The following is a 288358-nucleotide window of genomic DNA, read 5'->3' as shown; positions in this document are numbered from 1 at the left end:
GATTCTGTTTTCCACTTCATTCTCCAAATCATAAATGTAAAGTTGAGCAAACCTAGGAGTCGATCCTTCTACAGGCAATAAACTCCCAATATAATGGTAATTCTCTCCGTGTAAAATGAAAACAAGAGCAAATCTTCCATTGTTGATTTGAGAATCTATCTTCCCTCCCATAGATGTAAAAGAAAACATCATGTTGTATGATCGAATGTTTTCACAAAAATGTTTGCTTCTCTCATCATGGCCATATAACAAATCTTTAAATACTTGCAGAGGATCAGGCATACGTGGAAGCACAACCTTTCCATGAGTGCAACACAAAGAGAACTTTGGGGACCGACATGTTTTATAATGTTTATACAATCTTTCCTCAAACCAAAAAATTGCCGCACAGAACTCGCACTTAAAAGTCGGATCTCCAAAATCTTCATATTCTGATGAAAAAATTGTCAAGAAAAATTATTTAATAAAAAATTCTAAATTTGTTTCGTACTAAATTTTGTAAATAATATTTCTATAAATGGAATTATAGTAAAATTATTGTTATTTTGCTAAGGCATTATAAATATAATAAAATTATTGTTATTTTGTTATTACGAAATAGTGAAGATAAAAGAAAATTGTAATATTACTTGAGTTTGGCAACAATTGAGTGGTAATAATTTGATCATATGTAGTTACGCCTGATATGGATGGTAGAGTAGACTTTATTTCAACTGTGTGTTTTCCCGACCCCAGTAAACGCAACGATCTACTCCCATGATATTCATTTGATGGTATGTCGCCCGTTGAATGTTGCATAAACTAACTCCCAAACATTTGATGTCTAATATCTGAGAGAAATAAATTTAATTAGATTTTGTGAAAAAATTATTGATTAAGAAATTTATTTTTCTTCCATTTAAAATATATAGTACCATTTGTTATGTTGGAGAATGGCCTCTGTTGTTCATTCAATTGACATAGATTTGCTCTTCCTGAATGCGACGCAGGTTGCGAAAGAGTTGAGTTGATTTGGGCGTGCATTGGCGTGTGAAGGTCTAAAAGAATTAAAATACCAAAAATTTAAGGTGAGAATAATTTGGTGTTTTTATGTTTTTATATTCTGACCTAATAAGAAATTTACAATTAGCTTTGCAATTCACTTTTTTTTTTTTTTGCTTAGAATAGAATAGAAATAAATACAATGGCACTAAACTGCCTCTAATTTTAATAACAATATAGGTCAAAATTTCTTCAAAAAAACAATAGTAGACTAAAAATGTTAAATTATTAATTTTGGTATAGCTTATCTTGTTGAATGGCATTTTGCAAGCGAATACACATAAAACATCAAATAATGCGTTTTAGTTTTTATTATTTATGTAGTGCATTTTAAAAAAACAATATTACACTTAATACAAATTAATGAAATATTATGGTTGTAATTAAGAAATTTAATATTTATTAAATTAAAAGTCAAGACCCAATTAATTAGGAAAGATATAAATTATAGGTTGTCGTAATAAATTATATAAATATAAATATAGTTGTCATTTTTATGCATTAACAATAGTCATACTCACTACAAAAAATTTAATTTTTTGTGGCGATTTTTTTGGGCGATTTTTAAAACCGTCGCAAAAGATTATGTTTTACGGCGGTTTACAAACTGCCGCAAAATACATTCTTTGCGGCGGTTTTTTAAACATTTTGTGGTGGTTTTTAAAAAATCGCCACTAAATTTAAAAACTAATTTAATAATTAAAAATTAAAATTAATTTTACGGCGATTTTGGAAACCGTCGCTAAATTTAGAAAATAATTATTTAATTAAAAATAAAAATATTTTAACATTTGTGGCGGTTTTTTGAAAACCACCGCAAAATTCATTAAAAATTTAATTTTACGATAGTTTTTTGAAAACTGCCGCAAAATTAAAAATTAAAATTAATTTTACAGCAGTTTTTGGAAATCGTGGCTAAATTTAGAAAATAATTATTTAATTAAAAATAAAAATACTTTAACATTTGCGGTGATTTTTTGAAAACTATCGCAAAATTCATTAAAAATTTAATTTTGAGGCTATTTTTTGAAAATCGTTGCTAAATTCAAAAAACTAATTTAATTATTAAAAATTAAAATTAAATAACATTTGTGGCGGTTTTTCAAAACCGTCGCAAAATTAATTAAAAATTTTAATTTTAAAAAAAATTAAATAATTAAAAAATAAAATTAAATAATTTTAAAAAATCACAGCAAAATTCATTACAAATTTTAATTTTAAGAAAAAAAAAAGAAATTTAACATATAAAATTTTAATAATTTTAAAAAGAAATTTTAAAAAATATATAAAATATTCTTTTTATTTTTTAACCAATTAATTTATTTAATTTAATTCAATTAATTTATGTTTTTCAATTTATAATAAAGAATATAAATTATAATTATGGAAAATAGTGGTTGTATATGTTAGTATATAATTTATAAGCGTGAACATTTAATAACAAGGTTTGGTAGCTGATTAGTGGTTAATTTTGTAAAAATTTTGTTATAATTATACCCTTCTTTTGATCTTAAAAATGATTTAAATTAGATATTAATATATATTTTATGGTTATATGCAAGTTTAAATTGAAAAATGAATAAAATGAAATTTTAAAGTAAAATTTAATAATAATAATAATAATATATAAAATTATATATAATACATATACATCATTATATGCATGCATGTAATATATATATATATAATATAATCTAATATATATATGTGCCATGTGTAATACATATATATAATATATAATTTATTAATAACATTAAATTATTTTTTTTTAGGCATGAAGAATTCAAGCCCATGAAAACTTAAAGTCCATGAAGAAATCAAACCCATGAAGAAATCAAACCCATGAAAAAATCAAGCCCATGAAGAATTAAGGCCCAATTTGAACAACCCATGGAAGATATTATTTGGAGAAGGCCCAAGGATTATTTTTAATCCTAATGAAGATTAAAAAATCAATTTATAGAAATCTATTTTTATTTTTTATGTGAGAGCTTTATTAGGTGTGTTTCTTTCCCCTTTTCTTTAGTATTCTCTCTTGTGATCTTACTTCCTTCCTTTCTTCTTTTAAATTCTTATGTCATTTATTATTACTTTATTATTCACCTCCTAAATGGCTGATTAATTTGTGCCTTTAAATTTCTGTAATTTTAATTCTTGTCATTTAATTATCCACCGCCTAAATGGCCGGTTAGTTTATGCCTTTAAATTTATGTAATTTTAATTCTTGTCATTTAATTATCCAGCGCCTAAATGGCCGGTTAGTTTCTGCTATTTTAATTATTGTCATTTAAATTCTGTTATTTAAATTACGTCATTTAAATTCATATCAATTAACTTTTAAATAGAAATGAGTAGCTAAATCTAATCTTGGGTTAAGGCAAGGACAATGTCCAACGCCAATGATTCTCGAAGAAAGCTACGCTTTAAATGAGTAATATTAATTTAAATTTCAGTATGAGTATATCTTAATTATTGAGAAATCACTAGGTTTAGATTGGAGCGTAAGCCTAACTTAGAGCTTTCATGTCACGCATGAGAGTTACTAGAACTGGAAACGCTATCATACCCAAACCCGGATGATTAATTTAGTTGTGTTGTATATTAATTGTAATTGGATTTATGGTAGCTGCTTAAATTAGAATCTCACATATCATGTATGGGGATTGCTTAAACTAGAACTATTATAATCTCTAATTGCATTTAATAACAAACCCTCATATCTGAAATTAAATTAATGTTACTAACCTTATCTGTTAAAATTTGGGAATCAACGGGTTCGCACTAAAATTGTCTTAACTCAAGTACTATCCAATTTTATATTCTCACTTTAAGTATTTATTTCAATTACTGCCTTAATTTATTTCCTAGTATCTGTTGTTTAAAAAACTATAAAAAAACCTTATTGCCAATTTGTCCAAATGCGTGTGTGCTTGTGTGTGACATTCTTTTTATTTTGCCATAAATAAATCTCTCAGTGGACGACCTGGACTCATTCAGAAAATATAAATATAAATTTGGACTACAACTGCACTCGTACACTGACGAGTATAAACCTCTCACCTAAATAAAGAAAAAATATAAAATTTTTATTGTGTTTTGTTTTGTATTTTAATTGCAGGGTGGGAGTGCAGCCAAATTTTGGCGCCGTTGCCGAGGAGGTTGAGGCAAAAACAAAAAAAATATATATATATAAGAAGAGGCATGTCCTGATAAATTCGGTAACTCTGTTTCTTTTTACTTTATTTTTATTTGTGCATAGTGTATGATACTTAGGTTAGGTAAAACTATAGAATATCAATCACTCATGTCTCAACACAATGAGAACATGCCACTTGCACACAACATGTCTGCACATGGTAGTGACCACGGTGACCCTGATCCCATTTATCAGGGTATGATCAGACCCCTTAGGGAGTATCTTCATCCTCCTAGGCAGACAACCCCCTCATGCATTATTCTTCCCATTAACCATCATAGGTTTAACTTCAAACCTGGCACAATCCAATTGTTGCCAACTTTTCATGGCATGGATTCTGAAAATCCATATACTCATATGAAAGAATTTGAGGAAGTATGTAGCACTTGCATGGACCATACAGCAAATGAGGATGTCATAAGATTAAAACTCTTTCCATTCTCACTGAAAGATAAGGCAAAAATATGGTTAAGCACTCTCCCACCTAGATCTATAGGAACTTGGAGAGAAATGCAAACAACTTTCTTAAAAAAATACTTCCCTGCCAACAGAACTGCTACTCTTCAAAGACAAATCATGAACTTTGCCTGTAAACCAAATGAGAATTTTGCTCAAGCGTGGGAAAGGTTTAAAGACCTTCTTCACACTTGTCCGCACCATGCTTTTGAGCAATGGAGAGTGGTCAGTTTCTTTCATGATTCACTCACTCCCCAATTGAAAATGCTAGTTTCTACAATGTGCAATGGAGAATTCTATGAGAAGACTCCAGAAAAACCTTTCCACTTCTTTGACACATTGGTTGAGAATACAAGGAACTGGGAAGTTGGTCCAACATCTACTCTTGATTCAAGAGAAAATCCACAACCTAGAGGGAGATACCAACTGAGTGAGAGTGACGATTTAAATGCAAGACTAACTGCTTTAACAAAGAAAGTTGAAAACATGCAACCCAAAAAGGTGCAATCTGTTAATCAAGTGGACGTAAAGTGTGTTGTGTGTGATGCAACAGATCATTTAACTGAAGAATGTCCTACCCTACCTGTTTTCAAGGAGGTATTGTATGGGCAGACTAATAACAATCATTCACACAACTTTGAGGGGAGACAAAATCAAAATCAGAGTGGAGCCTATTATGGGAATAATCAGAACTACAATTCATACCATCCCAATAATAGAAATCACCCCAATTTTTCTTGGAGAAATGATTCTGGAAATCATTCTCAACCTTCCTTCCCTACACAACAACACACCTTCCAACAAAATCAAGGTTCTTCATCCAATATCTACCAACCTCCTCATAGGAGATCTTTGGAAGATACCTTGCACCAGTTCATCCAAAGTCAAACAGGTATCAACAATCAGGTTGCTCAACTTGTCAAAAATCAAGACCAAACAAACAGAGCCATAGAAGACATTAGGAGCCAGTTGACCAAGATAACACAAACATTGTGTGTGAGAGAACCCGGAAGGTTTCCATCCCAAACTAATCCTAACCCAATTAGGCAAACCAACCAGGTAAAAGCTTCAAATAGTGAAACCAACACTCATGAACAAGTGCAAGCAGTGACTGCCCTAAGAAGTGGAAGAATAATTGAGAAACCAACTGATCCTAGGATAAACCAACATGTTGATGAAGAAAAAGAACTAAAAGATCATGAATCCACCGTGGAGAAAAATGAAAAAAATGAGAAAAATGAAAAACAAAAAGAAGATGAGAAAGAAATTCAATACAGGCCCAAACCACCTTTTCCACAAAGGTTGAATCATTTGAAAAAAGAGCAACAAAATGCAGATATATATGAAGTGTTTAAGCAAGTGAGAATCAACATCCCGCTGTTGGATGCAATCAAACAAACACCTTCATATGCAAAATTTTTGAAAGATCTGTGCACTGTCAAAAGAAAAATAAATGTGCATGAAAAGGCATTCTTGACTGAACAAGTCAGCGCCATTCTCCAATTGAAAACTCCTCCCAAATACAAAGACCCAGGCTGTCCAACCATTACATGCATCATAGGAAGTCAAAAGGTTGATCGGGCACTCTTGGATTTAGGAGCTAGTGTCAATTTGTTGCCATACAGTGTGTATCAACAGTTGGGATTAGGTGAGCTTAAACCCACTAGAGTGACCCTTCAGCTGGCTGATCGATCAGTCAAAGTTCCACGAGGAATTGTGGAGGATGTTCTGGTACAAATCGATAAGTTCTACTTTCCAGTGGACTTCATCGTTTTGGACACCCAGCCGCATCAAGGGCCTCAACCTCCTGTGCCAGTCATCTTAGGTCGACCATTCCTTGCCACATCAAATGCCATCATCAACTATAGGAATGGTGTGTTAAAGCTATCTTTTGGGAACATGACTGTAGAAATGAATATCTTCAGGGTAGCTAAACATCAGGACACTGAGAGTGAAGTGGAGGAGGTAGACTTGATCCAAACACTGACCAATGACTGTTTTGAAGAGTTCATGAGAAGACCCAAAGAAGGAAATCAAGATCTTGAAGAAATAAAAGAAGTGGAAGTTATAAGCAAAGAAAGTGAGAAGCCTACATGGATGCCTAGTTTAGAGCCATTAAGGAACTTGGACAGTAAGCTCATGGCTCTTGATAGCCATCAGTCCACGCCTGAGAGAAAGCCATTGCCCAGTGATTTGAAGTATGTCTTTTTAGGAGAAGGGGAAGCATTCCCAGTGGTGATCTCTTCAAGTTTGACACCTCAGCAAGAGCAACAACTAATAGAAGTTCTAAAAGCACACAGGAAGTCATTAGGATGGACCATTTCAGATTTACAAGGTATTAGCCCTTTGATCTGTACTCATAAGATATTCTTGGAAGAATGAGCAAAACTAGTTAGGCAAATGCAAAGGAGATTAAATCCCAACATGAAAGAAGTTGTCAGAAAAGAAGTGCTTAAGCTATTGGATGCTGGAATAATTTACCCAATCTCTGATTTTAAGTGGGTAAGTCCAACACAGGTAGTACCCAAAAAGTCTGGAGTCACTGTTGTAAAAAATGAGAACAATGAACTGATTCCCACGCGCATCCAGACAGGATGGCATATGTGCATTGATTATAGAAAGCTCAATTCTGTGACAAGGAAAGATCATTTTCCTTTGCCTTTCTTGGATCAAGTTCTGGAGAGAATAGTAGGCCAAGCCTACTATTGTTTCTTAGATGGGTACTCAGGGTACAATCAGATAGAAATTGCACTAGAAGATCAAGAGAAGACTACTTTCACATGTCCATTTGGGACATTTGCATACAGGCGCATGCCATTTGGGTTATGCAATGCTCCAGTCACCTTTCAAAGGTGTATAATGAGCATTTTCAGTGAAATGGTTGAGCAGATTGTTGAAGTATTTATGGATGACTTTTCTGTTTATGGAAGTAACTTTGAGGCCTGTTTGGAGAATCTGAAAAAGGTTTTAGCAAGATGTGAGGAAACAAATCTGATACTCAATTGGGAAAAATGTCACTTCATGGTGAAACAGGGCATAGTCTTGGGGCACATCGTTTCATCTAGGGGGATGGAGGTAGACAGGTCAAAAATTGAAACAATTCAAAAACTCCCCATCCCTAGGAATGTGAAAGACATCAGAAGTTTTTTGGGACATGCAGGGTTTTATAGGAGATTCATTGCTTCCTTTAGCACCATAACAAGACCCTTGTGCCATTTGTTGTCTCAAGATGTTCCGTTTGAATGGAGTCCTGCCTGTCAAAATGCTTTTGATAAATTGAAAGATGCACTCATTTCAGCACCTATCATTCAATCCCCTAATTGGTCCCTCCCGTTTGAACTTATGTGCGATGCTAGTGATTACGTGGTAGGAGCTGTGTTAGGGTAGAGGAAGGATAAGAAATCTCATGTGATATATTATGCTAGCAAAACTCTTAATGAGGCACAAAAGAATTACACCACTATAGAGAAAGAGTTACTAGCAGTTGTCTTTGCCCTAGACAAGTTTCGATCTTACCTCGTAGGGTCACTAGTGATCATTTTTACTGATCAAGCTGCTCTGAAGTATTTGTTCACAAAGCAAGACGCAAAACCCCGTCTCCTCCGATGGATCTTACTCTTGTAGGAATTCAACATTGAAATCAGAGACAAGAAGGGAGTAGAAAATGTGGTGGCTGACCATTTGTCAAGGATTCCAAGTCAAGATCTCACACAATTTGATGAACCAATTCATGACAATTTTCCTGATGAGCAACTGTTTGAAGTGAATGTTATCCGTGCATCATCTGTTGTCCCTTGGTATGCCGACATTGCGAACTACCTGGCAACTGGTTTGATCCCAGACCATTGGAGTAAGCAAGATAGGCATAAATTCTTCAGAAAATTCAGAACCTTCTTTTGGGATGAGCCCTACCTCTTCAAGTATTGTCCTGACCAAATCATCCGTAGATGCATACCCGATCATGAGCAACAAAGTGTCATCAATTTCAGTCATACTCTTGCATGTGGAGGCCATTTTTCTGTCAAGAAAACAGTTGCAAAAATTTTTCAGAGTGGATTTTATTGACCGACATTGTTCAAGGATGTGTACAAGTTCTGTTCAAATTGCGATCGATGTCAAAGGTTAGGAAGTCTGTCAAGGAGAAACATGATGCCATTATATCCGATCCAAGTGTTAGAAGTTTTTGACTGTTGGGGTATGGATTTTATGGACCCATTTGTCAATTCATTTGGTCATGAATACATCTTACTTGCTGTTGACTATGTGTCCAAATGGGTAGAAGCAATCCCGGCCAGAACAAATGACCATAGGACTGTCGTGAAATTTTTGAAAGAAAACATATTCAGTCGATTTGGGATGCCACGAGCAATCATCAGTGATGGGGGTTCCTGACTGCACTCTCACCCTGCAATTAAAACACAAAACAAAACACAATAAAAATTTTATATTTTTTTTTATTTATTTAGGCGAGAGGTTTATACTCGTCAGTGTAGGAGTGCAGTTGTAGTTCAAATTTAAATTTATACTTTCTGGATAAGTCCAGGTCGTCCACTGAGAGATTTATTTATGGCAAAAGAAAAAAAGAATGTCACACACACGCACACGCATTTAGATGGATTGATAACATGATTTTTTATGATTTTTTTTAGATAACAAATACTAGAAAATAAAGCAAGACAGAAGTTGAAATAAATACTGAACGTGAGAATATGAAATTGGAAGGTACTTGAGTTAATACAATTTCAGTGCCAACCCGTTGATTCCCAAATATTAGCATAAAAGATTAGCAACATTAATTTAATTTCAGATATGAGGATTTGTTATTAAATGCAATTAAAGATAATGATAGCTCTAGTTTAAGCAATCCCCATACATGATATGCGGGATTCTAATTTAAGAAACTACCATAAATTCAATTACAATTAATACACAAAACAACTAAATTAATCATCCGGGTTTGGGTATGATAGTGTTTCCAGTTCTAGTAACTCTCATGCGTGACATGAAAGCTCTAAGTTAGGCTTACGCTCCAATCCAAACCTAGTGATTTTTTAATAATCAAAACACACTCATATTGAAGTTTAAACCAATGTTACTCATTTAAAGCGTAGCTTTCTTTGGGAATCATTGGCGTTGGACACTGTTCTTGCCTTAACCCAAGATTAGATTTAGCTACTCATCTCCATTAAATTAATTGACAGGAATTTAAATGACATAATTTAAATAACAGAATTTAAATGACAGGAATTAAAATAGAAGAAACTAACCGGCCATTTAGGCGGTAGATAATTAAAATACAAGAATTAAAATTGCAAGAATTTAAAGGCATAAACTAACCGTCCATTTAGGCGGTGAACAATTAAATGACAAGAATGAAAATTACAGAAATTTAAAGGCAAAAACTAACCGTCCATTTAGGCGGTGAATAATAAAGTAATAATAAATGACATAAGAATTTAAAAGAAGAAAGGAAGGAAGTAAGATCACAAGAGAAAATACTAAAGAAAATGAGAGAGAACAAAAGCAATTCTCAAAGAGAGAATTCTAAGGAAATAACTAAACTTTTATTCAAGAATAATAATCACACTTACAAATGCAATCAAGTGATCTATTTATAGGCCACAAGATGCAATACAAACCACACAATCTCAATTATTCAATTAGACATAATTATATCTAATGGGCACTCACACACTTAAAGTTAAATGGATTTTAGCTATAATACACACCTAATATTAAATGGATTTTAGCTAAAATACATACCTAATAAAGCACTCATAAAGTTAAATGGATTTTAGCTATAATATCCACCTAATAGTTAAATGGATTTTAGCTAAAAAACACACCTAATAAAACTCTCACATAAAAAATAAAAATAGATTTCTATAAATTGGTTTTTAATCTTCATTAGGATTAAAAATAATCCTTGGGCCTTCTCCAAATAATATCTTCCATGGGTTGCTCAAATTGGGCCTTAATTCTTCATGGACTTTAATTTTTCATGGGCTTGATTTCTTCATGGGTTTGATTTCTTCATGGATTTGAATTCTTCATGGACTTTAAATCTTCATGGGCTTGATTTCTTCATGGATTTGAATTCTTCATAGGCTTGAATTCTTCGTGCCTAAAAAAAATAATTTAATGTTATTAATAAATTATATATTATATATATGTATTACACATGGCACACATATATATATATATTAGATTATATTATATATATATATGTTACATGCATGCATATAATGATGTATATGTATTATATATAATTTTATATATTATTATTATTATTATTATTAAATTTTACTTTAAAATTTCATTTCATTCATTTTTCAATTTAAACTTGCATATAACCATAAAATATATATTAATATCTAATTTAAACCATTTTTAAGATCAAAAGAAGGGTATAATTATAACAAAATTTTTACAAAATTAACCACTAATCAGTTCCCATTTTTGTAATAAAGTTGTGGTATGATTAATGAAGAAATATGGTGTACTGCATAAGGTTGCAACACCATACGATCCCCAAATCAATGGTCAAGCCGAGCTAGCCAATAGGGAGATTAAGCGTATATTGAAAAAGACTGTTGCTGTTAATCGTAAGGATTGGTCCTTAAGACTAGTAGACGCTCTTTGGGCATACAGAACAGCTTACAAAATAATTTTGGGAATGTCTCCCTATAGGCTAGTATACGGTAAATCTTGTCATCTGCCGGTGGAAATTGAGCATAAAGCATATTGGGCAATTCATAAGATCAACAAGAGTCTAACTGAAGCAGGCTTATCTAGGAAGCTCCAATTGAATGAACTTGAGGAAATTCGGAATGAAGCATTTGAAAATGCACGATTGGCCAAGGTTCGCATGAAAGAGTTACATGATCGGCACATCATTCAAAAAAGCTTTCAGGTAGGGCAACGGGTACTCTTGTATGATTCTCGATTGCATCTATTCCCAGGAAAATTGAAGTCTCGATGGGTCGGCCCTTTTGTAATCAAGTCCATCTCAGGATATGGGGCATTTGCGATAGAAAATCCGGAGTCAGGACACCTTCTAACAGTCAATGGTCATAGGTTGAAACCATACCAGGGTAGTGTTGAGGAGAATGAAGAAGTTGTGGATTTGGATGATCCACCATCATCTGATGAATAAAGGAAGTTTCATGTCGTCTAGGAATCTGATGTTAAGAGACCACATTTCCATTTAGGTTAAATGGATGTCTCTAGATCTAAAAAAAAAATAAAAATAAAAAAAATAATAAAAAAATAAAAAATTAAATAAAAAAAAAAATAAAATAAAATAATAAAGAAGTATATATATAAGTTGTTCATTTTCTGCATTACTTAATTAACTTTGATTCAAATAGTGTTTCTCTGTGTGCAGTCTAAATAAAATTTTTTGCATACGAGTTCATGCATTGAAGACCACCAGGTATGCCTATTTTCTATCCTTTTATTGCCGATTGAGGACAATGCGTAATTTAAGTTGGGGGGTAAGGTGAACTTGATTTATTGGTGTTGATTTATTGGTGTTTGAAATTGATCCATTGTGCAAATAATTTTGTTAGACTCGATAATATTGTCTTGTGTGGTATGTATGATTTTATTGGGCCCCTAAAACAAAATATTTATTAAAAAAAAATCAAATCAAAAAAATCAAAAAAATAATAAATAAATAAATAAATAAAATAATAATAATAAGAATAAAAAAATTTAAAAAATAAACAATAAAAAAATAATAATAATCATAAAAAAATAAAAATAAAAAAATAAAAAAAATTGAATTAAAAGAGACAGAATTGACGCTGGTGGTAGCCATCTTTTCTTGAGCAGTGCAATCACACTGCCCTATAAAGGATAAGGCACACTGCCAAATGTTGAAAAATGAGGCACCAAGCGTTGAAAAAAATAGACGTTAAGCCTGATGGTGCAATTATGGCATGCCTCGACTTGAGTGTAGAATAGTGATGACCATTGCTCTATAAGAGACTCCATATTTGTATGAGGCAAGTCACCCCTCTTGAGCTCAATCTTCTCTCCTTTGTGTTATTCTCCGATCAGGTACTCTCATCCCTTTTGTAAAGTTTATAGTTCTTTACTTTCTTCTTAGTATAATTTTTAAAAAAAAAAAAAATGGATCTTTATCTCTCAAAAATTCACAAGTACTATCCATCTCTCCCGCAGAATGATTTGAAAAAAATTTATGCTGCTAGGTGTGAAAGACTTAGGCTGTTGATGCGTAATAACATCCTTGAAGATATTCGTTGGCTGATCGAAGCAAAAGTTCGATTAGCTGGTGAAACTTCACCTAGTTTTAAGCATTTTTCAGGCTTAGGGAAGAGTAGTTTTGCGAAGAAAAGAAGAGCGAAAAGAGTGAATAGTTGTTACAAATGTGCTCGATGGACCTGTAACACACGATGCAAATTTGTGGGGTTTACGTCCATAAATCGAGAAGATAAAATTAGTTTCATAAAGGATGGACTGAGTAAGGAGTCTCTGGATGATATCCGATTGACTCTTGAGACGCATCCATGTGGAATAGTGTAAAGAGAACTTCTTGCTTTATGGACCCAGTTCAGAAGTGACCACCAACGCTATAGTTTTAGGAATCTGACTAAAAACGACCCTGTTTGCCAATCTATAAGAAAATTGGATGGGAAGCTTATCCCCGCTTCATAGAAAGTGTTTAAGCCGTTTCTGGACGTAAAACCAGAGGAAGATGTGAGCCACAATCACAACTACTTATACATACGCATGATTTTTGTTTGTATTTATTTCTTGTTGAATTGTTGTATAGCTACTTTTGATCGCCAAACTTCTTTTCAGGACATACAAAAGGAACAAACATGGAAGGCTAGTTAGTTCGTCGAATCAATACCATATGTGTACTTTGTGGCTCTCAACTTGGGAGTAATATTTGTTATGCACTTGCAGCGAGCGAACTTGGTAAAAAATTAGGAGAGAAAAAAATTAATTTGGTATATGGAGGGGGAAGTCGTGGATTGAATGGTTATGTTTCACAAGCTGTACATCTTGGAAATTCATCTGTGGTAGGTGTAATGTCAATCCCTTTAGCTGAACCACATATTTTCGAGATTACACGCGGTCAACTTATAGAAACGACTTCTATGTATGAGCGCATGGCTTGTAAGATTTATCAGTTAGATGCCTTCATTGCTTTACCAGGAGGTTTTGGAACACTTGAAGAAATCTTTTGTATAATCTCCTGGGCCAAGAGTAATCTCCATACCAAACCCATTGGACTTTTAAATGTTAACCATTTTTTCGATGGATTACTCTCTTTTCTTGATCAGGCTGTGGACCAACAGTTCATTTCTCGTTCAGCAAGAAAGATTCTTATTTCTGCATCCACCATTGATAAGCTGCTAGAGAAATTACATGCTTATGTTCCACAGTACGATCCTCATGAGCCTCGGATAGACTGGTCTAAGGCAATTAGTAACAAGCGCCAAAGGGGTCCGATTAATTTAGATTTATCACTGTAAGAAATGCTCTTTATTAAGATGGTTGAGTAAGGAGTACTTTTTGTACTCTTGAGACGCATCTAGTTATTGTACAACTTGTAGGATTTTTCTTGGTTGTGTTCTAAAAAAAAAAAAAAAAACTGTGGAATGTTGTTGGGCAAAGTCTTTGATAAGATGGCTGAGTAAGGAGTACTTTTTGTACTCTTGAGACGCATTTTTTTATCTTATGACTTGCATCAATTTTTATTTTGGTATGAAAATATAAATATATATATATATGGTGTGCTCATTTGTTGTTTAAGTTTTAGCAGTTCACAGCAAAATGGACTTGTGGAGTTACAGGTATTCCTAACAACTCTAATTTATTACTGCAATTCAAGTTTAGTTATGAATTATTTAGTTCATATTTAACTGTGAGTTTGCTATTGCTAGTTTGTAGTCTTGTGTGAATTGATTATCTTTTTCTGCTCTTATTAAAAAAAAAATTGTGTTTTAAATAACGCTATTCCTAAAGTTTTGAAGTTATGCACTGATAGCCAGTTAAGTTTGCAATATGAAACATGAATGCATTGATTTCTTATTTGAAAACGTATATGCATTAGAATAAGTAATTTGCATTCATCGGGGATTCAAAATTTAAAAATTGGTTATCGGTCATAAAGTCAAAGGTAACAGTAATTAGCTGATTAGTACACTGTATGATCTCTCAACAGAAGTGGAGACTATTACCCAAGTGAGTGTTTGAGCCTAATAACCGTTAATTCTGAGTGAAATAACACTTACTCTAAATATGCTTTATTGTTTATCTTATCTTTTCAATGGCTTTAAAACATCAATTCGCTTTGAATGTCTAGTATGATAACGGATAAGTTTGACTGGTTTCAAACTCTGAATTAAATGACTGAGTAACATCGTTTTGTAGAAGTATGATAGAGGGATCAATTTCTTTCATTTTGGGCCTATTACCTTTTTTTTTTTTTACATTAACCTCACTTGCTATCCCATTTGAGCCATTTGTAGTACAATTTCTTTCGTTACCCTCGTTTAACCCATAACCATATGAATTTTATCCAACTTGATGTGATTTTGGGAATTAATCTGTCTTTCTATTTTCATATTTAAAGAGAAAAAAAAAGAAAAAAGAAAAAAAAAGAAGAAAAAAAAAGTGAAAAAAATGGGGCAAATTCTCTTAGCTATTCAGTATAACTGTTTCAAAATAAATGGTAAAAAAAAAAAAAAATTCCCGACACACCCTTTGCACACTCTACCTTTTCTTTGACAACCCGTATTAACCTTATAGCCCCATTACAACTCAGTCTGGTCCCTTTTGATGCTATAAATCATGTGATCTCAGAATTCGAGTTTGGAGTAGGGAATCATGTTTAAATTCAGAAGTTACTCATCTAGAGCATTATTCCAATCATGAAGCTGTGTCAATTTCTTTGTTCTTTCATGAAAATACGTTCCTTGTATTTGGGATGGCACCGAGTTTTGAACTTGTTCTGCATTTACTCTTATAACGGTGCACCCCCTTGTGTGTACACCTGAGGAATTCTTTTTATTGGAGGGAAAATCCATAGTAAGGTTTGAAGTCAAAACTTCAAGGGAGTAAGTCTGTGTGTTGATTATCCTAATTGCTATTCCTGAGATTGCATGACCTTTAACCAAAAATCTGATTTAGAATGCTAAATTATTTATTCAATTTTATGCATTTCGGTTTTGAATTTGAAATTTTTACATTCATACAGTTATTATGAATAAAGCTTGGCATGTGTATAGTCTGATTGCTAAGGGACTAGCAATGTTTAAGTTGGGCGGTATGATTAGTGGTTAATTTTGTAAAAATTTTGTTATAATTATACCCTTCTTTTGATTTTAAAAATGATTTAAATTAGATATTAATATATATTTTATAGTTATATGTAAGTTTAAATTGAAAAATGAATGAAATGAAATTTTAAAGTAAAATTTAATAATAATAATAATAATAATAATATATAAAATTATATATAATATATATACATCATTATATGCATGCATGTAATATATATATATAATATAATCTAATATATATGTGCCATGTGTAATACATATATATAATATATAATTTATTAATAACATTAAATTATTTTTTTTTAGGTATGAAGAATTTAAGCCCATGAAGACTTAAAGTCCATGAAGAAATCAAACCCATGAAGAAATCAAGCCCATGAAGAATTCAAGCCCATGAAGAATTAAGGCCCAATTTGAGCAACCCATGGAAGATATTATTTGGAGAAGGCCCAAGGATTATTTTTAATCCTAATGAAGATTAAAAAATCAATTTATAGAAATCTATTTTTATTTTTTATGTGAGAGCTTTATTAGGTGTGTTTTTTAGCTAAAATTTATTTAACTATTAGGTGGATATTATAGCTAAAATTCATTTAACTTTATGAGTGCTTTATTAGGTATGTATTTTAGCTAAAATCCATTTAATATTAGGTGTGTATTATAGCTAAAATCCATTTAACTTTAAGTGTGTGAGTGCCCATTAGATATAATTATGTCTAATTGAATAATTGAAATTGTGTGGTTTGTATTGCATCTTGTGGTCTATAAATAGCTCACTTGATTGCATTTGTAAGTGTGATTATTATTCTTGAATAAAAGTTTAGTTGTTTCCTTATAATTCTCTCTTTGAGAATTGTTCTTGTTCTTTCCCCTTTTCTTTAGTATTCTCTCTTGTGATCTTACTTCCTTCCTTTCTTCTTTTAAATTCTTATGTCATTTATTATTACTTTATTATTCACCTCCTAAATGGCCGGTTAATTTGTGCCTTTAAATTTCTACAATTTTAATTCTTGTCATTTAATTATCCACGGCCTAAATGGCCGGTTAGTTTATGCCTTTAAATTTCTGCAATTTTAATTCTTGTCATTTAATTATCCACCGCCTAAATGGCCGGTTAGTTTCTGCTATTTTAATTCTTGTCATTTAAATTCTGTTATTTAAATTACGTCGTTTAAATTCATATCAATTAACTTTTAAATAGAAATGGGTAGCTAAATCTAATCTTGGGTTAAGGCAAGGACAGTGTCCAACGCCAATGATTCCCGAAGAAAGCTGCGCTTTAAATGAGTAACATTAATTTAAATTTCAGTATGAGTGTATCTTAATTATTGAGAAATCACTAGGTTTGGATTGGAGCGTAAGCCTAACTTAGAGCTTTCATGTCACGCATGAGAGTTACTAGAACTGAAAACGCTATCATACCCAAACCCGGATGATTAATTTAGTTGTCTTGTATATTAATTGTAATTGGATTTATGGTAGTTGCTTAAATCAAAATCTCACATATCATGTATGGGGATTGCTTAAACTAGAACTATTATAATCTCTAATTGCATTTAATAACAAACCCTCATATCTGAAATTAAATTAATGTTACTAACCTTATCTGTTAAAATTTGGGAATCAACGGGTTCGCACTGAAATTGTCTTAACTCAAGTACTATCCAATTTTATATTCTCACTTTAAGTATTTATTTCAATTACTGCCTTAATTTATTTCCTAGTATCTGTTGTTTAAAAAACCATAAAAAAACCTTGTTGCCAATTTGTCCAAATGCGTGTGTGCTTGTGTGTGACATTCTTTTTATTTTGCCATAAATAAATCTCTCAGTGGACGACCTGGACTCATTCAGAAAATATAAATATAAATTTGGACTACAACTGCACTCGTACACTGACGAGTATAAACCTCTCACCTAAATAAAGAAAAAAATATAAAATTTTTATTGTGTTTTGTTTTGTGTTTTAATTGCAGGGTGGGAGTGCAGCCAGTAGCTCAGCTCGTTTTGCGCACGTACGCACACAGGAGAGATTTCGGGTTCGAATATGGGAAAAGGGGTCACCACGTGGCGCAAGGACATGCGGCCACATGGTGTCGGGGGGGGGCATTAGGCTCGCTTGTGCGCACGGGGGGCCCACGCTCGTGGCCCTCGCGCTTACAAAATTTGAAAATTTTTTTAATTTCAAAATTTTTTGAATTTTTTGCGGCGGTTTCGAAACCGCCGCTAAATACTTAGTTTGCAGCTGTTTAACTGCCGCAAAAAATAGCATTTAGCGGCGGTTATTCCAGCGGTTGCTGAAAATCGTCGCTAAATTACGTGAATCGCTGCAAAATGCGAAAAGACCATCGCAAAATGCAAAAAAAAGACACTGCTAAATGCTGATTTTTTTGTAGTGACTTGGGACATGAAAATAATTTATTATTGTAGCATCTTTAATTTTATGTTGTTTTTGGATTATAAGATGAAAAAAACAGGTTGTATACTTTAGACTGCATTTTTTATTTTTTTTTGTGGCAAATATATTATACACCACCAATTTCACATTGGACATGTTGAACATTGCATTTAATGCACGCGTTTAATGTCTGCGTTAATGCTTGTTGATTAGTGGTTAATTTTGTAAAAATTCTGTTATAATTACACCCTTCTTTTGATCTTAAAAATGGCTTGAATTAGATATTAATACATATTTTATGGTTATATACAAGTTTAAATTGAAAAATAAATGAAACGAAGTTCTAAAGTAAAATTTAAAAATAATAATAATAATAATAATAATAATACATATATAATACATATACATCAATACGTGCATGTAATATATATATATATATATTATAATCTACTATATATATGTGCCATAATACATATATATATAATATATAATCTATTAATAACACTCAATTGCTTAGTTGCAGGCATGAAAAAGGTAAGCTAAAGTAAGTTTAGAGACTCAAATTGGATTGAAAAATGAAGAATTCAAACCTAACCCATGAAGAATTAAAGCCCAACACATGCCCATTAAATTGAAGGTCTAAGGCCCAGCACATGTTTAAGGCCCAACTTAGGCAAGCCCATGGAAGACATCATTTGGAGAAGGCCCAAACATTTTTTTTTAATCCTAATGAAGAACAAAAACCCAATTGTCGAAATTTATTTTTTTTATTTTTAAATATTTGTTTTATAAGTGCTTTATTCGGTGTGTTTTTTAGCTAAAATCCATTTAACTTTAGGTGTGTATTTTAGCTAAAATTCATTTAACTTTATGTGTGTATTATAGTTAAAATCTATTTAACTTTAGGTATGTGAATAATTGAAATTGTGTGGTTTGTATTGCATCTTGTGGGCTATAAATAGCTCACTTGGTTGCACTTGTAAGGGGGATTATTCTTGAATCAAAGTTTAGTTGTTTTCTTATAATTCTCTTTTTGAGAATTACTTTTGTTCTCTCTTATTTTCTCTATTGTTTTCTCTTGTGATCTTATTTTCTTTTTTTATTTTTTTGAATTCTTATGTCATTTATTGTTACTTTATTATCCACCGCCTAAATGGCCGGTTAATTTATGCCTTTAAATTTCTACAATTTTAATTTATGTCATTTTATTATCAACCGCCTAAATAGCCGGTTAATTTCTGCTATTTAAATTTCTGTCAATTAACTTTTAAATAGAGATGAGTAGCTAAATCCAATCTTGGGTTAAGGCAATGACAGTATCCAACGCCAATTATTCCCAAAGAAAGCTGTTGTAAGGCCCCCACCCAGGTCCCCAAATAACCAGAACAAGTGCCCTACTAAAATAGAGACAACCTGATCTGGAATAACCTGTCATCCATGCCATTGATAAATACTAAGAGAAAACTGATAGAGAAAATTTGTTATTCCGGCATATATAACAAAACCTCAACCGCTATACATTAACTAATCTCTAGGCTTACATAGCCCAGGCATGCATAACAAACATCTTTGGCACACCGGCCACAAAATAAACATAAATCATACAGACCCAAATAAACTAAAGAAAATATAGTCTGGAAGTGACAAAATACACAAAAAGAAACCCCCAGGCTGACAACGGTTAGGTCTGCATGGCCCTGTACACCGCCTGACCAAGTAGTCGAGAACTACTAGACCCGCCCACAACTGGGTCCTTGCCTTTACCTGGAATGAAGAGAAAACAATGTGAGTTCAAATGACTCAGCAAGCTCATAAATAAAGGAAAGACGGATAGAGTAGGTACTAAGAGTAGACTTACATCTCAAATGCATAACAAACTAAAACTCATGCATAACATGCTATAAAATCTCATAAACTGACACAGGTACCAACTGCATAAGTAATAATGCCCATATACCGGATCTTGGGGCCCAAATAAGGAATGCACTAGCACCCAAGTCCTTATCACAAACCTGCTACTGCCTTGAAGGCAAACTGTACCTGTAATACGAGTCGAAGCTCGCCTAGGTGGGAGCGACCACACCCTCTGGCCTGCATAAGCGATCAAAATAAAAAGCTAGGAATGCTGAGACGTCCTTAAATAAAAAGCTAGGCACGTCGAGGCGTCCTTAAGTTACTTAGTTCGGGAAAGCCGACACCGTACAGCTGTATTTCAAAACTGGCGCTATGACAATGCAAGTGCAACATATAAGGGTGGCGTAGTACTAGACCCAATAGGATACGAAGCCCCCATAAGCCAAGCATCCCGCTAAGCCTTGCCCAACTAGTAAGACACACGCCAAATGCAAATGCCCGTGTCTACCAACTACAGATAAATATAACATGATCGTGTAACAAGCACTCAAGTGTAAATGAACCACACAAAATGCATAAACTCGACTTGAGTGTATATTTAGCACTTGGACGTGATGTATGAGTTTAACTGGTTGGAACAGGGAAAGCAGTGTTAAGGACCCTAGCTAGCAACTAGCCCGTAGGTACCTATCTTCATTCCTTTTAGAAGGTAGAGAGTGAACAAACCCTCTAGAAATATAGCTAAGACATGCTAGATATATTTACAGCCTCTATTGCCCTATTAAGTTGTACATTTATATAATTTAGTGAATTATGTCACACAATACATATTATTTACTAACATTATTACTATTATTATTATTAAGAAAGAAAAATAATAATAGAAATAACATTACATGTTCTTTACTAATATTATTTATAATTATTATTAATTATTTATAATTATTATTATTTATTTAGATACCACAAGTTGTACTTATAGACTTTAACCAACACTTACACAAATACACTTAATGCTCCCCAAAACACAAGGACGTGCCTGCCACTTCCAACTTCCAATATACACTACAACATTATATATATATATATATATATACATGGGTCACCTTCCTTCTCCAGCGAGAGCATCACCAAGAGCTAAAATTTGTATAAACTATTATGGTAACAATAAAAATTATTATTTACTACTAATAATCTTATCTTTGCAATAACAATAACTATAACTATAACCATAACAACATTAAAATAGAACAAAACTCCCCTAGTAAACACACACACCCACAGAGCAACTCACAACAAACTCACTCTTGGACCACACACACACACACGGCGAACTCACTTAGCTCCTAGCAAACTCACCCATGAATTGCACACACACACACAGCGCTGCACTCACGGCCCAAATGCCAAATACACACACTCATAGTGTACTCACTGTGCTCAATATATATATATATATATATCACTACACGGCCATGGAAGCCACTCAAACCTATCAAAACTTCCATTCCCAACCTTTAAACACCTTAGCACCCCTCACGATCACATGCAAGAAGGCTACAAAAAGAATAGGATATGCATACAGATATGGCCACCGAAACCCACTGCCACTTCATATATATATCTCCATTACATATATAAACACACAGTAACCCACTTGGACTGCTCAAAGCACACACTCACAATCAAACATTCGAGACCCAAGGAGAAGAAAAGAGGGAAGAGAGGCTTGCATGTGACGCCTAAAGACAACAAAACCCAAAAGCTTCACTGTTCACCTTCTTCTTCCTCTTGTCCCTTGCAACTTTCTCTATTTTCTTTCATTGCTTCAAAAACTTCTTTGCTTTCCTCTTCTTCCACACACTCAGTCGAGCACTCAAACCTCACCCTCCTTCCACTCAAATCCTCAGCCGAACACGTGGCCAGCCTCCCTTAAAATCCACTACAAACCCACCGCCTCAATCAGTTGCATAAAATGGCTTAAGAACTAATTGGAGCAAATGGAGGTGAGCAACAAGAAAAACTGCTGGGAACACCTTTTAACTAATAATAATAATAATATCAATATTAACAATAATAGTAATAAATAAATTTGGGTCGTTACATGTAATACCCCGAGAGCCCAGAGAAGTTAGTATATATCGATAATAGTGTAAGAAAGGAAACAATACCAGCTGGATACCTTTTGGGCTGAATGTTGGCAAAGAACTCCCAAGTTAAGCGTGTTTAACCTGGGGTAATCCAGGGATGGGTGACCCCCCTGGGAAGTTCGCGTAGGCCCATTAGGATAAGTTGTTCCGGATCTTCTTATCGCTCGAGCGGGATGTTACAGGTGGTATCAGAGCCGACCCCCGAGCCTTTGAGCGCGATGGTGGGGCAAACCTCAGCGAGGAGGCTGAGTCCTGAGGGGGGCGTGAGGCCCCTATGGGGGGTGCGTGTAGGCACCTTAGGCGAATCCCACATCGACCATGCAAGGGGGGAGAGATCTGGGACCGGTTGTAAGGTCGCATGACGGGGACGTCATGTGCTTAAGGGGGGGAGAATGTAATACCCCGAGAGCCCAGAGAAGTTAGTATATATCGAGGATAGTGTAAGAAAGGAAACAATATCAGCTGGATACCTTTTGGGCTGAATGTTGGCAAAGAACTCCCAAGTTAAGCGTGTTTAACCTGGGGTAATCCAGGGATGGGTGACCCCCCTAGGAAGTTCACGTAGGCCCATTAGGATAAGTTGTTCCGGTCCTTTCTATCGCTCGAACGGAATGTTACATTACAGCTGCGCTTAAAATGAGTGACATTAATTTAAATTTCAGTATGGGTGTGTAGTAATTATTGAAAAATCACTAGGTTTGGATTAGAGCATAAGCCTAACTTAGAACTTTCATGCCATGTATGGGAGTTACTAGAACTGGAAACGCTATCATACCCAAACCCGGATGATTAATTTATTTTTTTTTTGTATTAATTACAATCGGTTTATGGTAGTTGCTTAAACTAGAATCTCGCATATCATGTATAGAGATTGCTTAAACTAGAACTATCATCATCTCTAATTACATTTAATAACAAACCCTCATATCTGAAATTCAATTAATGTTGCTAATCTTTTCTGCTAAAAATTGAGAATCAGCGGGTTGACGCTGAAATTGTCTTAACTCAAGTGCTATCCAATTTCATATTCTCACCTCTAGCATTTATTTCAACTTCTGTCTTACTTTATTTCCTAGTATCTGTTATCTAAAAATTCATAAAAAATCTTGCTGCCAATTTATCCAAATGCGTGTGCGTGTGTGTGACATTCTTTTTCTTTTTCCATAAATAAATCTCTCAGTGGACGACCTAAACTCATCCAGAAAAATACAAATTTAAATTTGGACTACAACTACACTCGTACACTGGCGAGTATAAACCTCTCACCAAAATAAAGAAAAAAATATAAAAGTTTTAATGTGTTTTTATTATGTTTTAATTGCAAGGTGAGAGTGCAACCACCTGTGTAACTACATATGATCAAAAAGTTTACGTAACTTTTTTATTTTTTCGTATACACCATTTAATGTCTGCATTAATTTATTTTTTCCCCATGAATCTGATTTGTATCCTCAATAATTTGTGTTCCACCGAAAAACTAAATCACTGGTCTCTATATACTTTGGAAAACTCACTGTCTTTAACCAATTCAAAACATTTACCAAGGCAACAACTCAACCCTATATATATATATATGCACTCAGAAAAAATACTCAGTAAATCAGAAAAGAAAATAGTTTGGACTGTATTTTTTTTTTTTTTTTTTGTGTGGCAAATACATTCCACACCACCGATTTCACATTGGACATGTTGAACATTGCATTTAATGCACGTGTTTAATGTCTACGTTAATGCCTGTGTAATTACATATGATCAAAAAGTTTATACAACTTTTTTATTTTTCGCATACACTGTTTAATGCCTACGTTAATTTATTTTTTCCCCATGAATCTAATTTGTATCCCCAATATTTTTGATCCATAGAAGCACTCTACTTCTCAGCTTCACTCATCAACTTTGCAAGTAACTTTCTTTTTTTTTTTTTTGCTTAGAATAGAATAGAAAAAATAATATCGGTTTTGAATAAATACAATGACACTAAACTGCCTCTAATTTTAATAACAATATAGGTCAAAATTTCTTCAAAAAAACAACAGTAGACTAAAAATGTTAAATTATTAATTTTGGTATAACTTACCTTGTTGAATGGCATTTTGCAAGCGAATACACATAAAACATCAAAATAATGCGTTTTAGTTTTATTATTTATGTAGTGCATTTAAAAAAACAATATTACACTTAATACAAATTAATGAAATATTATGGTTGTAATTAAGAAATTTAATACATTATTAAATTAAAAGTCAAGACCCAATTAATTAAGAAAGCTGTAAATTATAGGTTGTCGTAATAAATTATATAAATATAAACATAGTTGTCATTTTTATGCAGTAACAATAGTCATACTGGGACATGAAAATAATTTATTATTGTAGCATCCTTAATTTTATATTGTTTTTGGATTATAAGATGAAAAAAATAGGTTGTATACACACATCTATGAATGAAACAATATATATATATATATCTTATGAAATAGCGAAGATAAAAGAAAATTGTAATATTACCTGAGTTGGGCAACAATGGAGTGGTAGTAATTTGATAATATGTAGTTACGCTCGATATGGACAGTAGAGTAGACTTTATTCCAACTGTGTGTTTTCCTAACCCTAGCAAATGCAACGATCTACTCCCACGACGTTCATTTGATGGTATGCCGCCCGTTGAATGTTGCGTAAACTAACTCCCAAACATTTGATGTCTAATATTTGAGAGAAATAAATTTAATTAGATTTTGTAAACAAAAATTATTGATTAAAAATTTTATTTTTCTTCCATTCAAAATATATAATTCCATTTGTTATGTTGGAGAATGGCCTCCGTTGTTCATTCGATTGACATAGACTTGCTCTTCTTGAATGCGACGCAAGCTGCGAAAGAGCTGAGTCGATTTGGGTGTGCATTGATGTGCAAAGGTCTGAAAGAACTAAAATACCAAAAAATTAAGGTGAGAATAATTTTATGTTTTTATGTTTTTATATTCTGACCCAATAAAAAATTTACAATCAGCTTTGCAAGTCACTTATTTTTTTTTCTGCTTAGAATAGAATAGAAGAAATAACATTGTTGCTGAATAAATACAATGACACTAAATTGCCTCTAATTTTAATAACAATATAGGTCAAATTTTTTTCAAAAAAGCAACAGTAGACTAAAAATGTTAAATTATTAATTTTGGTATATATAGCTTACCTTGTTGAATGGCATTATGCAAGCGAATCCTCTTTGTGGCCTGATGAACACCGTCTTCGATGTTCTCTTGACTGCTTATATAACTTTCCATGTAGATGAAATGTTATTTTTCCTGTTGTTTTGTATGAAGTGCAACAAAAAACAATGGATAAGGAGAGTACAATATACAACTGATGATGCAGAGAGAAGACGCAACAGCCTTTGTATGTACGCAAATGATGATAGATTGTTAAAGGTTAACAGTTTCTGATTTTTTTAATTAATCAATCTGTTAATAAGTCCTATTCTTTAGGGACTAGTTGTTTGACAAATTCCTCTTAGTCTATTACCACGTTTTAGGGTGTTGCAAACGTGGGCTGTTATTTTGATTTTATCTCTTTGTAAAAGGCTATATAAGCTTGCAGGATGTTATCAATAAATAAAACTTTTCATTCAAGTTTGTGTGTTATAGTTTCTTCTGAGTGTTCTCAACAATTGGTATCAGAGCCACAAGGGGTCGGATTGTGAAGTGTGTGGAAAGAAACTGCAATTTTCTTCTAAGTAAGGGAGTCAAACAGAATGACGGAGAGCAGTAGCAGTGGTTTCGTGCAGCTGGCCATTCCCAAGTTTGACGGACATTATGATCATTGGGTGATGTTGATGGAGAACTTTCTCCGTTCCAAGGAATATTGGGATCTCATAGAGAATGGGATTTCAGTGGTGGTGACACAAAGGGTTGAGCCACGATATATCTCTATGGTGGTGGCAACAGAAGCACAACACAAATCAACTGAGGACTAGACAGAAGCATAACGCAAATTGATCGAGGGGCAGAAGCTGAAGGACTTAAAGGTAAAGAATTACCTTTTTCAAGCTATAGATCGAAATATCATGGAGACCATACTTGATAGAGACACATCAAAGAGTATTTGGGACTCCATGAAACAAAAATACCAAGGCTCTACCAAGGTGAAGGGGGCACAGTTGCAAGCACTTCGAAGGGACTTTGAGACTCTCCACATGAAGGAGGGCGAGATTGTTGATAATTTCTTTTCCCGTACTCTCGCTATAGCCAACAAAATGAAGGCTCATGGTGAGATAATGAGCCAAACCATCATCAATGAGAAAGTTTTGAGGTCCATGACTTCAAAATTTGATTATGTGGTATGCTCCATTAAAGAATCCAATGATATGAACACACTGACCATTAACGAGCTGCAGAGTAGTTTGCTGGTCCATGAACAAAGAATGAATGGCCATCGAGGAGAGGAGCAGGCTCTCAAGGTCACTCATGAAAACAACACTAGTAGAGGAAGAGGTCAAGGGGTGTTCAGAGGAAGAGGAAGAGGTCATGGGAGACAACCTTTCAACAAGGCCACTATTGAGTGCTTTAAGTGTCACAAATTAGGACACTTTCAGTATGAGTGTCCTAGTTGGGAGAAGGGAGCCAACTACGTAGAACTAGATAAAGGAGAAGAGCTCCTATTAATATCCTATGTAGAGCTTAACCATGCTAAGAGAGAAGAGGTTTCATTCCTCGATTTAGGATGTAGTAATCATATGAGTGGGAATAAAGACTGGTTCTTGGATTTGGATGTTCAATTTAGGCAAACTGTGAAACTAGGCAATAACTCAAGGATGGCAGTTGTGGGGAAAGGAAACGTTCGAATGAAAGTGAATGGAATCACTAAGGTAATTTCTGAGGTCTATTACATTCCTGAGTTGAAAAATAACTTGTTAAGTATGGGGCAGCTTCAAGAAAAAGGTGTGGCAATTCTGATTCAACATGGGCAGTGCAAAGTTTTTCATCCTAGTAAGGGTCCAATTATTCAGTCTGAGATGAGCACGAAGATGATGTTTGTTATGCTTGCAGCAATGATGCCTAAAGCTACTACTTATTTTCAAGCTGTGACAGAGGATGAGAGTTATTTATGGCACTACATATTCGGACACTTGAGCTTCAAAGGGTTGAGAACCCTTCAATACAAAAGGATGGTCAGTGGTTTGCCTTCTCTTCAAACTCCTATAAAGTTATGCACAACATGCTTGGTTGGAAAGCAGCACAGGGAATTTGTTCCAAAAAGAAGTCTATGGAGGGCATCACAAAAGTTGGAGCTGGTACATTCCAATATATATGGCCCCATAAAGCCTACATCAAACAGCAACAAGAGGTATTTCTTGAGTTTTATCGATGACTTCAGTCGTAAGACTTGGATTTACTTCTTGCACAAAAAATCAGAGGCTTTGACCATGTTTAGAAGTTATAAGGCTTCCGTTGAAAAGGAAACAGGTGCCTATCTTAAATGTTTAAGGACTGACAGATGTGGTGAGTTCACCTCAAATGAGTTAGGGAGTTTTCTAGGTCAAATGGCATAACCAGACAATTAACCACAACTTATACTCCTCAACAAAACGGAGTTATTGAGAGGAAGAATAGGACTCTGATGAATTTGGTGCATTGTATGCTCACTGAGAAACAGGTTCCAAAGGCTTTCTGGCTTGGTGTGTGCATGTCCTCAACAGGTGCCTTACTTTAGCTGTGCAAAATAAAACTCCAGAGGAAGCATGGAGTGGTATGAAGCCTACAGTAGATTATTTCAGAGTTTTTGGGTGCTTGGCTCATGTGCACATACCAAACTAGAAAAGAATCAAGTTGGATGACAAAAGCATTCAGTGTGTTTTATTAGGAGTGAGCGATGAGTCGAAAGCTTATAGATTGTTTGATCCAGTCTCTAAGAAGATAATTGTTAGTAGGGACGTTGTTTTTTAGGAGAACGAGGGCTGGAATTGGGACATGAGCAGGGAAGAAATGGCTTCGGATGTGTTAGAGTGGGGTGATAGTGAAGAAAAAGATGATGAAGCTGAGAATGAAGGGGAGCAGAAATTAATGGGAATGAAAAAGCTGGTTCAAGTAGCACTAGCTCACCTTCCAATGAGTCAAATGGAGCTGGTTCAAGTGACACTAGCTCACCTTCTAGTGAGTCACATGATGGGAATTCCTCGGGTCTAGTTGAAGGGAGGGCAAGACGAGTTCCACTTTGGATGCAAGATTATGAAACTAGAGAGGGTTTGTCAGAAGAAGAAGAGTTGAGTGCCATGATGATTCTCACAGAAGCTGATCCCATTACTTTCGAGGAAGCTGTGAAGAGCAAGAAATGGAGAGATGCCATGAATGCAGAAATTGAGGCTATTGAACGTAATAAAACATAGGATCTGACTATCCTACCTGAAGGAGTGAAGACCATTGGAGTTAAATGGGTTTTTAAAACAAAACTCAATGAACGTGGTGAGATAGAGAAGTGTAAAGCTAGACTTGTGGCGAAGGGATATGCACAACAATATGGGATTGATTACACAGAGTTTTATGCTCCAGTTGCTAGACTAGATACCATACGTTGGGTAATTGCTCTAGCAGCTCAAGAAGGATGGAGTATTTTTCAGCTTGATGTGAAGACCGCATTTTTGCATGGCGAGCTTAGTGAGGAAGTGTTTGTCCAACAACCTCAAGGATATGAGAAGCAAGGTGAGGAACACGAGGTTTATAAGCTGAATAAGGCGTTGTATGGCCTCAAACAAGCCTCACGAGCTTGGTACAGCAAAATTGAGACTATTTTGCTAAAGAAGGCTTTGAAAAGTGTCATTGTGAACACATGCTATTCACAAAGTCGATGGAAGGAGGTAAACTCTTAATTGTCAATCTTTATGTTGATGATTTAATTTTTACTGGGAATGAAAAGAGCATGTGTGAAGAGTTTAAGAAGTCGATGATGTTAGAATTTGACATGTCTAACTTGGGAAAGATGAGATACTTTCTGGGGGTTAAAGTACTACAAAATTTTGATGGGATTTATGTGTGCCAAAGAAAATATGCTCATGAAGTTTTAGAAAGATTTGGCATGGACAGAAGCAACTTGGTGAAGAATCCCATAGTTCCAAGATGCAAACTGTTAAAGGACGAGAAGGGAGCTAAGGTTGATGCAAGTATGTTTAAGCAGGTGGTTGGCAGTCTTATGTATATAACTGCAACCAGACCTGATTTGATGTATGGTGTGAGTCTTATCAGGAGGTACATGTTGTGTCCTACAGAGCAACACTGATTAGCAGCGAAAAGATTGCTTACATTTTTTAGGGGAACAACTGATCTGGGGATTTTCTACAAGAAATGAGGCTATAAGCAACTCACAGCCTATTCAGATAGTGATTTTGCTGGAGATGTAGATGACCGCAAGAGTACTTCGGGGTATGTCTTCATGTTTAGTTCTGGAGTGGTGTCGTGGTCATCCAAAAAACAACCTATGGTTAGCTTATCCACCACTAAAACTGAGTACATCGTTGCTGTCTCATGCACTTGTCAGTGCGTTTGGTTAAGAAGAGTTTTAGAGAAGCTTGGTTATGTGCAGGAGAAATACACTACAATTTTGTGTGTTAGGATTTGTGATTCAAAATATATTGATAAATGTTTGCATTTGATTTCCATTTTATTTGCATTACATTTAGCCTTAATTTCATTTGTATGTGGATTAGTTATTTGGGTTATGTATAATTAAGCTGGGTTGGGCCGTTGGTGTCTGCAGCCCAACAAGCCCAAGCCCAAGCTTATTGTGAAACCCATTAATCCCAGCCTTGTCCCTTGGCCCACATATATATATATGAATGAGATTGGGGGAAATATTCAGCACAAGGGGGTTGGCTTTTCTCTTGCGCACCAACGCACTCCAGAAACCCTAATCGCGCAACATAGAGAGAGGGAGAGATCTAGCAAGAACGAAGAAGAACTCAATGCGGGAGAAGAACATAACGCATGAAGGCAGTAGATCGGCGAAGAGGATCGCAGCAATCAAATCAGATCTGAGACACGTCATTCGGTAAGGTTGAATGAGTGAGATTTGTTTGATATATTGTGAGCATTGTATTATGATTGATTTATTATTCTTGAGTGGCCGTGAGATCAAGAGGAAGTTCTTGTTTCTGTTGTCTTGTTTCTATCGTTGTAATCCTATGTAAATATGCATATATATTTCTAGTGGATTGACTAAAGATGGAGCCTCTGTCGTGAGTAGGATCCGTTTGGATCCGAACACGTATATATTGTGTTCTTGCGTGCGTGCGTTGTGTGGTTCATTTCTATTTCTTGGATTGGTACTGCTCTTGGCTTTGTGGTGGTGTGGCCGATTACAGGAAAATACAACGAGTGGTATCAGAGCCACTCAAATGAGATCAAGATTCGAGAATCACGAAGCCAGTTTCGGCCTCAAGATCCAAGACAGATCCGAAAGCGATCAAAGAATGAGTACGGTAAAGAGCCATCAGAGACCAAGAATAGAGAATGCGATTGAAGCCCTAACTCAAAGGCAAAACGGAGGTGTTCAGTAGATCAAAAGGTCGTGATGTTCAGCGAATGGCGTTTTCAATTCGCTAGTATCGATTCTGATCTAGTAATCGTGTCCATATCCTTTTTTCCCCTCTTGTCCTGGTTTTTCATGTTCTTGAAATTTATGTTGAACTCCAGTTAGGGTTACAACGAGCATTCTATTTTTCTTTTAATTTTCGTTCGATTCTCTTTATTAATTCAATGATATACTGATTGGATCGTGGTATGCTGTCCATCGATTGGTTGAAGCTATGACTCTTGAATCATTTTGGTTTTGTTTTTCTGGGTTGATTTTCTACCACATGATTTTGTGTTGTGTCGTGTTTTCGACCTGAGGGCATCTAGTAATCAAGAATAAAGAAGCATGAACACAGGATGAGAAAGATCAAATGAATGAAATCTGTCTTTCAATTTTGTTAATCCGATTGTATGATTTAAAATTTTCATTTAAGCTCTGTTGGTTATGTTCATCGTTGGGGTGTTTAGTTACTGTTCCTGTAGCTGTGTGATATATGTTAAGCCCTTGTGTTGTTGTTCTTGATTGGTTTTTTGTTTGAGTTATTAGCTTAGGTTGTGATTCCTTGTTGTTGGGTATTTCCTATTGATCTTTGCAAGGGTTGTGAAAGTGTATAGAACAATGATTAATCCATCCATTTTTTCCCTTCGATCTGTTTTCTATTTCTACCTCATGTTTCTATGTGATTTATTGCAAGATTAATTAGGGATTGAAGCATGAATTACTCTCTGTTGTAAGTATAAATCACTTGTCTTTTGGGAAAGTTTGTGAGGTTGATTGTGTGTAATTGCTTGATGTATATTGGAAGCATTACAATCTAATCATCTCACTGTTCTCAAGTACATTCCTGTTGTTGTACGTGTTTTGCGTTACTGTCTATTGGCCTATATTTCCCCCGGCCTGTTTCCTATTTTTCTGTTGCGTTGTTTTGCGTTTGCTTTGCTGTTGGTTCTTTGTTTTTCCTTTGCAAGATATTAAAGAACCAAACTAGAGATGGTATCAATTAAGGTGGAACTTGAATAGTTTGATGGCCATGGAAACTTCAACATGTAACATATTAGAAAGAAGTAAAGGCAGACAGGTAAACAAAGAGGAAAAGGATAAGCAACTCTCCATGACCACCCAAGAAAGGTTGAACATGGATGAGATGGCTTATTCCTTGATAATCCTCAATTTGGCAGACAATGTTTTACATCAAGTAAATGAGGAGATCACATCATTGCAGGTATGGAATAAATTAGAGTTTTGTTTATATCTCTGTTTATTGGTAGTGCTGTCCATTTTTTGGATCTAGGCATGAAAAAGGCACATTGGTCATAAGAGAGCTGTTAGAGTTAAGCATGTTAGGCATGAATGGATTTGTTTAGGTTTGTAACCTAGAGGGCGAAATGAATCCTATTTTATGGTATAGGGTAGAGGTTCCCATAGATGCTTGTGTTTTTTATTCCCATAGGTTGTAAGTTGCTTTCTCTGTCTTTTTATTGGGAGCTGTTCTGAGTTCCTGTTTTTTGTCTAGGACCTGATATTTCTTTCTTTGTTGATGGATATTCTGGAGAGATTTTGGGTATTCTTCCTTGGGAGTAAAAGTGAATCTTTTGAGAAGTTTAAGGAGTGGAAAATCTTTGAATATTGAACAAGAAAAAGGATTAAAGTTTTTAAAACTGATGTAGGTCCAGATGTTGATGTGTGCCTGGTCTTGTAGTATTTGATGGCCTTGTAGAGTTTAAGGTGGAAATTTGTTATCCTTAAGGTGGAACCTTAGGAAATTTCTATGTCTAATGGAAGGCTGAGTGTTAGCCCCGATGTCTTGCTTATAGAAATCTTGATAGAGGTTTTTGTTACTCTTAGTGAGGCATGTATTCGTCGAGTTGGTCTCGAGTTTTAAAGTTTGAGCAAGCTGTGTCGTTGCTCAATGTGCTCCCATTGTAATTGGGAGAGTTGCAGGGGTCTCTGGTCAAGTCCACTATCAATCCATTCTTGAATCAAGGTGGAATTTGTTAGGATTTGTGATTCAAAATATATTGATAAATGTTTGCATTTGATTTCCATTTTATTTTCATTACATTTGGCCTTATTTTCATTTGTATGTGGATTAGTTATTTGGGTTATGTATAATTAAGCTGGGTTGGGCCGTTGGTGTCTGCAGCCCAACAAGCCCAAGCCCAAGCTTATTGTGAAACCCATTAATCCCAGCCTTGTCCCTTGGCCCGCATATATATATGAATGAGATTGGGGAAAATCTGTACAAGGGAGTTGGCTTTTCTCTTGCACACCAACGCACTCCAAAAACCCTAATCGTGCAACACAGAGAGAGGGAGAGATATAGCAAGAACGAAGAAGAACTCAATGCAGGGAGAAGAACATAACGCATGAAGGCGGTCAATCAATGAAAAAGATCGCAGCAATCGAATCAAAACTGAGACACGTCATTCGGTAAGGTTGAATGAGTGAGATTTGTTTGATGTATTGTGAGCGTTGTATTCTGATTGATATATTATTCTTGACTCGCCATGAGATCGAGAGGAAGTTCTTGTTTCTGTTGTCTTGTTTCTATCGTTGTAATCCTATGTAAATATGCATATATATTTCTAGTGGATTGACTAGAGGCGGAGCCTCCGCCGTGAGTAGGATTCATTTGGATCTGAACACGTATATATTGTGTTCTTGCGTGTGTGCGTTGTGTGGTTCATTTCTATTTCTTGGATTGGTACTGCTCTTGGCTTTGTGGTGGTGTGGCCGATTATAGGAAAATACAACACTGTGTGATAACAGTTCAACTATAAAACTCTCCAAGAATCCTGTTCTTCATGGTAGAAGCAAGCGCATTGACATTAGGTTTCATTTTCTTCGTGACTTAGTAAGAGACAGAGTGGTTGATTTGAGTCATTGTAATACTCAAGATCAGGTAGCTGACATTATGACAAAGCCGCTCAGGTTGGAGGTGTTCTTGAAGCTTCGTAGTTTGCTGGGCGTGTGTGAAGTTCCTAATATAAACTGAATGCATTCTGCATATAGTTTAAAGGAGGGAATGATAGACTGTTAAAGGTTAATAGTTTCTGATTTTTTTAATTAATCAATCTGTTAATAAGTCCTATTCTTTAGGGACTAGTTGTTTGACAAATTCCTCTTAGTCTGTTACCACGTTTTAGGGTGTTGCAAACATGGGCTGTTATTTTGATTTTATCTCTTTGTAAAAGGCTATATAAGTCTGCAGGTTGTTATCAATAAATAAAACTTTTCATTCAAGTTTGTGTGTTATAGTTTCTTCTGAGTGTTCTCAACAAATGAATTGGAATTTATAAACTTTATTAAAGAGTAATGGTATTAAATAATTGTGTTTTGCATTAACCTAAGAAAAGTAGATAGTTGGGTGTGTTAAATAGAAGAGCCTTGGATATTAATAAATAACTATTTTATTTGGAATAATGCAAAAAAGTTGTCCATTTACTAAACATTAATTGAGTTCATACATGTCACGTATTAATAACCCAACTACTCAAGAGATTAATTGGGTTTTATTAATATGTTGTGCATGCTTATATTATTAACGTGTATTGTTAATTATGTTATATTAACATGTTATTAGTTAGATTATATTTAAAATATTACAGCTTTTTAATATGTTATACATTCTGATTAGATTTTATCAAGATGATGGATATTTGTTAATTCTGCGATAATATAGAATAATTATTTATTAAAGTGTTTTAATTTGAACATAAAATAATTCATAAAGGGATCTGAATTTGAACGTAGACATTTCCGCATCGTAAAAATACAGAATTTATAAGCTTTATTAAAGATTTAGGTTTTAATTTTTGTAGTATGCGTAGAATACTAAAAGTTCTCAACTAAGTTAATTACTGTAATACTTAAAACAATTATTCATTAGAGAGTAATGGGATTAAATAATTGTGTTTTGCATTAACCTAGAAAAAGTAGATAGTTGGGTGTGTAAAATCAAAGAGTCTTGGATATTAATAAATAACTATTTTATTTGGAACAATACAAAAAAGTTGTCCTTTTACTAAACATTAATCGAGTTCATACATGTCACGTATTAATAACCCAACTACTCAAGAGATTAATTGGGTTTTATTAATATGTTGTGCATGTTTAAATTATTAACTTGTATTATTAGTTATGTTATATTAACATGTTATTAGTTAGATTATATTTAAAATATTATAGATTTTTTTAATATGTTATACGTTCTGGTTAGGTTTTATTAAGATGATGGATATTTGTTAATTCCGTGATAATATAGAATAATTATTCATTAAAGTGTTTTAATTTGAACATAAAATAATCTGTAAAGGGATCTGAATTTGAACATAGACATTTTCGTATCGTAAAAATACGGAATTTATAAACTTTATTAAAGATTTAGGTCTTAGTTTTTGTAGTATGCGTAGAATACTAAAGTTCTCAACTAAGTTATTACTATATGACTTAAAACAATTATTCATTAGAGAGTAATGATATTAAATAATTGTGTTTTGCATTAACTTAGAAAAGGTAGATAGTTGGGTGTGTTAAATCGAAGAGGGTTGGATATTAATAAATAACTATTTTATTTGGAACAATGCAAAAAAATTGTCCATTTACTAAACATTAATTGAGTTCATACATGTCACGTATTAATAACCCAACTACTCAAGAGATTAATTGGGTTTTATTAATATGTTGTGCATGCTTATATTATTAACGTGTATTGTTAGTTATGTTATATTAACATGTTATTAGTTAGATTATATTTAAAATATTTCGGGTTTTTTAATATGTTATACGTTTTGGTTAGGTTTTATTAAGATAATGCATATTTGTTAGTGGGATAAAGGCTGGATATATTGTTGTTGTTGTTGTTGTTGATGGATATTTGTTAATTCCCTGATAATATAGAATAATTATTCATTAAAGTGTTTTAATTTGAACATAAAATAATTTGTAAAGGGATCTGAATTTGAACGTAGACATTTCCGTATCATAAAAATACGAAATTTATAAACTTTATTAAAGATTTAGGTCCTAATTTTTGTAATATGCGTAGAATACTAAAAGTTCTCAACTAAGTTAATTACTGTAACACTTAAAACAATTATTCATTAGAGAGTAATGGTATTAAATTATTGTGTTTTGCATTAACCTAAAAAAAGTAGACAGTTGGGTGTGTTAAATCGAAGAGTCTTTGATATTAATAAATAACTATTTTATTTGGAACAATGCAAAAAAGTTGTCCATTTACTAAACATTAATTGAGTTCATACATGTCACGTATTAATAACCCAACTACTCAAGAGATTAATTGGGTTTTATTAATATGTTGTGCATGCTTATATTATTAACGTGTATTGTTAATTATGTTATATTAACATGTTATTAGTTAGATTATATTTAAAATATTACAACTTTTTTAATATGTTATACGTTCTGATTAGGTTTTATTAAGATGATGGATATTTGTTAATTCTGCGATAATATAGAATAATTATTCATTAAAGTGTTTAAAGTGTTTTAATTTGAACATAAAATAATTCATGAAGGGATCTAAATTTGAATGTAAACATTTCCGTATTGTAAAAACACCTCTATATTTGCGTTAATTACATTAATTAAAATGTTATGTCGCATGGTTACGTTAATGACCATGTTATTTTTATTATATTATATTAACATGTTATATTTGTTATTCTATATTATTATAGAATATTTGAACAGTATTTACTTAAGTCAATGAATTATATTTGTGTTGCCCTTGTGAAATTATTGTGTATCTATCCAAATGACGTGAAAAAAAGGTTAAACTTTGTTATCAAAATAAGGTTCATAAGTAATATAGGGCATAAGTAATAGAGGAAAAAAAGATACTGTCATTTGGATAAGAGTACAATTCATTAAACATCAATATCAAAAGTCATATGTTAAAAACATAACCAAGGAACTTAAAAAAATCACAAGAAAATATTAAAAAGGTCAGAGTAATAATAATATAACAATTTAATTCTTTTCAACTTTAACTTTCTTCAGTTTCATAGAAGATAGCACCGTTGAACCGTAGTCACTTTCATTGACTTGTGTTTTGCCAGTAGTGTCATTTGTAGCCTTCCTTGGTGTTTTGTTAGGAGACGTTACTTCATTATCCGAAATCGAATCCTGTTTAGTGGTATTTGTCTCCTTGTTTCCATTCTCACTATCATCGCTTATGTCGATTATATGATTAGTCGATTTAAATCTTTTGATTAAGTTAGCATCCTTTGAAACACTCACCACTGTATAAACACTATCTTGCTTGTCAACATTTTTTTGGTTCACATTTATTTTGAAAAAGTATTCTTGACCAACAATGCACTCAATTTCCGTGGGAATCATTTTTGGGTCAGTATCATTTCCAATTGTGTCCTATGAAGCATGAAAAAAAAATGTTAAGTAACACATGAAACAACTTTATAATATTTTTGTAAAAAGTAAAATATTTTACCTTGGCAATTTTGTCTTTTAACTCTCAAGCTGTTTTTCCAATCAACTCATAGGACTGAGTGTCCCAAAGAAGTAACGTAACATACTCTGTTCCATCCATAATGTTAATATTAAGCTTGTAACGAATTTTTCCATTACAGTAGTACTCCTTACAGTGAATACAATAACACTTTCCGTCTTCCTCCTTAACCTTTGGAACACACTTCTTGCAACTCATGAAATACCATCCCCTTTTTGGAATTATTACAGATATCACACATGGCACCCAAACATATTCTGCCTATAATAGAAATGTAACAAATAAATAAATTTATGATTTAGATTAAATGGAACTGTAAATCATTAAGGCGTGAATCAAAAAAATACTAACATTTAAACTAATTACCTGATCACTCCCAACAATTTGTTGTAGAGTTCTAACCTTGAACATTTCAGTTTCAATTTCCTCTGTGATAGTTGGCTTGGACGATGCTGAAATTTGACTAATTTGCATTGACTGCTCTTGGCCCAAATATAAGCTGAATTTTGAAATTATTAGCAATTCATTAGGTGTGTACTTGAACGTTTAATTAAGCATAGAGACATTGAATGGTAGTCTAGGTTTAATTTTGATTTGATACGTAATTTTTTAAAAACAAAAGCTAATTGTACATTGCACATGTTTTTGAATTCCACGATCTCTGGAATATTGGCGTTAACGTAAAGTTTTGTTGTGTTAAACGTGTTTGAGATTCCAACTGGTCCTGCACAAAAATAAATTATTTGTATTAGTATAAATTATCTAAATTGATTCATTTTTGGTTTGTTATTGTATTAAAAAACTTGTAAATAATTTAGGAATGACCTTTGAAATATTTGGTCTTGCAAAACTGCACAGTTTCTTATTGTATTAAAAAAAATATTAAATAGTTTAGGAAACAAACATTTGAAATATTTGGATTTGCAAAACTGCACGGTTTCTTATTATATTAAAAAAAATCTTAAATAGTTTAGGAGACAGACCTTTGAAATATTTGGTCTTGCAAAATTGCACGATGACAATCAATGCCTCATTTCGGTCACCTTGCAGATGTTGTTGCATCTCGTCTACGTAGGTCTCCCAAAGAGTGCATGATAGTTGATTTTTACTATAAAGAACATAAATAATAAATAATTAGTTTGATTAAGAAATTTATATATTTATAGTTTGTAGGATAGAAAGTAGTACATACTCTAGATCTTGAAGTACAATTTCCAAATTTCTGTTGCCTTTTCTCGTGGTGGAATTTTGCATGTTTGAGTTGTTGAACTCCACGATGTGTCCAATTACATCTGAAACAAAAAATTAATGATTAGTGATTGAAGATATTAGCGGTATATATATAAGAAATTGTCTTTACCAAACAGTGGTGTTTGATCGGAATGAGGCAAATCCTTTATCTCCGAAAATGTCTTAAAACTGAAAATAGTTGCTGAAAAATGAATGTCATTTGTAGGTCCGACATAAGTTCCATTGTTGAAAATAAGATGGTAATCGTGACCGGTAACTGGGTATACTCCTTTGTTTGTGTCAACAAATATACATTTTATGCAATATAGTCCGTTTTCTTAGATTAAGTTTTCAAATTTTTGAATCAAAAAATCTTTTACTGTTGCTTGAATCCGTCTCCCCTGCATCAAGAACATGATAAACAAATAATTTCAATGATTTGAAAAATTTTACAAAGAAGAAACTAAAATTTAAAAATTTTCATAAATAAATACAAAGAATGAATACAGAAAAAAATACCTTTTTGTCAATAAAAACATATTCAAGTTTTTTTCCACACCTTCCATAGGGAGAAACTATCCATTTACGGGCGCATCGAACTCGTATACGCCAATCTCCCCGATTTTGTTAATATCTTTCAGTAAGGTAAAGTAAGGAGCCATAACATAAAATGAAACGGGAGACAAAATAATACAGTTCCGAAGTATTTTTTCTGATTTATCGAGTATATATATAGGGTTGAGTTGTTGTTTTGGTAAATGTTTTGAATTGGCTAAAGACGGTGAGTTTTCCAAAGTATATAGAGACCAGTGATTAGTTTTTCAGTGGAACACAAATTATTAAGGATACAAATCAAATTCATGGGGAAAAAATAAATTAATGCAGGCATTAAACAGTGTATACCAAAAAACAAAAAAGTTGCGTAGACTTTTTGATCATATGAAGTTACATAGGCATTAAATGTAATGTTTAACATGTCCAATGCGAAATCGGTGGTGTAGAATGTATTTGCCAAAACAAAAAAGAAATACAGTTCGAAGTATTTTTTTTCTGATTTACCGAGTATTTTTTCTGAGTGCATATATATATATATATTATAGGGTTGAGTTGTTGCTTTGGTAAATGTTTTGAATTGGTTAAAGACAGTGAATTTTCCAAAGTATATAGAGACCAGTGATTTAATTTTTCGGTGGGACACAAATTATTTGGGATACAAATCAGATTCATGGGAAAAAAATAAATTAATGCGAGCATTAAACGGTGCATACAAAAAACAAAAAAAGTTGCGTAAACTTTTTGATCATATGCAGTTACACAGACATTAATGCAGGCATTAAACGAGTGCATTAAATGCAATGTTCAACATGTCCAATGTGAAATCGATGGTGTAGAAGGTATTTGACACAAAAAAAAAATACAGTCCGAAGTATTTTTTTTCTGATTTACCGAGTATTTTTTCTGAGTGCATATATATATATATATAGGGTATATAGGGTTGAGTTGTTGCTTTGGTAAATGTTTTGAATTGGTTAAAAACGGTGAGTTTTTCAAAATATATAGAGACCAGTGATTTAGTTTTTTGGTGGAACACAAATTATTGAGAATACAAATTAGATTCATGGGGAAAAAGTAAATTAATGCGGGCATTAAAAGGTGTATATCAAAAAACAAAAAAGTTGCGTAAACTTTTTGATCATATGTAGTTACACAAGTATTAAATGCGTGCATTAAATACAATGTTTAACATGTCCAATATGAAATCGGTGGTGTAGAATGTATTTGCCACAAAATATATATATATATATAGTTTCGAAGTATTTTTTTTTTTTATTGAGTATTTTTTCTGAGTGCATATATATATATATATATATGGTTGAGTTGTTGCTTTGGTAAATGTTTTGAATTGGTTAAAGACGGTGAGTTTTCCAAAGTATATAGAGACCAGTGATTTAGTTTTTCGGTGGAACACAAATTATCGAGGATACAAATCAAATTCATGGGGAAAAAATAAATTAATGCAAGCATTAAACAGTGTATACCAAAAAATAAAAAAGTTGCGTAAACTTTTTGATCATATGTAGTTACACAGGCATTAACGCAGGCATTAAATGCTTGTATTAAATACAATGTTTAACATGTCCAATGTGAAATCGGTGGTGTAGAATATATTTTCCACAAAATATATATATATAGTTTCGAAGTATTTTTTTTTTATTTATCGAGTATTTTTTCTGAGTGCATATATATATATATATAGGGTTGAGTTGTTGCTTTGGTAAATGTTTTGAATTGGTTAAAGACGGTGAGTTTTCCAAAGTATATAGAGACCAATGATTTAGATTTTTCGGTGGGACATAAATTATTGGGGATACAAATCAGATTCATGGGAAAAAAATAAATTAACGCAAGAATTAAACGGTGTATACGAAAAACAAAAAAGTTTCGTAAACTTTTTGGTCATATGTAGTTACACAGGCATTAACGCAGGCAGTAAACGCGTGCATTGAATGCAATGTTCAATATGTCCAATGTGAAATCGATGGTGTAGAATGTATTTGACACCAAAAAAAAAAAAAATACAGTCTGAAGTATTTTTTTTTTTTTAGATTTACTGAGTATTTTTTCTGAGTGCATATATATATATATATGCATTAATGCATACGTTAATACCTGCATTAATTTATTTTTTCCCCATGAATCTAATTTCTATCCTCAATAATTTGTGTTCCACCAAAAAACTAAATCACTGGTCTCTATATACTTTGGAAAACTCACCATCTTTAACCAATTCAAAGCATTTACCAAAACAACAACTCAACCCTATATTTTTATTAAATCAGATTCATGGGAAAAAAATAAATTAATATATATTTTTATTAAATTGCTAGAACATCCCTTCTGCCGATATCATTCTCAATTAAAATAGATTAAGACAAATTTTAATATATTTTCTCTCTAATTAAAAAACACAAGCTAAAAATTAAAAAAAAAAAAAAAAAAAACACTCCTGCCAAAGCCCATCTGGGCTGGGCTACCGAAACCGAAGGTTCTAGTAGCTCGTTGGGTTACAATTAGAAGGGAGGAGAAGAAGACAACCAGCCATCACGATGTCACTGCTGGACTTTGCGCCCAATCACTAGCCACCCTAATATGGTTGCACTCAATGATGGTATAGTGAAAGGAGAAGATAGTATTGATGAAAATTTTGACTAATTACGACTTAAAAATTGGTAATTTTAATAATAGATATACTTTTATTCATTTCTTTAGGTACTTTTTTTTTTTTTTTAGTTAACACACTATCACGACACTTTAGTCCATATTGCTAAGGGAAGCCTAAGCTACTAACCGAACCTTGTACCTCCCTATCGACTCACTTGGACAACATTTTATTTTGTAAACCCATTTGCAGGATATGAGTTTCACATCTTTAGGCTTTGACACGAGATCCCACATTTGATTTTGCTCCAGTGCAGTGATTTCTTCTCCCATAGCATCAATCCATTCAAAACTCTCTGATGTTTCTTCAAATGTTTCAGGTTCTTGACACAATTATAACAATTGCCATCAAACTTCTTTCTTTGATTAGATTCACTATTCTTGTTGTTGTGCCTCTGAGCTATCCCTGACTGTGAGCTTCCTTGATAATCGCCTGATCTATCATCATTTCTTCTTGATCCTTTCTCAGTATTCTGTTTGGGTTTGTCTTTGCCCTTACCACTAAAGAGAGCTTCTTTCTCACTTTTTGGTGAAACTCCTTCCATTTGCTTAGTCGTCTTGACCGACAAGCAAATTTTCAAACTCAACAAGTGATGGTTGAGTCAACTATCCTTATATACCGACAACAAAGCCTCTGTAATCGGGTCTCAAACTATGGATAATTATTCTTTTTATTCTAACATTTCCAATAGCAGCTGACGAATCTAACTCTGAAATTTCACGACATATTGATTTTGCCTTGTGAAAGTACTGAGTGATTGTCATGTCGTGTTGTGTCAACGATAACAGCTTCCAAGTGTGAGCTAGAAATATTCTAGTAATTGTTGTAAGAGTTTCTTCTTCTTCCAAGTAGAAAAGTTAGAGCTGTGTGTATTCTTTTATTTTTCAACATTTGGTATCAAAGCTTTGGTTATAATTTCTTTAGGTACTTTTAATTAGATGTTAGATCGATAGATTATTTGAATATTTATTACTTTTGGAGTAATAAGAGATTTTGTTTGAATTTTATATATTTATTAGTTTAAAAAATGTACACTGAATCGTAGGATTCAATTAAATTTTAGATTCTTGATTAACAAAATGAATACATGGATTCACAATTCAAATCTCAATCTGACACTTGCGTCTGTATTTGAAACATATAAACAACAGGGAGAGAACATAATTGAGAGGCTGTTTGGCCTTTTTTTTTTTTTTTTAAGGCTTATAAGCTTTTTTACTTATAAGTTGTGTAAAGTTTAAAAATTTTCTAAGATTTAAATTAATAATATATTTAAATAAATTTAAACTGTCATTTATATAATTATGTGTTTAGTTTGAAAAAATTAATAATCAAAACTTATTAAAAAGATTAAAATAGACATATTGCTAAATAATATAAATAAAATTTATATAAATATTATTTTTTAATAAAAATAAATTATAAATTGATGCCCAACTAATAAAATTCTTATAATTATATATTAATAAATTATACACAATTATTAAAAAATATTTTAATACAATATATATGCTAAATATATATATATACATACAAAGATGGAGAACACTAATGATGAAAGAGGCGACGGATGGTGGGGGCACTGGTGGTAGACGACAACGATAGACAATGGAGGAGGTGGCGATAGAGGCTAGAGGCAGCAATTGATAGGGATGGGAATGGGGCGGGAGGTAGCAAAGGCAACAACAACGAAAGAGATTGAGGAAGGTAACGGAAGAAAGAAGGTAGAGGGATGAAGGAGATAAGTAGAGGTTGAAATATGGTAGTTGTTTGACGACAAATTTATTATTTACTTAGTCAATGAAATAAGATATCAAAGTTTTTTTGAAAAAGTTGGGGGTAGCATATTGAAATCCTAGTAAAATAGTTTATAAATTCGGTAGTGTTTAAATTCTTTAAATTTCAACAAACATGTAATAAAATAAAATTAGTAGCTTATAACTTAAAGAAAAAGCTTATAAGCAGTCAAAACAAAGTGCCAAACACCCTCTATGTTGCTGTTGCTGAAAAGCTTTATAAGAATTTTGGTAATTACTAATTATGTAATGTGATTGTGTTAATTCATGTTAGCCATTAATGTATTCATAAATTGCTAGATTTTCTTGATTCTATGTGCCAGAGTGTAAGAATTATCTTATAACTCATAGAACAAATAACTAACAATTATATGGTATCTTACAAGATAATTAAAGTAAATATCTCATTAGATATTATGACGTTTATTTGATGCTCAGGTGAATATCAAATATGATGATATTAATCTAATAACATAATTAAAGGATTTAACAAGATAATTGATTACTTTAAAATTCAATTTGATTTAGAAGACATGTAAAACTCTTGATGAGTCTTGGCCGATACTTAGTGATTCCAAAAATTACTGTAAGTTTTATATATAAGCCTCTACCTACAACTACTTCTATATAGGTTCGTTTTATTCAGTTTTAGAAAGAGTATATCTTAGCTAGCTATCATTTGTTATTTACTTTGATAACAAATGATATTTTGTGTTTGTTATTTTGACAAACACAAAAATGATGGATCGAGAAACTATTTTGATCGTTTATTTACTTTATATTTGTTATTTTGTCTATTTTCTTTCACTTTCAACAAATCAATTTAGATGCAAGAATTCAATAGAAATATTCTCACTTTTTATCCAATCCTATTATTTTCTTCCCATCAAATTGCTTGTCTTCCATCTTTCTTTTTATTTACTATAGATGATGCATTAAGACGATAGCTAATCAAGCATTGACTCTAGTTATTTGATACTAACAATTCTTATAAGTTCATTTAAAAGTGTTATTTATATATTAGAGGCAAGTAGTAAGTCACAATACATTTAAAAAAATATTGAGTAAGATTTGTGTGTACCTTATACTGTTTGAACTTTTTACCCAAACACTCTTTATGATTTATTTTTTGTCAAAATTAATCTATATTTTATTAAATTGCAAGAACTCCCCCCCCCCCCCTTCTGCCAATATCATTGTTAATTAAAATAGATTAAAACAAATTTTAATATAATATCTCTCCAATTGAAAAACACAAGCTAAAAATATAAAATAATTATAAAAAAAAAAAACACTCCTGCCAAAGCCCATCTGGGCTGGGCTACCGAAACCAAATGTTTTAGTTGCTCGCTGGGTTACAATTGGAAGGGAGGAGAAGAAGACAACCAGCCGTCACGTTGTCATTGCTAGACTTTGGGCCCAATCAGTAGCCATCTTAATATGGTTGCACTCAATGATAATATAGTGAAGGAGAAGATAATATTGATAAAAACTTTGACTAATTACAACTTAAAAATTGGTAATCTTAATAATAGATATATTTTTATTTATTTCTTCAGGTACTTTTAATTAGATGTTAGATGAATTATTTGAATATTTATTACTGTTGGAGTAATAACAGATTTTGTTTGAATTTTATATATTTGTTAGTTTAAAAAATGTATACAGAATCTTATAATTCAATTAAATTTTAGATTCTTGATTAACAAAATAAATACATGGATTCATAATTCAAATCTCCATCTAACAACTATCTCTATCTTTTTTCATTTTTTTATTCACTTAGGGGGCATTTTGTATGGGAGAAGTTTTTAAATTTCTAGAATTCATAATTTTTGTAAATGCTCTTGAAAATTTTTGATTCCTAAAATTTATACAATTCTATATTTTGTTAGATTTAAATATTCTTAAGAATATTGAATTTTCTTTTATGAGAATTTTACATTTCTATGTTTGGTTTAAATGTAACATTTTTAAAAATTCATGTTTTTTTTTTCAAAATTACTCTTATTAATTTTTTTGTTTAAAAATAATAAATTCCTTTTACTATATAAAATATTAGGACCCACAACATCTTAAAAAAATTTAAAAAGTATCATTTTTATACATTATATATATATATATGCTTGTGTATATATATAATATATATATACATAATATATATGTTTAATACATAATATATATATATATAATATGTTTGTATGGGATTATAAAAGAGTAAAGGGTATTTTAATCTTTTTTTTATTAAAAACATTCTCAAGTTCATGGAAAACTTGGATTCCAAACCCCCTCATGGAAATCTTTTTATGGGAAATTTACTTAAAAATAATTCTCGGGAATCCTATTTTCCAGAATTCGTTTTATACAAAAATTATACTAAGTATGGGAATATAAATTCTCAACCTAACATTTCTAGGAATTTTAAAATTTCTCATGTACCAAACGTCCTCTTAGGGTGTCCGAATTTTGCCTGACTAATTCTTAGGGGCGGGTGACCTTCTCCCCTAATGCATCGCCATGTAAATTCAGATGCGAACATAATTTATACACACTCAGAATTGAACATTTGATACAATTTATATGGAACTTGCCTTCCAACATTATTGTTGCCTTCTATCGAAATGCTACTTTTTAGTAATAAATCTGTCTTTCAAAATACCATAATACTAATTCGAATCCTAATACTTTTTATAAAACTTCAAGTGATTTACTATTACACCATGTCTATCTTTAAAGCATATAAACAACAGGACGAGAACATAACTGACCTAGTTGCTGCTGCTGCAAAGCTTCTTATGAATTTTGGTGATTATGTAATATGTTATGCGGTTGTGTTCATAAATTGCCGGCCTTCTTGGTTCGCTGTTGCAGGATATCCACGGTGTTCGGCAGCATGCATGTATCTTCTGTTGCACCCCTCTTCAAAATTGGCATCTCTCGATTTATTAATTCTCCTTTTCACTTTAACATTGCGTTCTTGGCACGATATCCTCTTGCTTTAATTCTCCCTTTCACTTTAACATTGCGTTCTTCCCACTCCAAGAACAAATGCCACTCGTGCTTCGCAAGTACACCAGCTAGCTAGTTCAATAATTCCTTCACTTTAGCAAAACTATATATTTCAATTCCATCACAGCACTATATAGCTTAATCCCTCCTCCATTTTACGTGACTCGAAAGTTGAAACAAATCAATTCGTGGATCCCGCACTGTACTTGGCAGCCGTGGCAGGCGATATTGAAGTGCTCAGCCGACACAAGAAACCAGCTCGGCCACCAATTGACCCCAAAAAAAAACACTGTCCTCCATGTGGCTCCCCAGATTCCCAACAACACAGAATGCGTCAAAAATATCCTAAATTTGCAGCCATCCTAAATTTGTTTTTACTTGTCTGGTTGTTTACCCTTTCTCATTTCACTATTTTTACCTTCTAAATTATGCGATTCCGGCTGTCTTGTCCAATGCTTGGTGATTCCAGGAACTTCTCCAAGTTTCATAATCCTCTAGCTACAACTACTTTTCTATAGATTCGTTCTAAGTTTTCTATACATCCTAACTAGCTATCACTGTTAGTCTCTTTCATCGTTTATTTACTTACTTTGCATTTGTTATTTTGTTTCTCTTTTCTTTTATTTTTAACAAATCAATTTAATTGCAAGAATTCAATAGAAATATTCTCTCACCTTATATCCAATCCTATCATTCTTCTTCATCAAATTATTTATCTTCCATGATGAAAATTTTTTTCCTTTTTCATTTTTTGCTATGGATGATGCATTACGTGACAGCCAATCAAGCATGTTGCCACTATTAAATTAGTATATATCAAGCATTGGGCCCTAACTAGTTATTTGATACTAACAACTCTCATAAAATCACTTAAAAGTGTTATTTATATATTAGAGGGAAGTAGTAAGTCACGTACCCTTTAAAAAAAATATAGAGTAAATTATCTGTGTATCCTATATTGTTTAAGCTTTTTACCTAAACACACTCTATGATTCAATTTTGGCCAAATTAATCTATATTTTTATTAAATTATAAGAACACCCCTTCTGCCAATATCATTGTCAATTAAAATAGATTAAGACAAATTTTAATATAATCTCTCTAATTAAAAAACAAAAACTAAAAATATAAAGTAATAAAAAAAAAAAACTCCTGCCCAAGCCCATCTGGGCTGGGCTACCAAAACCAGATATGTTCTAGTTGCTCGTTGGGTTACAATTGGAAGAGAGGAGAAGAAGACGACCGGCCAGGGCTGAGCCTTCCATGAGGCCCATGAGGCAACTGGGCCCATGAAAATTTCACAATTTAGGGGCCCATAAATTGAAAATGGCCCATGCAAATTTCACAACTAGGGGCCCATGAAAATTTCACAACTCAGGGCCCCATGCTTTTTCCGCCCGCCCACCCCCTTCTCGCGACCCTTCTCCCTCTCTCTCTTTCGCTCGCTGCCTTAGCCCTACCTCTTTGGCTCCATCGCGCATCACCCTCGCCCCCCTTCTCGGGACCCTTCTCCCTCTCTCTCTTTCGCTCGCTGCCTTAGCCCTACCTCTTTGGCTCCGTTGCGCCTCGCCCTCGTTCTCACCTCTCGTTGCTGCTCCGTTGCTGGTAGCTCACTGCCTCTGTCTTTTCTTACTGCTCCTCGCCCTTCGCCCTCGCCCTCGCTTTCTCGCCTCTTGCTGCTCGATCGGCAATGGCTCGTCCTCAGCGACTTGCCTCACCCTCGTGGCCGATGGCTCGCCGCTCTATCACTGGCTCGCCATCGCCCTTCGTCACTCACCCTTGTGGGTTGTGGCCAGTGGCTCGCTACCTCTTGATTGCCGATTGGGTCATCAGATTAGATCTGCTTCTCAGATGTTATAACTCCAGATCTGCTTCAACTTTCAGCGGTTAGTTGCTTCATCATTTCGTTTCGTTTATGGTAGTATCCTTCGTTTCGTTTCATTTATGGTAATTTTTAATTGATAATTTAAAAAAATAATTTTATTCTTATGGTATAAGTATTTATTTATTTTTTTATATTTTATTATACAATTTGGGGTCCATTTTCACGTCTTGCCTCAAGACCCCAAAAACTCAGGTCCGGCATTACGACTAGCCATCACGTTGTCACTTCTAGACTTTGCGCCCAATCACTAGCCATCCTAATATGGTTGTACTCGATGATGATAGAGTAGGAGAAAATAGTATGGATGAAAACTTTGACTAATTACAGCTTTAGAAATTGGTAATCTTAATAATAGATATACTTTTATTCATTTCTTTAGGTACTTTTAATTAGACTAGTTCATCTCCCGTGCGTTGCACGAAAGTTCATATGTATTGAATTTATTGAAAATTGACAACTTCACAACCATAAGTTTCATCCACAGATTTCAAGAACTACACATTTTTCATAAACTAATAATTAATTTAATATATAATAAATATAAATAGATTATATAAAATAATAAATAATATGACAACATATAATAATAAATTAGTAACATAAATAATAAAAATAAAAAACATAATAAAATTTTTAAAAGAAATATGACAACATATGATAAATATAAATAGCCTATACAAAATATTAATTTTGTCAAAATAACTTAAACGATTTATTTAAAATAATTCAATTTTACCTAAATAACTAATTTAACATAACCTACAAACTAATTATTTTTCAAAATTAAGTAGTAACATAAACATATATAAGATTTGTACTTTTTTTGCATGGTTTTAAAACTAATTAAGAGTTTTAGAATTTTGAGTGGTGGTTTTATTGAGAGAGAATGAGAGGTAAATTATGGGAAATAAAATAAAAAATTAAATTTATTTTTTAAAAAAATATACTTGGCAGTCGATATTTGGCAGTATTACTTGATATCTCAAGATTTCTCTCGATTTAAAAAAGTTTCATTTTTCTATAATTTATTTTAATTAAAATTTTATATTAATATTTAAAATTAATAATATGGATTAGATCTTGCCTCTTACCAGTATGCTTACACATTCTCCAAACACTATTCAACTATAAATTAAACCATTTACAGGTTCTAAGAATTACACGTTTTTCACAAATCTAGACTTAATTAATGACCTATAAAAATTCTATTTCTGGTAAGCAAAAAAATAAACAAAATATAATAAAATATCGAAATAAAAAGTAGAAATGAGCGGAAAAAAATTTAACGGCTGTTTTGTTATAATATAGATATAGATATAGATATAGATGTTAGATGAATTATTTGAATATCTATATTTATTAGTTTAAAAATTGTATACGGAATCTCAGCATTCAAATCTCGATCTAACAATTATGTCTATGTTTGAAACATATAAATAGCAGAGAGAGAGAGAGAACATAACTGAGTTGCCGCTGCTGGAAAGCTTCGTATGAATTTTGGTGACTATGTTCTGCGATTGTGCTGCAGGCATGTCAGCGATTAACGCATTCATAAATTGCTGGCCTTCCTGGTTCTCTGTTCCTGGGTATCCACGGTGTACGGCCGCATGCATGCATCTTCTGTTGCACACTTCTTCAAAATTGGCATCTCTCCATAACCTCTTGCTTTAATTCTCTTTTTGACTTTAACATTGCGCTCTTCCCACTCCAAGAATAAATGCACTTGTGCTTTGCAAGTACACCAGCTAGTTCGACGGAACTAGATTCTTGACGAAGTTCAATAATTCCTTCACTTTAGCTCAACTATATATTTCAATTCGATTACAGCACTGTAACTTAATTAACCCCTCCTCCAGTTTTCTTTAACTCGTGACTTGAAAAAATCAATTCATGGATAGCGAACTGTACAAGGCAGCCATGGAAGGCAATATTGAAGTGCTCAGGCAACACGAGGACCAGCTCGGCCATCAGTTGACCCCAAGAAACAACACTGTCCTCCATGTGGCTGCCCAGTTTCCCGACAACACAGGATGCGTCAAAGAAATCCTAAATTTGCAGCCATCTCTACTCCCTGGGATAAATTCCAAAGGGGAGACTGCCCTTCATATTGCAGCCAGATTAGGATGCGACAACACCATTAGAGAACTGCTTGATTTTGCAAGAACACCCAGCCCAGTGGATCCCGAGAGCGAAGCTGCAGTCACAAAGTTGCTCTTGTGGATGACAACGTTTGAGGAGAAAGACACTGCCTTGCACGAGGCTGTTAAGAATAATAGCCTTGGTGTGGTTAAGTTGCTGGTAAAAGAAGATCCAGATCTCTCTGATGTTGCCAATAGTTATGAAGAGACTCCTCTTTACTTGGCTGCTGAGAGGCGCCATCTTGACATTGTCTCAACAATCTTGGAGACTTGCAGAAAGCCTGCTTTTGGCGGCCCAAATGGCAGAACAGCCTTGCACGCCGCTGTCATTGCCGATTGCTCAAGTAAGGAATAATTAAGTACATTAATTATAATTTACTTCCTACTTTGTGCTCCAGGAAATTAAATATACAAATAATTAATTTTTTAATTAATTTGATGATCTGTTCCTTGAATCATTTAATCTTTTCTAATATGTGCATAACTGAAATATTAGGACTCCTGATAGATTTTTCTTTTCTTTTCTTTTCTTTTTTTAATTAGAAGCAAATACGCAGTAAGTACTATGTTCTGATTTGTTTTTACTTGTCAGGTTGTGTGAAAAAATTACTAGATAAGGATCAAGACTTAATCAAAATAGGAGACTCTTACGGATGGACGCCACTTCATTTTGCTGCGCGTTTAAACTTGGTTGCGCTAACCAACCAACTTCTTCACACGGATAAATCCATAGCATACCTCGCTGCAAACGAAGATGACAAGATGACGGCTTTTCATTTAGCAGCTAAACGGGGTTCATTTGGCATGATGCAAGTGTTTTGGTTGCACTGCCCTGATTGCTCGGAAATGGTCAACGAGAGGGGTCAGAATGTTCTTCACATTGCAATAGAGAATGAAAATAGTGATCTGATCAAAAAACTTCTCAAATCCCCATTTCCCATTAGTAATATGCTCCACGAGAAAGACACAGATGGGAATACACCTCTTCATCTACTTGCAACTTCTCGCTGCAGCATACCTGAACTGATAAGGCACCCCGCAGCAGATAAGTGTGCATTTAACAAGAAAAATCAAACTCCGAAAGACGTAATAGTGTCTGAGCATGCATATTTCTATAAGGTAATTAATTAAAGATGCTAAATTTTCCCATATATGCCTAGGAAATATGCTTTATCCACACATCCATGATACTTGGGAATTGGTTTTATATGCTATAATAATGCATAACCCCATGCTTTTGGTACTTCCTCAAATTAGAATTTCATAAAAGACACTCATTAGTCCAATTAGAATTTTCTAAAAGAGTTCCATTGAGCTATATATAGTATTTTTTGTTTAATATCTATATTACATATATGATTGATAGTAACTCTTCAAATCCCAAATTATGTGAAACTTTGCTTTTCAAAAAAGCTAAATGTAGACAGCATGAAAAACAAATTTTGAAGTCTGTCAGACTGCTGGAGCTAGGGTTATCGAGAAATTGTTAATTTGTTCAAAAAAGATATATTGTATCATGAATAATGATATTATTCGAATCAAAGTATTTGGGCTGAATATAGGCTGAAACCAAATGGGATTTTTGGATGCTAATTATGTATGTACTGCATTCCAACTACATGACAAAAATTAAAGAGTATGTGCTGGTAAGTAAATGGAGTTCAATTAATGTGGCTTAGTAGGAGTGGCTTTTGATTCATGATTATTAATTACTTGAGATATAATATCACAATATATTCGGGTTCATTTAATTAGTTTAAATTTCAGATCTTTTGAAACAAAATGCAGGAGTACATCATGGAATTAAGCAAAACAAACGCTCCCTCGGGCTGGAGAAACATAGTCTCCGAAGACAAGGACAGGCTCGAGAAGTTGAGGTATCTTTCAAAGGAAAGCAAGGTGAAAAAGAATGAAGAGTTCCCTAAAGCTTACGACACCACAATCCTAGTGGCCACCTTGATAGCAACCGTAACCTTCGCCGCCAGTTTCGCCGTCCCCGGCGGCTTCGACAGCAACCAAGGCCCAAACCAAGGCATGGCAGTTCTAGTAAGAAATGCGGCCTTCAGAGCATTTGTCATCTCCAACACAATTGCTTTGACTTTCTCCATTTCTGCTCTGCTTCTCCTCCTCTTCATATCCTACTATCAGGGTTATGATGACTTCTTCAATAAGGCAAGAATACGATTTTTCTTGGCCCTGAATTGCCTCACCGTATCCTTGGCGGCAATGATGGTTTCTCTCATCACCGGAAGCTTAGCTGTTTTGGCCACTTCCATGGGTCTCGCCGTTGCCGTTTGCGCCATTGGTTGTCTCGGCCTTCTCATTTTCTGCGTTTTGCATTACAAGTTCTATCGTGACATTTTCCGGCAGTTCATTAAATATTTATTTATCTCGTTTTTTGAAATACAAAATTATTAACTAAATTTTTGTATTCATGTTTAGAAAGTAAATTTTCTTAATTAATAATATAGTTAAATTACTTAATTTTTTGGGTTCAAAATAAGATTTAATTAATTTTAATTTTGAAAAAAAAATTGTTAAAATTACAATAACAGAAATAATTATTAGTATTCTATAAGTTATCTATGCATTTGAAAAAAAAAATTATAAAATTTAAAATCCCAAGTGGTGTTTTTATTTCTATACTTATAATTTCTTTTAATTCTAAAAATAAATTTAAGTCATTAATATCAAAGAGCATATCATATTTTAAAGAATTTCAAAACTTAAACAATTTTTCTTCAAATTATGAAAATACTTTAACTAAATTGGGTGTTACACATGGACACTAGGTTCAGCTCTATAGATAGATTAGATTTATTTATACCAAAAGTCAAATTAGACCTATTATCTGACGAATAGAGTATATAAATTGAAATTTTTGAAAACTGGATATCTTATTTCATCCAATCTTCATGGAGAGAAATAGGTTATAATAAATTTAACTTATAAATATAACATAATAATAATAGTTTGTCTAATTATAACTCTAGATTTATTTATTAATTTAAATAGTTCATACCACCAATGATCATGGTTATCCACTTTCATTTTCAATTTTTATATTATTCTACATTAGGTAAGCATCTTTTGCATTAAACCGAATTGATGTGAGAAATACACTATATGATGTAGGTTCTACTAATATGAGAAACACATTATTTGATATAGATTTTATTAAATTAAACCAATTTTTTCTTATTTGCCTACTCTTCTCATTTTTTTGAGGCGCCACCCTTTTTGGGGGCCCTAGGCACAGGTCAAGGCCTATGCCTTGAGCTAGCACTAATCCTCAGCTAGTTGGTTTCCAGGGTTGTGTGGTGAACCGTTAATTCGTTAGGATTAACTAGTTTGTTGTCCTTAGCAAAGTAATTTACAAGAGTTCAATAGAGATTGTTTCTCACCTTATCCATCATGTGCTTTTGCATTCTTCTTCTGAAGGAATATTGTGTTTCATGAATTTGAAAATATATATGAAGCCTCAATTGTCACTATTGGCAGCGGCGGAGTCGTGATTTTGATTCAGTGAGGGCAAACTTAAGTACAAAAACTATAATTTTAAAAATAAAATAATAATGATAATATTAAAATATAAAAACTTTCTATAATTATTTATTATGGCTTTTCATACTAAAAATTGCAATTGTTTAAGAAAGTTACGTTGATTATTTGAATCTTTAGACTCATCATGACCACAAAAGACTAGTCCTTGTCGTAGAAGAAGTTGAATACAATCAATTGATGCATTCATACGAATTCAATAATCACATAGTGTTTGTTCTAACTGGCTAAAAAAAAACTATCTTAATATCTTGCTCTTGATTTATTAAGACTTCACAGTTATTTCAAGCCTAATTATGTGCACTATTGGCATCCCCAACATGAACTTAAATTTTTTTTTTTTTAAATTACTGAACTTTTCTTTCACAAAAGAATAACCATCTCCTTGTTTCCCATTATTTGTTTTAAAAAGATAACAATATAAACAAGGTGCAACATCTTTATTTATATTATATTTCAACCAATCACAAAATTCATTGAACCAAATTAGAATAAATTGTCTTGATTTTGAGGTTGACAGATACCTCTTTTCAAGTAAACTCTTCTAATTTGATCTCGAAAATTAACATTATAATTTATTATTATAGTTCTTAACCTGGAATCCATAGGAAATTGTGTAACATCAATTTGCTCAATACTTGCTTTGTTAACTTATTCATTTTCTTCAATATAAATTTCTTTCATATTTACTTTCTTTACTTCACAATTTTCTTCAATACTTATTTTATTTGCATCATCATTGAAAAAAATAAAATTATGAACAAATTATAAAAAAAAATACTGTGATGGGTACTATTGAACCATTATATACTTATTTTCTTTAATATTTACTTTTTTTATTTTTAGTAGTAAAATATAATATAACTTTTTTTATTTTTAATAATAATTATTATAAAAATTAAAAAAAATTCTACCCAGTGGGGACAGTTGCCCCCATTGGGGCTCAGGTGGCTCTATACCTGACTACTAGCTAGTCCAAAGTAAATAGGCCATCTGTTTGGGCTCATCAATTGAATCCACATAACTTATTTAGACAAAATTATTTTTGTACTTCTGAGACGCACATGGCATCCCAAATCAAATGTGTGAAAAAAGAAAAGGAAATGTCCAATAGGGGGTGTGCACGGTGCGGTTTGGGAAGGATTTAATAAGTCAAACCGCATGTGCGGTTTGGCATTAAACCAGACCACGCGGTCTGGTTTGGTGTGCACAAACCACACCAGACCGCACCGCATTTGCGGTGCGGTTTGATGCTTCTTTATTGTTTCATTTGGTGTTTCCTTCACTAACTTATAAATTTTTAATTAAAACATAAAAATCAATGCATAAAATCATAATTTTTAAATTTTTATAGTATCTTGGAGTTTAAAACTAAAATAAGTTACTATCCGATAAAAAATACAAATTTAAAAGTTTTAAATCTACAACATAACCACATGCTCATAATATAAAAATAACACAAAAATCCACAATATAATTCATGGTCAAAAAAGTATATATTTTTAATTTATTTTTTTAATTTTTAAATTATTAGATATTTTTAATTTTTTTATTAATATACTACTTGGCCGGTTTGGTTTTAACCAAACCACAAACCGCAAACCGCACGGTTTGAGAATTTCTCAAACCGTGCCAAACCGCACCCCCAAAAAATCGCACGGTTTGGTGCGGTGCAGTTTGGTGCGGGCGGTTTTCGCGGTTTGACGATTTTTTTGCACACCCCTAATGCCCAATGACAAGACCATATTCTTTATAAGCATATTGTTGGTTTGAATACGTGAGGAAGAAAAAAGTAGGCTAAAATTGATGCAAAAAAATTTCACTTTCATTCATTGAGAACAACTATATATATATATATATATATAAAATCATAAAGCACAAAACATGATTTCTTAAAATCTGCAATCTAACCACCTAATTTATCTTGATTTTTTTGCTCCTCCACGAACTATACATTATTCTAAAATTGTCCAGCACCTTTCCACCATTTAAAGTAGACTTCAAATAAAAAATAATCATTACATTTGAACAGCAAAAGTTTTCAACCTTTAACACTCCCACTTGATACTTTTGTTGGAAACACTAAGTAAACTCCTTAATATTTCAAACTTTGTCTTAGGCAAAACCTTAGTTAGGATGTCAACCAACTGATTTTTATAGCTGCAATAAATTAACTTTGCTTCTTTTTCTTTTTTAGCATCTCTCAGAAAGTGATACTTGATCTTCATGTGCTTTGTTTTTTATGGAAGACAAGGTTCTTAAAAATTGCAATTACTAATTGGTTGTCACTTTAGATTTTTGTTGGACATTTCTGCAGCTGTGAGAGATCAGGCATGATCTTCCTCAATCAAATGGTTTGATTAACAGCTGTTGATGCAGCCACATATTCTGTTTCTGCAGTTGATTGAGCCACAGTGCCTTGCTTCTTAGAATTCCATCTAAGCACACCTAAACCAATTGTAAACAAATAGTTTGATGTGCTTCTCATGTCATCTTTAGAACCAGCCCAATCACTGTTAATGTATTGATTAGACTTGATTTTTTAACCAAATTCATAGATCCTTGGACCCTTTGACATATCTCAACACTCTTTTAGCAACCTTATAATGCAGCTCACTTGGACTTGTTATGATTTTGGATCAAATATAAATTGCGAACAAACCATCAACTATACAAATGATTACAAAATTTAACGTAAAAAACTCAAATAAAAAAAAATCACAAGTAAAAAGAATAAAATATCACTATAATGATATTAGTACAATAATAGTGATATATACATGCAATAATTCTAGGATTTTGGATATATACATGCAATAATTCTAGGATTTTGGATATATACTTATTTATAGATCTACCACTCATCTATAGATGTATATAAAAAGAATTTAAATAAATTCATATTCTAATTAGAAGATGAATCATGAAGAAGATTAATCTTGATAGAACTTAAAGAAGATAAATTTTTAATTGTAGATTTAGTCAAATCACAGTCAAATTTAATGTCCCAATCACAGTCAAATTTTAATTTCGGATCACAATTATAACAAGTTTTATCTTGACATTAAATTCAAATATGAAATTATTCATAATTCTTTCTTCCAAGAAAATCACGAAGAATTAACCTCCCTAACGAATACCAACCAAATTCATACACCACGAGAAATACCAACCAAATTCACACAACGCTCACTGTAGTAAATATCTTCAACCACACTCAAAAGATAGACAACAAGATCAGTCTCAACATATTTTTACTAACCTTAATAACTCTACATTCACTAATGTAAATCCACCTTAATGACTCCACCTTTATCTAAATCCATATGTATCAAAATTGCGTGAATTTTAACCTATCATAATAAAAGTCAAATATTCTTATCCAACAATGGAATATTATATTTCATGATAGCCATTACGAAGATCAAATAACCCCAAATAATGTTAAAAGGTCGATAAATAAAAGTCCAAAAGAAAACAAATCTGGTGAGTTGAATCTAATTTGCTAGGTCAGATCTAACCAGATCTAGCAAAGGCAATCTAGGCAAAGCTTGAAGCTTGAATTGTGCATCAATGGCGGAAGTTTGAGGGTCGACGATGATAGCGTCCTGAAGGCCGACGAGGTTGGCGACCGATGGTGATGGCTTGGCAACTAACAACGGCGACGACTGAGAATGCTAGAACCGTTGTCGACAATGGTGGAAAACAGAGAGACGATCGACGATGGCTGCACCAAAAACAAAAACGACGGCAATAGGATGTTGATCAGTGGTGATTAGCGACGACAGAGAATAAGGCTGACAGCGACGATGGTGGCAGTGGTCAATAGTGGCAAATATGGTAGCTAGGCAACAAAACTCTAGCTATGGAAAACGATTGTTGAGTCAATTTACTCATATTAATTAAGTTTTGATGATTAACAAAAATATTTTTATGATATAAATGTATTTCTTTCTCATATAAAAAAATAAATTTATTTTGAATTAAAAATAGGTACAAAAAGTAAATTTATTTTGAATTAAAGATGGATTGTCTTTAAACATGTTTTCTTCTTTTAATCATTTATATCTCAAAATTTTATGTTTGAATTTTCATTTATTGATAAATGTTTTTATTACTTATGCAAAAAGTATATTTATTTTGAATTAAAGGAGAATCACTTTTAGACATGTTTTCTCTTTCTCATACAAAAAGTAAATTTATTTTGAATTAAAGAGAATTGGTTTTAAACATGTTTTCTCTTACTCATACAAAAAGTAAATTTATTTTGAATTAAATGAGATTGTTTTTAGACATGTTTTCTTATTTTAATTATTTATGTCTCAAAAGCTTATATTTGAATTTTTAAATCTTAATTTCTCATATAAAAAGTAAATTTATTTTGAATTAAATGTGAAATATGTTTTCTTATTGTTTTAAAAAGTCTAAACATTTTTTGATTTCAAACTTCATATTAACCTTTTCTTTAGTGGCTAAAATGTTTATAAATACCCTCCAAACTCATTTTTTGAATATCCATTGCGCATATTACACATCCAAAGCTCTCAAAAGCTCTCAAGCTAATTTTTAAGCATTCCAAGACTCTTAAAGATTCATTGTTCATCTACCGAAGAGTCACAAGACAAGAGGAGAAAAAGAGATCACAAAACCGAATCCGATCTTCTCCATTCAAACTGAGGTCACTGTTTATTTATTTATTTAAATATTATTATCTTGTATAATTTGTTCTTAATTGTTTATTTGTGTCCAAATGTGGACAAATTATTTGTAAATATTTAAATTATTATTGAGGATTGTATAGGTTTCCTAGATCCGTTAAAATCTAGGTGAATCTAGTTTTCAAGATAAGTTAGGAAGAAAACCTTGGTGTAGTGGTTGCCTAGAACCCATTGTAATCTAGGTGTGTATTTAATTTCCAATATGAGCTAATGTGGAAACCTTAGTGAAATTATTTTAGTGGAACCCTAAGGGTGGTTAGACCTTGAGAGAGTGGACTAGGTGTATGTGAAGATACCGAACTACTATAAATTGTCTTGTACGCTCATTGTATTTATTTTTATTATATCTTGTGACTTACATCTATTATTAATCTCAAATATAATTTATTATATTTATCAAATATATATTTTTCAATAAAATCATTAATCGAGAATATTTATTAAAATTGAGAAAAAATTTAATCACTCAATTCACCCCCCTCTTGAGTGGTCATACCCTAAGGGACCACCATCTACTAAGGCCTTGGTTGGTAGTCTATTAAGAAGATATACTAAAGTGTTTACTGTCTCAGGCCAAAAAACATCTGGCCAACTCCATGACAGACATGTTCTTTCTTTCACTCACTCCATTTTGTTGCGGAGAATAGGTGACTTTTAATAGATAATGAATTCTAGACTCACTAAGATACTTCTCAAACTGCAAGGAAAACTTAGTTACACTGTCAAACCTCAGCACCTTTAACTTTTCTTCCACGTTGGTTTTCAGCTAGTGCTTTGAACTTCTGAAATTCTCCAAACACTTCAGACTTCTATTTGAGAAAAAATATCCAGCACATTTTGGTGATGTCATTAATGAATAATTAATAGGAAGTATCTGCTACCATTGAGAGAATGTGTCTTCACGGGTCCACATAAATCAATGCGAATCAATTCCAGCTTATCAAATGCCCTCCAAGCCTACCGTGGCAACCTTGTTGCTTTCAAAGCTAACATGTACTGCATGTACTCTTGTTATCATGAACAACAGGCAAATTTTGTGCAAGATCTTTATCATGCATATACTTTAAAGCTAACCTCTTATGCCAAAGAGATAACTCATCAACTAAACCAACTAGAGCATTCATATTAGTTTGTTTCAAATTTACTGGAAAACATCTATTCTTCATCATAACAGTAAGTAATTAGCACCAATTAGATCAGTAATTGTGCATGCATTGTCTTCAAAGTGCAAAGTGTAATGTTTTTCCAGTAATTGAGGTACACTAAGACGATTTTGACTAATGTTAGGCACATATAGGACATTTGAGATCAATTTAGTACATTTTGGTGTATGGACAACAACCATGCCTCGACCTTTAACTTCCACAAATTCTCTATTTTTCACTTTTGTTCAAGAAAATAAATCTTTGTCCAAGTCAACAAAGATGCTATCATCAGGTGTCATATGATTTGAGCATCCTAAGTCAACAAATGCTCCATGATTGCTTCTAGTTGCATAACAAGTTGTAACAAGCAAGTGTTTATCTTCTTGTTGTTGTCGCAGACCTCCTTCAAAGACTTGCTCCTTCTTATTCTTGCATATTTTTTCTAGATGTTCATATTACTTGCAGGATCTACATTAGACTCTTAAAGTCTGAACCAACACCAATTTGGTGAATGTCCCTTTTTGCTACAATGGGGACATGACCTGTACCTTCATTTCTTGCCTCCTCCTTTACCCCCTTAAGTTTCTTTCTTTTCTTTGTATTGTCTTCCACCATCCTGCTTCTTTCCTTCATTGGTGGATGGAGTTTTACCCTTCTACTGAGCTAAAAAAAGCTCCTTTTGTAGCTTCTTCTTGCCTAATTGATCTCCTCTGCTCTTGTGACTACAAGTCATTCACCAATTCTGGTAGGGTGATCCGATTAAGGTCTCTTGAATCTTCAATAGATGAGATCTTTGCCTCGAAACATTTCAAGTAAGCTCACTAACACTTTCTCCACAACTCTTTCTTTGACAGTTTTTCCCCTAACAACCTAATCTTATTCATCACCCTTAAGAGTCGGTTAGCATATTCTTTAACTATCTCAAAATCTTTCATTCTAGGCAGTTCAAATTATTTTCTAAGATTAAAGACTTACATCTACCTTGTCTTCTCATTGCCTTGAAACTCCTCCTTTAGTTTGTCCAAAGCTCCTTTTAAGTGTCTTGCATGTTATTATCCTATCAAAAATAACTTGACACAGCTACTTGCAGACATGCCAAAACCTTAAATTTCTTGGCTAACTCCTCTAAGTGATGCCTTATTTGTGCTATGGTAGGGTTAGCTCTAAGTGGTGGAGGATCTCTATCTGTCTCGACTACATCCTAAAGGTCAAGACCTCTCAAATAAGTCTTCATCTTTATGGTCCAAACCACATAGTGTTCTCCTAAAAATATAGGAACGAAAAGTGGTGAAAAATTGCTTGAGGCCATGAGTAAACTCTCTTCTGTTTCTGAGTTTTTTTTTTTTTTTTTTTTTTTTTGGGGGGGGGGGGGGGGGGGGGGGGGCGGCGCAGTTAAGGTAAACTTGTTGACTTCTATTTCTCTTTTTCTCACGATCCCTCTTAAAAACTTGGCAGCTCTATTACCATTTCCTAGTTTGAATACATTGAAAAAGAAGAAAGTAAGCAGAAAATGAGGCAAAAAACTTCACTTTCATTCATCAAGAACAACTATATATACAGTCATGAAGCACAAAACATACTTCCCTAAAATCTGTAACTTAAACAGCTAATTTATCCTTATTTTCTACTGGTCCACAAACTACACATTATTCTAGAATTGTCCAATAACCTTTCACAATTTAAGCAAGACTTCAAATAAAAAATAATCATTACATTTGAACAGCAAAACTTTCAACCCACAACAAATATGCTTATGAATTGCTATTCTTTGGAATTCCCATTTCAACGGGGCTGTTCAGAATGATCGATTTGCCTTCACATTTAATAAATGGAATACATGCCATCTTTCGGGAACCTGGTTTCCAGGAACCACAGCAGTTAAAAAAAAAAAAATGATCGTACGTGCATCTGTTTGCCGCTACATCGTCGATAAAGCAACTCTGAACATAAATGTACTTAGGAAGCAAAAACTTTACTTGGACCACCATCAAAGGATTAGAATACTGTAACAATTTGACAGCCTGAGCTTGATCCGGAGACTTGAAAATCTTTCAAGGGGCTTGTTTGAGCACAATCAGTTGCACATCCAGCTAGTGAAATGAAGCAACTCAGGCCATTTCTTACATCTGTTTACATGTAGCCGACCCAAGTAGAAATGGGAAATGGCTACTGAAAATCTTGGTGGCTTTCATTTTCTATGTACCTGTACAACGCTCTGATACAAAAATACCAGCAGCTATGACACAGTCCAACCCCTGCACCGGAGGAAAATATTGTGAAAACCCAAGGATACAGACAACACAGAACAGTGAGAACAACTAAAACGGTTGGAATCCTTGAATGAAGCAGATAGAAAGCAAAATTAAGCAAGCAAGAACATGAATCTGATCACCCGTTACAAATGTTCATCCAAATGACATGCAGCAGATTGCATTATTTTTATCAGATATTAGCACCAGCACATTTTCCTACGGAACACCAGAATAGCACTGTAAGCATTAAAAGATGCAATGCAGAGACAGAGAAACTTACATGATACATGCAATTTTCAAATATAAGGCTGCACTTTTAGACGACAGTAAATACACACTTTTCTTTCTTTCTTTCTTTTTTTTTTTGGCTATCCACATTTTGGTCATTTTCTACACATGAAAACAATAGCTACTACTTGATTTATTTGATTTTAATTAATTAAAAATAGAAAGAAATTGTTTCACATATTACAAATTGGGACACAATCATGAGCCAGATATTCTAGTAACAGTTTTAAAATGTGAAAAATATGAGAAATTAGAAGTTTTTGAGTTTTAGACTTCATAATTTAACATGCCCTGATGGATAAAGGTGTTAAAGGTACAAATCAATTCCCAAGTTATTTACATCAAATGAGTAATATTACATGTATCTTTGTGTGCAACCCTGAAGTCAAAAAGTTTCTCTGGTTCTTCAGCAAAAGAAAAACGAATAGCACAGCATCCTTGTCATGTCAATGGCATCTGAAAAATGTCATGACATGCAGTGCCAGGAAAAACAATCTTTTAGAAGCTTTTGCTTCTTGTTTCCAAAGACATGGCCGCATACAAAAAAAGATATACCACCAATTACCGGCTCATCTAATTTGGAAACTACCTTTTGTTTTGCAATTATAATCCACTATACTGACCTCATCATAAACAGGATTCAGATTAAAATGTCAGTTAGTTAATATTATTTTGTGATCTTCATCACTAAATTGATTGTAGACACTGATCTTGTAGGAATAGTTGTTGGAGTGCCAGATGAAAGAGAGAATTTAAGTGCAAATTTCTAGCGGAAATGAGGCTCGTTCTGAGATATGATTGGAAGTGCCAACAGTAATTGTTCAAGGCAATATTGGTAGGGTATTAGGAGAGATGGATACCATCAATATCTCATTGCTACTCTTAGGACTTATAGACTTCCCACAAAAGTATATTTTTTGCTTCTTCAGAAGCCTATCACCCACTACCTCGGAGTTATCTAATGGGGCATGACTTTGCCTGCTTCACTGCCCCATTCACGGTGATATAGTTGTATGCCCATAAAATGTCAGGCACCGCGTGCTAGTTAGAAGAACAATATTGCACCTTTACTAACAGCTCTGGCTTCTATACAGATGGTTACTGCACTGATCTAAAAAGCAGTATCAAACCGAGGTTTGCTGGTTGACAATTGCTAGGGGAGGAGATTGTTGCCATTTAGGGGGCCAGCAAATCACCCTTGGACTTGAAGTTGTCTTATGAGAGACAACTTTGAGTCCTTGATACCCCCAACTTATGTTTCAACACTTGATTTATAACTGTTTTGATGAAACCAAATTATGAATAGCTTTCTGAGTATCTCATATTATATTGACTTGAAAGAGCCTATGCTTTATTTTTTTATATGTACTAACCCTTTCTTGACATTATGGATTCAATGCCCAAAATAATCTTTCTAATTCTTAGTATGTTTCTATGGAACTTATTTTTTGAGTTTGAAGTGGCATTACGATAAATGCATTCTGCGCATTTGAGTTGACAACAAAGATGTGTCAGTTCCATGAACATTGAGTTGGAATTAGATACTGCCTAAAGGAGTTGACACCAATTCAAATTTCAGTAGTTTCAAAATTGTTTGGACTCCATAGATTACTTTTGGTTTAAACTAGTCATTTCCGGTTGGAGTTCCCAAAAATTGTGTACTTCATATATTACTTCTTGTTTAAATCAGCCCAACATCATTTCCAGTTGGAGTTTACACCTAATCCTAGAATAACTATATCTATAAAAAACTATAAATTTATTAAAATCCTTTTTAATCTCCAACAATATGAGATATTAGAAATTGGATTACCCCATTATAGGAACTTTTAAGACCATAAGACACCCAGAATCTGTAGACCATATATGCTACACACAAAAATACACCAAATATACATGAATCTGTTTTGTGCATGTCTGCAAGAATACAGGATTAAGAAACTCGATTGCACATACCTTTAAGTCCTAGAACTGGTGTGCACAAAACCAAGGTGAGCCAAATAATTGCTCTCAGCAAAATCATGTAATGTACGGTGTGGCCTTGAGCTGTCACGGTCAGGTTTTCCAAACTCTTCCTTCAAGAACTGCCTGCACTCGTTTGCATCCTGCAAGTAATATGAAGAAAATAATTAGTCTTGGATAGCGCAAATCAGATCAGAAGACAAAGCAAACCAAATGGCAGAAAGAACTAGGTGAACTTCACAGTACTTTGGAGGATACAGCCAAACTACATTTACATAATCAGGTATTAATGGCAATAGATCAGGCGTAATATTTAACCTAATGGAGATTTAATATAAATGTCATACAGTTGATTAGGGAAGGCCTTGGGGCTAGGCCTGGTGTTTGTATTGTTTGGGTTGGGGTTACAAGTGCCAAATTGCCAATTTGTATCATGCTTGGGATGGATATCCAGTTTGATATTCTTGACCTACCCTAGACTCAACACTGTTATATATGTTTTATTTTCATTCAATATTAAAATGGAGTTCCCAGTTGGGGTACAGGAGAAAATTCTTTTTAAACCTAATAATGTGACATGGCTTCTCAAAAACACACTATAGGCAGATACCGTATGCTGAGACTTCTTATTTTACAAAAGCATGATGGTATAGGAGGATTGAAGAAGGAAAAAAATGAAAATGCAGAGCACAAGCAACCTTACTGTTCAACAGATGCTGGGAAGAGAAGAAAAGAAAATGCAGTGGAATTAAGAATCCAACTTTAGTGCCCTCAGAGAGAGTTTCGCACACTCTGAAGCCTAATTGATCTTGTTCAATTTATTCTTTTTTTAGCACAAAAAGTTTCATTAGTTGCCAAATAATCTCAGCTCTTTTCAAACATTTTTTTAGTTTCTAGCCACGCATATCAAGGTGTGCCACATCATCTATCCACAGATCAGCATTTAACTGCGATGGTTAACAGACTTTAACAATGGTACGTAATTGACGACAAAATGAAAGTCAGATATTTCAATTGCAAAAATTTAAAGTTCAGTCTAGAATTGCAAACAAGCTAAAAGTTTAAGCATTTTTTTAGGTAATTTACCCTTTCTTATAGATTTGCAGTATAATAGGTTAAGTGTTCAAATTTCAACGAACCATGTTTTTAATATCACACTTCTTGGTGGAGACTAAGGTAAAAGAAGAAAGAGGTAGAGAATGGAGATAGATAAGACAATTAGAAAAGCTTAAACAGAAACCTAATAAGTAAGCAATGAAATAAGGGACACAATATCCTTCCAGCAATGAAAGACAATACGACAAATATGCTAGTTGAGTAATAACATGAGACACAAGTGCAGTCGAAAGGACCAAACATAATTGTCAAATGCAGAAGGTGCACTGAGAGAAAGGACCAATTGTTAGAGGCACAAGACGCACTGAGGAGCAAATTAGTGCTTGGCGCCTAGGTGCAAAGCGAGGCACGAGCCTCATGCACTAATTCTTTTCACTATATACCTATAAGGAGGTAGATGCAGTAGATGCAAACTCATAAAATTATAAATGACAAATAACAAACCTTGTAGTAACAACTAATATTATTGCAGAAAAATAATTAGAATCTTCCAACTGCAAAAGAGATTAGAGGAAAGAAAAAATTATATCAGAACCATAGCAAAATACAATTATAGGAAAACAATTAGTTTCTTCTAAGAAAAAAAATTATAATAGAACACACAGCAAAAACAATTACAGAAAAACAATTAGTTTTTTTTTTTTAAATTGAGAAGGGATTAGAAGAGAGAAAAAAAAAAATCAGTACAGCACATAGTGAAAAACATTTGTTTCTTTGCAATTAATTACTTTTAAATTGCAACAAAAATTAGAAGATAGAAAAAATATATATAGTAAAACACAGCAAAAAATAATTATAGTAAAAAATTAGTTTCTTCTAAATTGCAAAAGAAATTAGTAAAAAGAAAAAAAATGGAGCAAAACGCAAACATGAGACTAGTTCTCCAATGAGTGAACATCACTGCCAAAGGATCCCGGTGAGTGGGAGATCCGGAAAATCTCTGGCTTATACTGCTAGGTTTGCCTCTGACTAATATACAGGAATATGCAATCAAATCAACAAGAAATAAGATCTAAGATGATTAATGGACAAGAAATAGGATTTTAATACGCTTGTTCATACAAGGTGTGAGCCTCAGTGCGCCTTGCATGAGGCAAGAGCCTCAGTGCCTCAAGGCAGCACCTCAAGCATGGCATTGCGCCTCACGCCTAGGCATGCCTTTGACAACTATGGGACCAATGACCACTAAATCAAGTAAATACGCCAAATTGATCCTAAAAGGAAAAGGAATCAGCAAGTAGTTCGCGGATAGAGAGAGAGAGAGATGTAATCAAATTCCAGAAGAGTCTTAAATTAGACAAATTTATAATGAAAAATCAACAAGAAGATCTAGAGTCTAAGACAAATTTATAATGAAAAGTCAACAAGAAGATCTAGAGCACAAACTCCCAACCATCTTGTGTAACATATTCCCACACAAAATTCCATTTCAGGAATTTGGCACTCCGTCTATACCTAAACTGGCCTCCCCTTTACTCATGGATGTATAGGTCTACATAATACCATCTGAAACACAGTTACAACAGAAAAAAGAGAATTATTTTCTGAGATGTACCTGTAAGAATCGCACCATTTGCTCCTCCACAGTACCATGCATTGCCAGAGTTTCCACATGAATGGGACGAGTGGCTCCCATACGGTGGGCACGACTAATCACTTGCTCCTCCATGCTGATAAGTTTCAACTAATATGTTTAGTCCATTACCATTGGAAGAGAAACAAGAGACTACAGCTCCTATATAGTTAGCAAACCTAAGTGACGTATGAATTTGACGTAACACATTCAACATGTTCATTTTCCTTTTACTTTTGGCAGATAATTTAATGATACACGGAGTCAAGTCTCAACATTGGTTAAATTCTGTGGGTTGCCCCGGCAGCAAATATCTCGGTAAAAACTTTTTCACATGTGATCTTTTAGTCAATTACCATTGGAAGAGAAACAAGAGACTAGAGCTCATATATAGTTAGCAAACCTAAATGATATATGAATTTGATATAACAAGTTCAACCTTTTTTTTGTTTCCTTTTCCTGCAAATGGTAACTTAATGAGACATGAAGTCAAGTCTCAATATTGGTGAATTACAGCATTAGGAGTGGGTTGCCTGGCAGCAAGCATCTTGGTAAAAACATTTTCAGGTGTGACCTTTCACTTAGCAACAGCATGCAAAAACACAGTTTCCCTTAAATAAAGAATGAACAAGAAAAAATTTCATCTCTAACCATCATCATCTCTGATATGTCAGTGCTTTCGATGAGTATGGATACAACCTGATCTCTTACCTTCTGTCCCAAATTGGCTCCATCAGAAATACATGTGTTACAAAACTCAAATCAAGACCTAATGCAGCACTTCCGTCCATGAGAAGAGCCATGCAACTTGAATCATACTGGAAAGTCACCAACGACTTTATCTGAAACATTGAAAGGAAATGAAGATTCATTAATATTCAGTTACCCAAAAAATACAGCAAGGTTAAATAACATAAAAATGTACACTTGCATAAATACCTTGTTGCTTGAATGCATAGGACTATACATCCCAGCAAACTTGATACCAGCCAGAGTTAACTGTCAAAAAAAGAAAATGAACAGAACAATAGTAACAACTAACAGTAACAGCAGCAGCAACAACATTACTAATAGTAAAAGCCTGAACATAAAAAAGGAAAATCATATTAACCATTGGTGTTCTACTAAACCAGAGTTACCTGCTGTTCAATGACATGTATGTGCTCCAGAAACTGAGAAAATATTAGAACTTTATCTGGAAGCATCTTGCAAGACACAGTGGTTTGGGGGGACAAGGCCTCCTGGTGTGACAGTGAACAAGAATCACTTTTCTGATCAGTACAGAGAAACTCCTTAGAATGTTTGGCTTCAATTTCCTCATCAATGCAGAAACCAACCATTTTATTAGCTTCCTGCAGTTTTTTCAATCTTTGAACAAGATAAGCAACTTTACTGCTGGATGTAGATTGCCAATCTGGATCCCAGTCATCCTGGACAAACAGCATGGATATATAAGAAATCAGTATAGAGAAGAAAGTAAAAATAATTAAAAAAAGAAAAGGCAAAAGATATTGGGAACATGGCCTGCCTGCTTGTATGATGGCTGTAACTCAATGAGATCTTTGGGAACTGGCCACTTTGGGTTGGGATTTTCTGGGCGGGTTAGTATTTCAGGACTCTGCATTTCATATGAGTTATCACACCCAGGGGAAGTACATCTTTCACTGTTCAAAGCAACACAATCAAGGCATAAAAGATGCCTGCATGGTGTAATAACAGGTAAACGGCACCATTCCTTGCACCTAACAAATAGAAACTAATCATTAACATACACACTACTGCATACTCAAATAAAAAATATCATATAAAAAATGAAGCCCTCAAAATGCAAAGCTAACCTCATACAACTGCCACCGTACAGGAGATTATATTTTATGAAAGCATACTCTTCCGAAGAAGGATCCAAGCCATTTTCAACTAAAATGTCCATGGTTTCCTGAATATCTTGTCCAGCATCTGTTACTTTAATATGTCCAGCAACACAGCAAGATAATCTCACATTTCTGATAGTAGTACTTCGAAACTTCCATTGCTTTGGATTCAGCAAACTCTCAACATGAGATGGATCATTCCAATCTGCCATTAATATATTACGCCGCACAGTAACAACTAGTTCATTGTAACTTCTTGCATGCTCCTCGGTAAAATTAAGAAATGTCACCTTTTTAATGCAAGGAGGAATTGTCTGCAAATCCACTTTCCTTGCACTAATCATGCACCTATGAAGTAATTGGAGTAACCTTGACCGACCTTCTTCCATCTCTGCTTCAAATGGTCTAAGAATGCCAGCTTCCCATGATTTCTGGTTCTGTCCATAAGCTTCCTCATGAAGGAACTTAAGCATGGGTTGAAGATGAGACAGTTGACTGTTGGGTGTATTAGGAGTTGGTGTTCCTGTCAACAACCACCGATTTGTAGCTATCAATGAAATAGCCATTTGCAATTTATTTGTCAAGTTAAGACTTGCTCCAAGGGTATGCCCTTCATCCAGCATGACTCTATGCCAATGAACTTGCATCAATATGCTTCTTTTACGGGGACTCCACTCAGCACTTAAACGAGTAAAGGTTGTTAGAACAATATCATAGTCCCAAGCCAGACTATGAGCACAAGGCTTTTTGTGATCAGTCCAGATGTAAACACGCAGTTGACCTGGCCTAACATGCTTCTGGATTTGGGTTTTCCAGTGATCCACTAGATTTGATGGTACAACTACAAGAGTTGCCCTTGACAAATATAACCTTAATGAATCCAAAGGCTTACAAAGAGCAACTCGAAAAGCAGCCAAATCAAAAACTAAGTTTTCAATAATTCTTGGGTAGTACCACCTGGTAGTACCCTTTTCTACCCTCTTCACTAGGCCAAATGCCTGAAATATTTTATGATATTCATGTTCATCTCCTCTAGAAACCACTCTAGTGTCCAAGAGAGGATGCACCAAACCAATTGTTTCCATTCCTGAAAGTTTGTCCGCTGAAAGTTTAGCCAACCAAGTCAAGGCCTTCTTTGTTTCAGAATTAATCAATGCATAATGCTCCTTAAGCACACTGGTGAAAAAAGACACATTTTCCTCCATTCCTCCAGGAGTTCCTTTGGTGTGAAAACCTGGTAAGTACGTAATGGACTGATGATGATCCCATGATTCTTCTGGAACACTGCAACTCTGATGTAATGGATCAGTGTTCATACTACAAAACCATGCTGTGGCAGTATCTGCCATGCTTGCATCAGCAAGTTTCCGCCACTTGTGACAAGCATCACACTGTACCCAAGTTTGATTGTATTCAGAATGATCTGCAGTGGACTTCCTGGGCCTCTTGCTGTCATGTGCCAATTCAAATGGTAGAGCAGGAGACTTGTCTAGAGCTCTTGTGCCATTCAAAGCATGCTTTCTTTTACTTGATTTTTTTCTAACATTCCATTCTTTAGATAAGTCAGAAGCCAATTCATACCTATTTACAAGATTTCTTCTAATGCGACTTAAGCTCCTCGTGCATCTAACTACCTGTGTTGCTGGTGTACTGCAGGCAGCGGCAGGTGAATTATTTCCTAGATCAGTAGACCCCGAAATAGGCACAACAGGATCCAAAAACTTGACTCTCTCTAGGGACGAGCATGTCATATTCTCCCTCAAAGTAAATTTATCAAATGAGAAGTGTACCCTTCGAGCATGATGACCCACAACCCTTTTATTTGATAATGTGTTATCACCAGTGGCAACATTATTACCACTAAGCTCGTAATAACCACATTTCTTATCAGCATTATGCATGCACCAAACTACTTCCACTCCATCAGGGGGCTGTGCTATTGTTCCTTGAGTCTTCAGAATAAGGGAAAGTGCAGTTATGGTCTTACCTAATCCAGGTTCATCACAGAACATTCCACCACGGAAATCTCTGACTGTGGGAATTGATCCTGTCACTATTTCACCAGAAACTGTATTTATATAAAAACCAAAACCATCGTCAGTTAGGAAATCTCTGTAGAAAGGATGTGATAACAGTTCAGGATCCTGTTCACGCTGTAACATCCACTCAATTGCCGCCTGCTGATGAGGAAAAAGCTTAAGTTTCATACATGGCATAACTGATGCTGCTAAAAATCTTAGATGGCGGCATGTGGCTGAAACCCTGGCAAGGTCGATGGGACAAAGAACATTCAGAATTTTAATCAGCACATCATCTGACACTTCCCAAATACCGGATCCACTAGCAGTAGCAGCTGGACTCACTCTTGAAGAATCAGAATTTGCTTTACCACCTACCCCAGGTAAGCTCTTAAAAATTTCATGAAGTTCAAATAGTTTTCTCTTAGAAGCATCAGGAACACTGCATTGCAGTTTACATCCAAGCGCATGACAATCAGAAAGGTTCCAAATGCACTTAACATATTCATCATCAGATTTGCAAACATTTCCGTTACTATTAAGCATTGAACTTCTCCTCTCCCAGTCACAACTGCAGAAAAATGACTAAAACTGAATCAGTGAGACAAATCAATACATATGTGATGACAGAGTTAGTGGGGGGGCAAACATGTAAAGATATACAACAATTAACAAGAAATTCAAATCAATACTTAGTTATGAAATTGAGGTTTGCTTTTGCTGCTGTTGGTTGTAAGGTGTTGGTCTTTCCCCTGCTTTTGGGGAGCTAATCGTCATGGACTTGGTGATTTTCAAGCACCATGCGGCCTTAGCATCTCCCAACTTCTGCCCCTCACAGTTTTCACACTAAGTCAGCCTTTGACTTGGCCTCGAGGTTAGGACTTAGGCACAAGAAAGATCACACTTAGACAAGAAGGAAAAAAGAACACAAGAGTTTGGGGGAATGCTTTATATTATACAAGAAGCTCTACAATGCTTTGTATCTCACTTTGCACTCACTTCACTCTACCTTTGCACAAATGGGACTCCTACCTAGTTATAGGCAAGGCCTCCTCAAATGGATGGCTAGGATCAAGTTGATCCAATGGCCAATATTTAGTCTCTAGATAATTCTTACAAAATACCTATAATAAACAATTCCATGGTCTAGCCTAGCTTTCTCTAGATTATTCTACCAAGTCATGGAGAAAGCTAGTCTCTAGAACTTTCTATGAGAATATCCATACAAATATCTTAGATATTGTTCCCACAAAAATCCACCATCATCTAGAATATTCAAAAATCTTGTATCTAGATCTCTCCATGTAAGGGACATGTTTGGCAAGCCATAAATTAGTCCCTCTTTCAAACATGACATCCCGTTTTGTATTGTGAACTTGCGGGGCGTGACATAATGCTCTTAATAAAATAATTCTATTCATAAAAAAAATGAAATTCATAGAAGTATTATGAATCTACACCAACCAGAAGATTATGCAGAAGCACCAATTTGGATTTTACAAAAAGAAAGAATCAAATGATGCAGCAAGCAGCAACAGTAAGCCAAGCCACTTTGCAATAATAGTAGTTGAGGAAGCTATTTCTTGGTGATATGATTAAAAGGCCAGGATGACAAGAGTGTGAAACATAAATGTCACATCCTAGGGGTATACTTGTCATTAGGCTGCCAACGAATAAGCTAGTTATACATTTCAGTTACTGCTGTAACCACTTGTACCCTTTCAGTTAAGACATTACAACTGAAAGGAAGAGCCTATGAAAAGGCCAAGTGTAGAGGATGGGAATTATGTTGAAATTAATACAAATTCTTTCCCTCTAATTTCTCTTTCCCTCTCTTTTCTCTCTCTCTGAATTCTCCCTCCTTTCTTTTAAATTCTCCCTCCCTTTCTATTCTCTCTCTCAGACCTTCTATAATTCCTGTGAACGCCCAAGCCTCAGCCCCGAGGCTTAACATTCACCAGAGCTGGCAATCCCAGCCACAGAATTGAGATTGGAGCGAGTAGAGAAGTGCGAAGCAGGTTCAGATTAGAGAGATTGGGATCACAGCAATCGCAATCAAGTTCAGAGAGGATCACTGATCCACAGCGATCGGCTGCAGTAATCCTGGCGATCAGTTGCAGTAATCCCAGCAATCGGATTGGAGTTGGAACTCGCAGAGCTACTGCTGGTGCGACTTTGGTCTGAAGGAGGAAGTTTGGTTGCAGATTGAAGGCGAATTCAGAGCATATTGTTGAAGAATGGCCAAAGGAACTAGACTGAAGCAGTTAGAAGCAAGGATGGAGGCATTGGAGTTTGGGATGCTTCAGACCCAGGAGGCAGGATCAGCCATAAGGGAGAATGTGCAGCGAGATTTCACTGCAACTAGAGAAGATTACACTGCAATTCATGAGAGTATGCAGAGGGAATTGTAGAAGAACAGGGAGACCTTCGATTAATATGGCCAGAGGACCAACAGCATGTTTAATATGCTGTCATCATTGCCTCAACTTCAGTTGTCATCCAATTTTCCCCCAAGAAAGATCACAGATCCTTTTCTGCGTGGCACTTCCTAGAGCCACAGGAGTGCAAGAGGCAGAGGAACTCCCAACCATGGAACCGGCATTAAAGGTAAGGGGATCTTCCACTCAATCCCCTAATTACACCCCCATGCCTAGGTTGGAGATACCAGTGTTTGAAGGATTAAAATGGCGGTGGTGGATCCGCCGCTGTGAAAGGTTTTTCCAGTTCTATAATGTGGCAGATGGGCAGAAAATTAACTTAGCAGCAGCCTATATGAATGATGTGAATGATTCATGGTATCAAGGGTGGCTTAGGACAAGGAATGAGGTCAGTTGGGCTGAATTTGCTGAAGATCTGTGCGAGCGTTTTGTGGAGAGATCCATGATGGATGTGATTGAAGAATTTAAAAAATTGAGATAGGAAGGATCAGTGGTTGAATATCAAATTTGATTCGAGGGGCTTAGGTCCTTGATGTGGGGTTCACAGACAGCATTAATGGAGCATTATTTGGTGTCCAGCTTCATCAGCGGCCTGTCAAGCCCTCAGATCGTGGGCTGGACAATTGAAGGAATTCGGATTGAATTCCAAGAAAGAAATGAATGTAGAAAGGACAGATAGAATGAGGAAGAGGGAGAAATAGAGAACGAGAGAGATATTGAAAGTGTAGAACTTCTTATTAGTCTGGATGATCTTTCCCCCCACTGCCGCTGGTCTCTTATAGAGCTTATGGCAGCCATCTAACAGAATAACAGCATGCTAACAGTAAAGCTAACTAACTAACATAACAGAAAGAGTAGGCTGTTGTACAGTTCTAACCCCCTAACTACTTAACCCCCCCAGCTAATTAACCACTCACGGTTAATACAAGTTGTTATTTATTGACAAATCTCCTTCTTACCCCTAGGGTCATGACAATCCCCACCCCTTCAAACTTGTCCCCAAGAATTGACAGCTATTGACCCTATTCTTCATCCAATTCCAGCCTTCACAATCTGAATTCTTCTTCGCATTTTCTTGTTCTTTTCTTTTACATGCCTTGGCCACTTTTTCTTTCTCCTCCTTGGCTTTATCTGATGAATGAGAGAGAAAACATCTCGTTGTTCAACAGATATTTCAAGCTCTCTTGAAATACCTCCTTTCTTTTCCTCTGCTAAGATCAACACCAACTCCTCTGTATCTTTAGCAGCTAAGAAAAATCCAAGAATATCATCTACTATGATTTCCTTGGTAGTGCCTAAAAGACCAACAAAATCTTTTGCCACACGTTGACATTCTTTAACTGCTTTTTCCTCCTCTTTGGCTCTATTCTGTAGATCCTCAAAAATTAGCTTTGTATTGTCATCGGGTATTGGAGAAGTACCCCCTTTTTCAAGAGAAATAGACTTGAAGTCTTCAAAATCCACAGTTGTTATGATCATATCCCTTCTCGAATTCACAACATCTTCTACTTCCTTCCCTTCCATAGAGATCTCCTTATTAGGATTATCGTTTACTTCTAAATTTCCTAATCCATTGCGGAAAATTCATCAACTTCTTGCTGTAAACTGGGGGTAGCCATAGAATTACCTTTGTTTTGCTGGTTGTTCTTAAGAAAACTTTTAAGCAGCAGCCCATGCTTTCTACAAATGGCTTCCAGTGCCAATTCTTGCAGCCTCGCCTTCTTCGCCACTTGTTCCACCATAGTAGAACAAAACATATTCACCATAATTCGGAGGTGGGCCCACACCTGGTACAATTCTAACAAACTATATTCCTTCTGCCTCCCTTACACATGGCCGACTCTCACTCTAATTCGGCTAATACAGAAATAACGAATTAGCAATGCTTAACCCACAAACTATTACAAAAATAAGATAAATGCAGAATTTAAAAATGGAACGAAAATAGGAGCTGATATCGGATCATTTCGTGACAACTCCCCCTCCATTAGCCATTTCTTGTCCTCAAGAAACGCTAAGGAGGCTGACAGCTCATGAGAACTGCTTGAGGAATTCCAAGAGGTATTCCCATGTGTTGTCTGCAGATGTGTTGCCTCGCCATTTGACCAGTACTTGGATGAGTGGAGCCCCGTGTTTAGACACTACCCACCTGTCGATAATAGCCTCTGGTTCAGTTCTTACACTGATTTCTTTGGGAAGAGCTGGTAATATTGAACTCGTTGGTTGAGCCCCTACCGACTTCTTCAAGAGTGAAACATGGTGAATTTGTGACCCTGAGGGAAGTTTCAACCGCTAGGCCACCTTCCCTATCTTGGCCTCGATAGGGAACGATCCATAATACTTGGAGCTAAGCTTAGTGACCCTTCCTCCAAAGATTGACTTTAAGTGGTTATACCTCAACCTTAGATACACTTCATCCCCTTCCTCAAACTCCCTCTCGCTCCTCCTTTGATCAACATTCGGTTTCATCCGGTTTTGGGCCGAGGCTAACTCTTGCTTCAACAGCTATATTATCTCCCTCTTCTGTTGTAAATGCTCCTCAACTGAAGCCACATTAGAGCCTTCTCCTACTGCCGATAGAATAGGTGGTTTATACCCAAATAAGGCCTCAAAAGGGGACATCTTAATCGATGAATAGTGGCTGGTATTATACCACCATTGAGATAGGGACAGCCACCTATGCCACTCATTAGGTTGCAGCAAGCAGACACATCTCAGGTATGTTTCAAGGCTCTGGTTCACCCTCTCGATTTGCCCGTTAGACTGAGGGTGATATGCAGTGGACAAATTTAGTTTTGTTCCCAGAGACTTCATCAGCTCCTGCCACATCAATCTAGTAAAAATCTTATCCCTATCAGAGATTATAGTCTTAGGAGCCCCATGTAATTTAATCACCCGGTCTAAGAAAATCCTAGCTACATCTTGAGCCGTGTAAGGATGAGTTAGCCTTATGAAATGGGCAAATCTAGTCAACCGGTCTACCGCAACCAGGATGTTGCCCTTACCTTCTGACCGGGGAAGTCCCTCCACAAAGTCCATCGAGACACTAGACCAAGCCTGATCTGGGATGGGCAAAGGTTGTAGTAACCCAGGGTAGGCCACTGTCTCTGACTTACATCTCCTACATGTGTCACACCTTCAGACTAGCTCTTTAATCTCCGCCTTTATTTTTGGCCATTGGAACACTTGTTTAACCCGAAGATAAGTATTCTGCTCTCCCGAATGCCCGCCTAATGGGGACTCATGCAAGGCTTGAAAAATCCTTTCCTTAATCCTTGTATTCTCCCCAATTACAATCCTCCCACGAAATCTCAGGAACCCTTGATTCAGTGGATAGCCTTCCGTCTCCTGAGCTCCCATCGTCAATTTTTCCAACACCGCCTTAATCTTGTTGTCTCCTTCATAACTGTCGATAACTTCTTGATACCACTTGGGTACCATGATGGTCATAGCTAATAAGTCTCCCTCCTCGTGACATCTAGATAGTGCATCGACTGCCTTATTTTCCTTTCCCTTCCAGTATTGAATCATGTAATCTAGACCCCTCAACTTGGTCATCCCTTTCCTTTGCAGCTATGTCTGGAGTTTCTATTGTAATAGAAACTTTAAGCTCTCGTGGTTCGTCTTTGTGATGAACCTATTTCCCTCCAAGTAGTGTCTCCAACGGTTTATAACCATAAGTACAGCCAAGAGTTCCTTTTCGTAGATGTTGAATCCTAAGTGTTTTGGACTCAATACTTGGCTCAAGAAGGCTAGCGGTCTCCTCTCTTGAACTAGCATTGCCCCTACCCCAATTCCGCTAGCATCAGTTTCCAAAATGAAGGGCTTATCAAAATCTGGGAGCCCCAACACTGGTACTCTACTCATAACCCTCTTAAGGTTCTCAAATGCTTCCTTTACAACCGCTCCCCAATTGAAACCTCCCTTCTTCAGCAAATCAGTCAATGGTTTGCTGATAACTCCATAATTTTGCACAAACCTACGATAATACCCTGTTAACCCTAGGAATCCCCTCAAGGCCTTCATTGTTGTGGACCTCGACCAGGATACCATTGTCGCCACCTTCTTTGGATCAATACTCACCTTCCCATCTGATATAATGTGCCCTAGCTACTCCATCTGCCTTTTGGCGAAAGCACATTTGGACTCCTTAATAAAAAGCTGGTGGTTCCTTAGGATTTCAAGGGTAAGCTTAAGGTGGGATAGGTGTTGTTCAAATGTAGGACTGTAAACGAGTATATCATCAAAGAATACCAATATGAATTTGCGGAGATAAGGCTAAAAAATTATGTTCATGAGGGATTGAAAGATGGTTGGGGCATTGGTGAGCCTCGAAGGGCATCAATAAGAATTCAAAATGTCCATGGTGGGTTTTGAAGGCGGTTTTAGGAATATCTTCAATTTTCATCCTAATTTGATGATATCCCGCCCTTAGGTCTAGCTTAGGAAAGAATTTGGCATGGTTAATTTCATCTAATAGGTCCTCCACCAAGGGTATGGGAAATTTGTCCTTGATGGTCATGGCATTTAGTTTTTGGTAATAGACACAAAACCGCCATGTTCCATCCTTCTTTTTGACTAAAAGGACAGGAGAAGCGAATGGATTTTGGCTAGGCCTAATGAGGAATTGTTCAAGCATGGTTCTGACCATTTTCTCAATTTCATTCTTTTGGTTGGGAGGATAACGGTATGCTCTAATGTTAACTGGTTCAGCATCTGATTTGAGGTTGATATTATGGTCGAACATTCGAGTAGGGGGTAAGGTTTGGGGTTCCACAAAAAAGTCCTTGTAATCCACCAACAATTTATTAAGGAAATCCAAATGGCATACCTAGTCTTGCATTCCCTGGGGTGTGCTTACTGTTAACCCAATCTGCCCCTGCATTGTTTGCTTTCCTTGATCTCCTTCTGCTGCCACAATTGAGAAGAGATGTGCTAGCTGGCTCCATTTGCCTTTCAACACTCTTTGCAGCCTCTTTCCTAATATCATTTTACAAGCTCCCATCTCCTTCCCCCAAGATAAGGTCATCCTCTTACCTTCTTTCTCAAAAGATACCTCCATCCTATTGAAATCGAAGCTAATGGGGCTCACCCCCTTTATCCAGTCCACTCCTACGACCACATGGCACCCCCCTAACTGTAGTAATCTCAAGTCGGTTTCAAACTTCTCCCCTTGCATCTCCCAACAAAAACCATTGCAGGCGAAGTTACTTAACACCCTTTGGTTGTTGGCTACTGTCACACTCAAAGGAGGGATTCCCATGAGCAGACACCTCAATTTCTTAGCCATGTTTTCATCAAGAAAGTTGTAGGCGCTCCCACTATCTATTAGAATCATAAGATTGCAATCCATAACTTGACCTTCTACCTTGATGATCTTGTTGTTAGCCACTCCCTTCAAGGCATGTATGGATATCTCTCTATTGTCTTCTTCTTCACCCTCTTCAACATTTTCTTCCCTTGCTTCATCTTGTTCCTCCTCTTCCTCTCCTTCCAACAACAGGATCTGCCTCTTGCACTGATGTCCTGGATGGCACTTATCCCCACATCTGAAGCATAGGCCATCCATTCTTCTTTGCTCCCGTAACTGTTCCCCATAGGGAATAGAGCTTGTTCCTGTAAATTGCTTCCCTCCAATGCTTCCTTTGGTAGCTTCATGAATGTGACCCCTCACCCCCATACTGGATGTTCTTGTATTCACTCCCTTAGGCAGGTGTCTTTGCTTTTTGATTAAGGCCTTTGCCATCATTTCTTACAAGCGAGGATTGCTCGACTGTCTAAGGCTTCATCATTTCTACTATTAGGCTGAGCTCATCACTCAGCCCACTCATGAAGCTTGATACAAAATAAGCTTCTGAGAGGTGATGGTTATGGCTAACCATATACGACCTAAGCTCTTCAAACCTCCTGAGATAGGATCCCACACTCCCAGTCTGCCTTAGTTTATTGAATTTTTCGATGGTGTCCACCATACTTCTCTCCCCAAAACATTCACATAACTTCTCAAAGAATTCCTCCCAAGTGTATTTTCTCCTTACCCTCAAACACCCTTGAAACCATGCATCTACCACCTCGTTGAAGTATGTAGTGGCTAAACTTACCCTCTGCATTCTTGGTACATTGTACCATTCGAACAGCCTCTCACACTTCCTCAACCACCAACGAGGATGAATCCCTTCAAATGTTGGGCTTTCCATCCGGGGCATAGGGAACCCTGGAGGATGGTTGTTCTGCTCTTCTCTTCTTCTTCCTACTATCCCTTCTAATTCTTCCTGATTCATTCCGATCTCCTGATCTCCATTTTCCCGGTTAATCATAACTCTCCGTAAGAGGGGTTCATTTTCCTCTCTATGTGGAAAATCTGGAGCTAACATGACCGTGTTTTGATGGGTAAACATCACCATGAACTGTTGGATTTGAGCTCCCAGCTCTTCTCATACCCGAGTGATCGACCCTTCTAATCTCCTCTCAAGTCCTTCCATGGAGTCTTCCACCTTTCAGTTAATGGCGACTATTGCTTTGTGGTTTCGGTTAGCTTCAAACTCCATCCTATCCATCCTGTTTTGGAATTCGGTCACCGCCGATCCCAGTTGCTGGAGTCGCGTCTCCATGTCCTTCATGCAAGTCCCTTCCGCCATCTTTCTTAGTCACCAAGTCCTTGACCGAGAATCTCTGGCTTTAATACCAAGTTGTCACTACCTTGCCCTTGTAATAGGAATTACTCCTAATCTGGTGGGAATTAAGGAGCGATTCATAGGATAGAATAGAGAAAAAGGAATCAGAGAGAGAGAGAACAGAAAAGTAGAAGGAAAAATAGAATTCGATATTCTCATTCATGCCCTCCTCATTGTGGAAGGGAGCGGATATATAGGCCGTTTGGAGGAGATATTCTCCTGTCAGAGGTGGCCCCACACCTAGTACAATTCTAACAAACTATATTCCTTCTGCCTCCCTTACACATGGCCGACTCTCACTCTAATTCGGCTAATACAAAAATAACGTGTCACAACCCCGTTGGACGATAGCTGGGTTCACTGCAATTCCGAGAGGATTGCAAGGAGAAAGAGAGGAATTTGAGAAAGGATAGATGAGAGAGAGAAAGAGACTGGAAGAGAATATTCTTGATTGTATTTTCATGCCTTTACACTGCACAGAGGGGTCCTATATAAGGACGTTTGGGAAATCATTCCCTGACAGTGGGCCCTCTACCTTAACCGTGTAACAGAATATTCTAACAACCTACTGCTCCTGCTATGGCCTACTGCTACAGCTGGCGGAAACTTACATTAAGAAGCAAAAAATTAAAAATCTATCGTAGTAACTACCTTGCGCGACACTGCTCCCCTCTTGAATGCTTCCTTGTCCTCAAGGAAGATTGATTAGGCTAACTGCGCAAGGAAATTTCTGAAGCAGTTCAGGAAGGTATTCCCAAGTGTTTCCTTCCTTAGTACTCCCTTGCCATTTGACCAAGACTTGGATTAAGGGTACTCCTCCTTGCTGGATCACTCGTCTTCTAAGTATGGCCTCTGGTTCCACAGCTTGCTCACTTTCCTTAGGCAAAGGTGGTAGCGTGGCACTTGCTGGCTGCCCCCCAATTGACCTCTTCAATAGCGAAACATGAAATACAAGGTGGATGTGGGTGTCGGACGGTAATTGCAATCGATACGCCACCTTCCCCACCTTGTTAGTTATAGGGAAAGGCCCGAAGTACCTAGGGCTGAGCTTAATAGCCTTCCCTTGTGTCAGTAATCTCAGGTGTGGCTGTTTCAATCTTAGATACACTTCATCCCCCACCTCAAACTCCGTTTCCGGCCCCTTCCTGTCCGCGTACTACTTCATGTGGTGCTGAGTGGAGGCCAGCTCTTGTTTTATTTGCCGTGTCACTTCTCTCTTTTTCTGTAAGTACTCTTCTACTGTGGCTACGTCTGATCCTCCTCCTACTGCCGGTAGCACGGATGGTTTGTAGCCGAACAAAGCTTCGAAGGGGGTTGTTCTGATAGCTGAATGTCAGGTGGTGTTATACCACCACTGTGCCAAGGACAACCACCTATGCCATTCCTTGGGTCATAATAGGCATATGCACCTTAGATAAGTCTCGAGGCATTGATTCACCCTCTTGGTTTGGCCGTCCGTTTGGGGGTGGTAGGCCGTGGACAACCTTAGGTTAGTTCCCAGAGATTTCATCAATACAGGCCAAAATAGGCTGGTGAACATGCTATCCCTATCGGAGACTATATTCTGAGGGACCCCATGCAGCTGGATCACGCGATCCAAGAAAGCTCTCGCCACCTCCTGAGCTATATAAGGATGGGATAACCCGATGAAGTGGGCGAATTTCGTGAACCTATCCACCACCACCAGAACACTGTCTTTCCCTTCTGATCTGGATAAGCCATCCACGAAATCCATCGACACACTTGACCAAGCTTGATCCGGAATGGGGAGGGGTTGCAGCAGTCCGGGGTAAGGTACCCGCTCCATTTTGAACCTTTTGCAAACATCACAACCATTCACAAACTCCTTTACCTCCGTCTTCATTCTTGGCCAGTAGAATATCCCTTTAACCCTTACATATGTATTCTGTTCGCCGGAATGGCCTCCCAAAGGTGACTCAAGGCCTGCATGATCTTCCTTTTTAGCTCCGCATGGTTCCCGATCACTACTCGTCCCTAATACCTCAGCATTCCTTCCTTCAGAGTATACCCCTCCATCTCTTCTTGCTTCACAGTCAGTTTCTCTAGCAAGGCCGTGATCCTTGGGTCATTCCCATAGCTGTTGATCACTTCCTCGTACCACTGTGGAGTCACTATTGTGACTGCTGCAAGGCTTCCTTCTTCGTGGCACCGGGATAGGGCATCCGCAGCTATTTTTTCTCTCCCTTTTATGTACTGTATCGTGTAATCTAATCCCATGAACTTAGCCATTCCCTTGCGTTGCAGCTGCGTTTGAAGTCTTTACTGCAAAAGGTATTTCAAACTTTCGTGGTCTGTTTTGATGATGAATCGCCCCCCTTCCAAGTAATGCCTCCATTGATCCACGGCCATTAGGACTGTCAAAAATCCCTTCTCATAGATGCTTAACCCAGAATGTCTAGGACCCAACGCCCGGCTTAGGAAGGCAATTGGTCTTCCTTCCTGTGCCAGCACTGCCCCAATGCCAGTGCCACATGCATCGGTTTCCAGGGTAAATGGCTTCTCAAAATCTGGCAACTTCAACTCAGGCACCCAGCTCACTGCCTCCTTCACCTCATTAAATGTCGTTTCTGCCTTGGGGCCCCAATGAAACTCTCCCTTTTTCAGCAGCTCTATCAATGGGTGGCTGATGACCCCATAGTTCTTAACAAACCGCCGATAATAGCCTGTTAACCCAAGAAATCCCCTTAGGGCCCTCACAGTCGTGGGTCTCGGCCAAGACACCATGTTTCGATCTTCCTAGGATCAGTGCTCACCTTTCCCTCAGAGATTATGTGCCCCAAATACTCCACTTGCCCCTGACCAAACTCACATTTGGATTTCTTGATGAATAATTGGTGGAACTGGAGGATGTCTAGGGTGGTTTGCAAGTGCAACAAGTGTTGTTCAAAGGTGGAGCTATAGATAAGGATGTCATCAAAGAAAACTAAGATGAATTTCCGCAAGTGGGTCTCGAAGATGCGGTTCATGAGTGATTGAAAGGTGGCTGGCGTTGGTAAGCTCAAATGGCATTACCAAAAATTCAAAGTGACCATGGTGGGTTTTGAATGCAGTCTTAGGAGTATCCTCGGGTTTCATCCTAATTTGATGATAACCCAAGCGTAAATCAAGCTTGGAAAAGAACTTGGCATTGTGGAGTTCGTCTAAAAGATCTTACACTAAAGGTATGGGAAATTTATCGTTGATTGTGATGGAATTCAAGTGGCGGTAGTCTACACAAAACCGCCATGTTCCATCCTTCTTTTTCACTAACAAAACAGGGGAAGCAAAGGGACTTTGGCTTGGTTTGATAATGGATTGTTGGAGCATATCCCTAACCATCCTCTCAATCTCATTCTTTTGGATAGGTGGGTATCGGTAGGCTCGGATATTAACTAGTTCTGTGTTTGGCTTGAGGGTGATAGAGTGGTTAAATAATCGGTTAGGGGGTAGGGACCTTGGTTCTGCAAAGAGGTCCTCATACTTCACCAATAGTTCATCAAGTAAAGCCAAGTGTGTTACCTGATCAAGGGGCTCCTCGCGAATGCTGACGGTTAAGTAATACTGCCCCAACTCTCCTTGTTCCTCGGGTGCGTCTTCTATGGGCACTATTGAAAAGAGTTGTGCCCATTGAACCCACTTCCCCTTCATGACTCTCTTCAAAACTTTCCCAAACATCAGCTTGCACACCCCAGCTTCTTTCCCGCTCCTGATGGTCATTCTCTTGCCTTCCTTCTCGAAAGACACTTCCATGCGGTTAAAGTCAAAACTAATTGGGCTTACTCCTTTCATCCAATCCACCCCCAAGACCATATCGCAACCTCCAAACTGCAGCAGTCTTAAATCGGTTACAAATTTCTCTCCTTGCATTTCCCACGAAAACCCATTGCAGGCCGAAGTACTCAACACCTCCTGGCCATTGGCCACTGTCACACTTAAGGGTGGCGTTCCTATCAGCTGGCAGTTTAGCCTCCTTGCCGTGTGCTCATCAATAAAATTGTGGGTACTCCCACTGTCGATCAACATCAGAGTACTTCCCTTGGCTTGGCCTCCTACTTTGATAATTTTGTTATTGGCCACCCCCTTCAGGGCATGAATGGATATTTCTCCATTGTCTTCCATGCCCCCGTCATCCCCATCTATCTCTTCCTCCACCTCCTGGTCACTTCCTTCATTCCCTTCTAACAGGAGAATCTACCTCTTGCAAGGCTGCCCCGGGTGGTACTTGTCCCCACACCAGAAGCATAGTCCAGTCATTCTTCTTTGCTCCCTCAACGGCTCTCTAGGGGGTGCTGCGCTTTGACCCACAACTCCTCTTACCCCGCTGGTACCCTTGCCTGCTTTCTGGTTAAAATACCTCCCTACCCCATTTTGGGTCCCTGCCACCATTCCCCTTGTCTGCTGCCTTTGCCACTTTAACAAGGCCTCTACTGCTAGCTCCTGTAGTCGAGCATCTTCCGATGCTTGAGCTACCGTCTGGGGTCTAAGCACCTTAACCATTGGCTTTAATTCATCATTGAGGCCACTTAAGTAACTTGATACAAAATAGGCTTTGGTGAGGTAGGGGTTGTATTGGATCATGTAAGACCTCAGCTCCTTTCTGGTACATCTCTACACTTCCTGACTGTTTAAGCTTGTTGAACTCTTCCACAATATCGGCCATACTTTTTTCTCCAAACCTTCCACATAGAGCCTCTGTGAACTCGCCCCACGTTGGGTTTCTCCTTAGCCGTATGACTCCTTGATACCAAGCATCGACCTCCTCATTGAAGTAGGCTACTGCCAGCAACACCTTCTATAGCTCTGGAATGTTATGCCATTCGAACAACCTTTCGCATTTCCTTATCCACCATCGTGGATTAATCCCTTCGAACACTGGAATGTCCATCTTAGGGAGAGGGAACCCTTGTGGATGATGGTTCACCAGGCCTACTGGCCCTCTTCCCAGTATTCCTTCTTCTCGGACCCCCTGGGTAAGCTCCTCCTCATGTATTTCCAGCTCCCAACCAGCTTTATCCCTTTGGGGAATAGGGTCTATCCCTTCTCTCGGAGGGAAGTCAGGTGCTAGCCTTATCGGTTGTTGTCGGCCTAACATGGCCATGTATTGCTGCATTTGTGCAGCTAGTTCCTCCTGTACCCGTGTAATGGACTCGTCCAACCTCCTTTCCATTCCATCCATTGCGCTCTCCACCCAACTCCAATTGCTCCATCTTACTTTGACATTTCGCCACGATCACCCCAGTTTGCTGCAACTATGTTTCAAAGTTCTTCATACGCGTTTCCCTCAACCATTGATAGACCTTCTCACCCATTGACCAAAACAGTGCTCTAATACCAATATGTCACAACCTCGCTGGACGATAGCTAGGTTCACTGCAATTCCGAGAGGATTGCAAGGAGAAAGAGAGGAATTTGAGAGAGGATAGACGAGAGAGAGAGAGAGAGAAAGAGATTGGAAGAGAATATTCTTGATTGTATTTTCATGCCTTTACATTGCACAGAGGGGTACTATATAAGGACGTTTGGGAAATCATTCCCTGACAGTGGGCCCTCTACCTTAACCGTGTAACAGAATATTCTAACAACCTACTGTTCCTGCTATGGCCTACTACTGTAGCTGGCGGAAACTTACATTAAGAAGCAAAAAATTAAAAATCTATCCTAGTAACTGCCTGCGTGACATAACGAAGTAGCAATGCTTAGCCCACAAACTATTACAGAAATAAGATAAATGCAGAATTTAAAAATGGAACGAAAATAGGTGTTGACAACGGATCATTTCATGACATTATTTAAGAGTTTGGGGGTTGGACTACATATGTCTACAGCATACCACCCTAAAACTGACAGGCAAACCAAAAGGGTGAACCAATATCTACGGGCCTACCTGAGGTGCATGTGCTCTGCTAAACCAAAAAGCTAGAATAGATGGTTGTCTTTGGCACAATGGTGGTACAACTCCAGCTATCACAGTGCTATTAAAAAAGCCTCAATTAAGGCATTGTTTGGATACAAGACCCCCATGTTACCAGCTGAGATAAACTCTCCAAATTCCATGGTAGCAACTGAGCAGTATCTGCAGCATCAGCAAGAGGTTCTAAAGCTGCTCAAGAAGGAACTATCTACAGCCCAAAACCGAATGAAACAAATTGTGAGCTTAGTAAGAGAGAGAGAAAACCCTAGTGGGAGAAAATTTCAGCATTTTAAACTAATAGACAGTACACCTATATATACAAATACTAAACGGGTCATGGGCCTCGAGCCCTAACATAAAGTTAACCCTAGATGTAATATACAAACATAGCAATCACCTCTATATACAACTCAACGCAAATTTCTGACATGAGGATGTACAGGGCATTCAACGTGGGAGACATGGTGTATTTGAACATGAAAAGTTTTCTACAACACTCTTTTTCTACCACCTCTGCCTCCAAGCTGAGCCCCAAGTACTTTGGGCCATTTCCTATAGTGACCAAAGTGGGAAAAGTAGCTTACAAGCTGCAGCGGTACAAACTCACTCAGTGTTTCATGTGTCGTTGCTAAAGAAATCAGTGGAGTCAGATGCAGCCACCAGTCCTAACCTTCCACCAGTAGATGAAGATATAGAAGTAGAAATCGAACCCCGGGCTATTGTGGATAAAAGAGTAATATACCAAGACACACTACGCCTTACCCAAGTCCTAGTGTAGTGGACACGCCTGCACTAAGACCATACAACCTGGGAGTACTTGCCAGACTTGCTGAAGCAGTTTCCACAGGTAGCCCAATTTGTTATAATTTCTTGGGGACAAGAAAGTTTTAAAGGGGAAAGGCTTGTCATAACCCTAGGGTATACTTGTCATTAGGCTGCCAATGAATAAGCTAGTTGTACTTTTCAGTTACTGCTATAACCACTTGTACCCTTTCAATTAAGACATTACAACTGAAAGGAAGAACCTATAAAAAGCCTAAGTGTAGAGGATGGGAATTATCTTGAGATTAATACAAATTCTTTCCCTCTAATTTCTCTTTCCCTCTATTTTCTCTCTCTCTCTTTGAAATCTCCCTCATTTCTTTCAATTCTCTCTCCCTTTCTATTCTCTCTCTCAAACTTTCTATAATTCCCACGAATGCCCAAGCCTCAGTCCCGAGGCTTAACAATAAATTCCAGTCTGAGACTAATCACCTTACCATGATAGGCTTGTAACCAATCTCATCCCTACAAGCACGCCTGATTAAACATGGACCAACAAAGGGAAATGATCTTTCTTGTAATTATCTCATTGACTGAGTTAATGATGACAACCAACAAGTAAAAACAACTGCTCTTTGAAGGAAACCATATTTCTTTGGGTAGTGCTTGTTAAAATGAGTAAGATAAGGTTACATCAACATAAGGTTGGAATGCTTTCCGAACCAAAATATGGAATAATTAAGATAAGCCTGAAAAATATTTTAAGATTTTTATCAAACTATTTGTTAAATTTTTTGAAAAGCATTGGAGGACATATGCATCATTTTTTCTTATCTGTAAGGTAAGGTCCAAGATAACTTATCCGAAGAGGGGGAGAGATAAATTTATCTAAAGAGTCCAAGATAAGAAATCACGGGACTTCTTTCCAGATAAATTTAACAAACACAATGAAAAGTACTTTTGTCCGGAATGCTTTCCATATCTCACTTTTTGCGATCTATATCTTAGTTAACAAATACTACCTTGGTAAAAAAAACACACACATGGATATAATCACTCAATATATGGACATTGGAATCCCTATCAGTTTCATCCAAATTCTAAGAAACATATATTTCTTACTAGTTATATCAAAATTTTAGCATTTATCTCCAACAGGACATTCACGTTCTAACTAGCAGTACCGAGGTACAACTCAGAAACCAAACAGGCTGCCCACCCAGCGCTATACAATAAACCTCAAAATTAAGCATTCAAATTTGGCAGTGATAAAAAATTTCTAAATTTTAAGATTTACTTATCAACAAAAGAAATTAAGAAACGAATGTTCATTGAGAATCAAAATAAATATCACATTCCGATATTAAACCTCTCGTAAAAATCAAAACGAACGCACGCACGCACCTCAAATGGCGAAACAGAGCAGCAGCAGCGACAGAGGCAGATTTCGGGAACTGCCACCCGGACCACAGGGCAATAGGCAAATGCACATCGACGAGCAACACAACCCTCGCATCCCCGCAATTCTCATCATTCTCCAGAACTCTCAATACCTTCGCAACTACCTTCAAGCACTTGTGCTGCACCAAAGCATGAAGCTGACGAACCACGCTCACACTCCCATGCACCACTCCCCCAACTCCCCTCCACTTCTTCTTCCTCCAACACACGCTCTCTCTCCCACTCTCCGAATTCTTCCCTGCATTTACCAGGGACAGAACGACGCCATTCTCGGAGCGGAATCCGACCTCAGAAGAACCGCCACCGAGGAGGTGACAGCGAGCGCCGAGAGGAAGGATTTCGCAGAGATCACCGCCTTCGTCGGAGATAGGGGCCATTGCGAGAACCGCACACAAGAAAGCGCAGAGCTTGTGGTCGGGAAACGGGTCGTCGTCTAGGTCTTCCATCGTCCTAGGGTTCGCGGAATGCAGATGACAGAGACGAATTTTGGGGCCGTTTGATTCCTGAGATTGGATAAATTTTCATATACTTTTGTTTGGCAATTTAGTAATATATAATTAATTAATCCCAGACCTAAATAAATTAATCTTGCTGTCGTCACTGAGATTAATTTGTCCTAGCTAAGAAAAGTAAGAAGTTATAATTAACTAAAAATAAATTGACAGTTTTTAACCCCTTTTTAAAAAAATATTTTTTTTTAATCTCTCAAATAAATTATTTATATTTTATAATCATTGAACTAATTATATTCTATAACTATTTTTTTTTCAAAAAATATACCTAAACTAGTATTGTGGTAGGGTCAAAATTGGTAAAGTAGTCATAAAGTATAATTAATTTATTTAAAGAAATAAAAATATATTTTTTTGAGAAACAAATTAAAAACGAATTTTCAAAGATTAATTTTTACAAAAATATACTATGTTTTTTTACTGCCCCTTTACTTGCGCGCCCGCCAGATACACATTTTGAGAGTACTTAATTAAGTTTTAAAGTTTATGGATACCAATTTAAAAGTTATTTATTAATTTTTACAAAATTATAAAAAAAAATGCTTGGAGAATCACATTACATCCCTGTTTTATTTTAGAGTTTTTGGATCAATCAATTACAAAAATTTAAAAAATAATTTTTAATTTATAAAAAAAATAAAATTGACCGAATAAAAGATAAAGACCATGCTACCCTTGCAAAAATCTTAAAACTTCAAAATCATGTCCCAATCAGTAACCCAATTTCATTGTTGCAATCAATTTTGACAGTTTTTATCTCTTTTATCCTCCCTTGCAGCATCTTATATCCATTGTCTTTGGCATCCATCATCTACAACGTTTCTCTTTCATCGCTACTACTTCATTTTTAATAGTCCATTCATCCTATTGTTTACAGCATCACAACTTCCTTTTATCTCCATCTTCCTTAACATTAGTTTGATGGGATGAATAATTCTTATATTGACCAAGTGATTGTACCGCGATGAAATAGGATTCGTATTAGTAGGTTGTGAGTTCGATTTATTACCCTGCGCAATGAGATAAAATCTCCACTTATGATTTATTTTCTTTATCAAAATTAATGACACGAACAACAAAGAACCATGCAAGGTGGTAACCCCAAGTGTTGTAAAAAAATAATTGAAATGTTATTCAGTCCCTTAATAATGAAAGTCATGTTTTTTTGTGAAATGCTGTCAATAACTCTTTAATCTCATTCCTATTTTAACTTAGATCCTATTAAAGGTTGTATATATATTTTACAATGTATGAAACCAAAAATTGTGTAATGTCTATGTTTGAATTATTATATTGATCATATTTATTATTTAAATTCAAATTTATCATATTTACTAATTAAACATATGATTTTATTATAATTCCTAAAATTTATTTCAATAATAATCAAATTTCTCAAGTTTAGTTGGTAGTAATCAAATTTATTATAGAGATATAAATGTAACATAATTATAGATTTATTATTAACTTTATCAAATTATAAAGTTAAGTAATGTATTAGGTAAATATCAAATTTATTAATTAAATTAGGATTTATTAAAAAATTTATTGAAAGGTAAATTTAGTTATTTAAATTTAAAATTTTCATTACTGAAAATAACTTTTTATGAATTTATTTGTTTGAAATTGAAGTATATTTTTATTGGTTATTTTTTATCTTCGTTGACGTTTTTAAATTTTTATTTTACCTTGCACGTATTTATATAACTACAAATTTAAAATATATTTTATTTAAACATTTTGATTAACTTCAAATATATTATATAATTTCATTTCAGTTTATCCGATCATAAACTAATTTATCTCCCGAATGAAATCAAACGACCGTTAGGGTTCTCTCTCAAGTTGATCCGAAATTATTCGGAGCTCGGCCTCTGCGCTTGTCTGAAGCTCGGGGGATTGCCTGTTCTATTTTGATACGGAAGTGGATTCAGCAACCCGCTTTCGCTTCGCACCTCAACTGTTCCTTCGTATGGGAATCGGTTCCGGGGCACTGTCGACCCGATTAATCATCTCTCTAGATTTACATCGTTGTCCCAGGTGTGGGCGATTTTCGCGAGTCCTTTCTCCTTCGTCGGCGGTTGCGTCTCCAATCACCGTCGTTGACTAGAACTCCTCGTTCTTTCTCCTCAACGGATCGGTAGCTTTAGCACACAACCAAAGTCGATTAATTGATTGATTTTATCGAAAGAAGAAGACACGGAAGTGTCCGATTTCTTCTTCGAAGATTTTCGGGTACTTGTTCGAACTTTTTCTATCTCTGAAATTCGTCTTTGCTTGCTTGATCTTATCCATAATTGAACGTGAATATCTCTTGTTGCGTACTTATGCCATGGATCTTGGTTTTATTTTTTTCTTTCCGTTGTAGGCTGAAGCCTTTTCTGCGGCAATCCAATGTGTTTCTTTGGTGACCCTAGCTTTCAAATTAGTTTTTTGTTGTTCTAGATATATATTTTTATTACTATTTATTGGTTCCGATTCTAGTCCTGGTTCACCCAGCAATGTCATCCCCATTCCATGGAAGGACTTCCAAAAGGTTACAATAGTATGCAATGGTAACGTTTGTATGAGAGAACTGGTAGTTGAATGGAAAGGGGAGTGGATAAATAGGGTTGTGTCTTTTGGGTATGTTGCTGCTGTAAGTCTGGAGTTAAATGTGGTGAATAATAATGGGTTTCCTATATAAAAATTTTACAGATGAGTTCTTGAAAATTGGTGTTTTACAACCTGTTGCTTCACTCTCTGATTTTGGTTCTTACTGTGCTCTAGGAGTTGGAATTGGAGGTTGTTAGTCTCCAACATCACTGCCGTTTTTCTGGAGTGGAACTAATCCTATTTTGATTTCTTTGGAGCCATGAATTATGATATTTTTGCTGCGATGACAGTTGTGTCCATATGTGTTTAATAAACTGGGTGAGGTTGTTGTTTTGGTCACTGTTTTGAATTCTCTGGTGCCTTGATCTTCTGATATATATATATATATATATATTTTTGTGATGACTGTAGTGTTCTTCTGTGTTGAATAGACTGAGAGGGGTTGTTTTTCTGTATTTGATGATCTGTTACTGTGGGCTGTCCTTGTTTTTGCTCTTCTTCAAATATTATTTGACCTTTTATTTAAAAAAGAAAAATCCAGTACAAGTGTGAGTTTCTCTGCTAAAAGGGTTTGGACTAGACAGAAGGATCTCAGGTTTGGCTTAGGATTGGGTTCACTCCATTCCTTTGTTTATACGTTTTCATTTGGTTTCTGGTTTGGATTTGTTTCAGACTTGGGGTCTGGCCATGTTCCTAATTCCTTGTGCTTCTTTTGGTGGGATTAGGATCTTGAAAGGTTGATGGAAGGTATGGGATAATTGGTTATAAGTTGTTTGGTAAGTTTATTGCATGAAAATCTGGAGGACTTGTTTGATCTATTTTGTAAGACATCTCAGTCGGCTGATCATTTTCTATTATATTAGCTGTAATTTGTTTATCCTTCTCTGATTACAACATTCCTTTGGCTGAAAGTCTGGAAGGGAATATTGGAGGTTCTGGTGTGTTTCCTCAACAGGATCTGTTTTCTCTTTTGGCAAGTTAATTTGGCTCTAATTGATGCTTGGTTCTTATGTGATCCCTTGAAAGGCTTTTAGATGTTTGGTTTTTAATCCTTATATAATATTGAGCTGGTTGTTTGGATTCTCTTCTGATCTGATGCCCCAAAGGATTTGGCTTCTAGGGAATTTGTTAAAGTTATGAGAGTTGGTTTGAATTCTAGGCTGTAGCTATACTAAATTTTGTTTCCATCTATGCTCTAAGATTAATGTTTGATGGATATGGAATGGAATGGAATATAGTTGGCTGTTGGGTGATGCTCTTATTGATGCTGATTCTTGTCTTTTCCGCTAGGTGTGGAGCTGTTATCTTTATTTTGAGGGAGAGGGAACTTGTAAGGGATGTTTAGTTGTAGAAAATGATTTCTAGTTTTTAATCTCCAATTTTCTGAAAAATCTCTAGTCTTCATTTTCCATAGAAAATTTGAAAAACACATGCACATGTTATAAATACTGAAAAATAATTTCTATTCTAGAAAATTAGAACATATGTTCAAAAAAGATAGAGATGTTTTAATTTCTTTTTGGTAACTTGTGTTAGAGAAGGAGATGGAGATAATTTGGGGAAAATTTTTGAAAACCCGTGTTTTCCAAATCTCCAAATGAATAAGGAAAACTTTGAAAACTCTTTTAAGTATTTTCTAAGTCTAGTCCAAATATGGAGGACTGCACTTTATCTCTATTTTCTATTTGGAAAATTTTGTATTTGAACAATTTTTTTAATTTGCCATTTTCTGTGGAGTAATTTTCCAAAAAACTGGGGCTTGTAGATCCTCTTTTGACGATGAGGTGGTCTGGTAATAGGGGTGGAGTCTTTTGTATGCTGTTGCTGCACTTGTGCTGAGGATGCATCTTGGTGTTCATCTTCAGCTGTTCTTTTTCTGAAGGTGCTAGAAAGGACTCTGTGAATTGGTTTGGATTCTCTTGCTGTGAAGTTATGTCATTAAGAGCCTTGATAATATGCACTTTTGCAGTTGGGTTATCTTTTGTGTCAGTCAGTGAGAACTCTGTTGTGGTCATTTCAGGCTGAAGTTGCCTATTTTTGTCTTGTAATCAGTTTTGGTTGTCTTGAAATCAGTATTGGTTGTATCTTGAAAGTCCCATTAGCCTGTAATGCGTGGTGCCCTGTTCTGCTCTGTTTGTTTGTTTCCTGCTTTTCCTAGTTAGTTCTACATTCTTAGGATAGTTATCAGTTGGGTTAAGACAATGGGCAGTTGGCAGTGTTACTAGTTTTTGGGTGGTTTTTTTATTCTGTAACTTGATCATTCTTCCTTTTTAATGATATATCTCATCTTTTATCCCCCCCCAAAAAAAAAAGATAACAGGCGATCAATGGGGTGAGAAAATGGAAGGGTTACATGTTGTGCTTGCATATTTGATCACGAAACCCCTCAAAACGGTCTTGCCTCTATGATTATTTAATTTATTTTTACGTGAGTACCATTTCTCTATGGTTGAGTATTTTGGATCTAAAAATATTTCAATGGCCCGCCTGCAATCCATGCTATACCTCTCAAAATGATCTTGCCTCTGTGCACACGCATTTATAAATTGATCCTATACATTTGCCTTCCCTACACATGTCTATATATTTACTTATCCTACACATTAAACATAGTAATCAATCATTTTTAGCTTTATTCATAGAAACTCCAGTGACCACAATTTTTATGTACTCCTGACATTCACACCACACCAAATATTTAACAGGCAGCATACTGTTGAGTAGAAGAATAGGTATCTGTGCTCATTGGCATGGCTGCTTCTGCAAAAACACTCACACGAGAAAAGCCAAGAACAGAAGGAGACTGGACAATTGTTTTGCCTCGTCGAGGGAAACAGAGAATGAACTTGCTCAAAACTAGGATCTCTGAACAAGAACAATCATGGGTACCAACGGACCACGAAACCAATCCTGACAGGGAATCAAAATTGATCCGGAAGATTCAAGTATGTATGAAGAAAGTTGAGAGCTCCAAATTCTTTTGTACTCTAATGGATCAAATACAGGCTCCTGAAATCATGCATTACATTCTTACGGTATTGGGTTCCGAGTCAAGGATGCAGATGGTGATTTATGGTCTTGGCAGCATCGAATCATATGAGCCGCCCCAATTTCAGCTAGTTGTTGCGATTTTGATGAGAAAAAGGTTCAGTTGGATTGGGGACGTGGAAGTGTTTGATCCAATTCTATCTGCTACAGAATGTCGGGCACTCGAACGGCTTGGTTGTTCTGTTCTGTCAATCAACGAACGTGGTTGCCGACGAGCTTTGAAGCCAACACTGTTCTTTATGCCACATTGCGAGGTAGAATTATACGACAATCTGGTGCAGGCAAATTGGAAGACGGGTACGTTGCATCGAATTCTGCTGTTTGGGAACAGCTTCAAGGCATACGAAGAAAATGTTTCGGTCTTTAAGAACTCCACTCTTGTCGATTCGGGAAAGCATGTATTGGCTGTTGGAAGATTCACAAAGGAGTTTGGAATCAACACAGTTTCAGATGATTATTTTGGAGCTTTCCATGACATGAGTTGGCACTTCTTCATGGTCGCTGATGGTGAGATGGAAGGAGCAGCAGTTTGTGAAATGACTTCCGAGGATTCAAATAGTTGAATCTTAATTGTTTCCTGATTGCATTTCTCCATTCTTAGCAAATTAAATATGCTCATTATTTGTCATCCAGAAACTGCTTTTGGGTGTCTTCATTTAGCCATCAATATCAGTATTATTACAAGCAAATATTTGTGCTCCTACATGATTTGTGTTCTAGATGCGCTGTGTGTATACGTTTAAGATTGACCCTAGGTGGTATTGTGAAACCTTAGATGATAACTTGTTTATCAACCCAAATTTACCGGCAATATTTTTAAAATATCTTTTTATCAGGGTTTAAATCTTTTTATTGCAAGTACCATGCCTAAATTTTTATATACTTCCCTAATTTATATAGTTGAGGACCCATTACATATCTTTTTAATGTACTCCATGTGACTCTTAAAGAATAGTAAAAGGTATACGATGATATAGAATAATATTAAATAATTGATATCCACACCTAAAGATTTTCTATTACTTTAGAGAAACATATAAAATAAATGTATTATTTATCATAAAACAAAGTAGTTTAGTTGGTTTTAAAAGTTAATCAGAAAAAAACAAAAAGCGAAAAGTTGCTCAAAAGTTAGTCCACAGATATTGGCTAAAAATGAAAATATCTGTCTATTAATAATAGATGGCCCTACAGATAGACATGTTCTCCATTGTTGAATAACGCACCCAACTCTATTAATAACATCTCAGAGAGAGAGAGAGAGAGAGAGAGATGGATATGAGTGAAGAAAAGGAAGAAGAATATGGGATAGTGATCGTCGGAGGTGGGATCTGTGGCCTAGCCACCGCCCTTGCTCTACACAGGTACGTAATTTCTCCACCTCTTCCTCTTCTTCCTCCTTAAATATATAACTATATATATATATGATGAAGATGAAGAAGAAGAAGAAATATTATGGTGAAGTTGCACTTGCATGGCTTTGGGTGGTGCAGGAAGGGAATCAGAAGCGTGGTGTTGGAAAGATCAGAGAGTGTAAGGGCAAGCGGCGCAGCTATTGGCATCTTGGCTAATGGCTGGCGTGCCCTTCACAGCCTCGGCGTTGCTTCTTCTCTCAGACTCACTGCTCTTCCCCTTAAAGGGTACGCGCCCACCCTCCCTCTCTCAATCTCTCTCTCCTATATCAATTATTATTATTATTGTCAGAAAATATAACTTAATTCATTGAACTAATGATTAAGAAAGAACTATAGGGCTGCCCACGTGGACAGCCCAGTTGGTCAAGAAGAGGGCACAAAGTGTTTTCTGTGGTAAATTTTAGACCAAGATCAATGATCGAGTCTCGTAAGTGCCACTGTGAGGTACCTTTCTCCAAAGTAAGAGGGGGCTCTTTGTGCGTGGTGAGCTCGGGTCTAGCCACTGCGTCCGGCTGGGTTACCATGATTAACCTTCTCTCACGTTCTGTTGAGTCGGATGTGAGGAGCGCTCAGACCGAGTGATTTTACCTTTTGAACCAAGAAAGAACTACAGGGTATATTCAAATTTTCTAAAATCATGAAATCTAGGGATCAGAGCCCTAAAAGGAGCGGATCCCAAGAAAGAAGTATACGATTATTGGCTATTGCCATTAATTGATATTTTTCTTCTATATTTATGTTTTTATTATGAAATTATAATTTTTTTTATAAAATTAATGCATAATATAATGAGTGGACAGCAGCCCAGCTCTTCAATTTTTGCCGTTTTGCCAAGTCTCTGTTCATTATGACCCTACGTACACTTTGTTTCCCTATCCATTTATTGCTGTTTACACATTGTTGGTCCAACTGATGAAATCGTTCATGCTGGGTGTTCTCACACCTAGTCTGATAAGACATGGAGGGTTAATTATGGTGATCTAATCGTATGCAATGGCTAGATTCAGGCTCACCGCACACAAGGAATTCTCCTCACTTTGGAGAGAAGTACTCCACACTGTCGCTTACGAGACTCGATCCTCGATCTTGATTATCACGGAAGGCACTTTATGCTCCCTTCTTGTTAAGTCATAGACCCAGTGGATTGGAATTAACGGAGAAGAAGATTGGAGTTCATGTGTTTAAATAATATGATGTTAAATTTAAATATTTAAATAATCTATATATATAATTTTATCAACCCCCAATTTGGTTTGAGTCTTATTTCGTAGGCTCCAATATTAATTTTACTATATTTAAAATTATAAAAATAAAATCAAACATCATTACCCTTCGTTAATTGACGATGCTTATAGGTCTCCAGCAACTCCGACAACTACTTCCAGAGGGTTGTGGACGAGCAGTTAGTGCCACTGTCACAGGTCCATCGACAAGAAGATCAGAAGGGGGTGAAGAAAAAGTAATAATATATAATTCTAAGACTTTCATCAAATAAACTAATCTACCAACCACATGGGTCTCCTTCGGCATCCAACATCAATTGATCCTTTAATATCATATTATAATTGAATAATCTAATTCAAAAACACCATATAATATAATTTATTTGCTACGAGTTCAATTCATTATGGCTTTCAAAAACTAATTATCTAATGCTAAGTTTACTGATAATACACAACTTCTTCAATTCAAAGGAAACAGTTCATATTATCATCCGTGCTTTGCATCAAAATCGATCGGATGGCTTCTGTCGTACGTTCTAGCAGTAGTTGCGAGTGTTAGTGTTATAAATAAATAATAAAATTAGTATCATGCCAGTTGTATATATATGTTTTATATCTGTGTTATAAATAATATATATCATGGTAAAAATTCCATGTGGGTGCTAGCTGATAAATCGAATGTGTGTTGTATGTAGGGGTCGGGAAGTATCGTTGGACAAGGGCTTGACGAAGAAAATACCACTTGGGTAAGCTCAAAAACTTTTATCTAATTGATTATAGCTTATGGTTTTCATTTTAAGTTAAAAAATTTCCTTCCATCTTGGTCTTGTTGAACCTATTAAAAATAGAAGTGACTTAGGCCACGGCGTGACAAAGAGCTACTTTGGTTAGATTTATTATACTCGGATTGCATTTTTCTTAGCTAATATTGATCGATTCGTAATACCCTTTTACTTAAAAACCGAGAGAGAGAGAGAGAGTAGAGTAGAATGATACGCATGAGAATGATCGTGTGACAGGATTGGGGAAGCTCGATGCTTGAAAAGGAGTGACCTAGTCAATGCACTAGCAGATTCACTGCCTCCCGGGACCATAAAATTTGGGTGCCAAGTAGTCTCTGTTAAGCTTCCTCCCCGTGCTTCCCATCCCATCCTCCAACTTCTCGACGGAAGATCTATTGTTGCCAAGGTATGCACTGTACTGTACTCCTATCAATTCAATTGGATTGGTTGTTGGATCAGTGGTTCTTGGTCCAATATTTTATATATAGCTAAGCATAACTATAAAATGTGATCGACTGATAATTAACCACCCCTGAATCTGATCGATCATTCTTGTAACTAAGTTTTTTCATATATATATATATATCACATTCATTTCCTGCTTTAAAATGTGATCAAATACTAACTATACAAGAAATTAAGAAAGATGCATACTCTATCCTCCTCTTGCAGATTGTGATCGGATGTGACGGATCGAACTCGGTGATCGCCGACTACTTGGGTCTGAAGCATGCAAGAGAATTCTCTCTTTCTGCAGTGAGAGGGTTGACGAATTATCCCAACGGCCATGCTTTCCCCTTCGAAGCAGTTCGAATGAGGAGAAACAACACCATCGTCGGAAGAGTTCCGATTCACCACAAGTTAGTCTACTGGTTCGTTTCTCAAAGATCACCATCATGTGCAAAAGGTAGCCTTTTATTTCACACTGCATATGGGAGACGGGGACAGAATGGAATTTGGTAGAATGGAGGAAAAGACGTTAATTTGTAAATAGAATAAAATAAAAATAGTTAGAAATTATTTTTTGTACTTCGACAATTATATTAACGGTAATAGCTTTTTAAGAAATAAATTGCTCTGAGAGTCCTTTTTGGGTGTATTCTGAGCAGATGTGAAGGCCTCAGAAGATCCAGAGATTATTCGACAGTTGGCCGCGAAATCAGCTGTTAATGATTTTCCAGCAGAATTTAAGCAAATGATAGAAGACAGTGACCTGGAGTCGTTGTCCCTTACCCGGCTGAGATACAGAGCTCCATGGGACCTGCTAATGGCGAACTTCCGGCAAGGAACGGTGACGGTCGCCGGGGACGCCATGCACGTGATGGGTCCCTTCCTGGGACAGGGCGGCTCGGCAGGCTTGGAAGACGCCGTTGTTTTGGGCAGGTGTTTGGCGGGAAAATTGGGCGGAGTTGATGGGACGAAATATGGACGGCCGGAGGTTATGAAGAAAGTTGCAGAGGGCATGGATGAATACGTGAAAGAGAGGAGAATGAGGGTGGTGAGATTGTCAACACAGACCTATCTCATTGGCTTGCTGTTCCAGCCCGATCCATCGCTGCTGGTGAAAGTTGTCTGCATCGTTCTGATGGCTGTTCTCTTCAGAGACCCCATGAATCATGCTAGATATGATTGCGGCCCCTTGTGATTAATTTCGAGACTTTGTTTGTGTGATTAATTATTTGCTCACTCAACTTTAAATTGTAACCACTTACTCACTAAATTTTACTCATTGTTAACCATTTATCATTCGTTATAACTCTGTCTAATATTACACTAACAGAATCTGACGTGGCTAACGAAATCCAAAATTATCCAATTAAATATTCATTTTTAGCCGAGTCAGCTCCCCGTCAGCGCCAAGTCATTTGCCAACTCATTTAAGTAAGATTAATTAACTGGAAACTTAGAGACGAAATTGAAATTAAAGCTTCCAGTAAATGACCAAATTGAATTAAAATTAAGGGTTTCTGCTGGTCACCAGATACGCACGCACAGCACAAAATCAAGGGCTTCTGTCACTGTTCTTCCTCGCCGCACGATTGCTCGGTGCTCGTGGCCGCTCTTCTTCTTCGCTGCAAGATTGTTGGGTGCTCGTGGGTCCTCGTCGTGTGATTGCTTGGTGCTCGTGAGTTCTCCCTCGCTGCGCGATTGCTCCGTGCTCGTGGCCGCCGTTCTCCTTTGCTGCGCGATTGCTGGGTTGGAAGTGCTTCTTGCTTCTTTTGGAAGTGATTTCACAGTTAACTTGTGGGTTGTCTACTATAAACATTTTACTTGTCTATTATTTTAATCAACTTTATATATATATATAATATTATGCACCTTTTATTCTACTTCTCGTCCTACTTCATAGCCAAGCAACTTATTCAAACTGAATTGCATATAAATTGGTGCTAGTGTTGAAATTTTGAACATGTCATTATTTAATTGCAATTATGCCCTAATTTGAGTCAACATGATGATATTGAAAATGCTCTCTCGCAAGATGACCCACAACCAGTGCTTCTTGCTTTGTGTATTTACAACTAGTGCTTTTGTTTTCCAGGACAAAGGTGACCCACAAGTAAGGAGAATGGACCACACAAGCATTATTGAGGACGCTTTATTGGAGACCCAAGATGGTGGACCACATGAAGGTATTTTTTTTATTTTTAACTAAAAGATTCTACATTCCAAATAAATCATTCATCTTTTGGATTTATCTGTGTTAAATTTTTTGTGCTACATGTGAAAGCTTTCCCAGAACCATAACTATAGAAATGAAATCTAATTGCAGAGCTTGAGGATGAGTTGGACGATGCTGGAATAGAGCTTTCTGACTCCGAAGATGATGTGAACGATGGTGATTTTCAGTATGACAGTAATGCTCCAGAGCGAGTATCGATTGGTCTGAACTGCGACCCTATTGTTGAAGAGGAACACACAGACGTAATTGGAGAGGATAACGACTCTGATCATTCATATGATCCGTTGTTCGAGGAGTTGAACACCGACTACTCATCAAGTGAGGAGAACAACATTAGACTCCCTATATTTAACGAAGAGAAAGAGATATGGGATCCTCAATTTGAGGTAGGGAAGACATTTAAGGATGTCACACAGTTTAGGAAAGCTGTAAAACACCATGGGGTAGCCACGAGGTGCAATTTGAGGTTAAAAACGAATGATGATAAGAGAGCACAGGTCATATGCAAAAGTGGATGTAAGTGGAGGATTTGGGCATCGGAGAATAAGAAGTTGAATTGCATACAAATAAGACTTATAATCCTATCCACACCTGTATTAGAAATGGCACAAATAGGCATTGCACAGCTAAGTATATAGCTGAGAGATATTTGGAAACCTTTAGGTTGGATCCAGAATGGAAGATTAAGTTAATTATGAAAAGAGTTAGGGATGACTTGAAAATAAATATTGTGAGACAAACTGCTTAGAGGGCTAGAAGATGGGCTAGGATTTTGATTGAGGGGACGGATGGGCACCAATTTGGGTTACTATGGAGCTTTGCAGAGGAGTTGTTGAGAACAAACCCAGGTTCCACCTGTAGGATTGCAGTGCATGAATCCAAATTCCAAGGAATTTATGTATGCCTGGATGCTTGCAAGAAAGGATTTGTTGCAGGGTGTAGGCAACTAATAGGATTGGATGGATGTTTTTTGAAGGGTACATTTGGGGGTCAGATGTTGGTTGCAGTTGCCTTAGATGCCAATGATTGCATCTATCCAATTGCATTTGCTATTGTTCAAAGGGAGAATACTTCCACCTGGAGATGGTTTATGAGACATCTAGGTGGGGACTTAAAGATTGTTAACTGCAACGAATGGACCTTTATGAGTGACCGCCAAAAAGGATTGCAGAATGTGATTGAGGAAATGTATCCGAATACAGAACATAGATTTTGTGTGCGCCACATGTACACTAATTTCTTTAGAAAGGACTTTAAGGGATTGGCTTTGAAAGATATCCTTTGGAAGGCTGCAAAATCAACTACAGTTGCAGACTACAACTTTTGGATGCAAAAGATGCAGAAGGAATCCAAACCTGCATATGAGTGGTTATTGGATAGGCCAGCAAACGAATGGAGCAAGTCACATTTTCTAACGAAGGTAAAGAGTGATATATTGTTAAACAACCTATGTGAGTGCTTCAATAAGCTACTTTTGGAAGATAGGGAGAAGTCAATTGTGACAATGCTAATAGACATGCACATTAGCACAATGAAGAGGATTCAAACAAGAAGGGATAAGATGAGGAGAGTCATAGGCCCTTTATGCCCTAAAATTCATGAAAAATTAGTGAAGAACCTTGAAGTTGCAGATGGTAGCGAGGTGGATTGGTCCGGGGGAGCACAGTGGTATGTAAGAAGTAAGGATGGTGAGTTTGTGGTTGATCTCCCTGCTCGCACTTGCACTTGTAGGAGGTGGGATCTCACCGGCATTCCATGTGGCCATGCTTGTGTGGCAATCATAGAGAAAATGGACCTTCCTGTGCACTACGTAAATGATTGCTACAAGGTGAGCACTTACCTAACTTGCTATGAGAACCTCGTTATGCCACTTAATGGCAAGAAGTTGTGGCCTCTTGTGGATAAAGCACCTCTCAACCCACCCGAATGGCAAGTGACCAAAAGAGGTAGAAGGCAGAAGAAGAGGAGGCTGCAAGCTGAAGAGGTTGTTGTTAAGCTGAAAAGTGGAACTAGTAAGATCAAGAGGACAGGGTCAATTGTTATGACTTGTAGTTTATGTGGTTTATCCGGTCATAACAAGCGGTACCACAACAAAGCAGATACACCCTGCGAGGTTGGTTTACTACACATGCTGAATATGATATAAAACAATTAATTATATACACTAACTTTTGAACTTTTAATGCACAGGATTGGTTTGGGCAGCCAGGGAATCAACCTGTTGATGCATATAGTCAAAGTGTAGACCAGCCACCACAATCTAGGGTATTGCCTCTGATTTGTTGCCTAGCATATTTAACTTAATAAATAATAGAGTAATTGTTGTATTTTCTTTAACTCTAATTCATTGTATTTTCATTTACTAGCATCTTTAACTATTATATTTTTCAATTATGCAGAGTAAACTTCAACCTAGAAGATCTACTACAATGCCTTCAACTAGAGTAGCTCTTGACCCTTTGATGGAGGCATCCCAATTTCAATTCATGCCAACTCTAGGTATAGGGCCATCAAATGCATCTCACATGAACAATGATGGACCCATCCCACATGCACTTTATTCAGCAAACATCGTTGAAGATCAAGGTCAAAGTTTTTCCGTAGACACTATGATAGATGACCTACAACAAATGGAGCATGAGGAGCAAGCAAAGAAGAAGGCTATGGCAGCAAGGAACAGAAGAATTGCAAGAAGCTCATTGCCCTTTGTTGCTCCTAGGGGCAGGAAACCAGCATCCACATCTTAGCTTGATAATTTATTTATTTATTTTTTTTTTGCTATTGTTACACCCACAATGATGTATTATATCAAATTAGCATAGATGTAATGAGTGAACTTGGTGACCACCGTTTAGGATCGAGTTTTTGTTTTCTTAAGATGGTCATAGAGTCACATTTATTTGGATGGGTAGGTGTTTTGTTTGAGGCGATGATGGATTAAAAATTGTTGATTTTTGACATAGACGAAATACGATTTTTGTAATTAGTTTTTGGATCTTAATCTCATTATTGAATACTTTTTTTGTGGCGCATAGACTTCCCCGCAACTGTATTCCTGAAAGGAATGGCTCACTGCTGTGTGTGTCTGCGATTAGTTGACAATTGTGATCAGGGGAGAATGGACAACTGCGGGTTGATAATGTTTACTATGGTACCACGTTTTTGTGCTAAATATAATACCAATCAAATACTAATAAATGTCTGTACAAGATAAGTTGGTGGCATCATACAATTAAAACATCAACCGTAGTTCTAACATACATTCAATTATATTATCACAAATTGACATCAAATTGCTAATCATCTTCATCATTTTCATAATTTTGGCATAGAGACAGCAGTCCAGTGCTTGGAGTAGTTCAACTCTCTTCCTTTGACTTGTCAGCTAATTTCGTCGGCGTACTAGATTTGGAGGATGAAGATGGTGTTAGAGACTCCAAAATAGTGCTTGAATTATTTGCTTTTCTATCTTCCTATTGTTTGATGTCCAGCTTTGCTGGCTCATTACTCTTGGAGGCTGAAGATGGTTTTTTGACAACAGAAACCATGACTGATGAAGACTTGAAAATGAATTTACCATCACTGGTTCTCTGAGAACCCCTTTGCTTTTCTGTCAAATAACCACGGGAAAACACAAATGAGCCAATGCCATTATGGGAAATATGGTAAAGCCAACAAAGCATTTTCAATATCAACATGTTGACTCAAATGAGGGCATAATTGCAATTAAATAATGACATGTTCAGAATTTCAACACTAGCACCAATTTATATGCAATTCAGTTTGAATAAGTTGCTTGGCTATGGAGTAGGACGAGAAGCAAAATAAAAGGTGCATAATATTTATATATATATATATATAAAGTTGATTAAAATAATAGATAAGTAAAATGTTTATAGTAGACAACCCACAAGTTAACTGTGAAATCACTTCCAAAATAAGCAAGAAGCACTTCCAACCCAGCAACCGCGCGGTAAGGGAGAACGGCGGCCACGAGCACAGAGCAATCCCGCGGCAAGGGAGAACCCACGAGCACCCAGCAATCTTGCAGCGAAGGAGAAGAGCAGCCACGAGCACCGAGCAATCGTGCGGCGAGGAAGAACAGTGGAAGAAGCCCTTGATTTTGTGCTGTGATTGCGTATCTGGTGACCAACAGAAACCCTTAATTTTAATTCAATTTGGTCACTTACTGGAAGCTTCAATTTCAATTCAGTCTCAAAGCTTCCAGTTAATTAATCTCACTTAAATGAGTTGGCAAATGACTTGGAGCTGACGGGGAGCTGGCTTGGCTAAAAATGAATATTTGATTGGATAATTTTGGATTCCATTAGCCACGTTAGATTCTGTTAGTGTAATATTTGACAGGGTTATAACAAATAATGGATGATTAACAATGAGTAAAATTCAGTGAGTAAGTGGTTACAATTTAAAGTTGAGTGAGCAAATAATTACAACTTTAAAATTCAATGAGTGTTTATTAATTTTACCCGTTTGATGGATGTTGGTTAAGTGGTATGTAGTCTGTTGTGTTGTTCAGTTTATGGGTTTAAGTATTAAGAGGAGAATTAACAATGTTGTTTCAATTGGACTCCACTCCCGTCAAATTGAAGGTCTATAAATAAATAAATTGTATTCTTTAAGCTGGCGGTGGGCCAGCTTAGACAGACAAGCAAATTTCCTTGCTACAAGCAGCTGCAGTGGGGTTAAGGTTCGGAGGCAATGAATGAGAGAAGGCAGAGATGGAAGTGAGCAACAAGCCAGAATGAATATTTTTAGTCAAAACTCAAGAAATAGCTTATAAGCTATAGCTGCCATTACCCATAATTTTCTAATTTTAACATTTGAATATTTCCCTCAGGAATAAGTAACTTAAAATAATAAATAAATAAATAAATAATAAAAATAAGGGAAGGGAAGGAAGAAAAAGAAAGAGAAGCACCGCCTGCGCTAATCCGTTCCTTCTTTTCAATTTGAAATGGAAAAGTCGGCACTGAAAACGACGTCTCAGAGCATCGTCGTCGTCGTTGTCTGCCTGTCTATCTATCTATCTATCCATCTGTGATCTGAAACCTGATGAAGAAATGGGTTCAAGGGAGAAGCTTTTTCAAGAGCCCCAACCATTTCTCTCTCTCTCTCTCTACGTAAAGCCTTGACTTTGAATCCACGCCTCCGAAAGCACAATTAACACCGAAAGCAGCTCCCCTACCTGCCGTCCAGATTCCAATTTCCACCGCCCCCTACCGATTTTCTTCCGCCCTTCATCGCCGCCGACGTCTGCCGATTTTGACGCAGGAGATCGCCTCGATCTTCTCGATCCTTGATTCGGGGAATCGGAAATTCGCGTCGCCTGGATTTGTTTCAGCGGAACCCTAGCCTAATCCCCAAATTGAACGCCAGAAGTCGTGTCGATTTTCGTTCTTCCGCTTATTTCCCCTGGATTCTCGAAGGATGGCTAGTGGTTATGGCGAGAGATTCCAATTATCCGAGGAGAACAATCCCAAATCCTCGTCAGTGTTCTTCAATCGATCCCTGACCATGCGCGCGGCGTCAACGCAAATCTCTGGGAAACCCTACCTCTACGATTATTCCCTGCAGCGCAGCGGATCCATCAATAAAAGTTAGATCGATGGAACTAAATAATACGAGCACAAGCGATTTTATTTAATTTAGTAGAGTATTTTTTTAAAAATTTAATATTTTTTAACATAATAGATTATTAAATTTTAATTACTTTCTAAATTAGAGATATTAAACAATTACGAATTTAATATATAACTTAACAGTGAATTATAACAAATAATAAACTAATAAACATCTTATTAATTAAATGAAACAATCTTAAAAATAAATATAGAAGAATATCCGATATTCAAGAATGATAAAAATAAATTAAATCTCACAAATTTCCTGATTTTAGGATTTCTATTTTCTTAAATTAAATATAAAAAATTAGCCATGCAGACTGATCATTAAAAACTCAAAAGAGAATAATGAAAAGAAGTGAGGAGAAAACCAATCTGTTGCTGCCCCTTTGCCTTCGTGCGCCTTCTCTGCCTCGTGAGCTCCTCTCCCTTAATTCCTTCTATCATTAATATATATAATATAATATACCATGACCTAGCCCTCCAATTCATCCCATGGGCCCCACGCAATTGGACTTCAAGTGCACGCCTTCTTGGGCCTTCAAATTCCGCTGCCAGCCTTTTATTATTTAATTTAAGCTCCTGGTCCACTTCTTCTTGCCTTATTTAAAGCATTCACATGGCCCATTATTCATGAATTTCTTTTTTAATTGTGCAATTGCAGTAATTTTAATCCCGATTTCACCCTTGATGAAGATAGAATCTCTCAAAATTTAAAACATTAAAGTTGTAGATATTTTTCTTATCATTCCATAACATCTTGAATCATCTCAATTAGAGCTCGGACGAGAGAGTTATGCCCGTGTTATGAAGCAGTGTTGAAACTGTCCAGAATAGCGTAATTACCTTCATTTTTTTTATTTAATGCCTCATTTTGCTTCCTAAATTAAAATATAAGAATAATGAGTATATTTAGGTACCAAATAAATATAAAATGTAACGACCCGTTTGTAGCTCTAGAAGTTTATTAATATTTTATTTATGGGCATCAGAAATTTTGTCCTTATTATATTAAATGTTGAGAAATATTTTTATTGGCAAGATTTATGTAAGTAAATTATGTGGATAAATTATAAATGTTATCAATATATTTTGTGAAAAAAGTTGGAACAAAGAAAATGAAGAAAGGAAATGGAAAATGATTGAAAAGTCCAACTTAGTAGGCTAAATTGAAAAGTCCAACTTAATGCCATTTGAGCTTACTAATGCCCCAGCTACATTTCAATCACTTATGAATTGTATTTTTGAACCCCATCTATAGAAATTCATCTTAGTATTCTTCGACGATATTCTCATCTATAACTCACATTTGACCAGCGTCTACTGCACCTACAAACCACCCTTGACATCCTCCGATCTCACCAATTATTCATTAAGAAATCCAAATGTGAGTTTGGCCAATGGTAGGTAGAGTATTTGGGGCACATAATCCATACAGAAAAGGTGAGCGCTGACCCTCGAAAGATTGAGGCAATGGTATCATGGCTGAGACTGATAATAGTGAGGGCCTTAAGGAGATTCCTTGAGCCAACAGGTTATTATCGGCGTTTTGTTAAGAATTATGGAGTGATCAGCTGCCCCTTAATTGAGTTGTTGAAGAAGGGGGGATTTAGTTGAGGGCCCAAAGTTGAGAAGTCGTTTGAGGATGTTAAGGAGGCCATGAGTAAGGTGCCTGAATTGAAACTATCGGATTTTGACAAGCCCTTTATTTTAGAGACAGACGTGAGTGGCATTGGTATTGGGGCTGTGCTGGTGCAGGAAGGAAGGCCTATTGCCTTCCTAAGTCAAGTGTTAGGCCCTTGGCACTCTAGGCTAAGTATTTATGAAAAGGAATTTTTGGCAGTCTTAATGGCTATGGATAGATGGAGGCATTATTTGGAAGGGGGACAATTCATTATCAAGACGGACCACGAAAGTTTGAAGTTTTTATTACAGCAAAAGCTGCAAACACAGCTTCAACGGAAGGATATGGCCAAGTTCATGGGATTGGACTACACTATACAATTCAAGAAAGGAAAACATTGTTGCGGACACCCTTTCCAGGTGCCATGAAGAGGGAAGTCTTGCAGCAGTCACTGTGGTAACTCCACGATGGTATGAAGAAGTGATTGGCAGTTATGTTGGGGACCATAGAATTATTTCCTTACTGGAGAAACTGACGGTGGGGAATGAAGAGATGGAAAGGTATACTTTCAAGGAGGGAATGTTGAACTTCCAAGGACGAATCGGGATTGGGGACTAGGCTGATCTCAAAAGAAAAATCATGCAAACCTTGCATGAGTCGCCCCTAGGGGGCCATTCGAGAGAGCAAAATACATATGTGAGGGTTAAGGGAGTATTCTATTGGCCGAGGATGAAGGCCGAGGTCAAGGAGTTTGTGAGGAAATGTGATGTATGCAAGAGGTGCAAAACAGAGCTAAAACCCTACCCAAGGTTGCTGCAGCCCCTACCCATTCCAGAACAAGCATGGTCGAGTGTATGTGTATCGATGGATTTTGTAGATGGGTTACCCAAATCAGAGGGCAAGGACAGTGTTTTGGTGGTGGTGGACCGGTTCACCAAATTTGCCCACTTTATAGGGTTGTCCCATCCCTACACTGCCCAAGAAATAGCAAGGGTATTCTTAGATCGGGTAGTTAAGTTGCATGGTGTTCCTCATAACATAATCTCGGATAGAGACAACATCTTCACTAGTTTACTGTGACAGGAGCTGATGAGATCATTGGGCACTGACCTAAAATTATCCACAACATACTACCCTCAAATAGATGGTCAGATCGAGAGGGTGAATCAATGTCTTGAAACATATCTAAGGTGTATATGCCTAATGCGTCTCAAGGAATGGCATAGTAACCATCTTTGACACAGTGGTGGTACAACACTACTTTACACTCATCCATTAAGGTAACCCTTTTTGAAGCTCTATTCGGGTACAAGCCACCAGTACTACCAGCAGTGGGGGGGGGGGGGGGGGGGGGGTCAGATATGGCCTTGGTGGAAGAATATTTACAGAAGAAGAGGGAAGTAACCCAGCAAATAAGACAAGAACTGGCCTCTGCTCAGCACCACATGAAACAGTATGTGGACAAGAAGAGGACGGAAAGTGAGTTTGAGGTGGGAGAAGAGGTGTACCTAAGGCTGAGACACCTGCATTTGAGGGCACTGACACAGGGGAGGGCTACCAAGCTTAGTCCCAGGTACTTCGGACCTTTTCCCATAACCAACAAGGTGAGAAGAGTGGCTTACCGTCTATAATTGCTTGCTGAAACTCACATACACCCTGCGTTCTACGTTTCATTACTGAAGAAATCTATTGGGGGGCAACCAGTAAGTCCAACACTACCCTCCCTGCTTAAGGGAATTGACCAAGTTGTGGAGCCCGAGGCCATACTCGTGAGAAGAGTGATCCAGCGTGGAGGAGTTCCATTAATCCAGGTTTTGGTGAAATGGCAAGGCAATACTGCAGGGAGCAACACTTGGGAATACCTCCCAGATCTGCTCCAGAAGTTCCCTCGCTCTGTTAGCCTACTTAATCTTCCTTGAGGACAAGGAAGCGCTCAAGGGGGGAGCATTGTCACGGAGGCAGTTCATTGAGAGTTTCTTTAAGTTTTGTTCGTTGTAATCTTCATTTACATGTTATCATTTCTGCTGTAACCATTAGGCGCTAGAGGACAAGTAGATAATGCTAGGATCAGAGTTGTTATGCGGTTATGGGTGCAGGCCCACATGTCAGGAGAATATACTCCTCTAACGGCCTTACAAATATGCCTCGCGTACGCTGGGAAGAGGCATGCAAGAAAATCAAGAAGATTCTATTCTCTATCTAACCATTCTCTCTTTCCCTCTCTATCTCTCTCTCTCTCTGTTCGTCTCTTCCCCTCTAATTCCTTGCTGTTCTTCTTACTGTCGGCTCCCCTCTCGAGTGGAGGTCTAAATTTCCCTACCAATTCCATCGGATTAGTAGGAGGGGTGCAGCAGTCACAACAGGGTTGTGACACTTTCAAATTAATTTTTTGTTGTTCTAGATATATATTTTTATTACTATTTCTTGGTTCCGATTCTAGTCCTGGTTCACCCAGCAATGTCATCCCCATTCCTTGAAAGGGCTTCCAAAAGGTTACAATAGTATGCAATGGTAACGTTTGTATGAGAGAACTGGTTGTTGAATGGAAAGGGGAGTGGATAAATAGGGTTGTGTCATTTGGGTATGTTGCTGCTGTAAGTCTGGAGTTAAATGTGGTGAATAACGATGGGTTTCCTATATAAAATTTCACAGATGAGTTATTGAAAATTGGTGTTTTACAGCCTGTTGCTTCACTCTCTGATTTTGGTTCTTACTGTGCTCTAGGAGTTGGAATTGGAGGTTGTTAGTCTCTAACATCACTGCCGTTTTTCTGGAGTGGAACTAATCCTATTTTGATTTCTTTGGAGCCATGAATATGATATTTTTGCTGTGATGACAGTTGTGTACATCTGTGTTTAATAAACTGGGTGAGGTTGTTGTTTTGGTCACTGTTTTGAATTCTCTGGTGCCTTGATCTTCTGATATATATATTTTTTTTGGTGATGACTGTAGTGTTCTTCTGTGTTGAATAGACTGAGAGGGGTTGTTTTTTGATGATCTGTTACTGTGGGCTGTCCTGGTTTTTGCTCTTTTTCAAATATTATTTGACCTTTTATTTAAAAAAGAAAATCCCAGCACAAGTGTGAGTTTCTCTGCAAAAGGGGTTTGGACTAGACAGGAGGATCTCAGGTTTGGCTTAGGATTGGGTTCACTCCATTCCTTTGTTTATACGTTTTCATTTGGTTTCTGGTTTGGATTTGTTTCAGACTTGGGGTCTGGCCATGTTCCTAATTCCGTGTGCTTCTTTCAGTGGGATTAGGATCTTGAAAGGTTGATGGAAGGTATGGGATAATTGGTTATAACTTGTTTGGTAAGTTTGTTGCATGAAAATCTGGAGGACTTGTTTGATCTATTTTTTAAGACATCTCAGTCGGCTGATCATTTTCAATTATATTAGCTGTAATTTGATAATCCTTCTCTGATTACAAAGTTCCTTTGGCTGAAAGTCTGGAAGGGAATATTGGAGGTTCTGGTGTGTTTCCTCAACAGGATCTGTTTTCTCTTTTGGCAAGTTAATTTGGCTCTAGTTGATGCTTGGTTCTTACGTGATCCCTTAAAAGGCTTTTAGGTGTTTGGTTTTTAATCCTTATATAATATTGAGCTGGTTGTTTGGATTCTCTTCTGAACTGATGCCCCGAAGGATTTGGCTTCTAGGGAATTTGTTAAAATTACGAGAGTTGGTTTGAATTCTAGGCTGTAGCTATACTAAATTTTGTTTCCATCTATGCTCTAAGATTAATGTTTGATGTATGTGGAATGGAATATAGCTGGCTGTTGAGTGATGCTCGTATTGATGCTGATTCTTGTCTTTTCTACTAGGTGTGGGGCTGTTAGCTTTATTTTGAGGGAGAGGGAACTTGTAAGGGATGCTTAGTCGTAGAAAATGATTTCTAGTTTTTAATCTCCAATTTTCTGAAAAATTTCTAGTCTTCATTTTCCATAGAAAATTTGGAAAACACATGCACATGTTAGAAATACTGAAAACTAATTTCTAATCTAGAAAATTAGAACATACGTACAAAAAAGATAGAGATGTTTTAATTTCTTTTGGTAACTTGTGTTAGAGAAGGAGATGGAGATAATTTGGGGGGAAATTTTTGAAAACCCGTGTTTTCCAAATCTCTAAATGAGTAAGGAAAACTTAAAAAACTGGGGATTGTAGATCCTATTTTGACAATGAGGTGGTCTGGTAGTAGGGGTGGAGTCTTTTGCACGCTGTGGCTGCACTTGTGCTGAGGATGCTTCTTGGTGTTCATCTTCAGCTGTTCTTTTTCTGAAGTTGCTAGAAAGGACTGTGAATTGTTTTGGATTCTCTTGCTGTGAAGTTATGTCATTAAGAGCCTTGATAATATGCACTTTTGCAGTTGGGTTATCTTTTGTGACAGTCAGTGAGAACTCTGTTGTGGTCATTTCAGGCTGAAGTTGCCTATTTTTGTCTTGTAATCAGTTTTGGTTGACTTGAAATCAGTATTGGTTGCATCTTGAAAGTCTGGGGTTAGCCTGTAATGCGTGGTGCCCTGTTCTGCTATGTTTGTTTGCTTCCTGCTTTTCCTAGTTAGTTCTACATTGTTAGGATAGTTATCAGTTGGGTTAAGCCAATGTGCAGTTGGCAGTGATACTAGTTTTTGGGTTGTTTTTTGATTCTGTAACTTGATCATTCTCCCTTTTTAATGATGTATCTCATCTTTTATCCCAACAAAAAAAAAAAAAAAAAAAAGATAACAGGCAATCAATGGTGTGAGAAAATCGAAGCGTTGCATGTTGTGCTTACATATTTGATCAAGAAACCTCTCAAAAAGATCTTGCCTCTATGATTATTTTTACGTGAGTACCATTTCTCTATGGTTGAGTATTTTGGATCTAAAAATATTTCAATGGCCCGCCTGCAATCCATGCTATACCTCTCAAAATGATCTTGCCTCTGTGCACACGCATGTGTAAATTGATCCTACACATTTTCCTTCCCTACATATGTCTATATATTTACTGATCCTACACATTAAACATAGTAATCATTAATCAATCATTTTTAGCTTTATTGGTAGAAACTCCACTGACCACAATTTTTATGTACTCCTGACATTCGCACCCGCACTAAATATTTAACAGGCAGCATACCGTTGAGTAGAAGAATAGGTATCTGTGCTCATTGGCATGGCTGCTTCTGCAAAAACACACACACGAGAAAAGCCAAGAACAGAAGGAGACTGGACAATTGTTTTGCCTCGTCGAGGGAAACAGAGAATGAACTTGCTCAAAACTAGGATCTCTGAACAAGAACAATCATGGGTACCAACGGAACACGAAACCAATCCTGACAGGGAATTAAAATTGATGCGGAAGATTCAAGTATGTATGAAGAAAGTTGAGAGCTCCAAATTCTTTTGTACTCTAATGGATCAAATACAGGCTCCTGAAATCATGCATTGCATTCTTACAGTATTGGGTTCCGAGTCAAGGATGCAGGTGGTGATTTATGGTCTTGGCAGCATCGAATCATATGAACCGCCTCAATTTCAGCAAGCTGTTGCCATTTTAATGAGAAAAAGTTTCAGTTGGATTGGGGACGTGGAAGTGTTTGATCCAATTCTTTCTGCTACAGAATGTCGGGCACTGGAACGGCTTGGTTGTTCTGTTCTGTCAATCAACGAACGCGGTTGCCGACGAGCTTTGAAGCCAACACTGTTCTTTATGCCACATTGTGAGGTAGAATTATACGACAATCTGGTGCAGGCAAATTGGAAGACGGGTTTGTTGCATCGAATCCTGCTGTTTGGGAACAGCTTCAAGGCATACGAAGAATATGGCTCGGTCTTTAAGAACTCCACTCTTGTCGATTCGGGAAAGCATGTATTGGCTGTTGGAAGATTCACAAAAGAGTTTGGAATCAACACAGTTTCCATGACATGAATTGGCACTTCTTCATGGTCGATGATGGTGAGATGGAGGGAGCAGCAGTTCGTGAAATGACTTCCGAGGATTCAAATAGTTGAATCTTAATTGTTTCCTGATTGCATTTCTCCATTCATAGCAAATTAAATATGCTCATTTTTGTCATCCAGAAACTGCTTTTGGATGTCTTCATTTAGCCATCAATATCAGTATTATTACAAGCAAATATTTGTGCTCCTACATGATTTGCGTTCTAGATGCCCTGTGTGTATACGTTTAAGATTGACCCTTGGTGCTATTGTGAGACCTTAGATGATAAGTTTATCAACCCAAATTTACCGGCAATATTTTTAAAATAACTTTTTATCGGGGTTTAAATCTTTTTATTGCAAGTACGTACCATGCATAAATTTTTATATACTTACCTAATTTATATAGTTGAGATCTTTTTAATGTACTCCATGTGACTCTTTCCCAAAGAGTCACATGGAGTACATTAAAAAGATCTTTTTGATGTACTCCATGTGACTCTTAAAGAATAATAAAAGATATACGATGATATAGAATAATATTAAATAATTGATATCCACACCTAAAGATTTTCTATTACTTTAGAGAAACATATAAAATAGATGTATTATTTATCATAAAACAAAGTAGTTTAGTTGGTTTTAAAAGTTAATCAGAAAAAAACAAAAAGCGAAAAGTTGCTCAAAAGTTAGTCCACAGATATTGGCTAAAAAATAAAATATCTGTCTTTTAATAAGGGAAGGCCGTACAGATAGACATGTTCTCCCATTGTTGAATAACGCACCCCAACTCTATTAATAACATCTCAAAGAGAGAGACAGAGGGAGAGAGAGAGATGGATATGAGTAAAGTAAATGAAGAAGAGTATGGGATAGTGATCGTCGGAGGTGGGATCTGTGGCCTAGCCACCGCCCTTGCTCTACACAGGTATGTAATTTCTCCACCTCTTCCTCTTCCTCTTCTTCCTCCTTAAATATATAACTATATATATATATATATATGATGAGGATGAAGAAGAAGAAGAAATGATTATGATGAAGTTGCACTTGCATGGCTTTGGGTGGTGCAGGAAGGGAATCAAAAGTGTGGTGTTGGAAAGATCAGAGAGTGTAAGGGCAAGCGGCGCAGCTATTGCCATCTTGGCTAATGGCTGGCGTGCCCTTCACAGCCTCGGCGTTGCTTCTTCTCTCAGACTCACTGCTCTTCCCCTTCAAGGGTACCCCCCCACCCTCCCTCTCTCAATCTCTCTCTACTATATAAATTATTATTATTATTGTCAAAAAATATAACTTAATATATTGAACTAATGATTAAGAAAGAACTATAGGATTTTTGGCTATTGCCATTAATTGATATTTTTCTTCTATATTTATGTTTTTATTATGGAATTATAATTTTTTTGTATAAAATTAATGCATAATATAATGAGTGGACAGCAGCCCAGCTCTTCAACTTTGCCGTTTTGCCAAGGCTCTGTTCATTATGACCCTACCTACATTTTATATCCCTATCCATTTATTGCTGTTTACACATTGGAATTAACGGAGAAGAAGATTGGAGTATATGTGTTTTAATAATATGATGTTAAATTTAAATATTTAAATAATATATATATATATTTTTATCAACCCCCAATTTGGTTGAGTCTTATTTCGTAGGCTCCAATATTAATTTTACTATATTTAAAATTATAAAAATGAAATCAAACATCATTACCCTTCATTAATTGACGATGCTTATAGGTCTCCACCAACTCCGACAACTACTTCCAGAGGGTGTTGGACGAGCAGTTAGTGCCACTGTCACGGGTCCATCAACAAGAAGATCAGAAGGAGGTGAAGAAAAAGTAATAATATATAATTCTAAGACTTTCATCAAACAAACTAATCTACCAACCACATGGGTCTCCTTCGGCATCCAACATCAATTAAACCTTTAATATCATATTATAATTGAATAATCTAATTCAAAAACACCATATAATATAATTTATTTGCTACGAGTTCAATTCATTATGGCTTTCAAAAACTAATTATCTAATGCTAAGTTTACTGATAATACACAACTTCTTCAATTCAAAGGAAACAGTTCATATTATCATCTGTGCTTTGCATTGAAATCGATCGGATGTCTTCTGTCGTACGTTCTAGCAGTAGTTGCGAGTGTTAGTGTTATAAATAAATAATAAAATTAGTATCATGCCAGTTGTATATATATGTTTTATATCTGTGTTATAAATAATATATATCATGGTAAAAATTCCATGTGGGTGCTAGCTGATAAGTCGAATGTGTGTTGTATGTAGGGGTCGGGAAGTATCGTTGGACAAGGGCTTGACGAAGAAAATACCACTTGGGTAAGCTCAAAAACTTTTATCTAATTGATTATAGCTTATAGTTTTCATTATAAGATAAGAAATTTCCATCTTGGTCTTGTTGAACCTATTAAAAAAAAAAGTGACTTAGGCCACGGCCTGACAAAGAGCTACTTTGGTTAGATTTATTATACTCGGATTGCATTTTTCTTAGCTAATATTGATCAATTCGTAATACCCTTTTACTTAAAAACCGAGAGAGAGAGAGAGAGAGACAGAGAGAGTAGAGTTGAATGATACGCATGAGAATGATCGTGTGACAGGATTGGGGAAACTCGATGCTTGAAAAGGAGTGACCTAGTCAATGCACTAGCAGATTCATTGCCTCCCGGGACCATAAAATTTGGGTGCCAAGTAGTCTCTGTTAAGCTTCCTCCCCGTACTTCACATCCCATCCTCCAACTTCTCGACGGAAGATCTATTGTTACCAAGGTATGCACTGTACTGGACTCCTATCAATTCAATTGGATTGGTTGTTGGATCAGTGGTTCTTTGTCCAAAATTTTATAGCTAAGCATAACTATAAAATGTGATCGACTGATAACCACCTCTGATCGATCATTCTTGTAACTAAGTTTGTTCGTATTCTAGCCACTGTGCCCGGCTGAGTCAGCATGATTAACCCCCTCACATTCTGTCGGGTCGGGTACGGAGGCGCATGGGGTGAGCGATTCACTTTTTGGGACAAATTTGTTCGTATCACATTCATTTCCTGCTTTAAATGTGATCAAATACTAACTATATATACAAGAAATTAAGAAAGATGTATACTCTATCCTCCTCTTCCAGATTGTGATCGGATGTGACGGATCGAACTCGGTGATCGCCGACTGCTTGGGTCTGAAGCATGCAAGAGAATTCTCTCTTTCTGCAGTGAGAGGGTTGACGAATTATCCCAACGGCCATGCTTTCCCCTTCGAAGGAGTTCGAATGAGGAGAAACAACACCATCGTCGGAAGAGTTCCGATTCACCACAAGTTAGTCTACTGGTTCGTTATTCAAAGATCATCATCATCTGCAAAAGGTAGCCTTTTATTTCACACTGCATATGGGAGACGGGGACAGAATGGAATTTGGTATAATGGAGGAAAATATGTTTGTAAATAGAATAAAATAAAAATAGATAGAAATTATTTTTTGTACTTCGACAATTATATTAACGGTAATAGCTTTTTAAGAAATAAATTGCTCTGAGAGTCCTTTTTGGGCGTATTCTGAGCAGATGTGAAGGCCTCAGAAGATCCAGAGATTATTCGACAGTTGGCCGTGAAATCAGCTGTTAATGATTTTCCAGCAGAATTGAAGCAAATGATAGAAGACAGTGACCTGGAGTCGTTGTCCCTTACCCGGCTGAGATACAGAGCTCCATGGGACCTGCTAATGGCGAACTTCCGGCAAGGAACGGTGACGGTCGCCGGGGACGCCATGCACGTGATGGGTCCCTTCCTGGGACAGGGCGGCTCGGCAGGCTTGGAAGACGCCGTTGTTTTGGGCAGGTGTTTGGCGGGAAAATTGGGCGGAGTTGATGGGGCGAAATATGGACGGCCGGAGGTTATGAAGAAAGTTGCAGAGGGCATGGATGAATACGTGAAAGAGAGGAGAATGAGGGTGGTGAGATTGTCAACACAGACCTATCTCACTGGCTTGCTGTTCCAGCCCGATCCATCGCTGCTGGTGAAAGTTGTCTGCATCGTTCTGATGGCTGTTCTCTTCAGAGACCCCATGAATCATGTTAGATATGATTGCGGCACCTTGTGATGAATTTCGAGACTTTCTTTGTGTGTTTGATGGATGTTGGTTAAGTGGTATATGTAGTCCGTTGTGTTGTTCAGTTTAGGGGTTTAAGTATAAGAGGAGAATTAACAATGTTGTTTCAATTGGACTCCTCTCCTGTCAAATTGAAGGTCTATAAATAAATTGTACTCTTTAAGCTGGCGGTGGGCCAGCTTAGACAGACAAGCAAATTTGCTACAAGCAGCTGCAGTGGGGTTAAGGTTCGGAGGCAATGAATGAGAGAAGGCAGAGATGGAAGTGAGCAACAAGCCAGAATGAATATTTTTAGTCAAAACTCAAGAAATAGCTTATAAGCTATAGCTGCCATTACCCACAATTTTCTAATTTTAACATTTGAATATTTCCCTCAGGAATAAGTAACTTAAAATAATAAATAATAAAAATAAGGGAAGAAGGAAGGAAGGAAGGAAGGAAGAAAAAGAAAGAAAAGCACCGCCTGCGCTTTAATCCGTTCCTGCTTTTCAATTTGAAATCGAAAAGTCGGCACTGAAAACGACGTCTCAGAGCATCGTCATCGTCGTTGTCGTTGTCGTTGTCTGCCTGTCTATCTATCTATCTGTGATCTAAGACCTGATGAAGAAATGGGTTCAAGGGAGAAGCTTTTTCAAGAGGAGCCGCCAACCCCAACCATTTCAATTTATCTCTCTCTCTCCACGTAAAGCCTTGACTTTGAATCCACGCCTCCGAAAGCACAATTAACACCGAAAGCAGCTCCCCTACCTGCCGTCCAGATTCCAATTTCCACCGCCCCCTACCGATTTTCTTCCGCCCTTCATCACCGCCGACGTCTGCCGATTTTGACGCAGGAGATCGCCTCGATCTTCTCGATCCTTGATTCGGGGAATCGGAAATTCGCGTCGCCTGGATTTGTTTCAGCGGAACCCTAGCCTAATCCCCAAATTGAACGCCAGAAGTCGTGTCGATTTTCGTTCTTCCGCTTATTTCCCCTGGATTCTCGAAGGATGGCTAGTGGTTATGGCGAGAGATTCCAATTATCCGAGGAGAACAATCCCAAATCCTCGTCAGTGTTCTTCAATCGATCCCTGACCATGCGCGCGGCGTCAACGCAAATCTCTGGGAAACCCTACCTCTACGATTATTCCCTGCAGCGCAGCGGATCCATCAAGAAGCTCTATAATTCATCGTTCGACTCCGTCGTGTCAGCCGGAAATTCGATCAAAGGAAAGGTGAAACGGCTCTGTAGCTTATTTGAACCTGCCAATCCCCCGACCTCGGTTTTGGACAAGTCCCGACAACAAACGCTACCGTCATCGCCCCTGAATAAATTGAAATCATTGAGTTCCGATGACTCTTCGAGTATTCGGTTGCCGGGCACGGAAGATCGGCTTGTGGTGTATTTCACTAGTTTACGGGGAATTCGACGGACTTTCGAGGATTGCTATGCTGTGAGGATGATTCTCAGGGGTTTTAGGGTTCTAGTGGATGAGCGTGACATTTCCATGGACTCCGCCTATAAGAAAGAGTTGCACAGTGTATTGGGAGAGAAGAAATTGACTTTGCCCCAGGTTTTTGTCCGAGGGAAGCACATTGGAGGGGCTGATGTGATCAAACACCTCTATGAGGTCGGTGATTTGGCCAAGTTGCTTAAAGGTCTCCCCATCAGGCCGCCAGGCTATATCTGTGATGGCTGTGGGGATGTCAGGTTTATCCCATGTATGAACTGTAATGGTAGCAGGAAGATTTACGACGAAGAGGAAGACCAATTGAAGAGGTGCTTGGAATGCAATGAGAATGGGTTGATTCGGTGCCCAAATTGCTGTTCTTGATTGCTCTTGCTGAGTTTGACTTGCTGTTTTTGGACCTGGATTTGGTGCGTACGTTTTGCTGTTTTGTCAATTGGTGGTTGTTGAAGGCCTACAACTACTGATCCGACTCTATATGTGGTTTGAATTCAAGCTCTCTTTGGAGGGGAGTCTTTAGTTTTGTTGCTTGGGGATTTATGTTGATTCTGTCTCTGACAACATAGCTAAATAAAACTGTGATTTTCTGAAACAGCTTGTTGTGTATATATTGCTTGTAAACACTATACTTTGGAGAGCGGTTCTCCATCCTAATTGGCTGTAAATCTGCTGCTTTATATATATATAGTAGTATTTGGCATTCAATATGAAGATGTATAAATCCTATTCCTGCTTCGTGGTGAATATGTTTTGCCACCTCCCTGCAAATTTGGTGAAGGATGTAGATCAAAATTTAGTAAAGGTTGTGGATGCATCTGATTATATGTCTTGCCATACACTATACAGACTTGTACTGGATTTGCTTAGATTATTTTTCCCTGGTTAAATTGTTAATCTTGCGTGCTTGATAGAGAGGAATATTTCTTCAACGCCAAAGCTTTATGTATATGACCATCATCTGTGCTGAGTGTGACATGACTTCTAGAATGGAGTAAAATCACGATGCCAAATGGTTATCCTGTATTATTTTGCAATGGCCTCACCGAATGACTGGTCCAGGTTGAACTCTAAACAAATTAGTTACTCTTTATGTCACTGAAATGTGAATCTTTTGACGTACATTAATTTTGTATGTTTAGCATTAATTACTATCTTTAGCCTTGTGAAACTTCATGTTCTACACCATTTCTACAGCAAGAAGAATCACAAGCCTTAATCTCATTCGATGGAGTTGGCTTCTACATCATTTCTATATGGAAAAAATGTCATCATTTTATTATTATTTGAGGATCCTTTATGTCTGCTAGAATTTTGGAATAATTTATTATATTGTATGAAAACGTGAAAATTCTGCTCCTGTTTCAATCCACATGCGTTCTGCAGCCTCTGTTGAAATTTGGTGAAGTGTACAATTTGTAATATAGCTAATTTTGTGTGGCATCTGATTAATAGGTTTGGATTATCAGCTATTCCTGGAGGGTTCATGTTGTTTATTTCCTGTTTTAAGTTGTTGGCTTTGTATTTTATTGGCAAAGGGTTTTTTCATAGTTAGTGCTCTTTATATATATGACTTTTCTATGGTGTCTGCAAAAGAAATCCTCAGTGATGTGAAAATAATGATGAAAATAGGTTATTGGGGCGATCAAGTTCATTGGTTTTCCTACAATTTTTTTATGAATGCATGACGTATTTAGGTGAAGTGTTTACAGAAGATATGGTCATAGGTAGAAATGATTGGTTTGTTAGAATATGTGTATCCAAACCCATCTAGTGGTAAGGATTGGTATGCTCTGTATGTGAAGCACTTAGGTCTCTCTTAACTCTCGAGGAGCATTTAGGCATGTTGTGGAGGAAGCATTGTGTATTTGTCCTTGATTTCTCCAGGTTTGAATATGAACGTGCAATTTGCTAAATAATGTTTCTGCGTATTTGCAACCTATGGTTGTTCATGGATAATGTGAACACTTGATAAGTTTTCTTTATGTATCATTATTTATCTTTATGCATCATTCATGGAAGTTTTGGGTCCTGATGTTTAACTTCAACGGTTGATCCATCTAATTGTATGATCCAGGCTCTGACGTGTAAACTTTTCCTTCTAAAGATGACTATATTTTGTGTCTAACTTACTTTGCCAAAAAATAGAACCCGCAAAGTTGACAATAAGTTGCCTTATGGTCTGTGCTTGCCAATTGCCATCTTTGTTAATTTGTTTCTCTGTTTTTGGACTGGTAATAGGTAGCCAGAAAGAATACATGGAAGATGCAAGCAAGCACTGACTTGATACTTTTTCTCAATTTGTTTACGTTACTATGGTGGTTTGTTGTACAACAACAATATATCAAAACTTAATCCCACTAATAGGTTCATAGACTTCATATGAATGAACGTTTTTCTTTTTCTATTAAGTATATTAATTGAGAGTGTCCTTTCTAGAGTAACGCTTTTCTTTTTCCAAGGTGGATTAGGATTTGGGTTTGATGTATGCTTGAAGATATTGAACGTCATGTGATCGTTTATTAGTTTTTATTAACAAAAGAAAATGAGAGCTATTGATAAAATAAAGACAAAATTAAAGTTAGATGTCACTATTGATAAAATCAAAAGTACAGTCTAAAACTTTTTTTTTTTTAAAAGGAGGAGGAGATAAAAGAGGTTCATTTTCTTTTTTTTCCATAATTTACCTTTCTTTAAAAAAGATGAGACTGCGGTGTTGTGCTATGTGAATTGTTTTCGTGGCACCTTTGTGCCATTGTGCCATGACAAGTAATGTGCACACGACGATCAAGACCTTTCAGTAAAGCAGGAATGATAAAGAGTAATAGATTGATTGTTATTCATAACGTTAGTGTTCTGTTGTTGACTGTCTATTTCATGGTGGAATTCTTGCAAAACCGAAATCCCACTCTGTCCATGGAATCCATAACAGGGTAAAACTCCCAAACCGCGTTCTACTTCTACAGTTGCTGTGTTTGTGAATTGTGAATCTTTTCTATGCTATTATCACTGAATTTATTTCTAGTGTTTCCGTCTTCTTTGCGGTTAAAGATGGGGAGAAGGTTGAAAAGCCTCCCCGTAGAGAGTACCATAGATTCTCCTCTGTGTGTTGGGTCTGTTCTTCACTTCTTTTTCTTCTCTAATCTTCAGAGAACATGGCGGAGTTGGTTGGGGGGAGCATTTAACTCTGCCACCCTTCAACTGCTGTTTGATCGTTTGGCTTCTCTCCCGAGCTGCCCAACATACATGTAGGTAATAACTAATCCTGGAATATAGGAAAAAAGATAGAACTTTATGATAATAATTTTTCCGTTAGGTGTAAATGGTTTAACGAAAATCCTAATCCTAGGATACAATGCCTAACTTTAAGAAATCAAAGTTGCACTCTTTGATCTCTTCTACCACCAAGAACTGAACTTAACAATGAGAGAAAATAATGAGCAAATAGAGAAATAGATGATAGTAATTGAATGAAGAAGTATAGAAGGCTTGTTGTGTCTCTTTCCACCCCAAATGTCCTAAACTATTTATATACAATGAAATAGTGCTTACTAATAGACATAAAAATTAAAGAACACAATCTATTAAACGATCATGTCTTTTGAGAATAAATTTGTCCTTTGAAAAGTTCACAACTCTTCGATATATAAATGATATGAATTTAAAAATTTAAAAATATGTCTTTTTAAATTTAAACCAGAAGACATATCTTTTCATCCCATAACTACTACTTTATTTAAATAAAGTAAAGCAAATAATAGATTATAATATATATATATGTCATAAAACTATCAATGTTATTATTATTAGATAATATTACTATATAATAATTCCCTACTTATTATCTAATAATAATACGGAAAAGAAGAATAAAAAAAATGAGAATACACAAATTGAAAGATGTTGGGTATTTGTGTAACACATAACCAAAGGTGGCCAAGACTCGATCCTTTAAAATGATATAAATGTAACGTTCACATTTGTGTTACATAGGAGTTCTTTGATTATGCAATGACAATACACTTTTAATAGGCCTTGTGCTTTATCCCGGTTTATCAAGTACTTTCAAAATTCACCAAAATCCTTAGAAAGTAGCCTCCCACTTTCCTACTTGCATGTGTAGCCAAACATGAGACATTAAAGGAATATGACTTACACATATTCATTTCACCCTTATTATTTCTTAAAACATATTGTGCACTTCAAATGTAATCTCAACGTTAACATTTTAAGGATAGTTTTTGATTGGATTGCTCTTGAACTCTTAGACACATGAATTTTCAATAATAACCGACATTCACATGAAAGAGTAATATTCAAATAAGATTATCTCTTTAAATTGTTGATAGTCCCATGTTCCTTATGCCCTTTAAAATTTTCTCACTTGACAAAGATTTTATAAGAGGATCTACAAGCATTTGATTTGTTGAAAGATACTCATTGATACTTTACATTTTTTGACAAGGTTCCTTACATGATTGTATCTCATTGTAATATGTTTACTATTGCTAGACATCCTCTTATTTTTAGTATTATGTATTGCAGCTTGATTATCATAATATAAAGTAATAGGTGCTCTAGAAACCTCAATAAATAGAATACATCTCATAAATCTCTTAATCCACAAAATATTTTTGCCAGCAAGGGACATGGCAATAAATTCAAATTCCATTGAAGATAATGCAACACAAGATTATTTCTTAGATGAATATGGAATTATTGCTCCTCCTATAGTAAATAACCAACCACTAGTGGAACTATAATTTCTTCTATTGAAAGCTCAATTAGCATCACTATAGCATTCCAAAACAGAAGAAAAAGTACATTTGTAATGTAGTCCAAAATTCAAAGTATGTTTCAAATATCTCATTGACTTATCAATGGCTATCCAATGTTCACTACTTGGATCACCAGTGAATCTACTAAGTAAGCCTACAATATGCAATATCGGGCTAGTATAATTCATAGCATACATCAAACTATCAATTATTTTAGCATATTCTTCTTGATTTATAGGATCACCATCATTTGGTATCAAGTTACTATAAGGATCAATAGGCATTTTACTAGGCTTGCAATCAAAATAATGAAACTTCCTAAGCATTTTCTCAATATAACTAGATTGAGTAAATATACTCATTTTCTCTTCTAATCACTTTAATACCTAGTATCACATCAACATGATCTAAATCTTTAATATAAAATATTTGCATAAGAAAATGTTTTATTTCATTAATACAATCTATACTAGATCCAAAAATTAACAAATCATTAACATATAAAGTTATCAAGACTTTATAATCATTTGTGCATTTAAAGAAAACACAACTTTCTACTTTGTTACATTTAAAACCAATAGACTTAATCTCTTTCTTCAACTTTCTATACCATTGTAGAGATTTATTGAGTTTACATACCTTGTATACTTTTCCCTTTACCACATAGTCTTCAGGTTGTTAGATATATATCTCTTCATCTAACTCACCATTTAAGAAAGTTGTCTTGACATTCATTTGATGAACTTTTAAATTGTAAGTACAAGCAATAACAAATATAATTCTAATAGTAATGATTTTAGTAACAACTGAAAAAGTTTCAAAATAATCAACACCTTCTTTTTTATTATACCCTTTAGCTATTAATCTTGCTTTATATCTATCTATACTACCACCAGATTTAAGCTTCTTCTTTAAAATTTATTTACAACCAATAGTCTTAGTATTAGAAGGAAGATCATAGAATGACATATAAAATCATCTTCCACCCATTTGTGTTGTGCAAGGGTGAGTGGTCCTTCACCGCTCTCATGTTGTGGATATCCATATGGATATGTTAGGACATATAGAACTTTGGCCTAAGTCAATTGATACATGATCCTCATGCTCCAATGTTTGTAATTCATGCCATTAAACTTCTCTAGTCTTTCCATCTCTTGAACTTGTGGCTTACAAGAAGACTCCATGGGAATATTTACTATCCTAAACTTGTTGTAGGAATATAGAAAAAATGATAAAATAATTGAAGAAAGACAAAATAAGAATAGAATATTTGTTAGGCAAGACGTTTCTAAGAAACTATCTTTTAAGATAGTAATTTTTCCATCATGTGCAAATAGTTTAATAGAAATCCTAACCCCAATATCTAACTTTAAGAAATCAAAGTTGCACTCTTTGATCTTTTCTACCACCAAGAACTCAACCCAATAATGAGAAAAAAATAGAGAGCAAATAGAGAAATAGATGATAATAATTGAATGAAGAAATATAGAAGGCTTTATTGTTGTTAAAATCTTGATTCTATGCATATAATTTTACAATTTTACATTTCGAAGACCCCCAAATAATTCATATCCCATGTAAAATCTAATTTGGAGTAAAATTCTATAAAATGTCAATTTTACGCTTACGATTTTATGCTTTAGAGACTTTTATTGATTTAAATTACAATTTAGAGGATGTTTCAAACTTCTGAATGTCACATATCATCTGATATTGGAACTTATGCAATAAAATGTTATATTTTGCCTCTAAATTAAAACTTGATTTAACATTAATTGCATAAGTTCTAATGTCACATAACATTGAACATTGATTACATAAGTTCTAATTTACTAGATTTAAATTTAAATTTTTATTTGATTTAACATTGATTGCATAAATAAATCAAGACAAACAGTTAATTAATTAATGGACCACCCAACCCCAAATCGGAATTTTACTTGATTTAATATCAATGTTAAATCTAGTAAAAATTGTAACTTAAATCTGATAGAAGACATTGGAAGCATTTTCTAAAGAATTTCAAGTTATATTTTACCTCTAAATTACCTATACCAATCTGCTAGTTTTTGAGCTATATTTGAAAGTATCATCTTTTGAGTTATAATAAGGAATAATCATGTTATTAAATAATATTAATTTATTTTCTATAAAATTATATTATTATAAACATATATTTATAAAAATTAAAGGGTATTTTTAATTGTTTCTAAAATTTTACAAGTTGATTTTACGATTCGATTTTATGGACCCTTTTTTTTTTATTTCATTTAAAATTCCAATTTTAACTATCTTAGAAGGCTTATTGCGTCTCTTTGCACCCTAAATATCCTAAATTATTTATAGATAATGAAAATGTGCTTACCAATAGACACAAAAATTAAATAGCAGAATTTATTAAAAGATCATGTCTTTTGAGAATAGACTTCTCATTTGAAAAAGTCACAACTCTTCAACATATAAAAGACATGAAATTTAAAATTTAAAAATATGTCTTTTTAAATTTAAACTAAAAAACATGTCTTTTCATCTCATAACTATCATTTTATTTGAATAAAATAAATTAAAAAATAAATTATAATATATATTATAAAATTATCAATTATTATTATTATTAGATAATGTTAATATATGTTTATATATAACAACCCCCGTCTACAATTCCGTTGGATGCAGAGACGAAAGAGTCCAGTCTAGAGAAAATGATTAGATTAAGAGGACTTTGTGAAAGAAAAGGATACTCTTGGTTTGAAGAGGAGATCATCTTAGTTGCAAGCAGATAACTTGTTGAGGTTTATGGGCATGTTTGCCCATGCAATTTGACCACTTATAAGTTGGTACTGTGGTTTTAACTTATCCAACTTATTTGTTGTAAATGTTTAGTTTGAACAAAGAGTGTTTAGGTTATACGCTCATACATCAGCGTTTTGCAAAAACTTCCTCTCCTCAACTTTTGCAAAATGTTGCTACCAAATAAATTTTGTTGACCGAATAAATGACTATTTTACCTTCAATCTTTGGAGTAATTTTTAGCCATTGTTCTTTTTCTTCAACCCTCTGTTTCTCGCCAATCCTTATCGCCCCCAGCTTTTTCAGCCATCACTGTTATCCCCACTGTCCGCCATTACCCCCGTCTCCTCCATCAGTCCATCTCCTCTATTGCAGTCTCTATGTGTATATATATAACAACAAGATATATTGTATTAATATATTTTTAATTAATTTTAACATATATATAATAATAATTTATAATTAATTTTATTAAAAATAATTATTTGATGTTTTATCTTTTTATCACATTCTAATAGTTTATCAACTCTTACAAACTAAATGTATAACTATTAACTAATTGTTTAAAAATATATTTATTTAAATATATTATCAGCTTAAACGATACTTAATTTAAACACTTTAAATAATTTAAAAGTTAAAAAAAAAAAAAAACCTCGCGAAACACGCCCTATATGATATATACATATTCACGCTCGCACTGATATTGAATGCATAGTGTAGCTGCCTTCCTTGGCATTTTGTTTAATTTCTTTTCTACAATAATTATTTATTATTACGAGAATGCATACTTCCTTTGTGGTTTATTGAATTTTTTTTAATTTTTAAAATTGTTCCTTATAGTTATTTTTGATATGAGATATTATGATAATAAATTTAAATTTTAAACCAAAAAAATTAAGTGAGGTGGTAGTTATCAAATTCATCATCTGTTATTTAAGCAAACATCTATTTTAATATTTGACATTTTAAATTATCTTTTTAAAAACATTTTATTCGAAAAATACCCATCTTAAGGTTTTTGGTAAAATATTTAAAGGGTAAAGTGTTAAATCAGCCATTATATTCAATGGGTGGAGTTTTATGGTTGCTTCTAAATAGAATAGAAGAAAAGAATGTGATATATAATACTAAAAGTATATTATATACATAAAACAATTTTACATAATAATTATATAATAGACTTTTTACTGTACAATACACTTTACATAATAATATTTTACACTTTTTTTTTTTTTATATTGTGTTAACTATCGATCGCACAACTACTATTGAGGGGGTGAATTAATCATTTATCTTCGATCCCATGTTTATTGAAAGACTTAATTTTAATTTCTCCTTAATAATACTTTTAATTTTTCATTGAAATAGTAATAGAAATAGTACCGCCATCATCGTTTAATGTTTAGTATTCTTTTAATTTATTCATTTCTGTTATTCTTAAAAATGAGATCAAACATATTTTGTTATTTTCCATTTCAAACAAACAGAATGTCCCAAAATTTACAAATTTAAATGATAAATAATTTATTAGAAAATGTAGAAATAGAAACATAACCATATTTATTATTAGCAACAAAAAGTCATTGGTTGAAGACAAAAAAAGAAAAACGAAAATCAAAGTCGAATGGAAAACAAATGGATCCAAGTGTGATTATATTCATAGAATGGGAGGGAGATAGAGTTCAATTCACAGCTCTATCGACTTGAGAAAAGCATCAAATGATATCAATTTAATATAATTAATTGATGAATTACATGATATTATATACCCAGTTCCAGTCCAACTCAACCAACCATCAATCCTCCTTTCCCCATTCATACATTGGTCTCTAGTGTATAGTAGAAGTTTGATCCTTTCTGAAAGCCAGAATTTCTTCAAACAATAATAGCCAACGGGGGAAGAGTTTCCATGACATGACATGCTATTAATTTCATTTTTTGTAAGATGGGTTCTGCATTCCTTGTACCAAAATATATATATCATTCGAGTTTGAGTTCTTCAAATTTTCCTCATTTATAGCACAACACCCTTCATCAGAACAAGCTGCACAATTAACGCACAGACTCAGCTCACCACACTGCCACTTTTATCACCAACAAACAGTTACACAAATTTCCTGCATTCGGGATGAATGAGAAGATGCATATTATTGCAGAGCCGCGGACTAAGTGATCATTCCAACAGAGAGAGAGAGGGAGAGAGAGAGAGAGACAGAGACGATAAATGCTTGAAATTTTCGGCTTTGGCCGGATGTGTGCAGGGATGGCTACTATTGAGTGAGAGGAACGCATTCGATCTCGATGTCAAGAACTCCCCTTTCCACATTCTGCAGTTTGATAGAGACTTCCTGCTTTACCTTCCCATCTACAAAGGTGATGATGCTATCTCTTACAAGCGTATTGTCCTTGCTTGCTATCCACTTTCCTAACAGCATCGGCTCCCTCATCGTGGAAGTCTCCGACGCTTTGGCAGCTGAGACCAACGGTTGAATGTCAATCTCCGCTTCTCCCATAAAATCATCGTACTTGAACGTATCCTTGTCATAGACAAGCTGTAAAAACACAGTACAAAACTGTTATCCTACTACTATGTGTTTAATATCTTCAACCTTGAAACCTAGTAAATGCTAAGGATGTTAAAAGAACTAGGAAGATTAAAAAAAAAAGGTATAGACTTTATAGATGTTCACAGATGGAGGAAGAAGAATGCACACACTTGGTGTGCTTAAGTCATCGGAGAGGGGGATCAGTTTTATGCACATAATCCTCTTACGGAGCAACTTACCAACTTTAAAGGAGGAACGTGGAGTGGAATTGACAACATTAGCTGTTCATTCCAGACTGGGTTCAGATTGTTCTTTATGACACGTGTCTTCACTGACTGCAAGAAGTTTCACAAATTTTCAGTTTTTTGGATTGAGTTCTAGCCGCTTTCAAGTTGGATTGCCATCTAGTTAAGGAGTTCATAAAGAAAGGACCTTACTTGGTTTCCCAATGAGAGGATAACATAAGGATCACTCGTCACCATGTCTCGAACAGCTAGGTTGGTGCCTCGGACTACATTGACTTTTATCAGTCCAACAAATTCGACCATACCTGCCTATAGATGTTATATTAGACTAGAAAAAAGCTTAGAATTTGAGTTGAATTGTAAATGCAGTATGGTAATCAATTGGGTCACTTGACACTTCGAAAATATGCCTTTCTCAATTTCCTTGAACTGGAACGATTATCTTGAAAATGTTAGTTATCAAATAACGACAAGATAATTTGCTAGATTGGCATGTCTCAGTAACTCAAGAAAAAATATGCACCGTTAAGTTGCTTTTCTTAGAGGGCTTGTTCTCAGACTCTTTCCTTCGCCAGCTATTCCGAAAGGCATGCCCAAGACCATTGATACGATGGCCAGTTTGCTGCTTTTCATAATGTTTCTTATTATCCAGGGATGAATTGTAGGAGCTGCAGTAGGAGGAGGATGAAAGAGGGCCGGAGTATGGGAATGGACAGGACAGATGATCATCAATTTGCAAAAATTGCTGCAGCTCATATTTTCTCCTGAGTATCAAAGAAGATGAGTTTCTGATTCAGGACACATATCTCGGTTAGAAAAGGTTACAAGAAGTATATTACACCTTTTACCTAATAAATTCAGACCGCTCCTCTATAGAGGAATCTGGGTTTGGTTTTCTGAAGTTTTCAGGAAAATAAGCTTCATATTTCAAATTTAATGCATCGTTTCCTCCCATATCCATTAGAGCGTCAACTTGTTCATCTGTCCATTCATCTAGCTTCACTGACAAAACCTGTGGCATCAACATCAGAACAGAGGCAGATGATGCTCTTCACAATCATAACATTGCACCCAATTGCAATTTTCCAAAAGAATAAAACATGAGCAAAGGAGATTCATAGCAGCAGCTTACACCATTAACCACCAAAAACAAATAAAATAGAATGGAATAGCGATCTATGACGAGTCCTTACAACAATCACTGATGTCTACAAAATCCCTTACAGAGAGGAAAAGGGGAAGCCCAAGAGAGAGGAGATAAAGTGTTGCGTTTATAGTTCAGGGTGTGTGTTCCAAGATATAAAGTGGCAGTGAGGGACAAAGGTCTAATGGCGAAGACAAGAAGACTGCTAATATGGGGGAAGGACACAGGTTTTAGAAATAATGGTTAAGGTCTAAAAAGTTCACGGGTTATTTTCCATCTACTGTTTTAGTAGATGCTATATTTGTTGTCTATTAGTTATTATTAGAGTATTTTACTTTCTTTTTCCGTCAATGGATTTACGTGTTGGACTAGCCAACCCCACATAGTGGGCTAAGGCTTCTTGATATGTTATTGTAGGATGTATTGAACCTTGATTTGATGATTAATGGAGTTTTAACAATTTGGTCTGACTATTTACTTCAGGGCACTTTCTATTTGAACTTTGAACACCCGATGATTACTCTGTCATGTTCTCTATTTGTCATCGGTTTTTACATGCATTGAGACCTAAGGTTGCATTAGTTGGTGTCCAGACAACTTGATGACAGCCTTTTCTTTTTTTCCTTTGCTATCATTCATTGGCATAGGACAAGCCTTGGTAGCAATGGTAAGATTGCTCATTTGTGACTAGAAAAGGTCATGGGTTCAAGTTGTGGAAACAACTTTGCAGAAAAGCAAGGGAAAGGGTATGTGAAAATACAATCTCCCCTAACACTTGCAAAGCAGGGGAGCCGTGCACATTGGAAACACCCTTCTTTTTATCATTAATTGGAAAGACATTGACTTGAAAAAATTATATTGCTGAGTACATATCTCTCCTAGACAAAATTATTCATGTATGTAGAAAATCTATAACTGATGACTTGTTCATCCTTCACTTTTTATTTTCTTAGAAAGTGCCATTCCTTGTGTAATGATGGTTTCATAATAAGTTGCCTTGATAAAATGCCAGTGTAAAAGATTGGATAACTTCCCCTTATAATTCTGTTTATAAAACACAAGATTTCTTCTGATACTAGGACAGAAAACAAAATATAGATACCACACCTTTGATATATGCACTCCAAGGCTTCTATGTACCCCAGAACACTTTATACATATAAATACTCCAAGAGTTACAGATCTGGTAAAGGGCAAAAGGTTTTGTCAGAAGAAAGTGTAAGCTTGAGCAAGAAAGAAAATTGATTTAAGTGCATATGCTACTTGAAAGACAGAGTAAGGAAGAATAAATGAAAGCAAAGAATATAAAAATGGAACTTTAAAAGGTTCATATTGTTCCCCAATTTAATAGCTTGGACTTCTAAATTTACATGCACATTTTGTTTGGAAAAATAAGAAAAAGAAAAAGGAATTTCCATAAAGCATTTCCCTGGTGTAGTGATATTCTAATATGAGAAACATGACCTGTTTAACAATCACTACAAAAAAATTGAAAAAAGAAATTGGGCAATCAAGGGAAACTGGTTATTTCATACATTTCATTGATAGTGAGCTATCTTTCTTTTATTTATTTATTTATTATCATTTTGATAGGTAAACATGTACAGAAGGAGAAAACTGCCTTAAGAGGAAAAATCATGTACATGAATAAGGGAAGAAACCTAAAAATCAAATGCCAACCAAACAAAAGTCTGTAAACATCTATGGGAAGATAAAAATCTGACAAAAAAAATAAACAAAAGGCAAATTATTCAAGCTTAGAAACATTAAAATATTTGTGGTTGTAGAATGAATTATTCAGATTGGAAAATCTTGTGACTGATCATATCAACAAAATTGAGGGGACATTAAGAACATGGAGAGATTTGCTTCTAGAACACAAGGGAAGTTCTGCAGACATTTTGACAAACCAAGAATAAAAATTGATCGCAGAAAAAGAAGGAACAGGAAAATCGGGATAACAAACTTCCTTCAGAATTCCATAATAAAGACCATCATCTGTGCACTATCCTCATCATTCATGTCTTGACAACATAAGAACATTAAAATCCAAAGCCAGTATTGCCAAGAATGTTGAGTATTTTTACTCGTAGAATGAGAAAACACAATCAAGTACTTCATTTTGCATGAAACACACAGATAATATTGAAACATATTGTTAGGAGAATGCACATGCACTCTTTTACTTTCATAAATTTCTTGAATTAGAAATTGGAACATTAAAGTTAGAATTAGTTCGTTGCTATGCAATTGTTTTCTCTATCCTTGGAATCAACATCAACAGAGATGGAGATCAGATTAAGATAATATATAATGTGGTAGACATTATAAATTGGATGACATCAAAAAAAAAAAAAAAAAGAAAGGAAAAATCCATTGTACAAAAAAAATAAAAAACAGAGAATAGAAAAAAAAGTGGGATTAGGATACTCTGCTTGACAGAGCAAGAAACTAGAATAAACTTTGCTCTTGTTTAATTTAAAGGTGATCTAATTTGGATGTCCTTCCAGCCATTAATAATAAAGAAAAGGCAAGAAAGCAATAAATACTAGACATGACACTTACACCCATTTTGGATCTGGAGATCCACAATCTGCACAGAACTTATTCCCTGTTTGAGACAACAGTTTCTCCAGCCTTGCTTGTGGATCTGATTAATGGAAGGCATTGGTTATACAAGGATGAAAAGGGTACATTAAGAAAATAGTAAAACTTTGCAGAATGACTTATAGAGGGAACAGTTCCGCATAGTACAAGAGAAGAATCAGGAATTAAAGATGTGAAAATAGTCCAGAACAGTTATTCATGTTAGAAGAAAATAACTATCTTGAAGGAAAAATAATTAACACAAATGATCAGAGATTTATTTCCTTCTGTCTTTTTGTTTAGCCACTTTGGAGATGATATCATGATATTAATCAAGATATTATCTATGTTCAGAGGTTTACATGAAACTTTTAAGACCCTAGGGTTTTCTAGGGTTTGAATAGGAATTTAGAAGAAGAAGAAGAAGAACAGAATGGGGAGGGAAACAGAACAGAAAGAGGGAGAACGCGAGAGAGAAAAGAATAGAGAGAGATGTATGGAGAATTGGAGAAAGATAGACTAGAGAGAGTGAATATGGAAAACATTCATGTATTATTGGATAATCCCTTCAGCTATTACACAAGCCTCCTTATAGGCTCTCTCCTAACTCCCTAACAATCATTCAGCTAACTCCTAACCCCCTAACCACTTACAACACAACCCTTTGTTAGTTATAGCCCCATTTGTCCCTTATACCCCTAGGTTCCTAACAGAAACAGTATTATAATGCAAATCACTCAAGCTTCAAGTCTGGAAAACAACTTCATAGGGTTCAATATGTGAAATCCAAGATTGTAATGTAATAATAGTTTGGGATTTCTTTTGTGATGAAAATATAAAAAATAACCAACTCAAATGTATAGGTAAACCCGTGCACAAGGCTCCCACGTTGCAGGCTCTGGGGAAGATCAATTGCACACAGCCTTACCTTTTATTTAGCAAAGAGGCTGTTTCCTGAAAAAATAACCAACTCAAATAAATTGAAAAATTCCATGGACAATCTTATGAACAAGTGAAGGTGGTCAGACAGAGGATGGGAACTGATAAGGAAATATCTTCCAAGATCCATTACTATTTTTTGAGCGGCCGTAGTCCCTCAATCGTTGAAGGAAATAAGAATAAGATGGACAAGGAAAGCTTCTTAAAGAAAGCAAAAAAGAAGACAACAATCAGGATAAAAGAAAGATAACAAGTACAAAAGATATATATTCAAAGGCCAAAAAGACATAAATGCTGTTGAGTAGGAGGATAATTGTATATGTGAAAACCAATAATAATATCTCCATCAGGTGTTAGTCAACAAAGAGTTATTATAAAAATATCACTAGTTTCTGCTCTATTACTACCTAGAAATGCGGAATAAAAAGGAGTAAGTATATAAATTTCAATTGGAAAGTGTTATTACAAGATCATGACATTATTCATCAGAAAATGAAGGTTTTTTTCCCTGAGAGTAGGATATACATTAGAATAACAAGAGATTGATCTAAATGCTGCAAACAGCAAAGATTTGAGATAACATCTCAAGCTTATGAGTGAAAACAACTCCAAAAAAACATAAATTGGCATAGCAAGAAGGATAAACAGATGCAACAAATTGCACTTCACTAAAATCATGCACATGCTTCAATAGGTGTTAGGATTAAAGTCCTAATCCTTAATTGCAGAAGAAAGAAAAATAATCAAAGCAAACACGAAAAACACACGAGATTTATAGTGGTTCATTCTCAATGTGAGAGCTACATCCACTTGCCGTTGCTGCAAGATTTTTCACTATGACCAAATTGGAGATTACAAGAGAATGCACACATACGCTCTCTAAGAACCACCCTAATATAAGCAACAATTAGGGCAACAAAAAACATGTGAGAAAACCCAAAACTGCCCTTATTGTAAAATTGCACATAAACTTTCGCCCAGGGGGCTCCGCCCCCTGCAACCCCCGGGAGGGGGGTTTACCCAACCCCCATGTCGACCTCTCTAAGGTCGACGCCCAGGGGGTTTACCACCCCCCTTTCAACCCCCATGTCGACCTCTCTAAAGTCAATCCACGTACTAACTCTACGTAAGGCCAATATGCGCCAATGTGATAATTAGGCTCCACACACTAACAATAGGCGCATTCCAAAATATGATAGATACAAACAAATGGCAGTAAACAAATTTTCAGGAAAGATGAATTGCTACAAAGAGACCAAATGATTGCGGTTATTTGTTTTCTCTGGTTTCTGTACATCTTCAGGTAAGCTTCCCTGAAGGTTATCGGTTGTGTATTTGCAGTTTAATCTAACTTTGAGATGAAGTAAACAAACATCAAATTGGTCCAGAGCACAGAAGATAGCAAGCAAAAAATACACAAGCCAGTATACAGTTGATAAAACAAAAAATATGGGAAGCTCAACATTACCAGGAGAAAATGTATGCCGATCTGAACAGCTGTAATTCCAGCTTGCTGAGGGGTCAGCACACAGGAGGTCATAAAGGCAAGATCCTGGTCGTACAAATGTGCCATCTAATCAAATAAAGACGCTATCAACTATAATATAGAGTTTATTTTCTTCCCGGTTCTATAATAATTTTTCGAGTTTTAATCAAACGGATATTATATTGCTTTTAAAGGTTAATCAACACTATTGATGCTTGTGCTATCTGTTTTATGTCTTGGTTGAACTCAAACAAGGTCTAGAGGGAACATCTTTGCATTATACAGGGGGTCCTAAGTAAAAGTGATCGTAGGTTAACTTTTTTAAACTAGGAAACTTGCAATAATTTTTTTGAAATGGAAGTATGACGTAAAACAGAATGAGGGGAGTATAGTGATTATCAAGCTTTGAGAAATAACAATACAAATAACAAAGTGTTGAACAGCATAAATAGCCTTCAACATCTAGGCCCTCTACTTTCTTGCAAAGAAGCCGGTCAGATTGTTTATCAGGATATTCACGAGTCCAGGCAATTTTGAAAACTATGGAACCTGGCAAGTCTGATAAGATCATAGATTACAGTGATGTAAGGAACATGATAAGTGGCAATTTGCAGTTGGATTATGTCAGAGATTTACATCGTGCATTGACCGTAAACTACAGTAGAGGTCCCATGATAATTAAAATAAAAGTGAAGAAAACTAATCCTCCCATTCCTGTCACCAGTGTCTTAATTCCGGCCCCATAAAAGACTGGCAAAAACTGGATCACCTATAACCTTGATTATAGGCAAGTAGCGTAACTTAAAAACATGTTTCCAGCTCACAACTGAAAGGCCAATCAATGATTATTAATTAATTAACAACAATATATCAAACCTTTACCCCATTATGTGAAGTAGGTTACATAAATTCTAATTTTAATAAATATTTATTAATTATTTCCATAAATTGGAAACAAGAAAAATCAATGAGTAAACAAACTTAGAGACCACATGAATCTTCCTCAAATTATGTTGAATTGAATAAATTAATCAAGGGGATAAATGAAAACTATTCTAATATCGATCAAAACCATTTGGTTTCAAAGCAAAAACACTTTTTCCAATCTAACCCACTTCTGTAAGTTGGGTTGGCAATTGCAGCCACACACACACAAACACACATACATATATACCTATTAACTCATAAAACTTAACAACAAACGCCCAATCGGCTTAAATCCTCCTTTTACCCTTCTAAGAAGATCATCATAACCCTAAATATGTGCAGATTAAATCAAGGAAGAAGAAAAATAAGACAATATTAAGATTATCAAAGAAACAATGCATAATTACCAGGAACATCTTTGGCGTCGGCATTTGGTTCCCGGATGGACATTTTTAGCAGATGAATTTCGTACCCACTTCAACAAATGCGGCTACAATAATCGCATGTCGTCTTTACCGCATTTCATAATGGTTGCTGGAGGAAATTCAAATCAATTCTCCCCCACAAACTTAAATCAGAGAGAGATCTCACAGCAGACAACGTTGAAGAACAAAATTCTAACTTTAGGCAGACAAGAGGCGGATTGATCAGAAATTTTACACCCCAGAGGAGAGATTATAATATATATTACATAGATATATATATATATATTTTTTTTTATTTCTTTGGATGGATATAACAGAAAGAAACAAACAAACTCTCAGATTCTGGACAGAGTGAGATGGGTTGGAACGAATGATGGCACCACCAGGATGCACAACAACCGAAATTCTTTTGGGATCTTCTGTTCTTATTATTTCTTAATTAATTCTACTATTTCTTTATTTTTTGGATAATAAGAAACGCGAATTCCAACGAAGAGAGAAAAGTCAAAAGTGAATTATCAGATCCTGTGGAAACGACGAAGAAAGCCATCTGGTTGTTGGTTGACGCCCAAACCACGTCGTTTCTCACTCACGCGCTCCCCGCGACACTGCCCCCCACGCTCATTTATTATATTATTTATAGACTATAGTACTTTCCCTTTTTGCCTATAATAAATATAAATAATAAAATATACAATGCAAGCCTCCAAATAAGCTCTTTTTCTTCTTTTTTTATTAATTAAAATGTTAAGTTGTAGTCAGTCTCAATAAAATATAATTAATATCTAAGTTAAATAAGATAAAATATTTTTTATACTATTCATCTTTAAGCAATGATTTAACATTATATTATAATAATTGTGAAAGGAAGAAAATTAAAATTAAATATTCCCACATATATACACACTAAATATAAAATAGTTTTATTTTTAGTAATAATTCCAAACATAGACCAGACAAGAAAATACATGTTTGTCATTAGTTTTCACTTTTTTTATTAATTAATTGGGAAATGAAGAGTTGGCAACAAAGCTAAATTTAAATGTATGAGTTGGCATCAAAACTCACTTTTTAAGGTTGTATTGGTTAAAATGAGGAAAATAAAATTAAAATATTTTTGAGATCAAAATATGGGATAGGTGAGAAGTGTTTTAAAATTTTTATCAAATTATTTGTTAAATTTATCAGAATGTATAGAAGAAATATTTGTTATTTTTTTTTATCTATAAGGTTTAAAATATATTTATTTTGAGGGAGAAAGAAATAAATATATATAAAAAATATTAAATAAGAAATCACATGATTTCTTTTCTTAGAGTCGTGAAATAAATTTAACAAATATAATAAAAAAAATTAAATATTTTTTATATCTCACTTTTTTTTGTTTATACATTGGTTAACAAACATTACTTATGTAAAATAAGTTATAAATTATTTCTAGTAATTCTACATTTTTGTAAATTTTTATTTGGTGTTAAATATATTCACCAATCTGAAAAAATTAATTATAATATTATGATTTTTATTTAAATATTTTTCTTTATTAGGCATTATTCTATATTAAACATATTTTTATGTTGTATTATATATTTGCAATAGCATATGTGACAAGGATTTACATTGTACTAGTTCATTAATTTTATTTAATTTTAAACTTAACTCCTTACTAAATAATCATAAGAATTTTAAGATATTTTAAAATAAGATTAAATTATATAATATTATGTTATCAATCACAGAGTTATTTTAACTAGTTAGAAGGATGTAGGTACAAATCTTGGGATGATCGTCCTTGCACGACCCCTGATACTCATACATTCGATTATAATAGAAGAGTTAAATCATAGGTTAGGTCTTTAGTTTTTGCGCAAGGTGATGATTGAGCTCACAATCCATCGGATTGACATCGACATATTACTCATCTGATCACTCGACCTATACTCTGGGACAAATGTAGGTGTAGATCTTAAATAAATGTGATGTACGTATATCATGTTGTGCTTGTTAAGGGGGTGGTTATTCTAAGAGTTCTTAGTTTTTTTTTTATTTTGTTTTTTATTTAAAAAATAGAAATAAACAAAAAAATTAAACAAATGTATTTTTTTTATTTTTTAAATAATACAAACAAAAAAATTAAAACTAAAGATAGAAATAAAAATAAATACCTACCAAATGGGGCTAATATGTGAAAATCTTGTAAGTAAAAATTGATCTATTACATAGAATAACAAAAAACAAAGATACATATAAATATAATTTTCTTTTCTTTTCATCTTCACAAATCAAAGAATCCCGTAAATTAAAAATGCCCTTTTGTGCTATTTAATGAAGGGAGCCTACCAATCAGCAAATCTGTTGGAAAGTTGACCAAATAAATCATTGCCACAATCAATGAATGATCCGCCAGTTGTCCCCAAAATATTAATATTATCAACTGCAACAACTAAATAAATAAAATTTGCGCATCTCTCAGACTGTCACGCCAAGCACTACTAGCAAATTTCTAACGATAATTAGCTTTTTGTTGCTTAAATAGTAAGATCAAACTACACTGCAAATCTCATGCTTCGCTCGACTCAAAAACGGCACTCATCAACTTCAATCTGCAACCTCACCTCTGTTCCAGGGATTTTTGAATGGGCAAAAGTGGTTTCTTCTAAAATCTTAATCTCAAAGAATTTCATTGCTATTTCACTTTCCTGTCTGTACATTTTATTCAGTGATCAAATCCCAGAGACTGCTCTTCCCAGTTTCTACATTTGCTGCTGGGACAGAAGGAATGGGTACAAAAGAATTCTGTTGAAGGTTTACAACCCCCACTGAAGCATCATCATTTACAGTTGGAACAGGCTCGAGTAGCCATCGACACCTGTACTAGAACATATCATCATGGCTGCAGCTACGAATGAATGGGATCCGGACCCGGGGAAGATATTGAAGCGCCAGATTACTGAAGCGAACACGATTCATCCGGATGGCTAAAGGGTACCTTTTTATCAGCAAGCAATGCCATCTCCGGATATTCCAATGAAGACCACACACAGCTGGACATGGAAGAAAGAGGTCAGTCTGCAACTTCAACTGTCTTCTACAAAGGCTTTGAAGATGAAATCCCGAAAACGTTTTGAGTATTGCTTTGGGTCAACGGCAGATATTGAAGTTGGATCAAACTGGAATGACTTGTATGCATGCTCAAGCTTCTTGCTAATGTCATAATCTTGTAATATATCTATTATTCCAAAGAAGAGGATGACACTATAGCACTCCCCTGTTGGTTCCCCGATCAACTGTAGCTCAAAACTTCTCACTGTTTGTTCTACCTTGCCGGCATGTTAATACCTAATCTGATGGATGACCTGTAATAACATAATACCGATAAGGAAAGTACTGCGGAGACTGTAAGCATTGATCCAGAACCAAGTTGAGGAAATTTTATTTATCTCTTTGTTTATGGGGAACAAGTATGAAAAGGAAAGCAAGAACCATTTAAGAAATTATATTACAATTGCAGGAGCTATTCCAGAAAAGGCAGCAAGATCAAGATGAAACTGGAATCAGAGAAAAGGAATGCATGTTATAAGGATGATTATTTTGGTCATTCTAGAATTTTTCAGGACATGTAATAACTAGTTTGAAGATTGTCAACGATTCAAAAGAAAATTATGCATGCATGCTTAAGATTGCAGATGTGCAAGTTGGGACAATTTGAAACTTTGACGATATATTTTATATTTTGATGTTTTGATATATTCACAAGTTTTCTTGCTTACCTATCAGGGTCTGAAAGAAGCTGATCCATGTCAGCTCTTGAAAGGCGAGGTGCTGCTCCTTCAGCTTCAGAGTCCTCATTTCCTGTAAAAGAATTTAAAATTGTACTTGAGCTCACTCAGAACTTGTTAAACTTGAAATAATGAGGGTATGGAAAAGACAGAAACTAACCAATTGGAGTGCGAGCTCCAGAGTTACGACCCTCAGAAAGGGCTTCCCTGGTGCGTGGAGTGGTTTCTCGGAAGTGAAGACCAACCAAAAGACTGTAGTCCATAATTCCCTCCTGTTCAAGAAAGTCACAATCCTTGTCCACTTGTCTACATCAAGAAATATAGCTGGTTAAAAAAGAGACGAGCATGGATCACAATCTGGAAAGTTCATCAGAAAGGATCCTCCTATAGGCTCAATATCAGGATTGTATGTGCAGGCGGGTGGGTGAAAAATGTGAAGTATGTTTTTGGGAGAGCATACATTATCAAAAAGGCATTTGTCCCTCAAGTCTTTTGGACACATCGCAGAATTGTCATTTATCCCTTCATGACAGAGGTGTACATAATGTGATTGATTAGAGAGAGAGAGAGAGAGAGAGAGAGAGAGACAGACAGACAGAATCCATGATTGGTTGTGATTTTTAGTAATTTATGCTACCTTTGTAAGCCTGAATGTGCTCTTAGAGGTTTTCGGGCATGATTGCCAATATCAGAAAAGCAAGTCAAGAACGTTAGTTTACTCCAAGTTTAACTATATTGATTTTGAAAACTTTTACTCGATGTGGTTGTAACATCTACTGAATGCACATGAAGCCTCATTAGTAATACAGGAAATTTTGTGAATTCTTCTTTCTTTGCAATTCCAGGGAAAAAGACAAGGAACACACCAGTGAAAGCAGTTGTCAGCAGCAATGCTTTTTTACTTTCCTCATAACATCCTAGTTTTTTATGTATCAGCAAGGAATTTGGTTCCAACAATGTCATGTTTTATGGATTAGAAATGGGGAAAAAACCCTGGAAAAGATGTTACTGAAGAGCTCACCTGCAAAACTCTTGGAACCAAACCTTCTGCAATCGGAAAATGAAATTTAGATCAAGGTCCTTAAGGGTCGTTGTTGCATCAATTTCTGCATCAGACTTGTCCGTTGTGCGGCCGTGGGAAGAACCTTTCAGGTCAAAACGTCTGTGAATGGGGTACTCAGAACAGAACAGATTACCCATCACAACAAATCGCACCTGACACATCAATGTGAAAGATAAGTTCTAACAATAGGCTTTGATTTATCAGGTGCCAGCCATTCAGATAGGTTTTGGAATGCAGAGATCAGGTTCTTTTACTTTCAGACTCACTTTCTTTTGGGCAGACCCTGTTAACTTCACACAGTGAAGGCCAAAAAATTTGGTGACAAGAGTGTCCTCAAAAGCCCGAACATGATTATAATATGATGGAAGCATCTTTAGTAGCACCTGTAGTAGTTGCAATCAAGCAGGATTAAAAGGCTACCATGTATAGGTTCAAGCCCTAAGTAACTTGTTAAAGTGTTGCAAAAATCTGTGCAAGTTACTTGCAAGTCATTTAAAAGTATATAGACAGTGCTTGAGAGGAAGCCACCTACTCTGTTATTGGATTATCTCCAAAAATTTTATTGTAATTCAGGAATTAAGTAAAAAAGTATGGTGTGTGTGACTTGGTCAAGCACTAAATTCCAGTCAAGTAGGTAGTAAACCAGGCAATAGAAAGTAGGCAGAGAAAGGACGTATTAGACAATCTAGAGATGTCCTGTTTCAGTTTTGTAGTATAATATGCGAAAATACAGGATTGGAAACTCAGCAGTTTACCTAAAACTCAGAAATGGTAAATAGAAAATAAACTTACTTTACATTCCGCCTTTCTTAGAGTCTTTATCATGTACTTGTCATCATTGGTCAAGTAAAAGAAGCTTCCACTTTTTCCAGGGGATGATAGCTCCCGAAGTGCATCATTTCCACAGATGGATATCATGTAATCAGCAGTATCCACATTGAACAATCTCCTTAAAGTCCTGAAAGTACATTTACTCTGAACATAAGGCCTGGCTTTAATGAAGTTCTGTAGCCACATTGCAGGTTTAAAATTAAGCATGGGGCAGAAAAGGTACAAGAGATGAACAACAAATAAGTTCTCACAGATATTCAGAAAGTTTCAGTCATGTTGATAAAGAAGATTGCAGAATTTGCTTTGAGAAAATATTTTCTCCATATGCCCAACGGCATAGTTTTGTTATTAATGGGACAAGGGCATGGGGAAAGCAAATATTTACAGATAGAAAAGAAGATGTAAATGCTATATGCTGATTCAGAAAATGGTTTTGAATCAAAATGAAACATATCATGAGGCTGACCTGAAAACCAATGGGCAGTAATCCTTCCATCTAAATTCACAAGACTGGTGAGGGGGAGTGTGTTTTGATCCTTCAGTAGGAAATTTAGTCCATACTTTCTCCCTGGGATCAAAAGCTGAATTCTTCAAATCAAGTGATGTAGCCGGGCCTGTTCTGCCAACAGAATGCCTGTGCAATGGCACCAGAAATAAGTTTGAAAGAAAATTAAATTATTGGTGATGCAATTCTCATGACCATTCACCTTATGAGGAACAACACCAAAGTTTCTTTTTCTATTTTTATCATCAAGATAAGAAACTACAAAAATAAAGAACACGGGTCTGGAAAATGTCGTAAGCTTAGAAAAGGAGAACACTTAAATTTCTAAATTTTACAGCTGTTTCTAAGCGAGAAGAAAAGAGATATACAGATACACATACAGAGCGTCTATAATGAGAACTATTCTTATATTTAACAACTAAAAAGACAGTCCTTATTCTGACTTTTACATCCCTATCTAGCACAGTGAAAAGATCATAAATATGCTTCTTTGTTGTGGGAGATCTACTGTTGTGTTAATTTGAACCACAAACAAATTAGAATATTTATCCTCTCACTCTTAGAGAGAGAATTAACAATATGGGCGCAACATGAACATGATTAAGAAATAGGATGGGGTTCAAAACAATCGTAGTTCATGAAGGTACTTCTACAAAGGTCTGAAATGGTTAGAAGGAAAAGTGATTGCTTTTTCTGGAGAGCATTTATTTCTTACTTTACCCCTGTATCGAAATTACTTTAGAGATTTATGTAGACCCTTTCAGATACTGAAATTTCTTGAAATAGAGTACCATCTATTCAATGAATTGTAACATATAAAAACACCAAAGAATAGGTAGTTCGAATTTCTAATATTCAAATTCATTCAGGAATCATGTGCATGTATGACAAATATGCAGAAATCAATGCAACTTAACACCAGACTCGAGTAAAAAGACTATTGGCAGCTGAGGAATTAGAATGAAAGGACAAATACTAACTTAAAGTTTAGCACCTTATTCCAAGCTGCAGATTGAGCATGAGCTCGTAATTTTTATGCCCTTTACATATTGTCACCCCCTGCCTCCTCACTGGGGGTATTCTAACCTGGTGTCCTTTGCTTCCCCTGGATGAATCCTTATCATAGTGACCATTCCCCAAACCTTCTCCCTCTCTCCCTGCCACCGGATATCCATCAACACTATCACAACTGGCATCAGCATTTGAGGCTCTACTGGGCACACCACTACCACTACTCAGCCTCCAGTCCAAGGACATTCTCCTCGGCCTCCTGGCTTCAGGTGGCTTGTGCAAGGAATCCCCTTCGCTACCAGGCCAATTATGCATCTTTTGTGAAGGGAACACCGGGATTACCTCTGCTGGACAAACCTTGCAATCACTCAAATGAACCAAAAACACTTCCTGAGGATCCCAATCCGAATTACCTCCCACTGACTCCTTCGGATGATAAGTCCCACTCTGCTGTTTCGGATCATTACTCCACAGCCCCTCATAGAAACTCCCATCCTCCCATCGAAACTTTCCCTCCCCCTTAGGCAACCCATCCTCCCAAAACCCCTCGTATCTGTTCCCATTAGCCCAAACCATCACCCCACTCCCATTCATCAATCCATGCCTCCATTCCCCAACATAATGGTTCCCATTAGACCACTGATACCTCCCCTGCCCCTCCTGAAATCCCTTCCTCCACTCTCCATCATAGTAATCCCCATTGGCATAATTCTTAGTCCCCTTCCCATCCTTCCCATTCATCACCCATGTCCCCTTATAAGTCCCTCCAGCCCCAGTATAAGTCCCAAAACCTTCCATAAAACCATTCTTGAATTCACCCTCATAAGTTGCCCCAGAAGGCCAGCTAAATCTCCCTTTCCCCATGATCTTCCCTCTGGACCATTCCCCAACATACATACAACCATCGGTCCACAAATACTTGCCTTGGCCATGGGGAAGATTGTCTGCCCACTTGCCATTGTACATGTCGCCGGTGGAGAGCACCTTCATGGTGCAGCCCTCGCCGACGTCGTCGTCCTCTGCATGGGCGACGGACATCGCGGGGAAGAAGCTGTGAGCCCTTTTCTTCGCAACAGCTTGTGATTTCCGTATCGTCGCTTCCCAGGCCTTCAAAATGCCCCCCAGTTCTTTGTTCATTCTCTTTCCCAACCGCTTTCTCATATATGCCTGCTTTGCTCTTTCTCGCCTTCTCTATTCTATTACAGTCCCTCTCCCTGAAACCAATCCAACCACCATTACCGAACCAGCCAATCCAACAGTCCGAATAAATCACAGGAAAATGCCCAGGAAATTCAAAACCCAAAAGGGGAAAGAAGAAACTGTTTCAGGTGCTAATGGTGTTCCTGTTTTCCCATTTGGAATTGGTTGCTGAAATGGGTGTCTGAGATTTTTGAAAAGCGTTGGATTGATGGGAAAGCAAAAGTTGGAATGGAACCAATAACTGGCTTTTTCAATGTTCTTCTTTTCTTTTCTTTCCCCTTTTTTTTTTTCTCTGGTTGTGTAGGAATCAAAGATTCAACAATGCATTGTTCTTCAGTTCCGAAATCGTCTCCGGAAACAACAAACAGACCAAACACTTGCGGGGGAGAGGGCGTTGGTGGGGGAGATGTCTTTGCCATTTTTAGCGTCTGAATCAGACCCATCACCCACGAAATTTCACTATTTTTAGTATTAAAATATGGATCTTATTTCACTAGAACCCTGAAACTCTTGGAAAAATGCATTCTGGCCCCCACATTCAAACAAACAAGTCGTCCTTTCCTCCTCTTATCTCTTTTTTCTTTAGATTAAAAATAAAGTAAAAAGTGAAAAAGGGGGTGATGACAGTAGTTTAGGCTTGACCAATTATTGTCTTTACCTTGTTTTTGAAAGTTTGTAATTATATGTTTGAGTAATATAAATAAATTAAATATGTCTCATATCTTATTTTAAGTCTAACAGAAGATTAAATGTGAATTAAGCTTGTAAGTTATTATTACTGTACCATCTTCTCCTTTTTAATATTCATGAAATAATATTAATTTATCTTAATTAATAAATTTATCCCAAATAATAATAAATTACGAGTCATCAGTTAATAGCTTCGTTACAAATTACAAATGTAGTTTTCGAACGTCCCTTTGATAACACTTGAGGTTGGTACATTATAAATATAAAAACAATATATTTATAACACTCTTGAGGTTGATACATTATAAGGAGAAAATTTATTTATAAAATTACATACAAAAATAACTCTCATAACCTAAGCCAGAAAAGAGAATTAGAATGTCTCCAACTGCCAGAGCATAAATCTAAAACGAGATTTTCTATGGCTTGTTATGTTTTTGTCACTTAATCGTGTCAACTTGACTACTGTATAGGCAAGCAAGGACTAAGGAGTGTTACGAGAGAAATATATTTACACTCTGGACCCCCACTTTTTATTTTATTGCAATGTTGTAGGTTACACGTGGATTTTTTGAGGTTTCAGAAAATTACACCCCAACCCCAGTATTTGCATAACCGATAATCGCCGGACACTGTGACCAACCAACAAAACCACCAAACTCTTCATACGCTGTTCTTGCCGCTGTCATTGCCATAGACAAATCATGATTCTACAATGGCACCACACCAGACTTATAATGGATGGCCCTTTCGAAATAACAAATCAAATTCCAGTTCAGAAATAAAACAAAAACCTTTCTAAAAACTAGTTCACCAAAATGTCGTGCCATTAAAATATAGCAATAATTGTACTCATGAAGGGAACATGATGACTCTTAACGTGTGTGGTGAGCACATTGATGCTGAATCGCTGATGCTGTTATGTTCTTTGATCCCTTAACAATCAGAACCTAACTTAATAAAAGACTTTTTAATGAAAAGGAAAATTTGTTGTTTTATGTAAAGGGCTACTGTACTAAGAGCACAAGAAGTTGTCTTACCAAATAACATGATTGCCAGTAATAGTAAGATAGTAATATTTATTGTGGTTCAAAGATAATTTACTCTATTATTTTTGAAAGAATGGTACATTTGGAGGATGTGTTCAATTTATGTGGGAGTACCACACATAAATAACGAAAATTAATTAGAATAGGCAAACACAAATATGGCAAAAGTGAGGCAAATAGTTGGAGTAGCAATGGGACGCATGTAGGGTTTTATTAAGGGTGTTTGAAGTTTGAACTAAATACAAGGGTCTCGTCGTGCTGCCTTGTCTTGCAAAGCCAGACTGCTGAGAGACAAAGTCATATTTCATTATGATGAACCCAGCTCACCATAATATTGACTCAAAAGAAAATTAATGTTTCCCAATATTTTGTAAAGAAAATATCATCAGAATATTATAAGCAATTTATGTATAAACTACGCAAAAACACCATAGATTGGCTGTATAGAAAACCCGACAAAAATAGAAAAAGAAAATAAGTCAGGGAACAATCCTCAAATTTCATCAGAAATGGATAAGTAATAGATTCAAGTGAGGGGCACTCAATTCCTATCTACCCTGATTCTAATCTGGATAAAGGATGAGAATTGCTTCAGGTAATAAAAAATCAAAGTTAAACTTGTCAAATCAAATGAGTTCTAGAGAAATGTTGTTGAAGTGAAATGCAGTTGGTCTGCACTTGAAATTCGAATTATAAGAACACTGCTAACATATCCATTGAATAGAAGACAAACAATGATAGCCAGCTCCTTGTAACATCCAATTCCAGATCATGATGTCATAGCTATAACTTATTCGAATTTAGATAGAGTAGGAGAATTCATTTCAAGACTTCTCGCAGTTCAGGATTCTCATCCATTTAAAATGCCAGTCTCTAACGTTCCTAACGCTCACCTGAAACGATAACATTAGACAGTGATGAGCTCGCAGCTATTATGAATGATCCAGCCTTGCATTACATGCATAATTGATTGTTATAAAGTTCCTCACAAACCTTTTAGCAGACAAACAAAAATTTTGCGAAGAAAATCTTGAAGTTGCCACATTCACAAGATTCCAGTGCACGAGAAATAAATCAACATGGTCAAACAATAAATCATTTCATGATTTCAATCATCACAATGGTCATACCAGCATCAATATAATACTTAAGGGAAGTGATAAGGCTTGGGCATCAACTGCCAAACCATAAAGCTAGCTAATTATTGTAGCCTTTTGGATCCAAAGCCGCTAGAAAGTTACTACAAGATATGGATTAGTAAGTGGTTCAGAGAACACATTTCCAGCAACCTACATCAACTTTGGATTTCTAATGCATAGGTAGCCCATCATCAATTGCGTTCTTATGTTGCATTAACTTGGCATCAATTTGTGCTACACCACAACATAAAAGCCTCCTGTTGGAAGACTTAAGTAAAACCCTCATCTTAATTCGTACCAAAATGAAGAGGCCACGAATGTCACACAGGAATTTTATAAGATTTCCACGCGTAAGATGGCTAAAAAGACATAACATGGATGCAGAAGTTGCTCGTAATGCTACTACTACTGCAGAAGTGGCCAATTTTACAAAAATAGAAGATTAACTCTGATAGAGATGAGGAGTTGGTGGGATATTTACAAAAATCTTCTAAATCTCTAGATTCAGTATTCATAGAAAGGGAAAAATAAACTGGGCATCCCTAAGTTCTTGAAAATAGCAGTGACTTCCCTTCAAGTTTGCAAACCTTGTAACATATTCCCCCTTGCCATCACATACCGGCTATTAAATTCTTTTAAAATGCTCAACTTACCCTCATGTACTCTCTCTCTCTCTTTCCCCCCTCCCTCCCTCTTCCTCCGTGAACGGAAATTTCTCTCCTCTCATAATGGCAACAGAGACAGCAACAACCTTCCCTCTTTCTCTTCCCCCCTCTCTCTTCCTCCAAACATTGCTGGTCCAAATGAACCTAGACCCAGCATCGATGATGCTGGGTTCTGGATTGTGGGAGTAGGATTGCACTTCCAAAGGGGGACTGCGAATATGGTATTGCTGGGTAAAACTATAATTTTGAGTTTGACGAGCATTGGATTGGGTTTAAGCTGAACCTTCCCCCTCTCCCTCCCTGTGTTGCATTGGGGCTTCCTTTCAACCACGGTGATAGGGTTGCAGACCTACAACCCCGTAGCCAGGGTTTCCAGCAATTTTATTTATATATTTATATATATATATATATACATACATGTTTATATTTTGTTTATATACATACACGTTTACATTTTGTTTATATTTGTTTCTAAGAAGAAATGTATTTTAGTCCTCTGGACAAAAATATATTTAGGTATATTATATTGTAAGAAATTATTTTTTACTTATATCTTTTTCTATAATTAAATAAGAAGGGGGAGAGAGAGAGAAAGGATCCAATTTTTTTTATCGGTAGGAGGGGTCATTATCACTTTTCAAACATGAGGGGTAATGTTTTATAATTTATACGTGAGAGATTCCAAGCCCAAAAATTTGTTCACTTCTGATCGTAGTGTTGGTTTCTACTATCCCATTTGAATTTTTTACCCTCACAATATAGAGAGTGGGACGAGAATTGGGACACGTGAGATGAGTAAAACCCAACCTCACCACGCCCATTGCCACTCCTAGTCATGACCTTGGGGGATGAGTTTTGAATATTGTACCTCCTTTATGTCATCCTCCTTATATGGTGTTAGTATATTGTACCTTCTTTATGTCATCCTCCTTATATGGTGTTAGTATTGCCTCTAAAGAAAGCGAAGTGCATGTTAGGAATTGCTTAAGCTAATGAACAATCACACTTAAACAAAATTTCAATGTTTCACTTTTGACCAAGAAATCACTGATATGAGCAAATATAAGTTCAGTTACTAAGTTGCAGTAAATAATAAAAAGTTAATTTCAAATAATCAATTGAGAGATACATTAAGCATAATGCAACTTCAATATATCATGACGAAACATGACTAAAAAATGAGCACGTGTAAGTTCAGTCAAAAAGCATTTTTTAGTCAAAAAAACAGCAATTTTCATATATGGCATAACAGATGAAGACAGGAATCGCATTTCTAAGAGGAGAGTCTATCAAGTACTTACCATGGAGTCGCAAAGTTAGGGCCCGCAAGGATACTAGAACTGACTTCAATAAGCCCTTGGCCACCTCATCAGTCAAGTTACCATCATTGTCAAACTTTGGAGGACGTTCAAAGGGCTTTAGGAAAAACTCGGGCTTGTTAATGAAATAAAGATCAACGAAAACTCCAATTTGACGAAGATGGTACTGTGATCGTCCTCCCCCAAATCCACCACCAGCACTTACAATAGCAGCAGTCTTCCCAGCAAAAAGATTTGGCGGTCTAGATGCCCAGTCAATAGCATTTTTCAAAGGTGCTAGTACAGGGGAAATGTGGAGACTAAGAAAAAGAGCAGATACAAAATTATTTGACAAAAAACGTATGCATGGTGGAGCATTTTCAGTAATCCTTATATTGAATGGCTTCTAACAAATTCTTAATTTAAATACAAACTGTTATCCTACAATTATGAAATATGCCAAGTACATTACTAGAGGTGTTTTGTATGTCAGCAGACTTATACCAACAGCTTGCTAGATTCTAATAAAACAAATAAAAATCATTCAGTTGTGCAAATCCAAGCAAGATCCATCAGCCACTTGGTGGGAATTGTTATTCCAAAACCAAAACCGAATAGTAGCAAATGAAGGCAGCACATAAAAATTTGCAATTACAAATAGGAGGAATACAGGTGCTTATAAAAATTTGCAATTACAAACGAAGGCTGCACAGAATAGATAAATATCCTTCAGCAAGAAGACAGAGTTAGGACCTAATTTAGATTTACTTAGACCTGGTGCTTTTCTCGAAAACTAAATGCATCAAAGTTATGAGCGACCAGTACAGTCTTAGATGTAGCAATTCAATAATGACTCTACTTCATATTTTCATTTTCCAAAAGCACTCCTCATCTTTGCACATTTTTACCTGACTTACATTTATTATCTTCTGAAACAGATAAAAAGTATGCATGTAATTGTAAATTTGTAACCTTCAATTCAGCTGATCTGATCTTTATCTCTCTGCAAGATGATGCAGAGATCATCATAAGCAGAAGTTTATTCACACTCTCTCTAAAACTGATGGAAAAATCGCTAGGAAAACATATGGCTCTTCTAGACCCATAATGAATTCTAATTGACATTCCCGCATCTCTCATACTGAGCATATCAAGATAATATTTTTATTTTTTCTGATGAAAAAGCCTTCTCAGACTCTGCATTTTCTACACTTCTCCATTTCATTCTCCATCTGGATTCTAATATTTGATCGAATGTATGGACAATATGCATGCATACACTCTTTAATCTTACTTTCACAGTATTCTTTAGACAAAAAAGATATATACATATATAAAAGGCATTAAACATTTGCCAAAAACCATTTTTTCACACAAAATCTCTCGCGCATCTGTCATAGAGCGGATAATAGCACAACTAAAACCAGAAAAAGCACAGTTATGAAAAGTAAAGGAATTGTGAAGAAAAGGAAAGCATCGGTGTAAGTAGTACCAGTGACCGAGTAATTGTACTCGGGAGAAGCGAAAAGGAAAGCATCGGCGTCACGAATCTTCTGGCGGAAAGCCTCAACAGCGGGAGGATAGGTTCCATTGACCTCGAGATCCGTATTCAGCATCGGCAAGGGAGCAATGTCTATAATCTCAACTTCCATGCCCTTTAAGGAGGACTCCTCGCCCCCCGCCGCTGCCGCCTGGCATATCTGAACCGCTACAACCACAAAGTTCATAAAAATCCGATTAATCCGTTGTCAACCTCCGCAACAGACGAAAACACAAGAGCACAAGGACATTACCGGCACGAAGAAGGGCGCGATTGAAAGAGCCTTCGCGCAGAGAACCACAGATTCCTGCAACTTTGATCAATGTTTTCGCTGATCTTGCAGCTTCCATTTCCCTCGGAGATCCAAAACCTATCGCTCCTGTGCGCGGGCGAAGAAAGGGAAACCAAAGAAGAATAAAGAAAAAAGACGACGGTGTTGATTGGTTGCTTCGACTTTGAGCACCTCTTGATTGGTTGCGTTGAACACCCTCAGGAAGGTGCGATATTCGAGAAATGTGTTACTCCGAGCGTTTGTTAAATGGATAATGCTATTAGGTTTTACATGTCAGTTTATAAGTGGCCTAAATGACTATTTTATCCCCCAATTTTCTATTTTAATGACTATTTTGCCCTTTTCCCCATAAGCAACATCTCCTCTCTCTGCCCCTCCCTCTTGTGTCATCATCGTCACATCTTTGTTGCTGCAACAGATTATACACTGCCGACTTCCTCTTGTGTCATCATCGTCACATCTTTGTTGCTGCAACAGATTATACACTGCCGACTTTTTTGTTGTCATTTTTCATTTCTCACCTTGTCTCCTCTCGTTACTGCAATCTCACTGGTTCACCTCTTGAAAGGCGAGGCTGCAATGGCGAGAAGAGGCAAGGCGGCGAACGACAAGACGGTGAGGTTATAACGATAAGAGGAGGCAATTAGCAACAAGATAGTGAGATTGTAGCAATAAGAGGAGGCGAGGCGACAACAAAAGTAGCAAGGCGACTGAGGCGAAGAACGGCGCTGGGTGGTCAATTGAAATGGTGAAGAAAAAGGAGAGAGAGAAGTGGGTAAATAAAAATTACGATATTTTAATGTCAAAAAATCACGATGTATCACCCTATAAAGCATTTTCTAAACCCTTTTCTGTACAAATAGCACAACTCTTGTTAAATCGATTAAGATTTATTGAAATAAAAAAATTAAAATTATATTGAAATAAAATTAAAATATTTTTCATCTTATGATCAATATAATATATTTTAATATTTTTATCAAATTATTTATTAATTTTTTAAAAATATATTAAAAAATATATACTTTATTTTTTTTATTTATAAATGCAAAATAATTTTTTCTGAAGAAAAGAGAGATAAATTTATCTGAAAAGTCTAACATAAGAAATCACGTAATTTATTTTTTAATAGTCGTTAAATAAATTTAACAAATATAATAAAAAAAATTATTTGAAATACTTTTTATATTTCACTTTTTTTATTTATATTTTGATGGACAAACACTATCTCAATAAAAAATTCATCATAATTTTTGAACTTATAGTACCACTTTTACTCATTACTATGAATGAATAAAATTATCATGAATATATATATATATATACCAATTTTACTTTTAAATTTATAAAATTTATTTCTGAAACTTATTTATGAATATAATATTTTTAAAATATAAACAAGAATGCCAAAAGATGGAAGATATTGTCCGCTTCTAGTGAAAGTGTTTATACTAAATGTTGGTAGTTTGCAGTGTTTAATACAAATAAATACCCATAAAAATATACATTTTTTATAAATATATATATATAATTAATCGTCTTCCATGAAAAATGTAAATATAACACATAAATGTCTTCTAATAAAAAATATACGTTATTTGTATAAAAAATATATTTTGGTGAAATAACAATCACTAAAGAGTTTGTGATGAAAAAGTTTGTAAAATTCAATTTTAATAATTGAATTCAAGGAATGCTAATTAAAATTCTACCAAAATAGTTGAAATTTAGAAATGAATTCTACAACTTAAAAAATAAAATTTATTTGTGAACTAAAATACCCGCCCACTCTACCACCTATCCTTATTTTTGTCGTCGTAGTCAACCCCTCCTATCACACATCCAGATTTAAATTTTGGATTAGTAAAAATAATATGGCAAAAAAATTATTCAATTATAAAAAGCACACCTTACAGTTAAACATTTAATAAAAATAGTTTACAATCCTCAAGTTTATAATCTGCTTGATTATTAATATTAATTAAAAATCAAATTTATTTATTTAATTATATAAATATGAGCTTAAACATTAGTCTAAATGAACCCAAGTTTGGAGCAATTCTATTCATTTTGTAGCCCTTTGGTGGCCCTCACGGGTTGGGCCAAGGGCCTTTGGAAGGCCAACTTCACCTTCCCCAAACATACTGTGACTGTTACACAAGCCTAATGACTTCTCTCCTACTCTTCTTACTAATTTCTAAACTTTAATAAAGAAAAAATAGTTTCAGGCTTCATATAGTTTTAGGAGTTATTTTTTAATTTTGAATAATTAAATTTATTTAGGTTTTTTCTGTTTTTGGTTGACATATTCAAATATTTTACATATAAAATTATTTTTTATCTTTCTTTTTGGTATTTTACTTGCATGTAAAAAATATTTCTAATGAATATTTTCTCATTATTTGGAAAAAAAATATTTTTTTTCAAAAATTAATTTTATGCACATATGATGTATGCCTATGCATTTGTATGTATATGTTAGGGATATACACGGTCCGGTTTAGTCAGTTTTTGACATTTTGAATATGTCAAACTGTTTGTGCAGTTTTTCTATCAAGTCAGACCGTGCGGTCTGATTTGGTGAGCAGAAACTGCACCGAACCGCACCGCATTTTGCGGTGCGGTTTGGTACGGTTTCCACGGTTTGTTCAAAATATTAATTCAGTCATTTTCGTAGTGCGATTTTCATGATTTAATAAATTGTTTCATCAACTATTTAATTCATAAATCAAAATAAATAAAATAATCTTTTATTTATACAATCTATAAACAGATTATTAACAACAAACACTTTGTTTTACAAAACAATCTGTTTGATTGTTTATATATAAACAAGCAGATTGTTTGTATAAACAATTTGTAATTTGTTTATACAAATTTGTAAAAATAATTTGTTTGATTGTTTATATATAAATAGAACAGATTGTTTACAATCTGTTTACTAGATCTATTTTTTTGGTTTGAAAATAAATTATTTTATAATTTTTTTATTATTACATTATACTCGGGTGGTTACCAAGAAATTCTCAAACCGTAAACCGCACGATTTGAGGATTTCTCAAATCGTGTTGGACCGTTTATCTCAAAAAATCGTGCGGTGCGATTCGATTTGGTCGGTTTCCACAATTTGTCGATTTTTTGAACACCTCTAGTATATGCATATATAATCAAGAAAAGTGATGCTACAAGTAGGGTTGCAAATGAGTCGAATCCTTCGGAGTAGGTTCAATAAAAGCTTGTTCAGATTCGTTTGTTAAGGAAAATAAGTTGAGCTTGAGCCTAACTTTGAAGATCAATTAGTTAACAAGTTGAGCTTGAGCTTAGCAAAGTTCGACTCAATAGGCTTGCGAGCTGGTATCGGGCTCGAATACTGACCACAAGGTATGTGATTCTTGGAGGCTTTTGATGTGTTGGTATTTTATAAGTTCATATATATGATTTGACATATAATTGTGATTATTGATTAAGAATGTTGATATTTGGAGTCAACTATTTTGAAGTTAAATTGAAAACATATTTGATGTGCTGTAATTTTGATTATATTTGTATTTTGAAAACAACTAGACAAAGTATTTTAATTATCTTATTGTACGATGAATGATATTATTATGTTTAATATTACAAATTGTAATATTATTATTACTTGATTATCATGTTGATGTTATAATTGTTGATTATGAAGTTAGGTTGATTTAGCTATATTTGTTGATTATTAGTTAATATTTTTATTGTACATTAATTTATTAAGTTTTTTTAAATAACAAAATTTAATAAATTTCAAGCCAAGCTGGAACTGAGCGCCAATCGAGCCCAAGCTCGAGCTCACCTAAACCCAAGCTCGAGGTCAATTCATTAATCTAATTAATGAGCTGAGCTCAAGCCCTTCTCGTTAATCCAATTAATGAACCGAGCTTGAGCTAAGCTTGAGAAATGTTATCAAGCTTAGGCCAATGCTAAATTTTATCGAGTCGAGCCAAGTTTAGGGAAGCTCGGTTAGTTTGCAACCCTAGTTGCAAGGAGTGCTCGCCAACGAGGTTGTTCAATTTCATTTTGGGAAAGAACCTTTATAGATAAATCAACAGACTCAACATTCATTATATATTTTGTTGCTTTCGAGCCAAAAAATGATGATTGAACGGAGGTCTCAAGACAACGGTGATATGCATAGCGGAAAGGTGACACCTGCAAGCACTTCGACATTCAAGTAAGTAAGAATTTAAGGTGGTAAATTTCGGTCAGATTGAAAAAAAAACATACATTTATAAGTGGCCGACTAACTTATATAGGAGAGAAAGAGAGAGCCCCTTATGTATTGCGAGCTATTGCAAGTGGATTAGGAGTCGAGGCTCCTGAGGTAGTTGGGGCCTGTTACAAGGGTACAGATCTCAACATGGCATTGATGGGATAGACAATGTTGCTGAGCTGACGTTGATGGGATGGGGCTTAGGGACTGGGCCTAGTACTAAGCTACAAGCTTATTGTTGGGCCGAATCCAACAGAATTAGTACGGTCCATATTCATTACTCATCAATTTAAATAATTTGAACGTTAAAGATTATATTAGGAACACAAATCCTATCATTTTTTTTTTACATATGCTCGTATTAACCCAGATAAATCATAAATACCATCATTATAATGACTCAGTAGAATGACATGGAGTCACAAGTGATGTTTGACTCCATTTCACACATTTGCACCAACAAGATCAGGACCACTCTAGTGCTTCCCTAAAAAGATCCTTTGATGTTTAATTCAAACATGAGAGAGTGAAAATACATGCCTAAAAAAGGTAAAAGTGATGAACTAGAAAATGATAACAGTTCAACTAAATACACTTGTGCCACTTCTCATTGTATTTATAAGCTAATGTCGGTGCCAAACAAGCACTCGCACAACTATTAAATGTTAGATTCACAAATATAGACATAACACGTGACCGTTACATAATAATATTTCATTTGGGATTGGGCAACGCCTTTACGAGTGGGGTTTGATTAGTTACTTTCATTTGGATATGAGGTTTGATTTGTTTTTAGAACCATTAGCTAATTTTTTTTAAAAAAGGGTCGACTTGTCTTTTAATTATGGGGTCATTTGAAACCCACACTAAGTGTCTCTTAAAATATCATTGAATTTGTTGGACGTCATCCTATGCTAGAGAGGTGGCTTCCCACGTGTCTTCCCCCAGTAATGGTGGATCTAGATTAGATTTGACAACCAATGATTTGATCTTGATCTATTTATACTTACGTTGGATGTTATGGGTATGGATTTAACATGTCAATGTTTTCTTAAACTTTTTTATTATGTATATATATATATGCATTTAAATGAACTTGATTTTAAGGATGCCAAATTTGGGCAAGATGTGACAACGACCCATTTTTAATGGGAAGAAAGAGAATTCAAGATTTTTTGTGCTAAAAGAGAAAATAAATTACCAAAAGTCAGTCAGTTTTTCGTTTTTGATATAAAAAAACATTTTTGTTATGAAAATATTATATCAAACAATATGTTAGCTAGGCAGCCTTAATAAAATTAAAATAGAAATATGATCATAAAAAAATAATTGAGGAATTAAAATGGAGGCAACCAATTAAGTTAAAGGAAGAAATAAAGGTGGGGCTGTGAGCCTGTGACTGTGGGTGCGAGTGAGTTTTGTACCACAAGCAAACAGAATGTATAGAATAATATATTATAAGGTGGGACTGTGGCTGTGACTGGGACTGGACTGTGGGAGGGGATACAGATACAGACAGACCGTGCGAGTTGCCTGTTGCCATCTCTCACCATCCTTCCGCGCTGTGCCACACAAACCCGTGATTTCACTGACACTTTATATTTTTATTAAATTATTATTATTTAATATGTATTCTTTATTTATACAAATACGTTTGCCTTTTCATGATTCTTACTCTTTCTCCCCAAAAAAATAAACAACTATCCAATTACTCGCCATATACTGTATACATTGGAGAAAGGGCTATTTCTTCTTGGAGTAGCATGTGATAGCAAAACGACACCGTTGATTCAGATCTATATCAATGTAGCACCAACCAAGAAAGGGGTAGTTTTTGTAATAATAAACGATTTAAAACATAATTTTCTAAATATACAGTTAGTAAATCATATAATTTATATTATTGTGCATGGAAATTTTGTAAATTTAAGGGCAAAAATAGTATATTAGTACAATAGTTCGGTGGCTGTCTGTCACACCGCGTGAGGGAAATGGACAATGGGCACCAGAGAGCCAATGGAATACAGTCTGCTAGCAAATTTCCCACTCACTCACCCATTCTCAGATCTCCCCCACTTCTCCAACACTCCATTCCCCCCACTTATCCAACACTTTCACGTGTATTATGGAGATTGGTGATTGCAAGAATGATTTGAAATTATGGACCATATAGTCTGCCTCTGCCAGGAGGGAGACTATTTTGTATAATTTTTAATTCTTGAAAATGGGAGAAAATGCCACAATAGCCAATAGGAGATTATTGAGGTGGAAGAAAAACGTTACACTTGTTGGGTTGTTGAGTCAAAAAGCACACAACTACATGATGGTACTCTAATACTTTAGGAGTCTTTTTTTTTTTTTTTGGTCCTCAAATTTGAATCTTAATTCTATTGATCTCGCTTTCATGATAACTCAGATCCATAATTTTATATAAAAAATAATAGTTATAGAGTCTTACGTTATGCATCACGGTGGGAGAAGGTAGGGTGGTGGGCTAGCCTCATAGTAAAAGTTAAAAACTTAAATCATATATTCCCCAGCAAACAAGAGCTCTCATGATTGCACTTAAAGAGCTCTCATGATCACACTTAAAAGAGCTCTCATATATGATCACACTTAAAAGAGTTTTTATATAACTGAAAGTTGTGCAATAACTTTCAGTTATATATACCCACAAAAATATCCTCACCAGACCCTCAAGCACCGAGCCCCAAGCTGGTCAGTCCATGACCATGGCCACCTCACTCTCTCCATCTCTTCTCCTACTCTTCTCCATTGCCCTTGTCTTCATCCCTTCCGCCCAAGCCCTGAGCTCCAAGTACTGTGATGCTCCAGACAAAGGCTCGACTCTCCAAGTCTTCCATGTCTACAGCCCCTGCTCCCCATTCAGGGCATCAAAGCCAGTCTCATGGGAAGACACCATTCTCCAAATGGAGTCCAAAGACCAGGCCAGGCTCCAGTACCTGGCCAGCCTCGTCGCACGCAAGTCCATCGTGCCCATTGCCTCTGGCCGCCAGATCCTTCAGATTCCGACTTATATAGTCCGCGCTCAGATCGGCACGCCGCCCCAAACGCTCCTCATGGCCATGGACACCAGCAATGACGCCGCCTGGGTGCCCTGCTCCGGCTGCGAGGGCTGCTCTTCTGCTACTTTATTCGATGCCACCAAGTCCACCACCTTCAAGCCCGTCCCCTGCCAATCACCTCAGTGCCAGCAGGTATCCAAGATTGAGATATAACTAAACTAGCTAGCTAGATAAATCTTAATTTAATCTGGATTATCATTGGTACGTAGGTACCCAACCCTAGTTGTGGAGGCGGCGCGTGCAGCTTCAACCTGACATACGGCGGCTCTACCGTCGCGGCGAACCTCTCACAGGAAACCCTGATGCTGGCGGCGGACCCCGTGCCGAGCTACACCTTCGGCTGCATCGGGAAGGTGACTGGCGGCTCCCTGCCGCCGCAGGGGTTGTTGGGGCTTGGGCGGGGGCCGTTGTCGCTGCTGTCGCAGACGCAGAGCCTCTACCAGTCGACGTTTTCGTACTGCTTGCCGAGCTTCAAGTCGGCCAACTTTTCTGGGTCGCTGAGGCTCGGCCCCATTGGGCAGCCGAAGAGGATTAAGTATACTCAGCTTCTGAGGAACCCTAGAAGATCGTCGCTATACTATGTGAACATGATCGGAATTAGGGTCGGCCGGCGAGTGGTCGACATCCCACCGAGTGCACTGGCGTTCGACCCTTCCACCGGCGCCGGCACCATTTTTGACTCCGGTAACTCACCTATTTCTTTTTTTTTTTTTTTTAGTGTGTTTGCATGGTTTAATTTATCTTGAAATGATCCTTAGAAATTGAGCGATTCCTTATTTCATGTTAAATGTGAGATTGGTCTTCTAATTTAATATAAATTTCTTCTTAATAGATAGGAGACACCACCACGAGCCTCTCACACAATCATATATGATGGTTAGAATATTTTTTATTTATCTTTTGAAAAAAAATTATATTTTTTAACTTAAAAAGTCACATGTGACCATATCTCGTGTAAAATTCAATCATATCTTTACAGTGTCTTATTTTTACATAAATTTAATTGAAGGGCGCTACAATGCTTGATTCGATTTAATTTATATTAAAAAAAATTACTAATTTATAACATTTTGACTTCCTAATAAATGGAAATTGTTGTGTACGGTGAGCAGGGACGGTGTACACGAGACTGGTGCAACCAGCGTACACGGCGGTGCGAGACGAGTTCCGGAGGCGAGTGGGGGCCAACCTGACGGTGACATCCCTGGGCGGCTTCGACACCTGCTACTCCGTCCCAATCGTGGCACCGGCGGTGACGCTACTGTTCTCCGGCATGAACGTGACGCTGCCGCCGGACAACATTTTGATCCACAGCTCCGCCGGCAGCACCACGTGCCTGGCCATGGCAGCCGCCCCGGCGGAGGGAGTGAGCTCCGTGCTCAACGTCATCGCCAACCTGCAGCAGCAGAATCACCGCATCCTCTTCGACATCCCCAACTCCAGGCTGGGCGTCGCCCGTGAAAGCTGCACCTAAATCATCATCATCATAATTTTCTTTCGTTCTGCTTCTTTTGCTATAATTGGGGAATAATCCATTGAAGAAAGAGAAAGAGGGGTCCGGGATTAGTCGTATTGTGATTTGACGGATGCGTCACGGGCGATCTTTTACGTTTGTCGGTTAGTGTGTGTGTGTGTCTCTCTCTCTCTCTCTCTCTATCTCTTTGCAGTTGTTGCGTTACAGCGCGATTATAATAGGGGTGGTACGGCCTGGGGGGTCACGAGCGCTTGGATTGGAATTCACCAAATTTTGTGATTTTTGGAAGCTTTAATTTGTATCTGTTGCTTTATGCTTTTATTAGTTTATATTTTCTCGCGGTTGGTAGTGGTGGAATGGAATGAGCCTTCTGTTACTCTCCGAGCGGATAAATAAATTTATCCAAATCTTCTCGTTCTTTCGGTTGTCTTGTCTCTCTGAATTGGTAATGGGATTGGTGGAAGACCCGAATGAAAACTCTTTTCCATTTCACTGCTAATGACCCTTCAGGCCCATTGATTTAATTAAATCAAAATACCTAACAACATTACATATATTATTATATAAAGCAAATTCGGCAGAATGCAGTGTATGTGCGTGATTGTCTTCTTCTCCTGGTCCTGGATCTCTGCGATCTGACATTTTGTTGATATTATGGCCCATTTTGCATCCTAATATTGGGCTTCTGGTTGCCATTTAATTTGGTCTATTATTGACACTCAAAAGACCACCAAGATTCCTCTCTCTGTCTCGATGGTTTGTTCGTTTGATTTGATTGCCACTGCTTCTCTTCTATTATCATCATCTATTCATCCCCTATTATTATTGTCCATTTATTCTGTCATCTTCCGCTATTTATTTAATTTACTCTTGCCTCATTGGCATCCAGCCTTTCATTGAATGATTGAATGTTTTATTAAAAATATGAAATCTGATTTTTTTTAATTTTATATTTTATACTACGAATTAAAAAACAAAAATATATATATTTTAAATTTCTAAAAATTAATACTATTTTTTTTAAAGATAATATATTTAATTATAAAATTAAAATTAACAATTTAAAAAAAGAAGTTTCTACGACTAAATTAGCCCTGAATATGTCACAACTTGTGTATCAAAACAAGAGGACATCGTGGAATTATTCATAGAAACAAGGTATGATATGATGCTTGAAATAGAGATGTGCCCGACATTTTAAAATGTCTTTAATAAAAATTTATAAGATATAATACAAAATTAGATATAATATAATATAAAATTAAATTAGAATGGTGTTGAATTCATACTCCATAGGGTGATTAAAAAAGATTCAGCCCCTTGGGCTGGTCTGGTCTGGTCTGGTAGTCCCACGGCACGTATTCACATTCGATATTCACAGAGGATGGTTCATGTTCGTTGAATGTAGGAAGGTAAGCATGGAACAAAGGGCCCGACTCTGAAGTAGGTACTGGTTGGAAGATCGAAAGCTAATTAAAGAAGTTGGGATTGGCAGGTCAGCTTGATGATGCAGATGGTTTGACAATTTGGAGCAATTTCTCTCTTTATTTTAGCCGATTCTGACTTCTTCTCCCTTGTTACGGTTGAAGGGTCGTTGTCGTGCCACTCACCCCTCTCTCTCTCTCTCCCCTCGTCCCCTTTCGCAGTGTCCACCATCCTGATATCCAAGTTCCGTGTTACGTTTGGTAGAAAGGAAAGTAAAGGCAACCAAAGAGAAAACAAACGAGAAGAATTTGACTCATCGTTTTCCAAGGGCCAAATGCTGAGGTTTGTTGGAAGATAAAAGGAAGACCCACGGCGGGGTGTGCTGCAGATTGATTCAGAATCTCACGTACAGATAAGATATATATATATATATAGGGAGAAAGAGGGAGAGAGACAGGGATAGAGAGAGAGAGAGAGTTGACAATGGAGGCAAAACGGCGAGCCGTGAAGAACCTGGTGGCGAAGCTGGGCTCAGTTTCCGAACAATGTCGAACGGAAGCCTTATGCGAGCTCCGCCTCATCTCCAAGCACGATCCAGATAGCCGATCCGTAATTTCCGACGCCGGCGCCATCCCTTACCTCGCCGAGACGCTATACTCGCCGGCGCAGGTCTCCCAAGAGAACGCCGCGGCGACGCTCCTCAACCTCTCCATCTCCAGCCGCGAGCCTCTTATCTCCACTCGCGGTCTCCTCGACGCGCTGTCCCACGCCCTCCGCCACGCCACCACACCCTCCGCCGCGCAGTCCGCCGCCGCCACACTCCACAGCATCCTCATCGTCGACGAGAATTACCGATCCATCATCGGTTCCAAGCGGGATATCGTCTACGCCCTAATTGACATTATTCGGAACCCTAATTCGCCGCCGAGGTCTATCAAGGACGGCATCAAAGCCCTGTTTGGAATCTCCCTCTACCCGCTCAACCGCGCCACCGTGATCGAATTGGGCGCCGTTCCGGCGCTGTTCTCGTTGGTGCTCAAGGACGGCCGAGTCGGCCTGGTGGAGGATGCTACTGCCGTTATTGCTCAAATCGCCGGCTGCGAAGAGGCCTACCAAGCTTTTGGTAGGGTTTCGGGAATTGGGGTTTTGGTTGATCTGTTGGATCCCTCCACGGGTTCTAGCAGTCGGACAAAGGAGAATTCCATTTCAGCGTTGTTGAATTTGGTGCAATGTGGAGGGGAACAGGTTGCCAACACCGTTCGAGAAACCGGCGTTGGCCTCTATGCCGGAATTGCAGAAATTGCCGACAATGGAAGCTCTAAAGGGAAGGCCAAAGCCACGGCTCTGTTCAAGCTTATTGATACGGGGAGCCCTGCCCTGCTACAAGACCCACGGTTTGCCTCTTTGTTAAGCTTCTCTTCGTAGATGTGTGAGGTTGTACTCTATACCCTGTGATTTCAACTAGCTTTGTAAACTAGTTCCTTGATTTGATTTTTTACATTCTGTGCTAAGATGATGTTTGCACATAATCTGGCACTGGTTCTATTGGTTTCCACACAATTTTAGTGACCGCTGATCATAATGTATGAAACATCAAAATATTCTGTACTTGAGGTGGCTGTATTTTGAACAAGCAGTGATACTTGTGCATATATTAGAAAACTTAACTGAAGATTCATCAGTATAATGGTTTACGTTTTCTCTTGTTCAACTTCTGCTAAGTTACTTGAAAAATAAGTACGGAGTTCTTTTTTGGACATGTTCTACCAAATAGAGGGCATCCCACCAGAAGCAAGCTGATCCTTTTTCTGCTCTAATCGGCTTTATATTTGTTTGACAGCGCACTTGTATTTCTCTAACTCTTTTATTCATAATATCATGCTATACCTAACAAGTCCTTTTTCCTTTTTAAGTATTCGGAGGGCTTGAATCTTAAGGTAACTGTATACCCATTGATTCTGAGATACTATATGCTAATTTGAGGATGAACATACTTCAGGCTATCTATGTTGTTTGAGTCACTCGTAACATCGGGTTGTGAAAAATCGAAGAAGATTACATACGAAATCTCAAAGAAGGATTCCGGTTACCCACCATGCAGCCCTTGGTTCTATAAGAAAAGGAGCTTCTGATGCAACTCTGAATCACTAACACAATGTATTGATACACTGCCACGTGACTAAGAAGGCAAAATTTCACTGGGCTGTTTGTTTTTTACTTGCAGTGCTCAAAAAGACCTATTATTGGATTTTAAAAATTATGTGGCCATGATCTTTTTAACGTATAATTTGTCAAGGTTTAACTTTTTTCTCTAATCTACTTCAAATAGCATTACTTTGTGCCCGGATTGGAAGCTAAACTGGAGAGGATTACTTCATCTCTCCCCCCCCCCCCCCCCAAAAAAAAAAAAAAAAAAAATCAATTTCTGGATTCTTGACATTTGTTCTCCAAATAACCCTCAATCTCGTAGCTTTACTTGCTGTTTTGGCAAGCCATAGGTCTCTTTCCCTTGAATCTTGATTGATAAGAATAAACCATTACTCTTAAATGGAAAATAGTCCTCCTGGGACCCCAGTGGAGTGGCAAAACAAGTTAAATCTTGTAGTCAACATCTAGATGACTTACTGCTTCCAATCAGCGTGTCGGCGGGAGAAAGGAGAGAGAGGAGGGACAAACTAGGTGGGTAGAGAGGGAGACCAAAAATGATATTTTTACCCGAGAGTAAAGTCACTCCAGGGTGAACAAAATTGCACTGACTCAGAGTATTTAACTGATTTCTTTTCTATTGAGTAGGCCTTAAACTAAAAGTGTACATTTGATATAACATGCGTGTCAAGTAAATCCTTCCAATTTTTTGTTCCTTTTAATCAGTTTCATTGTAACTGCTTTTCATAGGTGTCCATTTAGTTATTTCTAGGTTAGATGGTTTCTTGTTCAGAAAATGCCCATATCGATCTCTTGCTCTTGATTCCTAATTGCCCATATAGGAAGATATCTTCTATAGATAGCTTGAATATTCCAATTGTTGTTGATTCCCAGAAATGTGGGAGCATAGTGGTTCAAGGTTTTAGACTCTTTTTTGAAAGAGGAGAGGGGGGGTTGGTTTACAAATAGCAAGCAAAAACTAGGTTTTGAAGGAGTCACTTTCTAAAGTGGTTTCGGCGTTTGCTTTTGTGGGAGAGTCGATGAAATCTTGGGTGCCCCTTTTTTTTTTTTTTTTTAGATTATGCACGTTCTCGTCGAACTCGTCCCAGAGTCATCATGAGGAAAGTAAATTAAGGATGTGCCTGGATGACCAAGATTTTTATTTTTTTTTTTTTTTGAAACTGTGTCCACTGACACTTACCAAGGATCACTTCCAGAAGAATGCAAATTTTTGCTTCCCCCAAGAATTGATCCCACACTAGCAGTCTCGAGCATGACTTTATAACCCTCTCCTTTATCACCCAACTATGCCCCTTGGGTGCCTTTCTTAGTAGCAAGATGCATATTTGAAGGACACAAGTTATGTAATATACATGAAAGGCATTATAAGTTCGAGAATTTAAAATCCAGGTGGGATTGATCATGTAAATTTTAGACTGAGAGAGAGAGAGCTGGTTTTCTAATTATTGCTCGAGGGGTGGTTTTGGTAGCATTAGGTTATGGTGATGGAAGAGTGGCAGCAGTCGCAGGTTATCTGGCGGTGCCTTAACTGTAGAGGATGGTGATTGCTATTGTGGCTAACTGGAAGTTGAAAGGGCTTAATACAGACTATTGTTCTATGTGGAAGTAACTATTCTGCTGCTATGTTCATGAAATGATCTGTTCAGAATATTCAGATCATAGTTATCATGAGAATTAGTATTGTCTGATAGATTAGCATTATCGGTTACTGCAATTTTTAAATGGTTATGTACCTAAGCCTGGGGATGGCACATATCATTTGCACCGCCAAGGATTTTGGAAGTCAATATTCTCGAGATATTGTATAGATCACAACGCAGATCACACGAAATCATGGGTACAATACATTTGATCAAGGGACTCAAGATCTTGCCAGCAATGTTAAGGTTATTTATGAATTTGAGTTATGGGAATACCTTTCATTATAGAATAAGAAAAGTTTACATATAAAAATAATACTTTTCAGGCCTCACAAAATGGGGACCTCGTAGGCTCATACAGTAGGCATTCCCGTTTAATTATCGAAAAAGATCTCTACTATCAAGGAAAAAGAAAAAAAAAAACTCTACTTGGGAGAGATCGAATAACAAGACTTGGCAGTGCACAGTTTGATTTAATAATAGGTGATACTTTTTACTCACACCCTCCTTGTAAGTCATGGTATGCCTTTTGATGCATCCAATTCTTATGCCTTTGCTAGGAGACAAAAGTAGGGGTGGTTGCTTTCGGAAGCAAAGAAAATTGGAGGCAAAAGATGATGATATTTGGGTAATCAACATTTTTGTGACAGCTTGTTCCTATTGTTAGTGGTTATCTCTTTTTGTAATGCCAACTTTATATAGTTGCCCATTATTCACAGTAGTCATTTATTGTCATCTCAAATATTGGGACATTCACAATAAAACCAATATTGTTAGATTAAAAATAATATTATTAGAATACTGATATATATAATAGTATTTATGTGATACTATTTGGCAGAAAAGAGTGTGTTGTAAGAGTGTATTGAATGGATGAGAGGCAAACCTGGTGAGGGTACCGAATTGTGAATGAGATGTCAGCCTATACATTGTGCAATCTTGAAATAAGTTGGTCACAGCTAGAGGGCATTTTAGTGAGTGGCATGATTTGTGGTTGTATAACTTTGACTAGTCGACTTGTGACTTGTTCTCTTGGCCTATTCTTCCCAACTTTTCAATCCATAAGTTCCAACTTCTTTTGTTGCTTTGTTATTATTGTTTCTACAAAAATTGTCCCCATAATTTACCTTTCCCGCTTTACTAAGAGAAATTTTTTTTTTTTTTTAAAAAAGGTATATATGAAATTCAAGAAACCCCAAGTTAATATTAATCATGTTTAAGCTTGTGTATCAAATTTAAATATTTTTGAAAATATATCTTATGAGCATCGTTAACTAGTTTTCCTTTTAAACTTATATATAACAGTTGAGTCCACACAAAACTTAAAAACTAAGTTTAAGATTTAAAAAATTAAAATACAAAATCTCAAATTTGCTATTATCTCAATAAAATTGATATATTGCTCTTGTTGGGTAATATATCAATTGCCTAACATACACAATGGAAGAGGCGTGAGACTCATTCCTTGTTAGATTGTATTGAAAATATAATTATTGCTCGACATGAACAATTATTTTAATACTAAGAAATGTCAGTTTATATGTATGAGGCCCTCTTTGCCTTTGAGATTGAGATGTGATGAGGTGAATGAGTTAATATAAAATAAGATAGGTGAGATGAGCTTGATTACATAAAATTATTTAATAATTAATTAAGTTAGATTAAATAACACACCCAATATATTCAAATACTTAAATTGAGTTTAATTTCTTTGATATAAATTAAGTTAAATTAAAATTTATCAAATGACGTATTTAATAAATTTGGTCTCTCATAATCTTATGGGTCTAAGAAAAACCAGCCGCGAGGAGGAGCAACCGTGTTTTTGAAAAGGCATGAAAGAGGGTGGAAAAGCATAAGCCTGAAGGAAAGGAAGGCGTGGGCTAATAGGAATAGAGGTAGGCTTGGGAGGGGCGGGTGACGGCAGCGCATTGGCAAGTGAGGCCGTGAGGGTGGTGGCTGCGGCAGCGTGGAAGGAATTAAATGGGAACAGTGATGGAAATAAGTGGGTGACAAAGCCACGTGAACGGCCACCACCACCGTCGGTGGATGTCTTGCTTGGCTTCATATCAACGCTAACTGCCAAAAACCCCACCCTCCACTCCCACCCCCACTTCCACTCCCAAATATCACCCAACCAAACATTCCCACAAAAAGCTAATTCCCACTAAAAAGTGATCCCCCCCCGTCCCCCGTAAGTAAAGTTGTTCTAATATTACTTGCCATTTATCATTTCACGCTCTCCCTCTCCCTCTCCCTCCCTCTTAGTTGCCCACTCACGCCGCCCTTTTCTCTCCCTCTTTCCCCTTTTTCCCCTTCACTATTCACATTTTTAAACGACGATAATTATAATCCCATGATACAATATTTTGAAATAATATTCAGGTTCAACTCGTACTCTTCATACTTTAAGATCATTTTTAAGTTAAGCATTTGATATTCATGTGATTTGCTTGTTTGTTTGTTTTCTTTTAACAATCTTTTTTGATAGTTTAGAATTTAATACTAATTAACAAACTTATTAAAATGACATAAATTGTTAAATTTAAACTATAAATGTGCCGGTAAAACTAAATGTAAAGCACGTGACTTTTTGACTGAAAGTTACCTTTAAATTGATTTAACTAAAGGGATTTTTTTTAAAAAAAAAATTAAAAAAATAAAAATAAAAAGAATAGAATCTCCTTAAAAAGTAATAAGCCACAGTAGCATTTTTAAACGTATAAAAGCTGATTTCAAGGTCACACAAATTCAGAGATACGTAACATATTATGGTGAATTGATTCCTAAACACTGGTTTCTAAGAATTGATTGGAACATACCCTAATTTTAGAAAACAAATAAAAAAAATAAAAATTATTTGTTTTGTGGATGCTGCGTCCCTTTCTCTCAGAGAGAGAGGAAGAGAGAGAGAGATAAGAGAGAAGTAGAGGCATCACTTACTTTTAACTTGTTGAGGTCTCATTCATGTTAGCAGCTAAAAATAGGTAAGCTTTTGGAGTTTGGAGAGATGGAAAAAGAAGCCTCCAAAGACAACCCATCTCTCCTCTCTAACCCTATTATTAACGCCACCCCCAAACTCGACGACTCTCCCAGAAAGCTACCCCCCGCCGGCGACAGGTTGAAAAGAGACGAGTGGAGCGAAGGGGCTGTTTCCAGCCTCCTCGAAGCCTACGAATCCAAATGGATTCTTCGGAACCGAGCCAAGCTCAAAGGCCAAGACTGGGAAGACGTGGCCAAATTCGTGTCTTCCCGCGCCAATTGCTCCAAGTCCCCCAAGACACAGACGCAGTGTAAGAACAAGATCGAGTCCATGAAGAAGCGCTACCGCTCGGAGTCCGCCACCGCCGACTCCTCCTCCTGGCCGCTCTTTCCCCGCCTTGATCTTCTTCTGCGCGGAAGCGCTCCTCCCCCTCCTCCTCCTCCTCCTCCTCCTCCTCAACCCTTTCTGCCCCCGCCACCCACTAACCCTCCTTTAATGCTACATCTGGAGCCATCGCAGCCGCAGCCGGCACCACCGCCTCCTCCTCATATGCCTCTTGCAACTGCACAGAACTCTCATGGGTCTAATGGCGCCGATCGAGGAGCTGCAAAGGTCTGTACCAAGTGGGTTTTACCTATATATATATATATATATATAAGTTTTTCTGTTTTCTATCTACAAAATTGTGATCCAGTTCTATTGGTTAGGAAGAAGAAGCTGACATTTAGTTTCTATAATATCGCTGGGTGGTCCATTTGTGGAAGGATCGCTCTGAAGTTAATGTAACAATTTTGTGCTGGTGACGATGATCTTAGCAGGAAGATGGAGTGGGGTCAGATGGCTGCTTGTCGGACAAGAATGCGGCGGCGGCGGCGGCGGCGATTGAGACCGACAGCAGCACGCCGGCCCTGTACAGCAGCAAGGAAAAGACGAAGACGAAGACGAAGACGAAGACAAAAAAGACGAGATTAGCGGAAAAAAAGAGGAGAAGGAGAAGAGAAGTGGGGGAGAGCATCAGGTGGCTTGCGGAGGTGATGGTGAGGTCGGAGCAGGCGAGAATGGAGACGATGAGAGAGCTGGAGAGGATGAGGGCGGAGGCGGAGGCCAAACGGGGAGAATTGGATCTGAAGCGAACGGAGATCGTCGCTAACACCCAGCTGGAGATTGCCCGGCTCTTCGCCGGCGTCGGAGAAAGCATCGATTCTTCCTTGAAGATAGGACGGAGTTGAGGATCTCATGTATATGTGTAATATGTATTTCCCTATGTACGTGTGTGTATACAATTGGGGCGAGGAAATTAAGCATCCTTCTCCGTCCCAATTGGAATGTTCGTTTCCCTCTTTCATCATCCAAAATTGTTCAGATACATATAGGCATCCAACATAATATTAACTAACGAGGTCCAATTTACAGATTTCTTTTTAATTATACTATATGATGATAAATATTGGTTACACCATAGGCCTGTGATTTAATTTAATAATAATATTATTGAATTATAGTGATTTTTTTATTGGACACTGTTACTAATGCCAATTTTCATTACAAGTATCAATAATAATAATATGAAATTATTAAAATTGTAATATCATTGCAAAAACATTAGTTTAACTTAGATGTTTGGGCTTAGAGAATAAATTTTGTAGTGAAAGATGCGGAAGATAAATTATTAATAATATTTTTTTTTTTTTTTTTTTGGGGGGGGGGGGGGTAAGAATCTAATACTATTTAGAACATTACTTAAAAAATACTCAACTTTTATTAAAAAGCATTTTAATGTAGAATTTTAAGATTGCCACTACAAAAAATTTTAGAAAGCCCGACAGGCTTATCGATCGGGTTATCGAAAAGGGGCTAAAAGGCTATTTTACCCTCCCACTCTACTTTTTTCATTTCCCTCCCATGGATTGTCTCGCTCATGTTTTGTCATCTCTCCTATCATAGCTATTGTGCCTCGTTGTCGTCACTTTGTCTCGTCTTTATCGCTTCTCTGCCATCGCCACCTTGCCTCACCAACAGTAGTGACTGTCGGTAATACGAGGCGAGACGACAATGACAGAGAAACGACGAAGACAAAGCGAGACGAGGACAGTGAGGTGAGGTGGCAGTCATGGTAAGATCAGGGACGGGATAAGATAGCCTTTTTGCCTCTTTATGCGAGGGACTCGGTAGGTGGGCCTGTAGAATGACTCTTGCCTCGTCACACAGACTCTATCTCGCCCGGAAAAGGCATGGTCGTCCCCACGTACCTCACCTCACGCTGGTCACCTGTTGCACCATCTGTAGAAAATTGTTCGGATCCGCCGCAATAAACGTCCTACTTTGTGCTGCTCTGCTTCGACTTCTTTTTGGCTCTCTTCCTGTTGTTGACGAGGATATGTATCACTCCGATGCCGATATTCTTCAACCACAGCACCCATCTTCTCTCTCGATGGGGTGTTCAACCCTTCACGGCGGAAATGCGATGGCAAGAACCCCATCGCGCCTCCGGCAGTGCCTTTTCTGGCTTGACCCCCTATTACAACGGGGAGAGATAGAGAGAGAGAGAACTACAAACAATTCCTGTATATCTCCTTATCTGAGATGTTCCCCTATCTCCCCAAAATCACCAACAAAAACAAAAACCCAGAAAGATCAAACCTAATTTCAAAATCACATTAGTTGCAGTTAATAAAAGGAAGTATTCAAATTTACCCAACAAGTCCAATAAGACAAATTTTGCAGATGAGATAGAAATTTAGTGGTCGATGATCTCTTGATTTGAAAAAATTCAAACAAATGAATGGGATGATGAACGAGGGGTATATGGAGTAGACGTAGCAAATGGTGCATATTTTGAGAGAGAGAGCGCGGCTATGGCGTAGGCGTAGCAAATGGTGCAGCAGGTGACCCACGTGAGGTTCGCCGGCATCCGGAGCAGCTGGCGCAAGAGCAGCAGGTGAGAGCCAGTGCGTTTCCGGCATGGGAGACAGAGAAAACAGAGTGATGTGGCAACTCAAAAAATTCCACGTCATTTTCAGACATTCATGATAAGCTCTCCATGCCACGATTAACGGCAACATTTATCTCACTTGACAATAGCTCATAATTGGAAAAAAAAAAAAAAGTTTGAAAGTTGGATATTGTAATTACCAAATTAAAATTAAGTTCAAATTTGATAAGATAAAAATTGAATCTTTTTAATAATTTATTCTTATTTTTACTATATAATTCTTCTATTATTTTTTTTTTTGAGGAGTTAAATTGTTCTCTTAAAGGAATAACAATTTTTATGTAATTTTCCTTCCACTTCAGTTTACTCGTTTTCCAAACAAAGCATTACAGACAAGTGTAAATGGCAAAGCTTGAAGTTTGGTGAAACTATAATAATTTTTTTGAGTATTTGAAAAATAGTAATAATTATTCATGTTATTTAAAAAAACTAAATAATCATTTTATTCTTCATCTTTCTCTTTTTTTTTTTCATTTTATTTATAAAAAAAACAAGCAATTGAGGATTGTAAGTTGCTAGAGGACACGTACACGCACAGATGATAATGAGCTCGCATAATTTTAAGTTCATTATAATGATCTCAAATTCATCATGCATAAAAAAAAAAGATAATGACGATAATAAAGAACCTAAGCTATTTGGGTTCATTAAGGATGAACCCAACCACCTAGGTTTGGGTTTATTTGCGATAAGTTTATATTCATTACATAAAAGAGAAAGATGATAATGTTGAATCCAAGTTGGGTCAAGTTTGTCATGATATAGGTTCATTATCATCCATGATGAACTTTCATCACGAGAGAGACAGAGTGATTTACATTGATGCCGTTTTTGTCGAATTGTCACTACCAAGTCATCCTGCTATCTCGCCATTCAAATCTTTTTAGATATAAAACATTATCCAATAATCTAGAAGAATCGTGAACCCAAACTATCTAAGTTCATCTAATCCATAATAAACTCCTATTTATTACACAGAGAGAGAGACTTATGTCTGTTGTCTTAACTATTATTGCCATTTAGATTATTCTAGACCTGAAATGATCATTTAGATTTGGAATGTAGTCAAATTGTTACAGATTTGGAATTTGAAATGTTGTCATTGTTGTTATCGTTGTTGTTTGCCAAAAGAGAGAGGAAAACAAATAGAAAGTTTAGAAGAAAAGGAAATGAAAATAAAAAATAAAAAAAATCTTAAAATATAAAAATATTCTAATCATTTTAAATGATTAACAGGGTTTAACTAATTGTAAGAGAGAAATTATAATATAACATTAAACCTCAGTCGTACTCATAGTATTTTCTTATATGTCAAAAATATTTTTTACAATTATGATAAATCTTAAGAGTATGGTGTGAAATTTTTTCTAAAAATAATTGTTGGTCTAAACTATTTGTTTATGAATAATATTAATCATTATTTTAAGGGTAGATGTTAAACTATACAATAAATGTATCTAATTTTCAGATAATAAAAATGTTTTTTAGTTGAAAATAAAATATAATAATAGAGTGTTTTATAAAAAAAAAAAAGACTTAATAAATGAATACTATATAAAAATAAGATGCATTTATTACATTGTTAATGGTTAGCATTATCCTTTGTTTTTTGGTATAGAAAAAATCATAGAGAATAATGTCAACACTAAGAATCATGAAAAGATTCTAACCTTAGATCTCATGTGTTATCACCATTGGAACAATTATTGAGAACAAAACTCTTTTATCATTTTGCCATGCCAAATAACATCTAGTGTGGATTGGTGATGTGAAAGGGGAATACCAAGTACTACTAATAGCTTAGAGAACATTTCAAAATTAGTAATATTTTTGAAATTTTTTTGTAACAATAGGTTCAAATCGAATAAGATGCTAAATGAAAGATTTTTTGTTTTGTTTGAGCAATCTGTGACTATCAATGAAGCATGAAAATGACTTAAAGATGTCATTTCAGTATTTTCAAAGTAAGAAATATTTCTCATTTCGAAACTATTTACACTTTTTTTTTAAAAAAAAAAATACTCATTTCTCCGTTTTCATTTTGTGTAAAAAAAAATTTTATTTTTATTTTCATGCAATTTAGGTGACCATCATCTTTTAGAAATAACTTCACTCAGTTGATCTAAGCGGGTTAATGCACTTAAATTGATTAGGAATTAATTTGGCAAAATTTAAAACTTTTTCTATTGAAAAAAAAAATGCATTAGTGAAACTTTTCTAAGTAAAATTATTTTTTCAAACAAAAAAACCCATAAAAATGAGCTTGATTTCAACATTTAAACCCATAAAGGCGAGTGATTATCGGTTGGGTTGGGCACAAAATCAAAATCGAATTGGGCTGGGCTGGGTTGGGCCTTGACGCGGGGGGGGGGGGGGAAGCACCGCAGGCTCAGCCCTCTCTCGGCGGCCCGGCCCGGCCCGCCCCCTCCCCTCCTCCCTCGGTTGACCAGAACACGACAAACAATACATATATTAAAAAATAAATAGAGAAATACTACGAAGGGATTGGATTGCTCTGTGGGAGCTGAACACTCTCAGTATCCCTTTCCCTTCTCTCTCTCTCTCTCTCTCTCTCTCGGGCATCATTAGCTATACAATTCTATATATTCGAATAAACAGACAATGGCGAGTTTGTGGTGTTTCTCCTCATCCTCCTCCGCCGTCAATATCATCTCTTCCCTCACTCCTCCGCGGCCGTCGATTTGCCTCTCTCATTGCCCCCTCAACTTTAAACATTGCCAACGCGTGCTTTTCCCCCTTTCCACCACCACCTCCATCAGAAAACCCTCTTTCTTTGCCCCAATTTCACCCTCACTGCCGACAAGGTTGCTTTCCCGGCCTCCGGCAGCAAAGTATGTCAGGGAAGACTATCTCGTGGTATCTACTTCTTCTTTCTCCCCTCCTCCGTTTTCTGTTGTGTTTCCATTATGACAATGATTTTCGGAATCTCTGTGTTTGGTTACTGAGTAAATGCTCGGAAAATATGCCAATTTTATTTTTCTAGGTTTTTAAAGTTTTTCCCATGCTGACCACCCTAGTGAATTTTGGATTTATATGCTAGTCCTTGCAGGACCTTGTTATTCATTTTGAGATTATTAAATTGGAAAAACAGGGGAAGCAGATTGAAAGGGGAAATGTTTACTTCCATGGTCTAATGTTTTGCATCCCTTAGTTATTTCCTATTATTTGGGAAATCTATAAGGAATTCACAATTGTGTATTTCCTTTTCCTTTGTTATGGCAGAAGAAGTTATCCGCCAAGGAGGTGCAAGAGCTGGTAAAGGGAGAGAGAAATGTACCGCTTATTATCGATTTCTATGCAACATGGTGTGGCCCTTGCATTTTGATGGCTCAGGAACTTGAGATGGTATGATACAAGTGTGTATATAAATACAATTCAGTAATTGAGGTGCAAATGTTATATTTGACTTTACCAGGCTGTTGGCTCTTGGCTGTTGTTTGATTGTATATCCCATTACATAAGGAAAAAAAAAAAACATAAGATTGAAACAAAAGGATGACATCTGAATTGGCCTATTGTGTTTGTTTGTAAAACAACCTTAAGAATACATAAGGTGTAATCAACTCACAAATCTATTTTATGAATTATCCCAATTTAACTTGTTATAGCCTTGATGTGTTTTGATCTATTATTTTTTTTGAAGTGATAACCTGTTTATTTCACCTAAAACCTTAAATTACCTGATCTAAAAATTCTGATGTTCCAAATCTGTTTTCAAAACCTATGCAAGTTCTAAATTAGTTTTTGTATTTCTCAAAATATAGATTAGTTTCAGAATCTTGCAATTGATTCGTGCAATCAAAGGCTTCTCAATTAATTTGGGGGATTTCAACATATTATTGAATTTGATCTGTATAACTCTTCAAATACTAATATGCTTATGAATTTTTTATGCAAAGCGGCTTTTAAGAAATTTTATCATTTATGAAAGTATCTCTAGAGTTAACTCTGAACTGCAATTTGTAAAATCTCCAAGTGCTTTCCTCTTCTAGAAAAGAGAAGAGAGGATCTGTGAATAGCTTGGGTTTGTGTCAAGTGGAAGTCAAATATCCCACTTGACAAAGTTTTTCTACCAATATCGTCAATGTGCAGGTCTGAAAGTGACAAACTTGATAGCAATGAATCAGAAACCTCCATCTTGTATAAATAATATGATTGAGCTGGATATTTAGACCATGGACTAAGGATAGGGACTAAGTGCCACTTTGTTATCATAGGAATCTTAGGAGAGATAGGATACATAGTGATACAGAAGAAGGCAAAGAATCAACATGCATTGTTCAGCTGACTGCTTCTGGACACCATGCCATCTGCTTGGAGATGAGAAAAACATAATAATAACCAGCTGCTAGAGTGGGTATCTCACTGAAGGTGAATATCATTTGCGTGACATGCAGTTTAATGAGAAGCAGTTCATTTTGAATTGATTATTTCTGCAATCTTTTCAAATAGCTTCTGACTTCAAGTTCAATTGCAGCTTGCTGTTGAGTATGAGAGCAATGCAATAATTATCAAGGTTGACACGGATGAAGAATATCAATTCGCTAATGACATGCAGGTAATTTTGGTTTGGCATCCGTGTGTTTTTTCCACCTTTGTTCTCTTTGTCGTTCTCAATATTTCTTCTAGTAAGCACAATCTTTTAAGTGGGCTTTTAGCCTGCTATGGCCTGTAATGGTTTTCAAGATTAGATCATGTTACTTTGTTGGTTAAAAAGATCTCTGTCTCTCACTCTCTCAATCGCCTGTTCAAAATTTTAGTCATTGCCTGTCACCTTCTCACTGGTCGAAACTGCTTTTTCTCTGGGCTGTCACTCACTTCCATCATGGTTATGGAGCCTCCACATATACTTTCTTGTCAATGCTTCAAACATTATTTGGAAGTAGTAGCCAAAGTGAAATATTTATGTTACAGGTACGGGGTTTGCCAACACTATATTTTATCAGTCCAGACCCAAACAAAGATGCAATCCGAACCGAAGGTCTCATACCAATACAGATGATGCGGGATATTCTTGATAATCAAATGTGAAGTGGAGAAAACTTCACTGCGTTGCTGGATAGATTTCAGGATCAAGATTAAGAGCAACACAGGCAATTGAAGGTTGGCTTGTAGGAGGATGTGTAATTTAGCAACCCTTTTGTTAGGAAGACAAATTTTGGTGAATAGTTGTTTTGTTAGGGATGAAGCTTTGACGCGAGGGACTTTTGCTTCATCTTAAGCGCGTATTGTTAGAAGCTACTGTAGTTGCTGTAAGAGTGCTCTGAGAATTGCTTGCCAAATTTGTTTGTGGGTATAGCATTTCCATCAAATTATTACCTTGTCGACCAGCCAGAACAGCCGGTGTTAACCCAAATTCTAACCGCAACAGGACCACTGTATTTTTGCACTGGATCTTGTCCGATACGGTGCAAAATTAATCATTTGGAAACAAAATAAAAATTATTCAAACACCTTTTTCTTCCTGGTAAAATGCATATTAATTTTTCTGAAAACAAAATTTGAGTCATACCATTAGTTTAGTTATCCATAATGGAAATAATATGTTTATACGAAGTATTTATTAGATTTGTAATTTTCATAATGCTAATGATAGAGAAGAGTGAGATTAATTTAATTCATGGGTTTATAAATAAAATACAGTCAAAAAATAATAATAATAAAAAAGGACGAGCACTAAAAAATGGAACCACAAAGCTGAGAGAGAGCCCCTGAAATCAAATGACGTGGGAGAGAAAACCAATGGCTAAATTGGACATTGCACCTGTCTTGTGCCAAAGATATGGAACCAGAAAGCCAACACCCAGCCAGCCGCCTTCTACCATATTGTCACAGATAAAAATGTTGAGCAGGAAAATAACCAGAGAAAGTATTGAAAAATAGAATCAATTGTATAAAAAAAAAACAAAAAAACAAAAGAAGCACTTGTATACCCTGTTGTTCTATCATCTGAATTTCTAGTGGGCATCTGAAAATGGCCCAGTGTTCCTTTCAAGAGCTAAATGCTGTAAAAGCAGTTTAAAGAAAACTCATCCGAGGGCTACCCCCCATCCCTACCCAAAAAGAAATCCAGATATTAACAGTAAACTAAGAAGAAGTTCAAAGGAGTCAAACTTTACACAATAAGTTAACAAACATATATACTTTTAAAGTATGAACGGCCTGGCCCGTTCCTACCTTTCTCCAGCTGCTTTTTAACTCTGTCTTTAGTTGTATGGAGGGCAGGGTAATTCCTAACCGCTTTGCTTTGTTCCAAATGATTTCATCAACGATGCTCTTGGGTTTGTTGGCAGGGAAAGTATCCATCCCACCAGCAGCAGTAGCTTCCACCTCTATTGAGATGGAATGGAAGGCGAAGGACTGTAAGAGCTTAAGTGAAAGAAATTTGGCTCTTCATCAAGTGCCCGTAACAGATGAGCTCTCATCAAGAACAATATCAGCAGGATCCCCCATCCACGGCCTCCCCTCTCTCCACTGGAACTTAATCCGTAATTTTCCATTTGCATCTACACCAAGTACCCGACCCTTGCTTGCATGTGTCTCCATCCCCCACCCCCACCGAGGAGTCACGAGCCCTTCCTTGATCCTCACCTTGTCCCCCACTTTAAAAGGCCTTACTCTCTCCATTTCCGACGCTTTGCAAAGCCACAGCCTCTCCACAAAGCAAAATGCAACCCTTAGCTCCTTATCTTCTATCCTGTGCACCACTCCGATGCTTGAATGACTTACTTCTCCCCATTGGTAAGTTGGGGTTGAAACTGAAGCCTTAACCTGGACCCAATCCCCGATGGAAATTTCCTTTTCCTCCACCAGATCCACTTCTGATGGATCTAATACCCAAGTTCTCGAGCCAGCACGTGTATATATTCTCAGTTTTCCATCTGCATCAATTGCTGATATGGTCCCAACACTAGCATGATTGTGGCCCGACCACCCAAACCTTGGCTGCTTCACAAATTTTTTAACTCTAACCCTTTGCCCAACCATGATCTTATCTATTTTTTCAAGGTAGGAAGAAGGCCCCACCCATCCTTCTTGTTCCCGACAAAATGCCACACAAACACTTCCATCCCATTCATCTCCATCACACCTGTTTCCTTGCATAATCCCAATACTACCTGGCCCAATGGATTTCCAGCTACTCGCATTACTTTTCATTTTAACCCAATCCCCCACTTCAAATATCTGCTCCATCTCCAGATCGGCAGGATCTCCTCTCCACAAACCTGGTAATCCAAAGAATGAGACTCTCACTTCTCCATCAGCATTAACACCAGTTATAACACCACGAGAATTAGGCTGCGCCCCTCGCCATCCCCATCTTGGCTCACGCAGTCCATCTCGGAAACGAATGTATTGCCCAACTTTGAAGCCTGGAACCCTTTCAACATCTGTGTAATGAGTGATCCATCTTCCTCTACGGAAACAGCATGCTAATTCCAAATAACCACTATCCTGCACACCATATACTACTGCTATGCTTTCTTTGCCAATATTATTCCATTCATAACTGGGTCTGTTCCCCAGGCTTGGTTTTGAACGTACCCAATCACCCACTTCAAATCCAGAAAGCCTTTCTGCATCTCCTGGGGAAACTCTCCACAAACTGAGTCTTCCAGCAACTTTAACCTGAGCACGAAGAATCAGGGGCCAGTTTAGTTGACCAAATAAAACAATAAAATAAAAACCAAACAAACAGAAAAGAAAATAAGGCCTCAAAAATAGCCCTTGGGGAGGAAGCATGAACCCAGCAATGCTGCATGGTTACCCTTATAAATCAAATCCAGATTACGTCCATTTCAGGCGCCAATATTTCTCAGACAGTTGGAAACCCACCTAATGCTCAGTAGCAACACTTATATTCTCTATCTCTAATGCGCTCAATTGTTTCTGCAGACACCTTACAGCTGCAATGCAACTCAAGCCGTGTCTTAAAGCATCTCCGATGGATTACTTAAATATGCAATCAACTGCTACCCGGGTCATTAAATATGCAAGTAAATTGTTGTTGGTCTATGTTATATGGATTTCCCAACCCCAACCTTCCCCCAAAATACATATGTGGACACACTACACAGAGATATTTATTCCTCCTTATTCCTATTTAATGAAACATAGATGCATCATGTGTTTTCATCATATATTCTGGAATCTCACATCCATGCTTCATCAACCACGCAACAAGACTGTGCTGCTGAAATTAGTTCCCTAATGAATGATAATGCACCACTTAACTATATAAAAGGCACCAACATCAATTTCGAGCATTGAAAAACTTGCCAGAAGGAGGGGCTGCTTTTCAGTGAATGTTTCCAATATGTGGTATAATCTAAAAAACTGAAACTGTAAGGATAATAAGGCAAGTACTCAGAGAAAACAAATATGAGATATGGGAGCTTACGCTTAAAGCCCCATCCATGTCAATTCTCATGATTTTGCCAACAGTAGCTGGAGTTTCATCTGCCCATCCCAGTTGGGGTTGAGCAATAGATGGCATCACATGAATCTCTTGCCCAACTTCAAAAGGAGGCACCGTCTCTACATCTGTGACAGAACAGCGGAAAGGCTTGCTCCTGAAGCAAAAGGCAACTCCCATATCACCATCCTCCTCCAAACTGTGAATTATCCCAATACTGTTCCTGGTGATATCCTCCCACCCATATTTTGGGGAAGACACAGAAGCTTTCACTCTGACCCAGTCCCCAACCTGTTTGTGTATAGAAAGAAGCGAAGGTGAAGTCTTGTTATCACATAAATAACTCAAATTACCAACAGAGATATCAAATTTCTCCATATAACAAATCAGACAATTACCTTGAAATCCTCCACCTTTTCCATGTCAGAGGGATCGGCCTGCCATGGTATTGGCCGATTAGGGATTTCAATTATTAGGAGACCATCACTTTCTATATCACTTACTCTCCCAACACTATGATGGGTTTCACCACCCCAAGCATATCTTGGTTCTGCAACAGACCGCTTCACACAAACCCGGTCCCCAATCTGCAGAAAGCATTTGTTAAAGAGTTCAAGAGGGGAAGAAAAAAAAATCAGAAAACCAAGAATATTTCTTCACCTTGAATGGGGGAACGGCCTCAACCTCTTCCGGCTCACAATGCCATGGACTTGGAAGATAACTCAAATCCAACAATAAACTGTTATCTGGTCGGATGCAGCAAACTATACCAATGCTGCCTGGAGTTACAGAACCTAATCCATGCTTAGCAGTAGTAAGAGTTGGGCGAATTCGAACCCAGTCCCCAACCTTGAATTCTTCAACCCTTTCCAATTCTGCAGGATCAGCTTTCCATCCTCTGGATGCTCCCGGAAACCCAACACGCAGAATTCCATCATCATCAACACAAAGAACAGTTCCAATGCTATCACGTGACTGACCCCGCCAGCCAAATCTGCTAGTAAGATAATAAAACTTATTGGTATTCAAACATGTTTTGTTTTAGATGAAGAATTGGAGCATGCATATAACAGAGCATTGGACCTGACAATAAGACCCTTTAAAAATCTCTTCACAATTTAGCAATCGTCAAAGGAAACAAAACAGCAAATCGACCTTGAGAGTGTGATTCTGTCATTCATTAGTCATCCTTTCATAAGGGCCAATACTGGTTCCTGTGGCATGCTTGGACAGATAATGAAAATATTACAATACTAATGGAACTTTAGGATATTTAATATTGGGAATCAGCATAAATTTAGCCTGAAATCAATTTCATATATTCTATTATCATTTCCAGACTTTTGAAGACATCATTATCATGTTAACTGTTGCAGAGCAAGTCTGTCTCAGTGAAGTATGGGAAGCCTATGGGGGTTTCAACTCATATCATATCATGCTATTTAACAAACAAAGTTAATCTGCCAATTTCAAAATTTCTGCCTGAAGTAGAATTTCCTGAAATCCCTAAATTTAGATCCTTCATCACACAGTCATAAGCAGTAACTTTAGTATTAAATCATCTACTCAAGCCTTCAAATGGTGATTCTGAAATTTGACATTCTTTAAATCCAGCAAGTCACAGAAATGTGGAATTCAAATTCAAAGCAGAAATTCTACAAATTACTTTTTTAGTTTGGTTACAATCCGTAGTTTATTAACAACCGAGTGAAAAACTTATACATTGCAAAGTCAAAAAACTTATACTTAGTTGAGTCATTGTTTTTTTCAGTTCATTTGCTAACAAGCAAACATGACATACAACAGCATCCTTCTAGTCAAGGCGTGATGTGTATCATGAACTATGGAAAATCCCATCATATAAGCAGCTTATAACTGGAAAACAAATGTTTCAGAAGGAAAAGATCAAACCTTGGCCCTTTGACTTCTGGTTTAAGTTGCACATGCTGTCCTCTATCTAATGGAATCAGCTTTATAACTTCATTTGCCAGTACACGAGCTTCTCCAGTACAAAATGATACAACAAGATTATCCTTGTCTGGCACACTTTGCACGAAACCAACACTCTTATGGTTTGCAGCTTGCCATCCATAAGTGGGAGTCGTGATACTTCTTTTAAATTTCACCCAATCACCAAATTGATAACTGATATCATTTAAGAATACAAAAAATTAAAATAAATCCTAGACACAATCAGGTAGCATTCTAAAGATCTAATGCAGGATGATTCAAACCCTGGATAACTTTTTGCTCACATTGTAGGAGACAAATGAACTCCCTTATTTATGAGTGCCTCCATCAGATCTTCAGAGATCCATTCACGGGGTAGGGCCTCCAAAAAGTCACGTAATGTCTTGCCACTGTAACCATAATAGATCCATTAGTACAGCAAACTCACAAGGCACATCTTAAAGCATTTATGAAACTTACATACATACAGAAAGCAAATCTTCTTTGATTCTTCTGATAATAAAACCCTAGGTAGACGAATTTACAATTGTACTAGATGGTTCTTGCCTGTGATTCCTGACTTCAACAGCTGCATCTGGATATCCAAGCATAACAATTATCCATGCAAGATTTTCACGTATCATTTTTGCTGTTTCAGCTGCTATATGGAAGGCATTGTTCCCTTCATCATCCTGTTTGGATCAATTTTCACGTTAGCAAAAGAAAAAGAAAGGTCCTACTAATACATAATAAAAGAAAGTTAACAACATACTCCATCTTGAATATCAACAATGGATAAAACCAAAAATGCGCAAGTCTTTGCTCAGCATAAGGAAACAGTGCGGAAATAGGATTGGAATGCGCTAATTGACCAAAGGGCTGTTTACGACCGACCGTGGATCATCCTGTGGTTACCAGATGATGGGAATAACAAAGAAATATTGGTTTGAGCTAAAGGGAATTCCAGACCATTTTCTTTGTTATGTTTTCTTTCAAGTATGTATACAAAATAATCCAACAGAACTACATGAAAGACAGACAAGTTGCAGACATAACTGAAAACTAGGCATGGCCAGAAAATATAAAACACCAAATAGAACAATGCCCAATGGTCAAATTCATCCCTAATACTTAAACAACAGAATCTTAACAGGAGGTGATTCTACAAAGCTCACGTGGTTCATGTAAAACATGTAATATTGCAAAATGAAAAAATTGCTTGTTAAGAATGTATATCTGTTCTAAATCCAGCACATACAAAAGTCTTAAGGGTTATTGTCAGCTCCCTAAGGATCTGAATAGCAATTCTTGATCAATGGATTGATCGAGAGAGAGAGAGAGGGAAATCAAGAAACAAATTAGGGGGAATGAGATAGAAATGAGGGAGAAAGAGAGAATACAGAGAGAGAGAGAATTCAGAGAATTTGTTATGGTTTTTCATATCCGCATCCGTGGGAAGGGATCAACTATATATAGCTTGATCCTAACCTCCCCATATGCGGGTAACCGCTTATAGAGCTGGGAATGTACAAGCTGCCAAAGAAGCAACAAACTTCAACAAACTTAGTACCACTCCCAACAGCTTATTTTACTAATATATACTACTTTTCTCTCCTATTACATTTAATTGCTACTTCACCCCCCTACCATGCAGTACATGACAGTTATTTAAGCTTTACTGTACGGGAGAACTTCTGTTTTTTAAATCGTACCACATTAATGAATATCACGCCAGACTTGCTACCTCTATCCATTACCTATTAAACTCAATTGATTAACAAAATCCAAACAACCCTTCTAAAGCATTCCATACAAGCTTTGAAATGACAGAAGTAGTTATAATAGAAATGTTTGAAATATAAATTAGAAATTATTTATGTGCATATGAACTCAGTAATGTTTCAAACATAATATTATTTATATTATGTAGATTTATACATCAATATAGGAAAATGTAATCACTGAAACTTTTTCAAAGAAAAAAAATTATGTAGACATCTATAAAGATTCTAAATCCACATCGATACAATTCAGTATCAGGTATATCATGTTTCATTTTAATATGTTTTATTAAGTTGTTACATCTCTCATTGGAAACACCAGAAATTCCATTATTTCACTAACATGTCATTTCAGCCTTTTAAGAATCAGGAAGGTTTGAGCCATTTGATGGAAACAAACAGTGACTTTTCCTCCTTGCATAACGTATAGGATCCCCTCAACATCTTTCGTTCTCCAATAATTTTACGCTCCCCCCCAATAATAATAATAATAGCCACTTGGTAGCTAATTATTGATTGAATTTCAAAAAGGGAATGCCCAAGTAAACTCAGGCATTCTGTTAGACATCAATGCTCATCCCAATTTGCCAAATTAACTCCTCACCCAAGCCTTCTCAAAATGTATTTGCTTTTCCATTTTCTCCACCTCTAAAACAAGTGCAATGAATGAAGAGAAAAAATTAAAAGGGTCACCCACACATTTTGAAAGATGATGTCTTTTCCAACTACCTACAGCCCTCTCTAAGTAATCCATGACAATGTTGCTGAAAAATATGGGTAGAATTTTTTTTTTTTTTTTTTTTTTGGGGGGGGGGGGGGGGGTGTTTGGTGTGAGAAAAAGAATGAAGAAGAAGACAAGACAGGACAGGTAGGAACCATGTTCCTGCCAAATCAGTCGTTCAAGAGAAAAGGAAAGAATTAAGAGGAGAGAGAGATGGAGAGGAGGGCATATGATCTTAAAAATATTCTCCAAGTTCGCTAATAATCTACACCAAAGAGACTTTTATAAAAAGAATTATGATAGCATGAAAACACTGATCAAACTCATCCTACTTGTATGATAATAAATTCAATCCATACAATCACCAAAAATCCTAAAGCCTTGAAAAATACAGCAGCAGTTCTCCAAAAGAAATTATTGACAATTCCATTATAGTTTCAACAACCGTCACCTTGCAAGTCCTATCAATTAGAATGCATCTGCTTAATATCAGAAAAAATGGAAATTGGCTAACAAGGACAATGCATGTACAAACAAGGAAAGCTATTTATTTCCATCGCCCTATCCTTCAACACAAATAAATAAAGAATCCAATTAGTTATTGCTATGACCCAGTGGTAATTTTGTAAATTTTTTGCAATTTCTGTTATAATAACCGCAGCCCACATGGACCACTTGTAGTGGGAGCTAGAAGCTTCTTCCCATGGTTACAATATGAACCGCGGAAGGGCCTATAAAAGGCCGATTACTTGAGGATGGGACTTCTATGTTGAATGAGAAGATCTTTCCCTCTTAAACTCTTTCTCTCTTCCCTCTCAATTCTGTCATTTTCCCTCCCAATTCTGTTTCTATCTCTCTCTCAATCCTTCTAAATTCTGTTCTCTCAAGTCTTACCTCCAAGACTTGACAGTTATTTGTTGATAAGTAAAATTCTGTTCAAGAAGAAAGGAACCAAGGGGATGCCACACTTATAAAGAGGAAACAGAAGATTGAGAAATACATAAGCCTAACTATATGAATTATTAAAAAGATCCACAAAATTTAAATAATTGTAGAACAATTAAATAAACTTTTTAACTCTCAAAAATATACAGAGCTAGAAAGTACTCTTTTGACCTATGAGAAGGTTTACAGATCTTCAAGTCCATTCTCTCCCAATACTCCACATAGCTCAAATGTCTTGTATTAAGTTAAAAAGTTGAAATCAAGCTTACGTTTCAAAATATCCTAAAGGCTTTCTTCCAAAATGAAAATAAATAATTTGGATAGTATAACAGATTAACTGGAAATTCAAGAACAAATCTGAGCCAAGTGCCAACATAACATTGCACAAGAATATGAAAAGAGAAATCACTTTGCGAAAGCATCTCAAAGGCAGTGACAATATTAGACACTACAGAGAAATAGTAAAAACCTGCAAATTACAATTCGCTCCAGCAGATAAAAGCAATCCAACGCATGAGTTTGAACCTCTGGCCAATGCCACATGAAGCGGTATTGTATTATGCACATTCCTGATATTCACATCCACTCCAGCATTGAGAATAATCTACATTTCAATTTGCAATACAATGACTGTCAGAAAGATCAGAAACGGGAATTCTACAGGTAATGATTTAGGAATTCACACAAAAATGCAATAGGAACACCATTATATACAGGTATACCCAATCAAAGAAACAGGTATAATACACATCAAGTGCGAGCGAGTTGTTTAGCTTACTCTGACCAACTCAACATCATTGGCCATAGCAGCTGTATGTAGTGCAGTTCGATCATATTGGGCATCTTGGGCAATTGGATTTGCTCCAGCAGCAAGCAAGATTTTTACCAATTCTCGACCCTCTACAAGAAAATTAATTAATAAAACTAATTCAACAACAAGATGAATTGTGCCCAATTTAAAAAAAAAAAAAAAAATACTTGTTGAGTGCAAGTATTTTATATACTTTAACAACAATAAGTCAACCCAAATCTTTTGAGATCCAAGTTTTACCGGCTTCATGGTCTTTCTTTAAGGCAGCTGCCATACACAACGAGGTACCAACTGGGCTGGGTACATCGATAGCACTGGCAATATCATCCAAGGATGCAACCTCCACCCACTTCCTGACAACAGCCACATTCCAAGTTGCCACACACAAGTGCAGAGGCCTACAACATTAAAGCACTCAAGACCTTACACTCATAAATATCAAACTAAAAGAATATATGGTGAAGCAAATATACAAGGATGAAGGATGAAGGATGAAAGCTGTTAAGGAAATTAGATCCAGATAAAAAGAAAATGAGAATAGAAAACTAAAAGCCATTAACATGGCTAACCTCCATAGAAGAAGGGAAAGAATCCGAATATCGCTTGAAGCTCCTTAATGATCACACACCCTAAGTTATGGTTGCAATAAACAACAAATCTCTGATTCCCCACAACTTCAATCCAGGTTGAAATGAAATATTACATTAATAATTTAAGACTCTTAATTAATTACAACTCAACTCTAGAAATCTATAAACATCCCAACTAAGATAATACCCAAAACTTCCACATTAAAAGCCTTATAATATTTCAATAGAATTTTTTAAGCTCGCTCGACCCTAAAACATACAATCACCTTGTCAACCACAAACTTGTAGTTCGTTTCGAGCTTATTTAGTAATCTAATTGATTACTACATCAGTGGGTTCTCATGCTATAACAAGAAATACTCTCTCCAAGGAGAAAGAAATAAATTGGAGTTACAATGTCCCAATATGGAAAAAACAATGTATCTTTTACATACTTCCAAATTCAAAATTGCAGAACAAAACGGAAAAAAGTAATTCAATGAACTCACGTCAAATTTCTTGAATTCAAGATGGCCATAGATTTATATCCCCCATGTTCCAATATGACAATAGCACATTCTGTATATTTCTTGGCGACTGCTCTGTGTAATACAGATTCACCTTCATCATCCACCGCATTAGGGTCGGCACCCGCCAATAGTAATTCCTGGTGTCATCAACAAATATGTCATCATCATCATCATTATCATCATCGCAAGTCTTTAATCCCACTAAGTGCGGTTGGCTACACGAATTCTAGCTTAAAATTCATGATGAAAGATCCAGTGATTTATAGGCTAACCATCAGCTACCTAACTTAACCCTCTTTTATCAGCACTTGGGAATGATACAGAAGAATACCTTCAACACTAGAAGTGATGAGGGAATTGCTCAATCCATAGGTGGACAAAGAAACAAAAACATCCATGGTCCTTCCACATCTCGTGACATACATTTTTTGGGGGGAGAAGCCTTACTCTTTGAAATTTAGCTCACTATACTATTTCACGAATTAGGGATTATTTAATTTGGGATAATTACAGAAGCATACCTAAGGTTTTCCATAATGTTCACTTTCCATTAACTTACTATGAACCTTGACATTGCCTACTTAAACCATTTTTAACCTAATAGAGACTAACCTAAGATCTAGATTTTCATAGAGGAAAATTCCACAAAAATAATCAATACACTTCTCAATGGTAGAGAAGACTGCTGATTAAAAAAAAATATTTTACGGACTTAGGTATCAAAAAGTCAATTATGAGAGATTTTTTAGATACATAAAATCCTTTGAAAAGGATATTTGATTATTTTAGAGATTATTTTAGGTTGTAAATTTTTTTTACAACCTTTGGAAAGCATATTTGATTTTTTTTGTGAATTTTCCTCCATGAAAATCTAGAGTTTAGGTAAGTCTTTACTAGGTTAAAAATGGTATAAGTAGGTTACTCAGTTTCAGTAAGGTTAACAGTTTAGTGTTGTTTGAATAACATCTAACAGTTAATTTCCCAGAAACATCCAGATATGCTAGAGAGTAAACTACAAATATATCCGAGACAGATAGAAATCATACACGCATACAATCTGGTTGACCATGATATGCACAAACATGAGCCACGGATGGCCCAAACCCTTCCCTTCTAGACTGGACATTTGCATATCGTCTAATCAGAGCATGAACACATTCTGAAGATCCAGCTGCCAATGCAAACACAAGTGGAGGATCACCATATTTGTCTAAGACATCCACATTTGCTTCTTTATTCTCCAAAATGGCCTCAACAAGTTCAACACTGCCCCGTCTACAAGCCAAGTGGAGAGCTGTCTGTCCCTCAGTATTTTGTGCTTCTAATAATGAACACGTTGAACTACCACTCTTATCTGATGCACCCCTTGCAAGCAATTCTCTGCATAGATCAGAGAAATGCAATATAAAATAACAGTGTGACAGATTTTTCTCATTTATCTACTGAGAGTATACTAAGAAATGGCTTACCTTACACCATTTACATTGCCTTCAGATATAAGTCGATGTAGAAGAACAGAATTGTCCTGGAAAACCTCCAAATCAGACAAAGGAGATGGCTCTGTCACATTTGTTCCGGAAAGTTTGACCAGATCACTGTATTTTCACAACAAAGTATAAGTCAAAGACTGCTGCATGTATCTGCACAGAGGGGCAAGAGAAATAGAAACCACAAACAGAAATGCCAAGAATGAAGAGAAATTTGTTTTTTACATTTTCCCAAATCATTGTTTGTGCTCCAACAAAGTCTAGCCAATTTGTTACAAGATACCTCTAATGACATCACGGTATCTAATCTATAGTAGAAAGGTGGCAATCATAAAAGGAATCACTGAGAGCATTAAATATCTTGCCTATCAGGGCTGGCAGGGGGGCTGCAGGGTATCTCTTGCAAATGTCGAAGGAATATTGCTAGCATAGAATCAAAAGATGGTCTTTTGTGTGCCTTGAACTGTAGGCACTCACCAATCATCTTCCATAATTCCCTAGGTATTCCAACACCCACTACACTTGCATATTGAGGAGGTTGTCTTCGGGCCTTCATAACATCTCTATAAATTTCCTCTGCACTTAAACCAGCCCACCTGCACAAGAAATTAAAACGGCAATTATAGAATTCATAAATTCCTTCCAAATACCGTTCCTTTATTTCTTTTGTGCCTTCTTTTATTGTGTGCACATGCGAGTGTATGGTCATATTAGATGTAAAAAGATTAAAAACACTAATAGTAAACTATGAATAACTCTACTTACGGAACAGAACCAGTGCACATTTCCACTAATGTACACCCAAAGCTCCAGGCATCTGACTCTGCAGATATGCCAATGCCATCATCCCAAAACAGATTCAACGACTTCTTTACGGGTTCCCATGCCTCAGGAGCTGTGTAATTTGGACTTAGCATTGTACAGTCCATGCATGAATGAATTCTCGAGGAACCAGACTCTGATTGTGCTTTTCTGCAGGTAGGTTTTTTCAAAATTGCAGGTAGTCCATAATCAGAAACCACAGCATGACCATTGGCATCCAAAAGAAGATTCGATGGCTTTAGGTTCATACAAACAATGCCTGCTGCATGCAGTTCAGCCACCCCTCGGGCAATGTCTGCTCCATATCTACAATTAGAAGACAAGCAAACACTAAGGCCTACCATAGCCTGCTTAAAGCTAATAAGATCAGCTATCATAAATGAAAACTCAAACAGATTCTTAATGACTTACTTTTAGCATAGGTCCAGAACACAAACATTTGCTGTTCCTGTACAAGACATTTATTTTTCCTTTCGCCTATCCCGGTGTCCACAACTCAGTCATAAAGTCAGATTCCTAAAATAATTTTAACTGTAGAGCACGGGAATTCAATGTCCCCCCCCATGTATCCTTGAGTCTTCCCCTCCATAGCTTCTATATTCCCATGGTTAAATAATGTTCAATAACATTTCTCGTCTTATGCTCTGATATACACAACTAATGTGTCAGTTGCTCTATGCAAAAGTTGGAAACAGCTATTCCAAGCTCAATGGGATCCATATCCTAAGTTGCAAGAGTACTGATTTGATAGTAGCTGTTAGAATTAGAAAAAAATCCAAGTTATTTTTTCCTCAAAAGTAACTAATATTTGATCTTGCACAATCAAGTATAAAATTTAACTTCATTGGGAAGCTCAAGCTCTCAAAAGTCGAAGGGCTTAAGCATCTTGGTCAACCCAGTTTGAGATACGCATCAACTCTTTGTATTTGCATCAGAATATTTAATCCTCTATTTCCAGAAATTAGAATAACAAGACATGGCCCGTTAGTTTACCTATTTACCATTTAACTGATTGCTGTGTTTCCCAATTGAGATATTTAAGAGAGAAATGGTTGACAATTATAGGATATAACCATATCTATCCATGACCATATTTTTTATAAGATCATTATCCCTTATCATCCTAAAAGAGTTTTTTACAAAGTTTTCTTCAGTCTTCATCTATCGCTTTCTTCTACCTCATCAATTCTCCTCGTAGGTGTGTGTATTAGTCTTCTCACATGTTTAAACTATTTTAAATGCATCTTATCTTCAATAGGCATCACTTTAATCTAATTACCAATAATCCCAGTTCAAATTTTTTCTTCTTTCTTTTGTATCGCCGCATATCTTCTGAAATATCTTCATATTAGCTGCAGTCATATTTTAGAAATATTGGTTCTTAGTTGCACAAAATTTTGTATCACGAAATACAATTGGTATTATAACCATCCAATGAAAAGAGATTTTATAATCTCATAAAATACTGGAAGCGCTTTTCTACTTTGACCATTCTAACTTGATTTTTCAAATAACACTCTCAAATTTCTCTCTATGTTTTTAAACAATTAATCCAAGATATTTAAAATGACCTTTTCTTGGAGTAACTTTATGTCTCACCATTATCCATACTCAAACTTTTACTAAATTCACATTCTATATATTCTATTTTCGACTTGCTCAACTTGAATTTTTTGAATTTTAAGGTATCCCTCCATAACTCAAGCTTTAGTATTCACACCACTTCTTGTCTCATTCATCAAAATAATACAATTTTCAAATAACATACACTAAAGCATCTCTTAATGGATGTGCTCAATAAGTTCATCCATCAATAGGAAAAAGAGGTAAAGGCTTAGTGTAGATACTTAATCTAATTCAACTGTAAAAAGTCTCAGTATCTACACTAGGAATCCTAGCACACATATATATGCTCTGAGAAATATATCTTTAAATCTTTTAGACTCCTTTTTTCTATAAATCCTCTATAATACTTCTCCAAAAATTTTGACATAGGCTTTCTTCAATTCTATAAACAAAATTTGCAAATCATTGTGTTTATCTCTAAACCTTCCCATCAAATGCCCCGACAAGTATAAAGCATTCATTTTTTACCTCTTAGACATGTAAGTAAGTTGGTTTTTATAGTCCATGGTTTTTCTTCCTAAATTCTGCTCAACTACTAAATAAAATGTTGTCGGTAGACATAATAATTAGGTCAAACTATATCGGTGCTACCCATCTTAATTTCAGCTGCATGTGATCGTTCACCAAAAATTCCTCGCCATACTGAAAACAACGAACAAATCCTATCTCCCTTCCTACTAAAATAAGAACAAAACGACAAATAAGGTGAAACAATAACAGCCAAATAAATCAGAAACACGTCCTAGTCGTTCAGAATCCATGCTTTTGTCGGGTAGTACAACATTGTAATCCATAGAATCCTAAATGAATTCTACGGTAACAGTTAGTGCATGAAAATGATGATTTCAAGTGTTCACCAAAAAATCCCCTTTAAAGAAACTCTACCCATGATGCTACACTGCATCAGTTGCCATTATGCAATTTCCCATGTAAGAATTGAGATCAAGTATCACATTTCAATAAGCAGGTGTCCCTCGGTTAAGAGTTCAGTTCTTCTACCAAACACACTTGCAAGCTCATTCAACAGAGAGACACCAGTTACAAACACTATTGTCCCATTACAAGTGAAAGAATGGATAAATTAACCTGAGGATTTGCTCAAGAGTGAGGCGGCCTTCATTGCGGTGCATCTCAGTCTCAAGAGAGCCATTGCACCTATCCATAATAAGAGAGAGTGAAGTAGAGCTCGTTCCTTCCTCCATCTTCATAGCTCCATGGAATGCACATACATTCCGGCACCACATGGATGCCCGCCGCAACTTCTCCAGCTGGTTCTGCACCCAAGTCAAATCTGTATGATCATCCCCAACAATGGCAACCTTCTTCACGGCCACCCGGTGGCGGCACCGCCGCCTTGACGGCCCCGAACCCGAAAGCACCCCGGTCCACATTTCAACCCCAGAGCGCCGGCCCTCTCCAATCCGCCGAATTAGGCGCAGGTCATGGTGCGGGGCCAGCTCGATAACACCCGAGGAGCCACCGCCACAGCTGGAGGAGCGAAGAAGGCTGCAGCGGCGAAGATGCTGCGTAAGATTGCCCAATCCTTCATCTTCATCGCTGTCGCCGCCTGCCGGGCGGTCAGTGTCGTCGTCGTCTTCTTCATCCTCGTCGTCGTTGGAATGAATTAGGGCAAGAATAGCGTAGTTCTTGCGAAGGGCCTGGATGGAGTTGCCGACTAGGGACACGTGGCGGCAGCGGGGGCAGGAGAGTGTGGAGTCCGTCGACTCCGAGAACATCCGGCAGAGACAGTCTTTACAGAACCCGTGGCCACATTGCAGCAACACCGGGCACCGCTCCTCCTCGTTGTAACGACTCTGACACACCGAACAAGACGGTATCTTGGTCTTCATTCTCTTCTTCATCCTCCGGCGAGATATTACAGCTCACTATCACCACTCAAATTCGATCAATCAATCCACCGCCAAAAACCGGAACAAACCTAATTCAATCCCTAGGTTCCTGCGATCTCACTATTCCGGACCGAATCGAGGAGGAGAGAACCAGAACCAGCAGATCCATGCCTCAAATCAGAGACACAAACTGATCCAGAAATGCAAATCGAGCAAACGAAGAGGCAAAAAGAGGGAGAAATCCAGCTGAAGCAGAATTGGAAGTAGAAGCAGAAGCGGAGGAGGAGGAGGAGGAGGAGAAGCAGAGAAGCGAAGAGAGAAAGCAGCTTTGCGAGTAATTTGCTTGCTTTATGGGAAGGGTTGGGGGTTTGGTTTTGAGTCTAGTTTTTCCTTTTGGCTGGTCGGTCCGCAACTTGTACTTGCCACTTCTACGTCCAACTCAGCCTTGCTTGCGCCGCGCCCCTTCTTCCTGCTCGTTCCAGAACCGCATCGACTGCTGCCAGGAAGGAGTACAAGCCCCTTGTAGCACTGGTTCCGCTTCCCTGTTGTCGCAATATAATATTAATAGGCTGCTGCTCCTTCAGTTTTTTTTTTTTTTTTGTTTTTTTTAAATATCTAGGAGCCTATTTTCCCAGGAAAATCAGGTGCCTTTCCTATAGTGCCCTTGTTTCTTTCTTACCAGATCACAACCGTCCATTTGGATCATTAAAGATAAAATTTTCATTTTTCAACGCTACCATCATCCTAAAAAAAAAAAAATCTTACCATTGCTTTTGGGACAAGTTGTATCATTTAAATTTAGTTTTGTATAATATTCCAAAAATATTATACAAATCGTTCTAGCGATTCTTTTTAGAATATGTTCCATCATGATTAAAGTATTATTCTGAGATGAAAATCGAGAATTATCAAATTCTCTTATTTGTCTCTTCTATCATCCGTCAAGGTTTGATGTTGTGAAATGTCTCACAAAGAACGTAAATTCCAAGTTTAATTTTGTATAATAATTGATTATTGTCAACTAAATTTAAGCAATGTCAAAATAAATAATATTATTATTAAAAAATATATGATATTAATTATTCTGAAAACCAATTTAAAATGATGAGAAAATGAAACATTTTTAATTTTGACAGATTATGCTATTAATTTTGTAACTTTATATTTTGTAAAAAAAATTAATTTTTGTACTTTAATGTTGCTATCGTATCCTTATTAACTTTAATTTTTGGTATAATTCAATATATTTTTTAATTTTTTTAATCAAATTTTCTTAACAAAAAGTAACGGGATATACATCAACATAAATGTTAAAATTAACGTAAAAGCTGATTTTGAAATTTATATTAATATATATACATATAATATTAGTGTTTATTACCAAAATTTGATGAAAGATCAAAAACAAAAATTTAAATTTAGTGATAAGAATTAAAATTAAGTGACTAATTTGTTATAAAATACAAAATTGATAGACTAACAATATAATTTACCCATTAAACCTTATTGAACTTTATTAAAAGAAAATAAAATTTTTAGCGACAAGTTTTTGATATTTTTAGTGCAATTTCTGTCTTTGATATTCCCCAACTCTTTACCTCTATATCTTCATTTTGCACGTGCGCTTTAATAACAATTCAATTCACACATGCACATGAATTTGTATTATTTAGAGGACTACAACTTTATTCTTCTTTTCAATATGAAAATTGAGTACATAATAATAATAATAATATAAACATATCCAATACGAGGGGAAGCCTAAACTAAAGAGCCTGCCCAGTTTATGTAATTATGGTAAATAACTCCTACTCCATTTCAATATGAGAATTGGTAAACAATAAAATAATGATGGGACGCAGAAACTAGGGAGTAGAAACCGAAAGAGAATTGGGCAGGGCACACAACCCCATTTGCTCCAACAATTAACTTGGCACCAAGGGGCATCGGGTCGGATTATAATGATGGGACCCTAAAATCAAGCATGGTTGTTTCTGGGAAGACCTGCAAAGAGAACCCGGTTATTTGAGTCCTTCCTAGAGAAGGGCATTCGATGCTTAAAGGGTAGATTTAGACATTATAGAATTACAATAAGAAATATGGAAGTGAAGATTGGAAGAAGTATGCAATTATGGTAACAAAATTCTACTTTAACTCAATACTAGTGTAAAGTAAAAATATATCTATTAAACATGTTTCTGTACTGGGGATAACCCTGTTTCCTTCCTTGCTTGTTCATACAAGTTTGCTTGCTCAAAAATAGAATAAAAATAGAAGAGAAAGCTTTAGCAGGTTGCCCATCTCTATAGGCTATTTCCTCTTCAAAATATTTTAGGTAATGGCATTGGCATGTGAGTCCATTTTTCATCAAGAATAACGGAAAGAGATCAATAAAAGCGGCCAAAATTCTAAGATTTTGTAACCTGATAGAGATTGAATGGTGAATTACCACTGTGTCAGTCTCAAAAACTTCACTCCACATTGGAACAAGAAAAAGGTAACAAGGCTATGATGGAGCAAAAAGGCTAGTATAACAATGCATTACAAATTTGGAAGCAATTAGAGACTTTTTGCAGTACTTTTGGAACCATACTGCAAAGCTTTTGGTCAGATAATAAAGTAGATGGAAACTCAACCTCAAAAAGTGACAACACAAGAGGTCAAGGCAAGGAATGAAATGAGAGCAAGGCTTTTCAAAAATTGGAACCTCAAATCAAATGAGAGAAAGGCTTTTCATTACCATCAACTTGTCCTGCGCTGTGATCAGCAATTGCTTGCTTGCAACATCCAGCATTATTACAGATGGGAAGAATGAGAAAACTGAGAGTAGATTCGAGAATCTGGTCTTGCACCTCCAGAATCATATCATCCCTTCTCCTCAGCTTCTGAAACAACACATGGAGAGTCAGAGCTGTTCGAGGTGGTGAAATGGCTTCTGAGGGAGCTCAAGACGGTCAGAAAAAGATGACTACATATGACACAGCGCACACAACTGCCAATTGGCCCAATAATCACAGGAAGACAAGGATCAACAGTTTATTCCCGTGAAGAATCCAAGAGATTGCCCTTGTAGGTGGCCAACAGCTCTTCAGCATCATCCCCGTACGGCGATATAAACTTCTCTAGAAACTCAGCCTCTGACATCTCCAACACATTAACAACACTTAGCTCTTTCTTCAACAGCCTCTTGAGCTTCAAGACCTGTAAAACTCTGTACCTAGGCTTTACTCGCTTCTCCATGCTGCATATCAAACAAATTGGTCTACGAACCAACGTTGACCTCTCAACCTTAGCATCATTCAAGAAGAACTCAATCCCAAACTTGAGCTTCGCTTCAGAAGCCTTTAGCACAGATGGAAACCTCCTAAACATTTCAATACACTCATTGTCTGAGAATCCGAAACGTTTAAGCAAATCCAATTTCCTATTAAAAGTCTCAGCACTCATGCTACTAACTGTCTGCAAAGCGTAAACCAACATCCCTGAATCAACCGAAAAGCCCATATTCAAAACTCGGGAAACCAAGTCCCTAAGCGCAGACTCGGGCATAAGTAAAACCCAAGGTCTCGTCTTGAACATCGTTACAAGCCGAGGCCCAACAATATTACAGCTCTTCAAGAAGGCAATGTTGCGGAGCAACATCGGTTCGGGGACTTTGGCTCTGAACCGACTCACCCTCCTCAAAACCCAAATCAAATCTTGATTGTCCTTATCATCCACAAGAACTTTCCTGATTAAATCAATTTGTGGCATCAATGTGTTCTCTAAGCTGCAATTCAAAAAACTAGGATTCTTGGAAATGAACTCACCCAGACGATCACCGGTGAGGCCCAGTTCTTGAAATAAGTTCAGCTTCGGCTTCAGATTCTTCTCTATGCTGCAGAACAAGATTCCAGGCGATACCCGGACGGTGTATTGGATTTGGCTCTTGGAGAAACCGATTTCTTCGAGAAATTGAACTACGGATTGAGGCTTATCTAGGGTTTTCAGCGATGGATGATCATTTGAGACCCATAGGGCTTGTTTTTCCGAGCACGTGAATGTCCGGGTTAGGTAGTTGAAGATCAATGGGTTTCTTGAAGAATGGGCAGGAGCAGGAGAAGCTGTAGAGGAAAACAAACAAAAGAAGAATCCGGAGACTTTGGAGTGGAGAACACGAGAATGGAAATGCAAGAGAGAGAAAGCCCGCATCGTAGCGTAGCCGTAGCGTTTGTTATACAGAGAGACAAAGGGCTAGGGTTTGCGAAGAAGAAGAAGATGAAGAAGAAGAAGAAGATTATATCATCCAGCCTTTCATGCTCATTTTTAACACACGAAAATGTAACAATATTTAGTAAAAATGTCAATTAATTAATTAATTAAATTATAATTACACAATTACATAAGAAGTTTCAGTTTATATGCATCACGCAACCATTACAATTGTTAATTATTAATTAAGTATAATTATGTAAACTTTAACAAAAAAAATAGCTATTAATTATATAATTTTTACTAGTTCAAATATATATATATATATATATTATAGCCTTTTGAATTCAAATATATATATTACTCAATTTTAAGATAATCATTCTTGTGCAACACTCCATGTTTGTACCCTCAATTAGTCAGGAAAGATATATAAATATATATTACTCATAACTTTTACTTAATTTTTTTAATATTATTTTATTTATCTTCCTTTCTCAATATATTAAAAAAAAATTGATTAACGGGCTGGGGCGGGCCATTTCTCCAAATGGGCAGCCCGATCTAATGACATCTGTAGTCCATCTCTATATGCTGTTTCCTCCTAGGATAATCAGATTTTTTTTTTTTTTTTTGAATTCTTTTTAAGGGTAAACTCTGCAAGTGCCTTCTGTTCATCAAGATTCAAGAATGAAGGGGGGGAAATCAATAAACCAATGAAAATTGGAAGATTTTGTATACTAATAAATATTGAAGGGTGAATTACCAGTGTCAATGTCAAAAGCTTAACCTAAAATTGGAACGAGAGAAAGGAAACGCAGCTTGCTTTGATGGAGCAAAAGCTAGCTAGCATAATACTGCATTGCAAACGTATTAGAACACTTCGTGGGACGGACTGCCCTGTAAGAAAATAAAATGGAAGCAAACTCTCAAGTTCAACCTCAAGAAGTGACAGCACACAAGGTCAAGTCTGCAAAGGATATTTTGTTGTTGTTGTTCTAATATACACACGACCAAAAATATAACAACAGGCAAAGGAATGGAATGAGAACAAGGCTTTTCAAAAATTGGAACCTGAAGTCAAATAGAAAAAGAAGGAAAGGCAAGCACAAGCAAAGAATGCACAAGAGTTGTGATGTTGTCTACAAAATATTTGGGAGCTGAGAATCCAATCTCAGCTGCAATTCCTTGACCTTCATAGAGAGCTCTACCTTCTGCTCCTTGTAGTTCTGCAGCAGGAAATCTTTTCCTTCTATAACTTCCCTTAACTCATCAACTTCCCTCTTCAGCATCTCAATCCTCTCCCTATCTCCTCTGTCCTTCTCACTGTCAAGATAACCATTTGTGCTGGTCGTGAGGCCATTTTGCCCTTCAGATGGCCGAAATGGGACTGCCAATGGCTGTTCATTCGGATCAACTTGTCCTGCGCAGTGATCCACAATTGCTTTCCTCAGCCTCTGGATTTCTCTTTCCGAATCAAGCAGATCCCTGTTTGCAACATCCAGTAGTGATTGCAGATGGGAAGAATGAGAGAACTGAGAGTTGAGAGAATTCTCCAACTCAACAATCTGATCTTGCATCTCCAGTATCATATCATCCCTTCTCCTCAGCTGCTGCCTCAGCTTCTGAATCACTTCTCGCTTGCTGAAGATGTCAGACCCGGATTCTGAAACACAGGGAGAGTCAGAGCTGCTCGAGTGGTGAAATGGCTTCTGAGGGAGCTCAAGACGGTCAGGAGAAGATGACCACATCACACCATTCTCTTTGTTGAATTCTGTAGTGGAAACTGTCGCCAGTGGTAGTGCCATTTCAGCTTTGGCTTGTAATTCTCCATTGGACTGCTGCTTAATTTCCAGCATATCTTGGGTTCCTGATTCAAAAGCCCAGTACAAACAGTATCTGAAAACTATATCTTCACCATTTTGGGGGTGTCAAAATAAAAAGGATTGGTCAAAGAACAATTTCAAACTGCAACAATGCTAAAGGGATGACTTGCTAGACAATTAAAGGTGCCTATTGCATGTTTGTCAAGGACTGGGATCATTCTCAGAAGAAACATAAAATCAAATATAGGAAACAGAAGGCAACATTTGAATGATACAAGTCTTCATTCAGCCCAGCGTGATAGCATTGTCCAGGTGACAGGAATCAGCTACTGCTTATTAATGTTCTGGTTGGGACCCCCCTCCTCTCTTAACTGGGCAGACCTAAACTCCCCCGGGAGAGGAACAAGCCCTCAATGAAACCTGTAACTCTAATCTCCAATGCATCAGTTCTTAGAAGTCCATTGTGGAGGGAGATCTACGCCTTGCCACGCCTAGGCTGTTGGAGTTATCAAATGGTTAGATACTGGTAACTAGCTGTTGGAGAACTTGGGATGCTGAGGCAACATGATTGGACAGTGTCTCCACATGGTGGAAGGAGTACATGATAAGCAAAGTACTCCAGTGAACAGATCCATTGTCCAAGTTGTACAAGGGTCAGTGATGGTGATAGAGCTAAAGCAAAGAGTTTCATCAGTCAAGGAAATGCAGCAAGCATCCTTGCAATAAGCAAGCTATATGGAATTATAAAGCAGAGAGTTTTATTGGTTGAGCAGAGATATGCCTCTTACTGTCCTCGCAAAAATTAGCTACAGGTAAGGCACCTACCCTGCCCAAAAAAGTCTCAAATCTCCCGAGAAAGAGACTCTGGAGATTTATGGGTCACCTCACAAGGCTAGCACTCTGATAAATGTAATGGGGAGGATAATCTCTAGAGGACTGAGTATGGAGATTCACGTGCCCTCACAAAGTTGGCAATTGGAGGTTCAGGCAACATTCATCGGGCAAGATGAGTGTCATGTCCCTAATAGTAGTATAAGGGTAATATTGTAATAAGAATATAATAATTGTTAGGCTTATAGTTGTATTGCACATGGGGCGGATGATGGCTGGAGGCTATAAATAAGCCATTGCTGCAAGAGAATGGGCATGCTTGAATTGAATGAAAGAAACTCTAATTCTCTCCCTAACATTTCTCTCCATTCTCCCTCAAGTTCCTTCCCCTTTCTCTCAATATCTCTCCCTCTTTCTACTGATTTTTTCCCCCTCCTACAATTCTGATTTCTTCTCCCAATTCCTATCACAACCCTAACTATCCCTAGGGTTGTGACAGTTGGTATCAGAGCACCAATCCTTGCCTGTGATTTGATTCGATTTGAAGAGAGCCATCCATTCAAGTTGTGAATTCTAGCAATATGTGTTCAAGTTTTTGCCGGTTAAATCAACTTTAGTGATTCCGTTGGAGGAATTCTAGGCTGAGGATCTGGATTAAGGTCCAGATTGTGAAGGCGTGTGAAAACGACTTGGCCAAGCCGTTCCGACGGTGCTTCCGACAACTCCTGGAGCAATTTCAACTGATTAGAATTAGCAGACAAGCAGGCCAGGCGACTCTAATTGGAAGTCCGACACTCTCGATGAAATTGGTTGAGCAACAAATTTCGATGAGCCGGTGAATTCAAGCATTCCAACAAATTCGATTGATCTCAACTATTGAAATCAAGGACTGATCCTAATCGAAAGGTAGAAGCAACTCTCAACTCAGAATTGCAGTGGTTTTGACGGAGATTCCAAACATTCTTTCAATCAATTAAGGAAGGCGAAGCAAGTTTAGGAGATTCTGTAACCCTAGGTGATTGTAGTAGGTTGTGAGAAGGCGAAATTCAGCAAGCGATGGTCGTGCTAGAGTCAATTAATGTGTTACAGTGGCGCCAACTGAGTAACAGAGCCGATTGAAGAAGGTGTGGGGCTTAACCGATCAAGGAAGCAAACAAACCAAGTGATTATGGTAGGAGAATGCCATTCGATTAATTAGCTATAATTTCGGTTCGGAATTTGAAGGTGATTGGGCCAGGCAATTCCGACTTTCGGTGAATTTTCAGCATTCGAGACCGAGAAGCAACCAGGCGATCTCTGGTTGAATCTCAAATTTGACGACTGAAGCTATTAAGTTTAGACGCTAACCACATTCGCTGATCCACAGTAAAGTAGATCTTGAACGGTAGTTGATCCACAGCGATCGAGTGCAGTGATTTCCAGCGATCTGTTTGGATTGGGAAATCGTTGAGATTGCAACTGTTGTTAGTCTTGATCGACTGTCAATTGCAGATCAAAGAAGATAGTAATGGCAGTTTAGAGGAGGCTGATCAAGTCGCAGTAGGAGTTTCAGGAAGCAGCTGTAGGATTGATCGAACAACTGAGTCGATCAATTGCAGGTGGTGCGAGCTACAGGTGGAGCTGATTCCAACAGAGGTGGTTTCTCAGCTATCGATCCTTGAGGCAATCGATTATCCACCCGCGATCTGAATTCTAATGGCAAATGACATGGGAATGAAGTAAATGGAATCTCAATGGCAGCAAGTGTCAGCAACAATGACGGAGAGGCCAAAACATATTGGACCTATAGAATCAGTGGTGGATAAGAAGATAGACACTACTGCCGATATGTTGCGTGAGGAGTTTAGTCACACCCGTGAAATTTGGGATGACTTCAGAAGAGGGATGATGGACCAATACATGATAATGTGTGCGAGACAAAACCATGTTAGATTACCTGCTTGTCTACTTTCCAGGGAATACTCTGATCCAATTATTATAGAGAAGCTTGCATATCCTATGAGTAATCCTCATTCTCCTCATGAGTTTATGAAAATGAAGTCGCCTAAGGAGAAGTCAAGCTTGTGGAAGGACAAGTCACTGCTTGCTTTAGATTCTGGGTAGAAGAAGAAATATTCGGATTTAGGCAGCAATAACAAGAAGGATGATTGCAAAGTCGAGAGTAGTTTTGGTGGTGAACAGCATTACATAGAGGGAAGTTGTAACAATCCAGTGGTTGGGACAGCAGGTTCTGATTCCTTTGGAAAATAAAATCTTGGTGAAGATGGACTAGATGACAATCACGGAAGCCCACAACAAGAAATGATTGATGCAGTCAATCATAGAGCAATAGGAGGAGGAGGCAACAAGAGATTTCTGGAATTGGAGATAAACATCTTTGAATCTAAAATTGGTCCAGTTCTAAATAACACACATGCTCAATCAACGTCGACAACCCGCAATGTTGAAGGGAACTCTACTGCATTAATTGAGAAGCTAAAAGTAGAACTACTACCTCAAGATGCAACTACCGAAAGGCTAAGAGAGGAAACAGGGGCAACATTTGAGAAACTGATTGAGGAAGCCAAAGCCAATCCGTTACCTCTTGTGATTAGAGCAGGGACGAAAGGATCGGATGGTGTTCCGAATCAGAATTCCAATAGAAATGGAACTGATGGTGGAGCTCCTAAGGATACTATGCCATTGTCTATGGTTTCGGATAATGCTGAGGATTCCTTAGCTGATGAGAGGGTGAAGACAGCACTAGCAGGAGGAAGTTTTGCAGATCTTAAATGGTGTCACCATGTTGCTGTCATTTCCAAAGATGTAAACCAGAATTCAAAAGGTGCAAACCAGTTTTTAATGTTGGAGGGAAGAGAGGTAAACAAGATAGGTGTTGCAGATAATTTTTCTTCCAGCCAAGGGAAATCTCCTATGAGTTATGACCCTATTAGGCATTTCCCTCATCAGCAACAGATTCAAAGTTGTGAGGAATCTTGGCAAATGGCTGTAACGGGAGGAAAGCTAAGGAAGATAGATGCAGCAGTCAAAAGCTTGACCATGGAGAACAAAGTTGCTACGGCTTTGTGCATTATTGCTACAAATGGCCAATTGGGATTTTTGCCTATTGCAATGACGGATGGGGAGATGACGGAAATTAATGTTGCAACAACTCCTAGACTCGACATTGCTGCATTTTAAGGCGTTTGCGGATATTGTTGTAAAAAAGGATGAAGAATTAAAGGACATGAGAACCACTGCAAATCTGTTATGCATACAGAATTTTTTCAAAACTTCTCCATCCAAGCTGTGGAAGAGAAGGAAAAAGGATATGAAAAGCTGTGGAGGTTTGGCATTTCTTAGGGACAAGAAATGTTTCAAGGCGAGGGGAATTGTCATGTCCCTAATAGTAGTATAAGGGCAATATTGTAATAAGGATATAGTAATTGTTAGGCTTATAGTTGTATTGCACATGGGCGGATGATGGCTGGAGGCTATAAATAAGCCATTGCTGTAAGAGAGTGGGCATGCTTGAATTGAATGAAAGAAACTCTAATTCTCTCCCTAACATTTCTCTCCATTCTCCCTCAAGTTCCTTCCCCTTTCTCTCAATACCTCTCCCTCTTTCTACTGATTTTTCCCCCTCCTACAATTCTGATTTCTTCTCCCAATTCCTATCACAACCCTAACTAACCCTAAGGTTGTGACAATGAGCTTTGAGAGTTTGAGTGAATAGGAGGTTTATATTATTAGAGAGAGAAAAAGTACAACTTTAGAGATCTTTTCTTCTAGGATCTTTGAGGATGGCTTGGCCAAATGAGGCCTCTCCGCTTTATATAGACACTCCATCTTATAATGGACGAAGGAGATCAATTACAACTAATGGTTACCATTGAAATCTAGAATATTTTACCCAAATATCTAAGATATTTACAATAAAACATTCCATATTATCAGTTATGGAGTCATCCGGAATCTCTAGTCTTCCATAAATGTCCAAGGCTCTTCAATCTATAATCCTCCAATGCTTGGCCTCTTTTCTCTTCACATGGCATCAAAATATGCTGCGTGTGACATGTTGCTCGAGATTGAGATGCAGGCCTGCTGCTAGCTGGGCATTGCAATTTCAATGGCTACACACTCCACACACAGCTGGCTTGGTGCTGGGCTGCTGTATGGCCGTCTTGCTACCAGCAAGTCAAATGGTTGGATGACCAATTGCCTATCAACCACATCGGGCACTTGTTAGGCACTGGCAGACACACAACAGACTCCAGCACGCTAACATTCAGAACCTTGGGCCCATTGCTATCAATGCATGGACCACATAACACGATGGTGGCAAGACGTATGCCACGTGGAAGGCACACCTAGATACCCTGCCTCAGCCTTTGCTATTGGAGTTGTTGAATGAGTGGAGGTCAATAACTAGCTACTAGAGAACTAGCATGATGAGCCAATATAATTGGAGATCTTGCTCACCCGTGCATGATAAAGGGAGTGGCTGGAGAAAGAGCACTTGGACAGGCAGTTCCATTGGTCAAGCCATGCATGTCACATGGCATTATTGATGGAAAAGACCCTTGCAAGTGTGTATAACAGCAATGGAGGCTAAAACAAACAGTTTCAGCTGTTGATCTGAGGATGAGCAGCAAGTGTCCTTGCAATAAACAAACGGCATAGAGCACTCAAGTGGAGATTTCTTTTTGGTTGAGCAAATTGTTATAAATTACACGATATATGTTGGATTTGATATGCGTGATTAATCCTGTTTTCCATGGTTGTGTGATACATCTTCTAGAAGATTATGGTTCTTGTTTTTTTAGTCGTATCCTAACTTGTATATATTTCCAAATCTAGATTAGGCAAATCTAGATTAGGAAACTGCCTAATCTAGATTTGGAAGCTGCCTATTGTGATATCATCTTGTATATATTTTCACCAAAACCCTTCAAGAGGGAATAAGATTGAATATCTTTTCAGCCATTTGTGACATGGTATCAGAACCTTAGGATGTCGATCACTGGTCTTTGTGACCTCCGATTGTCATGGTCTTCTTCGATATTCAATCTTCTTACATAGATGTCAAAATCTCACAACACCATGACAGATTCAGCTAATTCCATTAATACAACAGAGGTCCCGTTTGCTGGAAGTAATGGTGTAATCTCAAGAGGAGAGCTACAGAACATTCAAGCGGCCTACAAGTTGAATCGAAGGAATTACTTGAAGTGGTCTCAGTTGATCCGGACATTTTTGAAGGGTAAAGGAAAGCTAAATCACCTACTTGGAACCAGGCCAAAGGAGAGTGATCCTATGCAGCCTGGCTTTGGTCATGTCTTGGCTTTGGAATTCCATGATGGCAGAGATTAGTGACATAGTCATGTTCCTAAAGACTACCAAGGAGATTTGGGATGTTGTGAAGCTCACCTACTCCAAAGTGCATGATGCTACTCAGATCTATGAGATCAAGACCAAAGTAGCAGCCACCAAATAAGGCTCTCAATCTATCACTGAGTATGCAAATCTATTGCAGACCATATGGAAAGAGTTAGATCACTACCAATGCATTCAGATGAAGTACAATGAAGGTGCGACTACACAAAAGAGGTTTGTTGAAAAAGAAAGAACTTATGACTTTCTTGCAGGCCTAAACATGGAGTTTGATGTAATGAGAGTGCAAATCCTTGGCAAGGAGGATCTACCTTCTCTAAATGAGGCAATCTCCATTGTGCGTGCAAAGGAAGGACGAAGAGGAGAAATGCTTGATGGTTCCCCTTCGGATAGTTCTGCCCTTGTAACCTTGAAAGATTCTAATCGGGGTAAGGGATCTAGAGAGGAAAAGAAAGTGACAGATTCATACAAGATGACAAACAAAGACTTATTGTGGTGCTCCTACTACAAGAAGCCCTGACACACCAAAAAGAAGTGTTGGAAACTCCATGGTAAGCCACCCAAGGGAGGACAACCAAAGGGCCAAGGAAAAGTCTTTGTGGCCAGTGGCCATCAACAAACTGACCAAAAAGTTCCAGATCAGATAGATGCAATGGAACTTAATAGGGAAGAGATTGAAAAGCTGAGGAGTTTGTTGGGATCACTAGAAAATAAAGTTGAGACAAGTACCTACTCTCTAGCCCTCACAGGTACTTCTTCTTCTCTTACCTTTCATGCTTCGAATAAATCTCATCCTAATACTTGAATATTCGACCCTGGAGCCACAGACCACATGACATGTTCCTCACATCAATTCATTTCGTATACACCATGCTCAAATTCTAAGAAAATAACAATGGCTGATGGATCATCAACCACTGTGGCTGGTCAACGGATTGTTCTTATAAGCAAACATCTCACCCTCAAGAATGTTCTTCATGTCCCTAAACTCTTCACTAACCTTGTCTCTATTCAAAAACTCACCTCAAATGGTAATTGTTGTGAGATTTTCTATCCAACTTTCTATGAATTTCAAAAACAGGACACGAAGAAGATGATGGGGCATGCTAGGGAAAAGGTTGGACTCTACTACCTTGAAGAACCAAGTGGGCAGGCTAATAAGAGGAGAGTATCCCCTGTATCATTCCTTGCTTAGTCCAATAAAGATAAGTTGTGGCTGCAACACTTCCGTCTTGGTCATCCCTCTTTTATGGTCCTTAAAGTGTTGTTTCCTTCATTATTCAAAGGTTTAGATGTTAGGAAATTCCACTGTGATGTGTGTGAATTTGCAAAACACAAGAGAGTATCATTTTTCTCCTTCTAATAAAAGAAGTAGTCTTCCATTTATACTAATTCACAATGATATATGGGGTCCTTCTACTATTCCTAACATCTTAGGGGCACATTGGTTCATTTCTTTTGTTGATGATTACACTCGGGTGGTCTGGTTGTATTTACTAAAAACTAAATCTGAAGTGGGCATTGTTTTTTCCATGTTTTACAGCATGATTAAAACACAGTTTGGGGTTGAAATAAAAAGGTTTAGATCTGATAATGCTAAAGATTACTTCAATTACTCCTTATCTGTTTTCTTTCAACAGAGGCACAATCCACGAATCTTCTTGCATTTATACCCCTCAGCAAAATGGAATGGCTAAGAGAAAGAATGGCCATCTCTTGGTTGTTACTAGGACTCTTCTCTTCCACAATAATGTTCCCAAATAGTATTGGGAAGAGGCAGCCTTAACATCCACATTCCTCATTAATAGACTACCCTCTAGAAGTCTTGATTTTAGAAGTCCAATTCAACTTCTCACCAAGACTTTCCCCGAACTTCATGCCTCTAGCTGTCCAACACCCAAAGTGTTCGGTTGTCTTGCTTTTGTTCATGTCCATACTCCTAACATAGGCAAACTTGATCCACATGCCCTCAAGTGTGTGTTTATTGGGTATTCCTCCACTCAAAAAGATTATAAGTGCTATCATCCTCCTACCAAGAAGTGTTTTATTTCAACTAATGTTACCTTTGTTGAGGATAGACCTTACTTTACTCAAACTTATCTTCAGGGGAAGACTATAGTATCAGATGATAGGGATGGGGATTTGTTCCTCCCTGATCTACCTTCTTCCCCTCTTCCTTCTGTTACCTTAAAAGACTCCTCATGGATGATACAAGGGAAGCCTCAATCACTTACTTCCTGTCCCCTGCAGATCTATTCAAGGAGAAAATTACGATTCCTCCACCTATGCAGGTTACATCTAATTCAAGTCCTACTACTGATTTTCCTCCACCTATTGACATTTCTCCAGGTATTTCTCCTATTAAACCTGAAACATCACCTATGATACCTGAAGCTAAACTTGATTTGAGTGAGCATGATCTACCTCCTAGTTGTGAACTTGACCTCCCTATTGCTCTTAGAAAGGGAACAAGAACATGTACAAAACATCCCCTACATTTATTCATGACCTATTCAAAACTATCTCCTACACATAAAGCCTTTCTCTCTAGCCTAAACACAATTTAAGTTCCCAAAACCTTTTTTGAAGCAATAGGTAATGAGAATTGGAAGAATACCTGGAGGTCGAGATGGCAACCCTGGAGAAAAATCAAATTTGGGAATTGGTCAGTCTGCCTAGAGGAAAACATCCAATGGGATATAAGTGAGTATACATTGTCAAGTACAAGTCAGATGGATCCTTAGATCTATACAAAGCAAGGCTAGTGGCTAAAGGCTATACACAGATTTATAGGGTAGACTATCTGGATACTTTTGTTCCAATTGCAAAAATAAATACAATAAGGGTGTCGTTGTCCTTAGCTACTAATTTAGGCTGGCCACTGCAACAATTCGATGTAAAAAATGCTTTCTTACATGGTGATCTAAAAGAGGAGATTTACATGGAGTTGCCACTAGGGTTTGGGCCAAAGACTAAGGAAAAGGTGGTGTGCAGATTAAAGATGGCTTTGTATGGACTAAAACAATCACCAAGAGTCTGGTTTGGCCGCTTTACAAAAGTTATGCTTGGTATGGGATACAAAGTCGAGGAGATCATACTTTGTTTGTGCATCAATCAACTACAGCGAGAGTGACAACATTATTGGTATACGTGGATGACATTATTGTCACCAGTGATGATATAAAAGACATGGAAACATTGAGAAAATGTCTGGTCGAAGAGTTTGAAATCAAAGAGCTAGGCAAATTAAAGTATTTCTTGTGAATAGAAGTGGCTCATTCTAAGGAGGGGATTTTTATCTCACAATAGAAATACATACTTGGTCTACTAACCAAAACAAGAATATTAGGAAGCAAGGCTGTTGACACCCCAATTGAGCCTAATCATTGGTTAGGAGAGGTCCCCCGAAGATAAGGTGGTAGTCATTTACCTAGCACACACTCAGCTGGACATTACTTATGCAGTGAGTGTGGTTAGTCAATTCATGCACAATCCAAAGGAGACTCACCTAAAAGCAATATATAGGATCTTGCACTACTTAAAGGGGATTCCCGAAAAAGGTATCCCATTCAAAAAGGGAGACACCATGTCTCTTGAAGCATATACGGATGCTAATTATACAGGGTCCATGGTGGATAAAAGGTCTACATCTGGATATTGCACATTCCTCAGGGGTAATCTTGTGAGTTGGAGAAGTAAGAAGCAAAATGTTGTGGCCCGGTCAAGTATTGAACCAAAATTCAGGTCAATAGCCCTAGGGATATGTGAATTATTGTAGCTTAAGATACAGTTAGATAATCTCAAGATCAATTAAGAAGCCCTTATGAGACTCTACTGTGACAATAAATCGACTATAAGCATTACACACAATCCAGTTCAATGTGACCGAACAAATCACATTAAAGTGGATAAACATTTTATTAAAGAAAAGTTGGACAATGGACTAATTTGCACCCCATTTGTATCTTAAAGTGATCAATTGGCAGATGTTTTGACAAAAGGTCTACTGGGAGTTGTGTGTCAAAGACTACTAAGCAAGATTGGAATGCGTGACATTCACTCACAATCTCGAGGGGGAGTGATAGAAATTACATGAGATATTTTGGATTTGATATGCTTGATTAATCCTGTTTTCCATAGTTGTGTGACACATCTTCTAGAAGATTATGGTTCTTGTTTTTTTAGTTGTATCCTAACTTGTATATGTTTCCAAATCTAGATTAGAAAACTGCCTAATCTAGATTTGGAAGCTGCCTGTTGTGATAGACTATCTTGTATATATTTTCATTGAAACCCTTCAAGGGGGAATAAGATTGAATATCTTTTCAGCCATTCGTGACACAAATATATGTCTCAAATGACAGAAGTACAATTGGCTATGGGTAGACTACAGTGCAGCTGCCAGTCTCTCTCGCAGAAAGGGGGAAATTATAGAGATTTGCATGCCACCTCTGAGCCTTGACACTCAATGAGACATCCTGAAGCACTTACTCCTGGCAAGAGAGGCATGGATATTCATGTGCCACTTCAAGAGATGACACTTGGAGAGACATAATAGTGAGACGCATTCCTGGGAGAAGAGGATGATTCACATGCCACCTTAATAGGATGGCATTTGAGATTCATGTGAAGACTCAATGTCTAGAGGGAGATACTACTAATACAGAGGTCATTTTCCATCCCAACTTAAAAAGTACATAATTCAAGTACACATCACTGGATGCAGTGGAAAGTTATTACAAGAACTCATGATAATGAAGATGAAATCACCAATCTCCTGACAACATTTGCATCCAATGACTAGAAAGCAGCCAAAAACCAAGCAGAAATTAGGCCCAAGCATGCATAGGCAAGCTATCCGTGGCAGGGTAAAACACAGGACCTAAGAGATTTCTCACCTGAAAGGTAATTGAAGCAGGCACCATCACCTTGGGCAAAGCAGCATCCATTGGAATGCAAACAACTCCCTGACTTATTTCTGCCACTAGAATTTCCATTCCCTAAGTTTCGCAAAAATTGTGAGAAGCAAGAAAGAACAGGTATAAACAATAGGAAAAAAAACAGTGGAATGATTTATTATTTCAGACCTTTTAAACCATTGCACATTTTATTGGATTCCTTTGCATCAAGCACATGCTTCAACTTGAAACCAAGGCGAATTGATAATGTACTTATCAAGGCACCACCAGCAATAAGCATCCAATTAGGACCCTCCCCTTGGAAACTTTGGGACCCCTGAGCTCTTGGAACCTGATTGCTTCTTGGTTTCATGTTGGCAGCTATTGAACCGTCGGATGCAATCAAAATTCAACCTACATTGGTGATCCACCAGCATCTTACGTCTTTTCAAAAAAAAAAAAAATCACAAACTATAATGACGATCTATGCTTTTGAGCCAAACATATGCACCAACAGAAAGACTGTAGAGGATTTAACCACACAAAAAAAAAAAAAAAAAAAAGAAGACTGTAGTGTAGAGTTAAAACACCATTACGAGCAATAGAAACCCAAAAGGTGTTTAACTACTTATATTTAACAAGAACAGCACATACTTTCACGTAGTCAAGCAGCTGACGGGCTTCAAGGATTCAGATTCCCTTTTGACAGGCAATTGTTTAGCATACTGCTGAATGAAAAACACATAATCATCTCACAAATTAAATAAGGCTCACAGAGCAACCAGAAAAGTGAGGCCTTTGAAACATATTAATATTGAGAACAAAAACAAAAGTAAAAAAAAAAAAAAATTGTTCCATATATATCTAACATCAATTTAGCATATGGTAGAACAGAAAAGGATAATAAACTTTTGAATAATCACCACTCAATTGCAATAGGTGAATAGGCATCTCCTCAGAGAAGGGTAAAACTCTCACCTATCTCCTCAATAAAGGAAAAATCCCATACGTGAACAGGCATCTCTAACACTCTAACCTAGACACAACCTAACTTTGATAACAAAAAGAAACAACCTGCAAAGGAATCCCACCAGTTGAAACTTAATTCACGGCTCTCAAACACCCATATAGCAGTTGTCATCCTAGTTAATTTATTAACTTATGTAAGGAGGAATGAAAGAAAGTTCCTCAGAAGCCCTTAACCTCCATACTTATCAGAACATACCACGGTTTGTTAACCCATTGTCATGACCCTAAAGGGCAGGCAAGGGCATGAATGTAATTAGTAGTTAGGGGGGAAAGGCTGTAATTAGCCTAGTATTGTAATAAGCTGTCACAGTAGCTGAGACTGCTGTAACTCCGCCTGGGGATGTTATCCACTGTCGGTCTCAAGCCCGGATAAAGGAGGGGGGTTGCGTTAAGTAGCCGACAGCCAACGTAAAACTTAGTCGGATCCAAAACATGAACTCTAGACAAATTATGAAAAATCGTCTAGGCGTGGGCGTAACCCTTCATAGCGACGCGCTACACTGCCCCCGTGTAGTGACAAGTGAGATAGGACCGCTGCATCGGCGCCCGGATGTAGTGATAAATGAGCAAGAGTTCTCGCATTTGCTTGGACGGATGTGGGTAAAGAAGCTAGTCCAAAATCAAAATCAAAACCAAAATCAAAATCAAAACCAAAACCAAAATCAAAAACAAAATCAAATCCAAAGTCAAGGCCAAAAACAAAATCATAGATTAAGGATTGGGTCATGGAACATAGGAACATTAACAGGCAAAACTATGGAAGTGGTGGATGTGATGATTAGGAGAAAAATTAATATTATGTGCCTTCAAGAGACGAGATGGGTAGGGAAAAAAGCAAAAACTTTATCAGAAGCTGGATATAAAATATGGTACACAGGAACTGATCGAGCGAAAAATGGAATGGGGATTATTATGGATAAAAGCTTAATAGATGAGGTAGTGGATGTAAAGAGAATAGGGGATAGGATTATTATGGTGAAAATTAGTCTAGGAAGAATGACTATGAATATCTTTAGTACATATGCACCACAAGCGGGGTTAGGTGATGAGATAAAAGCAAAATTCTGGGAGGACTTAGAGGGACTCATACAAATGATACCAAGAGGAGAGAAAGTGATTATAGGAGGTGACTTAAATGGGCACGTGGGTAGAGACGGAAACGGATATAGAGAGGTACATGGAGGGTATGGATTCGGGGAAATTAATAATGAGGGTAAATCTATCCTAGATTTTGCTATGGCATATGGGCTCATTATAACCAATACTAGGTTCAAAAAACGGGACGAACACTTAATCACATATAAAAATATCACCTCAAGCACCCAAATAGATTACTTCCTCATGAGACAAGAGGATCGGTTATGTTGTAGGAATTGTAAGGTGATACCGGGAGAGTGTTTGACTACTCAACATAGACTTCTAGTACTTAACGTCCAAGTAAGAAATTGGAAGAGAAAAAATCACATAAAACAAAATCCAAGAATCAGGTGGTGGAATTTAAAAAGGGAGAAACAACTAATCTTCAAAGAAAAATTAAGGGGTAGAAGGGAATGGAATGGAAAAAGACAGACAAACCAAATGTGGAAAGAAATGGCTAATGCTCTGAGAAGCACGGCAAAGGTAGTCCTTGGAGAGACAAATGGTAGAGCCCCTAACCTTAAGGAGTCTTGGTGGTGGAATGAAGAGGTACAATTGAAAATTAAAAATAAGAAAACTTGCTATAAGGCGGTATATCAATGCAACAATGAAGAAAATCAAAAAAATTATAAAGAAGCAAAAAAGGTAGCAAAAAGAGCTGTTAGTGAAGCAAGGTCAAAAACATATAAGAATCTATATGAACGACTTGATACAAAAGATTGAGAAAGGGATATATATAAATTAGCTAAAGCAAGAGAAAGAAAAACACGGGATTTAAATTAAGTGAAATGCATAAAAGATGACAATCAAAATGTTTTAATAAATGAGGGAGCGATCAAGGAGAGATGGAAGGAGTATTTCACAAAATTATTTAATGATGGTGGTGACACAAGAGTTAGGTTGGGACATCTTAGTAACTCCGAAGGGAATGTGAGCTATACATTCTATCGACGCATAAGTTCAAATGAAATAAGGCAAGCATTAAAAAAGATGAAAAATCATAAGGCAGTGGGACTAGATAATATACCAATAGAAGCATGGAAATGCATGGGAGAAGAGGGCATCTCCTGGCTAACGCAACTATTTAACGCCATCCTTAAATCAAAAAAGATGCCAGATGAGTGGAGGAAGAGTACTTTGGTTCCTATATACAAGAACAAAGGAGATGTTCAAAACTGTAAAAATTATAGAGGAATTAAGTTAATGAGTCATACCATGAAACTCTGGAAGAGAGTAATAGAGCAGAGGCTCAGAAAGGAAACAAAGGTGTCAGAAAATCAGTTTGGTTTCATGCCTAGTAGGTCAACAATGGAAGCTATATATTTACTGAGGCGTCTAATGGAAAAGTATCGAGATCATCAGAAGGACCTACATATGGTGTTTATAGATCTAGAAAAGGCCTATGATAGGGTCCCTAGAGAAGTATTATGGAGGGTTTTAGAGAAAAAAGGAGTCAAAATAGCCTATATACAAGCCCTTAAGGACATGGATCATGGTGTAGAGACAAGGGTCAGAACATGCGGAGGGGATACTGAACCATTTACAACTACAATAGGACTGCATCAAGGTTCTGCACTAAGCCCATACTTATTTGCCCTAGTAATGGATGAACTCACTAAAGATATTCAGACAGATGTGCCATGGTGTATGTTATTTGCAGACGACATAATGTTGGTGGATGAAACAAAAGAAGGAGTGAACACTAAGCTTGAGTTGTGGAGAAACAATTTAGAATCTAAGGGATTTAAATTAAGTAGAAAGAAAACAGAATATATGGAATGCAAATTCAGTAAAAATGCAAGAGTGGATGATGTTATAATAAAATTAGCAGACCAAATCTTACAAAGAAAAGACCATTTTCGATATTTGGGATCAGTGATTCAAAAAGATGGAGAAATCCACGAGGATGTCGCACATAGAATTAAGGCAGGTTGGTTAAAATGGAGAAATGCATCGGGGGTGTTATGTGATGGTAAAATCCCATTAAAATTGAAAGAAAAATTTTATAGGACAGCTATAAGACCAGTCTTGCTGTATGGCTCAGAATGTTGAGCAGTCAAATACCAGCATGAGCAAAAGACGAGTGTAGCGGAGATGAGGATGTTAAGATGGATGTGCGGACATACAAGAAAGGATAAAATTAGAAATGAAATTATTCGTAATAAGATAGGAGTAGTGCCAATCAAGGAGAAGATGAGAGAGATTAGACTAAGATGGTTTGGTCATGTGAGAAGGAGACTAAGAGACGCTCCTGTGAGGAGAGTTGATGAAATGGAACAATTAGTCACAAAAAGAGGTAGATGTAGACCCAAGAAGAATTTGGGAGAGACATTAAAATTTGATATGAAATATATGGATCTAAATGAGGATATGACAAAAGATAGAAATACATGGAAGTCTAGAATTCATGTAGCCGACCCCACATAGTGGGATAAAGGCTGAATATGTTGTTGTTGTTGTTTTAGTAGCTGAGACTGCTGTCAACTTCCACCCAAGGTGTATTAGAATTGGTTAGGGAATGGTAGTAGAAGAGAAAGGTTTAGAGAGAAGAAGAAGATTGAGGGAGAGAATAGTTTGGGAGATAGAGAGAGAATGCAGGGAGTAAATCTGGAATTTGTTGATTGATTCTCGATAACCATTCTCAGGAGCCGTTTGGGCTTATATAGCTATCCTAGGGGGCTGCCACAACAGATTGCAGCTCCATACCAACTATTTTGTCATATCCCAAACACCTTTACAGCTGGATATTCTCTCTAACTAACTAGTAGCTGGAATAAAAGAGAATTCTATGGAATAACAAATAAACATAGCAAGCAATTAAAGACATAGCAGGAAAAAAAATAAATCCTCAGCAAAACTTGGCATGGTTCTGTGACAATGCCCTTCCGTTCAGCAATTTCTTGTCCTCAAGAAATATTTAGGAGGTTGGCGGTCCGGGGAAATTGTTGTAGTAACTGGGGAAGGTACTCCCAGGTGTCTTCCTTTCCTGATTCTCCTTGCCACCTGACTAGCACCTGCATAAGAGGAGCCCCTTGATGGTAGATGACTCTTCTGTCCAATATGGCCTTTGGCTCCCTTGTAACTTCCTTCCCCTTAAGTAACGCAGGCAACCTCGGGTTCACCCGTTCCTGCCCTATTGACTTCTTTAATAGGGAAACATGGAAGATTGGGTGAATGTGAGATCCTTCGGGAAGTTGTAAACGATAAGCCACCTTGCCAATCCTAGCCGTTATGGGAAAAGGCCCAAAGTATTTAGGGCTGAGTTTAGAGACCGAGCCTTGAGAAATGGATTTAAGGTGAGGGTACCTCAGCCGTAGATAGACATTATCTCCTACTCCGAATTCTCTGTCAGTCCTCCTCCTATCAGCCTGCTGCTTCATCCGGTTTTAGGCTGATGCCAACTCTTGTTTGAGTTGTTGTATCACCCCTCTCCTTTGCTGGAAATATTCTTCAACTGCAGCAGCTGAGGTACAATCTTCGATGGCCGATAGAATTGGAGGCTTAAACCCAAATACAACTTCAAAGGGTGACATCTTTATTGATGTGTGGTGACTGGAATTGTACCACCACTGAGCTAGAGCTAGCCACCTATGCCAATCCTTGGGCTGCAGCAAACACACGTAACGGAGGTAGGTTTCGAGACTTTGGTTCACCCTTTCGATCTGTCCATCTGACTGAGGGTGGTATGCAGTCGATAGATTGAGTTCTGTGCCCATATTTTTCATCAACTCCCTCCAAAAGTGGCTGGTAAAAATCTTATCCTGGTCGGATATGATGGTCTTAGGGACCCCATGCATGGCAACTACCCGGTCAGTGAACGCCCGGGCCACCTCCTGATCCATGTAAGGGTGTGCTAGTCCCACAAAGTGCGCAAACTTAGTGAACCTATTGACAATCACCATTATACAGTCCTTGCCCTCCGAACATGGCAGTCCCTCAATGAAATCCATGGACACACTTGTCCATGACTGTTCTGGAATGGGCAATGGTTGAAGAAGTCCAGGGTATGCCACGTTCTCATGTTTGCACCTCTTACATGTGTCACACCCCAAGACAAACCTTTTGACTGTTTCCCTTAGTCCGAGCTAGTAGAATAGCTGCCGCACCCTCAAGTAGGTGTTTTGGATGCCCGAATGTCCCCCTATAGGAGACTCATGAAGTGACTGCAGAATTTTACTCTTAAGCTCCTCCTTGTGGCCTATTACTATCCGACCCTTATACCTCAGCAGCCCATCTCTCATCGTATAGCCTTTTGTCTCCCCGCTTCCCAGAGCCAATTTTTCCAGCAGGCCCTAAATACGGTCGTCTCCCTCATAGCTGTCCACCATCTCTTTACACCATTCAGGAATTACCACAGTCATGGCGGCCGATCTGGCTTCTTCTTGACACCTGGACAATGCATCCGCTGCTAGGTTCTCCTTCCCTTTCTTGTATTGAATTGAGTAGTCCAAACCCATTAGCTTGGTCATCCCTTTCCTTTGGAGTTGGGATTGAAGCTTTTGTTGGAGCAGGAACTTCAGGGACTCGTGATCCGTCTTGATGATAAACCTTCCCACCTCCAGATAAGGGCACCACTTTTCAACAACCATCAAGACAGCCAAGAACTCCTTCTCATAAACACTAAGCCCCAGGTGTCTAAGACTGAGGGCTTGGCTCAGAAAGGCCAATGGTCTTCCATCCTGCATCAATATCGAGCCTATCCCCACTCCGCAAGCATCCGTCTCTAGCACGAAGGGCTTGTTGAAGTCCGGCAGCCCGAGTGTGGGAACCCTGCTTGCTGCCAACTTCAGCCCTTCGAAGGCAGAGTCTGCCTCCGGCCCCCACTGGAAGTTTCCCTTCTTTAACAGGTTAGTAAGTGGTTTGCTCAAGATTCCATACCCCTTAACAAATCTACGATAATAGCCAATCAACCCCAAAAATCCTCTAAGAGCCCTTATTGTGGTGGGTTTTGGCCAGTTGAGCATGGCCTCCACCTTGCTAGGACCGGTGCTGATTCCTTCTTTTGAAATTAAGTGTCCCAAGTATTTCACTTGGTTTTGGCCAAATGCACATTTAGATTTTTTGACAAATAGCTGGTTTCTTCTAAGGACCTCAAGAGTGGTTCTTAGGTGGATTAGGTGTTGGTCCAAGGTGGGGCTATAAACAAGGATGTCATCAAAGAATACAAGGATGAACTTCCTTAAATAGGGTTCAAATATCTAATTCATTAGAGATTGGAAAGTGGCTGAGACATTGGTGAGCCCAAAGGGCATCACCAAGAACTCAAAATGACCATGGTGTGTGCGGAAGGCCGTTTTGTGGATATCCTCGGGCTTCATCCTTATTTGGTGATAGCCCGAGCGCAAATCTAAGTTGGAAAAGAACTTGGCCTGGTGTGAATCTCCCTCGTTCGGGTCCATCCTTGGAACCATGCATCCACTGCATCGTCAAAATAAGCTACGACCAGGGCCACCCTTCTTTCTACTGGTATATTATACCATTTGAACATCCGTTCACACTTCCTAATCCACCACCTAGGATTAGTTCCTTCAAATACCGGAATTTCCATTCTCGGCATTGGAAATCCTAGTTGGGGTGGAGCAATTCTGTCCTCCCTTCCTCTCCTTGTTTCAGTTTCGATCTCATCGTCCTGCTCAACCCCAACCTCAACCTCCGAGGTCCCATTGCCTCTGTTCACCCTCTCATTATGCAAGATAGGTTCTGTTCTAGCTCGAGGAGGGAAATCAGGAGCTATTCTCACCTGGTTTTACTGGGTAAACATTAGCATGAATCACTGAAGCTGATTCCCCATCTCCTCTCTCATCTGGTTGATATCCTCCCTCATTTGATTCAAGCCGTTTTCAAGCCTACGCTCGAGTCCTCCAATAGCCTCGTAGTTCTTCTCAGAACCCAACTCCAAACGATCCACGCAATGTTGGAACTCTCCCACGGTTGAGGTGACTTGCTGGAGTTGTGACTCCATATTCTTCATGCGAGTGCCTTCGGCCATTGCTCCGTGTGGTCCTCTGCTGCCGGGGTCGTTGCTCTGATACCAAATGTCACAGTCGCTGAGACTGCTGTCAACTTCCGCCCGAGGTGTATTAGAATTGGTTAGGGAATGGTAGTAGAAGAGAAAGGTTTAGAGAGAAGAAGAAGATTGAGGGAGAGAATAGTTTGGAAGATAGAGAGAGAATGCAGGGAGTAAATCTGGAATTTGTTAATTGATTCTCGATAACCATTCTCAGGAGCCGTTTGGGCTTATATAGCTATCCTAGGGGGCTGCCACAGCAGATTGCAGCTCCCATAACCAACTATTTTGTCATATCCCAAACACCTTTACAGCTGGATATTCTCTCTAACTAACTAGTAGCTGGAATAAAAGAGAATTCTATGGAATAACAAATAAACATAGTAAGCAATTAAAGACATAGCAGGAAAAAAATAAATCCGCAGCAAAACTTGGCATGGTTCTATGACATAAGCCATAGTTGTACTAAACGATTACAGCTCTAACCACTTGTACCCTGGCAATTACAACCATAAGGCTGCCTATAAAAGGAAAAGAGGCGCCAAGGATGGGATTTATGCAATTGAATAGAACATAAATCTTTCCCTCCAAAATTCTCTCTCTTTTCTTCTCAATTCTCCCCCCTCCTTTTAAATTCTCTCTCTCTCCCTCCAATTTGAATTCTACAACTACTCAATTCCAAATTTGCATAAGTCTCAAATCCGAGACTTATCACCCATCCCTATAACCACTTTGCACTTGAACAAGGCTGACCAAATATACAAATTCACATATTAACCATCTATTTGAAGCTTTCACCTTATTGCCACAAGAACCTTGTTTTATCACATTGTTCAATGGGCAAGTTTTTATATTCTCTCTCCCATTATAGAAAGGGAAGGTAACACGGAATGAGCAAGGTTACTATTGAATTACACTTTGAGAGTAAATAAGTGGGGGCATATAAGATAAACTGTCTTCCTTTTAGTTTGAACACAGTTAAAATTCTTTAATCTTGTGGAAGTTCATCAAGGACTTCCATGGGCTTATAATATATAAATAATTCAGAAGCTATAAATCTCGATAGAGAAGAAAAAAAACATTGAATGACAAGATTCCCACAACAAGATTGTGTAGCAAATTTGAATCCACTATATTATGCATCATTTTGAACTAGCATTACTCTCCCAAGATCACTTAGCAGGGAGAGGGGAGGAAAGTATGGTTATACAAATATCATTTCAACAATAGAAATGGTAGTTCAACAATAGAAATGGTCCTGAACTACGATTTCTTTATATAAATAATTAGAAAAGCACTCCAAAAAAGGGAGGCAGAACCAACCAAACACTACCATATATCTATAGCCACGCAAAATTTTCCAAAAATAACAAAAAAAAAATTAAAAAAAAAAAAAGAGAAAAGGCAATACCAAATGAATCGTCCAGAACTAACTAGAAAAATCAGAATGAATCACTCAAAAGAATAGGTTGAATTTTTCATGTTCTCAAAGGCTTCAGATCTTTTTCCCATCAAATGCACCAGATTATGCATAAAGTGAAAATGCACCAAACAGTCGATAAATCCAACTCCAAGCATCTTTGAGCATCAGACAATGTAAAGATGATTGTTTATAGCTTCCCATGCTATATCAGTTTATCTACAATACCACACCAAATAAAAGGAAAAACTTTAGGAGGGGCCCAAATTTCCAAGCCCCTTCCTAGAGTGAGGCTCTCCAAGAAGAAGAGAGTGACAGAATTAGCATGTAGAGAAAGAACCATTCATGAAAGCTTTCCATACTAGAACATTGCCCCATTTACCCACCAACTTGCCAATGATACACATTTCCTTTGAACAACAAAAACCCTACTTCATCTGCAAAAGAATGATGTAAGCAACTCTTCTTTTCTGTAAGCAAATAAATGAAGGAAAAAAAGACCTCCTTCAAAAAGATATTCCCACTCTGCCACCCAGAAGCATGGTTTGCTTACATCACCTTACGTGAAGTGGATGAGTTTATGAAAATTCTCCCACACATTTCCACACGCACTCAATTCCACTCCATAGAGCTCACTAATGCCTCTAGGGGAGTAATCAATCTAACCACGCCCATATTTTCACACAATCACTACCTTGCAGTAACTATCACAATTTTTTGCAACCACTTTCCGGACAATCTGTTAAACAACCCTAACCTCCAGATTAGCCAACCCTCCAGTCTCAATAATCCTGCACTCTAAAACATACACAGAAAGTTTATGCAAATTCTGCTCTTGCCATTTCTCAAACAAAAGACCTACCGCAATAATCTACTATTTCAAAAATGTCAGCTCATGCAGACCTATTCAAAAAATATATATCTGCAATGCAATTGCAGAAATCCATACCTAAACTGGAAGAAAAATCCTACATGTGTATCTATATATATAAACTGGAAGACCAATAAATCAAAGTATCAAGAACCTAGAACAGGATTGTTAGTTCATCACATTTATACCTAATGGGAGGGAGAGAAAGAGAGAGAGAGACCACAATCGCCTCGGTCGACGGCAGTAGCAGCAGGTAGAGAAGGACTCGACGGCTTAGCGGCGGGTGATAGGCCGGAGCCCCAACCGGCGGCGCTGTTCGGAAGAAGAAAGGAGGGTTTATACAACGTGGGTATGGAGAGGGGGAACAGACTGGAGGGAGTTTTAAGGGGCTATAGGATTTCGCGGGAGGCTGGGGAGAGCGAAAGATGGGCAGGAGGTTCCTAACTTTCTAGGGCTACGCTTGCTCCGTTCCATTTGTCTTCGTTCTGCGCCTGTCCCGCCCAATTGAATTCGTTCCCGAAATTTATTTTTGTCGCGGAACGAAGGGCCTAGTTTCTATTCGTACTTCGATTAGCTCCACGTCCAATTATCTCCTTGTACTTCCTCTCCTGTTGGGCAAGAAAATTAGAACCGATCATGATTTAGACAAAACGACTTGATTTTGATGCTTAAAATATATATATATAAACGATCATAAACAGTATCATTTGTTGTTTGCTTTGATTTGATGACGGAATCAAACTCATCGCTTATCAACTCAAAATCGAACTTATGGCTCAGTAAACTAAAACCAAACCAAATTGAAACAAAACAAATTGGGCCAATTCGAGGGGTTTAATCGTTTGCCAGCAAAATGCGTTTCTTTCGTGCTGTTCCCATGACAAATTGTTCTTGGACGAGATAAGCATGAGAGCCAAGCAGTCAGTTAAATGACAGAGACGTGCAAGCAAAGGAAACCTTCGACCCCTAATCTAATCAAACAGTGGTTGATGATCAATCCAACTGTTTGCCTTTTCAGTGAAAACTTGCTAATCTGATATCGGTTTCTTACGGGATTGGATCGGACATTGCAAGTAGATGACAAGGAACGGAAGAAATGAATGATATTGCCGTGGCTGGCTCGCCTTAGGCATAGGTCTTCTAGGCTGCCTAGGCCCTTCATTAAATCTTAGGTTTTCTAGGCTGCCTAGCCTTTCTTTTAGATTTAATCCCTAACAGCCCTTTCAAATTCAATGCCTAGACCAAATTTAACTGTATTAAAATATGTATACATAAGCTAAATATGAGGCAGTGCATTATAGGTGCATCTGCAAGAAAAAAAAAATATTAAAATTGAAAAGGAAAGGGACTGCTTATGTACATATAAATAATATTTTTAAATATTAATAATTTCATATAAAATTTCGCTTGAGTTCCATAAAATCTCAAGGGCAACTCTGGTAACGGTTAATGAATTTTGGCCAAAAATTAAGCAATACAACACATTAGATGAAAAATACTAGTGTATTATGAGAAAACAAACCAATAAATAAATTAATTAATAAATAATAAGAGTGAGTCAATCTAGATTAACCAAGTTAACCCAATGATAAAGAGCCACAGGAGAGCAATCTTTCCGAAATAAGTGATCATAGCAGACTGCAAGCTTGCGATGGCAAGTCGTGGGCTGATAAAGATGGTCGCGGGGTGCCCCCGAATGAAGCACCCCCCACAAGCCAACCATGGCTGCCACAGGGGGCTCTCGCAGAGGGCAACCCCCATGGGCCTGCTGAATAAGGCAGCTCATTGCCCCCGGGGTGTAGATCAACTGGCAAAGGAAGAATCGTTGGGATGTTGCTCTTCGGGTCCCAAGTTTCGTGTTTTAGCCCTGGCCATGAGATAGTTCAGCAAGCAATAAGCGACCTTGAAAAATGAAAAATGCTTGATGCCCCCACGTTTGCAGTTGTGTTAGAAGTCGAAACTTGCTTGCTGAATTCCCTAATTTACCTCTCCTGCTGAAATTGTAGGGCCGAATAGGGGGCGCTCGTGATGGTGCGTTAACCCAAAAAAAAAAAAAAAAAAAAGGCAGCCCATTGCCTTGATAAGGCTGTTGCAAGTCGACCATGGTCCAAGGTTGCCATGAATTAGCCATGACCCAAGAACTAACCCCCAGCGGAGCGATCTCAACCCTCGACGGTGGCTTTAACGCAAAAACATTTTCTCGAGGGAGGGGCCCACGCAAAGCTCAAATTAAGATAATTCAAACATCTGAAAATTTCTCCAAAAAGATAAACGTCATATGTGAGAATCCTAATTTTGGAGTACTTCTTAGAATTACTCTATACTCCTTTATAAAGAGGCAAACAGTTATTCCACAAAATGCATGCTTTGATACTGGTAGAAATTCTACTCAATGATTTTAAGCATCCTTAGTTTTTGACTTAAATATCAAAGTGTTTGAACGAAGACCTTTTCGTGCCCTATTACTATTTTCTTCCTTACAAACTCAAGTGATCGGACTACAATATTCCTTGTCATATAAATTCATTATTGTATCTTGACAACAATAATTGGTATCGTCTATGGGAAACGTATAAAAAGCCAACAAATCAATTTGCAATGGCCCGAACGAGAAGCGCCACCAACCAATAGAGTCAAGAAGAAATAGAGGCTTAGTCTTTAGTACGTCCACTCGAGGCACGAGACATTCCTTCATGCCCCATGAGACCACCACAAGATAGTCTACTTCATACCACTTGAAATTCTCAACCTTAGGCCCAACTTGAGTCTCATCCCTAGGGCTAGATGGGAATTCAATCCTAGGGTCAGCTGGGAGTTCACTCTCAAGATTAGATAGAAATTCACTCCTAAGACAGGCTGAGGGATCACTCTCAAGAGTTGCTAGGAATTCATCCCATGGCCAGCTAAGAGTTCACTGTCAAGACCAATTGGAAATTTACCCTCAGCTAGTTAGGAGTTTACTCTCAAGACTAGTTAGAAATTCATTCCCAAGGCCAACTGAGAGTTTATTCTCAAGATTGTGCAAGAAACTCGTCCCACCAAACTCACAGACCTAATTGAGCAAACTTTTCCCATGGTGCCATAGGCGAAATACAAAGCCTTGCAATGCCAACACGAAGAAAGATTATGGGCACTCTAAGAAGCTACTGGTTATTGCCAAATATTGCCCCATGTGTGGCATTGCCGTTAGTCTTGAGGAATTATGTGTCCAACTTGATCCCTCTCTAAGAAGTACATGAAGATAGTTTTGAGACTACATTGGAACCACAAAGAACTCGATCACTGCCCACTCTTCCTCAAAGAACTCAAGCCTGAAACTCTTCTCCTCATTCTATTCAAGATAAAGAAAGGAATGGGGCACCGAAAAGGCATAGAATCACCCAAAGGGATAAGCAAAACAGAAAGTACCTCGAGATTGTGGCAAGCACATTTATTGGCAAAGAACAAGCCCCAGCAATGGGTTTTTGTGAAAAAGATCAATGAAGTTAAAGACCCGTTGCCATTTAGCACAGTGAATATGAAAAGAATAATCGATAAAGTCTTTAAACAAAAAAAGTTGTTGTATGTATTAAAAGACCAACCATAAAGAAGAATCCCTTTCGCCCCATCCATCATGGAGAAATCTTTGCCAATTAAGTTTAAAATACCCTAGATATCCGCATATTTAGGCAAGGGCGACCCTCGCGATTACATTTAAAACTATGTATCCCTTATGGTATTACATGAATAGGAAGATGAAATTATGTGATGGGTTTTCCCTTTAACATTAATAGATCATGCTTGAGTATGGTACAATGGTTTGCCTGAGGGCTTCATATCCACTTTTGAAACAACTGAGGCTTAAATTCATTGAAGTGTTTGTCATCAACAATCAAAGGAAAAAAGATGTAACTTATCTTCTCAGTATCAAACAAAGCAATAAATAGACCATTCAACGGTATGTGAACAGGTTTCACAATACAACTCTAGAAATATCAGACCTGCAAGTCATAATAGCAATGACAACCAAGCTTCAAGGAACTAAATCCACCTCTATACAAGAATCTTTAGTCTTAAACCAGTCAACTATCTTGATGAACTTGTTTGCTTAGGCTAACAAGTATATTTTATTGGTTGAAGTAATGTAAAGAGTTGAAAGAAACGAAGATATAGATAAGAAAATAAAAGAAAAAGACTACGATGGAGAGATAAGCCAAGTGAAAGAGAAGGCCAGAAGACATGGTAATACTTTTTGACTCCAATTTACAAAATATACTCTGCTCACATAGTCACACTCCAATATTCTAGTAGTCGTCGAATGAATAGGCCTTGTTAAATTCCCCAATAATGTTGACAAGCCTGTGTGGAGAAAAATGGACACATTCTGTTAATTCCACATTATTGAATGCTACTCCGCTAACAAATGCCAAGACTTAAAGAATCAGATAAATGCACTAATCAGGGACGGTGAACTGATAGAATTTGTGGATGTCAGAGCTCATGAGGAAAAACATATTGATTGCCATGGAGGTTAAGGTCATCGTTCAAGGCGATGGTAGCAATAAAGGAACAAAAAGTTCTTTTGACATATTCAATAAACATGTTCCATCGCTTGAAGGCCAAAAGCTCGCAAAAGAATTCAAAATCCATATGCCCGCCCCAAGAAGGTATCATGGACATGATTAAATTTATACATATCATTTAATGATACATGAATAAAATAACTCTAAAATAACTTTCATTTTGTGGTAGTTCCCTTTTATGTATTTCATTATCTAGGACAATTAAAGCATTAAAAGGGGGGCTGAAACTTTAGTGGACAAATGAAACCTAGTATCGAAGCATAAGATATGCAAGAATGATTTAAGGCTCATCAATTAAAGCCTACTATTAATGTGTGGAATACATGGGAACGATTTAGGACTCATTATCTAAAAACTGAAGCGCGAAGGCGCGAGAACAATTAAAAAAACAAAGCGCAAAGGCACAAGAACAGTCCAAAAATTGAAGTGCAGAGGTGTGAGAACGATCCAAAAATCAAATCGCGAATGAGTGAGAACAAACCAAAAACACCCATGCATTTGCTTGAGAACGGTTTAAAAACCCAAGCACTAAATCATGATAACCGTTTAAAAATCAAAGCGAAAAACTTGATATGGTACATAACTGAATTCACTTAAATCATAACATAAGAATCAATGCTATAGTATATCTTCAAATACAAAATACATGGAGACTTATCTTTCAAATATAATAACTGAATACCTCAGATATAATCAAATGATACCTCAATAATATTAAACAATATTACATGATCGGTTCCTCAAAACATCACTCAAATACATAACACTCTAATAATCAAGAGAGTATAAGATTAAAAAATATATCCGTCTCTTCATGATGAAGCAAAATACTAGAACCACATACTGAATTCATCAAACACGTCACCACGTGCCGTCACATCTCAATCATTTCCATGTCTAAGCTACAATTCCTATCTAGAACGTTTGAATGTTCTAGGGGCATAACCCAATTAGAAGATGAATCTTCTAGTGATGGTTTAAAAATATATACATGAATGCATGATGCAAATACATGAACAACATATGCCTTAGTGTAATTTTTTTGGCCCACTAGCCCAGCATGGAACCCTAGGCAGAATCCTGACCAGTTTTCAAGATAATCCTAATGTTGTTCCATCAATTTCCCTTGAGAAATTACTGTCACACTATCAGGACGACATCTCATCCCGACACAAGTATTGATATGCCAATAATATCATGCCGAATAAAATATCATAACCATCGATGTAACAATATATGTACATATATGACAAGATGTACATAAAATACATATAACTTAGCCATGTTCATGACTATTATGGTCAACATAGGCAAAATATAACATGCATAAGTTTTTGAAAAAAATCACTCATCTCTTTGCACCAAGTCTAGATCACCTTGAAAAACGCGTATCGTCTCAATTTTTGTGCTCGTCCTCGATTCCTATGCATGACCTTGATTCTCGTGCTATTTCCTGAACCTCGAGACTAAGTGTCCCCTAGAGATCATTTTTAATCAAAAATATCAATATCTACAATTTCTTCTTATTTTCTCTATTTCCTCCTATTTTCCTCTCTAATATTTCAAAATAAATAGCTCCTTAAATATTTTCTCCAATATTCTTTCATAACAATTCATAAATAATATTCTAATAGAGAGGAAATTCCAAAACTTACCCTGATGTTTCGAATGCACGCATATCGAGGCTATTTTGGTGCGAAAAACCATGAAACCCAAAAGACAAACACCAATTTTTTTTTGCACAATCCACCTCATCTTATTTTTCTTGATTTTTTGCAAATTTTTCTAGCCAGAGACGCGCCCTCACGCACCCTTTTATGTCCTCTACGCATCTCTACTTAAAGGGTTGGATGACGCGTGCACTGCACGTGCTGACCTTCTTTCTCGGCTAACTCACTGGCAATTCCAAACAACTTCTGAATTTTGGCTATTTCTCATTCGTTTGAACTCCGTTTTGCCTCCCATTTGAACCTACGCCTTCCTCTCTTCATCCTTTACAGGATTATAGCTTCAAATACCTCGATCAGAGCCATTTTCTGACTAGTTTATCTCATTTTTCGACAAATCTTATTTTTTCGATGAAACTTTGTATCTCCCTAAGATCTCAATGAAAATTGCTCAAAAATTTCAAAAACGATCATCTGGATATGGGGAACAAAAGTCCTTTATCCATTTCCCTCAATTTTTCCTCACTCATGGATTTGAGAGACTAATTTTCTACACAATTTGACCATCTCTCAAACCCACTATTTATAGGCAACCCTGAGCCTTGCAACGCTCATGGCTGGTCAATCCAACCTCTTTGGGGCTTCTACTTGCCCCAGATTTGTCCAAAAATACCATTATTTGACCACCAAACATGAATTCAACGCATCAAAATTTTGGCCAAAAAATGGCTAGAAATCACACAAAATTGGCCACTATTGTGGCCAATGTCGGCCTAGGCCCAACCTAAAAGCATCATCGACCACTTTCCTTGAGCCTCCCGTGGTCAAAAGTGGCGGTCGATGGCTAGCAAGGTGGCGGTCTTCTCATTGCAAGGTTTTGTAAAATTGTATTTTAACCCTAATTTCCTTCAAATTTTCACTTTGGTCCTTTTCTTGAAGCCCCTGAGCTTCTTAATAGTGCCATTACGACCCATAAGCTCTATACTTTCCATTTCATCCCAAAAAATTCAGGAATAACGTCATTTCTTCATCTCTCAAACATAATTAAGAAATTATACTTAGGCCCGAATGTATATTTTGACCATAAACCATTTTGTTTCTTCTCAAAACCACTGAATTGTTGTTCTGCATACTAAATATGAACCTCATTGGGGTTTCATTGATTTTTCGAAAATATCCTACGATAATTCAGTTCTTCAGCTCGAATCACGGCTGTATTGAAAACTGTTTATAATCCGATTTCTTTTGATTCCATAAATCTTGCCTCGAAATGTTGGTCAATACTATATCATTTTCATTAGACATCTTAGCTCCAGGGCACTTCCTGCAATCGATTCAATAATTCATATCTGTGAGAAATTACGCTCCTCAAAGTTTCTTTTATTTTTTCTCTGAGATAAATTACTCTTGAGTCTTTTAGAAATTCTCGGGTATTACAATTATTCTTCTCAAGAGACTCAAATGAAAAAAATGTGGAGCAATTAGTGTGTGATGAAAAAAATACCAAAAAATAAATAAATTAATAAATAATAAAATATGGTCAACCCAGATTAACTAGGTTAACCCAATGGCAATAGGTCAAAGAAGAGCAAGCCAGCCATGATAGGTGGTCACAGCAAGTCGCAAGCTTGTGATGACAAGTACTCATGGGCTAACAAAAATGGTTGTGGGGTGCCTTTATGGGCCAACCATGGTGGTCATAGTGGGCTCTTGCGGAAGGCAACCCTCTACCTTAGTAGGGTCGTCGTGAACCGACCGTAACCTAATAAGTAACCTTATTCTAGGGGAGGCTTCACTGCCAAAATATTTCTTCGAGTACAGGAATGGGTCCTACACAATGCACAAATTAGGATAATTTTGATATCCAAAATCTCTTTGAGAAATATAAACATTATTTGTAAGATGTATATAAACCTCATCTATGAGAATCCTAATTCTGAAGTTCCTATGATTATTTCATATTTCTCTATAAATAGGCAGATATTTATTTTATAAAATATATATATATTTTTTATAGAATTTTCAACATTCATACCGTATGACTTAAGTATTGAAATATTTAGGTAGGAATCTCAACGTACTCTAATTGTTTTCTTGTAACTAGACAATAATATTTTCGATCAAATAAATTCGTTGTTGTATTTTAAGAACAACAAATACAAATGTTGTCTCCCAAGTCTTAATCACAATTCAATTGCAATTCATCAAATACCATCATTTTTTCTTTTTTTATCAACAGTCATTATCATTAAATTAAATATTAGATAACTCACAAAAAGGCATTTTAAAAAATTCATACACAATTTTACTTGCCTTAGCGAATACTCTTTAAGAGTTGATCGATGACTATTTAATTAATGATTAAAAAATGTCATAAATTGGGAATAATCACATTTTTGTGTGGAGCATATTGCCCCGCCCATGCATGGTTATCTTAAATTTCGGAAGCATCTCGAGCATTTCCCGTTACCTAAACCTGCACGCAATCAAACACAATTATTTGAAAGTGACAGGCCATCCTGGTTACGGATCACGCACCTGTCTCGAAGCATGTGCGATATGCATTGGTTGGAAGACTTCTTTTAGCCTTATATGAAATTTAAAATATTTGAAAATGTTATTTATTTTAGTCTTATATATATATATAGAGAGAGAGAGAGAGAGTACCCGTGTCCTTTGTAGGTACTAGGATAGAAACTTCGTTTTACAAATTATATGTTTCGGACTTTTGTTGTTACCACTCAAAATCACAAAATACTAAAGTATAAGTTAAAATCTAAATAGAAGTCAACAGAAACAACAAACCCAAATGGCAGACTTTATCCTTCATAATCACTCTTAAGACTCTAATAAAAGAAAAATGATTATGTTAACTAACTAATTGAATCAACTCTAATGATTAATGAACTCTTAACTTAATTAAAAAAGCAATTATTTGATTCATTACCAAAGAATCATTCAAATGCCCAGAAAAGAAGGTTTATACATATATATATATGTTTATCTATTAATAATACATATATGTATACATTTGAAATTAAGGTCGTAATTCATACACATGTTTGCTGAATGCTGACCCAGAAAAACATCACGCGATGACTCCAAAGTTATCAAGGACATGACAGCCCTCTCACCAACTTATGGGCCCTTATCTGTTTAGAGTGGCGTATCATTTTACGTTACCAAACTGCTGACATAAGGAAGCTTATCTTTTGCTTGGCTGCTTGCGTCACAAGATTTGTCTCTTACTTGAGAAATATTAATTCCACCTTTAGTACGAACATTGTGTGTCACCAGAGGAAGCCTGAAGCGTCACTGTGAATCTGTGACATAAATGATTTTCATTTTGTTTTCAAATTTTAACTAAAGAATCATATCTGAGGATCAAACTAATTAGATAAAATATTGCAAACAAAAACAATTGCTTAACCCCCAAGTTAGCTCGGCTGATCGTGGCCATAACATTACGGGTTAAGATGCGTAACTCAATTTAATTTGAATTTGCGTGAGATGTCTAAGCAATTGAATTCCACTAACATTAGTTTAAATTTGAATTTTGAATAACTAAGTCTATGAACTGACTCAGATTGATGCACAGTTGTTGACTATGAATTCATTATTATTTGGATTTCCAAATGCTACGTGTAAAGTTGTTACGTTCACATTTTAAATTAGACTACAAATCATGAATTAACTTACCATGCATTATAACCACTTGTAATTATAACAGCAATCTCATTTACTACCAGTGCTTAAACATTACGCATACACATAATATGTCATGTCACGAGGCATGCAGTAATTGTGGCAAATAAACTATGGCCACTATAACTGCGATGCTAATTAAATAAAATAAAACCTTGATAAAGATGATTTTGCCGACAAAAGATCAAAACCCCAAAAGCTAAAAATATCCCTTATCTGATTAGTTTTCTCCCCAAAAGTCATCGTAGGCGGCGGCACGTGACTAATACCATCCTTCTAGCTTTAGCATTGAACCAACCAGCCGAGTTCACGATCATAGCACGAGATTACGGGTCATCCAAGTCTTTTTACCGAACCTTCTAAGGCTCCGCATTTCTTCCCGCTGCCTTCGTCTATCCCATCTAAACTTGGTTCCGTCAGCAACTTTCCACCACACCTCCTTCCAGGAAGCAACCTTAAAACTGCCCCAAAGTCTCCCGCCGCCCCTTATTTAACAGCCCCCCTGTTTGCCCTGCTTTTCCACAACACGGATCGATCGGCCAGCGCTACTCAGTTTCAAATCGATCGAGCTGCGATTTCGATCAATTTCCTTATTTTCTGTAACATGGACGCTCTCGGAGTTCGTCGAAAGCAGAACGCGAGAAATGGCAAGAAAAAGAGGCAGGGAGTTAAGGTCGTGTACATATCGAGTCCGGTGAAGGTGCAGACGAGCGCCTCGAGGTTCAGAGCTCTGGTGCAGGAGCTCACCGGCAGAGACTCCGACGCGGCGCGGCTCGTCGAGGCGAGTGGCGTTTGCTATTCGGAGACGGTTCTCGATGGAAGAGGATTTAAGGCGGTGAGCGGTTCGTCTCAGGCGGTGGAGGCTAATCTGGAGTCGCCGACGAGCTCTGATTCTCGCGTGGAAGAGTGCTTCTTTGATTTTCTTGATCCGTGCATGTCGTTTGAGGTTTCGGAGATGGATTTTTTGGGAGACTATCCCTCACTGTAAATTGGAGATCTTATGTATGTTCTAGTTTAGACTAGATATTTTTAACGAATGAATATAAATAAATATATATATTATTTATAGCATATATGATGATTTTATTGCTTGGTTTGTTTATTGCGATGGAAGAGGAATCTTATGTTGCTCCCGTCTTAACAATATAATTCTTTGCTTGATGCGGGCAAAATCAGATAGGGAGACATGGCTTCCACCCCCTCCTTGCATGCTCGTCTCGGAGACTTGGGCAAGAACAAGATGGAAGTTGGAGTTGCCCTGGGCCACCTCTCTCTCTCTCTCTCTCTCTCTCTCTCTCCCTAGTTTCTTCTTTTAGAGTTTTGTTAGTTTTTTATCATGGGTTTATTTGAATTTAATTATTACTAAATTCTTTTTATAAATTAACATATTATTGTTACAGTATAATGTGACATTAAACTTATTTCATTACTCAGTAGTCATTTATAATTGGCTAATCTGAAAAAAAAAAAAAAAACAACAACAGAACAATAAAAAATATAAAAAAAAGGGCATATCCAGCGGCTTCCAGAGCAATTTTCTGCTTCCACAAACGGACCAAATTTCCTTGGTCTTTTGACATAAGGAATAAGATTGTTTGGTAGGCAAAGATATGTCATCTACATTCATTATCCTACTCAAATCTCATGGGATTTGGGAGTACTTGTTGTAAAGAACAAGCCAACAAGAGAAGAGGGTGGCGGCCAACAGCAAAGGGGGGCGTCGATGGCGGGGCTGGGCCGAGAAGGGGGTAGCGGGTCACGGGGGAGGGAGGGGCATCGACAGTGGGGCTGGGCCGAGAGGGGAGGGGGCGACGACGGCGACGATGGGATTGGCCGCGAGATGGGGTTCCGGCGAACGACGGAGGTGGGAGGCAAGGGGTCGCGGGGAGAGAGGAGAAAAGAAAATAAAAATTAAAAAAAAAAATCTGTAAGAGTCCCAAAACATCTAGCATTATCCAAATAATATACGCAGAATATGCTTATAAACAGATTTTATTGACCTATCTGTTATATATTTATATATTGTCAAGGAACCAAAATTTAAAAATTATTCACGTGACGTGGCCAATTAGTTAGAAAAAATATATTTTATGTGCATATACACATATATAAATAAAATAAATATATTATACACCGATGAGATTGTCATATTATGGTATTTTATCAATGCTATATATATTTTTTATGATTTAAATATATATATATACATCAAATATAATTATCGTGACTCGTTATTTACGATTATACTTGATCGTCATTATACACTTTAATCTACCATGAAACACAATGATGCTATGTTGCCCATTGACGAGCAACATATCATTTGCCCGCCAATAAAGAGACGTGGCCCCATGCACGTGGGGGCCCACGTCTTCTCACTGGCGAGTAAATGTTATGTTGCCCACCAGTGAGCAACATAACATTCCTGTCATATGAGCAATATAATATTCTTGTCATGAAACAATTATAGAGAGACATTACATTATAAAGTTGAAATTAAAGTATATTGTTGAAAAAATAAAAATTTTGTTTCAAAATTAAAATAAATACAAATTTTAGTATACCATTGAAGAAATTGAAATTTGCTATAAAATTATAAAAAAGTCAATGTTCAACAAATTTTTTTTTTAAAGACAAAATAGACTTTATGGACACTTTCTATCAAATTTAAAAAATTACAAAGACTTTCCAAAACTTGTATCAGTAAATATCCTTATTATTGGAATAATCACATTTGTGTGGCTCTTTTGATTCTTGCGCAGGACAATAATTGAAATCACAACCTACCTAATTGATACTGATATATTTTTCATCTAATCACTCGACTTATATACTGAGACAATAAATATCCTTATTATTAAATAATGATTAGTTAGCCTTTATTTTTTAATTGCCATATCATTCAATCTAAGTATATACATATTTTTTCTTTATATGTCCCTTACTTTTCATTTATTTATTTTTATCATTTATTTCAATTATCTTTTTTTTTAAATAACAAAGCAACAACAATATATATACATATATATATATTTTTTTCACCAATGTCATCAATGTGTGTTATTTAGGGTGTGTGTTATTCCCTTGATCTCTATTTTTATCAATATATCAGAGAGTTAAAGTTTAATTTACCCAAACTACTTGAATCGAATTTATCGATTTCGTTTAATTTTTTTTTTTGTATTGATTTGATTTAGTTAATTTTATTTTATTTTTCAAAAATTTGGTTTTTTGGTTAGAATAATCGAACTTTCCGAACTAATTAAACTTTAAAGTGATATTGTTTTGATATTTACAAAATAATATCGTTTTATTCGATGTTGTGTATTTTATATCGGTTACTTGATTTTCTTTAATTTTTTTGCATTTATTCAGTTTTATAGGTTAGATTCAATTTATACAATTTGAGTTTGGTTTTTTCGATTATCGGTTAGTTAGATCTTTTGGGTTAATCGATCAATTTAATTTAATTAATTAGTGAGTTTTGGTTGGTTTGATAACTGAACCAACTGGTTGTACATCAACTAACCTACTGAGTCATTCAATTGCATAATATTGGATTCCTAAATTCAAATATATTTAAATTTGAGTTTTATTCATATTTATCTCACTTTCAAACTTAAATAAACATAAATTTAAATTAATTATCCTTGATAATGAGTCGAGTTTTATAAATAAATCCCAACAATAGTTAAGGTTTGATGGTTTGATCTATCATGGGAACATCATTGGTGGTTTTTATTTTTTTTTAAATTTTGATAGAGAAAGAGAGAAAAATAAATAAGGGAGAAAATTTGAAGGGTGAAATAGTTAATTTATTTTAATATATAATGAGAGGGGAGATCTCTCGAATTTTCCAAACTAGAGGGTCACTCCTAAAATTAGCGGGCTCAGAAGGCATTTTTATCAGACTGATTTGCTCGGGGACTAAGGGGGCAGGAGTGGTGAAGACTGTGGAAGGGAAGCCGCCGGAGGCGTGGCAGTGTCGCTTACGAAGCAACCGGTGAAAAAGGGGCAAAGGCTCTTTTATTGTTTCTGTTCTGAATCAATGGCGTCTGAAGGAGTGGAGTGGCACCAGAGGCCCGCGAACCCCAAGAATCCAGTAGTATTCTTTGACATAACCATCGGTACTATTCCCGCTGGCCGCATCAAGATGGAGCTCTTCGCCGATATTGCCCCCCAAACCGCCGAGAACTTTAGGTCTCTCTCTCTCTCTCTCTCTCTCCATCCTCTTCTAGTTCTGCAATCCACCACGCAAGAATTGATTCGTAAGGGTCTGAGTTTCTGCGGAGAATATAATTCATTAGATTTTTTTGCTTAGGCTGAAGCTTGTAATACTCGATCAATTAATGCTGGAAATTGCAGGTTTCTTAACCGAAGTGTCTTGGTTAGATCCTTTTTACTTTATTGCAGACCCATCCGCTCATAAAGGAAGAGTGGAGTTTGGTGTCATTTTTTAACCGAAGTGTCTCATTAATCTCTTTTCTTCTTGCGAGAAATTTATGCTTCTTAATTGTTAAACCTCAAAGACTGCTGGAAGTGTTTAAGGTCTGTCACCTGTCAAGATCTTCTTGCTTGTATCAATTATTGGAACTTTCAACTTATTGGGTGTTCCCATTAGGGTTTGTCTTGCTACTTAAACATCTAGCGTGGCTTTTTGTTCATTAACTTAATTAAACCCTAGGGTGAGTGGGGGGTAAGCTTTACGATCATAACTCAATTAAGTTGAGATGGCTATATGGTCCTGCCACCTTTACAGAATGAGCTTTGAGTCGAGCCCTGTGCTCCGCTCGTTTACTAAATAAACTTGCTCAGAATAGGTTGGGGCTGGTGTTGCTCATGGAAGGGAAACTTGTTACTTGCTTTCCAGACCACGGTATGCAGAGTGAGGGTGGGGGTCTTTTTCTTTTCTTTTTGGATTTGTAAGCATATGCCATCAAGAGAAGTAACAGGGTAACACAAGCATAATACATCGAGGAACTTTTTTCTTTTTGGTTACACACATTCATGTTACTTTGTTTAAGTCTTACCATTACAACACTCTAGCTCTTTGTGTGTGTGATTAACCCTATTAAACAACAAATCAAGTGAACTTCTAACTCCGAGTTATTATGATTCTCTATACTTATTGAGCATCTGAACTTTAAATTTAATGTTGTTATGAAAAAAAAAAAAAAAACGTTGTAACATTTGTTTATAATTTATATCACATTATTGTTACCTTTTTATATTTTATTTGGTTGGAATTATATGCATATCTAAAAGTGCAAGTACTTGATATAATTAATTTAGTAGACATTAGCATGATGGAGTTGAATTTACCTTCTAATTTTGACTTGTAACTTTTATGTAGAAAAAGGTCATCTCCAAAAATGCCCAATGACTTAATTCTAAGGTTGCGTAAAAATTTACGTAATAGTAAAATGGTATGCTCAATTATTTAACCAAAATGGTCCGTCAAAAGAAATTTTGATCCTTGGGTAGCAGAATTATTTTGAACAACTTTAGATGAATGTGATATATTCTTTTAAGAATGGTAGCAGATCATCTTACAATTAAATGTGGACATCGTTTATATTCATCATGAATATTGCCTTCTGTTGGTTTGGTATTCAAAACACTAATTCCAGTTTGAAGGAGAATGCTGTTGATGAGCTTCTTGCCTCAACTAATGTTTTTTTTCATCTTTAATAAATGACCAATTAAACTACTATGAAACCCTACACTCCTGAAACTGTAAGATAAATCAGTGCAAGGATTTAACTTGTGCCACATTTGATTAATGCAACAGCTCTCCAAATTAAAAGGTGCAGCTTTGCTTCTTCACAGGAATCCCCGTTGGCTACTTGGATTAGCGTGATTCCAACACTACTTATGATCATCACAAGCCTTAATTCCATTAGTGGGGCTGGCTACATGAATTCTAGTCTTTAGTGTTCTTTAGAATTCATGTTGAAAGATTCAATGATTTTTATGCCGGTTGTACCTATCTAACACTACTAAGTTATGAAATATGCCACTTGTGTGCTTCTCTGTGTGTGTGTGTGTGTTTTGGTACTGCATCTGCACTATGCAAATACAAGTTTGGCATGGAAGTTGCTGCACCTATGATTATTGGGGACCACAGTCTCCTTCCTGCTGGCATATTCCAATTTTCTGTACTTGCATTCACCTGTATGCCTGAATCTAATACCCGTAATATAAGTTATTGTAGCATCCTAAACTTCTTCTTTTTTTTTTTTTTATAAATATATATGTATATGTAGATAAATTTCAATGATGCATATCTGCTAGTTTCACATCCTAAACTTCTTTAGATATCAAGAAAAATATATCTGAGAATGATGCATATCTGTTAGATTTTAGACATTTATATGCTTTATTCTGTTACTTGATATATTTACATTTTGGTTCTTGATCTTTTCTTACAATTGTAGTAATGAAGGTTACAATAGTTGAAACCTTGTTTAACTATTTTTTTTTTTTTTCTTTATGTATTTGGCAGGCAGTTCTGCACAGGCGAGTACAGGTTGGTTCATATTTGAATTGAGTTTTGGCCTTTTATATGTAGATGGTTTTTGTTATATTAATTTTCATTTTAATTTCTAATATGACCTGGAATTCATTTGAGCATGAAACGCGAACAACTCCCCATACTGTTAAGGATAGAAACCCGGTGTTGTTTTTTTCCCCGTTCTTTTCTTAATTTCCTAATGGGTCTCATTTTGTCAATGCATTCAGCTGTATAAAATAGTTATATGGGAAAGGGAAATATGGCGCAAGACTTAAAAGAGTATGGTAAGGTGAACTGGTTTGCAGTTTCAGGTTTCAATGAATAAGTAAAAAAAAGTTGAAGTAAGGGGAATTGATTAGAATTATAAAAATATGTAAAAAAAAGTTGATAAAATATATTTGGACACTTACAGGGGATTAAAAGTAAATCTTTGAAAATTTCAGAAACCTTAAAGAATTTTCTACCAAGTTTGGCAGGAGTTAATAAATATAAATGGGATAGTTGGCCACTTCATTCCACATTTCCTTGAACTCTGGACAGTCTTATAGAACCTTAACGCTATATGGTTTCATGAAGGTCTCTGCTTAATTTGTAGATCACCCTGACTCCTATGCTTGGCATCAAACATTATGCTTCTCATCATGGTGGTCTACTAAGGAGAATCTGTTGAATAGTGTCTGTTACCTCAGTAGGGTCTATACCTTTTTCAAGTGTTTCTTCTCTTCCATTCATGTATTGAAGTGGTCATGTAGTTTAACTTTGTTGTACCAATAATGAAGGTGTCTTAAGCTTCATGTTTATGATTTTGTATAAGAACTACTGGCTAGTGCCACATTTTAATATAATCTTGAATTTATTTTCTCCAAGAATTTTTCATTGCTCATGAATCATGTACTGGATTGACATTGGCAGAAAGGCAGGATTACCTGTTGGTTACAAGGGATGCCAGTTCCATAGGGTCATCAAGGATTTCATGATTCAAGCTGGTGATTTTGTGAAGGTTGTTCTCTTTCTTCTCAAAATAGAAAACTTCACTCGTTTAAGATGCATTGTTGGTGGAGTTGTTAACAACAGTAGACCATTTATCCTCTCTTGTGTGCAATTCTGAGCTGGACTTCTTTCATATGACTTTGTAAAACCTAATATTATTTTGGGAAAAAGCAGGAAGGAGTGTTATATGAATCAATTTGTTCTATGTGAAAATAACATTAAAAGAAGACTTCCTTAAAGGACATTGACCTTGTATGAAGAGAAGAAGATGGATATATGTAGCTTAAGTATCTAGAGTGAAAAGAAAAAGAAGACCACCCAAAACTGCACACAAGAAGAGGAAAAAAATCCTAATAGACAATAATGGTACTTTTTAAGCAATTAGTCAAAATTTCTGTGTAAAGTTTATATATTTCTTCATTCCATATGATCCATATCATATAAAAAGAAATGTCTACCCAAGCTCATTTTGAGCATATATTGTGCAATCCATTGTCATGATCCCAAGGATTCCAAGGATAAATTAGTAAATATAGTAGTAGTTAGCCTACTTGCATTGCACAATAATTGTAATTCTCTTTTCCTTTTTTGGTTATAGGGCTTTGTCCTTATCTATAGGCAGTTATGCTTCTAGTGTACTGCACATGGGTGCATGTGGGAGGCTGTTAGGCTATATATAAGCCACAGCTGAGGATGGGAAGGATTATGTTTGAATTGATAAATGAATGCTCTGATTTCTCTCTCTGGAATTCTCTCTCAATCTCCTTCCCGTTTCCCTCTACTCTCTCTAATCTCTCCCTTTCTCTTTTCAGATCTGCAACTCTCCCTCATTTCTATCCATTATCTTCCCCCCAATTCTGTCCAATTTCCCTTCCAATCATTCTGTTCTTGATCCTAAACCCCCTCGGATTCTTCCGATCTCCAATCCTAACCCTTGGCTAAACCCTCGGAACATGACATCCATCTGGGAGTACAAGAATCTAACATTAGACTAGTATGCTGCTGCACACCAAAGGTTAGACAAGTAAGGTGTTGCACCTCCTGAGCCACTAGGTAGAGTAGATGGCCAATAATATCTCTGCTCTTATTGTATACAACCAACCCAGCTTGCCTCTGCCTTCTTAGGTTTTCAGATGTTAGAGCAGAAACTGTTAAAGCTGTCAAAACACGGAACACCAACCTTGAGGAGCACTGTATCTCCACATAAATTTTGAAGGGAAGGTGAAACTTCTCTAATGACAAAGAGCACCGTATAAGGAGCTTTGGTTTACTTTCTCTTTTAGTTGTTTGGTGGTCATGATGCATGCTGCATGCCATACAATGTTGTCAAGGAACCAATTCCTGCTCAAGAGATTCTATTTAAATTATGAGCAGACAATGTTTGCTAAGGAAGGGGAAACTCACCCCCGCACAACATCCTTATCTCTAGCCGACAACCCAAATACCCATGGAGTGACATCCTATGGCATATAGACTACCAAAGCTAGAATTTCACCCTTAGATTGATACTTAGATTGGTATGAGCCAGATTGTGGAAAACATCCCACCCTCGCATGTTGGTCTTCCATAAACTAACAGCATAGGGAGCTCTACCCATGGTATAACCTCCCCAACCATGTGAACACTTACACCATACCTTGGCCATGTACCTAGCCTCTTGGAAGCAAATTGCCACCTCCACTTGTCTAGAAGGGCCTCATTAAAAAGTCCCAACTTCCTAACATTTAGTCCTCTGCTAGAAACTGGTTAAGTCCAATGTAGGTAAAGTCTCTTGGCCACGGCTAAGTTGACACTAACCATCCATTCCCCATCTACAATCACCAATGTCTCGAAATTATCCTTGGCCCAAGGGAGCTGCAATGTAGTTAGTCTGAGTTTTTTTGTTACCTAATGACACTACAATTTGATGGTTTCATCTTAAACTTTCATCTCATTCCTGAGTTATTTTAATCTGAGTGTAGACTCCCACCTGCCTTTTCTGTTACTGAATGGCCCTCATTTCAATTGACAGTTTATCTTGTTGTTTTGTAGGGTGATGGCAGTGGGTGTGTATCTATATATGGAAGTAAGCTTGAGGACGAAAATTTTATTGCCAAGCACACTGGTCCTGGTTTATTGTCCATGGTAAACTTTTTTATCTTCATGAAATTCCTGTCAATATGTTTAGGTTTGGTTGCTTTTTGTTTGCTTTGAGTATATTTTTAGAAAAGCTCGACATCCATTGTTGGTACTATTTTTTAACAATTTTAGGCTTTTAGGACAAGTGGTAGGTAACATGGTATCATAACTTTGATTCTCAGAGGTCCTGAATTCATGCATTTGTTCCACACCATTCATGTCTGTCGTGCATGCTCTTTTTCTGTGTTTCTGAACCTGAGGGTTTGTTTGTACACATGCAATCCCAGGTTTTGCATGTGAGGGAGTGTGTTAGAAAATTTGTTATTACCTCTTTTTTTTGGGGGGGTTAAAAATTAAGCTTTTAGGAGAAGTGGTAACGCGGCAGACATCTTCGATGAATTTAGAATTTGGTGGTGGATAATTGTGCTGCTTGAATAGCAGAATGTTGTAAACTCAAGTAACCTTTCCCCCAACTACAGTGATCAATCATGTCTTATGACGTGGATAATTATGCTGTAAACTTTTCCCCCACCTAGTCCATTCTTATGAGGTTGATAATTATGCTGCTTGAATAGCAGAATGCTGTAAACTCAAGTAACCTTTTCACCAACTACATTGTTCAACCATGTTGATCCTCCAACCAAAGAAAAATGGAAATGGAATGTTGTCTCGTGCATTTCTACTTTTTATTTTTGCTAGCTGTTTTTTTTTTTATACGTGTTTGTGGTTGTTAAACTGTTAACACCATCTCATTTAAAAGTTCAAGTTATTAAATAAAGAGTTAATTTTATCTTTTATATTATTATTTTTACTCTCAACATGCCCTCTCGCGTGTGGCCAAACTTCATTGTGCAATTGGTCTAAACACATGCAACAATTTGAATATTAGATTATATTTGAGGTTTGAACTCAGGAATTTGCTTGCTCGTGAATTTTTAACTGCTATCTCATCTAAAAGCTTAGCAATTCAACAAATAATGTCTCTTTTGTTTGAATTAATCAAACACTTCGTCAACAATTCAACAACACTAATCAGACACTTGGCAACAATTTTTGGAGAACCAAATAATGTCTCTCTTGTTTGAATTAATCAAACACTTTGTCAACAATTCAACAACACCAATTAGACACTTGGCAACAATTTTTGGAGAACCAAATAATGTCTCTCTTGTTTGAATTAATGCCCAACCTTGTGTTAATTGTTAAGATATTGAGGTCCTACTTTTAGTTCTACTGTCTAATAATCTGTCTTATTTTGCCAGGCAAATAGTGGACCAAATACTAATGGATGCCAGGTAAAAGAACCTATGGCGATCTTCAATTTAAGAAGTCTGCATTTTTAATTTTAATTTTTTATGAATACAATGAATTCCACCCCTCCCCTCGTGGAAATCACCAATTCCTTGACTCATGTTGTTTTGATGGAGTGTCACAACCTTTTTCATATGAGGAGTCTTATTTAATTATATTATTGTTTTTTTTTTTTCTATTGTGTGGCACTTGTCCCTTAGTTTTTCCTTTTTGGGTGGTGGCAAGTGGGGAGGGTTGTGCAGTTCTGATTACAGTAAGCCGTAGCTAATTTTCGTTTACCTTGGGAAAAATTGAACCACTTATAAAAATTACAAAGTGATTTCTTCTACTGTCATTAACTTCATGGTGATTGACCATTTGACGAAGTGATTTCTTTAAGATATCTTGATGAGATTTTGTTGAATGCTGAGATAGTGATCCTCCCTGTTTGCAGTTTTTCATCACTTGTGCGAAGTGTGACTGGCTTGACAATAAGCATGTTGTCTTCGGGGTATGTTTCTTCTTTTTGCCTTTGTGGATTATGTTTGCTGATGACCCCTATAGACGGTTGCAATCTATTTGCATTGGCATTACCCAGTAATTTACACTGGGTCATGGCATTGGACTTCCACCTACATGGAAAATATAATCAGGCACTATCATACCAAAGCCCATAAACGCAAAAAGCTTTAAGCGGGATCCTGACAGTTATTCTTTTGACATGATACAGTTGATTAATTTATTTGCTTATGAATAAATCTATATAACATATGCATATCCCATTTTCAGTTGGGTTTGTTTTACTTAAATGTCTGTTTTGAGTCTAACAGAGTTGGAATGGTGTTCCTTGTCACTATTGATCATTTTCATGATCAAGGCAACTAATATTTTCAACTCGCTTATTCTTTTTGCCTGCTTTGCTTTCTTGGAAAAAAAAAAAAAAAACTTTGCTGCATCTAATATATATATATATAAAATCTTTGGATCTCAATGTTTAATGCAGAGAGTACTGGGGGATGGACTTTTAGTTGTCAGGAAGATTGAAAATGTGGCTACGGGACCAAACCAGCGGCCTAAATTGGCATGTGTTATTGCTGAATGTGGGGAAATGTAGAGATGACCGTTGTTGCTGGACCTGCAAATTCCAAAGATGAATTCTGAAAGCTGATTTCACATTTTAGTGACCTGCACAAGTTACTGGAAATGCTGTAGATGTTAGATGACATTCTGCTTACTTTTTGTGCATAACAGAACTGATTTGATCTGATTTAAAATGATGTGGTTCCTGGAATTGGTATTCTGTAGTGGAGTTTTCTATTTGATAAGGTGCATGATTAAACATTTTGAAGAGTGATCCTTGATGAATCAAATCTCTGAAAGGTTTTCTATCCTCCTTATGTCCTCTCATATTCTTTTTTGACAAATTCAGGTTCTTTCTGATTGCAGTAAGGAGGGTGGTTGCTGTATCCTACTTGGGGCTGCAGCTGAGCCAAGCCCTGAAAGGCTAAAACTTGTTTAGAATTTTGCAGGTTTAGGTTTGGGTCGAACAAACATTATTTTGAAATGAGACACAAACAGTGCATGAATGAACTTGTAATTGGGTACTTATTAAGTTCGTTCACGAATTCATATAAGTCAAGCCCCCTCAATCTCAACTTTGGTCGGTTACGAATCAAGCTTAAAAACCAAAGCTGGTTTATTTGACTAAATAGAAAAGCTTGAACAATTTCAAATCAAGCTGAGCTTTGAGCCGCTCGGGACAGCTCTTCATATGCAGCCCGAGTTCTACTTTCGTTTTGGCAGCTTTGTTTATCAAATACTAGCAAGGATAAAGCTGGACATACGGACATACGGATGTCTCAAGTTTCCCTTCGAAAAGAGTTGATATTACTGAACCCACAATGGTAGCAAACTAGCATTCCATAAGCATATCGCAGCAAACTCATCAGGCATTACACACACACACACACACACACATAAGAAAACATAACAAATAGAACAGGATCTCTGCAAAAATTTAATGAAATTATGGATATATATTTACTTAAATGGATAAATGCATAACGAATATAATGCCATGTCTACATATAATAAAGTGCAACAAACAGAATCACTGCAGCAGCACATAGTAGGCGCGGATGTACTTGAATATGCCTGTTTTTTGACCCAAAATTTGGAATAGACAAGCTAATTAGTGAACTCCATAAACACACAATCAAAATTAAAATTTCCAACTGATGGATTCAAGGAACTGTAAGCTTGTAGATTAAACATGATCCAACACAGTTCAAAACTCAATAAAATTGCACAATTCAATCAATTTAATACAATGATTTGAGTTCTTCCGACTTAATTGAGCAAGCTGAAGTTTTTGCTAATATATCTCACTTTGTACCCAAAGCCGAAATAAACTAGTTTCCATGTTCATATTATAGATCCTTATTATAGGCGTAGGTCTAAATCATAATCAAACTAGATTCACGCTCTTAACAAAACAATTGCAAAACAAATGAACAATAGTACTCTTACTCCAACAGCGTAGATGATATTCATAAAAAATTATATTCGCGAACAACTATCATGCTTGATCCTTAGATCCAAACAGAACAGATGAGAACATCAAGCCCTAAAAACGTTTGGTCTCTTAAGCATAGTTTCTCTCCCTGTCTCTAGCAAAGAAATTCAAAACCCAATTGCATAAATTTCTTAGAAAACCACCCTGTCTGATTTATCTTTCTTGGTATAGATGCTACCAACTTCTTCTGTTGGAGTCAAATTGCCACAGGTGCCAGGACGCAGATTTGAGAATTGACAAACAGGTTGGGCTCTGACGACCCTGGAAAGCAGAGAAGACGCAGGAGAAGTAAGAAGTCAAAGTGAAAATGTCTAGTTTCACTAAGCAGTTCATCCCGGTTTCTAAACATTGAAATTGATGCTTCATTCCTTTTTCCTTTTCTATTTTCAAACCTTAACCACAGAATAAATCTGTCACACTGTAACTAGACTCGTTACATCAATTATTTCTAGCTTCATCTCAGAATTGAATTTTAACCAAACAAGCATATTATTAGTATATATACCTACATAATAAAGACAAAATTGGAGTTAAATGTTTGGAAGAGTTTCAACTTGAGAAATTTACCATGGGTCAGGAAAACGAAGAATGTTTAGGGAACTACTAACTTCAAGGCCCACAATGCAGAGCTTAATTATTTATAGAACATTAAATATCGTGAAACAATTGCAGTTATGTAGAAACTTACAGATTCTTCTCAAGTATCTTAGGTAAAGAAATTTTAATTCTCATATCATCTGACAAGGTAATCAATCAGAAAACTTTCTGCTTTTCAATTTCTGAAAACTTTTTCCCAAGTGGTTTGGTTTGGTTCAATGTTTTGGCCAAGCAATTCTGGATGTGCGGAGGACAAAGCACAGCTATATAATTCCTTTATCTAGGTCAACACTGGATCCACTGTTTCCAGGTTGATGAAACCTTAGTTGCTGCATAAAAAAGAATCAGGTACATAAAAACCATAGAAAGGCCAGCACTTAAATTAATAACAAGTCCAGTTAAGGAATCAATTTGTGCATCAGAACAGTCCACAAAAATGTAGGCAAATTACAAACTACACACCTTAGCGCAATCCAAATATTTCTTCTGGAGGATCATACATATGGCTATCAGGAAAAATTTCCTCAAAATCTTGCTTTACTCTGTTTCTCAAGAGAGGGTGTGGCAGAAGACCCTTCAACAATATCCTAAATGGCAACTCCTCTGGTGGATCTGGCGAATTCTTCATGTCCTCATAAATGTTCATGGCATCCGCAGGAGATCCACACCTCAAGAAGCCACGAATAACTTCAGTGTATGTTTGGCTGTCAGGAAATAAGCCTTCCTTTCTCATGATTTCCCATAATTGCGTTGCATCATCCATTTTCTTACATTTTGATAATGCAATAATCAGGTCCTTGTAGAGGAAGACATCAGGCTTATACCAGTCTTGTTTTTGAATAACCCTAAAGATCTGATGAGTGTACAGAACATTATAATAGTTACAAGAATCAAGACAGATGATTTTGTTAAAAGACATACACAAAGTAAGCAAACATAAAGGATTTCGATATGAAGTAAGAACATGTACAAGATGCATTGATATAAAACCATTTATCTATTTGACAAATAACTTATTCAGGATACCACCACCAAGGCAATAATAATAGATGAAATTGCAACTGAGCAGATAATCGGGCCAAACCAAAATCTCCTTCCCCCCTCTTAACAATAAAATATAGAACCTCTGCATCATGACTAAAACCCAAAATTGTCAAGGAAAAAGAACTATCAAGCTAAGACATAAGGTGGCAGATGCTTGCGCAGCATAATGGATCTCAAACCAAAATGGAAATCTGACATGCTAATCTCAAAACTAAGGATTTAAAATTGTAATTTGAATATTTGCGACAACAAATTCATTCTTCAAAGATCAAAAGTTGGGTAGATATGGATTTCAGATTAAAACATTTATATAACAAGAAGGTATTTGCATTCACATTACTAGCTTCAGACTTTAGAGAACTAAAAATCGGTCATTTGAAAAGGTATAGATCGAATTAATTCTAGAATTTTATTCAAGAAAGTACATAGGCTGTAAGAAAAGAAAACAAACAAATTTGATATAGTCAACAAGGCTGAAACTAAGTAGTGATAGTGAGAGAGAGATGCGTTTACATGTTGGAACTTGGGATTAACCAACAGAAGGATTGTGCCAGCCAATAAATTCAAATAGAAGAAAAAGAAGATAGATTACCAGGAGGGCCAGAGAGACCTCTTCTTGGCGCTGCAGTTCAGAGAGGACAGCAATGAGGTCGAGCTTCAACAGCCTTAGGACGTGGGTTTTAATGAACTTATCAAGCTTCTCTTGGTCATCCTTGAATCTCTTCAAGCACAATATCACGAAAAGAGCTTCCTTGCCAATAATTTTTTTGCTCCTCCAGAGAGGTCCTCTCGGCCTCCCATCATGATAGCAGCGGCAAGACCACCGGGGCAGACTCACACTGCGATTGAGACCGCCATTGCTACCGGTGAGGAAGAAGAATAAAGACTGCGGCGGTTGGAAAGAGGAAGAAGAATCACTGCTGAAGATGATGGATGGAAGTATTCTGGAGAGGAACAACGGTGATGAAGGAAATACTCGAAATTTGGACCTGCGAATGGCTGCAACAACTCCAAATGACATCTAGGGCAGAGAGAGAGAGAGAGAGAGAGAGAGAGAGAGATGTAGGGTTTTGATTTGAAGGGGAAGGCTGGAAAGCGTAGACCGGAAACGAAGCGGAATAAACAAGGGGAGAGGGAGCCAGGAGGGGTTCGGCCGTCTGTCGCTTGCTTCTGTTTGTTGGGTTTATTACATTTACCCCCTTCAACTATTGGGAAGTGTCACTTGATCCCCATCCCATTCCAAAATAACATTATTTATCACTTTCAGCTACGCATCAATATTTGTTTTAATTTTTAACTCCCTACGTCACCGTTTTAATGGTGGAATTTAAGGCATAAAAGGCGACATTTTACTTGCGACAAAAACAAAAATATAAATTTAGAATAAAAAAAATAAAACTATACTAAAAATTCAACATTTTTTTTTTAAAAATAAACAAAATCGGGTTTTTAGCTTTAAGAATGACTTTAAAAAAAATAAAAGAAGGAAGAACCATAGGAATGAGTCGATATACCTAAATTTTTTCATCCTTATTAAATTAAATACCTGTATTATTTAGCTTATATATATGAGATTTAGGCAACTTTACTAATGCAAATCAATTGCACAGCTATTGGAATTTGGAACATGGTACATGGTACACAATGCGCCCGAAATTCACATGAAATTTACAAGAAGCTTTTATGTCGTCTATATTACAAAAGAATAATCCGCAGGCTGAGTTGAGACAAGATGGAAGGGAACTACATAACCCATGAAAGCAGAAAGGGATGGAAAGCTCACTTCATAAGTAAAAAAGAACAAATGAACAGCAACTTGTTAGTTGTGTTGTACATCTTCCATTGTCAGATTATTATGCTATGCTAATTAAGCAGCAGATTTGGGTATCTTGTACTGTTTCTTGAGGAACTGAGACGCCTCAGAGTCACTCCTGTGACATAATATCCTCAGAAGGGTCTGCACATCGGCACCCAGTCTGGTTTTACTGCCCTGCATTTCTAATCCGCTAGAAGATTTCAGGTCCTCAATCAACTCCCTTGTCTGCAACCAAGTATGAATTGCATTAGGTATCAGCATCATTAAGTCGAGTATGGTTAAGTAGTTTGTGAGTCGACAATTTATTCTAGCTTTTCCACAATTTATTTCTTTGGCCCCTGGTTTTTGGTCCATCAGCAACTTGTATTTAGGGATGAGATCTATTTTAGCAACAGTGGACAGACAAACAAGGAACCTGACATATTTCTTATGATAGCTAGCCTTCCATGTGGACAATTAAGTCAGCATCATCATGAAACATAAGTAGTTTATTTTCGTGATTTGCACGACAATGATTGTATGGATTTCCTTTAACCAAGTTCAATCCGATGTGATTCAGTAATCTACTTTCTCATTTAAAAAAAAAAAAAAACTATAGTTTTACAGGAACTAACCTCATGGCCATGCAACTTCACCACTTGCCGGACTCGTGCTACTTGATTTTCAACTACTCCACGAGGAAGCCCATCTCCTCCAGAAATAAAGAACTCCTGGAAAGCACATAAAAAATTATATGGAAAAAATATCACAAGTTTAATCGGGGAAGGTATATAACTTTGATGCAGTTGGGAATTGCCACTCTGATTTTGGTCATGCCTGGGGAAAAAAAGATCAATGTAACTGTATATTGACAAATTATATAGTTATAACAGCAACAGCAACCAATTTTACCTATGTCTCAAGCAACTCACTCAAGTTAGGTAACTGAATTTTAAATGATAAGTCATTGGATTTATAAATGCATCTGTCACCTTTAGTACTTCCAGATCTTCTTCCAATAGTTTAGCATCGGCTGTGGAAAAGACACGTGATTGGCCTCCATCTAGTATAACTCGGAGTAATCCATCCTGGCAATGGGTCAAATTATAACTTAGGAAACTCAGTGATATATGGAAATACCACATATGAAGAGAGGATAAGGCTCAGACCAATGATGCTTGAAGGAGCCCTGTGACAATCCGGTCCCTGAGTGGTTCAACAATGATATCACATAGTTGATTTAATGCCTGTAGAGATTAACAAACTTTAGCATCAATCCATTATTAATTGAACAGAAATCAATCAACATCAATCCAGTGTTAAACCAATACTTGGAAAGGCTGAAAAAAGCCCAGAAGCTTCTAAAAAAGTGCCTTGTTGGACACTGCCACTTGTCTGACATTTCCAAATGCACGTCTCATTGTGCCCTATTTTCTAAGACCAGCAAAGGTGTTTTGTGTAAATAACAGACATCTTTAAGATTAAAAAGAAAAGTTTGTAGGACAACTACCACATTGGCTATACTTTAATGGTACGTTGTTGAGGAAAAAGAGATGTGTCGACAAAAATGAGATTAACTGATATCAGGATGCAGGGACAATTCATAATGAACAAACATGGTAGAGGTAGCATCCATGGAGAGCACAGAATGACAAAATTGCTTGATATGCTTTGGGCGGCATCTACAACAACCAATGGGTTTCCTAGTTAAAAAAGTGACACTATTTATATGGAGTAATAAATGGGTAATTCCAAGGATGAGACATACCAATGCTGACCCAAATTGAAATAATACAAATGGATACGATTTATTGCAAATTACCAAAATTATGACCCTTGACAGAGCAGAATGGTGAGAGGATACTGATAGAACAAAATGAGAGAAGAGGATTGTAGGTGACCAAAAGTAGTTGAGTTAGTTGAGTTAAACCAGGTGTCATATAATTTTGAAATATGCATGCCTGTTGCCTAGACCAACATGAGATACATGGAAAATATGAAGACAATAAATTGAGATCTAACATTTTAAAAAAAAAAAAGAAGCAATTTGAATATACATATCTTTTAACCTCTCCTTATTTAGACATGATTCGGAAATTCTATGACCAAAAGTTTCGAAGTCCTATTTATGAATAGATGTGTTTTACGAAACCAATTCACAAGATGCATGTGCATTCTTTTAAGCTTGAACTTTGCACTTCACTGTCCTATTAGTCTGTTTTTTACTCTTCAAGGACACCAAATTCCCTCCAAAAAAGATGCAATGCCCTGTAATGGATTTTATGCATGATGATGACAGCCCAACCTGAATCTGCTTAACCATAGACTAAATTATGGTATCCCTGAATTAAGGTATAACCATTATCCCAATACAGTAGACCAATGCCACCTGTACCCTTGAAGATCACAAATTACAGATTGCTATGTCTGCGTTACATTCACTGTTATTTTAAAGGTGGAATAACATGTCAGAAGGTTGAGTTGAAAAGGCTTGTTTCAGCACTGGTTATATATACATGCTGAATTAACTAAAAAAGATGGCTTCTTTAAAGCATCGGAGTTGTCTAATGTTTTTTTGTTCAGTTGCTTAACTGACTCTAGCCGCTGAAGCAACAATCATAGATATGGATGTGGCAGCAAGATCCAAACAATTCATGATAAAAAAGATGCATAACCTATTATTACACCATCCAACTTAGTACCCAGTGCAAGTTGAGAAAAGAAACAACTAGAAAGCTGTAGCTGATTCAAGATATCATGGATGGGCTAACCACAAGCTTTGAGAGCATATTTTCCAAGGAACTCACTAATTATGTTCCCAACTAGTAACCATTAAAATTCAACTTAAATATAATTGGATATACTTGGTGAAACATATGTTTGTAGTCACATACTCATACCATATCAAGAGGTTCAATGAGCCCTTCTATCCTGGACTGAGAAACACTTGGCTTATAAAGGTTTTCAATGAAAACCTCCCTTAGATCCCAGAAAACAATCTTAGTTCCTGCAAATTAAAATTAAATTATTACATATTGGATAAAGTTGTGTTTAATATATATCACAAAAATTCTTACCAATAAACTCACAGAAACGATCCATAGCTGCATTAATATCTTTTCTGCTTCCATCAAATGTGTCCTTTTTCTTGGAACTTCTTGAATTCTCGTCAATATACCTGTCTATGGATGAAAGGGTCAATAAATCAGGAAGTTAAAAATAATCAGCAACTTGGAGCAAAAACGTGGTAATATTCTGATCTATGCATAAAAAATATTGGTTACAGACAAGTAACACATATATATCACGGTTTTAACAAAAACTAACCCATATACCATAAAATCATCTTAAGAGGAAGATTAAATTGGACAGACTACCTTGTTAGATATTGACATGATTGAATTTATTGGAATTTGGATATCAATGAGCTCGAAATCCACAGTACTAACCACATTATGATCAACTAATAAGCCTCAAACAAACAAGAAGTTAATTTATGAGGAAGTCATTGTAACGCCCAAAAACAAACTTCATGGCTATAAAAAATTTTAAGCTTTGAAATTATCAAGGAAAAGACTGAAGTTTCATTTTCTCCCCTTCAGCTGCAGCAAAAATGCCAGTCTCACTGGACATATATTTTGTGAAATAGCATCTTGAATCCCATCTGATCACTTTGAGATGGAGACAATGAGAGAAATAAGGATGGTAAGAAACATACTGACTGACTTATCTTGTGGCTTTTTCCTTGTCCATCGCTCCCAAATGCTATCTTCCAACTTGTTTAGTTGACTTATAGCATACTGCTCATAGCAAAAAAGCAGATTAAAATTCTAATATTTAACATGGTCCAACACATTTACGAGTGAGGCATGGTTTAAAAAATACAGTTACCATAATGAAAATAAAAAATAAAAAATAAAAAATAAAAATCATATATGCCACAAAAAGAAAAAAATAAATAGCCTGGGAATAAAAGCAAATGGAAAGCAAGGTCCAACATGCAATGTATAATAAGATAAGAATCAACAGTTCTGTAGATGAAGGAAAGTTAAAAAGAAGACTTAAGAGTCCAGATGAAAATGAAATAAAAGTTGAGCTGGAAAGGTTTGAACTTACATAGAGTGTATTTAACTGAACGCAGAGTGTTGGTGTAGTCAGAATATTAATTTCAGTAGATCTTTTCACATCAGGTAGCTTTGTGTCAATTAGTTCCTTCTTTACGAAAGCCTTAATTCCAACTTCCTTTCTGTATCTTGTGAGGACAGGAACAGGTGGAACGAGATCTTCTTTGTTAGCTGCCAGGTAAAATTCCTAAGTTAAGGTGGAGAGAAGTATGTAAAAACTCTTATCACAACATTATAGTATAATGTATATTGCTTTGAGTTTCAAAAGATGAACCCAAAAAATAAGATTAAATATTTAATGCAAAATCTTGGAGATGCTACAAATAATGGAACACTCAGGAGTATTAGTTTAAGTGGGGGGGGGGGGGGGGGGGGGAAGCAAAGAAGAAATTTAAGTACATATGTAGTAAACCAAAAGATAAGAGTAAATACAATAATTGGAAGTGGGATAATTAAGCAACTAAAAGACAACACATGTAAGAAAAGATGTCACTTTAATATGTGTTGAAAACATGAGACTAGAAATTATTTTCTTTTATTTAATTTACTTGCTATTACTTATCTATTTGTTGCCGACCCCACCTAGTGGGATTAAAGATTGGTCCAGTATTACTTGTTTCTTTATCATAGAACATTGGACTAGTTTGAAATGCATTTTATAAGCTATAACGTGGGGATAATGTATTTCTTTCCTTTGTCTCAGTTTTTTGTTTTACTTATTCTATCCCTCCTCCAACTGTGAATACAATCAGCTGTTGAAATGTGTTATTACAAAGAGAAAAAAAGGGTTTGGAAATGGTAAGTGCTCATACTTTAAAAAAGAAAATATGACATCAGATCAAAACCCTTTATTATTACTTCATGAAGGAGAAACAATGCAAAAGAAATGAAACGTGTAAATTCAAAATAAGCCAGAGAAGGAAAAAGAAAGAAAACGGTAATATATGTTATATTTATTAATAACTGCAAAACCTTCTAGAGGTGAGATCTTTGGTTTACATTTCTATAATGAAATTCATAACCAACAAAGTAAGCACATTGACAGAGCTTCCATAGAGTAAGCTATACCTAATTTATCAACAATGTGCCTTGTGTACACTTGAAATGCATTGTCAATGCCACGAAACATGCTACTCAATTCACTCAACCTCATTGGAACCTTAAGAGCAAAGAATTGATCAACTGTCTGCAACCAAAAAACAAGAAAAAATGTTAGTAAATTGTGTTTATATATAGAAATTGACATTGGAGCACGTAAAAATCACGACTTCAAATTTAGTTGTTACCTTGTGTGGAACCAACAAATGAATAAAGACAACAATATGATTGGAACTAACAAAACATGCCTTTTTTTTCTTTTTTCTTTTTTCTCATTTTTCAAAGAACAATGAGGTTATCAAGCCCTTTTTTTTTTGCCATAAAACAGAATAAGGACAAAAAAGTTGATGAGAAATATAGAAAATAAAAAATAGAAAAATATAGTGCTAACAAATGAACGCAAACTACACCAGTTTTACTTACGCTAGGTATTAAGTTTCTCATAACTTAATTGCATAAAATTCTACCCAACAGCATTTTTGTTCAAGTACCATAACATGAATTCCTTTAAAAAAAGTACCACAATGTGAATTATTACCACGAAGTGCTTCCCAATCCAAATCCCTACCCCACCAATCCAAAAATATAAAAATAAAAGAAAAATTATTTTCCAAGTGGTGAGAAGCGAGCTTATAGTCCATATTTCATCTTAAAAGCCACGAAGCAATTAGCCACATTACTATGGTTGCTTTGGCACCCTGCTGGTGCACATGAGCCTCAAGCCATTCACCTCCATGATGTTTCTTCTTTTGCTCTCAATATCATATTTTGCATTCTAAAAAGTATGAACATTTCAAAGAAGGTGCTGTATCGTATCAAACAGTAACACTCATTCCACATTTTTATATATTCATTGGACATCAAAATGAAAATTAGAGCCACAAAAATAGAAAACACAGATGTATCATCTTGATTATGAAAAGGAGTTCTCTACAATAAATATCATGACCTTCTGCTCACACTTGCTTGAAATTTTGTATACAAAGAAAAATTTCTTACTATTTTGATATAATGTAACAAGAACAACATCATTCCAAGCTTTTATCCGACTATGTGGGGTATTTTCATATAATAAATAATAAATAATACACAATAAATGTAATTTCATAAAAATAAGACATCATTCTTTTTCATTTAGACATAAAATAGATATTTATTTATTGCTAGTTCTTGTTGTGTCACACCTGATTTTTTTTTTTTTAAAAGCACCGTGTAGGAGTGTATGTCAGTGTGATTTATGTTGTGTGCGGCTCTTATGTCCAATCCCATATGTTTACAAGTTGCCTTTTCATATAGACAGAGGAGATATATGTCTAGGTGTGGGCCAAACTTGAGTGGGAATGTACATTAGATTTAGGGAAAACAAGCATGCTTTTTTCCATTTTGTGGCCATTATAACAAGTATAACCTTTCTGAAATTTCTTACAAAATCTTCTTTGCCCAATTCCTTACCCATCATCTGAATTAATGAGCAAAAAACAAACAAGTTCAGCAATAGTGTTTCATATTATTGAATTTCCAACCACAATAGAAAAACAAGTTTACCACACTGATAATGCTCAAAACTCAATATATAATTTCTATATAGAATGATGTCACTCATTTATAATGATATGTTGAAAAGAGAAACACTTGCCAAGTGCTCATAATTACAAAAATGGCATTATCACATCATTCCAGTGGTATTTTCAGTAATACAATTTTGTAAGAATACCATTTTCCTTACCCCATTTATGTTCTTTATATTAACACGTTTTGTTTTAAGTTCTTATATTGCTTTAATCATTTAAGGAAATAACAACTCCACAATAGCCCATAAGCATCAGATGCAATCCCTATTTTTCCAATTCATCAAAAGGTATCTATACCTTTTTTTAAGTCCAAAATTCCTTAATCATTCAAGGAAATGACCCACAAACTTCAATGTGATCCCTATTTTTCTGATTCATCAGAAGCCATCTATAGAGTTGTGGAAACCTCTTTGCAAGGGAAGGATAAGGTTGTGTAAAAAATTGACCACCCACCATTCTCATAAAATTGGGAGGCTCATGCACTGGAGACGACCTAAGGTTTGTGAAGATGATGATCAGAAGCTATCTGTATTTTCATCCTTACAATCATCTGTGGCCACAAGAGTGCCTTGACTGAAATTTAATTGGGAGAAAAGTTCAGATAAAAGTATGCCTAATATTATAACAAACATACCTCTTCAACAATCCTGTAAACTTCAACAATTGAACTCCCATGTCGCTGCTGAAGTGATACTGGCTCCCACCGCTGTAAAATACTGATTCTATTATCCATACAAGAAATGGAAGTAACTTAAAGATTAGAAAAGAGGAGGTATAAAGCTAGTGATACTGGCTCCCACTGCTGTAAAATACTGATTCTATTATCCATACAAGAAATGGAACTAACTTAAAGATAAGAAAAGAGGAGGTATAAAGCTAAACATGGAACCAAGAAATATTCTCTACTGTGAAGATATAGAAAACAAATGGACATCTGAAAAACTAATAATATGCCCAAATTATTTAAAAACACAACACTTCAAACACCGCCAAAAATAAATATAAAAAAAATGAAAAATTATGATCTGCAAAGGGGAAAGTAAGTTCGTTTCTAGCTACAACAAATTTCCTGAGAGTCTATATTATGTTTGACTAAGTAAGGAGGAAATGTCATTTCCTAAAAATGTATGCCATGCAGCAGAAAGTTCAAACCTTGGAAAGGATTATCCATCTTATTGCTGCTAAGATCATCAAGTAATTCTTGATACCAAAAAAAAAAAAATCAAAAGGTCTACATAACATGCAGAAACATGATAGCATGCATATATTACTAACAACAGGCAAGCCTAAGTGCATTTTATGCTGTTTTCACATAAGTAAGCTCTAGAGCAATGAAACATAACACTAATGCATGTATACACATACATGCTCTATCTGACACCAACCTTGAAATTGTTGGGGCATGACACTAGAGTGACTGGACTTACAAGGAAAATAAAAAACTTGAAGTCTCTGGAATTTAAAGAAGAAATAAGCAAGATCAAGAAATATTGGAAGAGGAGGTTGTGAAAATAACCTAGCAGGATAAAAGGGTAAACAAAGAGACAGCAACCAGTCAATATTAGGTTCGGTCTGCTTGCAGGATACAACATAGTCATCAATAAGAATAGGACTCTGGGAATCATTGTAGACAGTGAAGTGGAGAAAGCAACACAAAAATGTTAAAAAACAAAGAGAGTGAATCAATCAATCTCCCCAAAAAAATGCGGTAGCCATAATATGAACTAGCCCATTAGCTTAATGTCAAGATGTTATGTCTTCTTAGACCTTTTGTGATATGAATTCCCCGAGAAAACCAGGGAAGCCACATAAATGAAACCAATGGAAGCCACATAACTTAAAACCAACCATTGACATCTATGGCCTAATATCTGAATAGGCAGGAAGAAAGAAGACAGTATAAGATGAAGAAACCAGTTGCGGGGGTTCCTGTTCATGATCCTGGTGGTTCTGATCAGGCTGAGGAAGAAAGGGCTCGTCCCGAGGATGGGGTAACTTCGGACCCCTACGCAAATGCGGTGGACACTCTAAACTTGGGAAAGGTCTTGGGTCTGCAAACTAATGGTAATGAGGAAGAATTAATTCAGGCGTTGGTGACTTGGGATGCTGAGGATCTGGAGGTCTGGGAGCAAGAGAAGGGGAGGGACGCTGTCCAATGAAGATTCTGTCTTGGAATATTCGGGGTTTGAGGGCGGACTTGAAAAAACGATCAGTCCTTAGGCTTGTATGAAGGAAGGGCATTGAGTTCGTGGCGATTTTGGAGTGTAAGTTGACTTCAGTTTCGGTGGGGGAGGTAAAGATGATTTCTGGTTTCTTGGATTTTGGGTGGTGCCTAACTGAGGCAGTGAACTTGTCGGGGAGGGGGGGGGGGGTATTCTGGTCATTTGGAAAAATGATAGGTTAGAAGTTCATCAGCAGTGGAAGTTCGGGGCATGGGTTGCAGTTGAATGTACTTGGAGGTGTTTGAGGATTAGATGCATGATGGTGATTGTCTATGCCCCCACTGATGTTGGGGTTCGGGCTGAGGTATGGTCCCAAATTCTGGGGTTTTTGCAAAACTATAGCTTGCCTTTGTGTATTTGGGATTTCAATGAAGTGCCTAGAAGAGAAGAGAGGTTAAGTGGGCTGGTCTTGGTAAGGGGTATGCGGGATTTTATTGGTTTTGTTGATGGTGTTGCTCTAATAGAAGTTTCTCTGGAGGGAAGGTTGTTTACTTGGGCAAACAGCCTCAATGCCAACAAAATTGATAGATGCTTTATATCTTTGGAGTGGCTGATGGCTTTTCCTAGATATAGACTATGGGGACTGCCGAGGGGACTATCTGATCATTGCCCGTTGGTCCTTGAGGCTGGGTTAGTGAATTGGGGCCCCAGGCCTTTTAGATTCTTTGACTATTGGCTCATGGTCCTGAGGTCCTAGGCTTCTATGTTTGTGGGCTCTTGCTGTATTGTGGATAAGCTGGAGGCTCTGCGTGGTATGTTAAAGCAATGGAGCAAGTCTTCAGTGGGTAATCTTCCAAAGCAAATTGACACGATAGAGGTAGACATTGATAAGGTTGACCTAGAGCTAAAATCAGATCCTTCCAATTCAGGCATGATATGTAGGAGACGGTTTTTGAAGGCTGAGCTTTGGAGGTCCTCTAGGCTCAATGAGTCTTACTGGCGTCAGCAATCCAAGATCACCTCACTTTGCGAAGGGGATAAGAATACTAAATTATTTCATCTATCGGCCTCGGTTAGGCGTAGGCAAAATCATATTGGGGCTCTCAGAATTAGAGGGACTATGGCATCAGACCTGAAGTTAATCAATGAGGCAATTGCGGACGGCTTGGCAGGTCAGTTTAAGGACTCGGGCTTAAAACGGCTGGGAGTCTATTGCTTGGGCTTTAGACGCCTGTCAACTGAGGTGGCTTCATCGTTAGAATCCCCTTCCTCTTTCGAGAAGGTTAAGAGGGTGATATGGCAATGTGAATGGAGTAAGACGCCTGGTTCCAAAAGGTTCAACTTTAACTTTATTAAGAAATTTTGGCTCCAAATTTTATGAGATTGGTTTAGTACTTTTATGACTTTGGTCTAATTCCAAGGAAGGCCCAAGGCTCATTGCTTACGTTAGTCCCAAAGTCTGATACCCCTCAATGCTTAGGTGATTTTTAGCCAATTAGTATGGTGGGCTATGTTTAGAAGGTTATCTCTAAGCTGCTTGCTATCAGGCTGGGTTCGGTGATCCATTCCCTGATTGGTGACTGCCAAAGTGCCTTTATTAGGGGCCAACAGATCCTAGATGGAGTGCTAATTGCTAGTGAGGTGGTGGAAGCGACTAAGAAGGCTAAGAAAAAGACAGCTTTTCTTAGACTGGATTTTTGTAAGGCTTTTGACAGTGTGGATAGTATCTCATGGGGGTTATGGAAGCTATGGGGTTTGGGTCTAGATGGATTGGTTGGATAAGAAACGGTGTGCTGAAACAACAGATAACGGTGTTAGTGAATGGATCTATAGCAGGAGAGTTTGATATGGAGCGAGGTCTTAGCCAAGGGGATTCGTTGTCCCCGCTCCTATTTTTATTGGCAGCCGAGGGTCTTAACAGGCTATTCTTGCAGGTCGTGGATCCAGATTTGTATACGAGTATCCTGGTGGGGTCCCCTCCTATGCAAATCCCTCTTCTCCAATTTGCAGACGACGCATGGATTTTCTGCCCAGTTGATCTAGGATGTATGCATGCCCTCAAGCGGATTCTGAGATGCTTTGAGCTCATGTCAAGCCTGTGTATTAGTTTTAAAAAGTCCGGCCTCTCTGTGATTAATGTTAATCAAGATTGGTTGCTGGAGGCTGCTACTCAGTTGAGGTGTAAATATGTTCCTTTCCCAATTCCCTACCTGGGTTTCCAGCTGAGAATTAATCCAAGGAGGGTTGTAGCTTGGAAGGTGGTCGTGGACAGGATTAAGAGTCGGTTGGCTTCATGGAAGGCGGGGATTCTATCTATGGCTGGCCAGTTATCACTAATAAAATCGGTCCTAAACCATTTGCCACTATACTACATGTCTCTCTTCAAAATTCCTGTTGGGGTGGCCAAGCAGATTGCTAAGTTGTAGAGAAAGTTCTTATGGTCCGGGAATGAGGGGGTGGCAAAAATGGCTCTTGCTAGATGGGAATTGGTTGAGTTGCCTAAGAAGCTGGGCTGGCTTGGGGTGGGTCCTTGTTGGCCAAAAACAAAGCCTTGCTCTTTAAATGGTTATGGAGGATGATTAGTGGGGGGGATCAGCTTTGGTGTAAAGTAATTGTGGCTAGGCATAATGGTATCTTTGTTGGAATCAATGATGTGGAGGTTAAGCGGAGTTTTAATTCTTGGTGGAGAGGCATTGTTGACTCTTATACCAGCGGTAATGAGGCTAGGTCAGTGGCTAAGGAAGGGGTTTAAATCTGCCTAGGTAAGGGTGACCTGACTCGGTTTTGGGAAGACACTTGGGTGGGTATCTCCTCCCTTTTGGGTTTGTTCCCATGGTTGTACGCGGTGTCCTTGGACAAAGAGAAGAGAGTGGCAGATTTGGAGTTTTGGGTGAATAACGAATGGTTTTGGAGTCTTAACTGGAGAAGGTCGCTTCTTGAAAGAGAAGAGTCTATCCGGCATGAGCTGCTAAAAGTTATCTCCCAAGTTCATTTGGTAAGTGGGAGGAGGGATCGAGTATATTGGTCGCTTGAAGCGGCTGGTTCCTTTTCGTCGCACTCACTTAATGAGAGGCTTTGCTCACTAATGTTTGGTTCCAATGTCCCTCCAATTAATTCAGTGGCAACTCATGTTTGGGGTAGTTTAGCTCCTCCAAAAGTAGAGTTGTTTGTGTGGCTTGTCATATGGGGAAAAATTAACACAAAGGACAATTTGGGTAGGAAAGGATTTCTACAGGGGGACGATCTACTTTGCGTCTTCTGTGGCTTTGTCCCAGAGTCTATGGACCATCTCTTTGTCCATTGTGAGGCTGTCTTGTGCGTGTGGTGGCAAATCATTAGATGGTGGGGCTATGAGTGGGTTTGTCCGAGATTGGTTGAGGATCTATTTGATTAGTGGGATTACTTCGCTCGAGGTAAAAGGCAAAGGAAGGTATGGAAGCATCTCTTATATTCAGTGCTATGGACGGTGTGGCTGGAGCGGAATAGGTTAGTTTTCAAAGATCGAGGGTCAGGTGCGGTTGATATTTTTAACTTGATGCTTGTCAAGATAGTGGCTTGGGTGAGGGCTGTGGACCAGGCCATCATGTCTGCCTCTGCTCTTGGCCGCTAAGTTATTCTCCCTCTTCTAGGCTTGATGTCTATGAAGTCAGTTTTGGGTTGTCATGATCCCCCTAATGGCTTGTGTTGGTGGGGGGGGGTGGCTGGGGGCTGTTATAGATAGTATGGAACTCTCTTGTTCCGAGTCATTGATGTACTTCTTCTATGATCTCATTAATATAATTGTGCTCACTTATTTCAACAAAAAAAAAAGAGTATAAGATGGTCAAATGAGTTCAGCAGTTCTGATTTGCTATAGCACAATGGATGACACAAGGATTATTAGCATAAGCTGTCTAAGCCAGAGGGAGAATAAGAAATTGCTTTCCATTATTAACACAATGCATAAAGTGAAGCATTAGGTGTGGAAGAAGTAAATGATATGAACCAGTTCAACAAATTTGATATCAAACTGGAAACAAATTATCACTGGAAAAATTAACAGTTATGTGTACTATAGGCAACTTCAAGATCTTCAAAACTTTCTTATAATGCTACAAGATAAGACACAAGGTGAACATTAGGAATATAGTAAATTCTGATCATAGCATCAGCACCTTGCCAAAAACAAAAAAAAGGCTCAGGAATTACCAATATGGCAGATCTCATTTTCTTCAGGCTGAAAATCAACTAATGAAAAGCCTAACTACTTAGCAGAAAAAATAAAAAAGGCCTCACTAATTCCTAGACAGGAGGGAAAGACCTACTCAGGAAAAAAAATGCCTGTAGGTGGCTGCATTAAACCTCTTCAAGAGAAAAAAGCATCCCCATATGAGGCAGATAATAGGCCATAAAATAAATAAATAAATAAATAAAAATAAAACCATAAGAGTAAAGGGAAGAAATGAACTAAATCCTGTAGTTTTACATGAATTGAAAAAAAAAAAAACATTAAAGCCATAGTGTAGTTGATAACATGGGTGCCGAGGGAATGAGTTACCACTTGTGTTCAAGAGGAAGAATGCGATCAGAATATTTCCAAAAACACTTGAGTTTATATGCACTTGCCAATAGTGGAGGATTACAGAGAACCTCAGTTCATTCTTCAACAAGAAAAGCCATAGTTCACATTTCTCTAGCCTTGCCAATTAAAAAGCATAAAGATTTACTGACACAAATAAAAAAACTGACAGACTATTGAAATTCATAACTAACAATATGCTTTCAAAAACCAATATGCTTTCCATGAATAAAAAATCTCCTTCCCCACCTATCAAATATACAATACACACACAGAGACAGCCATGCCAACTTCAGTCCATATATTTTTATTAGTGGAGATTCCAACAAGCTATCAAGATTGGTGATCACCTCCTGTTGAATAGCCCGTTCAACCCAACCTAAAATTCTTCCAAGCTGTGAATTGACCCAGCGCAGAACCAGTGTTCCAGATACAGTTTCAATCTGAACCAAAAAAAGGAGAATGTAATATTTATAAAGGAAGGTTTAAGAAAAGAACTAAAACATACAACTCAGCAATGACACTTTTATTGTACTATATAGGGATAAGTAAACAGATGAATGCCATTGCATCTAAACTTGGGGTAATATTCATAACAGAAGACCAAAATAATTTATATCTACATATGTTATACAACAAAACCAAGTATCTGAATCTGTCTGCTAAAAATTTAGAGGGTAAAGTGTTTGCAATGAAAGTTCACCAGGCAAGCTATCAATTATCCTGCTACATTGCACAAGACCAAGAAATATGTAATAACTGAAAACTCCAGAGACTAAGTATAAACAAAGGGAGGAACTGGGTTAGAGAAATTTGGTTGCTTGTGTAACAGATTATAAGATAATACCGTAGAAACATGAATTATCTATTGACAGTAGATCCTATTTTTTTTTCTTTCTTTCTTTTGTTTAAAGTATTGACAAGCACGTTATATAGGCCATAAATACATAAATATGTGAATTCAGATTATTAGAAAGGACATACTTGTAGACTGAAACTCTGCTTTTATGTGGTTAATTTCTTATTTTTATAAAGTTGGTCCCAAGACTGGATAAAAGGAGAGTATTGTGTTGGGAAGCTGAGAGCCAACAAATCTCAAATTCCTTATAATATGGAGCCCAAGAATATTCAAGTTAATTATAGGGTATTTCCTTAAGAAATCCATTGCATTCACCCTTGACTGTAGGAGAAAGTGAACACCTTTAGCAGAGCCTTGTTGTAGTAATAAATAAGGGTTTCCATACATCAAACAGACAAAGGTAAATAAGTTAGTCCATGAGACTAAGCTTATGTTATCAACTTGGAACGTATAAACACTTAGAAGAAAAGGAATGGAGCTAGTGTAGATGATACAGCATTGCAGGGAGGATCATCTTCGTATACACAGCCTTGCCTCACTTCACAAAAAAAGCTGTTAATTTGATATAGGAATGATGCTTGGAGGCTATCCTAAAGTTTTCAATGGTTTATAATATAATTGCAAGTACTCATTTTGGAAGGTCATACGAACATCTAATAACTTGGAAGTGTACTTAAAAAAAAAAAAAGACTTGGAAGTGAATATTGAATTGAAGAAGACAATCCCAAGAAGAGCTTTAAAACTAAATGGTATTTCTATTGAGTGTTTGGAAGTGCTTAGGCAATGAATGTATGTCATGGTTTACAAAACTATTAAATAAACCTATAGCAACCAAGAAAATACCAAATGAAATGAGTGAAGGGTCTTAGTACACCCACATATAACATAGAATGGTATTCAAAGTTAGATTAAATATAGATGTACTAAATTTATGAGTCACGCTATTGAGTTGAGTGAGAGATTGATAGAGCATAAGGTTAAGACAGAAACAGTAGTGCTGGAAAATGAACTTGCATTCATGCCTAGAAGGTGAACTATCTATTAAGAAGACAAATGGAGAAAAATACGAATGGGGGGGGGGGGGGGGGAAGGAATAAAAGATTGCCATATGGCTTTTAAGACTTAAGGAGAGCCATCATAGGGCAATATTGATATGGCAAAGTTTCTAAAAGAAAAGTGTCACAAATAGATATATTGAAGTGAAATTCAATATACAAAGGAAAAAAAGTCCAACTCCTCCCCATTACAAAGAAAAGAAATTACTTTCCTATGTTAAAATACTTGCATGAAAGCATAATAGCATAGTCAAATTCAGTTCTCTCACCTTGTATAGAGTTAGTCTCTTAACATGGGCCTCCGCAGATCCCTCTTCACAAGTAGAAGTAATAAGTGTCAATACATACTGCTCAAGGCTATCAGCTGCTGGAAATACTGATACAACATCCTCAGTAAGATGCTCAGCACCATCGACAAATGGTTTCTGAAATAATGATGTCTAATTAACTCCCACATTTCCAAATCTACTCTGTAAATATTACTGTTCACCAAAGGACAGTGGTAAAAGTTGCACAGTAACTTAGTATTAATCTTACCAGCTTGATCCCATAAAGTTTGTGGAGAAGAGATGATGAAACAAGAGTTGCTTGTGGATGCCTCTGAGATAAGATTGGCATGAACATGGTTGCATCTTTCTTCAAAAGTTTCTTCGTCTGTTCGGCAAGTAAAGCCAAAGGGTGCTCATTTGTTGCATCAGCTGTTGCTTCAACCTCCTGTAAACTCTGTGAGAAAATTAAGTCTGATCAATTATGCTGCATTCAACCTACAAACCAAGTCAAATCAATATATACAAAGACCCTCGTATAGTGTATTAATTCCTAATTTCAAAAGGATGCCCTGACAGAAAAATGTATGTAATATTTTTGACAGCTACTGCTATGCATGTTAAAATAGCATTTATATATTTTAAATTAAGTAAAAAAAGACCTTCGCGTTGTCTAACAGAATCACCTAAGAGATCACTTTTCCAAAGGAAAATATGTGATTTATTGCTATCGATTCCTGTCACAGAAACTTATTAAAAACAAATTCCTGTATTTCATTATGAGTTTTTCTGGTCTAGAGATTCCTGACACTCTTTGCAGCCTAACTACTTCTTCCCATTGCCAAAGGCACCAAACTGATCACTAATCATAAAGAAATTTTACACTACTCGCAAAAGGAATTGTAGACAACTAAATTTGCACTTCCAATTTTCTAAATCGGGCAGAAGATAAAAACCCATATATAGCGAGCAGCTTAGCTAACTCAACATATATAATAGAATAAATCTAGAAAATGCATAATGGATGGAGTTTATCATCTGTTTCTCTAAAGTGTTTTGGGATTCAACTTTCCTGTTCTCAGTCTACTAGTAAGCATTACTTCATGAAGAGGGTCATTCATGGAACAATGATGGTTTGGGGTAATTGCCAGAGCATTCAACAACAAAGCTGCTAGTTCCATTAACAATAGTCATGGTCCTTGTGGCACTTGCTAGTTTACTCTTAATAATAATAACTGTAATTGCTGTCATCTATAATAAGAATATTATGGCCTTGCTAGGCCACTCTATGAAATCCCTTTTCCATGTTCCAAGGATCTGGAGAATTGTACATAGACTTAATATTGCTTTGCAAAGAGAAATCATAACTCAAACTAATGACCTTTCAATCACAAAGGAACAAACCTTACTATGCTTGCTTATAGTAACCGTACATTTCTACATTACATAAACATGATCTTCCCTTTGGCAACAGAGTAAGTAAATATCAACTCATGAAAGGATCAACTATCAAACAAATAAAGTATTTAAACATAGAGAAACAGCCAGGAAACCTACCAAGATAAACCACAATCATCTATTAGCTTACCCTTGTGAATGCATTCCTAATGGATACAGATATATATGTCTCTATCTGATCTCTGTCTGTAACAGACTGAAGTGCCTGCAAAAAAATGTAGACGGCTTTTATGTTACTCTTAACACATGTACACAATATAAGGATATAAGGATTCCTACAGTAACTAACTCAAAGGAGACCATGAAAATCTATACCCCGTGGGAATATAAACCATACTTCACATGAAAGCTAGAACTAGGATGTAACTTTCTGCCGATATTGACTAAAAGTGTGTGAAAAGCAAAATTTCACAATACCATTTCAGTCTCTTCAAGAAGCAACCTCCGAGAAAGCATGGAAACAGTTAAAATATCTTCCATCAATGCTAACCCCTACAAGTTGCAGGAGAGGAATCATAGTTACTTCCAATTGTACAAAAATGGAACATCAAAACATTCAAGTTCTGAAAGATCACAAACAAGTTTTCTGAAAGATAGAACTGACAAAATAAAATCTCTCCAACTGCAAAAAATGTTCACTTTTTCACAGAGAGGTTCAAGTTCTTGAGAGTTTGGTTCCAAATTTCACATTAACCAAAGGGGATCTCAAGACAACATTCAAAAAGCCAACAACCAGTTATGTACTTTTCTCTTGTTGGTTTATTTGGCTGCTTTTACTACTTGGAAACTCGATTACCATTTATTCACAAGGGTGAACACGAACTGTAATTATCAGTGATAAATATTGTGATTAGTTTGGGATGGCAAGTGAGGGACTTTATGAGGTTTTGGGAAAGGCAGCCAGAGCCTGTAAATCTAGGTGCACCATAAGTTTTTGAGATGAGTTTGGTAGAAAACCTCAGGGTGAATTCGAAACAGTGGAATGCAAGATTAATTGATCTTATAGAGTGGATGGAGCCATGAGTGGCACTGAACCACTATACATGCCTGGTGCTATTGTCGCGTTGTGTGCGTTGTGCTTACTTGCTGCTCATTTATTTGTTTTGATAATCCGATATAACAATAGTCACAACGTAAGTTAATAACCTAGGGTAAACAAGTGTTGAAACTAATAGCTGTGAGAAGGCTTTTATAACAAACTCCAAGTGTATTTTTCTTAACAAGTTAAAAGAGCCATTTAGTTTTTAACATTGCATTCTTATAATCTATTAAATCAAACAGTAAATGTTGAGTTACAATAAATCAACTTGTATAAACATAAATATTTGAAAAAGGGTAACCTCCCCTCTAGAGTCAAGGCACCCATACAGCAGAGGGACCAACAAAACCCACAAGAGTTTTGTAGGAAAGACTGATGAGAATAACATTAAACCTTTATATGTTACTTCTCTCTTCTTTCTTTCTTGATTATGTCAAATACATTCTGGCTCAACATTTGCTCTCTACAGGATCAAGCATTATCTGCTGGAAGTTTCTGAAAGGTATTAACTTGCATAGTTTGAGAGTAGATGATTACCATCAAATAAACCATTGATGTCTTTTACTCAAAAGACCAAGTGTAAGAACGAAAGCCTTAAGTGTAGAAAACAACAATTTGTCCAAGCATGCACAGCAAGAAGGAAAAAAAAAAAAAAAATGGAATGTAGCATGAAGCATGCACGCTATGCAATAATGTCCTTTAATAAATTCTAAAACACAATTCATTCAGGTGAAATGATCCTGCATTTAGTAAAAAACTAGAATCAAACGCGAGCAACTACAATGCTTCAAGAGTTTATCAAACCTCAGCAAAGCGCAGATGATAGTCTCCCAGCTGCTTATCAGCCCATTTTTTAATAGGTGATAAAAAGGACTGTAGGAATGCAACTTCTCGAGCCCCTTCTTCTCTTTCAATTCTAGAAAGCAAGCTTTTTAAGTGTAAACGTTCTTGTGGGCCCCTTTGTTCCTTCAGAGGTATTTTATGTAGCTGTTCAATTGCATGCTGCAAGATTCCTTGCTCACTTGTGATGACAAACTGTTACCATACACATCAAAATGGTAAACATAAAATGACACTATAGAGAATAATATTTTATGAAGGCTATCAGTGGTTGGATATCAATGCCAAAAAGACAGGCTTTAAACATAATATATGATGCGAAACACCCGAAAAAATGAGAGCATAAACAAAATAACAATCATTCTCAGGACAATGATGAGAATGACAGTTTAGATACTAAAACAGGATATCCCCTTAAATTGTAAAATAATGTGCACAAGGACATTTATAATTAGAACACTAATGATTGCCAATTTGGTGCACAAAACCTTTCGATAATCCAAATAAGAAATCTAAACATTTAAGTATAAGTACATGCTTAATCTAATTTTGAGTTTTAGAAGGTTAAAGGAAACTTTCAAACTAGGTACATGCCTTAATGATTGCAATTACAAAAATAAAAAATAACATTTTGGAAACATAAGAATATATGCTTGTATGATATTGTGCAGGAAGCAAAGTACAAATAAGCATGATAACCATAAGTTCTCAACTTAACAAGCACAAGAAAATCTGGGACACCATAAGGCCTAGATATGCAAAGTTATCATGGATGTGTAGTAAAATAGTGAATCAAATTTATGCTGTGATTATTTATTCCAAGTTCTGGATACTGATCTGCATAGTCAATTTACCACCCAAATCATGTAAAAACAGGTGAGCAATACTGATCATTTGTGTTTTCCTAATCACCATATTCTTGACCAGTCTTTCATAAATATTGGATATGGGTCTTTGGAGACATTCGAAAATATATCATAACACCCTGAGAACTGAGAGCGATAATAGGATAAGTTAAAGCAGTTCTCTCAGTCTCAGTTATAAAGATAAAGTCAGAAAATTCTTGTACCTTCCAATAACAGTAAGCCCTCAACCATAGGTGTTGCAGAATACTAGAATCAGAGAATGACTTGGCTCTTATCAAGAAAAAGATGGATCCCCACTAGGATTAGGACTCGCTGAAGAATAAGAATTATCTTTGCAGAAACCCATCCTGGTGGAGCAAGCAAAGTGTATTTGAACAATGGAAATTTTTTTGTCTCCTTGTAGACCTACTAACAACTCACATTGGTTGAAAGCATTTGCTGGACCTTAGCTCTCTAAGTCACCTAGCCATATACCCCGATTTGGTTTTCACAGAAGCCTGAAACATTGAGTCTACCATGGCTCTACAGGATGCGACTTGGTAATATTTTTGTCATTTGACCAAACAGTCACTAGTGAGTCAGCTAAACTAAATAGTTAATCCTATGAGGTTACAAATAAAGGGTGACATGTGGATCCCTTCTAGGTGACATGTTAAATGATAGGTGAGATCAGATATTTTAGTTGTCCAAGAGATGGATGGCATTGTCCTCGTCTTTATGAAATTAAACAAAGATATTAACTCCTCATGCAACTTGACATCAAAATTGCAATTTGACAATCATACCTGGCGAAATAACACCCAAGCATAACAGGTATAGTGGATGGTCTCTGTGATTCCCAGAATACGCCATGTTGACTTCAGAAGCTCAAGAATTTCCTCTACTTCCTGGAAATAAGATGACCCACAGTTACATCACTACAGAAAATATTCTCACATTTAGTGCACAAAATTCCACATCTAGAGCTAGGTTTTTGGTTTCATTCTATCTGAAATTTAGACAAAATCCCAAGTCTTTTTAGTCCAACTAAACAGTTGAAATTTGCACAAGAGTTATTATAAGTTTTGTAGAAGATGCAAATTTATGTATATTTAAAGTTTAAACTCTCTTAACTTTTTACAAATATTTGACCCAATTTTTTTTGGCATAAAATGACTTCAAAAATAAAGATACTCAAGAGTTATGGAAAATCTTGGAAATTCTAGAAAACTTCATGGCCTGCAATAAAACAGTCACTAACCTCTATAAGTTTTCCCTCATCTAGAACATCAAACACACTAAGGAGCAGTTTCTCATATAGTCTAACATTTAGGTGATAGCCATCTGCCCAATGGCATATTTCACCAGTTATGTCACCTCGTGCTGGCCTTTCTGCAAGTGGAATGGCAACTTCTCTGAGAGATCTTAAGCATTCTGTGCGTTGGAGTTCACCCGTAGAAGACGGAAGGGACTGACATGAAATAAAGGAAAAAAAATAAGAAATAACAGGAAGAAAAGATGATATTCTAATACATATCCTTGGAAGCACACAAATAAAAGCAAAACAACAACCGGAATTAAAAGACACCAGTCTCCAAATTAAAGAAATCAAGATGCAACTGCCAAATAAAAACTGCATCATAAAATTTCTATGTAACACATATTTTTAGAGAATCCACAACTTTTATGCAGAAACAACTATATCTCATCACATTGAAAGAATCCACATTTATCTCACAAATTAACAAGTTGCAGATGATATCAATTAGCTATGTGTTATCATTAACAAAAATATCATGGCTTCAAGGGCTATAGAAACAGTAAAGATTAACCCACAACAAATAATTGGGAATGATGCTGCAAGGGCAAATCTTTTGGATATAAATTAGTACAACATTAAAGTGGAACTAAGTACACTCAGTAGAGTACAAAAATCAAGACATGGAACTGACAACAAACAGGAGCTGTTTTAAAACAAAGAGCTGGTTAAGCTAGAAAGTAGTTTAAAAAAAAAAAAACAGTGCATGAATCATGTAGAATTACTAAGAAAATAAATATAAGCATCAAACCAGTGTAATGATTAATAGCCATAAAGTAAAAGGACAATGAAATGCACACCTCGGATTCCTCTATCTTTGCCAAAAGGATCCTCACTTCACTTGCCTTGCGCCCAGATTCACCAAAACCAACAGCAGGGTGATTTATTAGCCCCTCCTCCAACATGTTTAACTAAAATGACAAAAAGTTGAAAGCACGAGAAACAGGAGCAAGTAAATATACCATCAAATTTTCAGTTTGTCCCTAATTGACAATATTATGACACAAGCAATTCAGGCAGTAAGTATATGAACAGGAAAACTTCACTTAAACAAACAAAAAGAAAAACAGAAAAGACGATGAGAAAAAGTGAGTTTACTTGTCTTTTTAGCCACCGTATATAGGCTTTCTTGTCTGGAAAGTCTGTACGTGAAATGCAGCAAAGCAATTCCAGAGGGACCAAAAGAGTATCCATTCTTTTTCCTACTTTTCCCACCAGACTATTGAGCAGCCCCTGTCTCGTTCTAATGTCCATTGCTTCAGAAATCTGAACTAGTTCAGACAAATGGGAAAATAGATCAACATTAATATAAGTCCCAAATAAAAAGACTTGAAGACTTCTAAGCAACAACAGAATACCCATGAATGAGAAAATAAATAAATGAGAATCTGCTATTGTCAGCAGCTGATATGGAATGATTCAATCATTGATTGGTGATTGATTAATTGATGATTGATTGATTGATGATTCAATCATTGATTGGTGATTGATTGATTGATGATTCAATCATTGATTGGTGATTGATTAATTGATGATCGATTGGTGATTGATTGATTGATGATTGATTGGTGATTGATTATATATGTTTCCTAGATTGATTGATTGTATATATTATTTCCTAAAAGAAAAATTGTATCCTCTAGATTAGATTATGTTTCCTATCTTGGTTGTATCCTAAATTGTATAGATTCTAGGATTCTTTCCTAAAGTTAGTTGTTTCCTATTTTTGTAAAGAAGCTTGTATAAATCAAGCTTTTCTAGTGAATGAAAGGTTGAGACAGTAAGGTTATTTTTTTCCAAAACTTAACAGCTATAGCAGACATATATACACCAAATCTATCTTGTCAATTATTTGCTACTCTAATGAAAAAGAATGTTGAATCCATATCTCTATCAGTGAATAAAGTACAAAAGTTTTAAAAAAAAATACTGGGGATAAAATGAATTTACAGTCGTCCATTAAGAAGGTTGCCAAATATGAACGTATGCAAGTAAGAATGACAAATCCAGATGGAAACACATAATATGTGCACTGTAGATGTTCATAACTGATGTAGAAGGGATGCTAAGAAGCTAATAAGATCTGTCGGACAATGTCTATTATGAGATGGTGAATGATGAACCAGTCTGACCAAAGAGGGAGAAAGAGAAACAGTGCTGAACTTATCCTTGAACTGTGCAAACTCACCAATTTATAGGGGATAACAGTAGAATTCAGCTAGTGTTATATCTGCTGGGGATAAAGAACAAGGCCAACCCAATTAGGATTTCACCTTTCCTAAAGAGAAAATTATCACACATGCATGACTCTCTAAAGAGTGCATCCTCTACAGACTTATCATTGCCGCCACACTGCCACCAACCCCCTTTGACTATGCTGTAGTGGCTCTAGCTCCTCCTGTTGCAGATGATGCTGTGCCCATAGCCTCTTGTCCATAATAAGTTATGAATTCAATTAGGATTTGGCCTTTTATTTTATTCATGAAATTATAAGGAGCCTTTTATTTTAATCATAAAGTTTCACACACACTTTTGAGGGAATGGACAAATCAAGTAGTATTTATTAGAGCCTCTTAACTTTAATTTGATAAGCGATGGCTAGAGATCTATAATTCATATAGCCAACTCCACTGGGTGGAATTAAGGTTTATGACTGTTGTTATGTTTAATTTGCTAAGAAGCTATGTACACTCTTGGATGTGATTCCACAAGAAAGCTAACCACGAATTCTGCAACTGATTGTTCTTTCTTTCTAGCTAAACTTTCTGGTAGACCTTAACCATTTAGTATGGTCATCAACTAAGTTTCAGGAAATAATGATAGAGTTCCCACTCAATTCTGCAGCTTCACTCTCCAAATCAGTAGATAACCATCTGATTTACAGTCCTCAATTCTAGTAAACTAATCAAAAAGAACAGAAAAAAATGAAGAACAAGGCCAATTCGAGAGGGCCTCCTCTCCCAGAATCTTCTTCAAAATCCTTCACTCCTTCTCTCCTCTTTCCTCTCCCGTTTGTATGGATTCCCCCGACGGTTACAGCCACGTGAGGTTGTTATTCCTAACCGCCTCTGACAATTCTACCCCTGTATTCTTTTCCTCAATTACCCTCTTGCCTCTTTTCTTTCCCCTACTCTGATACATGTGTTGTATTGGTGCTCCATCAAATATGACCCTTTTTTGCCAGAGTATTGCACCAATTAAAAGCATTTTCAGATTATGAATAATCCAACAAAAAGTTTTCACATCAATTTACTACCAATCTGACATACATAAAGTTAAACTTTTCTCCATGATATAACAAAGAACCTAGCTAAAAGTCTATTCTCTGTGGCAAATGGAGCAACAAATTACTGGCAAAGCTGTTTGGTAACAATCTTATATCCTCACTAGCAATCATAGTCCCACATCATCTGCCCTTGTTATCCCAGGAAAATTTCATGATATAACCATAAGCTAACACAGAAGTCTCAACACAAGTGGATGTTTTTCCCCTACAACCATACAACAGATATGACAAAAGGAAATTATTACAAACTTATTAGTTAGAAAGCAACAGTAGAACATTAGGATTTAGCATGCAATCTCTTGAGATCAAGTGCTGAAATTAAGGCTCTGTTTGTTTGACGTAAAATGCTTTCTGGTAAAATATATTAAATATTTTCTATTTATTTAGAGTAAAATAATAATATAAAAGATAAAGTTAATCATCTAACAATTTAGCTGTTAGATGAGATGACGGTTAACAACTCAACATAGTATCAGAGTAGGTAAAAGTCACGAGTTCAAACCTCACTACTAGCTCAATATTAAATAGTTGCACATGTTTGGACCAATTTATGTACTGAAACTTGGACACAAGAGAGGGTGAATTGAGAGAAAAATAATAATATAAAAAGATAAAACTAACCCTCTATCTAATAGGTTAAGCTTTTAGATGAGATAGTGGTTAATAATTTAACACTACTATTCAGATATTAAAAAATAAGGAAAACATTTTTTACATAAAAAAATTAAAAATACAACTTACCCAAAAAAAATCAGCTTTATTATTTTATTTTGATAAAAAAAATCACCCATATACACACAAAACATTGTTAGAACTTCTAGAGTTAGCTTTATTATTTTATTTTTAAAAATACAATGAAAATATTTTGTATGTAAAATATTTTTAAGAAAAAATATTTTCCCAAACCATATGTAAAATATATTATTTCAACATATATACGTTACATACAAATGCAGAAGTAGCATTTGTATGCATTAAAGGGTAGTTTTTATTTTTTCAAATACAAGCCAAAACACCTCTTTGTAAGCTTTTTCCTTTATTACTAAAAAGTAAAAAGTTTGAGTTGTGGAAACAACATCTACGGGTAAGGCCGTGTATAAAAATGACCCTCCCCCAACTCTTGCAAAGCAGAGAGCCTGTGCACTAGGGACACCCTTTACAAGCCAAGTATCAAAAACTACAAGGAAAATTAACTTTGTGATAATGCAATGAAAATTAACTTTATATTTTAAAAAATGAAGTCTTAAGAGAAAAAAATAAAAACTTTAGGTAACAGTTTGTAGCTCAGACCAGTCATACCAACCATAACAAATAAGACTAAATTGGCTATTCACCTAAAAAGATTTTGTACATTGACTTATCAGTTAGCCACAAGTCAGTTATCGGAATAACTAGCAAGTAGCGTGACAGCTTAACCTAATAAGATATGAAAAAAATCAGACAGTGAAATATATGTTCACATACTCAGACAGAAATATTTATATATTTTCAAATGCCATTGCCCATAGCCATCTGAACATAGACCGGTAACTGTTCGGCAATACTTTTGCAATATATTGCATATGAGAGACTAAACATATCACAAGGATCATAATGTTTCTGTTGAATCTGTGTATATTTTGTTTCCTTGTACAGTGTATAGATTATGCTTCCATTTGTTTTGTTTCCTAATGGTCGTAGCCCTCTTCCCTATTAATAGGGAATGTATTCCTGTGCATATGGTTAAGTGGATAAGAGATTTTCACAATTCTTCTCCTATTTTCTACATGGTATCAAAACAAAGCTCCTAAGGTGTCTACTCGATCTTCATCATCTCCATCCCATGGCTTGTTCTATCTCCCAGCCTTCATTGCCGGCTACCCTGCCCTCATTTAACAAAGGGTCTCTCTGGGTTCCTCTATCGGAACCGATTGCCGCTGCAACTGGTGCTGCCCACCAGAAGTTCAGCGAACAGGACTCTTACACCAGCAACCACCGCTAGCATCAGATCTGCTGCTGGCTGTCGTAGTTCGCCCTGCAGCCATCACTCGAGCAACCACCACCGGCCATCGAGCGATTCTCCTCTGTCGATCGTCGCATGCTCACCTAGCTGATGAGTGATCCTCCTTCGCCTTTCATGCCGCCGTCAAGCATCGCAGCCTTCAGATCTGCGCCACCCGCCGGCCGCCAACCTTCAAATCTGCTACCACATCAGCCGCTCTTCTCCTGTCAGCCTTCATTGCCGCCTTTTTCTGCAACCAGTTGCTTCTCCAGCCTTCTTAGCCGTGTTTTTTGGCCTTTATTGCTGTTGCCTTCAAGCTAACCCATATCTGGCAGATCTGGTTCAGATCCGACAGATCTGATTTCTAACTTTGCTGACCCAAATTGAGGAGGAGCTGCTGTTGCTACTATTTCCAGTGCCCTTGCCGCTGTCTCATCTCCCTCGTGTCACACATTTTGTCATCTCCAGCGTCGCAATGTCCTGCTCCAGCAAGTTGCTGTGACCTCGTGGTGAATTGACTTTTCCAGATCTGTTTCGTATCGAAGTGTTCTTGCCCCTGTGGCTGTTGGTATTTTCTGCTATGATGACTAACAAAATGCAGGGTGTATGGATGAAATCTCAGCAAGGCAGAGGTCAGCCTACACTGAATGCAGAAGAAATTGGGAAACTAAAGTCCTTCTTAAGGACTCTTCAAGGTGACGGCTCTTTGGCTCAAGCAGGGGTGTGTCTTAATTCTGTGTCCTTTAATGCCTCATATACAGCTAAGAATAATCTTTGGGTCTTAAATTCTGGAGCCACCGATCACATGACACCTAACCTAAAATTCTTTGAGACCTTTGAACCAATATCTAGCTCCAGGAAAATTACGGTTGCTAATAGCCAAGCTATCCCTATAGTTGGGCAAGGAAATGTATATTTGAACCCATCTCTACCTGCCCAACAAGTACTTTATGTGCCTAGCCTCTCCACCAATCTACTTTTAGTTCACAAGCTTTCCCAAAGCCTTAATTGTTGTGTAATTTTCTCACCTCATGATTGTGTGTTTCAGGACCTAGCCACAGGGAAGATGATTGGTACTGCTAAGGCACTTAATGGGTTGTACTACCTACAAGGGAGCAGTGAGCCACCTGTAGGAGATCATCTTAGCTTAGGTCATGCCTCTTCTCTACATACTTCCACTCAATCCACTATATGGCTTCCGCATTTTAGATTAGGTTGTCCTCCTTTCCTTTTGTTAAAATCTATGTTTCCAGACTTGTTTAAAGGGGTTGATATCAGTATGTTTCATTGTGATGTGTGTGAATTGTCCAAACGTCATCGGGTGCCTTATGCTATCAGCAATAAACTTTCTTTGTCTCATTTTTCTTTAATGCATTCCGATGTGTGGGGGCCTTCTAGAGTCCCTAATTGTTCTGGGGAAAAATGGTTTGTATCCTTTATAGATGACTACACTAGGATGACATTACTTACTCAAAGACAAAACAACCATCAACAACATTCTACCCTTGTTTCATAGAATGATTCTCACTCAATTTGGGATTTCTATTAAAAAGTTTAGGATTGATAATGCAAGGGACTATTCCAACCATCATCTTAATCTTTTTTTCCAACAAAATGGGATTTCATAAATCCTCTTTTGTGGAAGCTCCCCAGCAAAATGGAGTTGCTGAGAGAAAGATGAGGCATCTTCTAAATGTTGCTAGGGCTCTCTTACACCATCATTCAGTTCTTAAAACCTTTTGGGGTGAAGCAGTGTTAACAACAACCTATTTAATCAATAGGGTTCCGTCAAGAGTCTTAAATCAACTCTCCCCATTTCAGTGTCTCTCGACTCACTTTCCAAAAATTGGTTTGCATACTTTTCTCCCTCTTAAGATATTTGGTTGTGTGGCTTTTGTCCATGTGTCTAAACATCATAGGGATAAATTTGATGCCTGAGCCCTTAGGTGTGTATTTCTTGGCTATTCTCCTACTTAGAAGGAGTACAAGTGCTATCATCCTCCTACCCGAAAGATCCTTGTATCTAAAGATGTAAGTTTTGTTGAAAATCAGTCCTTTTTCAAGGTCACTACTTTTGGTCCTCAGGGGGAGAGTGTTTATGTTGATCATGATCTTCCTATTCTAGAACAGTCTCAGCCCTATCAACTTGATACTTCTTTGGATCCTAACTTTTCTAATTCTCCTATTTATTCTAATCCTAAGACAGTAGATTCAGGAGGCTTGGAACCTTTTTTTTTATCCTCCAATCTTTGTTCAACCAACGATATCTCATGTGCAGTTCAAAGGCTCACCATATGTGCATAAAAGAAAGAAACAACCTAACCCAGGTGCTAAGCAGGATCCATCATCTATCCCTCGGCCAGGTTTGGAACTCACTAAGCATTCTAATTCACCTAACCCTATAAATAGTTCTAACCCTGAAATCTTGGACCTGGATTTGCCTATTGCTGTTAGAAAGGGTGTGAGGAGTTGAACACAACACTCTATAGCCAAATTTGTTTCTTATCACAAATTGTCCCTGAAACACAAAAGTTTTTTGTCCTCCCTTGATTCCATAGCTATTCCTAAGACTATAGAAGAGGTATTATGGAATCAACATTGGGTACAAGCTATGCAGGAAGAAATGAGGACCTTAGAAAAGAATAATACCTAGGAAATGATGCCTAGACCGAAGGGGGTTCAACCAGTAGGGTGCATATGGGTGTTTAATGTGAAATATAATACTGATGGTACATTGGAAAGATACAAAGCCCAATTAGTGATTAAGGGCTATACTCAAACATATGGCATAGATTACTCGGAGACATTTGCACCCATGGCAAAGATGACTACAGTAAAGGCTCTCCTATCTTTGGCTAGCTGTTGTGGCTAGGAGTTGATGCAGCTAGATGTGAAAAATGCCTTCCTACATGGTGACTTGGGGGAAGAGGAACTTATGGACTCCCCACCTAGTTTTCCTAATAAAGGTTCTGGTTATGTTTACATATTAAAGAAAGCTCTTTATGGATTAAAGCAATCCCCAAGAGCTTGGATTGATCAATTCTCAAGGGCTATGAAGGCAATGGGGTATAGGCAAAGTAGAGGGGATCACACATTATTCATAAAGCATTCAAAAAAAAGGGACTCTTAACCGCCCTACTTGTTTATGTTGATGACATAATTGTTATTGGCAATGATAAGGATGAGCAGAAGTTGTTAAAGGGAAATCTATATTGAAAATTTGACATCAAAGACCTTGGTAAGTTGAAGTATTTCTTGGGAATAGATGTTGCATACTCAAAAAAGGGTATATTTCTTTCCTAAACGAAATATACCATGGACTTATTAGAAGAAATCGGATTGCTAGGTGGCAGGGCAGCAAATACTCCCTTGGATCCTAACCTAAAATTAGGACCAAGTGACAGTCCATTGGTTGATAAGGGAAGATACTAGAGGTTAGTCGGAAGGTTGATTTACTTACACTAGGCCTAACATAGCTTTTGCTGTTAATTTGGTGAGTCAGTTCATGCATAGTCCCACTGAAGAGCATATGCAAGCTGTACGGAGGATTTTGCGCTATCTGAAATTAACACTTAGAAAAGGTCTATTGTTTAAGTCAGGGGATACACTGATGTTGACTATGGTGGTTCACTTGTTAATAGAAGGTCCAATACCGGCTACTGTGTTTTTGGGGGGAAATCTAGTGTCATGGAGAAGCAAAAAACAAGGGATTGTGTCCAGGTCTAGTGGTAAAGCAGTGTTTAGGGCAATGACCCTTGGATTGTGTGAATTATTTTGGCTAAAAATTATGCTTACTGATTTGAAAATACTTGGTCATTGTCCTATGGAGTTAATGTGTAACAATCAATCAGCAATCAACATTGCACACAATCCGGTGCAACATGACCGCACTAAGCATGTTGAAATTGATTGCCATTTCATCAAAGAAAAGCTAGATGCTGGAGAGATTTGTTTGTCTTTTGTTCCCTCAAAAAATCAGCTAATTGATTTGCTCACTAAAGGTTTACCTCTCAGGCGGTTTGAAGAACTTGTAAGCAAACTGAGAATGATTGATATTCATTCACCAACTTGAGGGGGAGTGTTGAATCTATGTATATTTTGTTTCTTTGTACGGTGTATAGATTATGTTTCCATTTGTTTTGTTTCCTAATGGTTGTAGCTCTCTTCCCTATTAATAGGGAATGTATTCCCGTGCATATGGTTAAGTGAATAAGAGATTTTCACAATTCTTCTCCTATTTTCTACAGTTTCAGTACGCATCCGTTCATTTTTACTAAGCCAACACTGTTTTAAGCATTTTTTTCATAAGTACTGCTCTTAGCATTTTACAAATGAATGTTGTTCATTTGTACATTACAATTCTGTATCAAGCTGTAGTGGCATGCCAAATTCATGGACTGATAAAAAAAAGACTAAAAATTGTTAAGAGAAGGTGTAGCCATACCTCCATCTGTACACGCATAGTCTCTAATAAACCAACTAGTCCGGGTGTGTGTTGTGACTGGTTGACAACATTTTCGCCCTTACTACGTCCAAGCTTCCTCATAAATCTGGATTTTTTCTCTTTCTTTTTTTCCTTAGTTGGAATGATGAGCCCCCTGTTTATCAAAAACGATCACAGTGCACATAGCGGGAAGTATGTGGATGAGGTTGGAAACAAGAATAACAAAAGGTGGACTATAACAAGGAAACAAGCAAATACTTCAAGCTCTACCTGAACTAGTATAGAAGCATATCTATAGAACAAACCAGATTAAAGGTACATACCCTGCAGCACCTGCAGCAGCCAAGAGAATTTCATATGCAGTTTCACGAAGATCATCTTTGCTGAGACCTGGAAAAGTAAAGATCAGAGTTTTAATATATGTGTGGTCAGGCCATGCACACTGTAATAAGGCAATCATAACAGCCATAACAACTTCATACTTCAGTATTATGCAAAATACAGTATAGTTAAGCAGAAATAAGCTCTTGGAATTCTTTAGGTCATAAATAAGAATCCCAGACATTGCTAATGTTCATTGCATTTTAGCCACATATACTTTATTACACTAGAATACGCTTGTGCTTTTCTTTTTTATTTTCTTATTTTGTCAGAAACAGGAAGGGTAACAGAAAGGAGAAGAGGTCCTATAGCTTTTTAACTTGAGCTGGGAGAATCAGAAAGAAAAAAATAAGCATTTCTCTAAAATTCCAACTTGTTGGTTATTCTTTTAAGAATAAACAGACCACATTAGTTTAACTTCCTTCCCATTTACTTTCATACAAAACCATGATTCAGAAACTGGTCCCTGGAAAATAAAAAATAATGGTTTACTATTTCCTGCAAAAGAGGCAATAGTAGATGAAAATGATGAAACCTGATGTTCACATCATAAGTTTTTGTAATGAAAAACATGCAACCCTTTACCAAATGCAAACTGCAAAGGAGAAAACACAGTGCCTCCTAGGAAGAAATATATGGAACCTAATTATCAAGCTAACTGCAGCATGAATAATAAACAAACTGCCACCTCTTAATAAGACAGAACACAACATAACAGTATTGTACAATATGTTTCTCGAACACACATAATTCATGATAACTAACCTGTTGCAAATGAAGGCAATCCCAGCACAAGATCAGAGGCATCATTTAGAACCCTTCTTGATTTCATGCAGCTCTCAACTTCTTCTAAACCGTCATCATCCTCAAAATCATCAATATCATCTACAGATAGATCTTGCACTTGTGTTGAGTTACGGGACTCTTCTGCATGCATAGAACCAAGAGAATCTTCGACCGGTACGGAGCTAAGAGACTCTGAATTTAAAAGACTAGGCACAATGGGTGATGCTGTAAAGACAGGGATAGGCGGTGGTGCCCGCTTTGGTGGTGAACCAGAAGATTCAGGATTTGTGGCCAAAAAGAACTCATCTGCAGAACCCATATTATTCTGGGAATAAAAGATTAGCATGAAAACTTGGGTTACAAAAGAAAAATAAATAGGGCCTTGATCTAAGAATATCAAGAAAAAAGTTCAAGTCTTGATTAATCTGAGGACATAAAGGAGTCATCACTATTTATGGAAGAAAATTTAAACCCAAAACTTGAAACTGCAATGAAATTCCAAGTATGACAAACCACTAATAACTTCAACAGACCTAAAATTAAAATGGTTTAGTAACTTCCGAACTATAGAATTACAACACCAATAATTGAATGTGAAAGGACATGGATGGCAAATCCATGCTTACCATCTGCGGAAACAGAGTTTTATCGTGATAGTCTCTGATAGCTTCTGATAGTTCAAGCATTCCACCTACATGAACAAGGATGCAGTAGAACAAAGAATTCATTTTATCTGAAAATATAGCAACGCAAAAACAGGGGAAAAAAGAGAACATAATCTAAGTTGCCACCTCTCTTGGCACTGCCAAGTACATAATCCACACTGACTTGATCTAGATCCACGTCATCTAAAGAAACAGCTCCAGGAGGCATTTGAACTTTCTTAATTAAGCTGCCAGAAAGTATGAAATCAAGTAGTATGCGTCTATCCCGTCTGTATCGTTGAAGAAGCTCAACTGCATTCTCCCTAAATTCATAACAAGCCAGTAAGGGAATTGAAATCCATGTTTGCCGGCACGGGAATTTAGTAGAGGAGAAAATTTTTAGAACAGAACGTACTCTTCCATGCTATCTGAAGGCTTGCGAGGTAGCAGGGAATCTGAAGCACGCTTCACCGCCTAGCTGTAAACTAGCAAAGTACCCATTTTACTTTATATTGAAAAATTCAAACCAGCATTTGCAGAACGGAGCAGAACTTGATAGAACAGCAACGGTGAAATTTGAATCTAAGAGACATGACCACAGTAAATCACCGAACACTGTTAGGTCACCTGATGCGATTGTATAAGTTTTATGTACCAAAAACCCATCAACATTACTCAACACGATTCAGAGTTGAATCTTCTTCTCTTTCACACAGATTTCTCAGCAGCCAGTTAGAGGGTTAAGGTCAATGCCACATACTAAGTGCAGGCAGTCAAAATTTCTCAGGATCTTGAAAAATGCACATGTAAAAGCCGACTTAAAGAAGCTTGTCAGACAGATATCACCACGAAAGTAATTAAAAATTATTGGATATCAAACCCGAATTTCTAACTTCTGAATTAAGTGAATTTAGCAGAGCACTTTTGTAATGCAAATGGAAATCCGACGGTTCAAATCCGAGAGAATGAGTCAATGCAATTGAGACCAAAAGAAGCACAAGATAGAGGAAGTGAAACGATGCGAATTGAAGGGGAAATGAAGTGAATCCACCATTGTAATACCTCTAGCCGAAGCTTCCGGTTCCAGTTCCTCTTTCCACAGAGAGAGAGAGAGAGAGAGAGAGAGAGAGAGAGAGCAGCAGGACGGTGATGTAAATTGGAATCGAGAGAGAGAGAGAGATTTTCTTCTTCAGCAAGCGTGACGCGTCGTCTCTGGAATTTTCTTTTTTTTTTTTCTTGAAAACATATATCTATTTATATTTATTATATATATATTTTTAAAAAATTAATTAATATTTATTTTCTTACAGTTAAAGGACTATTTTCATAATTTTTTTCTTAGTAATTATGTATTTACTTGAATCTTTATTCACACAAAATGATAGTATATAATTTTAATAATTACAAATTTAAATAATACATATTTATTCTCATTAAAATTGAAGATGTGAGCTCAAAATGTGACATCTATCCACCTTTCCATTCCAAAAGGCAAATATTGCTCTCAATTAAATTGTCAATTCTCTATTTTTGCTTTTAAATCTTTACGTTCTTTTGATGTGATTATTTAAATTTTTTATTATTTTAATTATATCTTTAAATTAATTTAACTTTTATAATTTGATTTTTTTTTATATATAATAACAGTTGAATTTAGCACAAGATATGACACCACACACCTAAGAGGGGATGAATTGTGTGTTTAAAAGTTAACTTAAAATTTTGAAAAAATTTTGCTTGAAATGAGATTTTAGTGAGTTAAAATATAAATAAGAAATGTCAAAACAAATACTTGAAGAAAATAAAGTAAGAAAGATAAAAAACATAAAAGATTTATAATGATTCGACTAAACCAAATTTAATCCATTATCTTATCTCCTCATTAAACATTTTCAAGAATTCACTAAAATTTTCTACCAAACTCGATAGATCCTTTTAGCATAAACTACTAGGATTACAAATCTCCTACCAAATTCGATAGATTTTTTAGTCTTCAATACTAGAAAATATAAAAAAAATTACAATAAGATATAATATGAAATTTGAATATCTTAATTATAACGATCTCTCAAAGATAAATACAAATGTTTGAATAAATTAAGACAAATAAAGCTTAAAGGCTTTTTGAGAGAAAAATAAAGTCTCAAGTACTATGAATACAAATGTAAGCTCAAACAAAATTCTTGGGATTATTGCCCTTATGTGGTCCCCCGTCGCTCTCACATTTAATTTTGACAAAAGAGATAAATTACAGGTAGAGACTTTGCCTAATTGCACGTGACAAGGAATCAAATCCACAATTTACTGGTGTAAATTCTAACTTATTGTGACCCAACCACTTGACCCGTGTCTTGAAAGCATAAGCTCGAACAATTTTTTTTTTCTTTATTTGCATGCTCAAAAGCTTCCTTTGCCTGTATTTATAGGCATCCCAATCTATCAAAAGAAATTAACCATTGGAGCCTACAAAACTAGTAATTAGAATGAACTGAGACAAAAACGGTCGACAGGTTCTAAAAAATGGTCAATCGGATATATTAGAAATAAAGGAGATGGTCGACAGGAAGCACAAAATAATTGATAAGTCGACCAATTTTGATGTAGAAGTGATTGACTAGTTTTTCTCAGTTGATCGCACACAATTAAGAGCTACAATAGACTAATCTTCATGTCGGTCGATCGGTCTTAAACGGTTGATATTTTGGCCTATGCACTTTAAAAACTTGTTTCAATATCAAATGCATACAAAGCCATTTTTGATAAAAAAAAAAAAAACTAATAATAATAATAATAACACATATTTTGACAATAAAACTTGATCTTTCCAAATACCATTAAGGAAAATGAAATCATATTTTGACATCGTATGAAATTGATTTTTATAATAAATTGATTTCATTTTGATGCTAAAACAGATAAAAAAATGCACCAAACAAATTTTAATATAAAATTATTATTTATTTTTCATCATAAAAAACATAACAAAGGCAAAACAACATTAACATAAACTTTTCATTGTTTTGAAATTCTATTACACCCTTGTATTTATATTTTTGAATTAATTTAATTTCTATACTTTGATGTATAAAAAAAGATAAAATGAAATGAATCAATTTAACCTATTTTGCTTATTTGTTAAAGTATAGAAGTTAAATTAATTAAAAAATATAAATACAGAAATGTAATTAAAATAATAAAAAATTTGAGTTACCACAAAATAAAAAGTTAAAATATAGTGATTAAATTAATTTGAAAATACAAGTACAAGAAAATAATCGAAATAAAAGAAAGTTCAAGTGATTATATGAAAAATATAAAAATACAAAAATAAAAATATGAATTTGTAGTCAATGATTGAACTCTTTTGATTATCTAATATTTATATCTCACTATTTTTTTCTTCATTATATCTCAGTCAATTAGTGGCACAATATTTGTCTGCAAAAAATATAGAATTAAAATAATATTATCTATATATTATTGGCAAAAGTATTTATGTTTAAAAAATAAAAACATAAGCTAATTAATATGTTGAGTTTGTAAATGAGTTTGATTTGACCTCTCATTAAATAAACGAGTTGATTTTAAATTAAAATATACTTAACTTGTTTAAGTTTATGGACAAGCTTATCTATAATATGTTTAAAATTTATTAAAAATTTGTTTGTTTATTTATTTAATCAAAAGAAAATATATACCCCTCATGTTTTAAGATTTATTTTGTTTTTTTTCTTACATTAAAATATATAATTTTATTAAATAATATAATTGTATGAACGATTTATCAAAAAAAAGAACTTATCGGTAAATGCTTGCTCATAAACAAAAATAAAATTGTTCACGAACAAGCTGGATAATAAATTTAAATTTAATTCATTTACTTTAAATGGTTAGTTTAAATAAAAAAAAAATTATTCACGAATCAAGTTGAAATATTTTTTTATAAAGATAAGTTCATGATCAAAACTTAATTTCCACCCTCAAAAAATGAAAAAGAAAACTTAATTGCTCCCTATAAAAAAGTGGCAAATATTAATTGACCCATTCACTAGTAAAAAGTAATCAAATGTAAAACAATTTCATTAATGATTGAACAATTTGATTAATGATTGTTTTGTTACATATATTAAAATAAATACACTTAATCAGTGTTAATAATGAAATAATTATACGACAATTTAAAAAAAAAATAATGAAAAGCATTTGTATTAATACATTTGTCCATATTAAATAAGTATAAAATAATTTTTGTTATTACTGTATTTGTTTGACAGTTATGCATAATGAATAAACTTCACACACCACCCGTAAAATTTAGACAAAAAATAAAATAATATGAACCGCACTTATGAGTTGAACAAAAATAGACAAAATCTCTTAATTGAAAACCCCATTGGTCACGGTGGATGAAACTTCATTGTGCAACAGAGTTTACACAGATGCCCCATCAAATCACGATGTGCTTGTGGGAGAGAGATTTACATGCATCTATATCAAACCAATCTCAATCAATCAGAACCCCCCAAGTGTGATGGGTTTCCCAACTTGTTAGGCGTTAATCCAAGCAACAAAGCAAGGGAGTCGGACAAAAAAGAGAGCTGAGAAGGATGGAGCTGGTGGCCACAATGTCAAAGCAGACAGAGAGGAGCAAAAGGAGAGAAGCTGCGTTGTTGAAAAAGATATAATGGAAGAGTATATTGTTTAAAACTAAAGGCAAAATAGTTGCACTATTTTTGTGGGTAGTGCGTACTACTAATTTAGGAACAATGTTTCATATACAACATTCGTTTTGAATTCTTAGGCAAAACCGGGAAAAAATGTAGCAGAAAAACCCAACTGAGAAATAAATGATATCGTGACGACAGACCTAGAAAAAATGAACCAAGTAAACGATAAATAATAAGGCAACCGATCCTTAGCAGCAGCCAAATGACTACTCATAAACCTCTATTTGAGCGCCTCTCTACCCTCCATCCAACTCATAGCAGCTGTTCGAAATAACAGCGAGATCCAAGCTTGGCTCTGGTCGTGGCGAAAAACTAGCCTACCATCGGTGCAAAATTCAATACATCCTTGGTGCCTGAACTGCATGAAACAGGTACTATACTCCTGCACCATTACTCAGCTGAAGTGTCATTTTTATGTTCATAGCAGCTAATTCAGCGGCCAGATATCGGAACACATAAGGCATTGCAACCGTCTCCATTCCTTTACTTGTCTGGCAGGCGGTACAAATAACCTTTTTCGGGGCTCTACCTGGCGGGAGGCCCCCGATCTCACGTACTGTTCGCTTCTGTGGATGGATGAGCGATGTGGCAAGGATGTTTCCGCAAATGGAACACACATCTGCAATGTGATGATCAGAGCAAGTGTGTAGTCTATCGTGGAGTAAATATGCAGCTCCGTGAGCAAGGAGGGAATCTCGTTCCATCTCTCCAAAACGTACACCCCCTCCACGCTTTCTTCCCTTAATAGGCTGCCTTGTCAGCTGGTCCACTGTTCCAGTGGATCTAACCTGCAGATCAAAAATAACGTCCAAATGTAATTAGAGAATCCGATTTTCTTGGTAAGTTGCTCCACCTTCAGTTCATTAATACGGGAAATTGGGATTTATGTAAACCCGGAAAACAGCCATTTCCATCATAAAAAAGGGGAGCCACTTATGGTGGAAGCAAACTGAGGTTCCAGGCCACCCATCACTGTTTAGAAGCGCACATTAACCTCAATGCTAGACGGGAAAATATCTGTATATATGAATAAAAGAACAAATTATAGGTCCTAATTTCTGCTCCAGATTAATTATGTCCTATTGGTTCTCAATTAGTTACAGACTAAGCGAGAAGATTTTAATGTCGGATAGAGAAAGGTTTTAATGTTAAATTCGAAGTACTTGAAAAGTATCACATTCAATTATCTGAATGTTAGATTCCAGGAAAGAGCACATACCTGATATTTGTCTGAAACCATATGGCGAAGTCGCTGATAATAAACAGGCCCCATAAAAATCTCACAAGTTAATTCTGTTCCATAAACTCCACTGTACAATACCTCCAAACCACTGTAATTAAACCCACAAGAGGCTAACAGGGAACCAAGATCGTGAACAAGTGAACTTGATTCAGATGCTGACTCTCCGCTAGCCTGATCTGTTGAGCTAGAAAATGGTGTTGCATCCACAAATTGTCCGCGCAAGCAACCTCCCTAAGGAAGAATAAAGGTAACAAATAATATTGATGTATCTAGCAATATATATACAAGCACAATAATGAATTCCAAAAAAAACCTAGAAATATGGCACAGCACAATAAAGGAACACTGTGCCAAAAACTTTCTGGACCAAAGGCAGGAATTCCCAACCCCAAGGAGAAACTCCTTTACTGAAGCTAATATGATCTAGTGAACACCAAAATATAAAATAAAAGCTCCAACCTCTAGCCGTAAGACAATGCAGAAGCAAGTGATTAGTTGATTCACTGCTCTCCTACATAAATATCACCAATCCACCAGGCACTGGCCTCCCTTAAATTATCAATTTGGAATTGTAGAAAACTGGCCAGACAAAGAAAGGAACCCTCATTCTCCAAACAACTTTTCAAAAAAAGGATACAACAAAGTGACTGAGAATATCATAGAATGAACTAACATGATTCAACTACTAGATTAAGGCTTCAAAACCCAGTTGTCTTCAACCTGCCTAGATGGCGACGATCACACAGATAACCCAAGAAAAGCTGTAATGGTACCAACCTCTCAATCCTGAAGGTTCTCTAAAAGGTAGGGGACAAAACATAAACCCGGAGAACAAAATGGAGGTACTCACTCAAACATCTCATTTACTGGCTTGATAAAATAGGTAGGAGAAAATGTCACCCAGAGATGTAAATATGACCGTAAAATTGTCTATCCAAATATGGTCCTAACCCTAGGGGCAACTTTAACATCAATATTACTAAAGAAGACGTATGTAACTTCAAACTAGTAAATTAATATATAACTAGTATAAAGCAACCACACATGATGCTTTTTCATAGTACCTTAGCAGCAATAGATTCCAAAAGCATAGCTATTGTCATCCTAGAAGGAAATGCATGTGGGTTGATAATAAGATCTGGACGCATTCCTGTAACTGCTGAAAATGGCATATCTATATCTGCCCACAACTGTGAGCAAACACCTTTTTGTCCATGCCTGCTGCTAAATTTATC

The 288358-nt window shown here is 36.6% G+C and overlaps 21 protein-coding genes, 1 long non-coding RNA gene and 1 pseudogene across 55 annotated transcripts in view; 11 read left to right on the top strand and 12 right to left on the bottom strand.

The window, feature by feature from the left end:
* Positions 1-1023, bottom strand: part of LOC127801513 (uncharacterized) — a 7558-nt pseudogene extending 6535 nt beyond the window's left edge.
* A 49439-nt stretch (positions 1024-50462) lies between these two features.
* On the top strand, positions 50463-56645 carry LOC127801512 (ankyrin repeat-containing protein ITN1-like). The gene is made up of 4 exons (XM_052336724.1): positions 50463-51091; positions 51340-51866; positions 52536-53140; positions 56603-56645. Exons 1-4 carry the CDS (start codon positions 50500-50502, stop codon positions 56643-56645), a joined length of 1767 nt encoding a protein of 588 aa, XP_052192684.1. The 5' UTR covers positions 50463-50499.
* A 4914-nt stretch (positions 56646-61559) lies between these two features.
* LOC127801898 (F-box protein At3g54460) lies at positions 61560-88997 on the bottom strand. Of its 5 annotated transcripts, none has more exons than XM_052337408.1 (10): positions 88441-88997; positions 69201-71822; positions 68891-69104; positions 68502-68792; positions 68302-68361; positions 68074-68204; positions 67345-67459; positions 66234-66283; positions 64668-64816; positions 61560-62426 (listed from the first exon to the last, which is right to left on the bottom strand). In XM_052337408.1, exons 1-9 carry the CDS (start codon positions 88941-88943, stop codon positions 64789-64791), a joined length of 4014 nt encoding a protein of 1337 aa, XP_052193368.1. In that variant the 5' UTR covers positions 88944-88997; the 3' UTR covers positions 61560-62426; positions 64668-64788. The 5 variants fall into 5 exon arrangements, with proteins under 5 accessions (XP_052193368.1, XP_052193369.1, XP_052193366.1 ...); XM_052337409.1 differs by having other exon boundaries at positions 61560-62386; XM_052337406.1 differs by lacking the exon at positions 66234-66283.
* Positions 88998-90820: 1823 nt separating this feature from the next.
* LOC127801330 (protein SENSITIVITY TO RED LIGHT REDUCED 1) lies at positions 90821-95401 on the top strand. 5 transcript variants are annotated; one of them, XM_052336335.1, is made up of 3 exons: positions 90821-91244; positions 92277-92380; positions 94310-95401. In XM_052336335.1, the coding sequence occupies exon 3, from the start codon at positions 94355-94357 to the stop codon at positions 95213-95215; it is 861 nt and encodes a 286-aa protein (XP_052192295.1). In that variant the 5' UTR covers positions 90821-91244; positions 92277-92380; positions 94310-94354; the 3' UTR covers positions 95216-95401. The 5 variants fall into 5 exon arrangements, with proteins under 5 accessions (XP_052192295.1, XP_052192294.1, XP_052192291.1 ...); XM_052336334.1 differs by having other exon boundaries at positions 92277-93486; XM_052336331.1 differs by lacking the exon at positions 92277-92380.
* A 446-nt stretch (positions 95402-95847) lies between these two features.
* On the top strand, positions 95848-118128 carry LOC127801329 (monooxygenase 1-like). 4 transcript variants are annotated; one of them, XM_052336327.1, is made up of 7 exons: positions 95849-96016; positions 96146-96292; positions 97986-98036; positions 98310-98478; positions 98745-98979; positions 99182-99710; positions 118069-118128. In XM_052336327.1, the coding sequence occupies exons 1-7, from the start codon at positions 95925-95927 to the stop codon at positions 118073-118075; spliced, it is 1230 nt and encodes a 409-aa protein (XP_052192287.1). In that variant the 5' UTR covers positions 95849-95924; the 3' UTR covers positions 118076-118128. The 4 variants fall into 4 exon arrangements, with proteins under 4 accessions (XP_052192290.1, XP_052192287.1, XP_052192288.1 ...); XM_052336330.1 differs by lacking the exons at positions 96146-96292; positions 97986-98036; positions 98310-98478; positions 98745-98979; positions 99182-99710 and adding exons at positions 115013-115159; positions 116249-116299; positions 116581-116749; positions 117107-117341 and having other exon boundaries at positions 95848-96016; positions 117540-118075; XM_052336328.1 differs by lacking the exon at positions 118069-118128 and having other exon boundaries at positions 99182-99774.
* LOC127801333 (uncharacterized) lies at positions 104049-106820 on the bottom strand. The gene is made up of 3 exons (XR_008023004.1): positions 106769-106820; positions 104667-106344; positions 104049-104365 (listed from the first exon to the last, which is right to left on the bottom strand). It is a non-coding gene; the product is annotated as an uncharacterized LOC127801333 (long non-coding RNA).
* LOC127801332 (protein SENSITIVITY TO RED LIGHT REDUCED 1-like) lies at positions 110210-114194 on the top strand. Of its 2 annotated transcripts, none has more exons than XM_052336338.1 (2): positions 110210-110385; positions 113131-114194. In XM_052336338.1, the coding sequence occupies exon 2, from the start codon at positions 113176-113178 to the stop codon at positions 113929-113931; it is 756 nt and encodes a 251-aa protein (XP_052192298.1). In that variant the 5' UTR covers positions 110210-110385; positions 113131-113175; the 3' UTR covers positions 113932-114194. The 2 variants fall into 2 exon arrangements, with proteins under 2 accessions (XP_052192298.1, XP_052192297.1); XM_052336337.1 differs by having other exon boundaries at positions 110210-111302.
* Positions 118129-118709: 581 nt separating the features above from the next.
* Positions 118710-120237, top strand: LOC127801331 (uncharacterized protein At5g39865). The gene has a single exon (XM_052336336.1). The coding sequence runs from the start codon at positions 119074-119076 to the stop codon at positions 119896-119898; it is 825 nt and encodes a 274-aa protein (XP_052192296.1). The 5' UTR covers positions 118710-119073; the 3' UTR covers positions 119899-120237.
* Positions 120238-128803: 8566 nt separating this feature from the next.
* LOC127802571 (probable ADP-ribosylation factor GTPase-activating protein AGD11) lies at positions 128804-137854 on the bottom strand. 3 transcript variants are annotated; one of them, XM_052338440.1, is made up of 9 exons: positions 137381-137854; positions 136029-136133; positions 133601-133685; positions 132143-132218; positions 130740-130903; positions 130415-130655; positions 130084-130200; positions 129886-129981; positions 128804-129652 (listed from the first exon to the last, which is right to left on the bottom strand). In XM_052338440.1, exons 1-9 carry the CDS (start codon positions 137421-137423, stop codon positions 129371-129373), a joined length of 1209 nt encoding a protein of 402 aa, XP_052194400.1. In that variant the 5' UTR covers positions 137424-137854; the 3' UTR covers positions 128804-129370. The 3 variants fall into 3 exon arrangements, with proteins under 3 accessions (XP_052194400.1, XP_052194401.1, XP_052194402.1); XM_052338441.1 differs by having other exon boundaries at positions 129026-129652; positions 136029-136112; positions 137381-137852; XM_052338442.1 differs by lacking the exon at positions 136029-136133 and having other exon boundaries at positions 129026-129652; positions 137381-137853.
* Positions 137855-140454: 2600 nt separating this feature from the next.
* LOC127801207 (phosphatidylinositol 4-phosphate 5-kinase 6-like) lies at positions 140455-146195 on the bottom strand. Its single transcript, XM_052336115.1, is given in 9 exon segments — positions 140455-140717; positions 140720-140755; positions 141167-141250; positions 141338-141483; positions 142199-142392; positions 142507-142623; positions 143033-143198; positions 143538-143705; positions 144571-146195. Coding segments are annotated over 9 exon segments (2331 nt in total). The 5' UTR covers positions 145749-146195; the 3' UTR covers positions 140455-140475.
* A 1806-nt stretch (positions 146196-148001) lies between these two features.
* On the bottom strand, positions 148002-152704 carry LOC127802783 (NAD(P)H:quinone oxidoreductase-like). The gene is made up of 4 exons (XM_052338804.1): positions 152422-152704; positions 152121-152336; positions 150632-150925; positions 148002-148419 (listed from the first exon to the last, which is right to left on the bottom strand). The coding sequence occupies exons 1-4, from the start codon at positions 152516-152518 to the stop codon at positions 148409-148411; spliced, it is 618 nt and encodes a 205-aa protein (XP_052194764.1). The 5' UTR covers positions 152519-152704; the 3' UTR covers positions 148002-148408.
* Positions 152705-159274: 6570 nt separating this feature from the next.
* LOC127802019 (aspartyl protease AED3-like) lies at positions 159275-161681 on the top strand. The gene is made up of 3 exons (XM_052337642.1): positions 159275-159921; positions 159999-160473; positions 160902-161681. Exons 1-3 carry the CDS (start codon positions 159430-159432, stop codon positions 161261-161263), a joined length of 1329 nt encoding a protein of 442 aa, XP_052193602.1. The 5' UTR covers positions 159275-159429; the 3' UTR covers positions 161264-161681.
* A 542-nt stretch (positions 161682-162223) lies between these two features.
* On the top strand, positions 162224-165022 carry LOC127802020 (U-box domain-containing protein 4). Its single transcript, XM_052337643.1, has one exon. It carries the CDS (start codon positions 163172-163174, stop codon positions 164111-164113), a length of 942 nt encoding a protein of 313 aa, XP_052193603.1. The 5' UTR covers positions 162224-163171; the 3' UTR covers positions 164114-165022.
* A 4353-nt stretch (positions 165023-169375) lies between these two features.
* Positions 169376-170931, top strand: LOC127801204 (trihelix transcription factor ENAP2). 2 transcript variants are annotated; one of them, XM_052336111.1, is made up of 2 exons: positions 169376-170089; positions 170293-170931. In XM_052336111.1, exons 1-2 carry the CDS (start codon positions 169505-169507, stop codon positions 170704-170706), a joined length of 999 nt encoding a protein of 332 aa, XP_052192071.1. In that variant the 5' UTR covers positions 169376-169504; the 3' UTR covers positions 170707-170931. The 2 variants fall into 2 exon arrangements, with proteins under 2 accessions (XP_052192071.1, XP_052192072.1); XM_052336112.1 differs by having other exon boundaries at positions 169387-170089; positions 170296-170931.
* A 4049-nt stretch (positions 170932-174980) lies between these two features.
* Positions 174981-177808, top strand: LOC127801621 (thioredoxin-like protein CITRX, chloroplastic). Its single transcript, XM_052336893.1, has 4 exons — positions 174981-175346; positions 175713-175835; positions 176968-177048; positions 177405-177808. The coding sequence occupies exons 1-4, from the start codon at positions 175092-175094 to the stop codon at positions 177519-177521; spliced, it is 576 nt and encodes a 191-aa protein (XP_052192853.1). The 5' UTR covers positions 174981-175091; the 3' UTR covers positions 177522-177808.
* Positions 177809-178362: 554 nt separating this feature from the next.
* LOC127801620 (E3 ubiquitin-protein ligase KEG-like) lies at positions 178363-194453 on the bottom strand. The gene is made up of 16 exons (XM_052336892.1): positions 193235-194453; positions 190466-190828; positions 190066-190296; positions 189683-189808; positions 189260-189593; positions 188193-188350; positions 187355-187512; positions 187082-187203; positions 186773-186907; positions 183424-183548; positions 183162-183266; positions 182818-183051; positions 181567-181900; positions 181305-181493; positions 180892-181197; positions 178363-180119 (listed from the first exon to the last, which is right to left on the bottom strand). The coding sequence occupies exons 1-16, from the start codon at positions 194008-194010 to the stop codon at positions 178887-178889; spliced, it is 4929 nt and encodes a 1642-aa protein (XP_052192852.1). The 5' UTR covers positions 194011-194453; the 3' UTR covers positions 178363-178886.
* A 1193-nt stretch (positions 194454-195646) lies between these two features.
* Positions 195647-198424, bottom strand: LOC127801211 (transcription termination factor MTERF9, chloroplastic-like). Its single transcript, XM_052336118.1, has 2 exons — positions 196739-198424; positions 195647-196002 (listed from the first exon to the last, which is right to left on the bottom strand). Exon 1 carries the CDS (start codon positions 198187-198189, stop codon positions 197035-197037), a length of 1155 nt encoding a protein of 384 aa, XP_052192078.1. The 5' UTR covers positions 198190-198424; the 3' UTR covers positions 195647-196002; positions 196739-197034.
* A 670-nt stretch (positions 198425-199094) lies between these two features.
* On the bottom strand, positions 199095-222779 carry LOC127801212 (uncharacterized). Of its 10 annotated transcripts, XM_052336122.1 has the most exons (6): positions 222633-222779; positions 221770-222189; positions 211772-211842; positions 211307-211531; positions 211118-211219; positions 199095-200059 (listed from the first exon to the last, which is right to left on the bottom strand). In XM_052336122.1, the coding sequence occupies exons 4-6, from the start codon at positions 211488-211490 to the stop codon at positions 199332-199334; spliced, it is 1014 nt and encodes a 337-aa protein (XP_052192082.1). In that variant the 5' UTR covers positions 211491-211531; positions 211772-211842; positions 221770-222189; positions 222633-222779; the 3' UTR covers positions 199095-199331. The 10 variants fall into 10 exon arrangements, with proteins under 10 accessions (XP_052192082.1, XP_052192084.1, XP_052192083.1 ...); XM_052336124.1 differs by lacking the exon at positions 222633-222779 and having other exon boundaries at positions 211307-211554; positions 211768-211842; positions 221770-222513; XM_052336123.1 differs by lacking the exon at positions 222633-222779 and having other exon boundaries at positions 211307-211561; positions 221770-222513.
* Positions 222780-231924: 9145 nt separating this feature from the next.
* LOC127801243 (uncharacterized) lies at positions 231925-232586 on the top strand. The gene has a single exon (XM_052336179.1). The coding sequence runs from the start codon at positions 232120-232122 to the stop codon at positions 232501-232503; it is 384 nt and encodes a 127-aa protein (XP_052192139.1). The 5' UTR covers positions 231925-232119; the 3' UTR covers positions 232504-232586.
* Positions 232587-235391: 2805 nt separating this feature from the next.
* Positions 235392-243818, top strand: LOC127801977 (peptidyl-prolyl cis-trans isomerase CYP22). The gene is made up of 7 exons (XM_052337564.1): positions 235392-235715; positions 238021-238044; positions 238942-239029; positions 241051-241143; positions 242400-242432; positions 242882-242938; positions 243431-243818. Exons 1-7 carry the CDS (start codon positions 235564-235566, stop codon positions 243539-243541), a joined length of 558 nt encoding a protein of 185 aa, XP_052193524.1. The 5' UTR covers positions 235392-235563; the 3' UTR covers positions 243542-243818.
* Positions 243819-244878: 1060 nt separating this feature from the next.
* On the bottom strand, positions 244879-247775 carry LOC127801975 (protein THYLAKOID ASSEMBLY 8-like, chloroplastic). Of its 4 annotated transcripts, XR_008023239.1 has the most exons (4): positions 247236-247775; positions 246062-246452; positions 245691-245928; positions 244879-245263 (listed from the first exon to the last, which is right to left on the bottom strand). XR_008023239.1 is itself a non-coding variant. In XM_052337561.1 (3 exons), the coding sequence occupies exons 1-2, from the start codon at positions 247662-247664 to the stop codon at positions 246063-246065; spliced, it is 819 nt and encodes a 272-aa protein (XP_052193521.1). In that variant the 5' UTR covers positions 247665-247775; the 3' UTR covers positions 244879-245263; position 246062. The 4 variants fall into 4 exon arrangements, 3 of the variants coding, with proteins under 3 accessions (XP_052193521.1, XP_052193523.1, XP_052193522.1); XM_052337561.1 differs by lacking the exon at positions 245691-245928; XM_052337563.1 differs by lacking the exon at positions 245691-245928 and having other exon boundaries at positions 246062-246365.
* Positions 247776-248422: 647 nt separating this feature from the next.
* On the bottom strand, positions 248423-282309 carry LOC127801835 (protein unc-13 homolog). 7 transcript variants are annotated; one of them, XM_052337276.1, is made up of 27 exons: positions 282216-282309; positions 281569-281631; positions 281301-281476; positions 281136-281200; positions 280489-280834; positions 279666-279732; positions 279343-279496; positions 270730-270897; positions 270432-270542; positions 269575-269784; positions 269120-269221; positions 267433-267663; positions 266007-266081; positions 265720-265794; positions 264403-264588; positions 264135-264290; positions 262302-262394; positions 255866-255937; positions 253631-253748; positions 252555-252733; positions 252157-252238; positions 251516-251620; positions 251339-251445; positions 249608-249685; positions 249431-249526; positions 249074-249169; positions 248423-248684 (listed from the first exon to the last, which is right to left on the bottom strand). In XM_052337276.1, the coding sequence occupies exons 2-27, from the start codon at positions 281574-281576 to the stop codon at positions 248511-248513; spliced, it is 3330 nt and encodes a 1109-aa protein (XP_052193236.1). In that variant the 5' UTR covers positions 281577-281631; positions 282216-282309; the 3' UTR covers positions 248423-248510. The 7 variants fall into 7 exon arrangements, 5 of the variants coding, with proteins under 5 accessions (XP_052193236.1, XP_052193235.1, XP_052193238.1 ...); XM_052337275.1 differs by having other exon boundaries at positions 281569-281638; positions 282216-282300; XM_052337278.1 differs by lacking the exons at positions 281569-281631; positions 282216-282309 and having other exon boundaries at positions 280489-280815; positions 281301-281363.
* A 3552-nt stretch (positions 282310-285861) lies between these two features.
* LOC127801509 (DNA-directed RNA polymerase I subunit 2-like) overlaps positions 285862-288358 on the bottom strand; it is a 55070-nt gene continuing 52573 nt past the window's right edge. Inside the window, exons 23-25 of the mRNA XM_052336718.1 lie at positions 288188-288358; positions 287100-287354; positions 285862-286668 (exon numbers count right to left, since the gene is read on the bottom strand). The exon at positions 288188-288358 is cut by the window's right edge and continues 42 nt beyond it. Of these exons, the coding sequence (XP_052192678.1) occupies positions 286255-286668; positions 287100-287354; positions 288188-288358 (840 nt within the window). The 3' untranslated portion in view covers positions 285862-286254. The remainder of the gene's footprint in view (positions 286669-287099; positions 287355-288187) is intronic.

The sequence above is a fragment of the Diospyros lotus genome, chromosome 5 (assembly GCF_014633365.1).
Source record: "Diospyros lotus cultivar Yz01 chromosome 5, ASM1463336v1, whole genome shotgun sequence".
Taxonomy (NCBI): Eukaryota; Viridiplantae; Streptophyta; class Magnoliopsida; order Ericales; family Ebenaceae; genus Diospyros; species Diospyros lotus.
This window is presented reverse-complemented; position numbering and strand designations above follow the sequence as displayed.

Bases quoted from the DNA above. Each gene is read 5' to 3' on its own strand.
- LOC127801512 (XM_052336724.1), top strand. From the start codon at position 50,500: ATGGATAGCGAACTGTACAAGGCAGCCATGGAAGGCAATATTGAAGTG. The intron at 51,867-52,535 runs GTAATTAATTAA...AACAAAATGCAG, and splicing joins AGCATGCATATTTCTATAAG to GAGTACATCATGGAATTAAG. The intron at 53,141-56,602 runs GTTTTTTGAAAT...TTGTCACTTTAG, and splicing joins ATTAAATATTTATTTATCTC to ATTTTTGTTGGACATTTCTG.
- LOC127801898 (XM_052337406.1), bottom strand. From the start codon at position 88,943: ATGGAAGACCTAGACGACGACCCGTTTCCCGACCACAAGCTCTGCGCT. The intron at 68,793-68,890 runs GCAGGCCATGTT...CTGTTTGTCCAG, and splicing joins TACAGCCATCATACAAGCAG to GATGACTGGGATCCAGATTG. The intron at 64,817-67,344 runs GTACATCTCAGA...TATTACTTGCAG, and splicing joins AAATGGTGCGATTCTTACAG to GATGCAAACGAGTGCAGGCA.
- LOC127801330 (XM_052336331.1), top strand. From the start codon at position 94,355: ATGGCTGCTTCTGCAAAAACACTCACACGAGAAAAGCCAAGAACAGAA.
- LOC127801329 (XM_052336327.1), top strand. From the start codon at position 95,925: ATGGATATGAGTGAAGAAAAGGAAGAAGAATATGGGATAGTGATCGTC. The intron at 98,037-98,309 runs GTAAGCTCAAAA...ATCGTGTGACAG, and splicing joins ACGAAGAAAATACCACTTGG to GATTGGGGAAGCTCGATGCT. The intron at 98,479-98,744 runs GTATGCACTGTA...CTCCTCTTGCAG, and splicing joins GAAGATCTATTGTTGCCAAG to ATTGTGATCGGATGTGACGG.
- LOC127801332 (XM_052336338.1), top strand. From the start codon at position 113,176: ATGGCTGCTTCTGCAAAAACACACACACGAGAAAAGCCAAGAACAGAA.
- LOC127801331 (XM_052336336.1), top strand. From the start codon at position 119,074: ATGGCTAGTGGTTATGGCGAGAGATTCCAATTATCCGAGGAGAACAAT.
- LOC127802571 (XM_052338440.1), bottom strand. From the start codon at position 137,423: ATGTCCATCCGGGAACCAAATGCCGACGCCAAAGATGTTCCTG. The intron at 136,134-137,380 runs GTAATTATGCAT...TTATTTGATTAG, and splicing joins CGACGCCAAAGATGTTCCTG to ATGGCACATTTGTACGACCA. The intron at 132,219-133,600 runs GTAAGTGTCATG...GCCCTTTACCAG, and splicing joins TCTCCAGATCCAAAATGGGT to ATCTGTAACTCTTGGAGTAT.
- LOC127802783 (XM_052338804.1), bottom strand. From the start codon at position 152,518: ATGGAAGCTGCAAGATCAGCGAAAACATTGATCAAAGTTGCAGGAATC. The intron at 152,337-152,421 runs GTAATGTCCTTG...TTGTGGTTGTAG, and splicing joins TCGCGCCCTTCTTCGTGCCG to CGGTTCAGATATGCCAGGCG. The intron at 150,926-152,120 runs GTACTACTTACA...CCCCTGTACTAG, and splicing joins GTACAATTACTCGGTCACTG to CACCTTTGAAAAATGCTATT.
- LOC127802019 (XM_052337642.1), top strand. From the start codon at position 159,430: ATGACCATGGCCACCTCACTCTCTCCATCTCTTCTCCTACTCTTCTCC. The intron at 159,922-159,998 runs GTATCCAAGATT...ATTGGTACGTAG, and splicing joins AATCACCTCAGTGCCAGCAG to GTACCCAACCCTAGTTGTGG. The intron at 160,474-160,901 runs GTAACTCACCTA...TACGGTGAGCAG, and splicing joins CGGCACCATTTTTGACTCCG to GGACGGTGTACACGAGACTG.
- LOC127802020 (XM_052337643.1), top strand. From the start codon at position 163,172: ATGGAGGCAAAACGGCGAGCCGTGAAGAACCTGGTGGCGAAGCTGGGC.
- LOC127801204 (XM_052336111.1), top strand. From the start codon at position 169,505: ATGGAAAAAGAAGCCTCCAAAGACAACCCATCTCTCCTCTCTAACCCT. The intron at 170,090-170,292 runs GTCTGTACCAAG...CGATGATCTTAG, and splicing joins CCGATCGAGGAGCTGCAAAG to CAGGAAGATGGAGTGGGGTC.
- LOC127801621 (XM_052336893.1), top strand. From the start codon at position 175,092: ATGGCGAGTTTGTGGTGTTTCTCCTCATCCTCCTCCGCCGTCAATATC. The intron at 175,347-175,712 runs GTATCTACTTCT...TTGTTATGGCAG, and splicing joins TCAGGGAAGACTATCTCGTG to AAGAAGTTATCCGCCAAGGA. The intron at 175,836-176,967 runs GTATGATACAAG...GTTCAATTGCAG, and splicing joins TGGCTCAGGAACTTGAGATG to CTTGCTGTTGAGTATGAGAG.
- LOC127801620 (XM_052336892.1), bottom strand. From the start codon at position 194,010: ATGAAGAAGAGAATGAAGACCAAGATACCGTCTTGTTCGGTGTGTCAG. The intron at 189,809-190,065 runs GCAAGATATTTA...GTGAAAATACAG, and splicing joins CCCCCTGCCAGCCCTGATAG to TGATCTGGTCAAACTTTCCG. The intron at 186,908-187,081 runs GTAAGCTAAACA...ATTGAAATGTAG, and splicing joins ATGATGTTGAGTTGGTCAGA to ATTATTCTCAATGCTGGAGT.
- LOC127801211 (XM_052336118.1), bottom strand. From the start codon at position 198,189: ATGCGGGCTTTCTCTCTCTTGCATTTCCATTCTCGTGTTCTCCACTCC.
- LOC127801212 (XM_052336122.1), bottom strand. From the start codon at position 211,490: ATGAAACCAAGAAGCAATCAGGTTCCAAGAGCTCAGGGGTCCCAAAGT. The intron at 211,220-211,306 runs GTCTGAAATAAT...TGCGAAACTTAG, and splicing joins AATGTGCAATGGTTTAAAAG to GGAATGGAAATTCTAGTGGC. The intron at 200,060-211,117 runs GTGAGAAATCTC...CTTTTGAATCAG, and splicing joins CTGCTTCAATTACCTTTCAG to GAACCCAAGATATGCTGGAA.
- LOC127801243 (XM_052336179.1), top strand. From the start codon at position 232,120: ATGGACGCTCTCGGAGTTCGTCGAAAGCAGAACGCGAGAAATGGCAAG.
- LOC127801977 (XM_052337564.1), top strand. From the start codon at position 235,564: ATGGCGTCTGAAGGAGTGGAGTGGCACCAGAGGCCCGCGAACCCCAAG. The intron at 235,716-238,020 runs GTCTCTCTCTCT...TGTATTTGGCAG, and splicing joins CAAACCGCCGAGAACTTTAG to GCAGTTCTGCACAGGCGAGT. The intron at 242,433-242,881 runs GTAAAAGAACCT...CCCTGTTTGCAG, and splicing joins CAAATACTAATGGATGCCAG to TTTTTCATCACTTGTGCGAA.
- LOC127801975 (XM_052337561.1), bottom strand. From the start codon at position 247,664: ATGTCATTTGGAGTTGTTGCAGCCATTCGCAGGTCCAAATTTCGAGTA. The intron at 246,453-247,235 runs GTAATCTATCTT...TACACTCATCAG, and splicing joins AGGTCTCTCTGGCCCTCCTG to ATCTTTAGGGTTATTCAAAA.
- LOC127801835 (XM_052337276.1), bottom strand. The intron at 270,543-270,729 runs GTAAACTCACTT...TTGTCATTTTAG, and splicing joins TACGGTGGCTAAAAAGACAA to TTAAACATGTTGGAGGAGGG. The intron at 266,082-267,432 runs GTTTGATAAACT...TGCAACTTGTAG, and splicing joins ATCATCTGCGCTTTGCTGAG to GGGTTAGCATTGATGGAAGA.